Below are 288,358 nucleotides of genomic sequence, written 5' to 3' on the forward strand. Positions count from 1 at the left end.
TATACCAAACATTTGTACCAAACATTCATTATTTATTTGAGGCTATATTGACTTTATTGATGTATTATATTAAGTATTGTTGTAATTGTCATTATTAAAAAAAAAAAAAAATGTTTTATTTGTAAATCGGCCGATTAAATCGGTATCAGCTTTTTTTTGGGGCCCTCCAATAATCGGTATCGGCGTTAAAATCAGAATCGGTCGACCTCTACTTGGCACAGTTGTATTTGGTGATACAGATCCTCGAGCTCTGTCAGGGTGGATGGGAACATCGCTGCACAGCTATTTTCAGGTCTCCCCAGAGATGTTCGATCGGGATCAAGTCCCGTCTCTAGCTGGGCCACTCGAGGACATTCAGAGACTTGTCCCGAAGCCACTCCTGCGTTGTCTTCGCTGTGTGCTTAGGGTCATTGTCCTTTTGGAAGGTGAACCTTCGCCCCCAGTCTGAGGTCCTGAGCACTCTGAAGCAGGTTTTCATTAAGGATCTCTCTCTACTTTGCTTCGTTCATCTTTGCCTCGATCCTGACTAGTCTCACAGTCCCTGCCACTGAAAAACATCCCCACAGCGTGATGGTGCCAGGTTTCCTCCAGATGTGACGCTTGGCATTCAGGTCAAAGAATCTTGGTTTCATCAGCCCAAAGAATCTTGTTTTTCATGGTCTGAGAGTCCTTTAGGTGCCTTTTGGCAAACTCCAAGCGAGTTGTCATGTGCCTTTTACTGAGTGGCTCCCATCTGGCCACTTTACCATAAAGGGCTGATTGGTGGAGTGCTGCAGAGATTGTTGTCCTTCTGGAAGGTTCTTCCATCAACAGAGGAACTCTGGAGCTCTGTCATAGTTACCATCGGGTTCTTGGTCACCTCCCTGACCAAGGCTCTTCTCCCCCAATTGCTCAGTTTATACTCTAGGAAGAGTATTGGTGGTTCCAAACAAGGCCATTATGTTCTTGGGGACCTTCAATGCTGCATACATTTTTTGGTACCCTTCGCCCAGATCTGTGCCTCGACACAATCCTGTCTCGGAGCTCTATGGATAATTCCTTTGACCTCATGGCTTGGTTTTTGCTCGTACATGCACTGTCAACTGTGGGACCTTATACAGACAGGTGCCTTTCCAAATCATGTCCAATCAATTGAATTTACCACAGCCGGACTCCAATCAAGTACCGTAATTTCCGGACTATAAACCGCTACTTTTTCCCCACGCTATGAACCTCGCGGTTTATACAATGACGCGGCTAATTTATGTTATTTTTTTTTTTTTCACAAGATTCATGCCGCCAAAAAACTGAGCACCGTCACATAATGTGACGTAAATCGAGCGCGCTCAAACTTGCCATCATTCTGATTACGGTAGTCATTTTGTCACCCTCATCATGGCAAAGACATGGAGAAATGCATATAATGCAGCTTTCAAGTTGAAGGCGATCGATCTGGCTGTTGGAAAAGGAAATAGACCTGCTGCACGGGAGCTTGGCCTTAATGAGTCGATGATAAGACGTTGGAACTGTGCAGATCCGACTGAAAGCCAAAACAATCGCCACTGCAATGAAGTTTGACTTTCTTGGTAGGCTACTGTTTACTGCTATTTATGTTTTATTTTTGTTACAAGCCGTGTTTCGTTAAAGCCTATTTATTTTTGTTACAAGCCGTGTTTAGTTTAAAAGCCTATTTATTTTTGTTGCAAGCCGTGTTTCATTTAAAGGCTGTGTAAAGTTCATTTGTTTCAATGTACCGGTAGGCACTTGCGGCTTATAGACATGTGCGGTTTATTTATGTACAAAATACATATTTGTAAAAAATTCTGTGGGTACGGCTTATATTCAGGTGCGCTTAATAGTCCAGCAATTACGGTAGTAGAAACATCTCAAGGATGAGCAATTGAAACAGGATGCACCTGAGCTCAATTACGAGTCTCATAGCAAAGGGTCTGAACTACTTATGTAAATAGGTATTTTTTTTAAATAGATTTGCTAAAATCTAAAAACCTGTTTTTACTTTGTCATTATGGGGCATTGATGGAATATATATATTTTTTAAATTGTAGAATAAGGCTGTAACGTAACAATATGTGGAAAAAAGGCTTAGCAGATGTGTTGTTCAATTACAGCTCCAAACAGTAGGATTTTTGTTGGAGTCAACCTACTATCTGTCCATTTTCCTAGATGAGACAAATTATCCTCTTATTACAAGTGCCACTGTACTTAAAGTTGATACAATTAACACATGACATAAGATTTTTTTTGTGTGTTTGTGACTTAGGTAATTAAAAAAAATATATATATAAAAAAAAAAAAAAAAAAAAAAAAAAAAATCGACATGCAGGATGCCAGTTACCTTGATCACTAATCAATAGTACTGACTCCATTCAGGGCGGTAATTTGAAACTACTGCCAGGATGGGTGCAAAAGAATGTCTGCCTTATAGCTGGTCAATTGATCTTACATTTATGCTACACGACAGACTGTAGCATTTCCCAGAAAATACATTATTTTAACCAAGTCGTCATGTTTTATGGATTTCTACTAATTAGCCGATATGACAAAATACTCTCAAATGGTTTAAACCGAGACGTTAAAAAATAAACATTTCTGTAGAAACTAAACAATAACAGCATCAATCCAACAAAAAAATATATATTACAAATTCTGTTAGCAATAACTTATTTCACATCATGCAATAAAAAATTGGAACAAGAACAGAAGTATCAGATTGATTTTCTTCAAATGTGTTGGCAAGCAAGTAAAAGTCCCTACTTTCTCTTTCTGGTGGCACTTAAGTTCTTCTGATGTCGACTTATTTTCTTGATGAGGTAAATGACTGATTGAAGCATTTGATAGGAGTGATGAGGGGATGGGGGAGATGTGTTAGGAGTCTACCCAGCTCTGCTCCACGATGGCAGAAACTCTCTTCTCGTACTCCCGCTTGTTTTCTTGATAAAGCTGTGCAGCCTGGCTGTTGGCTGGACTGTTAGGATTCGGCTCATCCAACAGGGACTGTGAACACAAAGAAAAATAAATTGTGATTGAATGTACCGCTATGAACACATGTAGTTCTTCGACCCTACACTTTTAGTGAGGTGTCAGAGTCTTACGTACAGTATATCCAGGAGCAGAAATAACACAACAATGCTATATTACAACAAAGGTTATACAGAACATACTGCAAAACAGAAATTAAGTACACTACATAAAGAACCTGTGTTACATTTGTAAAATGCACACAGACAAAGTAGTCTCATGATGTCAGACTGATGGAGGAGAGGATTACAAACCTACCTGGATAGACGTCAAAATGGACGACACATCATATGTGGGGCTCCAACGATTCTGAAGGATGTCTAAACATATACTTCCATCTGCATAGACTACAAGATCAAAAGGATTGTTTTAATTTCAAAGAAAGATGTATACACAATCACATGACACAGAATAGCTTACTCGCTGGAAGAGCTAAATTCTGAACAGTTCATACCAAGTTCACTTTCCCATCAATAACGTGACCTAAGTATTTAGGACATCTCGAATGTGTACATAGGGGACTCTTACCATTTGGGTGAAACATTTTGGAGATAAATCGAACCGTGGGTGGCTTGTTAGGGTACTCTTCTGAAAATTCTATCACAAGCTTAAAAGTTCCTGCAGAGAGAGAGACAATTAGTGTTACTTAAAAGAAACATCCGTTCCTCATTAATCAAACTAATCCTTTATGGAGGGGAGAAAGAAAAGTGGTCCACACCACAGCTAACAGTCTGTCACATGACTAATATAAGCCTGAATATGAAGGCTGACTCAGCACTTTCTCCAGATTCCACACAGCATAATTAAAGGCAGCGTAGTCATGCACCTGTTCAAATTGATCACACTTTAGAACACCAAGACTGTCTTTGCTCTTGGCTAGCATGGCTGGAAAAAGTAAAAAAGCCAAGTTCATTGTTTTCAACCAGTTCATGGGTTACAGTAGTGTTATGATAAACTGATGATTTACATTACTGCAAGCTAACAAACTGAATGATTTTTTTTTTTATCTTACCATCCTCAAATGGTGTACCCACAGGCCTGCAAATAAAGAGAGGAACAATTACTTGTACTGTAACAAGCTCATATCTAGTAATTAGACCCCGACAAACAAAACAAACATATTGCCACAATATCACTCCCTCTGTAATGGGGAATATTTAAGATAATTACTCTTAAATGAAATTAACTTTATTTACCACAATGCTTAGCATATTTATATGTTTCCCCTTTATGTAATACACATGATTTCAAGTGTTCTATTTGTGACACATTTGTGTCAAGGGTTGATGGTCACTATGCATACTTGATGCTGTATGTTATGTATTAAATCGAACTTTATGTCACATGTGCCAAATACAACAAGTGTAGACTTTACCGTGAAATGCTTACTTACAAGCCATTAACCAACAGTGCAGTTCAAGAAGAAGAAATTATTTACCAAGTACACTAAAATAAAAAGTAACACAATAAGAATAACGAGGCTATATACAGGGGGCACCGGTACCGAGTCAGTGCGCAGGGGTACAGGTTATTTGAGGTAATCTGTACATGTAGTTGGGGGCGAAGTGACTATGCGTAAGTAACAAACAAACAGCGAGTAGCAGCAGTGTACAAAAGGGGACCCACAATGTAAATTGTCTGGTGGCAATTTTATGAATTGTTCAGCAGTCTTATGGCTTGGGTGTAAAAGCTGTTGAGACTTTTGGCCCTAGGCTTGGCGCTCCGGTACCGCTTGCCATGCGGTAGCAAAAAAAAGTCTATAAATTGGGTGAATGGAGTCTCCGACAATTTTATGGGCTTTCCTCTTTCCTATTATATACAGTTGAAGTGGTAAGTTTATATACACCTTAGCCAAATACATTTAAACTCAGTTTTTCACAATTCCTGACATTTAATCCCAGTAAAAATTCCCTTAGGTCAGTTAGGATCAACATTTTATTTTAAGAATGTGAAATGTCAGAATAATAGTAGAGAGAAGAATTTATTTCAGATTGTATTTCTTTCATCACACTCCCAGTGGGTCAGAAGTTTACATGCACTCAATTAGTATTTGGTAGCATTGCCTTTAAATTGTTTAACTTGGGTCAAATGTTTTGGGTAGCCTTCCACAAGCTTCTCACAATAAGTTGGGTGAATTTTGCCCATTCCTCATGACAGAGCTGGTGTAACTGAGTCAGGTTTGTAGGCCTCCTTGTTCGCACACGCTTTTTCAGTTCTGCCCACAAATTTTGTATAGGATTGAGGTCAGGGCTTTGTGATGGCCACTCCAATACCTTGACTTTGTTGTCCTTAAGCCATTTTGCCACGACTTTGGAAGTATGCTTGGGGTCATTGTCCATTTGGAAGACCCATTTGCGACCAAGCGTTAACTTCCTGACTGATGTTTTGAGATGTTGCTTCAATATATCCACATAATTTTCCATCCTCATGATGCCATCTATTTTGTGAAGTGCACCAGTCCCTCCTGCAGCAAAGCACCCCCACAACATAATGCTGCCACCCCTGTGCTTCAGTTGGGATAGTGTTATTTGGCTTGCAAGCCTCCCCCTTTTTCCTCCAAACATAATGGTCATTATGGCCAAACAGTTCTATTTTTGTTTCATCAGACCGGAGGTCACTTCTCCCAAAACGTATGATCTTTGTCCCCATGTGCAGTTGCAAACCGTAGTCTGGCTTTTTTATGGCGGTATTGGAGCAGTGGCTTCTTCCTTGCTGAGCGGCCTTTCAGGTTATGTCGATATAGGACTCGTTTTACTGTGGATATAGATACTTTTGTACCTGTTTTCCTCTAGCACCTTCACAACGTCCTTTGCTGTTGTTATGGGATTGATTTGCACTTTTGGCACCAAAGTACGTTAATCTCTAGGAGACAGATTGCGTCTCCTTCCTGAGCGTTATGACGGCTGCATGGTCCCATGGTGTTTATACTTGCGTACTATTGTCTGTACAGATGAACATGGTACCTTCAGGCATTTGGAAATTGCTCCCAAGGATGAACCAGACTTGTGGAGGTATACAATTTGTTTTCTGAGGTCTTGGCTGATTTCTTTTGATTTTCCCATGATGTCAAGCAAAGAGGCACTGAGTTGGAAGGTAGGCCTTGAAATACATCCACAGGTACACCTCCAATTGACTCAAATTATGTCTATCAGAAGCTTCTAAAGCCATGACATCATTTTCTGGAATTTTCGAAGCTGTTGAAAGGCACAGTCAAATTAGTGTATGTAAACTTCTGACCCACTGGAATTGTGATACAGTGAAATATAAGTGAAATATTGTCTGTAAACAATTGTTGGAAAAATTACTTGTGTCATACACGAAGTGGATGTCCTAACCGACTTGCCAAAACTATAGTTTGCTATCAAGAAATTTGTGGAGTGGTTGAAAAAATAGTTTTAAGGACTCCAACCTAAGTGTATGTAAACTTCCGACTTCAACTGTAGGTCCTGGATGGCAGGAAGCTTGGCCCAGACGCACTAACCTCTGTAGCGCCTTACGGTCAGATGCCAAGCAGTTGCCACACCAGGCGGTGATGCAACCGGTCAGGATGCTCCCGAATGGTGCAGCTGTAGAAACCTTTGAGGATATGAGGACCCATGCCAAATCTTTTCAGTCTCCTGAGGGGGAAAAGGTTTTGTCGTGCCCTCTTCACGACTGTCTTGGTATGTTAGGACCATGATAGTCTGTTGGTGATGTGGACACCAAGGAACTTAAAACTAGAGGTCGACCGATTATGATTTTTCAACGACGATATCGATTATTGGAGGACCAAAAAAAGCTGATACCGATTCAAATCAGGTGATTCTTATTTATATATTTGTAACAATGACAATTACAACAATACTGAATGAACACTTATTTTTAACTTAATATAATCAATTTAGTCTCAAATAAATAATGAAACATGTTACATTTGGTTTAAATAATGCAAAAACAAAGTGTTGGAGAAGAAAGTAAAAGTGCAATATGTGCCATGTAAAAAAGATAACGTTTAAGTTCCTCACTCAGAACATGAGAACATATGAAAGCTGGTGGTTCCTTTAAACATGAGTCTTCAATATTCCCAGTTAAGACATTTTAGGTTGTAGTTATTATAGGAATTATTGGACTATTTCTCTCTATACCATTTGTATTTCATATACCTTTGACTATTGGATGTTCTTATAGGCACTATAGAGAGCTGCTAGCAAACGCAGGAAAGTGCTGTTTGAATAAATGCTTACGATAATGCTGCTGCCTACCACCGCTCAGTCAGACTGCTCTATCAAATCATAGACTTAATTATAATATAATAAACACACGGAAATACGAGCCTTAGGTCATTAATATGGTCAAATTAAGTCTAAATATTGCTGTTACATTGCACAACCTTCAATGTTATGTCAAAATTATGTAAAATTCTGGCAAATTAATTATGGTCTTTGTTAGATGGTCTTCACACAGTTCGCAACGAGCCAGGCGGCCCAAACTGTTGCATATGCCCTGACTCTGCTTGCACTGAATGCAAGAGAACCGACAATTTCCCTAGTTAATATGAATTTCTAAACTAACAAAATATGCAGGTTTAAAAATATAAACTTGTGTATTGATTTTAAGAAAGGCATTGATGTTTATGGTTATGTTCATTGGTGCAACGAATGTGCTTTTTTCATGAATGCGCTTTTGTTAAATCATCACCGATTTGGTGAAGTAGGCTGTGATTCGATGATAAATGAACTGGCACCGCATTGATAATATGCAACGCAGGACAAGCTAGTTAAACTAGAAATATCATCAACCATGTGTAGTTAACTAGTGATTGTTAAGTTTGATTGTTTTTATAAAGATAAGTTTAATGCTAGCTAGCAACTTACCTTGGCTCCTTGCTGCACTCGCGTAACAGGTGGTTAGCCTGCCACGCAGTCTCCTCGTGGATTGCGATGTAATCGGCCATAATCAGCATCCAAAAATGGCAATTACCGATTGTTATGAACACTTCGGCCCTAATTAAATCAGTCGAAATCTACTTGAAACTCTCGACCCGCTCCACTACAGACCCGTCGATGTTAATGGGGGCCTGTTCGGCCCGCCTTTTCCTGTAGTCCACAATCAGCTTCTTAGTCTTGCTCACATTGAGGGAGAGGTTGTTGTCCTGGCACCACACTGCCAATTCTCTGACCTCCTCCCTATAGGCCATCTCATCGTTGTCAGTGATCAGGCCTACCACTTTTGTGTCATCGGCAAACTTAATGATAGCGTTGGCAGTCGTGTTTGGCCATGCAGTCGTGGGTGAACAGGGCATACAGGAGGGGACAACGTACACACCCCTGAGGGGCCCCAGTGTTAAGGATCAGTGTGGCAGCGTGTTGTTGCCTACTCTTACCACCTGGGGCGGCCCGTCAGGAAGTCCTGGATCCAGTTGCAGAGGGAGGTGTTTAGTCCCAGAATACTTAGCTTAGTTATGAGCTTCGTGGGCACTATGGTGTTGAACACTGAGCTGTAGTCAATGAACAGCATTCTCACATAGGTGTTCCTTTTGTCCAGGTGAGAAAGGGCAGTGTGGAGTGCGATTGAGATTGCGTCATCTGCAGATCTGTTGGGGTGGAATGCGAATTGGAGTGGGTCTAGGGTTTCCAAGAGGATGCTGTTGATGTGAGCCATGACCAGCCTTTCAAAGCACTTCATGGCTATTGACGTGAGTGCCACGGGGCGGTAATCAATTAGGCAGGTTACCTTCGCTTCCTTGGGCACAGGTACTATGGTGGTCTACTTGAAACATGCAGGTATTACAGACTCAGTCAGGGAGAGATTGAAAATGTCAGTGAATACACTTGACAGTTGGTCCGCGCATGCTTTGAGTACACGTCCTGGTAATCCGTCTAGCCCAGCGGCTTTGTGAATGTTGACCTGTTTAAAGGTTTTGTTCACATCGGCTACCGAGAGCGTTATCATACAGTCATCCAGAAAAGCTGGTGCTCTCGTGCATGCTTCAGTGTTGCTTGCCTCGAAGCGAGCATAAAAGGCATTTAGCTCGTCTGGTAGGCTCACGTCTGTGTTTCCCTTTGTAGTCCGTAATAGTTTTCAAGCCCTGCCACATCCGACAAGTGTCAGAGCCAGTGTAGTAGGATTCAATCTTAATCTTGTATTGACACTTTGCTTGTTTATTAAAATCATACTTGTTGCTGTATGTCATGTATTAAACTCATATTTGTTGATAGTGATTGAGAATGGCCTACCAAGAAAAACTTCCTAAAGGACTAATTTGAGGTTAAAAGGAGCACCCAACAAAAAAAGGCAGAGATTTTTTTTTATGCCCCCCCAGCTGTTGTTTAGAGAACATTGGTGCTGTGATATTAGAATATAAGGGCTTCCTTCATACTGCACGCAGAGACAAAAAAACAGTATCCATGAGTTTATCTACTTCACCAGAGTCAGATTAAGGGCCTCATTGACAAAATCCCAAAGTATCCCTTTAAAGAAGGCAAATTAGACATTTGTCATAGCTTCTGCTCTGTAGATGGTTTTCCTGAATTATTGTAATAAATTGAAATTATTTTGATTGATATGATCAACGCCTGCTCTCACTTTTGTTCACCAGGAGATGCCCTTTACACCCTCCGTATAACAAATAGAATTTTGATACAGACTATTAAATAGCACATTGCATTACAAAGAAGTTTAACTAATGTATGATGTGGCTGTTACGTTGTGATGGTTGATTTAATCCTGTTTGGACCCCAAGGATCCTAATAAATACAAATAACGAGTATGACTATGCAATACATTCCAGGTTTCAGATACTGTACATTTATTTTGTTAATTGGAAATGAGAATATTTGTATGTGTGGCAAATAGCCTCCACAGTTCAACAATTACATGTCACCATCTAAACTAACCCCCCGCCAACACACACCTCTGGCTCCCACTCTGACTGTAGCCTAAAACCACAGCTCAATTTGCCCATATCCACCTAATCCGTATGGTCCTGATGCCCATGCCAGGATGATGACACTGGCACAATAACAAGGGTGGCTTTAGAACACTCACCCAAAAATAACAGCATTCCACATCATGATGTTATTCTCTGATGGAGCACCACTCACGCCAGTTGGGGGGTCTTCTTGAAGTCTGAGGACAGAAAAACCGAGAGGAAACAATAGAATGAAACCTAAACCCTGGCCCGACGACTGGTTTTCTAAACATCAAAAATATTTTGGAGCAAACAAGACGACAAGTGTGCATCCTATTAAACTGAAAGAAGTGTTATTGCTTGTTTGCAAAACAACAGCCATGCATGACAATCATTCTAGAATCCAGAGTCCATTGTGGGCTTCAACATACAAAACAACCCAAACCATAATGGCATTATTACAACCTTAAATAGCGGTCCTCCTTGCCGCTTATTATCACCAAACCCCAGTGTTCTCTGGTAACTCGAAATCCACCAGTACCGTTCCAAAGCGCACCGCAATAAATAAATAAACATTTACTTTTAACAGCTTACCTTCACGCACCAGGTGAGACTGTTTTTGTAGATCCAACTACAAGTCTCTCCAGAGAACACCACTGACCCAATTTACTGTAATCCCCGTGACAACGGAAAGGCTACTACATGGTGCTGTTACCAATTGTGAGTCCCATTTGAATCATGTCACTGTTCCCTGCAAATCCAATAAAAAGCATGAGCTGGCGCACACCCAGAGAACATTATTTAGCGTAGAGCAGGGGTGTCAAACTCATTTTCACCGAGGGCCACATCAGCATAATGGCTGTCCTCAAAGGGCCAGATGTAACTTATAAATGTAATCGAATGTAATGTAAAATAAATGTAACTCCTCCTTAATGTTAAATAACTCATTATTTATTATAACTTATTCAAGTGACAATTACAGTTGCATAGAAAATATATGTTTGCTTGTAGCTCTAACATAAATCCTTTTAAATTTTGTCAGCTTATGAAAACCCACATAACTCCATTAATGAAGGATCAAACTGTCCAAGTGAATAAAGAAAAATAACATAAAACTTAGCTGCAAAGAACATGTATGACACATGTAGCATTTTACAAAAAAAGGCTGCACACAGCCGTGCACCCAACTGATGGTTTGATGACAATTTGTCTGCATACACACATAAACCTGCAAACATTAAATAATTACTACAGCAGCTACACATAAATAATATGTAATCAACTAAAAATACCAAAATAAAGGTTGACTCAGTTCACAACTATATTGGTCAAGTTTTTCGGTTAGTCTTTGATGAGGAGATGCTGCCTGTCCTTGAACACACCAAGTGGATTCTCTCTCTACTATCGATTGATCATGTTCTGAAAATGATAAACACAAAACAAAATGCAAGCACAATCATTAAATTGCACACAGTTTAACTGTTCTTCTTCTTGGTTGAATTACATTTTATTATATTTTAATTAAGTTTAAAAAAAAATGCTTGCCTGTGTGTTTTCTGACCAGATGTCTGACACCGTTTTCCCGTTACCAGTGTGTCAATGTCTGGTTTTAGGTCCTGTGCTGAGGCAATGCGTAGAACAGCATGGAGGTTGTCATCCGTGAGGCGTGATCTGTGCTTGTTTTTGTTCAGATTCATTATGGAAAAAAACTGTTCGCACAGATAGGTGCTCCCAAACATGGACAGAACACGGGCAGCATGAAGTCGAAGCTGTGGCATCAAACCAGGAGGCAGCAGACGGTAAAAGTCCTGGATTGTAGCATCCTGAAACTTTGCTCTCAGGCCACTGTCGCTTTGAAGCTCAATTAGCTCCATCTGAAGGTGTTGGGGTGCAGTGCAGACATCGGTGGTGAAAGGATTGGCAAAGATGTCAAAGCCAGACTGTTGTGCTCTGAAGTCAGAGAAGCGCCGATCAAACTCAGTCTTTAACCAGCTCAGTTTGGTAGCCAACTGAGCACATGAAAAAGTCTCGGGAAATGAGGCTGACATGCTCTGACAAACAGGAAAGTGAACAAGATTGTCCTGTTTCACTTGCCACATCCATAAGTCCAATTTATGCTGGAAAGCCGTGATCGTGTCGGACATCTGCGTGATGACTTGTTTGCGTCCCTGCAGCTTCTGATTCAGCTGGGCGAGATGGTCGGTTATGTCACACAACACAGCAAAGTCACACATCCACTTTGGATCTGATAGTTCAGACATGAGTTTTCCTTTACTCTGCATAAAAAGAGCAATGTCTTTCCTGAGCTCGAAAAATCGCTTGAGGACTTTGCTCCTACTCAGCCACCGCACTTCTGTATGGTACAGCACATCCCCGTGTTCCGAGCCCATCTCCAGCAAAAACTGCTGGAACTGACGGTGATTCAGGCCACGCGCCCGAATGAAGTTCACTGTTTTCATGACTGTGGTCACAATGTCCTCCATCCCCAGCACCTTCCCACACAAAGCTTCTTGATGGATAATGCAATGATACGTTATCAAAGGCGTGTGACAGTTCATTTTTTGCATTTTCCCCTTCATTAGTCCAACCAAGCCCACTTTTCCTCCACACATTGCCGGTGCACCGTCTGTAGTTAATCCTACCAAGTTTTCCCACTGCAATGCATTTTTACTTACGGACTTCTCTACCGCATCAAAAATGTTCTGTCCCGTCGTGGTCCCATGCATTGCAGCCACATCCAACAGCTCCTCAGTGATAGAGAGGTCCGACTTTACGCCTCTAATAAAAATTGATAACTGCGCTGTGTCCGTGTTATCTGTGCTTTCATCAACAGCTAATGAAAAAGCTGTGTAGCTGCGTGTCTCCTCGGCCAGCTGTGTTGTAAGATTTTCTGCTAGTTCCTTCACTCGGTCGACGATGGTGTTTCTTGATAAACTGACATTTTTAAAAGTCTGTAACTGGTCGGGACACACCTGCTCACAGACCTTCAGCATGCACTGCTTCAAAAACGCTCCCTCTGAAAAAGACTTGGAAGCGTGGGCGATTTCTTCAGCCACAATGAAGCTAGCTTTCACCGCGGCCTCGTTTTTGGCTGTGGATTTCATGAACAAACTCTGCTGCGACCGCAGTTTGCCTTTTAATTCTTGGGCAATTTGTTGCTTTTCTTGAAGGCTAGCTTTAGCGTACTTAGCTCCGTGTTTGGTGTCAAAATGTCGACGCAGATTGTACTCTTTGACAACCGACACCGCCTCGTAACACAAAAGACATACCGGTCTTTCTCCTTGAAGCGCAAACAAGTATTCGCCTTCCCATCTTTCTTGAAACAGTCTTCCGTCTGCATCAACTTTTCTCTTTCTGGACATTTTGGGATCATTATTTATATCTCAATTCCACTCGTTGGCATGGACACTGCCGTGGCTAGCGTAATCGAAAGGCATTGTGGGAATGTAGTTTTTGGTCAAAGCACGCTCTTAATTTATTTTTTGGTATTTATTTTTAGACACTCAAAACCTTTAAGCTCTCGCGGGCCACATAAAATGACCTGGCGGGCCACATCTGGCCCGCGGGCCTTGAGTTTGACACATGTGGCGTAGAGGTTCTGACTAACTGCGAATAAACTGTAAGCTATAAAAACAAAGAGTTGCACACTCCATATGTATAAGTAATTTGTTTGGTAAAAAACACCAACGTTTGTTTCGGCATCACTGTGCCTTCTTCAGGGTAATGTCATGAATGCTTGAACCAGGTTATGTAGACAAACAATCTACTAATTCCACTGTTTGTCTACATAACCTGGTTCAAGCATTCATGACATTACCCTGAAGAAGGCACAGTGATGCTGAAACATTGATGGTTTTTTAACCAATAAGTGACTGGAAGGGTATACACTGCTCAAAAAAAATAAAGGGAACACTAAAATAACACATCCTAGATCTGAATGAATGAAATATTCTTATTAAATGCTTTTTTCTTTACATAGTTGAATGTGTTGACAACAAAATCACACAAAAATTATCAATGTAAATCAAATTTATCAACCCATGGAGGTCTGGATTTGGAGTCACACTCAAAATTAAAGTGGAAAACCACACTACAGGCTGATCCAACTTTGATGTAATGTCCTTAAAACAAGTCAAAATGAGGCTTAGTAGTGTGTGTGGCCTCCACGTGGCTGTATGACCTCCCTACAACGCCTGGGCATGCTCCTGATGAGGTGGCAGATGGTCTCCTGAGGGTTCTCCTCCCAGACCTGGACTAAAGCATCCGCCAACTCCTGGACAGTCTGTGGTGCAACGTGACATTGGTGGATGCAGTGAGACATGTTGTCCCAGATGTGCTCAATTGGATTCAGGTCTGGGGAACGGGCGGGCCAGTCCATAGCATCAATGCCTTCCTCTTGCAGGAACTGCTGACACACTCCAGCCACATGAGGTCTAGCATTGTCTTGCATTAGGAGGAACCCAGGGTCAACCACACCAGCATATGGTCTCACAAGGGGTCTGAGGATCTCATCTCGGTACCTAATGGCAGTCAGGCTACCTCTGGCGAGCAAATGGAGGGCTGTGCGGTCCCCCAAAGAAATGCCACCCCACACCATGACTGACCCACCGCCAAACCGGTCATGCTGGAGGATGTTGCAGGCAGCAGAACGTTCTCCACGACGTCTCCAGACTCTGTCACGTCTGTCACATGTGCGTGTGAACCTGCTTTCATCTGTGAAGAGCACCAGTGGCGAATTTGCCAATCTTGGTGTTCTCTGGCAAATGCTAAACGTCCTGCACGGTGTTGGGCTGTAAGCACAACCCCCACCTGTGGACGTCGGGCCCTCAAAGGGTCTGTTTCTGACCCTTTGAGCAGACACATGCACATTTGTGGCCTGCTGGAGGTCATTTTGCAGGGCTCTGGCAGTGCTCCACCTGCTCCTCCTTGCACAAAGGCAGAGGTAGCGGTCCTGCTGCTGGGTTGTTGCCCTCCTACGGCCTCCTCCACGTCTCCTGATGTACTGGCCTGTCTCCTGGTAGCGCCTCCATGCTCTGGACACTACGCTGACAGACACAGCAAACCTTCTTGCCACAGCTCGCATTGATGTGCCATCCTGGATGAGCTGCACTACCTGAGCCACTTGTGTGGGTTGTAGACTCCGTCTCATGCTACCACTAGAGTGAAAGCACCGCCAGCATTCAAAAGTGACCAAAACATCAGCCAGGAAGCATAGGAACTGAGAAGTGGTCTGTGGTCACCACCTGCAGAACCACTCCTTTATTGGGGGTGTCTTGCCAATTGCCTAAAATTTCCACCTTTTGTCTATTCCATTTGCACAACAGCATGTGAAATTTATTGTCAATCAGTGTTGCTTCCTAATGGAACAGTTTGATTTCACAGAAGTGTGATTGACTTGGAGTTACATTGTGTTGTTTAAGTGTTCCCTTTATTTTTTTGAACAGTGTATATATGGAGTGTGCGACTCTTTGTTTTTATAGCTTACAGTTCTCTGTAAGGAAATCTTCATGTTGCCAACCAGATACTTGATGTGTGGCGTAGACTACAAATAGACTAACTAATAAAATATCTTATGAACAATGTATGTCTAACAATAGGTGTTGTGTGAGACTGAATTAAACTAAGCATTTACCAAAGCCACAAGGCTTATCAAGAAATGCTCCATTGGTCTATTTTACACACAAGGACAGTTGATGGCAGAGGAAGCCAGGTAGAGTAGGAATAGAGATGTGACAAATTATAAAATTCTTAAAGTTTAAAACTGCCATTTGAAAAAAAATATGTTTTCCGTTTAAAACGATAGCAAAAATTCCATGTGAATTCACAATTCACCTGCGACGCTGCAAGCAACGGCTTGGGTCTCACCGTGTCCCTTTCAGATGGTTAAGCATTGCACCTGTACCTCAATTCGACCAAAAAAAAAGTTTGTATTTCCTTGTCAACGTATTGCAATACATGACTTCGCTGCTGTCGCTTGCCGTTCTCTGCCATTTTTCCAACTGTTATTAACAACAATGACACATACGTGGAGAGTCGACTCCCGGTCAAGATTCAGCTTGGACTCGACTCCTATGATTCAGTATTTCAGTTAGTGGTGGCCAAAGTTAACTGAGGTTTGTAATGGCATTTATTAAATAACGAAATCATGGACTAAAGTTTATCCTTGCCCATAAGCTCCTTTCAGGGTGAGGAACCATATAACATCAAGTTGTAAAATTGGTAACTACTCCTTTGACTTAGATAGCTAGCTAAATGCAGTGGCTGACAAGTATATTTAGCTAGCTAGTTACACATGTTGATGAATAAAAACAAGTTAACTGGCTAGTAGCACATCTGTGTGGCTCTAGCATGCTGGCTAACTGAAGCAACATTGTTACATCTTACTCTAGCTAGCTAGGTACCAGACAGTACAACGTGGCTGGTATTATATTAATGACTGACTCAATGATAGCTAGCTACAGCCAACTCTGGCACTGTACACGCCTCAAATTAACGGTACTGTTAGCTAACTAGAGCAAGTGGCTAGCTAGCTTCCAGCAAGCTATATTTACTGTAGTTAGCTAGCTAAATACAAAAAACCGCTGAAACGCTTCATTACCTTTTGAAATCTCTCATAAGTCGTCTTCTAGCCGGAGTAGACATGATTCAAAGCGTAAAAACGTATACTTTGGTCATAAAAATCTATCGAATCGGTGTTATTAAAGGGTAAATTTTTCGTCTGTGCTTTTCTATTCTCCTCGACACAACTACAGTGACGTCATGTACCTCCACAGGGGGGAAACCGCAAGGACATTCGATTGGAACAGTGCACTTTCTCGACGCGTGGTGTAAATGTTATCAAATTAACACACTTTTTTCCAAAACGTGAACACTGCATGCAATTTATACGACACCTTAACTTGGTTAGTATTATAACCTTTAGACATATGAGTTGTTACACCAGGTATCAGGGATGTCTAGCCCAATAATGAACAAATGAGCCTATGTTACTCCTTATAGTCCATGGACCTTACATGTTCTGTTCAGAGGCAAATTGGCTCTGGAAGCCAAAACAGCCAAATATTCCATGTAAACTTCAATCGATTTTCAATTGTGGTCTGGTTATAGAAACATAAAGCCCTTTCATATCACATCAAAATAATAGTACAAATGCTAAATATACACTTCCTGTACACGGTTTTAACGCAGTTGCAGCCAACAGTATTTTTCGATAACCCATGTATGGCGTCCTTCGTGCGTTTACACACAGGTGTTAAGAGACGATGATAGATCATTAACACAGATATTCCACTTTGCTTTCAGTTAACAAGCGCTGTAACATGTAAAAAACCCTAAACCTATAAAGGTGTGTAGTAATTTAAACTTCCGTTTTTTTCTGATTTCTCGCTGTTATACCTTATGTTTCCAAAACCGTAATGCAAGCCATGCATTTTATCTTTCAGAAGGTGTGTCAAGGGACTTAAAACAAAACTCCACTGGCCAGAAGATACTATTGTCAAGGGGCACTATAGATAGTAAGCGTATAGGAGTGGGTTAAGGGATGGCAAACTGGAAATTCCTTTGGTCTCTGACTTACTGAGTTAGCTTGGTAAATCAGCTTTTGGTTCTTGGTTTAAGGATTCTAGCTTTATGATGTAAATGAATCTGAAAAAGATTGTCTGCTAAATTACTAAAATGTAAATGTGTGGGCATCGATGTTTGGAAATGTGGACTTGATAACATCTGATGCCTCTAATGTTGTGAATATATTTCAAATAACTGACTATACACTGGCTTAATCAAACTGTTGTCCATTCTTCCAAGGGAGCACAGATAACCCAAAGCTTTTCCGATATCAATAGGGCAACAAGCCTGCTAGGATTTCACCATTGTTGAAAAGTAGGTCACGCAGAGACAAAAAAGTAGTGTACTGATGCGTCCCAAATGGCACCCTATTCTCTTTTCCCCATTCTGGTCAAATGTAGTGCACTAGAGAAAAGGGTGCCATTTGGGACATATCCTCATTTTTCCCTGGCTCCCCAATGAATTAGTTATTCTCATGATGCTTAACAGATTTACATCATATGTGGCTTATCAAGGGGGCAGAGAGGGACAATTGGCTTCACTCTATAAATAAACTTGATTCAATCCCTGGCCAGCAGCGACAAACAAACCAATGCTGAACTCAACTGTGGCATTCAGTCTTTTACCCATGCCTACACAAGGAAAAGCCCAATGATCCTTTTGACATTTTGGCCCTGGACATAAACGCAAGCTAAATAGAGGGCATCGGTAGAACATTGCTGTTGTTGTTTTTTCCTTCGGTGCTTTCATTAGGATAACTAACATGGTGTAGATACACAGGCCTATTACTGTGAGAGAGAGAGAGAGAGAGAGAAGTGGTCCCCTCCATATTAGTCTTTTATCTGGTTCAATCTGTGGTTTATTAAATCTCTGTGGTGGAACGGGATACTAAGGCTATTTGACTCTCTAATCAGCCCCAGTGTGTTCCTCTCTGTCTCCGCTGAGAGTGGCTCTCTGGAGGGAGCTAATGGCAGAGTGTCAGGGAAGATGGAAGTCGATAGCCACAGTGGCAGGTAGGTAGGGATGTGAAGAGGCTGACAGACCATCTTCTCGCCTCCATCAGCTGTCTGTGGACAGAACTCATCCTCCCAGCAGACTAAAAAAGCTATTTACAACACTCTGTGTGTCACCCTAATGATTCATTACACTCCATAGTGCTGTGATGGCTGCCACCACGCTGAGTGCAGGGGATGTAACCAGTGCCATGTACTGTCTATCAGTGCTAATCAGAAGGGAAGCTATGTGATTGTACAGCTACTATCTCATTATAGGGGTGTTGTTTTACTCCTGACTGTGTGATGGTCATAATTGGATTACATGGATAATTGATGTACTGTACAACTATTTGAGGAATGAGAGGACCTCGGGATGGCTTCTATTATCTGTTATGTAATGGCTGCTTTCAGTTCACCTATTGACTGTCATTAAAGTGTGTGTACAGTAAAACTGTGTGCAGTAAATTGACACACAATTGCGTGTTTTGTCTTGATCGGGCCTTTGACTCGCCATCAGCTGGACCTGTACTTCCAGAACCCTATCTTTACCTTGGCCAGCCTCTCCTAGGTGCAGCTCCTCAGGGACCCCAGGAAGAAGTACTACAAACTCCACCCCTTAGTTGCTGAAATAGTGGATGTAAGTCTGCAGAGAGATAGTCAAGAATGTGTATGGAGTGGGACAGGAGTTTTTTCCTGACTACGTCACCAGGAAAAACTGGATTTTCCATGACGGGTCACATGGTCTGGAAAAACTCCTGGGCCTAACAATTTGGTTTGCGTTGGTTGTTTACTTTCACATTGACAGTCTCCTTTTTTTCAGACATGCCTACAGATCGATCCTGCTGACAGGGCTACGTGCTCCATGTTGCTCATTCACCGATACTTCTCCAAAGATGGGTTCCCTGAAAGGTGAGTCAGGGCAACCTTGCATGTCGAGTGTACTTGGAGAAGCAATTAGCCAGTGAGAGAGGGGAGAGAGACGTTTGACCTACATTTTGACCTGCTTATGTAACAGTTTTAACTTTACGTCCGTCCCCTCGCGAACCAGGGACCCTCTGTACACATCAACAACAGTCACCCACGAAGCATCGTTACCCATCGCTCCACAAAAGCCGCAGCCTCTGCAAGGGGAACCACTACTTCAAGGTTTCAGAGCAAGTGACGTCACCGACTGAAAGGCTGCTAGCGCGCACCACCGCTACCTAGTTAGCCATTTCACATCGGTTACATTCACCCCCCTTTCGACCTCCTCCTTTTCCGCAGCAACCAGTGATCCGGGTCAACAGCCTCAATGTAACAGTTTAACTTTATGGCGTCCCCTCGCCCCGGGCACGAACCAGGGACCCTCTGCACACATCAACAACAGTCACCCACAAAGCATCGTTACCCATCGCTCCACAAAGGCCGCGGCCCTTGCAGAGCAAGGGAAACCACTACTTCAAGGTTTCAGAGCAAGTGACGTCACCGACTGAAAGGCTGCTAGCGCGCACCACCGCTACCTAGCTAGCCATTTCACATCGGTTACATTCACCCCCCTTTTCCGCAGCAACCAGGGATCCGGGTCACGGCACCAATGTAACAGTTTTAACTTTACGTCCGTCTCTTCGCCCCGACCCGGGCGCGAACCAGGGACCCTCTGCACACATCAACAACAGTCGCCCACGAAGCATCGTTACCCATCGCTCCACAAAAGCCGCAGCCTCTGCAAGGGGAACCACTACTTCAAGGTTTCAGAGCAAGTGACGTCACCGACTGAAAGGCTGCTAGCGCGCACCACCGCTACCTAGTTAGCCATTTCACATCGGTTACATTTACATACAGTACCAGTCAAAAGTTTGGACACACCTACTCATTCAGTGTTTTTTCTTTATTTTGACTATTTTCTACATTGTAGAATAATGGGAATGTGGTACTATATTGTCACAGTGTCATAGTCTGGCCACACACATGTTGATTTGTCTTGTGTGTCTAGCCTTGAACCTTCCTTGAAATTGTTTAACATTTATGAGATACTGTGAAGTAGTTGTAATAATGTCATGATGAAGTGCCATTTACCTGAATGACTGCTGGTTCCTGCTCCAGATTCATACCAAAGATACAGGTGTTGATATTGAAAGATACCAAGGTCAACAGCTTGCACAGGATCCATAGTGGCTTGTGGGAGGCACCAGAGGAGTAAGGAGCAGTAGTCCCATTCTCATGTAACAGAAAGTCAGTAAAGGTATAAACTACATGGACCCTTAGTCATTTAGCATATTCTTACCAAAAGCATTTTACCATCTGTATGTGCAATGAAGGGGCATAGCAACTATGTAAATACAAGTCAAAGCCTATATACTGCGCTATAGAAATGGTTGTACAAGATCCATACCAGTCAACCATATTGAACATGGACTGCTATTTGTTTTAGGACACTGAATAAGGCAGGCGTGGAAAGGAGCCTAAGCATAAGCCTTCCAGGGCAGGCAGGAGGTCAGAGGTCAGGATGACCGACAGCCCTGTCTCATCTCAGACTGACAGCCCTGTACCTCCACCTCCACCTCTACCCCAGAACCCCCTCACACTAAGGCCATCTTTCCTGTCACCTTCACCATGCCCCATCAACGCCAGCAACAACCTGTTCGCTGCCGTCCCTGTTCCCTGCTTTATGGAAGTCAACAAGTCCCGGTCAGTGGCTCTCAGATCAGAGAGATATAGGATATCTGTTTTTTTCTGGTAAAGTGGCGTTCAGAATACCACCCAGTCATTTCAGAGTATGTATAACAGTACATACAAACTGTATCTTAAACATATTTAGTGCCTTGCAAAAGTATTCAGACCCCTTGGATTTCTTCACATTTTATTGTTACAAAGTGGGATTAAAATTGATTTAATTGTGATTTTTTGGGGGTCAACAATCTACTCAAAATACTCTATAATGTCAAAGTGGAAGAAAAATGCATTTTCTTTATTTATTTTTATATGAATACAAATTTGATACCTAAAATATAGTCAATGCATAAGTATTCAGCCACTTTGTTCAAATAAGCCTAAATTAGTTCAGGAGTAACATTTGGCTTAAATCATATAATAAGTTATATGGACTCACTCTGTGGGAAATAATATGGGGGTTGACATGATTTTTTCTATAACTAACCGTTCCGTCCCCCATACATACAACATATGTGTAACAGTCCTGACCTGTTTTATGTTGTTTTTTATGTGTTTATGGTCAGGGCATGTGTTTTGGGTGGGCAGTCTATGTTATCTGTTTCTATGTGGGTTTCGGTTTGCCTGGTATGGCTCTTGATTAGAGGCAGGTGGTTTGCATTTTCCTCTAATCAAGAGTCATATTTAGGTAGGGCATTATCACTGTGTGTTTGTGGGTGGTTGTCTCCTGTGTCCGTGTCAATGTTTGCACCATACGGGACTGTATACGGTTTGTTCATTTCATGTAGTCTGTTCATTTCGTTCTTCACGTTGTATGTAAGTTCATCGTGTCCAGGTCTGTTTTCATCGTTTATTTTGTTTTGTAGTTTATTCAAGTATAGTTCGTTTTCTGTCTACGTCGTGTTTGTTATTTTGTCGTGTCTTCAATAAATCATTATGTCTTCACAATCCGCTGCGCCTTGGTTCCCTCAATACTCCTCCTTCTCCGAAAATGGAGAGGAGGAGGAACATCGTTACAGAACCACCCACCAACCCAGAGCCAAGCAGCGGAGTCAAAGGAGAAAGGGACAGGAAAAGAAGGAGCAATGGACATGGGACGATGTGTTGGATGGAAAGGGTGTCTACACATGGGAGGAGATCCTAGCTGGTAGAGATCGCCTCCCATGGGAACAGCTGGAGGCACTGCGGAGAGCAGAGGCTACCGGAGAGAGGAACCGGAGCTATGAGGGAACGCGTCTGGCACGGAAGCCGAAAAAGCCCGTGAGTAACTCCCAAAAATTTCTTGGGGGGGGGCTAAAGGGTAGTGGGCCAAGGGCAGGTAGGAGACCTGCGCCCACTTCCCGGGCTTACCGTGGAGAGCGGGAGTACGGGCAGGCGCCGTGTTACGCAGTAGAGCGCACGGTGTCTCCTGTAGGAGTGCATAGCCCGGTGCGGGTTATTCCACCTCCCCGCACTGGGAGGGCTAGATTGGGCATTGAGCCAGGTGTCATGAGGCCGGCTCAACGCGTCTGGTCTCCAGTGCGTCTCCTCGGGCCGGCATACATGGCACCTGCCTTACGCATGGTTTCCCCGGTTCGCCTACATAGGCCGGTGCGGGTTATTCCACCTCCCCGCACTGGTCGGGCAACCGGGAGCATTCAACCAGGTAAGGTTGGGCAGGTTCAATGCTCAAGAGTGCCAGTACGCCTCCACGGTCCGGTATTTCCGGCACCACCTCCCCGCCCCAGCCTAGTACCTACAGTGTCTACACTATGCACTAGGCTACCAGTGCGTATCCTGAGCCCTGTTCCTCCTCCACGCACTCTCCCTGTGGTGCGTGTATTTAGCCCGGTGCCTCCAGTTCCGGGCCCACGCACTAAGCTACCAGTGCGTCTCCAGAGCCCTGTACACACTGTATATTCTCCCCCTACTAATCCTGATGTGCTTGTCCTCAGCCCGGCGTCACCAGTGCCGGTACCACGCATCAGGGATAGAGTAGGCTTTGAGAATACAGTGTGCCCTGTCCCTGCTCCCCGCACTAGTAGGAAGGTGCTTGTCAGTAGCACGGTGCCTCCAGTTCCGGCACCACGCACCAGGTCTACAGTGCGCCATATCCGGCCAGAGCCATCCGTCTCCCCAGCGCCATCTGAGCCATCCGTCTCCCCAGCGCCATCTGAGCCATCCGTCTCTCCAGCGCCATCTGAGCCATCCGTCTCCCCAGCGCCATCTGAGCCATCCGTCTGCCATGAGCCTGCAAAGCCGCCCGTCTGCCATGTGCCTACAGAGCCGTCAGCCAGACAGGAGCCGCTAGAGCCATCAGCCAGACAGGAGCCGCTAGAGCCGTCAGACAGACAGGATCTGCCAGAGCCGCCAACCAGACAGGATCTGCCAGAGCCGCCAACCAGACAGGATCTGCCAGAGCCGCCAACCAGACAGGATCTGCCAGAGCCGCCAACCAGACAGGATCTGCCAGAGCCGCCAACCAGACAGGATCTGCCAGAGCCGCCAACCAGACAGGATCTGCCAGAGCCGCCAACCAGACAGGATCTGCCAGAGCCGTCAGTGAGCCATGAGCAGCCAGAGCCGTCAGTGAGCCATGAGCAGCCAGAGCCGTCAGTGAGCCATGAGCAGCCAGAGCCGTCAGTGAGCCATGAGCAGCCAGAGCCGTCAGAGCGCCATGAGCGTCGAGAGCCGTCAGCCTGCCATGAGCGTCGAGAGCCGTCAGTCTGCCATGAGCGTCGAGAGCCGTCAGCCAGCATGGACCTGCCAGAGCCGTCCAAACAGGACCTGCCAGAGTCCTTCAGCCGGGATCTGCCCCTTGTCCCGGTGTTGCCCCTTGTCCCGGTGCTGCCCCTTGTCCCGGTGCTGCCCCTTGTCCCGGTGCTGCCCCTTGTCCCGGTGCTGCCCCTTGTCCCGGTGCTGCCCCTTGTCCCGGTGCTGCCCCTTGTCCCGGTGCTGCCCCTTGTCCCGGTGCTGCCCCTTGTCCCGGTGCTGCCCCTTGTCCCGGTGCTGCCCCTTGTCCCGGTGCTGCCCCTTGTCCCGGTGCTGCCCCTTGTCCCGGTGCTGCCCCTTGTCCCGGTGCTGCCCCTTGTCCCGGTGCTGCCCCTTGTCCCGGTGCTGCCCCTTGTCCCGGTGCTGCCCCTTGTCCCGGTGCTGCCCCTTGTCCCGGTGCTGCCCCTTGTCCCGGTGCTGCCCCTTGTCCCGGTGCTGCCCCTTGTCCCGGTGCTGCCCCTTGTCCCGGTGCTGCCCCTTGTCCCGGTGCTGCCCCTTGTCCCGGTGCTGCCCCTTGTCCCGGTGCTGCCCCTTGTCCCGGTGCTGCCCCTTGTCCCGGTGCTGCCCCTTGTCCCGGTGCTGCCCCTTGTCCCGGTGCTGCCCCTTGTCCCGGTGCTGCCCCTTGTTCCGGTGATGGTCCTTGTTCCGGTGCTGCCCCTTGTCCCGGTGCTACCCCTTGTCCCGGTGCTGCCCTTTGTCCCGGTGCTAGCTGTTTATTTAGGGGAAGCTAATGTTTGGGTGGTCATTAGAAGCGGTAGACAGAAGAGGGGAGTGACTAAGGTGGTAAGGGGACAGCGTCCTGAGCCGGAACCACCACCGTGGTCAACTGCCCACCCGGACCCTCCCCTGGACTTTGTGCTTGTGCGCCCGGCGTGCGCATCTTGAGGGGGGGGTACTGTAACAGTCCTGACCTGTTTTATGTTGTTTTTTATGTGTTTATGGTCAGGGCATGTGTTTTGGGTGGGCAGTCTATGTTATCTGTTTCTATGTGGGTTTCGGTTTGCCTGGTATGGCTCTTGATTAGAGGCAGGTGGTTTGCATTTTCCTCTAATCAAGAGTCATATTTAGGTAGGGCATTATCACTGTGTGTTTGTGGGTGGTTGTCTCCTGTGTCCGTGTCAATGTTTGCACCATACGGGACTGTATACGGTTTGTTCATTTCATGTAGTCTGTTCATTTCGTTCTTCACGTTGTATGTAAGTTCATCGTGTCCAGGTCTGTTTTCATCGTTTATTTTGTTTTGTAGTTTATTCAAGTATAGTTCGTTTTCTGTCTACGTCGTGTTTGTTATTTTGTCGTGTCTTCAATAAATCATTATGTCTTCACAATCCGCTGCGCCTTGGTTCCCTCAATACTCCTCCTTCTCCGAAAATGGAGAGGAGGAGGAACATCGTTACAATATGTAAGGTCCCTCAGTCAAGTATTTCACTTCAAGCACAGATTCAACAACAAAGACCAGGGAGCTTTTCGAAAGCCTCATAAATAAGGGCAGTGATTGGTAGATATGTAACAATAGCAAATCAGACATTGACTATATCTTTAAGCATGTTCAAGTTAATAATAATGCTGTGGATTATGTATTAAACCACACAGACACATCAAACATAAAGTCATCCTCCTGAACTGAGCAACAGGACAGGAATGAAACTGCTCAGGGATGTTACCATGAGGCCATTGGCTGTGATGGAAGAAAACTGAGGATGGATCAACAACATTGTAATGACTCCACAATAATGACTTACGACAGAGTGAAAGGAATAATACAAATTTACAGAATACAAATATTTCACAACATGCATCTTGCATGAAACAAGACACTAAAGTAATATTGAAAAAAAAGGAATACACTTTTTGGCCTAAATGCGAAGCTTAATGTTTGGGGACAATCCAACACAACACATCACTGAGTAAATGCCTCCTTATTTTAAAGGATGGTGGTGGCTGCATCATGGTATGGGTTTGCTTGACATCTGCAAATACTGGGGAGTCTTTTAGGATAAAAGGAAACGGATGGTGTTAAACATAGACAAAATTCTCGGGGAAAAGCGACGTCAGTCTACTTTACACCAGACACTCGGGAAAGGAATTTACCATTCAGCAGGACAATAACCAAAATCAAAATGGGAAATTTACGCTGGAGTTGCTTACCAAGAAGACAGTGAATGTTCCTGAGTGGCCAATAATTCCAGGTTGTAAGGCAACAAAATAGGAAAAATACCAAGAGGGGTGAATACTTTCGCAAGCCACTGTACGCAAGCCACTGTATGCAACAGCTATATTTTAGTCATTTAATTTCTATTAATCTTTAAAAAATGTTTTCAAAAATTCTTCCACTTTGACATTACACAGTATTTTGTGTAGATTGTTGACACATATACATATATATATATATATATATATACACTGCTCAAAAAAATAAAGGGAACACTAAAATAACACATCCTAGATCTGAATGAATGAAATATTCTTATTAAATACTTTTTTCTTTACATAGTTGAATGTGCTGACAACAAAATCACACAAAAATTATCAATGGAAATCAAATTTATCAACTTATGGAGGTCTGGATTTGGAGTCACACTCAAAATTAAAGTGGAAAACCACACTACAGGCTGATCCAACTTTGATGTAATGTCCTTAAAACAAGTCAAAATGAGGCTCAGTAGTGTGTGTGGCCTCCACGTGCCTGTATGACCTCCCTACAACGCCTGGGCATGCTCCTGATGAGGTGGCGGATGGTCTCCTGAGGGATCTCCTCCCAGACCTGGACTAAAGCATCCGCCAACTCCTGGACAGTCTGTGGTGCAACGTGGCGTTGGTGGATGGAGCGAGACATGATGTCCCAGATGTGCTCAATTGGATTCAGGTCTGGGGAACGGGCGGGCCAGTCCATAGCATCAATGCCTTCCTCTTGCAGGAACTGCTGACACACTCCAGCCACATGAGGTCTAGCATCGTCTTGCATTAGGAGGAACCCAGGGCCAACCGCACCAGCATATGGTCTCACAAGGGGTCTGAGGATCTCATCTCGGTACCTAATGGCAGTCAGGCTACCTCTGGCGAGCACATGGAGGGCTGTGCGGCCCCCCAAAGAAATGCCCACACCATGACTGACCCACCGCCAAACCGGTCATGCTGGAGGATGTTGCATGCTGCAGAACGTTCTCCACGGCGTCTCCAGACTCTGTCACGTCTGTCACATGTGCTCATGTGCTCAGTGTGAACCTGCTTTCATCTGTGAAGAGCACAGGGCGCCAGTGGCGAATTTGCCAATCTTGGTGTTCTCTGGCAAATGCCAAACGTCCTGCACGGTGTTGGGCTGTAAGCACAACCCCCACCTGTGGACGTCGGGACCTCATACCACCCTCATGGAGTCTGTTTCTGACCGCTTGAGCAGACACATGCACATTTGTGGCCTGCTGGAGGTCATTTTGCAGGGCTCTAGCAGTGCTCCTCCTGATCCTCCTTGCACAAAGGCGGAGGTAGCGGTCCTGCTGCTGGGTTGTTGCCCTCCTACGGCCTCCTCCACGTCTCCTGATGTACTGGCCTGTCTCCTGGTAGCGCCTCCATGCTCTGGACACTACGCTGACAGACACAGCAAACCTTCTTGCCACAGCTCGCATTGATGTGCCATCCTGGATGAGCTGGACTACCTGAGCCACTTGTGTGGGTTGTAGGCTCCGTCTCATGCTACCACTAGAGTGAAAGCACCGCCAGCATTCAAAAGTGACCAAAACATCAGCCAGGAAGCATAGGAACTGAGAAGTGGTCTGTGGTCACCACCTGCAGAAACACTCCTTTATTGGGGGTGTCTTGCTAATTGCCTCTAATTTCCACCTGTTGTCTATTCCATTTGCACAACAGCATGTGAAATTTATTGTCAATCATTGTTGCTTCCTAAGTGGACAGTTTGATTTCACAGAAGCTTGATTGACTTGGAGTTACATTGTGTTGTTTAAGTGTTCCCTTTATTTTTTTGAGCAGTGTATATATATATATATATATATATACACACAGTTGAAGTCGGAAGTTTACATACACCTTAGCCAAATACATTTAAACTCAGTTTTTCACAATTCCTGAAATTTAATCCCAGTAAAGATTCCCTGTATTAGGTCAATTAGGATCATCACTTTATTTTAAGAATGTGAAATGTCAGAATAATAGTAGAGAGGTGGATTTATTTCAGATTGTATTTCTTTCATTACATTCCCAGTGGGTCAGAAATTTACATACACTCAATTAGGATTTGGTAGCAGTGTCTTTAAATTGTTTAACTTGGGTCAAACGTTTTGGGTAGCCTTCCACAAGCTTCCCACAATAAGTTGGGTGAATTTTGGCCCATTCCTCCTGACAGAGTTGGTGTAACTGAGTCAGGTTTGTAGGCCTCCTTGCTCGCACACGCTTTTTCAGTTCTGCCCACAAATTTTGTATAGGATTGAGGTCAGGGCTTTGTGATGGCCACTCCAATACCTTGACTTTGTTGTCCTTAAGCCATTTTGCCACAACTTTGGAAGTATGCTTGGGGTCATTGTCCATTTGGAAGACCCATTTGCGACCAAGCTTTAACTTCCTGACTGATGTCTTGAGATGTTGCTTCAATATATCCACCCCCGCGCTTCACGGTTGGGATGGTGTTCTTCGGCTTGCAAGCCTCTCCCTTTTTCCTCCAAACATAATGATGGCCATTATGGCCAAACAGTTCTATTTTTGTTTCATCAGACCAGAGGACATTTCTCCCAAACGTACGATCTTTGTCCCCATGTGCAGTTGCATACCGTAGTCTGGCTTTTTTATGGCGGTATTGGAGCAGTGGCTTCTTCCTTGCTGAGAGGCCTTTAAGGTTATGTCGATATAGGACTCGTTTTACTGTGGATATAGATAATTTTGTATCTGTTTCCTCCAGCATCTTTCGAAAGTTCTTTGCTGTTGTTCTGGGATTGATTTGCACTTTTCTTACCAAAGTACGTTCATCTCTAGGAGACAGAATGCGTCTCCTTCCTGAGCGCTATGACGGCTGTGTGGTCCCAGGGTGTTTATACTTGCATACTATTGTTTGTACAGATGAACATGGTACCTTCAGGCATTTGGAAATTGCTCCCAAGGATGAACCATACTTGTGGAGGTCTACAATTCTTTTTCTGAGGTCTTGGCTGATTTCTTTTCATTTCTCCATGATGTCAAGCAAAGGTAGGCCTTGAAATACATCCACAGGTTCACCTCCAATTGACTCAAATTATGTCAATTAGCCTATCAGAAGCTTCTGAAGCCATGACATCGTTTTCTGGAATTTTCCAAGCTGTTTAAAGGCACAGTCAACTTAGTGTATGTAAACTGTATGTAAACCCACTGGAATTGTGATATAGTGAATTATAAGTGAAATAATCTGTCTGTAAACAATTGTTGGAAAAATGTTTTGTCATGCACAAAGTAGATGTCCTAACCGACTTGCCAAAACTATAGTTTGTTAACAAGAAATTTGTAGAGTGGTTGAAAAACAACCTAAGTGTATGTAAACTTCCGACTTCAACTGTATACCTTTTTTGTTAATCCCACTTTGTAACACAATAAAATGTGAAGAAATCCAAGGGGTATGAATACTTTTGGCAGGCACACTGACATTTCATCCTGGTAAAGTATGCTTTGGTAGGGTATACCAAGTCAGAGATTCTCCTACTTGTGTCCGTGTTTGTAGGACTGATAAGGTAAAGAGGCGGCCGAGCCCTACTTACCTGGCCATTGCGAGCAGTCAGCTGACTTTTACCCCGTCTCAGGTATGTAAGGGCAGGTGTGAGAAGTTAATGTAAAGGGGACATATAAGCATACATGGAAGAAAAAAAAGCAAGTAAATAAACAAAAACGATGAAACACTAAACCTATTATACAACATGCTTGACATCTGGCCCAAACCCATGTCAGTAACAGCATGTTGGTGAGGTGTCTATGAATACAACAAGCATTGTGGCGCTGCAAAGCTTTCTGTCATTGTTTCTAATCCCGAAGGGATGCCCTGATTCACCCCACAGTAATGTTGTGGTTTTCCGAAAAATCTCGCCCAGTATGTTCAGAACATAGTGTCTTATATGTTTAAACCCTTTCTGGCATCAGGCTAAACCACACGGAAGACAGTGCTAAAGCAGGTGGAATGCAATGGTGACCGCAATATTAAATCAATGGACACAATAAAAATGTCCTAGCTTACATTTCGTATGTACAAGGTTATACAATATGGTAGCAAACAACTATCAACATTTTCTGGTGTTGAACATAGTACTTTATCACCTCTACTTTGTAAATAAATGTTGTTGTTTTCCCCTGACAAGTGTGTATGTAGGTGATGATAGTACAGTTACGGACAAATATACGACTGTGAATTCAATAAGTAGGTGATTATATTTAATTAATGTATACTTGACTTGTTGTCTGTTGATTAGAACATGAAGATATTGCATGTGTGTTTATGTTAGTGTTTATGTTTATGATTGTGTTGTTTTTGGTTGTATTGCAGAGTGACAGCCATAATAACTTGCAGGTTGAGGTGTTCAGTCTGGCTAAAAATAAGTTAAAGTCAGTGGGAGATGCATAGTCACTTTGTACCTCTGCACATTGACTCGGTGCCAGTACCCCCTGTATATAGACTCGTTCTTGTTATGTACATTTATTGTGTTACTTTTTGATTGATTAGATTTTTAAAAACTTTAGTTTATTTAATAAATATTTTATTAACTCTATTTCTTGAACTGCATTGTTCTTTAAGGGCATGTAAGTAAGCATTTCACTGTAAGGTCTACCTACACCTGTGGTATACGGTGCATGTGACAAATACAATTTCATTTGAGATGTGAGAGATGTACGCTTCCCTGGACTTCCTGTGTATGGCCACCAGATAGAGCTGAAGTCTATATATAGTAAACTGCATTGTCATGGTTGCTATACCTCTGTCTATCCTACTGGTCTTTCTACTTCGTGATCGACTGGAAAGCTCTGGGTAGAAGTTGTCCTTTTTCTCAGATCCAGGATCATCATACCCTCACCAAATCTTAGCCATTACTGTTTGAGGATAGGGAAAACACACGCCCACGGTAAATCAAACCCCCAAAATTGAATCTGATCCCAGACTTGATTAAGCATAATTTCCAAAAGGAATCTGTCTGGTTGAATTGAAATCCAAAAGAAATTGGCCCAAAACCAAACCCTATGAGCACTGAATGAGAATGAAAAGAGAGGTAGGTACTGTAGCACCTGTATTATTCAATTGTACCTGTATTATTCAATTCAAATAACCTTTATCACATAAGGTCAGAGATAAACATCCATTGACTTATTCAAGAACGTTAATGTGCCTAGTTCATACTTAATGGGGTGTCGCAGCAGCTCGTGGCTCCAGGACAGAGCATGTGGCCGGAATAATGTTTCTCTATGATTAGGCCCACAGCTCTTCTGTATTGTGTTACCTGTAAATGCCTCCTGATGGTCTGGTGCAGGGAGTGTCCAAAACAACCCAGCTTCTTGTTGTTCTAAAACCGTCCAAACAAGCTGCTGCCCAGGCCTCTGTCGTTATATGTTGTGTCCCAAATGGCACCCTATTCTCTTTTATAGTGCACTTATTTTTTACCAGGGCCAAAGTAGTGCACTATGTAGGGAGTAGAGTGCCATTTGAGACACAGTTATACTGAATGTCCTCTTGTCACAAGAGGATACCAAATAATGTGGTTATATCTCTGCCAATCATGGAACGATGCCCATCTCGGGGGAAAACACAAAGCAGGGCTCCATAATCAGAAAGATTGTGTTTGTGTGAGTGGATGAGATGTTGTAATGTCAGAAATTATTAATAATCCTAAATACAGTTGAAGTCCGAAGTTTACATACACCTTAGCCAAATACATTTAAACTCAGTTTTTCACAATTCCTGACATTTAATCAGAGTAGAAATTCCCTGTCTTATGTCAGTTAGGATCACCAATTTATTTTAATAATGTGAAATGTCAGAATAATAGTAGAGAGAAGGATTTATTTCAGCTTTTATTTATTTCATTACATTCCCAGTGGGTCAGAAGTATTTCAATTAGTATTTGGTAGCATTGCCTTTAAATGGTTTAACTTGGGTCAAACGTTTTGGGTAGCCTTCCACAATAAGCTGAGTGAATTTTGGCCCATTCCTCCTGACAGCTGGTGTAACTGAGTCAGGTTTGTAGGCCTCCTTGCTCGCACACGCTTTTTCAGTTCTGCCCACAAATTTTCTATGGGATTGAGGTCAGGACTTTGTGATGGCCACTCCAATACCTTGACTTTGTTGTTCTTAAGCCATTTTGCCACAACGTTGGAAGTATGCTTGGGGTCATTGTCCATTTGGAAGACCCATTTGCGACCAAGCTTTAACTTCCTGACTGATGTCTTGAGATGTTGCTTCAATATATCCACATAATTTTCCTCCCTCATGATGCCATCTATTTTGTAAAGTGTACCAGTCCCTCCTGCAGCAAAGCACCCCACAACATGATGCTGCCACCCCCGTGCTTCATGGTTGGGATGGTGTTCTTCGGCTTGCAAGCCTCCCCCTTTTTCCTCCAAACATAACGATGGTCATTATGGCCAAACAGTTCTATTTTTGTTTCATCAGACCACAGGACATTTCTCCAAAAAGTACGATCTTTGTCCCCATGTGCAGTTGCAAACCGTAGTTTGGCTTTCATGGCGGTTTTGGAGCAGTGGCTTCTTCCTTGCTGAGCAGCCTTTCAGGTTATGTCGATATAGGACTCGTTTTACTGTGGATATAGATACTTTTGCACCTTTTTCCTCCAGCATCTTCACAAGGTCCTTTGCTGTTGTTCTGGGATTGATTTGTACTATTCGCACCAAAGTACGTTCATCTCTAAGAGACAGAACACGTCTCCTTCCTGAGCGGTATGACGGCTGCGTGGTCCCATGGTGTTTATACTTGCGTACTATTGTTTGTACAGATGAACCTGGTACCTTCAGGTGTTTGGAAATTGCTCCCAAGGATGAACCAGACTTGTGTAGGTCTACAAATTTTTTTCTGAGGTCTTGGCTGATTTCTTTTGATTTTGCCATGATGTCAAGCAAAGAGACAGAGTTTGAAGGTAGACCTTGACATACATCCACAGGTACACCTCCAATTGACTCAAATGATGTCAATTAGCCTAACAGAAGCTTCTATAGCCATGACATCATTTTCTGGAATTTTCCAGACTTTTTAAAGCACAGTCAACTTAATCTATGTAAACTTCTGACCCACTGGAATTGTGATACAGTGAAATAATATGTCTGTAAATAATTGTTGGAAAAATGTATTGTGTCATGCACAAAGTAGATGTCCTAACCAACTTGCCAAAACTATAGTTTGTTTACAATAAATTTGTGGAGTGGTTGACAAACAAGTTTTAATGACTCCAACCTAAGTGTATGTAAACTTCCGACTTCAACTGTACATATCATTGCCTTCTGAGAATTGTAAAGGGTTGTCTTTGTCAAACTGTAAAAACAAGGATTGTTCCTACCATTCACAGTTATTCATTATGAGGAAAGTGATTTACTAAATTACTAATTACATGCTTCATTGTTCATTGGGAGATTTAATTAAGGAACTGCAACTTCATAGCAACATGTCTTTCAAGAATGAGATATTGATCTCCCAGAATGGTCATAGACTGAATTTGATTGGCTGGTGTCATAGTTTTTTTCTTGTTGGTATGGCAGATTTGTATCTCTATTTCGCAAACATAAACTATGTTTATACTTTCTATGGTAACGAAGTGAATCAAAATACTGACTGATCAGTAGTATTCAATGTGTCTTCCCACTGACCTCCTCAGCCCTTTGTTCTGGTGGCTTGTCATCGCAAAGACAAAGCCATCGCCCAGAATGAATTTATGATAACCAATCCTGCATGTTTTCGTGGAATTGAAATGCTAATCAAAATGTTGATGATGTGGTCTGTGTGCCTGGGCCTCTGTGCAGGACTTGTCATTTTGTATGGAAATTCAGTGTGGAGGGAACATGAGGGAGATGGCGGAGGTGATTGAGGACAAGGGTTATGTTTTTGTCATGGATAGTGCTCCAGCTGGGCAAAACAGACAGTGCTGACGCACGCACACACACACACACACACACACACACACACACACACACACACACACACACACACAGGGAGAGAGGGAGAGGAGTAGCTTGCATGGAGGAATATAGATGACATTCAAATGAATTCTGTTTCTTCTAGGTTTAATACTTAGAAGATGTCAATATCTGTTAACCTCCTGAACAATCCTTTCTGCTTACTGAAAAATATATCAGATCAGAGAAGTATATTCAAAAGAAGATCATGTTTGATTCTGAAAACCTGATAAGTAAACTCAACTGTGCCGACTACATGCTGTTTGATACTGAATATTTCACTCTTCTATGTAAATGTAATTTCCAACGTTACCCTATGTGTAAACAACATGCGGTTTTCTCTGTGCAGATTAAGTATGGTTTCTAAATGTAGATTAAAGCACTCGAGGAAGGAGCAGAGGAAGGGAAGAAGACTCCATAATACCATCATTACCATCATCCAATTTCACGGACCAGGGAAATAATATTGTGACAACGATTTGCATAGGGACAGGCATGTATTATATTTACCATTGTTGCTATTAACTCCCTAGGAGGCTTTACTTAATTGAGGTCTATGTCAAAGTAACTCGTAATTGCAATGGTTTCTTTATTCCAGTTTTGGGGGGAACAATACTACCATTGAGAGGTGATGTGAATTCTTAACCCAGTCTTGACAGTGGATGGGTCATGACCCTTACCAACATTTGACTGAAAATAAATGATAACAATAGATTTTTTTGTACAAACTTTGGTGGAAACAGATCATATATAACTTCAACAGTTTTAAAATGTACTTTTTTCCCCCTTCTACTTTTCAGGATTTTATCCTCCAGATATCTCACTGTGAGGACATGAATAAGGAGTCCATATGGTATATAGCTGACCCTGGTAATATCTGATTCATTTAGGATTTTGGACAAATCTTGACCAAATCTCAGACACTTCTTTTAGGAATCACAGTTTTGAGAGAAATACTCTTTAAAGTCATAGACGGCTATTGCAAGAAACTACATAAGATAACATGAGCATAATGTAATTGTCAAAAACGGATTTTTTTGTCATCTTTTATTTTAAAGGTAAAAAGGTCAGCAGTGGAACGTCACAACTAGGCAACAAAATCTGTTTCCCCATTTGTAATTCGTATTTGAAGGGTAGTTCAAGGGAAAACTCCCTGTCGGAACTATAACTTACGATAACTTCGATAGGACTTGAACGCAGCATTGGACCAGCAAGTAGGTGGTACTTTCATGGTCATGTCTAGAAGGGATACAGCTTTTGTCAAATTAACGTACAAAGTTTTTATTTTCTTAATTGTAGCTAACCCAATTCTCCTAACCTGCTGCGAAAAGTCAAATTTGACAAAAGCTGCATCCTTTCTAGTCAAGACCGATTAACCTGCTACGAAAAGTCCAATCTTGACAAAAGCTGTATCCCATCTAGTCGAACCTGACTTTGGTATTTGTGTCGGAGTGGATCACGGCCTCGGGTGGGACAGGCGCAACTGACGTCTATACATTTCCTAGTCAGCTTTCCCCCCCTCCTTATATACTTTCAGCAATAGGAACCGGGTTGACAAGTTTGCGGAGGATTTCGAGTACAGTATTTGGGTAAAAAGCGCCAATTGTTGTGCCACTGAATTACCCGAAATAACAACCAGAAATGGATGAGAAGTGTTTTACGAAGGAGATCGACCTATGGATCGAACAAGTCACCGAATGCAAACAGCTGTCGGAGAGCCAAGTCAAAACTCTGTGCGAAAAGGTATGGTATACGGAAATTAATAACTTTCCATCTCAAAATGTTTGTGTACAGTAACATTCAGCGGGCGATACATGTTGCGGAGCCTGTCTGTCAGCACTTCCTACTTGCCAAGTAGAATACATAATCCTGTCTAGTTTCAAGAGCAGGCATTTATATTTCCATAGCTTACTTTCTCATGAAGTCTACAGTATCTAAACTTCTCGTCAACCTTTCAGAAATAGTAACACACATGGCTTGCACATTATAAAACAATTAGAATGCGGCTTTTCTACGCTTACACTCGCCCCAGACATTCTTAAAATGGCGCCGATTTTGTACATCACATTGAACTTCTCATTCTGCTGAGCTGTAAAACCGGTTTAGCATTTTACTGCAGCAATGTGTATTGTTCATTGGAGACGCCAAACGGTTGCATTCATTCAGTCATATAAACATGCTTGTCCGGAACATCTAAATGACAAACCATAACATGTCTGTTTAGTACTGGCACAATTTATGTTGGAAATCCAGTCATACTAGGCCTGGTCTGACCGATATGCTGTCAAAAAAAATTGCAGCCTTTCTATCGCCGCAAAGTAGAATAGTCGCCTAGGCTCTACGGCCCACAATGCACTTTAATTAATGCCTATCCATGTGGTGGTTGCAGTGGCTTTAGTCGTGATACCTGACGACAGACTTAAGTAATTTTAGCTATTCAAGCTCTGAATATCAGACGCCGTAGCCAGCACATTATCAAGTAAATTGAAATACATTTGCCAAAATAATAATTATTCCAGGCTTTACAGAAATAAATTACAAAATTCAAAATACTTCATAAGAGAACATGACCAAACCACAGAGGATCACTAGCTTCGTATTTTTTTAAATCTGTATATAGTTAAGTCACAAGTGAGTAGGCCTATGCCTAGTTGGAAAGTCCGCAATTTGGGCAGCACGCGTGACAACGCGTGACAATAGGCCTAAATGATTATTGAGTGGTGGCTGTCAGTGAAAAGCATCTAAAATATGTGTATAGATAATGTGTCTTGAGTATAATTTCAAATGTCGAGACAAGGAAGGAGGGAGGGGTGGGTGGTGAGGCTCTAGGCCACATGTGTCAAACTCAAGGCCCGCGGGCCAGATGTGGCCCGCCAGGTCATTTTATGTGGCCCGCGAGAGCTTAAAGGTTTTGAGTGTCTAAAAATAAATACCAAAAAATAAATTAAGAGCGTGCTTTGACCAAAAACTACATTCCCACAATGCCTTTCGATTACGCTAGCCACGGCAGTGTCCATGCCAACGAGTGGAATTGAGATATAAATAATGATCCCAAAATGTCCAGAAAGAGAAAAGTTGATGCAGACGGAAGACTGTTTCAAGAAAGATGGGAAGGCGAATACTTGTTTGCGCTTCAAGGAGAAAGACCGGTATGTCTTTTGTGTTACGAGGCGGTGTCGGTTGTCAAAGAGTACAATCTGCGTCGACATTTTGACACCAAACACGGAGCTAAGTACGCTAAAGCTAGCCTTCAAGAAAAGCAACAAATTGCCCAAGAATTAAAAGGCAAACTGCGGTCGCAGCAGAGTTTGTTCATGAAATCCACAGCCAAAAACGAGGCCGCGGTGAAAGCTAGCTTCATTGTGGCTGAAGAAATCGCCCACGCTTCCAAGTCTTTTTCAGAGGGAGCGTTTTTGAAGCAGTGCATGCTGAAGGTCTGTGAGCAGGTGTGTCCCGACCAGTTACAGACTTTTAAAAATGTCAGTTTATCAAGAAACACCATCGTCGACCGAGTGAAGGAACTAGCAGAAAATCTTACAACACAGCTGGCCGAGGAGACACGCAGCTACACAGCTTTTTCATTAGCTGTTGATGAAAGCACAGATAACACGGACACAGCGCAGTTATCAATTTTTATTAGAGGCGTAAAGTCGGACCTCTCTATCACTGAGGAGCTGTTGGATGTGGCTGCAATGCATGGGACCACGACGGGACAGAACATTTTTGATGCGGTAGAGAAGTCCGTAAGTAAAAATGCATTGCAGTGGGAAAACTTGGTAGGATTAACTACAGACGGTGCACCGGCAATGTGTGGAGGAAAAGTGGGCTTGGTTGGACTAATGAAGGGGAAAATGCAAAAAATGAACTGTCACACGCCTTTGATAACGTATCATTGCATTATCCATCAAGAAGCTTTGTGTGGGAAGGTGCTGGGGATGGAGGACATTGTGACCACAGTCATGAAAACAGTGAACTTCATTCGGGCGCGTGGCCTGAATCACCGTCAGTTCCAGCAGTTTTTGCTGGAGATGGGCTCGGAACACGGGGATGTGCTGTACCATACAGAAGTGCGGTGGCTGAGTAGGAGCAAAGTCCTCAAGCGATTTTTCGAGCTCAGGAAAGACATTGCTCTTTTTATGCAGAGTAAAGGAAAACTCATGTCTGAACTATCAGATCCAAAGTGGATGTGTGACTTTGCTGTGTTGTGTGACATAACCGACCATCTCGCCCAGCTGAATCAGAAGCTGCAGGGACGCAAACAAGTCATCACGCAGATGTCCGACACGATCACGGCTTTCCAGCATAAATTGGACTTATGGATGTGGCAAGTGAAACAGGACAATCTTGTTCACTTTCCTGTTTGTCAGAGCATGTCAGCCTCATTTCCCGAGACTTTTTCATGTGCTCAGTTGGCTACCAAACTGAGCTGGTTAAAGACTGAGTTTGATCGGCGCTTCTCTGACTTCAGAGCACAACAGTCTGGCTTTGACATCTTTGCCAATCCTTTCACCACCGATGTCTGCACTGCACCCCAACACCTTCAGATGGAGCTAATTGAGCTTCAAAGCGACAGTGGCCTGAGAGCAAAGTTTCAGGATGCTACAATCCAGGACTTTTACCGTCTGCTGCCTCCTGGTTTGATGCCACAGCTTCGACTTCATGCTGCCCGTGTTCTGTCCATGTTTGGGAGCACCTATCTGTGCGAACAGTTTTTTTCCATAATGAATCTGAACAAAAACAAGCACAGATCACGCCTCACGGATGACAACCTCCATGCTGTTCTACGCATTGCCTCAGCACAGGACCTAAAACCAGACATTGACACACTGGTAACGGGAAAACGGTGTCAGACATCTGGTCAGAAAACACACAGGCAAGCATTTTTTTTTAAACTTAATTAAAATATAATAAAATGTAATTCAACCAAGAAGAAGAACAGTTAAACTGTGTGCAATTTAATGATTGTGCTTGCATTTTGTTTTGTGTTTATCATTTTCAGAACATGATCAATCGATAGTAGAGAGAGAATCCACTTGGTGTGTTCAAGGACAGGCAGCATCTCCTCATCAAAGACTAACCGAAAAACTTGACCAATATAGTTGTGAACTGAGTCAACCTTTATTTTGGTATTTTTAGTTGATTACATATTATTTATGTGTAGCTGCTGTAGTAATTATTTAATGTTTGCAGGTTTATGTGTGTATGCAGACAAATTGTCATCAAACCATCAGTTGGGTGCACGGCTGTGTGCAGCCTTTTTTTGTAAAATGCTACATGTGTCATACATGTTCTTTGCAGCTAAGTTTTATGTTATTTTTCTTTATTCACTTGGACAGTTTGATCCTTCATTAATGGAGTTATGTGGGTTTTCATAAGCTGACAAAATTTAAAAGGATTTATGTTAGAGCTACAAGCAAACATATATTTTCTATGCAACTGTAATTGTCACTTGAATAAGTTATAATAAATAATGAGTTATTTAACATTAAGGAGGAGTTACATTTATTTTACATTACATTCGATTACATTTATAAGTTACATCTGGCCCTTTGAGGACAGCCATTATGCTGATGTGGCCCTCGGTGAAAATGAGTTTGACACCCCTGCTCTAGGCACATTGCTCTCCAGAAGCCGCTCAGCAGTCTCCCACCAATTCTTTAGCATTAATTGTTTCATTGTGTTTGTTTGCTTTTTGATTATTTATTTTGTATTAATTTCCCATTACATGTCACCAGTAGTACATTTACCGTTAATCCCCGTCATTTGGTTACATACGTTTGTTAATGCTATTTTCATTCGTATTTAGTTATCGTTCTCGGAGTGGAAATGTTGTTTTCAGAGTTCACACGTGTGAGAAACAAGTTAAGGGTTTATTTCATACCATCATTTACGAGTTTTGTAAAAAAAAAAATATATATATATATGTTTGGTGCGCTCCATGTGAGCAATGAGCATGTCTGGTTTCTTTCGCTGTCTTGTTAATGTTGAGGGAGTGTGCATGCCTAAAGGCGGCTACATGGATTAGGTGGGTGGAGTCGTTTCGTTGCGTTATACACAGAGGAAGTCCAACTTGTATTGTGTATATCCACTAGGGGGCTTTGGGAGCCAGAATAGTTTACCAAGCAAGAGGGGTCTAGGCCCTCGTTTTGACTAGCTCGCGATGACATTTGAACTTCTATATCTGGTATTATGTCTGTTTACAAATGCTAGCTAGCTAAATGTCAGGCTAGTCTGGTGTTCTATGCTTTACAACGCTACTTTCTTTTTTTTCTTTTTTGCCGCAGAAGCAAACGTGTCTCTCTATGAATTGCAATTGCTGTTGCAAAAAAAAAAGAGCTTGGACTGCTCTTACTACTCAGGAGGAGGAAAAAAACCCTGGAGAAAATGGTTAATCCACTGAAAAATACAAGGGGGATGATTGCGAATACACGTTTCTTGTCCAACCCATGCGAAGCATTGACGAGGAAATGCATTTAATACTTTCGATGTCTGTTGCCAGATTTGCCGACTTGTTTCAGCGGCGTGCCCCTCCACCTCACATTTGTTGACCACTCCACACCCACTGGGGACTTGCATCCAGGAGATGTAGACAGCTGGTACAAGGGGACACCAGCTTCCTGGACCCAATAAACATGTCGACATAAAGGGCAACCAGAGTTGCTATAGACAAGCGCAACAACCTCAAGGACTACTTCACACCAGCTGGTCAAGTGTCTTTCCAGGATGCTGCTGTCATGTGTAGCACCCTACAGTGAATGTGGTTTGGAAAACATGTGCACACAAAGTATGTTCTCTTCCTCTGGTGGATGACTGTTTATCATGTGAGCTACACACTTGGTTTTGCTGTTTTTCTTATTCTCACTTTACAAATCACAGACTACCATAATGGCAGTCACTTTATCCTTGTTGTTTTAGTTTGCCATATATTCTTTGGTGGCTAGACCCTCAAGAGATTTACCTAGCCTTGTGTTGTGTAGAGGACTTTCCTGCTTTGGTACATGAGTGAAAATGAGTGTCCAGCTGTAGACAATAAGGACAGCTCCAAGATATTAACTTCATCTACATAGCTCAGGTACAAAGCAGTACAAGTTTACTGAGTAACTGATTCAGAACAGTAATATTTTATGCCAGAAGTATAAATAACCAGACAATTACATTTGTAGACCTTTTTAGATATTTATTTAGGGAAATAATTTAATGTAAAACACAGTGTGATGAGCGGAAACAATAGAAAAAGTAAACACCAGTAACATGTGAATTACTAAATATAATAAAAAAATGCACCAAATAAAATTTAAATAACACCATCTTAAAGTGTGAAGAAGAAAAGCGAACACCAATTTTTGGGGGCTCACTCGGGCGGACGGAGCACTGATCGATGGTCCAGTGAGAGTACATTGTCTTGTCCCTGACAAACGACCTTGATCAGCAGGAACAGACACCATCCATGGTACCATGCTGTCATAGACGGCCTTTGCTGAACACTGCTGCTGTTTCCTAAAGTCATGCACCTGCTGCATAATGTCAGTGTCCAAAGGATCCTCCACATTCTTCCTCTTCCGGCCATTGAAGCTGGGTTTGGGAGATGGTGGTTGATGGAGTGCATCGAGTGTTGGTAGATGGGCCTTGGGGAGAGGGGCCGGAGAGGTGATGAACCAGGCTGGGGAGATGATGAATTAAGGGGCTACGAACCACCTGTAGATTTGTTCAAATTTCATGATATCTCCCTCCAGCTGCTGTATTTTGCAAGCTTGTCTGAATACAACCGTATCGAAGGGTTGTAAAGGTTTCTCTGTCTCACCTGTTTGCACAGACGCTCCTCAAAAATACATAATTGCGCAAAATAACGTTAAAAAGGAAGCTTGCAAGTAGTAGAAGCGAAGTAGCAGAACGTCCATCCATCTCTTCTGTGTTTATACCACAAGGGAGACCGGACAATACGTGATGTAGACACAGGGGTGGGACTTCCATTGCAAAACTCACTCAATACTGCCCCTCAGTCTTTGCAAGGAATGGTATGTCGGGTCTCAATTTCCAGGTAGAAAAAAACTTAAATGACTGAGCGTCTTACAAGGAGCTGCCCCTTTTGTGACGATAAACAACACTGCAACGCTGCACTATGTTCCGCCGGCCCTGTTTTGCGTATTGTGTGTAGACCCCTTTTAGCATGCATAAAGTAGACTGCCTGCCATGCTGCGTGCAAATGTATGAAAGTGCCCATTTGGGGATGTCTGATTTCTGAACACCACAAATAATAAGCTGAGCCTCTGTCATTTTTGTAACCATGTGACAATGATTTTTAGAAATGAAAATGTTATTGAAATTAAACTGGATCACAGATTGTTTAGAAATGGTAGGATATGTTCTTAGCTTCCCCAAAAGTGAAGGTCACACTCAAGCCTATGTCAGCTACCCAAGTTTATCAGGCATTGCATTATCTTGGAAAAGGCAGTTCGTAGCCTTTTTTTCGTCTTTGCCATGATCAGAAATTGACGAATAGGCCTACTAACTTGAAATGCTAATTATAATGTAAATTTAGCCCACTGAGTGAAACTCCGGGACAGCAGTCGTGAGTAGCTTAATTTCATTCCATAGATAGGCTATTGTCCATTTACTTTGATCTGTCATGTTTTTAGGATATGGTGTGTTTGTTAACATGTTAATTCATATTCACGTGTAAAGAACGTTTTTATTGATAAGGCGCCATTTAGGCTATTTGATCGGAAACAGGAATTATGTAAAGTGTGGGTCTCATGACATTGTCATAAATTTGGTTGCCATGTAGGCTACAGAAAAGGCCACATGTTCTTTCTACAATATGTACATACATACATACATACATACATACATACATACATACATACATACATACATACATACATACATTTGAAGTCGGAAGTTTACATACACTTAGGTTGAAGTCATTAAAACTCGTTTTTCAACCACTCTACAAATTTCTTGTTAACAAACTATAGTTTTGGCAAGTCGGATAGGACATCTACTTTGTGCATGGCACAAGTAATTCTTCCAACAATTGTTTACAGACAGATTATTTCACTTATAATTCACTATATCACAATTCCAGTGGGTCAGAAGTTTACATACACTAAGTTGACTGTGCCTTTAAACAGCTTGGAAAATTCCAGAAAATTATGTCATGGCTTTAGAAGCTTCTGATAGGCTAATTGACATAATTTGGGGTTGTGGGGTTGCTTTGCTGCAAGAGGGACTAGTGCACTTCACAAAATAGATGGCATCATGAGGATTGAAAATTATGTGGATATATTGAAGCAACATCTCAAGACATCAGTCAGGAAGTTAAAGCTTAGTCGCAAATGGGTCTTCCAAATGGACAATGACCCCAAGCATACATCCAAAGTTGTGGCAAAATAGCTTAAGGACAACAAAGTCAAGGTATTGGAGTGGCCATCACAAAGCCCTGACCTCTATCCCATAGAATATTTGTGGGCAGAACTGAAAAAGCATGTGCGCGCAAGGAGGCCTACAAACCTGACTCAGTTACACCAGCTCTGTCAGGAGGAATGAGACAAAATTCACCCAACTTATTGTGGAATGCTACCCAAAACGTTTGACCCAAGTTAAACCATTTAAAGGCAATGCTACCAAATACTAATTAAGTGTATGTAAACTTCTGACTCACTGGGAATGTGATAAAATAAATAACTTAAATAAATAATTCTCGACTATTATTCTGACATTTCACATTCTTAAAATAAAGTGGTGATCCTAACTGACCTAAAACAGGGAATTTTTACTAGGATTAAATGTCAGGAATTGTGAAAAACTGAGTAAATGTATTTGGCTAAGGTGTATGTAAACTTCCGATTTCAACTGTGCATACATGCATGCATACATACATACATACATACATACATACATACATACATAGAGCATTCGGAAAGTATTCAGACCCCTTCCCTTTTCCCACATTTTGTTACGTTACAGCCTTATTCTAAAATGAATTAAATTGACAAACTATCTACACACAATACCCCATAATGACAAAGCAATATGTTATTCTTTTTTTTTTTTTTATGTTCGCAAATGTATTTAAAAATAATAATACGGATATATCACATTTAGATAAGTATTCAGACCCTTTACTCAGTACTTTGTTGAAGCATCTTTGGCAGCCATTACAGCCTTGAGTCTTCTTGGGTATGACGCTACAAGCTGGGCATACCTGTCTTTGGGGAGTTTTTCCCCACTTCTCTGCAGATCCTCTCAAGCTCTGTCAAGGGAGCGTTCAGTTTGGCCAGGTGGCCAGTTCTAGGTAAAGTCTTTGTAGTTCTAAACTTCATCCATTTAAGAATGATGGAGTCTTCTGTTCTTGGGGACCTTCAATGCTGCAGATATTGTTTGGTGTCCTTCCCCGCCACACATTATTTCTTACGTGTTTGTTTTTTATTTTTAATACATCTGCAAAAATGTCTAAACAGTTTTTTTGCTTTGTCATTATGGGGTATTGTGTGTAGATTGATGGATTTATTTAACTTAATCAATTTTAGAATAAGGCTGTAACATAACAAAATGTGGAAAAGGGGAAGGGTCTGAATTTTCTGACTGAACTTTGACTGCACTCTAGGTTACATCATTTGGAGTGTTAGTGGAGCGCCACAGCACTGTCTGTCCTACAGCACCATGGAGAGGTGAGCTGAGCATGGACAAGATACATATTTTACGCCCCTGCCTTTTAGCAAAGTGGGCACTGAATATCATGGGGCGGCATCAGCGTTCATCTTCGTAGCACATATGCCACTGGGCGAGAAGTTTTCTTTGTTTTTCGGGGCAGAATTATGCGAGGGTTTTATGTGTTGTTGGAGGTGCGTCTTGGCCAGTTTAGTTGGGGAAATGCTGCCCTCTTCAATCTTCCTCTTTAGGCAGCCACCTAATTCTGCCTAATGGGCGGGTCGGCCCTGAACCATACTCTCGAAGAACCTTTTGTAAAACACACACACATGGCTCATCCATTCTAAACTGGAGAACGGTCATGGGATGGGTCCAGAAATGGGTCCGTTAGAAGTTTCCCTTTATCACATCATCAGTACACCATCAACGGTCTGAGCACCTCAATCTTCCTTGATACCCTTTTCACTAGGCTGCTTAAATACTGTCTGTTCTACAACCATGTATCTACTCATGTTCTTATTTTGTCTTGTTTACAAACAGGTGATTTATTGTCCTGAGATGCCTTAGAGGCCAGGATTACGGTACGGATGGATATGGTACTTGGCTAGAAATGCCCATTGCCAAATATGTAATTCTAAGCTACAAGGTGTCGGCGATCACGTTCTATTCGCCTGTGGAGTTCAGTCTCAGTCAAAATCAGGTGGTTAGAAGGCATTCACTCTAATTTGTTTAAAGTAAAGGGGATTTTGTCACTTCGTCAAGTCAAACTCTGAGTTGTCAAATGCTTAATCAGTGGTCTCACAAACTCCTGAGCACATAATTGAGCAGGTCCCTCACAGCTCTAAATTGGTAGGGCTAAGCATAATGGTAGTGGTGTGTGTGGTTTGAGAGCACACATTTGCTCAGAGATGTCTGATGCATCCATCCCCTGTGAATTTTGGTAATGTGTTCAGCAGAATGCTCAACGAGTGTAAAAATAGCCGTAGATGTGAATGATTCTGAGTTGCATCACCCCCACATTGTTGCTGGGCTCTGTGACTCAATATAACACTGGTGGAATAGCCTCTGTCTTGGCATACAAATTAGAGAATGGGGGAGAGGGAGAAAAGCAAGCCATTACATCACAGCAACACACTCATAACACATTGAAAAGCTGTTGTTTTCTTGTATTTAAAACATATTCTTACACCAGGAGACTTCAGTGTTACGATCCCAGAGAAGCAGGAGCTCTGAAACAACAAAACGTCACATGCAAACCAGACTCAAAGACTTTCAGGTAGACGTTTGCTTGTGTATTACTCAGAGCGGTCAGCAAGAGAATCAAACTCGGATCACTGGATTCTGAATTACTGATTGCCCCCGTGTGATGGTTAATGTGTTTTGTTCTGAGAACGGTGTTGTGAGTGATGACAGAGTACACTTTCGACACCTTGGAAGGTTAAAGGTAGAGTCAGTTGGTTAAATGTGATCTACTGGTGCAAAGATGGTGACATCCACCATGTTGTTAAGTAGTTTGATTTCACAGAGTCAACATTCTAGGCCAAAGGTTTCTAGCTGACGCTGGACAAGCAGTTCTGTAGTAGGTGCGGTTATGAGGGGTGAGCAATTTATGTAACCTGCTAAGTCATCCATTCAATAAACACTGAGTATATAAAACATTAAAAACATCTACTGTTTCCATGATGTAGACTGACCAGAAATGTTCCCTACATTTTTTTCTTTCAGCACTGAGCAAATTTCAGGTCTGCTGAGCGTGAACTCGAACGTTGTGAAACTTCCAGCGGTCATTTACTGTGAACACTGAGGCTGTACCCCCTTTTAGTTCGTTTTAACAGTGGCCAAGTAGGCTACTGTGACTGTTTTGATCATAAGGTAGGTCTACCAGAGTGGCCTACCATCAAAACATGGAAATAGCATTTTAACATGGAAATAGCTGTTCTGTCATTCATCCTACAGTAGCAGCCAATGTGTGGTGTTCAATGTGGGCCTACATTCCATGAAACTTAAACATGCTTGACATGAACCTGTTTATCTGACTGAAAATGGTGTTTGATGCAAGAAACCACTTTACAAAATAAAATGCATTATTATTAGTATTATTCCCATACCATTATTACAGAGAATCAGACAAATTATGCTACCCTCTGCCTATTGGCTATTTAGCCTTTCTCAAAATACAACACTGCCCCTTTTGGACAAAAAAATGCTATTTATCCTACTCGCTTTTCAAAGATGTCTATAAATGTACCTGTTTTGTGCTCTTGTAGGAAGAAATCACTCCCCTATTGCTGACTACAAATTGTCTATAACTGGGCTAACTCCATAAGTAGCAAAGGGTATGAACAAAATTTGCACACGTGGCTACATGCAGCTCTCGCTTTGATCTCGAAACAATTTGCTCACAACCGCTCATGCTGTAAACAGTCCAGTTCAAAGGGACATATCCATGTATGGCAATGGTCTATTTGTATATAGGCTTACTGCAACTCTGATTGGTTATGCTGCACCAGTCTGTGTAGAATACGGGTTGAGTCATGCATGTCAACGCAATAGAATCCTACTCTGATGCGTTCTGCCTACAACAAAATCTAATTTCTAGTTCCTTTTTGTTTCAGTATGTTTCATTGAAAGTGGCTAATATTGCCTTGATTCAATCACAATTGCAACATTTAAAGGGACATTTTGATAGTGTTAACAAGGAAAACTCTAGAACAGTGGTCAACCTTTTTCAAGTCAAGATCACTTTCTGAGTCGATGCAAGCTGACATATACCGTTTTTTTTTTAACATGACTCAAAAAACGTAAGCCTATGCAACGTTAACACATTTTAAATGTGTTAATGCAAATAACTGTCAGTATCACGGTTAATTGACTGTTAAAACTTATTGTCAATAGGGGGAGCTGTTAGCACTTTGTAATAATGACGTTCCCAAATTAAACTGCCTCATACTCAATTCTTGCTCGTACAATATGCATATTATTATTACTATTGGATAGAAAACACTCTCTAGTTTCTAAAACCGTTTGAATTATATCTGTGAGTGAAACAGAACTGGACTTGGAGCAATTTTCCTATGTGTATGTGAGTGCCAAATTTTCCAAGCTGCTCTGAGACCTGTGTATAACTCTGCCTGTCTTCTATTGGTTGAGATGCACTGCATACGCCTTCCCCTGGTTGTTAGCGAATAGGGAGACTTGAAATGGAGTCTCTACGTAGATCTCAAAGGTTATAAATCACTTGGCAAAGACGTGTATGTTCTTTTCCCCCTTCGCTCTGACGCACTGAGGACCTTGGCACATTGTACTAGAACCATCGGTTATAGATCTTAGACATTTCCGGCTGTGTTTTTTTTCGATATAGGCTTTAAAGACATCATAATCTTGTTATTTTGAACCGAATTATATCAGTTTGTCAGTATATTGCGATTTTCGGGTATTTATTTTCGTGGCGTTGTAGGAAGTTGGGTATCTCTGGCTCAAATGCTAATGTTTACTGCTAATTGCAACGTTGAAGAGGACGTTCTCCAACCTAGCAACGATTATTTTGGACAAAGGACACCTTTCCCAAGATTCTGATGAGAGTTCATCAAAAATAACTATTTATGCTGATAATTCGTTGTTCTGTTGACAAATGTCAAATAATAATTCCGCCATGAATTTCGGTGCGTCTCGCTTTAGCGCACGCTGTATGCTTGAAGTAACATTAATTTTAAAAATGTAACCCAGCGATTGCATTAAGAACTAATTTGTCTTTCAATTGCTGTCCAACCTGTATTTTTTTTGTCAAGTTTATGAATAGTTTTCGATTAGAATAGGTGCCTCTCCAAGATGGCGCCGGACAGATTGCTTGAAGTTTTGGCCACTAATCACATTGTATAAGCACGATTTGTGCCGCTAAATATGCACATTTTCGAACAAACTCTATATGCATTGTGTAATATTTATTTATTTATTTCACCTTTATTTAACCAGGTAGGCAAATTGAGAACACGTTCTCATTTACAATTGCGACCTGGCCAAGATAAAGCAAAGCAGTTCGACACATACAACAACACATAGTTACACATGGAGTAAAACAAACATACAGTCAATAATACCGTGAAAAATAAGTCTATATACAATATGAGCAAGTGAGGTGAGATAAGGGAGGTGAAGGCAAACAAAATATATATATAAATAAATAAAAATATAAAAAGGCCATGCTGGCGAAGTAAATACAATATAGCAAGTATAAAAAAAGAAAAAAAGTAGAGATAGTAGAGATAGAAATAATGGGGTGCAAAGGAGCAAAATAAATAAATAAATACAGTAGGTAAAGAGGTAGTTGTTTGGGCTAAATTATAGATGGGCTATGTACAGGTGCAGTAATCTATGAGCTGCTCTGACAGCTGGTGCTTAAAGCTAGTGAGGGAGATAAGTGTTTCCAGTTTCAGAGGTTTTTGTAGTTCGTTCCAGTCATTGGCAGCAGAGAACTGGAAGGAGAGGCGGCCAAAGGAAGAATTGGTTTTGGGGGTGACCAGAGAGATATACCTGCTGGAGCGCGTGCTGCTATGGTGACCAGCGAGCTGAGATAAGGGGGGACTTTACCTAGCAGGGTCTTGTAGATGACCTGGAGCCAGTGGGTTTGACGACGAGTATGAAGCGAGGGCCAGCCAACGAGAGTGTACAGGTCGCAGTGGTGGGTAGTATATGGGGCTTTGGTGACAAAACGGATGGCACTGTGATAGACTGCATCCAATTTATTGAGTAGGGTTTTGGAGGCTATTTTGTAAATGACATCACCGAAGTCGAGGATTGGTAGGATGGTCAGTTTTACAAGGGTATGTTTGGCAGCATGAGTGAAGGATGCTTTGTTGCGGAATAGGAAGCCAATTCTAGATTTAACTTTGGATTGGAGATGTTTGATGTGAGTCTGGAAGGAGAGTTTACAGTCTAACCAGACACCTAGGTATTTGTAGTTGTCCACATATTCTAAGTCAGAGCTGTCCAGAGTAGTGATGTTGGACAGGCGGGCAGGTGCAGGCAGCGATCGGTTGAAGAGCATGCATTTAGTTTTACTTGTATTTAAGAGCAAATGGAGGCCACGGAAGGAGAGTTGTATGGCATTGAAGCTCGCCTGGAGGGTTGTTAACACAGTGTCAAAAGAAGGGCCAGAAGTATACAGAATAGTGTCGTCTGCGTAGAGATGGATCAGAGAATCACCAGCAGCAAGAGCGACATCATTGATGTATACAGAGAAGAGTCGGTCCAAGAATTGAACCCTGTGGCACCCCCATAGAGACTGCCAGAGGCCCGGACAACAGACCCTCCGATTTGACACACTGAACTCGATCAGAGAAGTAGTTGGTGAACCAGGCGAGGCAATCATTAGAGAAACCAAGGCTGTCGAGTCTGCCGATGAGGATGTGGTGATTGACAGAGTCAAAAGCCTTGGCCAGGTCAATGAATACGGCTGCACAGTATTGTTTCCTATCGATGGCGGTTAAGATATCGTTTATGACCTTGAGCGTGGCTGAGGTGCACCCATGACCAGCTCTGAAACCAGATTGCATAGTGGAGAAGGTATGGTGTGATTCGAAATGGTCGGTAATCTGTTTGTTGACTTGGTTTTCGAAGACCTTAGAAAGGCAGGGTAGGATAGATATAGGTCTGTAGCTGTTAGGGTCAAGAGTGTCCCCCCCTTTGAAGAGGGGGATAACCGCAGCTGCTTTCCAATCTTTGGGAATCTCAGACGACACGAAAGAGAGGTTGAAAAGGCTAGTAATAGGGGTGGCAACAATTTCAGCAGATAATTTTAGAAAGAAAGGGTCCAGATTATCTAGCCCGGCTGATTTGTAAGGGTCCAGATTTTGCAGCTCTTTCAGAAAATCAGCTGACTGTATTTGGGAGAAAGAGAAATGGGGAAGGCGTGGGCGAGTAGCAGAGGGGAGGCCAGTGCTGTTGACCGGGGTAGGGGTAGCCAGGTGGAAAGCATGGCCAGCCGTAGAAAAATGCTTATTGAAATTCTCAATTATAGTGGATTTGTCGGTGGTGACAGTGTTTCCTATCTTCAGTGCAGTTGGAAGCTGGGAGGAGGTGTTCTTATTCTCCATGGACTTTACAGTGTCCCATAACTTTTTTGAATTTGTGTTGCAGGAAGCAAATTTCTGCTTGAAAAAGCTAGCCTTGGCTTTTCTAACTGCCTGTGTATATTGGTTTCTAGCTTCCCTGAAAAGTTGCATATCACGGGGGCTGTTCGATGCTAATGCAGAACGCCATAGGATGTTTTTCTGTTGGTTAAGGGCAGTCAGGTCAGGAGAGAACCAAGGGCTATATCTGTTCCTGGTTCTAAATTTCTTGAATGGGGCATGCTTATTCAAGATGGTGAGGAAGGCATTTAAAAAAAATATCCAGGCATCCTCTACTGACGGGATGAGATCAATATCCTTCCAGGATACCTCGGCCAGGTCGATCAGAAAGGCCTGCTCGCTGAAGTGTTTCAGGGAGCGTTTGACAGGGATGAGTGGAGATCGTTTGACCGCTGACCCATTACGGATGCAGGCAATGAGGCAGTGATCGCTGAGATCTTGGTTGAAAACAGCAGAGGTGTATTTGGAGGGCAAGTTTGTTAGGATGATATCTATGAGGGTGCCCGTGTTTACGGAATTGGGGTGGTACCTGGTAGGTTCATTGATAATTTGTGTGAGATTGAGGGCATCAAGCTTAGATTGTAGGATGGCTGGGGTGTTAAGCATGTTCCAATTTAGGTCGCCTAGCAGCACGAGCTCTGAAGATAGATGGGGGGCAATCAGTTCACATATGGTGTCCAGAGCACAGCTGGGGGCAGAGGGTGGTCTATAGCAGGCGGCAACGGTGAGAGACTTGTTTTTAGAGAGGTGGATTTTTAAAAGTAGAAGTTCAAATTGTTTGGGAACAGACCTGGATAGTAAAACAGAACTCTGCAGGCAATCTTTGCAGTAGATTGCAACACCGCCCCCTTTGGCCGTTCTATCTTGTCTGAAAATCTTGTAGTTGGGGATGAAAATGTCAGAATTTTTGGTGGTCTTTCTAAGCCAGGATTCAGACACGGCTAAAACATCCGGGTTGGCAGAGTGAGCTAAAGCAGTGAACAAAACAAACTTAGGGAGGAGGCTTCTAATGTTAACATGCATGAAACCAAGGCTATTACGGATACAGAAGTCATCAAAAGAGAGCGTCTGGGGAATAGGAGTGGAGCTAGGTACTGCAGGGCCTGGATTCACCTCTACATCACCAGAGGAACAGAGGAGGAGTAGGATAAGGGTACGGCTAAAAGCTATGAGAATTGGTCGTCTAGAACGTCTAGGACAGAGAGTAAAAGGACGTTTCTGGGGGCGATAAAATAGCTTCAAGGAATAATGTACAGACAAAGGTATGGTAGGATGTGAATACAGTGGAGGTAAACCTAGGTATTGAGTGATGATGAGAGAGATATTGTCTCTAGAAACATCATTGAAACCAGGTGATGTCATCGCATATGTGGGTGGTGGAACTGAATGGTTGGATATGGTATAGTGAGCAGGGCTAGAGGCCCTACAGTGAAATAAGCCAATAAACACTAACCAGAACAGCAATGGACAAGAGATATTTACATTAAGGAGAGGCATGCTTAATCGAGTGATCAATAAGGGTCCAGTGAGTAGAGGTTGGTTGGGGTCACGGCGATCCAGACAGCTGGCCGGGTAGATGGCTATCGGTAGCAAGATAGCATAGGATGGAGGTCTATTTTTAGACACCTCGTGCGTTTCCGTCGGTAGATTAGTGGGGTTCCGTGTCTTGTAGAGGGGACCAATCCAATTGGCAAAATAGATATAGTGACCCAAGAAAAATAAATAAATAAAAATGTCCGATATATGTAATAAGATAACAGCCGATAAGACAGCTAACGATTATCGGGCCCCAGATGAGCGTTCAGGTAACGTCGCGACGGAGGTGCCAGTTGGATAACTCCCTCGGGCAGATAACGTCGGCAGTCAATCGTGAAGGCCCGATGGGGCTCTATCTGCAGCAAAAAAAAAAAAACGGGTCCGGATAGGTGACTGTAGCCCAGGAATGGCTGATGGAACTCCTCAGCTGGCTAGCTCCGGAATAGTTTAAGTTTGCTCCGGGATCGACGTAAGCCAATAGTCACACGGTTTGCAGCTAGCTAGCTGAGAAATCAAGGTGCAAATGTCCAGAGCCTGCGGCTGAAATCCGGGGAAACTGAGAGAGAAAAAGGCCCGGTATGCTCCGGTCCGAGTCGCGTTGCACAAAAGTGCCGGTAGATTATCTAGCTAAAGGAATAGCTGATGACCACAAAACGTGGGCAGCTGAAACACCAAAGCTAGCCAGCAAGCCGGCTAACTTCTGGGCAGCTTCAGATTAGCTTTCGGCTAGCTTTCGGCTAACTTCTGGTTAGCTTTCTGGCTAACTTCTGATTAGTCCCTGGTTAGCTTCCACTGTGGATTTTCAGATTTGAGGTAAATAATACTTTTTTGTTGTAATTGGTGAGGCGGGTTGCAGGAAGGCTTTTGTAGTTGAGTTCTTGGATAATAAAAAAATATAAAAGATATGCGAAGAAGGTGTAAATATATATATACAGGACAAGACAGTACGAGGAAAAAAAATTACGTCTGAACTGCTAAGCCATCTTGGAATCAATATGATGTTATAGGACTGTCATCTGAAGAATTCTGAGAAGGTTAGTGAAAAAATGTATATATTTTGGTGGTTTATAAGTTATCGCTATTTTTGCCTTGAATCAATGCTGTTGTGATGTTTGCTATTGTGGTAAGCTAATATAACGCTATATTGTGTTTTCGCTGTAAAACACTTAGAAAATCTGAAATATTGGCTGGATTCACAAGATCTGTGTCTTTCATCTGCTGTACGCTGTGTATTTAAGAAATGTTTTTTTAGCTAATACACGATGGTCTCTAGTTATTCTAGTCGCTTTGGTGAGAGTTGTGATAGTGGCTGCAATGGTAAACTATGATTTATACCTGAAATATGCACATTTTTCTAACAAAACATATGCTATGCAATAAATATGTTATCAGACTATCATCTGATGAAGTTGTTTCTTGGTTAGTGGCTATTTATATCTTTATTTGGTCGAATTTGTGATAGCTACTGATGGAGTAAAAAAATGGTGGAGTAAAGAAGTGGTGTCTTTTGCTAACGTGGTTAGCTAATAGATTTACATATTGTGTCTTCCCTGTAAAACATTTTAAAATCAGAAATGATGGCTGTATTCACAAGATGTGTATCTTTCATTTGGTGTCTTGGACTTTGAACATTTTATTATATGATATCCCTGTGGCTTTAGGCTAGGCTATGCTAGTCAGCTTTTTTGATGGGGGTGCTCCCGGATCCGGGTTTGTGAGGCGTTAGAGGTTAAATAGTGAATGAAGGTCGCTTTTCCCGTGGTCCATTTTCATGCCAGCCAGGTAGGCTATTCTCCTGTTGTAAAAAGACGCAATATGCTTAATATTAGGAAAGTTGAGAATTAAATATAGTAGGCCTAGCCTATAGAAAGCTGATGGTAGCCTCTTTTTAGTAGAGGCCATCACTGTTTTCTCACGCAATTGCATAGCCTATAGAAATGTTGCACAACTTGAGCTCATGGGATCTCATGAAGTGTTTGATTAGATTTTCGATTACATTTGCATTGATGTCAGAGTGATTTATAGAGACAATAGAGTGCTGAGTACCAGGAAGTTAGCAAGTTAGGTAGGCTACTAATGACCATCAGCTGCATCAGAGCTTGGGAAAGCCTAATTACCGTGACTAAACGGTCATGTGGAATTTGACTGCCTTCATGGCTCGTGACCGCCGGTTTGGCGGTAATACGGTCACCGCAACAGCCCTATATAGGCCCAATACATTACCGCATTTTGGCTTTGCTTGAATTGACCTGCCAATGCATTGTTCGGGCCATTTTAAACATTTGAGGTAGTCTATATGATCACACCGGTAATAGATCCGTTGTTGTATTACTTGTGAGGAACAGCTGAGTGAGCACAAATTTCAATAATTAGCTTTTTGTTTTTATTTTCCTGGGCTGATAGTGCCTACATCTGATGGTCATTCTCAGCAGAGGGAGAGAGCAGCAGACTGAGGGTCAGCCTCTCAATAAGGTGTTTCTTATGTTTGGTATACTCAGTGTATATAGACATCCCCAGATCAGTTGGTTCAGGTTACTGATTTAAGAGGATCTATAATCTAGAATTTGTTAACTCTGGTACAAATCATGTTTACCGAGGTTCTGAGTCCCACTAATCTCTCGTAAACGCAAATTACGCAAGACTTTACTTCTGGGTTAACCAAGATTAGAGTCCCATTGACCCACAATTTTTTTCCAGTCTTGGCCCTATCTGACTCTCTTCAATTCCCACTCAAATTAATTCGGAAAAATATCAGATTTGTGTAATACACATCTAGAATTTGCCTTTTGGCTGAATGATTGAATGGCTTTATAGAAACCCTAGCCAGCAGTTGATTGAAAGGCCTGATGCGGCATGGTTGTGAGGGCACGTGGAGCCGGCTTGTTTTGTAGGCAATTGGGTCAAAACTAACCATAGTCCGCTTTCGCCCTGGCCTGGTCACTCTGTTTCTCCTTGGCGTCCATCTGCCAGTGTGGATCTCTCCCTCTATCTCTCTCCCCCTCGGGGTGCTGCCTGGAGCTGAGATCAAAAGTTATTTCTCATCTTGACCCACAGGCACAAACCCAGTGACACATCCCTGCTCTACTCTCAACATGGGATTTATGTTCTCAAAGCTCCGTACAATCACTTAAACCCTTAGTGTATAAAAGACCTGCACTGATGTTTTTTGAGAGAGGGAGAGATTGACATGTAGCCTTGCATGCAATCACTCGTTCATTAGAGAACAGTAGTGGACTGTTTTCCTCTATAACACCACCGGCGTTGCGCCCAGCAGGCAGCACTGTTCTTAGAGCTGCCCTACACAGTCCAATGGTTTCTAGGAACTGCTTTGGCATTCAACTAGCTTGCCAAATGTCATTAGTCTATTTATGTCTTGGGAAGATGACAGTTGGGAAGAGAGGGGACTGAAACGTAATGCAATGTAGCCCACAACACAGCCTTATGATGTTTGTGTTTTATGTTTTGTCCAGGCGAAGGAGATTCTGACCAAGGAGTCCAATGTGCAGGAGGTCCGATGTCCAGTCACAGTATGTGGAGATGTCCACGGCCAGTTCCACGACCTAATGGAGCTCTTCAGAATTGGAGGGAAGTCTCCAGACACAAACTACCTGTTCATGGGAGACTACGTGGACCGAGGCTACTACTCTGTAGAAACCGTCACGCTACTTGTAGCACTTAAGGCAAGTTGTTGTAGTTGTACACTGGGGACCAGTGTTCCAGACACAGATTAAGTCTAGTCCTGGAATTAAAAAGCAAACTCAATGAAGAATCTCCATCAAATGTTTTTCACTTCAGGACTAGGCTTAATGTGTCAGGGAAACCGCCCCTGCAAGTTTTGAATTACCTTTCACTTTTTAATTTGACTAATGAAAGAGCTGAATGGTTAGTTATACACGGGGGGCCTTGTGATGCAATGCTGAGAGACACTCGTTTACAGAATGCCCTAGTCTCCATTGAACAGTGCCGTTTTGTAATTCCTTGTATTTTTAACATTTGATCACAGGTTCGGTACCGTGAACGCATCACAATCCTTCGGGGGAACCACGAAAGCAGACAGATCACACAAGTGTACGGCTTCTATGACGAGTGCCTAAGGAAGTATGGCAATGCAAACGTATGGAAATACTTCACAGACCTCTTCGATTACCTTCCCCTCACTGCCTTGGTAGATACTCAGGTAAGAGGTTTCGCATTTTTATTTGATATGTAGTTGAATCTTCTATGGTGCAATTCCACACTAATGGAATTACACTGAGACTAAAATGGTTATTTGTCAAATGTATGCCAAACAAAAAACATTGCTTTCAAAGTTTAACAAACCATACAACTATATGCATAAGGAGTTGTTTGAACAATTTACACACATTTCACAAACACATTTACTGGAAGAACTGTGCAGATAAAGTTTAGTAACAGAATTACGGTATAATCCCTTTAAAAAAATATATACAATTATGCGACCACATTTTCCAAGAACTCTGTTAAATATCTACTCCGAATTAAGATTCAAAGATGTCTACAGAAAGAATGATATCAGCTATGGCATGACACCATGAGTTTGAAACTACAGTTTGAACTACAGTAAGTGAAGTGGATTTACATCATGGGTCCATGTTCTGTACTACACAGAAATGCATAGCATAATAGTGGATAGGAATGTCATTCGCTTAATGATGTATACTAAATAGTTACACAAAGATAGAAATATGCAATATCATTCTTTGCATATATGGGCAGGGCTCTATAGTGTGACAAAACATTTTGCTGTGCGACCAGGAGTTGTATTTTGTGAGCACTGTGTGACTATGAAAAAAGCTCTCCCAGAATTGTTGTAATGATAGCGTTTCGCTGTACGGTTGTTTCCGAGGGCTGCAGATTTGTTAGCATCATGGTTGCACCATAACTACAGCGAACACAGTTTGCTTCTTGCCCAACCACGTCAAAAGACCTGACCCATATTACCACCGCAACATTTTTTTTATCTTCCTACAACGGATCTCCGGGACCGTATTTTACATTCATAAACCATGTCGTGCTCTGTTCTAAAACTACTCGCGTGTCGACGTCGATAACCATTTGTTTACACTTTGTCCAGTCATGTTACCTCGTTGGCTAGCTAGCTAACAACCCGGTAACCTTACCAGTATATCCAAACATTTGAAGGCAGAGAAAGAAAGGAAAATGGATAGCTTCTTCAGGAGATCAATGAACATAGCAATGACCGATCTCTTGCTGGTAGTCACCACATACTTGACGTTTTTAAAGACAAAGTACCATTTTCAATGTAATCCATCCTCAATAGGAAAATAGTGCTTTTACAAAATGTAAAATCTAATATTCCACAAATGACTTTGTAATTTCAATGACAGGTATTCGTAACATTTTGTAATAGACAAATGTATTTACAGTGTTACATATTCGTTTCTAGGCCACAACATGTGCTTCAAAAGTAGCTAGAATTCATATAGGCCTAGTAGAGGCTGTATCTCAATTGGAAACAATCTTATTTTTTGCTGCTCCTAAATTTCATGTGGTACTCCTAACTTTTTTTTAAAAGTGCTACCAATGAAAAATATACATGTAGAGCCCTGTAAATGGGTATTATTCTACATACTGGCTATTATTCTAATGAGCGCCGTCCCCAAACAAGACCAAATTTGGTTGTTCCAGACCAAATCTGAACCAATCATGGACGCCTTTGTTTGGGCCAAATCAAGGCCGTACGTACTGGCCCAAAAAATGACATCTGTGGACATTGAAATCATGTCCATGGACATAGGTTAGGGATGGGCATTTGACATTTTTGGAATGTGAGTACTTGCATGATTTTCTTTTGAGTACTCAAATGAAATAATATATATAATTTAGAACACAAGGGAAGAAATATGTGCACATTTAGAACTATGCCAACACAATGCGACAATGCCTAATTTATCATAGCCTTTACATATAAATTACTAAATTGCACCAAATACATTGAGTTTACAAAACATTAAGGACACCTTCCTAATATTGAGTTGCAATCGCCCTCAGAACAGCCTTAATTCGTCGGGCATGGACTCTACAAGATGTTGAAAGCATTCCACAGGGATGCTGGCCCATGTTGACTTCAATGCTTCCCACAGTTGTTTCAAGTTGGCTAGATGTCCTTTGGGTGGAGGACCATTCTTGATACACACGAGAAACTGTTGAGCATGAATTTCAGCAGCGTAGCAGTTCTTGACACAAACTGGTGCACCTGGCACATACCCCGTTCAAAGGCACTTCAATATTGTATCTTGCCCATTCAACCTTTGAAAGTCACACATACACAATCTCAAATGTCTCATTTACATTTACATTTAAGTCATTTAGCAGACGCTCTTATCCAGAGCGACTTACAAATTGGTGCATTCACCTTATGACATCCAGTGGAACAGCCACTTTACAATAGTGCATCTAGATCTTTTAAGGGGGGGGGGGGGGGGGGGGGGGGGCAGAAGGATTGCTTTATCCTAGGTATTCCTTGAAGAGGTGGGGTTTCAGGTGTCTCCGGAAGGTGGTGATTGACTCCGCTGTCCTGGCGTCGTGAGGGAGTTTGTTCCACCATTGGGGTGCCAGAGCAGCGAACAGTTTTGACTGGGCTGAGCGGGAACTGTACTTCCTCAGTGGTAGGGAGGCGAGCAGGCCAGAGGTGGATGAACGCAGTGCCCTTGTTTGGGTGTAGGGCCTGATCAGAGCCTGAAGGTACTGAGGTGCCGTTCCCCTCACAGCTCCGTAGGCAAGCACCATGGTCTTGTAGCGGATGCGAGCTTCAACTGGAAGCCAGTGGAGAGAGCGGAGGAGCGGGGTGACGTGAGAGAACTTGGGAAGGTTGAACACCAGCCGGGCTGCGGCGTTCTGGATGAGTTGTAGGGGTTTAATGGCACAGGCAGGGAGCCCAGCCAACAGCGAGTTGCAGTAATCCAGACGGGAGATGACAAGTGCCTGGATTAGGACCTGCGCCGCTTCCTGTGTGAGGCAGGGTCGTACTCTGCGGATGTTGTAGAGCATGAACCTACAGGAACGGGCCACCGCCTTGATGTTGGTGGAGAACGACAGGGTGTTGTCCAGGATCACGCCAAGGTTCTTAGCGCTCTGGGAGGAGGACACAATGGAGTTGTCAACCGTGATGGCGAGATCATGGAACGGACAGTCCTTCCCCGGGAGGAAGAGCAGCTCCGTCTTGCCGAGGTTCAGCTTGAGGTGGTGATCCGTCATCCACACTGATATGTCTGCCAGACATGCAGAGATGCGATTCGCCACCTGGTCATCAGAAGGGGGAAAGGAGAAGATTAATTGTGTGTCGTCTGCATAGCAATGATAGGAGAGACCATGTGAGGTTATGACAGAGCCAAGTGACTTGGTGTATAGCGAGAATAGGAGAGGGCCTAGAACAGAGCCCTGGGGGACACCAGTGGTGAGAGCGCGTGGTGAGGAGACAGATTCTCGCCACGCCACCTGGTAGGAGCGACCTGTCAGGTAGGACGCAATCCAAGCGTGGGCCGCGCCGGAGATGCCCAACTCGGAGAGGGTGGAGAGGAGGATCTGATGGTTCACAGTATCGAAGGCAGCCGATAGGTCTAGAAGGATGAGAGCAGAGGAGAGAGAGTTAGCTTTAGCAGTGCGGAGCGCCTCCGTGATACAGAGAAGAGCAGTCTCAGTTGAGTGACTAGTCTTGAAACCTGACTGATTTGGATCAAGAAGGTCATTCTGAGAGAGATAGCAGGAGAGCTGGCCAAGGACGGCACGTTCAAGAGTTTTGGAGAGAAAAGAAAGAAGGGATACTGGTCTGTAGTTGTTGACATCGGAGGGATCGAGTGTAGGTTTTTTCAGAAGGGGTGCAACTCTCGCTCTCTTGAAGACGGAAGGGACGTAGCCAGCGGTCAAGGATGAGTTGATGAGCGAGGTGAGGTAAGGTAGAAGGTCTCCGGAAATGGTCTGGAGGAGAGAGGAGGGGATAGGGTCAAGCGGGCAGGTTGTTGGGCGGCCGGCCGTCACAAGACGCGAGATTTCATCTGGAGAGAGAGGGGAGAAAGAGGTCAAAGCACAGGGTTGGGCAGTGTGAGCAGAACCAGCGGTGTCGTTTGACTTAGCAAACGAGGATCGGATGTCGTCGACCTTCTTTTCAAAATGGTTGACGAAGTCGTCTGCAGAGAGGGAGGAGGGGGGGGGAGGGGGAGGAGGATTCAGGAGGGAGGAGAAGGTGGCAAAGAGCTTCCTAGGGTTAGAGGCAGATGCTTGGAATTTAGAGTGGTAGAAAGTGGCTTTAGCAGCAGAGACAGAAGAGGAAAATGTAGAGAGGAGGGAGTGAAAGGATGCCAGGTCCGCAGGGAGGCGAGTTTTCCTCCATTTCCGCTCGGCTGCCCGGAGCCCTGTTCTGTGAGCTCGCAATGAGTCGTCGAGCCACGGAGCGGGAGGGGAGGACCGAGCCGGCCTGGAGGATAGGGGACATAGAGAGTCAAAGGATGCAGAAAGGGAGGAGAGGAGGGTTGAGGAGGCAGAATCAGGAGATAGGTTGGAGAAGGTTTGGGCAGAGGGAAGAGATGATAGGATGGAAGAGGAGAGAGTAGCGGGGGAGAGAGAGCGGAGGTTGGGACGGCGCGATACCATCCGAGTAGGGGCAGTGTGGGAAGTGTTGGATGAGAGCGAGAGGGAAAAGGATACAAGGTAGTGGTCGGAGACTTGGAGGGGAGTTGCAATGAGGTTAGTGGAAGAACAGCATCTAGTAAAGATGAGGTCAAGCGTATTGCCAGCCTTGTGAGTAGGGGGGGAAGGTGAGAGGGTGAGGTCAAAAGAGGAGAGGAGTGGGAAGAAGGAGGCAGAGAGGAATGAGTCAAAGGTAGACATGGGGAGGTTAAAGTCACCCAGAACTGTGAGAGGTGAGCCGTCCTCAGGAAAGGAGCTTATCAAGGCATCAAGCTCATTGATGAACTCTCCAAGGGAACCTGGAGGGCGATAAATGATAAGGATGTTAAGCTTGAAAGGGCTGGTAACTGTGACAGCATGGAATTCAAAGGAGGCGATAGACAGATGGGTAAGGGGAGAAAGAGAGAATGACCACTTGGGAGAGATGAGGATCCCGGTGCCACCACCCCGCTGACCAGAAGGTCTCGGGGTGTGCGAGAACACATGGGCAGACGAAGAGAGAGCAGTAGGAGTAGCAGTGTTATCTGTGGTGAGCCATGTTTCCGTCAGTGCCAGGAAGTCGAGGGACTGGAGGGACGCATAGGCTGAGATGAGCTCTGCCTTGTTGGCCGCAGATCGGCAGTTCCAGAGGCCACCGGAGACCTGGAACTCCACGTGGGTCGTGCGGGCTGGGACCACCAGGTTAGGGTGGGCGCGGCCACGCGGTGTGAAGCGTTTGTATGGTCTGTGCAGAGAGGAGAGAACAGGGATAGACAGACACATGGTTGACAGGCTACAGAAGAGGCTACGCTAATGCAATGGAGATTAGAATGACAAGTGGGCTACACGTCTCGAATGTTCAGAAAGTTAAGCTTACGTTGCAAAAAGATAAAAATAAAATACAAGATCTTATTGACTAAAATGATATAGTACTGCTGGCTGGTGAAGTAGCCTGGCTAGCAGTGGCTACGTTGTTGAAAGTGAAGCTGGCTAGGTAACCTCGACAATTTCACTAAATTTCTCTAAACTACACAATTATCATGGATACAAGGACAGCAAAGACAACTAGCTAACACTACGCTAATCAAGTCGTCCCGTTGTAGTGTAAGTTTCTACAGTGCTGCTATTCGGTAGAAGTTGGCTAGCTAGCAGTGTTGGCTAGGTAGGAGGACGGCAGCGCGGCAGGCGAAAAATAGCTGGCTAGCTAACCGATAATTACTCAAAGCTACACAATTATCTTAGATAAAAAGATAGCAAAGAAAACTATGTAGCTAGCTAACACTACACAAGTCAAGTCGTTCCGTTGTAATGTAATCGTTTCTACCGTGCTGCTAATCGGTGGCTAGCTGGCTAGTTAGCAGGGTTGACTACGTTACGTTACGTTAGGGCGAGAATACCTGGCTAGCGAACCTCAGCGAACCTTGATAACTACACAAGTATCACCGATACAAAGACGGCTATGGAGCCAGCTAAGTAGCTAGCTAAGATCGAACAAATACAAATCAAAGATAGCAAAGACAACTGTGTAGTCAGCCAACACTACACTGATCAAGTCGTTCCGTTGTAATGCACTCGTTTCTACAATGCTGCTATTCGGTGGCAAGCTGGCTAGCTAGCAGTGTTTGCTACGTTGCGTTACGTTAGGGCGAAAATAGCTGGCTGGCGAACCTCAATAACTACACAATTATGTTTGATGCAAAGACGGCTATGTAGCTAGCTAAGATCAAACAAATCAAACCGTTGTACTGTAGTGAAAATGAAAATCAGACCGTTGTACTATAATGAAATGTAATGAAAAGTTTATACTACTATTCGGTGGACGTTTGCTAGCTGCTGGGCAGATAAGTGTGGACTACGATAGACGACGGAATACGATAATTACGCAATTATCTTTTATACACAGACGGCTAAGTAGCTAGCTAAGAAGAAATTGCTAAGGTTAGACAAATTAAACCGTTGTACTATAATGAAATGTAATGAAATGTAATGAAAATGAAATGAAAAGTTATACTACCTGCAGAGCGAATGCAAATGCGACCGCTCGCTCCAAACCGGATGCCGTACACACACGTCTCAATTGTCTCAAGGCTTTAAAATCCTTCTTTAACCTGTCTCCTCCTCTTCATCTACACTGATTTGAAGTGGATTTAACAAGTGACATCAATAAGAGATCATAGCTTTCAACTGGATTCACCTGGTCAGTCTGTCATGGAAAGAGCAGTTGTCCTTAATGTTTTGTACACTCAGTGTATATTCAGTCAATAAAAAAGCAACTGCCATTTTATGAATTTATTGAAACTGGAATATCACCTTGGTTATATCATATTGTGAAATACAGTCTTCAAAAAGGCAGTAACCTCAGCAGTGACACTTGCTTGTAGAAGCCTATGGCTGTGCGATGGCATAACCTTGCTTTGTAAATATGTGTTTATTAGTTGTCAGGGGTCTTCAACATTGTGTTTTGATGTATTTCTAATACCTTTTTAAGACTTTGTCTGGTAGATGTTTTCTAAGACCTGTTTTATATCCTTTGGACCAGAAATCAAAGCCATTACATTGTTTTAGATGGAAAATGGTTGAAAAATGTATCTGCTTGCATTTTCCAAAGATGTAGACCCTTAGCTTTCATTTGACACCCAGTTTGATATGCTCCTATGAACACGTTGGTGCTCATGGGTCCTTTTACATGGAAATTATTTGTGCTTTATCGCCTGCTGTAAATACATGTTCATTCATGTCTTATGTCTCTGTCAACCTGTTACTCCGAGTCAAAACCAATATTGAAATTCTCAAGTAACATTTCTGTTTTCTTTCCCTTCAAAGATATTCTGTCTTCACGGGGGCCTGTCACCGTCCATAGACACGTTGGATCACATCCGAGCGCTGGACCGATTGCAGGAAGTTCCACACGAGGTACATGGCTCAACAACCCTGCTTCTGAGCATGCTCTGCTGTCTCATTGGTGCTAGGCAGATAGCTTGTATGCACATGTCTAGGATCAGTTTATTTGCCCCTAACCTCAACCATTAGGTTGAAAAACACAAAAGCTTATTGAGGCAACTTTCCATCCTACTCCATCATATTGGATCCTTATCTTTATCTACATTTACATTTAAGTCATTTAGCAGACACTCTTATCCAGAGCGACTTACAAATTGGTGCATTCACCTTATGATATCCAGTGGAACAACCACTTTACAATAGTGCATCTAACTCTTTTAAGGGGGGGGGGGGGGTTAGAAGAATTACTTTATCCTATCCTAGGTATTCCTTAAAGAGGTGGGGTTTCAGGTGTCTCCGGAAGGTGGTGATTGACTCCGCTGACCTGGCGTCGTGAGGGAGTTTGTTCCACCATTGGGGTGCCAGAGCAGCGAACAGTTTTGACTGGGCTGAGCGGGAACTGTACTTCCTCAGAGGTAGGGAGGCGAGCAGGCCAGAGGTGGATGAACGCAGTGCCCTTGTTTGGGTGTAGGGCCTGATCAGAGCCTGAAGGTACTGAGGTGCCGTTCCCCTCACAGCTCCGTAGGCAAGCACCATGGTCTTGTAGCGGATGCGAGCTTCAACTGGAAGCCAGTGGAGAGAGCGGAGGAGCGGGGTGACGTGAGAGAACTTGGGAAAGTTGAACACCAGACGGGCTGCGGCGTTCTGGATGAGTTGTAGGGGTTTAATGGCACAGGCAGGGAGCCCAGCCAACAGCGAGTTGCAGTAATCCAGACGGGAGATGACAAGTGCCTGGATTAGGACCTGCGCCGCTTCCTGCGTGAGGCAGGGTCGTACTCTGCGAATGTTGTAGAGCATGAACCTACAGGAACGGGTCACCGCCTTGATGTTAGTTGAGAACGACAGGGTGTTGTCCAGGATCACGCCAAGGTTCTTAGCACTCTGGGAGGAGGACACAATGGAGTTGTCAACCGTGATGGCGAGATCATGGAACGGGCAGTCCTTCCCCGGGAGGAAGAGCAGCTCCGTCTTGCCGAGGTTCAGCTTGAGGTGGTGATCCGTCATCCACACTGATATGTCTGCCAGACATGCAGAGATGCGATTCACCACCTGGTTATCAGAGGGGGGAAAGGAGAAGATTAATTGTGTGTCGTCTGCATAGCAATGATAGGAGAGACCATGTGAGGATATGACAGAGCCAAGTGACTTGGTGTATAGCGAGAATAGGAGAGGGCCTAGAACAGAGCCCTGGGGGACACCAGTGGTGAGAGCACGTGGTGCGGAGACAGATTCTCGCCACGCCACCTGGTAGGAGCGACCTGTCAGGTAGGACGCAATCCAAGCGTGGGCCGCGCCGGAGATGCCCAGCTCGGAGAGGGTGGAGAGGAGGATCTGATGGTTCACAGTATCAAAGGCAGCCGATAGGTCTAGAAGGATGAGAGCAGAGGAGAGAGAGTTAGCTTTAGCAGTGCGGAGCGCCTCCGTGACACAGAGAAGAGCAGTCTCAGTTTAATGACTAGTCTTGAAACCTGACTGATTTGGATCAAGAAGGTCATTCTGAGAGAGATAGCAGGAGAGCTGTCCAAGGACGACACGTTCAAGAGTTTTGGAGAGAAAAGAAAGAAGGCATACTGGTCTGTAGTTGTTGACATCGGAGGGATCGAGTGTAGGTTTTTTCAGAAGGGGTGCAACTCTCGCTCTCTTGAAGACGGAAGGGACGTAGCCAGCGGTCAAGGATGAGTTGATGAGCGAGGTGAGGTAAGGGAGAAGGTCTCCGGAAATGGTCTGGAGAAGAGAGGAGGGGATAGGGTCAAGCGGGCAGGTTGTTGGGCGGCCGGCCGTCACAAGACGCGAGATTTCATCTGGAGAGAGAGGGGAGAAAGAGGTCAAAGCACAGGGTAGGGCAGTGTGAGCAGAACCAGCGGTGTCGTTTGACTTAGCAAACGAGGATCGGATGTCGTCGAACTTCTTTTCAAAATGGTTGACGAAGTCATCAGCAGAGAGGGAGGAGGGGGGAGGAGGATTCAGGAGGGAGGAGAAGGTGGCAAAGTCTGTCTGTATCTGTATCTTTATTACTGCTTAAACGCACCTCCTCCTCCAGGGCCCCATGTGTGACCTGCTGTGGTCAGACCCAGATGACCGTGGGGGTTGGGGCATCTCCCCCAGGGGGGCTGGCTACACCTTTGGCCAGGACATATCTGAGACATTCAACCATGCCAACCGCCTTACTCTGGTGTCCAGAGCTCATCAGCTGGTTATGGAGGTAAGCTGTCTGTCGCTGATTCTGCATGCTTGAAATCTCAAAAGGTGACCATGATGTGAAGCGTAGGAGTGTGAAACCATTTTGGAATGCATTTCATGTTAGCCCCCTCATTCAGGTTGTTGAATATGTCAAATGTTGCGTCTGTATGCATGTCTCAGGTTTCTGCATTCACTACTAATTCGCTGCTTTCCTGTTTTCTTCTAACAGGGTTATAACTGGTGCCACGAGCGAAACGTGGTAACAATATTCAGTGCACCAAATTACTGTTACCGTTGTGGTAACCAGGCAGCTATCATGGAACTCGACGACACCTTGAAATACTCCTTGTAAGCATATCGATTACCATTCCATACATGACCAACCCTGAAGTGTTTCTTCCTTCATTTGATGAACTACCATCAAGGGACTCTTATTTCTGGAGGATGATGAATTAAATACAATTTTATTTGTCACATGCTTCGTAAACAACAGGTGTAGACTAACAGTGAAATGCTTACTGGGGCGGCAGGTAGCCTAGTGGTTAGAGCGTTGGACTAGTAGCCGAAAGGTTGCAAGATCGAATCCCCGAGCTGACAAGGTGAAAACATGTCATTCTGTCACTGAACAAGGTAGTTAACCCACTGTTCCTAGGCCGTCATTGAAAATAAGAATTTGTTCTTAACTGACTTGCTTAGTTAAATAAAGGTAAAATATATATTTTTAATTAAACAGGCCCTTCCCAACAATGCAGAGAGAAATAATAGACAAGTAAAATGCGTAGTAATAAATACACAATGAGTAGTGAGTGAGAGAGAACTGTATATGTAATGATGTTCCATCAACTCTCAACAGGATTGTTGATGAAAAACAAGATGTGTGATATGTGTTATTCTTTTCCAGCCTGCAGTTTGACCCGGCGCCTCGTAGAGGGGAACCTCATGTCACCCGTCGCACCCCAGACTACTTCCTGTAAAAGCTCACCCCTTGTACTGTCCAGTATTGCCATGATTTATGAAAGTACCTTTAGCATCCAACACAATGGGAGGGGGGGAACACGGCAAAACATCAATGTACATAATTGTATTCACACAAAATGCTATTTAAACGTTCAGAAAATATCTGTGTACATGGACCAAAAGGTGCGTGCCATGTATTCATTATGAAATGCTGAAGAGTATAATGTCCAAGATCACAACCCCAATTCCTTACTCCACTAGCTCTACTCGGTCTTAAATCTCAAGGTGAGCGCGGCAACCAAGTTTTGTAAATTGAAACGTTTTCAATCCACTATATTGTGGCTTATTTTGAGTCCCCACATTTTCAGATGTAAAAAAAATCACTGTTTGCACTTTTTTTTACTTTCTAGGAACATTTTAACATAAGTCAAAAGTTGGCTGTTTCATTCTACAGAATGTTTTATTTTAGATTCTGTCAGCAGCTTTTTGATGGGTTAATCTCTCCGGTATACATTTGAGGACAAACTTGCTTACACAATTGAATGGGCGTCTGTTTATGGCAGACCGATTTGAAAAATTACCATTGTATAAATGGTCACACACTCACTACTCATGATTATTTAGTTTCTGTATTGAAGGATCCAGTTCAATAATAAAGATGAAAGTTGCTCCTTGACTTGTGCGATGTGTTGGTTTATTCACTTGACTTTGCGTCATCTGACACTACTGATGGACTTTTAACCAAGGCTAATGATTATGTACAGTGCCTTCGGAAAGTATTCAGACCCCTTGACTTTTTCCACATTTTGTTACAACCTTATTCTAAAATTGATTAAATTAACAAATTTCCTCAATCTACACACAATATCCCATCATGAGAAAGCAAAAACGGATTATACATTTTTGCAAATAATGAAATATTACATAAGTATTCAGACCCTCAATTCAGCTCAGCTGCATCCTGTTTCCACTGATCATCCTTGAGAGGTTTCTACAACTTGATTGGAGTCCACCTGTGGTAAATTCAATTGACTGGACATGATATGGAAAGGCACACACCTGTCTATATAAGGTGCCACAGTTGACAGTGGATGTCAGAGCAAAAACCAAGCCATGAAGTCGACGAAATTATCCGTAGTGCCGAGACCCCACATTGGCAAAACAATTAAAAACCTGTTTTTGCTTCGTCATTATTGGCTATTGTGTGTAGATAGAGGGGGAAAAAAACATTTCATCAATTTTAGAACAAGGCTTTAACGTAACAAAATGTGGAAAAGGTCAAGGGGTCTGAATATTTTCCGAATGCACTGTATGTAAGTCATATATGCCTATGTAAAATGACCAAAACCATGATTGATTTTTGGATTAAGGGTGAAGATTAAAGCTTCCATGGATGCTGAATATATGTATTTTGTTGCTACTTAATACCTTATTCTAATTTTACATAGCTAAATAAAAATAACTGCACTGATAATTATTTTTATCACATGGTAGTGATAAATACTTATAATGGTCCAACCTGTTCACCACTTCTTATTTCCCAAAAGAATGTGTTACTGTTGATAAAGGGTTGCAGGTAGCCTAGCGGTTAGAACATTGGGCCAGTAAGTGAAAGTGCTAGTTCAAATCCTGAAAAATCTGTCCCATGTGCCCTTGACAAGGCACTTAACCCGAAATCATCAATGAACCTACCAGGTACAACCCCAAATCTATAAACATGGGCACCCTCATAGATATCATGTTGACCAACCTGCCCTCTAAATACACCTCTGCTGTCTTCAACCAGGATCTCAGCAATCACTGCTGCATTGCCTACGTCCGTAATGGGTCTGCGGTCAAACGCTCCCTAAAACACTTCAGCGAGCAAGTCTTTCTAATCGACCTGGCCCGGGTATCCTGGAAGGATACTGACCTCATTCCATCAGTAGAGGATGCCTGGTTATTCTTCAAAAGTGCTTTCCTCACCATCTTAAATAAGCATTCCCCATTCAAAAAATGTAGAACCAGGAACAGATATAGCCCTTGGTTCACTCCAGACCTGACTGCCCTTGACCAGCACAAAAACATCCTGTGGCGTACTGCATTAGCATCGAATAGCCCCCGCGATATGCAACTTCAGGGAAGTTATGAACTAATATACACAGGCAGTTAGGAAAGCAAATGCTGTTTTTTTCAAAGGCTAGTTCTCTGTTGCCAATGACTGGAACGAATTGCAAAAATCACTGAAGCTGGAGACTCATATCTCCCTCACAAACTTTAAGCAGCAGCTGTCAGAGCAGCTCACAGATCATTGCACCTGTACATAGCCCATCTGTAAATAGCCCATCCAACTACCTCATCCCCATATTGTTCTTTTTTTTTCTCACCCCAGTATCTGTACTTGCACATTCATCTTCTGCACATCTATCACTCCAGGGTTTAATTGCTAAATTGTAATTACTTCGCCACTATGGCCTATTTATTGCCTTACCTCCCTAATCTTACCTCATTTGCACAAACTGTATATAGATTTTCTCTATTGTGTTATTGACTGTACGTTTGTTTATTCCATGTGTAACTCTGTGTTGTTGTTTGTGTCGCACTGCTTTGCTTTATCTTGGCCAGGTCTCAGTTGTAAATAAGAACTTGTTCTCAACTGGCCTACCTGGTTAAATAAAGGTGAAATAAAAAAATTAAAAAATTGCTCCATTGATAATGACAGATCTTGGCCGTGACCGTACTCTCAGGGGGTGTCTTAGGGGGAGTTGGTATATGCATTTAAAAAAAAAAAAAAAAATCTAATTCACACATGAATATAATGCAAATATTAAGCACCCACCTTTCCTATGCTTCCTGGCTGATGTTTTGGTCACTTTGAATGCTGGCGGTGCTCTCACTCTAGTGGTAGCATGAGACGGAGTCTACAACCCACACAAGTGGCTCAGGTAGTGCAGTTAATCCAGGATGGCACATCAATGCAAACTGTGGCAAAAAGGTTTGCTGTGTCTGTCAGCGTAGTGTCCAGAGCATGCAGGCGCTACCAGGAGACAGGCCAGTACATCAGGAGACGTGGAGGAGGCCGTAGGAGGGCAACAACCCAGCAGCAGGACCGCTACCTCCGCCTTTTTGCAAGGAGGTGCACTGCCAGCGCCCTGCAAAAGGACCTACAGCAGGCCACAAATGTGCATGTGTCAGCATATGGTCTCACAAGGGGTCTGAGGATCTCATCTCGGTACCTAATGGCAGTCAGGCTACCTCTGGCGAGCACATGGAGGGCTGTGCGGCCCCACAAAGAAATGCCACCCCACACCATGACTGACCCATCGCCAAACCGGTCATGCTGGAGGATGTTGCAGGCAGCAGAACGTTCTCCACGGCGTCTCCAGACTCTGTCACGTCTGTCACATGTGCTCATGTGCTCAGTGTGAACCTGCTTTCATCTGTGAAGAGCACAGGGCGCCAGTGGCGAATTTGACAATCTTGGTGTTCTCTGGCAAATGCCAAACGTCCTGCACGGTGTTGGGCTGTAAGCACAACCCCCACCTGTGGACGTCGGGCCCTCATACCACCCTCATGGAGTCTGTTTCTGACCGTTTGAGCAGACACATGCACATTTGTGGCCTGCTGGAGGTCATTTTGCAGGGCGCTGGCAGTGCACCTCCTTGCACAAAGGCGGAGGTAGCGGTCCTGCTGCTGGGTTGTTGCCCTCCTACGGCCTCCTCCACGTCTCCTGATGTACTGGCCTGTCTCCTGGTAGCGCCTGCATGCTCTGGACACTACGCTGACAGACACAGCAAACCTTTTTGCCACAGTTTGCATTGATGTGCCATCCTGGATGAGCTGCACTACATGAGCCACTTGTGTGGGTTGTAGACTCCGTCTCATGGTACCACTAGAGTGAAAGCACCGCCAGCATTCAAAAGTGACCAAAACATCAGCCAGGAAGCATAGGAACTGAGAAGTGGTCTGTGGTCATCACCTGCAGAATCACTCCTGTTTTGGGGGGTGTCTTGCTAATTGCCTATAATTTCCACCTTTTGTCTATTCCATTTGCACAACAGCATGTGAAATTTATTGTCAATCAGTGTTGCTTCCTAAGTGGACAGTTTGATTTCACAGAAGTGTGATTGACTTGGAGTTACATTGTGTTGTTTAAGTGTTCCCTTTATTTTTTTGAGCAGTGTATTATAAGTGAATACAAATAATATACACAATAATGTGGGAAGAGTGCCATCTCACGGCAGGACTCAACATTACAACTCGGAATGTCTGTCAAGGTAAAGGTGTGATTGTGAATCAGTAATCATTGTTGTGAATATTATTTTACATAATATTTATAGCCACATTTTATATGCGAATAAGATTTTACATAATATTTATAGCCACATGTTATATGCGAATAAGATTTTACATAATATTTATAGCCACATGTTACATGCAATACTTCATAGGCCTACTATTCAAATAAGGCAACAACAAAGTGTAGGCATATTTACATTAAACAATTACTGTCATGGCATTAAAAAAAATACTAACATCTTGGCCAACAATATGACTGCACAAAGAGAGTAAAACAATTACGGTAATTTGTTTTTGTGCTGGGACAAATAGACAGAACCTGAGCAGAACACATCATGAAAGAGCAACATGCGCAGATAATACTATAATTGTATATATTTTGGACGCAAAAATTAACAGAATGCACTAAATATTACAATAATAGCATTAGAAGACAATCCTGTTAATAAATATTACGTGAAATTCTGTCTTAATGTCAATGGGGAAAATCACTCACAGGCATATCACAAGACTACCTGCTCCATTTGACAAAGCGTAGCTAGCACAGTTCCAGTGATTGTCTGTGCTTCGGTCTGGCCCTGTTGACGTTTAACATTTTATCTCTAGATTTGCTTTAAAACATTCGCAGTAAGTAACCACCATTTACATACGATTTAGTTGCATGTCTTGGTGAAATAATTTGTGTTTTAAATGTAGTATTCCTATATCTAAATGAAAATATAAATTACTTGAATATGGTTGCTAAGACGAGGCCTTGCTGACGACGTCGTTAGCTAGTACAGCAGGCTAAGGTTAATGTAGCTAACTAGTTAGCTTACTGTTACCTGAAATTATTGCTACTTTAAGTGTAGCGCTAGTATTGAATCTAACATCTTATTTCAGCCTATGCCCGTTTGAGATATCCTGTTTGTTTACAGTTGCCCAGGCTATATGTGTCGGTAGTAACCAAGCAAGTTAATGCTAACTACTGTACCTAGTTCATGAAACGGACTGGAATCGAAGCTAGATAGCTATGTTGAGTTAGCGTGTGAAGCTAGCTAACGGTATCCAGCTAACGTTAAACAGTAAGATGCGTTAACTGGTAACGTAGCTAGGTAGAACTACTTAGTTAGTTAACTAACTTGCCTGTCTACCGAAACATGAACTTGGCTGGCAAGTGTTTGGGTAGCGAATAACTGGCGTTACTTGTCTGACTACAGTAACGTTATCTAACTAGGATTGGAAATGGCTTACTAACTAGCCACCTTAACGTTAGCCAACGTAGCTAAGGTAGCGTAACTGTTACCTTGTCAGTAAACCGAATACAGGGCTCGCCTGTCACCCTATATAAAACGTAGTTTATAAAATGTAGTTCATTACCCCGCTAGCTAACGCGAAGCCTGAAACTGAAACGTTTTCCTGTTTTACAGATGCCCACAATTAAACTGCAAAGCTCAGATGGAGAGATCTTTGAGGTGGATGTGGAAATAGCTAAGCAGTCTGTTACAATAAAGACAATGCTGGAAGGTATGTAGCTATGTACTCTGTTGTGATCATGTGGTTGTAACATGAGATGGGTGTTCAAATCAAAACGCATATTTTGACCAGTGGGTAAAACATGTTAATTATGTTGTTACTCCTCTAAGAAAACCAATGGTCCAAACCCCATGAAACTACCATAATCCCATCAAAGGTTATTGGAGTTTTGAGACATGTCATGTCTCAAATCGATATACATCTTACCTCTATCTCTTACCTCTATATTGTTTTATGTCCTCTGGATTTGAGAAGAAAGATGAAGAGTTCAACGGTGACCCTGTCAGGTAGACTTAATTCTCACACAGCATCCAGCCTAGCTGACACAATGCTGTTTTTCAGATTGACAACTTTTTTCTTCTTCTCTGGCCTCCATTGATTTAGTCGTGTTAATTTTGACCATCCAACAAGGGTAAAAACTCCCAATAAGTTTTGAACGGAGGCTGAAAAGATTTGGCGGGGGTCCTCAGATCCTCAAAGTTCTATAGCTGCACCAATGAGAGCATCTTGACTGGCTACATCACCGCTTGGTATGGCAACTGCTTGTCATCTGACTGCAAGGCAATACAGAGGGTAGTGCGTATGGCCCAGTACATTACTGGGGCCGAGTTCCCTGCCATCCAGGACTTCTATACCAGGTGGTGTCAGAGGAAGGCTCTAAAAATATTCAGACTCCAGCCACCCAAGTCATAGACTCTTTTCTCTGCTACTGCACGGCAAGTGGTACCGTCTGGGACCAAAAGGCACCTGAACAGCTTCTACCCTCAAGCCTTAAAACTGTTGAACAGTTAATCAAATGGCCACCTGGACAGTGTACATTGACCTCCTTTATTATTTATTTATCTGAATGGTTTTGCACTGACTCTATGCACACTCACTAGACTCTACCCATACACTCACACATACTACACTGACACACACACACACTACATACGCTCACAAAAAAAACATACACAAGCATATTGACGCCACACACACTCTCTCAAACACAGAACCACTTTCACACTTCACATACGCTGCTGCTACTCGGTTTCTTATATATCCTGATTGCCTACCCACATGTACATTCTGTATTACCTCAACTCCCTTGTACCCATGCACATAGACTTGGTACTGGTATTCCTTGTGTATAGCCTTGTTATTCTTTGTGTTACTATTTCCTTTTTCTTTGGTGCAAATATTAGTTTTTTAATTGTTTTATTGGGAATGGGCTCGTAAGTAAGCATTTCACTGTAAAGTTTATGCCTGTTGTATTCGGTACATGTGACCAATAACATTTTATCTGATTGGATATAGACATGAGGTTTGGACCATTGGTTTTCATAGAGGATCGTCGACAAAATTAACATATTATTTTACCCATTGGTCAAAAGATGCATTTTTCATTAGACACCCTATATTAATACGAAATTCTTATTTGAAGATTTCTCACAAACAAGCATATCTCTGTAAAATGTTAAAGGAGCGCTGAGCGTATACCAAGCGTTTTATTTTCAAAACATTTTACATTTAATCCAACTTGTGTCATGCTAATTTAGCTTTTTGCGACCCGCGGAAAGAACTTTGCACACTACTACCACAACATGCAAAATCCTAACCTAGAGTTTTCACGAACAACGAATTCAGCAGGAGAAATGGCGCTCTCATTGATTTTGAACAAATGAATGAAATTTACATAAAGCGTCTTGTTTTCAAGCGGAAGCCTCTGGTCAAAACCCACTGTCAAAGGTCACTGGGAGAAGAGCGCCGTTCTGTCAACAGAGCTCTTATTGGCTGTATTAGGTTACAAAAATCCGACTTTTTGGATTGAGTGATATTTTAGGGAAAACCCCACTGAATGATTCAGAACATGTTTGTCTTGCTAATATGTCTTTTTTTAACATAAGGAAGTGAAATTTCATCGCCAAAGTGCGTTTCCACCAACTCTGGGCAGAGTGGGTGGACACCCTACATTAGGTTAAATCTTTTATGTAGTCTACATAGCCACTAGTGACTAACCTGTACCCCAGCACATTGACTCGGTACCATACCATGACTCGTGTATATACTCGTTATTGTTACGCCATTTTCTTTTACCTTGATTTATTTAGTAAATATTTTCTGAACTCTATTTCTTGAACAAGCATTGTTGGTTTAAGGACTTGTAAGTAAGCATTTCGTGGGAAGGTCTCCACCTGTTGTATTCGGCACATGTGACAAATACAATTTGATTCAAAGTGCAGCTATCAAAACTGTCTGTCAGTATCTGTGTGCACTTGTCTAATGGTTGTCTTTGACAGATTTGGGTATGGATGATGAAGGAGATGATGATCCAGTCCCCCTCCCGAATGTGAATGCAGCCATCCTCAAGAAGGCAAGTGGACTGACTCACTGTCTGACAGTTATCCCATATCTGGTGCAATGGACTGAGGGACAGGCAAACTGTTGGGAGTTGGACATTGATAACCTTAGGTAAAGTGCCTCCTCCCAACCAGAGCTGGGGCTTTCTTATCTCTATTTCCACTTTTATCAGTTTAGTTGCACATCAATTCTATCCATAGCGGCACAATTCAATTGAACCCAAACCCTTCTTAGCTTTTTCTCCTAGATGATTTTCCAGGAAGTGGAAGATTTGGGCACAATCTAAACCAATGTAAGCCAAACGTGTAGGCAGAATGACTTTCTCAAACCTGTAACAGGGATCCGTACCTATGTGGGAGGAGCTGTGAGGGTCCATGCTCGATCATTACATTATTTAGCAGGCGCTCTTATCCAGAGAGACTTACAGGAGCACCCTTGCTCAAGGACAGATGGTTGGGATAGTTGGCCTTAGGGGTACAGTCTACAATGTGAAAGAACAAATGCAACTAATCATCTGTGCCTGTCCGAGTCTCTAGAAATCAAATGGTGTGATTGTCGGCTGAAGGTGTACACGGTGTTAATTGGCATTATACTGTGGGATTAAAGATGATTTTTGTTATTCCATCTCCCAGTTGAATTGTTCCATGCTGTCTTGTGCATGTCTCCAACTGAGGGACAAGCTGATGTTGTTTCTGCTGCTTTGTTCAGCAACTGTATCCATGTGGCTAATGAATTACATTTTGTTTGGGGAAATGTTTGCATGGTCAGATAATTATACATTTTCTGCCTGACTTAATGTCGGGTTTTTTGTTGTTTCTTACATCTGTAGAATAGCATGTGTCTCTGCCAGAAGCATACAGCTCTAAACAGAAAACGTCATGTGTGCTCTGACCTCCGTCCTCAAGTTAGGCCTCTGAAACTGAACTCCGTGGGAGATGGATGCCCTGGCGTGTCTGATTGTTGATTCACAGACTGTGTGCCAGGAATAGTTGTTCCTTTTCATGTTGTTTCCTTTCTCACTTCCGTTTCCTCCCTCCAGGTGATCCAGTGGTGCACCCACCATAAAGACGACCCCCCTCCCCCCGAGGATGACGAGAACAAGGAGAAGAGGACGGACGACATTCCCGTCTGGGACCAGGAATTCCTCAAAGTGGACCAAGGGACCCTCTTCGAACTCATTCTGGTGTGTACCTACCACCCCCCCCTGCCACTCACTCACAGAAACAGTTTGACACCTGCACACATACAAAGTGGAAGTGTCTCAGGTCTTGAATTTAGGCAATGGCTTAGCTGAACATACCACACCAGTTAAGCTAGTAGGTGCTTAATAAAATGTAATAAAGTTATAACTGGAGGTAGTAGTAGTTCATTACTAAAGAGCCTTACACACAGTCAAAAAAGCAGCAAAGTTTCCGACAGTTTATCCAAAATCTTAAACTCTGGTGGTACAAAACGCCTCCACTATGTTACCACTGGATTATCCAATGAAACACCCCAGAAAAAGGGATCCATCCCCCTGTAATTCGATTGGTCACCGAGGGGAGGCACAGGTGGCAAATATTTGAACTTGTGCGTCAGAGAAATTCGCTGTGCATGTGCCGTCCCTCCCTGTGCTGCTGCCGCCGAGGTGGGAGGCAAATCTGCCACCGGCTTTGCATAGAAACACATGGAGACGGCTGCGTTTTCTCTTCCTGTGTGTAAGCGGCTCAGGAAGTATCAGCTATGTGCATATGAAGTTAAACAAGCAGCCTTCATGGCTCTTGTGTAGTGATTTGCGCAATATGTTCTTGTAGCGCTCAGGGCTTCTAGGAACTGTAACACAAGTCTGTCATTTGAGGAGTAGGTTTTACCCAGCTCCTGAGACCTGTTTACTCGGCCTAAGCCCAGGGCTGCAGTAGTTCACTTGAAAGGCAGTATTTGCAGTTGTTTTCTTTTCATCTTCATCCTCCTATTATTTTATTTTTTTAAATGTTTAGGCCGCAAACTATTTGGACATCAAAGGACTGCTAGATGTCACCTGCAAGACGGTGGCCAACATGATAAAAGGCAAGACCCCAGAGGAGATCAGAAAGACGTTCAATATCAAAAATGACTTCACAGAGGAGGAGGAAGCCCAGGTAATACGGCCTTCTGTGGTTTTCAGGATGTCCCACATGGCACCCTATACAGTCACAGTGCACTACCTTTTTTTGACGAGCCCTATAGGCCCTGGTCAAAAGTAGTACTCTATAAAATGAATAAGGTGTTATTTAGGGCAGAACCGCAGTCCTGAATGCGGAGTTGCCTTGTGATAATATACATTTGAGCCATGTGACAGTGTGTGCTGCTTTTCCATTCCCCCCCCCCCCCCAGGTACGCAAGGAGAACCAGTGGTGTGAAGAGAAATAAAGGAGGATCATGCCAACACTAACACACTGAAAGGATTGTTCCATTAACTGGTTGCACTGCGCTGTTCATACGTGTTAATATTATATTTAGTCTATTAGAGCGCCCCCCTATAGCATGACCATTTCTATTGCTTGTGCAAAAGAATTTAAAAAGCTATTTCATGTTTTTACAAATGTTACTTCACATATTCACATGAGATGCATAGTCTGGTCTTTACAATTTAACTCCTTTTTTTGAATTGCTATAGTTGTCTTTTTTTACTGAATATCTTATTTGTTTTCTTTTTGAGTCAACTGAATAAATAGCTCTTTTTTTTTGACTGAAATGATAGCGCAGTGCAGAATTTTGTAAATGCAGCCTCTTCTGTGCTGTCTTCTTAAAGTCATGATAAGGAGACAAGCTGTCGTAGGAGATTTGAAGTGGGGCTAAACGTGTGCAAAATGTCCTGTGGATTGGAAGTGCTTGTCGAAGAAGTAAATGTGTGCGAGCTGTTTGTCACTCAACTTAGGGTATTTACCTAGCTTAGTACTATTGGAATATTTTCTCAGTTCTGCTCTGAAGATGACATTTAGGGTTAACACCCAATGAATTCCAGGAGTTAATAAATTACTTAAAATAATGTCTGTCTGCTGTTTGTGATTGTACATCTAATGGGAAATAGTGAGGAAACTGATCCAGATTTTCAAAATACTTTAATACATCAAACAAATATGAGCACATCAAAGGCAGAAGTCTTTCAATGTGTAAAAAAAATAGAAAAGACAGACATCAGTACACCTTTTTTATGTGTGGTCATTCTGATACGAGCAGTCCCCAAATCTAAGATGTGTGTTAACATTAGAGCACCCTCTGATGGACTAGACATTGATTGAACAAACAGAAAAGCCTTGCTGTACACCACCTACAGTATCTCCAAAGTAAGCAGGGTTTGACACTTGCAAGCAGTAAATTAAAGCCATTGTTTTTCACATATATTTTTGGTACACTTAGGTGGAACATGAACACACTGAAAAGGATTGACACAGCTGTGATAACTTCAATGAAAGGAAAAGCTAACGCAAAACTTCTGCACAAAATGTGTTTTTCTCTCAGAAAATGGGTGTAAAATAAAAAATGATATATTGCTTTTAGTGGAAAACTGAAATTAGAGACTGAAAAAATGTTCATTTTTACATAAAACTAAATTTTATGTAGGGAATTCAACATAAAACTTTACAACACAATGAAATATAGTACTCATTTGGTTTTTAGTTTACAGCAGGGTTCTTTAATCTTTTTTCAGCTTGAGACCCAAATGAGAAATTAACAGTCCTCTTGTGACTCAAATCGTCCTCCATTGAACCAAATTAAGAAGAAATAGTGTATGAAGGAAGATGTATTCTCATAACTCGCGACCCACCTCTAACATCCCAGGGCCCACTTTGGGTCCTGACCCATAGTTTTAGAAACCCTGGTTTACAGAATGTTCAGTCAGACAGAGGCAGTTTAGGACTGCTGAATTTCATTTTTTATTATATAATGGAGGCTTTTTGACACCAGGAAACAAATTAATCTCCCAAACTGCATCCTTTTGAACAAACACCAATGATGTTTTAATACTCTGTGAGAGACCTACATCAACATAATGTATCTAGCAAGAATTTGACTGACAAGCAGGAAGTGCCTAAAACAAATGAACATAACAGAGATGAGTCTCTCCGAGGGGAGACAAGAACATGTCTACATAGTGAAAAACACTGTCACTTCTACCTTGAAGCTTCAACCTTATACGACATCATCAATCAATATAAATACTATCTATTCTGGAAAAGGTTCCTTTGACACGTCTGAAAGTCTTATGAAAAGGAGGAGTACAGTACTCCTCTGTAAAAATCTTTGGAAATGGAATCAATTCGATTTTAGGCAGTGAGGAAGAGAAGCAGTTATCATCCCGGCAATATTAAAATGACATGAGCACTGAGTAAATCAGTCAGGAGTCAGTTAGTCATATTGATGTGAATGGCATCCTCTCCCAGACACAATGCTCTGTCATTGTTTTTGGATGTTTGTGGTGAAGGTCTTTCTCCAGCGTTTTGCTCCCCACTCCTTGTTTGGTCCTGATGACGTTGGGCTTTGTCTGTCTGGCGGTGTGTTGGGATGGTGCGAGGAAGTGTGAGAGGGGACAGGACAGGTGAGGCTGGCTAGTGAGACTTGGGCAGCGTACAGTCATGATGATGATGACTGAGATTGTCGTGCTGTTGGGATGATTCTATTAAAGCTTTGAGAGAAAGTTCTGTGGTCTTGGGTTTTGAGAGGATAAGGGGCGTGTGTTGTTTGCTGGGCTGGGGGTGCAGAGGGATGTGTGAGGGGGAAGCAGGCGAGGGCGAGCTGGGCAGGGAGGGGTGCTGAGGGGGGACGCCGTCGACGGGGGAGGGGGGCGAGTCTATAGCGCTTCCATCGGAAGAAGTGGGGCTGGCGCACCATCCTCCTTGAAGGTATCGAACGCACTTCTTTTTCCTCCTAGGAACAGTCAAGAGAGTTATCTGTGAATAAAGCGTGGATGCAAAGCGTCACCAAAATGAACTTTTTTACTGTTTTCAACATGATTGAATTGAGTTTGAAGACCCCAAAAGAGCAAATCCATTGAATACCATCAAATATGTTTTCATAGATCATCCACCACCATTTCCTTCAAATCATGAATGATTTTTGTGGTTGTTCTCGTGATCATTAGAAATGTTGTTTTCTAAGCTAAATTGAAAGTGAACAATAATCCCATGATTATTACCAGAACCCAACATGACTCACTTAGTGCCTGCGCAAGAGAAGGTGCGAGGAAATATTTAGAGATGGGGAGGAAGAGAGAGCGATTCTAAATGTCAGAGTTCACTATCAAAAGCTGCACTGCCTGACCGCATGAATGGAGAAAGTTGAAGGCAGATGAGCATGAGAAATGGCATCAAAGTGCAGAGCGGCGGTGCATGTGCGAGATTGTGTGTGTCTGTGTGTGCGTTCATCTGCGGTGATCAGGATTCGCTCTAACCACATTCACCTCCCTTTGTTCTCTTGCAGCGCAACACACATACAACAGGCACAGTGGTCAGGAGATTTCCATGATGTGACGGCATGGTGGGGAAGGCAGGGCAGGTACCTCTACACTGATGTGACTTAGAGTGTGCAGATGTGTAAAGGAGAAGAGATTGAGTTGGTAAAAAAAGAAGGCACTGATGAGCATGACTGATCATCCATCCACTGTAAATAATAAAAAAATGTCTGCTTTGTCATTTCTACCAATAGCATAACCAAGAAATATCTGTTTTAAGCAGAGAACATCTACAGTTGATGTTGGAAGTTTACATAAACCTTAGCCAAAAACATTTTAAACTCATTTTTTTCCCACAATTCCTTGCATTTAATCATAGTAAAAATTCCCTGTCTTAGGTCAGTTAGGATCACCACTTTATTTTAAGAATGTGAAATGTCAGAATAATAGTAGAGAGAATTACTTATTTCAGCTTTTATTTCTTTCATCACATTCCCAGTGGGTCAGAAGTTTACATACATTCAATTAGTTTTTGGTAGCGTTGCCTTTAAATTGTTTAACTTGGGTCAAATGTTTAGGGTAGCCTTCCACAAGTTTCCCACAATAAGTTGGGTGAACTTTGTCCGATTCCTCCTGACAGAGCTGGTGTAACTCAGTCAGGTTTGTAGGCCTCCTTGTTCGCACATGCTTTTTCAGTTCTGCCGACAAATTTTCTATAGGATTGAGGTCAGGGCTTCGTAATGGCCACTCCAATACCTTGACTTTGTTGTCAAGGTATTGGAGTGGCCATCACTTGGGGTCATTGTCCATTTGGAAGACCCATTTGCGACCAAGCTTTAACTTCCTGACTGATGTCTTGAGATGTTGCTTCAATATATTCACATAATTTTCCATCCTCATGATGCCATCTATTTTGTGAAGTGCACTAGTACCTCCTGCAGCAAAGCACCCCCACAACATGATGCTGCCACCACCATGCTTCACGGTTGGGATGGTGTTCTTTGGCTTGCAAGCGTCCCCCTTTTCCTCCAAACATAACGATGGTCATTATGGCCAAACAGTTCTATTTTTGTTTCATCAGACCAGAGGACATTTCTCCAAAAAGTACGATCTTTGTCCCCATGTGCAGTTGCAAACCGAAGTCTGGCATTTTTATGGTGGTTTTGGAGCAGTGGCTTCTTCGTTGCTGAGCGGCCTTTCAGGTTATGTCGATATAGGATTCGTTTTACTGTGGGTATAGATACTTTTGTACCTGTTTCCTCCAGCAACTTCACAAGGTCCTTTGCTGTTGTTCTGGGATTGATTTGCACTTTTCACACCAAAGTACGTTCGTCACTAGGAGACAGAATGCGTCTCCTTCCTGAGCGGTATGACGGCTGCGTGGTCCCATGGTGTTTATACTTGCGTACTATTGTTTGTACAGATGAACATGGTACCTTCAGGCATTTAGAAATTGCTCCCAAGGATGTATCAGACTTGTGGAGGTCTACAATGTTTTTTCTGAGGTCTTGGCTGATTTCTTTTGATTTTCCCATGATGTCAAGCAAAGAGGCACTGAGTTTGAAGGTAGGCCTTGAAATACATCCACAGGTACACCTCCAATTGACTCAAATTATGTCAATTAGCCTATCAGAAGCTTTTCTGGAATTTTACAAGCTGTTTAAAGGCACAGTCAACTTAGTGTATGTAAACTTCTGACCCACTGGAATTGTGATACAGTGAATTATAAGTGAAATAATCTGTCTGTAAACAATTGTTGGAGAAATTACTTGCCAAACTATAGTTTGTTAACAAGAAATTTGTGGAGTGGTTGAAAAACGAGTTTTAACGACTCCAACCATAGTGTATGTAAACTTCCAACTTCAACTGTATGTGTGAAACCCTTTCCTCCCCTCAGAACTACAGGACCTCTCTCCCACTTTCCTTTGATCATCATCACCCATCATCCCCACCTCTACACCCACAAATCCCTGAGGAGACACCCACCCCATCACCAGCCAGCAAAGCAGCTTTAGTTTCCAATACAGCCTCCTGGAACCCCAGTACGCTGGCGTTCTCTACCTGTAGGGGGCGACGTGGGTCACAGGGTTAGTGAGATGAGTGCATGCAGAGCACAGCAGTGGGCTGAGGCACGCTCACAGAGGAGGGAGAGAGGGGTAGCAGAGCGAGAGGGCGAGAGATACACACCTGCAGGGACCACACCAGTCCGTTTGTTGGTTGAGGCCGAAGCGAGCTCTGCATTTCTTAGGAGAGCCAGGGTCTGAGCACAAGGCAACATGCGCATGGGAAAGAAGTAAGGAAAGAGAGGAAGAGATGAAGAAAGAAAGAGAGAGAGAGAGAGAGAGAGAGAGAGAGAGAGAGAGAGAGAGAGAGAGAGAGAGAGAGAGAGAGAGAGAGAGAGAGAGAGAGAGAGAGAGAGAGAGAGAGAGAGAGAGAGAGAGAGCAGATCAGATCAGATCAGATTAGATAAAGAGGTCAGGGCAGACGTTGACGCATTGACAGAGATGGTAAATCAGAAAGCCATCAAACCAGACTGTTAGTGCCCAAGTCAACAACAACAACAACAACAACCCATAACTGCAGCCAGAACAGAGTAGAGGGAGCAGGAGCTCCATTCACAACAGGCATTGAGGTCACTAGGGAAGAGAGGAACACTTCAAGTGGGAAGTCTGCCATGCGTTCAAACTCTGCTAGTTAGAGTAGCAGAGACCCAGTCCGAGTAGAGGATAGTCGACCAGAGAAGTTGTTTCAAACGCTAGAATAGGGCTTGACGTTTTGGTATGTTGTATTGAAGCGTGGTGGTTTGGCCTGAGAGGATGTTGGAAGGTTGTTAATTGAACATTACCTGTGGTGGAGTCCTGCTGCTTCTCTCTTTTTCTTCTCTTCTTCTTGCCCTGTTGGAACACACGACCAGACGCACAGAGAGTCAGTAGGGGGGACGGGGTCCTATACACCACCGGCACAGTATCTGTCAGTGACATCTCGATGACGACCATGGGAGAACCACGTCGTGATATTCACCATGTTCATGAGACTTAAGTCAACTGTACCAGAGACGGCCCAATTCACAAGTCGTGGAATGGGGGTGAATGAGGCCACTTCATGATCACTCAAGCCACAAGTTACGATGACAGTAGAAGAGAAGGGAAAGAACTCGAATGATCTACAGTAATATTGCTGTAAACTCCATAGGCTATACAGTGGGGCCTTAATAGTATGGTTGGGGTTGTTCTCATGAAGAGAGTAATAAAGTCTCAAGTCTCATATTGGGGAGAGGATGTGGGAACAGCTCTTGGATGCCTAGACTCGTCTACCCTCACTGCTCCCTAAAGCATTGTGTGTGTGTGGTTACGGCTTGCGGAAGAAAACCCCACGACTGCGTAGGTGGACCTTCACTTCCTGTTTTGCTAACAGATCACATGACTACCCTGGTTTTCTGGCTTGTGTCTGGGAAGGGGTTAGACTGTAGCAGAGCTAGTGGTCCTTTGTTTCTCAGTTGGTAGAGCGTGACGCTTGTAACGTCAGGGTAGTGGGTTCGATTCCCTTGACCACCCATATGTAAAATGTATGCATGACTAAGTCGCTTTGGATAAAATCGTCTGCTAACAAACTATCTGTTGATAAGCAACTGTTTGCTAAGTTGAGGGTTGTTGTTAGTGGATAGTTAGTTGACATTTTGATGACAGTTATTGAACAGCTTATGTTCATTAATTAATATTAATATAATATATATGGGGCCTCCCGGGTGGCGCAGTGGTCTAGGGCACTGCATCGCAGTGCTAACTGCGCCACCAGAGTCTCTGGGTTCGCGCCCAGGCTCTGTCGCAGCCGGCCGCGACCGGGAGGTCCGTGGGGCGACGCACAATTGGCATAGCGTCGTCCGGGGTAGGGAGGGTTTGGCCGGTAGGGATATCCTTGTCTCATCGCGCTCCAGCGACTCCTGTGGCGGGCCGGGCGCAGTGCGCGCCAACCAAGGGGGGCCAGGTACACGGTGTTTCCTCCGACACATTGGTGCGGCTGGCTTCCGGGTTGGAGGCGCGCTGTGTTAAGAAGCGGTACGGCTGGTTGGGTTGTGCTTCGGAGGACGCATGGCTTTCGACCTTCGTCTCTCCCGTGCTCGTACGGGAGTTGTAGCGATGAGACAAGGTAGTAATTACTAGCGATTGGATACCACGAAAATTGGGGAGAAAATGGGATAAAATAAAAATAAAATAAAAATATATATATATATATATAATATATATAATAATAATAATACTATTATAATTAAATTAATTATTAAGTTGCTGCGTTCCGTGGTTGCCATGGCACCGTGAGGTAGCCTAGGCAGAGAGCTCATATTTTATTGTTTTTAAGTGTTTTTCATTGCATATTTGAATCAAACTTTTTTTTGTTTTTGATAACTTGTTGATAGATGGGGCGGCAGGTAGCCTAATGGTTAGAGCGTTGGACTAGTAACCGAAAGGTTGCAAGATTGAATCCCCGAGCTGACAAGGTGAAAATCTGTCGTTCTGCCCCTGAACAAGGCAGTTAACCCACTGTTCATAGGCCGTCATTGAAAATAAGAATTTGTTCTTAACTGACTTGCCTAGTTAAATAATGGTAAAATAAAAAATTGATTAACTGAAATATCTGGTGCTGACCCACGGAATTGCAGGACTGATTATGGCAAGCCAGTTTATATTTAGCTTGGCTAGCTAGCTAAAATTATTTTTGACCCCCTGCCCCAGTTCCTAGAAGCTTGTTTTGTTGAGGGCTTTTCTGAACCACTGCTGAGGTGAGGTGGTCTTACTGGCGTTTTACAGTGCCGAAGCATCACCCACGTGCGTGGTACATTTTAGTAGTGGACGATCCATCATACACTCTTAGAAAAGAAGGTGCTATCTAGAACCCAAATCGGTTCTTCCGCTGTCCCCATAGGAGAACCCTTTGAAGGAACCCTTGTTGGTTCCATGTAGAACCCCTTTGGTTCCAAATAGTAGCGTTTTGGGTTCCATGTAGAACCCTTTTCCCAGAGGGTTCTACATTGAACCCAAAATGGTTCTATTTGGAATCAAATAGGGTTTTCCTATGGGGACAGCCAAAGAACCCTTTTGGAACCCTTTTTTCTAAGAGTGTACCTACGGAGGAGGAAGAGCTGTGACTGTTGAATATGACGAGGAGGCTGATGAAGAGCTCTGTGGCCTGTCTGTCTGACGTCTCTATCTCCCTGCCTGGCTGTACCATCTATGCTCCCTCCTCTCAAGGTAATACATTTCTGAACTGCCTTTCATCTAAAGTTGTGGAAGAGCTTCGCCCAAGAACTGCTAAATCCCTATATTTGTTTTGTTCAAATGTTTTTTTTTTTTTTTTTTTTTTTTAAAGCGACTTTAAGATTTGACTTGTAATTAAAAGCTCTATATAAAATAAATGGATTATTATTATTATTATTATTATTATTATTATTATTGTTGGTAATATCTACTGAACATCTACCAACCATCTGCTTGGGACTTCCCAAATAAAGTGTTATCTATACGGTCACAATAAAGCATTGGTATTCAAACTTTTTCAGCGGCGAGCCCATTTTTTCAGCCAGAATATCCGGGGACCCCATTTTTCCCCCAAGAATTTCGCACGACCCCACCTCACCCCAAATGTAATGGCACAACCTTAAAACCGGTCAATTCATTGCATTTCCATTTCTTATCAAGGGGTCGCGACCTCGACTTTGAATACCACTGCTATAAAGTGTTACCATTTTATTATATTCTATTATTATAGAGTTTCCATTAGTTCTAATGTGTTTTGGGACAATATTGTCTCTGGCTATATTTTCCCATCTTTGAAATATGAAGAAACATGCATGGAAACATACATTCAAGTGTTAAATAGTGACATTTATCTTCACATAAAAACATTATCCACAGTACGTTGCATCATATTCATCTGATTTGATACGAAATCAGATGCAGCAGTAAAAGCTTCATGCACATTTCACCTCATTGAGAATGCCACCACGACCAGCTCGTAACCCTCTTTACCCTAACCAGCTAACCAACTATCCACAGCCAAGAGACAGAGAGAAATGAGAGAGCCAAGCCCCTAAGGTGTGTTATGATACAAAACCCCAAACTTTAACAAGCCAAGGAAAGGAAAATAGGCCGTGTAAAAGATCTCCAGGAAAGCAAGAAAGTGAGCCCTGTGAGACTCATCCTGTCTGTTTTCACATGGGGTGAGCGAACATTGGCAATTATGTAGTCCAGGAAAACCACCTCCCATTGAAACACATCCAGATACATAGCATAACTTACATAACATAAGCCACCTCCACCCCTCTGTGCCTGCCCTAAGGGAGGGTATAGCCTAATAATGGTCCCCCAAAGCCCAGAAAGCCTCTCCAGCCCAGCTCCCAGCTGTCCTCTCCCTCTCTACAGTCCGAACCCCACCGCCCCACCGCCTGAGGAGGAGAGCAAGCCAAAGCCACCCTGCTGTTAGTAGAGCGGTTAAGTGGGGTAAAATGTGTGCCCTACCCAATCAGCTTTATTCTTTTCCCCCGCGCCCTCTCTAAGGCCCGCCTCCTGGAAGAATTCAACAGCAACTTCACAATTGAGCACAGCACAGAAGGGTAGTTAAGCAGCATTAAGCTAACACACATAACATAGAGACGTTCTTAGAGACATGTCTCTCTAATACACATCATATTCATCTGCACAGTATTTGAAGCAAGGGATTCGCTACACTACTTCTTAACTCAGTCTACAAGCCCGCTACTAATTACAGATTTCACAGACAGTGCACTTATACTAAGGTCCAGTTACAACAGTACAAAGGTGCCCTCCATGTATATAACTACCAGTGGTTTAAAAACCTATTATAGTAATAAAGAGATGAGAGGGGAGCGGGAGGTTTGCAGCTGACTGTGTAATGCTATGTGTAATAAAAGCGGAGCTCGTCATGCGTCCCTAACAGCAAAGCACTCAACAGCCAATTAAATCACCTCACTGAACAGCGCTGAACAGCCATGTCTGACCAACTAATGTCCAGTACGCTCTATCTCATTCTCAAAACCCACTCTAAAGGAATGGCATGCCAAGAGATTATAACACTGGTCATAGAGGTTATAACGCTGGTCATAATAACACTATGGTCGTAAACTAGTCTCCCTAACCATGTCTGCACTGATACGTGACCAACTCTGGAAATGCTCCAAATAAAAACATGATTAGATACAATAGGTTGATATTTCTATGTGTAGCCACTAGCCTCATTGATTGACAGGTGGCAGGGTGGGGTGATCATGCTGCGTGTGTGTAACCAGGAAAAGGCGGGCCTTACGTAGTTGTCTCTGGCGGACCAGCTGGGGTAGAGCTGCATGTGTAGCTGCCGCTCCTTCCTGGCCAGCTCATAGTATTTGGCCTGTTCCTCCCGGGTCAGAGCGTGCCACTGCAGGGAAGAGACACACACACACACACACACACACACACACACACACACACACACACACACACACACACACACACACACACACACACACACACACACACACACACACACACACACACACACAAGACAAAGATGCCATTTAGGTTTTGTTCATTAGCCTAGACCAGGGGTGTAAAACTCATTTTCCCCGCAGGCCGCATTCAGTCTTCATTGAGGTCCGGACAGCCGCACTTAAAATTGATATTTTCTCGCCATCAACATTAGCAAAAAATAGTCCTCTAAGTTGGACAGAGTGAAGAGACTAGAAATTTAGGTCCATTACCATTTCTACACAGTTTGATTTGGTTTTAGTTCGTTCAATGTCGTTTTATTTGGATCTGGCACCTGGCCTTGAGTTTGTGACACGTGGCCTAGACAATGACATGCACAATGACAACTGTTGAGGCTAGGAGGGCTGAGGGAATGCGTTTATCTTATTACAATGCACTGGGTTCTTGGGGATCTTCAACGCTGCAGAAATGTGTTGGTACCCTTCCACAGATCTGTGCTTCGACACAATCCTGTCTCGGAGCTCTACGGTCAATTCCTTCGACCTCATGGCTTGGTTTTTGCTCTGACATGCACTGTCAACTGTGGGACCTTATATAGACAGGCGTGTGCCTTTCCAAATCATGTCCAATCAATTGAATTTACCACAGCCGGACTCCAATCAAGTTGTAGAAACATCTCAAGGATGATCAATGGGAACAGGATGCACCTGAGCTTAATGTTGAGTCTCATAGCAAAGGGTCTGCATACTTATGAAAATGTGATATTTCAGTTTTTTTATACATTTGCAAAGATTTCTAAAAACCTGTTTTTGCTTTGGCATTATGGGGTATTGATGAGGATTTTTATTAATTTAGTCCATTTTAGAATAAGGCTGTAACGTAACAAAATGTGGAAAAAGTGAAGGGGTCTGAATACTTTCCGAATGCACCGTATATTGTTTTATAAACTGGGTGGGTCAAGCCCTGAATGCTGATTGGCTGACAGTTGTGGTATATCGGACCGTTTACCACGGGTATGACAAAACATTTATTTTTACTGCTCTAATTAGGGAAAGGGGGATACAGTGGCTTGCGAAAGTATTCACCCCCTTGGCATTTTTCATATTTTGCTGCAGTACAACCTGGAATTAAAATGGATTTTTTGGGGGGTTTGTATAATTTGATATACACAACATGCCTACCCCTTTGAAGATGGATTTTTTTTTTGTGTGTGTGAAACAAACCAAAAAATAAGACAAAAAACAGAAAACTTAACTATTCACCCCCCCAAAGTCAATACTTTATAGAGCCACATTTTGCAGTAATTACAGCTGCAAGTCTCTTGGGGTATGTCTCTATAAGCTTGGCACATATAGGCACATTCTTCAAGGCAAAACTGCTCCAGCTCCTTCAAGTTGGATGGGTTCCGCTGGTGTACAGCAATCTTTAAGTCATACCACAGATTCTCAATTGGATTGAGGTCTGGGCTTTGACTTGGCCATTCCAAGACATTTAAATGTTTCTCCTTAAACCACTCAAGTGTTGCTTTAGCAGTATGCTTAGGGTCGTTGTCCTGCTGGAAGGTGAATCTCCGTCCCAGTCTCAAATCTCTGGAAGACTGAAACAGGTTTCCCTCAATAATTTCCTTGTATTTAGCACCATCCACCATTCCTTCAATTTTGACCAGTTTCCCAGTCCCTGCCGATGAAAAACATCCACACAGCATGTTTGGTATTCTCGGGGTGATGGGAGGTGTTGGGTTTGCACCAGATATAGCGTTTTCCTTGATGGCCAAAAAGCTACATTTTTGTCTCATCTAACCAGAGTACCTTCTTCCATATGTCTGGGGAGTCTCCCACATGCCTTTTGGCGAACACCAAACGTGTTTGCTTATTTTCTTTCTTTTTCTGGACACTCTTCCATAAAGCCCAGCTCTGTGGAGTGTACGGCTTAAAGTGGTCCTATGGACAGATACTCCCACAACTTTGTACCTGACCTGTTTGGAGAGCTCCTTGGTTTTCTTGGTGCCGCTTGCTTGGTGGTACCGCTTGCTTAGTGGTGTTGCAGACTCTGGAGCCTTTCAGAACATGTGTATATATACTGAGATCATGTGACAGATCATGTGACACTTAGATTGCACACAGGTGGACTTTATTTAACTAATTATGTGACTTCTGAAGGTAATTGGTTGCACCAGATCTTATTTAGGGGCTTCATAGCAAAGGTGGTGAATACATATGCACACACCACTTTTCCGTTTTTAATTTATTGAAATTTTTTGAAACAAGTAATTTTTTTCATTTCACTTCACCAATTTGGACTATTTTGTCCATTTAAATTACAGGTTGTAATGCAACAAAATCGGAAAAATGCCAAAGTGGTGAATACTTTTGCAAGGCACTGTACCTAGCCAGTTGTACAATTGAATGCCTTCAACTGAAATGTGTTTTCCGCATTTAACCCAACCCCTCTGAATCAGAGAGGTGCAGGGGGCTGCCTTAATCAATATCCATGTCTTCAGCGCCCGGGGAGTAGTGGGTTAACTGCCTTGCTCAGGGGCAGAACGACAGATTTTTACCTTGTCAGCTTGGGGATTCAATCCAGCTGGCCCAACAGGTTACTTTGGTTACTGGCCCAACACTCTAACCACTAGGCTACCTGCTTACATTGGTAACCAGTTTATAATAGCAATAAGTCAACTCATGGGTTTGTGATATATAGCCAATATACCACGGCTAAGGGCTGTGGTATACTCTGTGTTACGTCGAGCTTAAGAACAGCCCTTAGCCTTGGCATATTGGCCATATACCACACCTCCTCGGGCCTTATTGCTTAATTATACCATGGCATTGCTGAATAACTTGAAGTACATTCTAGAGCGTGCATTTCTTTCCTTATAACACACGGTATGTTTGCATGGTAGAATTCAATGGCTATAGTTAATTTTTACATGTTTTGTTTGAGCTGCTTTTGAAAGCAAAAGTAGAATTGAAAACAGTATTGGTATTGTTGAATTAGATTTTCATAATAGCAAGCTAGGACTGATGGTTTGGTTACCAGTCTGTTTGTTTGGTGGTTTGGTTACCAATACTATTTAATCATTTCACAAGATATAGTGACATTGGATAGATGAAGGGCCACTGTGAAAAGTTCTGAGACAGACAACATCATGTAAGACAAAAGAGCTGATCGTGGACTACAGGAAAAGGCGGGCCGAACAGGCCCCCTTTAACATCAACGGGGCTGTAGTGGAGCGGGTCGAGAGTTTCAAGTTCCTCGGTGTCCACATCACCAACAATCTATCATGGTCTTAACATACCAAGACAGTCGTGAAGAGGGCACGACAAAACCTTTTCCCCCTCAGGAGACTGAAAAGATTTGGTATGGGTCCCCAGATCCTCAAAAAGTTATACAGCTGCACCATCGAGAGCATCCTGACCGGTTGCATCACCGCCTGGTATGGCAACTGCTCGGCATCTGACCGTAAGGTGCTACAGAGGGTAGTGTGTACGGCCCAGTACATAACTGGGGCCAAGCTTCCTGCAATCCAGGACCTATATAATAGGCGGTGTCAGAGAAAAGACCATAAAATTGTCAGAGACTCAAGTCACCCAAGTCATAGACTATTTACTCTGCTACCGCACGGCAAGCGGTACCAAACCACCAAGTCTAGGTCCAAAAGGGTTCTTAACAGCTTCTACCCCCAAGCCATAAGACTGCTGAACAATTAATCAAATCGCCACCGTACTATTACATTGACCCCCCCCCCCCCCTATAGTTTATTTGGTAAATATTTTCTTAACTCTTCTTGAACTGCACTGTTGTTAAGGGCTTGTAAGTAAGCAAGTAAGGTCTACACTTGTTGTAATCAGCGCATGTGACAAATAAAGTTTGATTTGATTTGATGATATTCATCCCATTGAGATATTTCTGCATCTTGGTCAATGGTATCATATGCAGCAGTCAGTCGTGCAGGGTAGTAATTCACATTACTGAGATATTCCTCTCAAGTCCATCTCTCATGTGTGAAATCAACAGCAGGGGTTGAGACGAGGGATTTGGGAATGAGTCTCTTTGCTGCATGAGTATTCATGGATGTATGTGTGTGTTTTAGTGTGTGTTTTAGTGTGTGTGCGTGCTCGCTGCTCACCCTTCTGCCAAGTATCTGGTTGATGGCAGCGCTCTCCTTCAGCGTGCACTCAGCGATCACCTTGGCCCTCATCTCCTTCATGTACAGCATGAAAGCATTCAGAGGCTTCTTGATCACTGGCTTCTTAGGCTCCTTCTCCCGCTTGGGCTCCTGGTGTGGCTTACTGAGGGGGGGTGGGGGGGGGAGCAGAGCAAAACAAACAAGATCAACAGGGACACCCGTGGTGAATATGTACACAAGAACATCAAAACAGTAAGGCGTTATTCATCCATCTAAGCTTTTGATACACTTTCAATGCATCAATGAGATACTACAATATTGTATGCCATGTAGCTAGCACACACAGATCACACATCTCCTTTGACAGACACGTGTGTCATTGTAGAGACAGGGGTTCACCATGGGGGTACTTACGCGTACATGTTCCTGTCGTAATGGTCATGATGGTCCTGTTTGCCTGAAGGTGGCACGATGGCTGGATGGGGGATCCCCGTTGAGTGCATGCCTGGCCCTAGCATCAGAGAGTGAGAGAACCTAGAAGGGGAGAGACGGAGGGAGGGCGAGAGAGAGAGAGAGACAAAGAGAGACAGAGACCAAAGGATCAGACAATATGTTTTGTCTTTATATATGGCAACGTGAACATGAAGCGCTGAAGCACGTTGGTTGGCCCTGAAAGAATGGGCTTCCTGGCAGTCCTCTCAGAGCGTTAAGACTGTGAGAAGTCTCTTCCAACGCCAGCAGATGGAGCTGTGGTCACACTCAGACAAAAGCTAGGCTGCGCTGTAGATACAGTAGATAACATGAATGCGCTTGCTCTACTTTTCATTAGTGTTTCGTTAAAGGCTTCTTTTCAGTGTGTTATTTTCTGAGATTCATATTGTTGATGACATCTATTTATTCATTATTGGATTGGGAATGAAAAGTGCCATTTACTGAAACTTTACTGAACGTTTTAGTTGCAATGTTGGAAATGTGTGTTTTTGATTTCCTGAAATTCATATTTGATATACCTGGTCATTAAATGTATTTTCTGATTTATACAATTCCAAAGACATCATTCTTCTAGTGTAAAATAAACATTTCAAATCCTACAGTTTCACCCTGAACTGATGGGAATGAGAGAACGCGGTGGGACATAGATGTTTGGTGACATTTAAATGTGAACCACGTCTCCAGTTGGATTTATTTCTGAAGCTAACTGAGCTAGCATGTTTGGCTCGCCAGTTACAGTAACAGAGGAGCGATCTCATGACTGAGCCTTTGCCTAAAATAACAACAGTCAACAGCAGACAGTTTGCAGTGGCGCATAGCGTCTCTCTTTGTCACAGCAACAGGAGACACACTGCTGCACTCACACTTCCGTCCAGGAGAACAGACGGGTTTGTCTCTTCGTGTGTGTCCCCACACAGTTGCAGGGTAGCTTATAGCAGTTGGCACACAGAAAGACAGGACACACATTGCGGAGGCACCTGTACAAGGCAATAGCGAAGGGCACATGGTAGGTGGGAGGAGTAGAAGCATTGGTCTGGAAGGGGTATGTACTTTGCGATTCCCTCCCCAGACTGAAGCGACTCAGCTCATACTGTACCTGGGGTAGGAAGAGCTGTTGGGGAGACTGGAGGAGTAGGGCTGTCTGAATCCACATGAGGACAGGGGATAGACAGGCTGACTTTGCCTGTGGTTGGGAGGACAAATAGGGATGCAACAGGGTTCAACTAGGCTGCTGACCAAATCCTCACTGCCTAACTTCTGACAATATGTTTAGACCAGTGGAGGCTGCTGAGGGGAGGACGGCTCATAATAATGGCTGGAACGGAGCAAATGGAATGGCATGGAACACATAGAAGCCATCTGTTTGATACCATTCCAGGGACCTCCATCATATGTTAGCAAAACATGATGTCGAAGTCAAGAAAGCTTACCAGCAGCCAGTGGCACTTGCCACACTGGTAGCCTATTCGCGGGTGCTTTTTCTAAGCCTATGTCAGATAATCCAGTGAGTGTAATTGGTTCCAATAAGTGTAATTTGCTCAATATTAGGAGTTGAGAAATGAAGTCGACATCATTAGAAAGAATATATTTTCCTATGTTCTACTGTAGGTATGTAATTCAAAATGAGTTGATTCTGTTATTGCTAGCGATATTCATAAAAACATTGGTGGGGGAAAAACAACACTTAAAAACAAAATATACAAATATTTTTGCGGACCCTGGTTGAATAGCCCGGCTATAGGTATATACGGGCAGTCTGAGTTCTCAGTCTGTGTACTAGCTAGCTAATGAGGGGCTTGATCATTAATGGTTATGGAGTTAAGTCCATCCTAATGTACCAGTATTGTTTCCGTCCCTCTCCTCGCCCCAACCAGGGCTTGAGCCAAGGACCCTCTGAACACATTTCCAACTGCCACCCAAGAAACCTCATTATCTATTGCTCCACAAAAGCTGTGTCCCTTGCAGAGCAAGGGAAACAACTACTTCTAGTTCTCAGAGCGGGTGACGTCACCAACTGAAAGACCAAAGACGAGGAGCGAAGTCGGGGAGGTGCATCTCTGCGACAGCCGAAAGTCGGACACTGGTGTGGTTTCCCAACAGCAAGGCTGAGTGCAACATGGCAGTGTTGCTATTGTTTATAAAAGTTGTTCTTTATAATGTCGATATAGGAATGTCTCCAACCCCACACACTCACAAACTGAAAATATATGTGTGTACGTTGTACAATCAACTGGTGAGAGAGAGCCTGAAATGTCACATTCATTTGTACATATCCACTGTATACATGTATTGCGCCAAAGTTGGTTCCTGTTCCAGTCACATCTTTGGTCACGTTTGCGTGGGTCAAACAAAAACACCATAATGGTTGGTTGACAATACAGCCTCTCACAGTGCAGGCGATGGCTGCAGGATGAAGTTGGTGAAGAGACTGCTGTCAAAACTTCATGACCTTTGATCACGTGATTTTTGTAAAGTTCATGGAGTCAACATGTAGGCGCAAGTCGAAAATGTTTATCCCCATAATGCAGCACACTTTGGTCACCGACTTGACACGTGATCTGCTCGAAGGCGCCCATAATGTTGAATCTTCCAACAAAAGCTAACTAGCAAGCAACTGTAGCTAGTAGTGCTAATGCTTACATCATTATGAGTATTCATGAGTCATTGCAGTAGCCTCCTGAGTCAGCTGCTGTGCTCAGCTGACCCAACGATTGCGGAGAAACATTCTGATCTACGGACTGATTTCTGATAACAGTCTGTTCCTCTTAATTGTGGGGCTGCATGTCTTCAACTTTAGGGTAATTGAAACAGGCTAAGTAAGTTTTTTATGTCAGTGACAGAAAAGCTAGCTAACTAGCTAGCTAACTATGTCAGGAGCCTAAGTTAACAGTTAGCTACACAGCTGATGAAGTGCCTGGTGTAACAGATGTGAAATGGCTAGCTAGTTAGCGGGTACGCGCTAGTAGCATTTCAATCAGTTACGTCACTTGCTCTGAGACTTAAGTAGTGTTGCCCCTTGCTCTGCAAGGGCCGCGGCCTTTGTGGAGCGATGAGTAACGACCGTGCTTCGTGGGCGACCGTTGTTGATGTGTGCAGAGGGTCCCAGGTTCGCGCCCGTGTCGGGGCGAGGGGACGACATAAAGTTATACTGTTACACTGGCAACTAACGTCCTGAATTTGTGCAGGAGATAGCCACTCTATATTTCTATTTTCTCACAATTGCAAACTATTAAATCACTGTCACAACATTTGTAATAATTTAGCTATCTAGTTGTTCTTCCTATTTCACGGAGAGTCACACGAGAGCCCAGGGATATAAAAAATGTGGAACTATGTTTTCAAATTTGAATATGAGTTCCACGTCCTACAAGAGGACGTGGAACTCATAGATCGGTTGAGGGACGAGCTTCGTTTCCTTATTCAAACGGTTATTACAGTGACATTTGGCTTGCCAATTACCGTCATCCAATATTTCATGACCCTATATAGAGTATCTCTGGCTCTTAGGAGCCATGAACAGGGCGACCATGTCTATTGTGTATTGTGTATAGTGTACTCAAGGTTTTAAAAGGCTTCTAATTTTTGTAATGTCCAATATTACATTTCAGACTTGATTTGCCCTAACAAAAAATGTATCAACCCCTACAAAAATGTCCATTAATTATAATCCACAAAATAATTCAAATTTCCTGTTTCTGCAAGATTATTTTCCTACTGTGAGAAACTGGTCAAATTAAGATTCTACACCTGTATAGCATGACTGTGTGAAGGGTGGTGGATGGATTTATGGGGGGGCAGGAATCTTTGATATGCAGCAGCACCCCCTTTCCCAGCCCTCCTCAGCCCCAGGAGGTCCCTGAGATCAAGGAAGGCAGAGGAGGCTCAGTGTCAGGGAGGCTCCCAGGTCCAGAGGGTTCTCTCAGGGAGGGATTCACTTGCTAATCCCAGCCAACAGGCCCATTAAGAGCAACATCCACATCCAAGATCCAACTAACACCTCTCCTCTCCACAGCCCTGTCTGTCCTCTGCTGGGGAGAGAACATTTCCTGTTTGTGTTGAGGCACGGATGGGGTTTTCCTGTGTATTTGCATACCGATAGATTTGTGATTTGTCCCTCTCATGTCCCTTTAAGAGTACCAACTATTCAAACTCTATAGAGAAATCTCAATCCATTTTTTTACTTAGACCTGTATCTGAACTTCTTTGAAACAAATGAACTGTGAAACGTACTGCAATCTGCTAGGCTGCGCCTACAGTGAGCTGCCTAGCTTCATGTGGAAAGAAGACAATACACATCCTCCCAGGCCCCAGTCACGTGCCATACGGTGGCTGGAGTGAGTCACATCCAGTTCTTTGTCATCTCCTTTCCTTGCTCTCTCTTTCCCCACACAAAGAGGGACACAAGAAAACCAAATAAATGCATAATCTGCACTAAGAAGATTACGAGTCTGTAAACAAGATGATTTGTTGACAATACTACAGAAACTCCACAGTGGCCATTGACTGTTTGAAATAAAAGTCAGTGAGAGAGAGCCCAGAGAAATAGCAGACCTCTGCCTCGTGCGGACGGAGCCTGCCTAGGGAGTGCCAAAGTCCTCCACCAGCTTTAAAGAAACACAGCATGGATGTGAATGGAAGTAGTATTAGCTGTCATTCTATTATGGTGAACCAAATCCCCATCACATTTAAGATAAGCCCACAATTGTTCAGGGGGATTCGCTCAAAGTTATTCTGCCAGTTACAGATTTTTAATACATGGATTTGTAAAGTTGAGCTCAAGTCAATGGATGGATTGTTAGCCACAGCGTGTCTGAGATTATGGGTGTTAAAACGTGTTCTGATTTGGCATCGTATCCACTTTCTGTGATAGTGCCTTAGAGGCCGGGAAGACAGTAGTTTCATTTTGAGAGTGGAACACCAGGCTAGATATGATCAATGAATCAGGGCGTTCGTATCTTAGGAAGTGAACTATTCAATCACCAATTTTGGCACGATAACCAGCTTTATAGGAGCTACTAACTGTGTGGGATGAAGTGGTTTGTATTTGTATTTATTCTGAATCCCCATTAGCTGCTGCGAAGGCATATCTACAGTACAAAAGCCATGTGTACGTGTGTGTATAGTGCGTATGTTATTGTGTGTGTGTGTGTATGCACGTGTCTGTGCCTATGTTTGTGTTGCTACACAGTCCCTGCTGTTCCATAAGGTGTATTTTTAATCTGTTTAAAAAAAAAAAACTGATTCTACTGCTTGCATTAGTTACTTGATGTGGAATACAGTTCCATGTAGTCATGGCTCTATGTAGTACTGTGCGCTTCCCATAGTCTGTTCTGGACTTGTGAAGAGACCTCTGGCGGCATGTGGGGTTGTGGGGTATGCATTGGTGTCTGAGCTGTGTGCCAATAGTTCAAACAGACAGCTCGGTGCATTCAATATGTCAATACCTCTCATAAATACAAGAAGTGATGAAGTCAATCTCTCCTCCACTTTGAGCCAGGAGAGATTGACATGTATATTATTAATGTTAGCTCTGTGTACATCCAAGGGCCAGACGTGCTGCCCTGTTCTGAGCCAATTTCAATTTTCCTAAGTCCTTTTTTTGTGGCACCTGACCACACGACTGAACAGTAGTCCAGGTGCGACAAAACTAGAGCCTGTAGGACCTGCCTTGTTGATAGTGCTGTAAAAAGGCATAGTAGTGCGTTATTATGGACAGACTTCTCCCCATCTTAGCTACTGTTGTATCAATATGTTCTGACCATGACAGTTTACAATCCAGGGTTACTCCAAGCATTTTAGTCACCTAGTTGAGGTTTAGGGTTTAGTGAATGATTTGTCCCAAATACAATGCTTTTAGTTTTAGAAATATTTAGGACTAACTTATTCCTTGCCATCCACTCTGAAACTTTGTTATGTGTTTCAATCATTTCAGTCGCTGTAGTAGCTGACGTGTATAGTGTTGAGTCATCCGCATACATGGCTTTACTCAAAGCCAGTGGTATGTCGTTAGTAAAGATTGAAAAAAGTAAGGGTCCTAGAGAGTTGCCCTGGGGATTTCCTGATTCTACCTGGATTATGTTGGAGAGGCTTCCATTAAAGAACACCATGCAAAAAAAGTATTGAGTAGCCGAGGTGAAACTGGATTGGTTGATGTAATAGTGGTGAGTAGTCCAGGTGTGTGTGTGTGTGTGCGCTCATGTGCGAGAGAGTATGTGTGTGTGTGTGTGTGTGTGTGTGTACTTGAGAGTATGTGTGTGTGTGTGTGTGTGTGTGTGTGTGTGTGTGTGTGTGTGTGTGTGTGTGTGTGTGTGTGTGTGTGTGTGTGTGTGTGTGTGTGTGTGTGTGTGTGTGTGTGTGTGTGTGTGTGTGTGTGTGTGTGTGTGTGTGTGTGTGTGTGTGTGTGTGTGTGTGTGTGTGTGTGTGTGTGTGTGTGTGTGTGTGCACGAGAGAGAGAGTGTGTATGTGAGACTTACCAGCCCATGGAGGGGGGCATCTGTCCCACACCGCCCTGAGGTAGGGAGTAGAAGCCTGAGATGTCCTGGGACTGGGGCCTGTGAACGCCTGGAGGGGACACACAGGAGAAGACAGGCTTGTTAACTCAGGGCCCCTGACTCAGCAAGGGCCTCATTACCTGGCTGGGAACCTACCATTACACACACAGGTCAAACACGCAACCTCCCCCATTCTCATACACCCCTACTGGGAGGGTCAAGGGGGTGTTGATGTACGATGTACGAGAACTAAGGCCTAAAGTCAGCCCTCCAGCATCTTGTTGGACCACTACCAAGTGAAATGAAGAAACTCAGAGCCGTGAACTATGTTCTTTGTTTCCACTCCTTTGTAACAGCCAGTTTCCTGTGAACATGACTTTGACATTCTGAGCTTACGTCGTCTTCTCCTAGGGCAAGCAGTTTTACTGTCTGTCCCCTGCTGCTTGCATCGCACCACCAACAATTGTCTTATGGCAAAGAGGGATCTTGATCCAAGCGACACGTTCCTTCCCATGATGTGTCAGTCAATCAGAAGCCTGTGAGGTTAGGACCCCACTCACTACTTCGCCCCGCTCCACAGACACCCACCCTACTGACGCTCTCCAGGCCAGGCAGCGAAATGGTTTTAATAAACGGGACGTTTCCCATTATCGAGTCGGCCGACATAAAAGAGCAGCGTCCCGAAACAAAACAAAAAAAAGGCTCTCTCTGTGCCTTTCAAAGGAAGTCCTTTGTCAACAGCGAGCACCTAGCACTTAAGCGCAACCCGAAGGTAACCTATAGTTGTTGCAGAAGAATGCTGCAGATTACTGTAATTTGCCGTCGCTGCAGGCCTGTTTCTGGACTGGATCATTTAGAAATCTGAAGGACTGGAATGTACCTCTCTCGTCCCTCCCTTCCTCCTAAAAAAGCCTCTGTCCCTCGTGTACAGACCACTGCGCGGTCTCAATCTCTACTCTCCCAACACAGTTACGTCACAATAAGTCTCCAGAAACAACTTTAACCCCGCTTGATATTTAATGCGTTTATGACGGAGTCAACATCATTTCTTACCCTTTAAAAAAATAATAACTACATTTAACTTTAACTTGAATCTATCCAGGTAAATTCAAAATGAAATGTCACTTTTGTTTTATTTATCGGTTAAAATGTAGTAATTGCACTGTTTTGTTTCTTTAACATTTCCGACAGTAAAGAAAAACATCAAATACATTGAAACAAACATCTGTGAAAAGACATCAGACACAAGATCGTTCAGTTAACTGAATCTTTCAGGTGCAAGATAAAACAGCATAGTCAAATAACCCCTCGATAGGTTTCTAGGATACACGGCTCAAAAGAGCATTTCAATACTGACAACCTGTTACTGTAGCCAAAACCACAGAAAGAGAAACTGTTATTGTATCGGAATCCAAAATGACTGGACAGTAGCTCTTGTGCTGTGCCTGAAAAAAGACCCAAAGACCCGTAGAGTAGAGTACAGTGCATTACAGTAGCTTTCGTTTCTCCTGTACTTTCTATTTTTCACTCTGTACTTCACCCTAGTGCATGGCAAAGCTGCACACGTAAACAAACGTGACGACATGGTCTGACTTTGATCGTTTGGTATGATGGTTGACACCGAATGACTAATAGTCAATGTCTGTCGTAAATGTACTGACTGACAGATTGACTGACATGCAGACTGACTGGCTGACCGAGTGGGGTAATGGAACATGGATGGAGAGTACTTGAAGGGACACTTGTCAGAGAAGCTGCTGGAAACTCCGACTGATTGTCAGCTGCAGTCTCTGTACACTGCAAAGTAAGGTACTGTGTGAAATCAATGTGAGGATACTGAGGCAGGCCTGCAGCGCAAGGTGTGTGGTAAGAGGGGTGAGGTGTGATGGTGTCTGAGGTAAGAGGATGTAGCACAGTAACAGGGGTGAGGTGAGATGGTGTCAGAAGGAGGTAAGGAGGTATCAGCTGTGTACAGGTAGGGCCAGACCTCTCATTATGGGGTGAGTCACTGGTTCTCGGCCCTCGCGTCACCCCTGGGCATTGGCATGTTACCTAGCTGCTACACCGCTCAGCCCCAGTCTAGAAAAGGAATGGGAGAGCAGGGGAATTCCAGCTGGAAACTGAGAGAGGTTGTCTGGGCTGGGGCCTGCTGCCTTGCTCTGTCTGTGAGAGGGGGTTTTGTCTCTCTGCGCCTGCCCGTCTCTCAGAGTGGACAGAGATAGGCCCTGACGCAGGCAGCGGCACTGACAGACAGACCCAGTCTTGGCCAAACTACAGCCACACTCCAACACTGATTGCTATTCAGCCAGAGTCAGTCTTTACCAGAGTGATGCAAGATGACATTTTCATTGGCTTGTTAATTAAAGTGTGACTCCGGCTGTGTTCGGGTTAAAATGGCATTTTCATCCCACTGAAAATGAATCGGATCCATTGAATTGACAAAGATGAACTCAAACACATTTGTCACCTCTCTCTCTCTCTCTCTGGATTTGAGTAGCATCTTCGTGGGAGATGTTTAGAAGTGTGATGGAGTGAGCGCGGTGGGTGTGGGTCTGTGAGTGACTATGCGAGCCAAGTGTGCGAGCGACTGTGTAAGAGTAGCGTGCTAAGCAGAACCTTCCTTGTGTGCTGCCGAGATGGCCCTGTGTGATTGTCACCCTAATTGCTCCCAGCTGTGTGCGTGTGTGTGTGTGTGTGTTTGAGAGGGGGTTGTGTGGCAAGCGGCCCCTCGTGGGGAAGGGACCACTTCAAGTGCGGTGGTGGGACCGCTGGAGGCTCACTGGAAAGAAGGGCCTGTCTCTGGGCTGCACCATTTCTCCAAGATAGTGCACTACTTTTGACCAGGGCCTATAAGGAATAGGGTGTCATTTGGGATGCAGCTGCTGCTCGGCTCCACACGGCTCCACACGGCTCCACCGCTGCAGCTCAGGAACCAGGGGTGGAAGTGTGTGTGTGTGTGTGTGTGTGTGTGTGTGTGTGTGTGTGTGTGTGTGCGTGCGTGCGTGCGTGCGTGCGTGCGTGCGTGTGTGTGGAGGTTCGGGAAAGACGGCAGCAGCACAACACAGGGCCAGGAGTTTTCCATGACTGTGTGAACTGACCAGGAAAAACTCCAGACCCAAGTAATATGCTATTAATAAGGGCCCATAGTTTTTCATGGTAAGGTCATAGCAGTGGCACAGTACAGGTCTGACTTAAGAGAAGTGAGAGGCTCCACAGAGGCATCGGCCCAAGTAGATTGTGAAAGGGGAACCATATTCTTCTTTCAGGATTGTTGTTCAAATTCAGATGGAAGTACTACGTACTTCAATTAGATACAGGTGAAATAATGACCATATAGAATGGGAATCGAGAAGGACCGTGTACTATTGTATTACTCTGCTATGGTGACTGACAGGAGAAGTCAAGCCTTCCCACTCATCTGGCTAGTGTGAGTTAAGATGAGGGAGATGATGATGAGGGAGACGATGATGAGGGAGACGATGATGAGGGAGAAGTTGATGAGGGAGACGATGATGAGGGAGATGGTGATGAGGGAGACGGTGATGAGGGAGACGATGATGAGGGAGACGGTGATGAGGGAGACTGTGATGAGGGAGACGATGATCATGAGGGAGATGATGATCATGAGGGACATGGAGATGATGAGGGAGATGATGATGAGGGAGATGATTGGGTGACCTACCTTTCTGGCTCATGTCTGTGGGCAGGTGAGGAGGGCTGGGGTTGAAGTGGTCGTTGCTGTACGGCAACAGGGACGTCAGGGGGTGCATCCCGTGAGACTGCTGGACCACCGAAACTTTGTTGGACTGCAACAGAGAGAGATAGAGAGAGAGAGAGCACGAAAGAAAGAAAGAAAGAAAGAGTGTGAGAGAGAGACAGAGAAGGAGAGAGAGAATGAGAGGCGGTCGTCATTTTAAGCATGGCTTGGAACAAACAGATGTGCTTTGGAGGCTGAATACATTTGCTCCCATTGGGTTGGCTGGGGATTCAGGGAGGGGTGGAGGGTGTGGGGGTACATTTGATCGATAGGCCTTTGATGATCAAGGGAGGTTGCGTGAGAGCTTGTTTGCTTTCATGTTTCTGTTTACAAATGGCTTTCAATAACTTACGTGAAATCCAGTTATTTCTAATGCTAACAGCATGCTGTGTGACATATGATATGTCACAGCGGTTACCATGTTGGAGGTATTCGCCCGTTCTTGGACACAGTTGCAATAGCAGAGCCTTTCATATTTGTTCAGTGTGTGTGTGTGTGTGTGTGTGTGTGTGTGTGTGTGTGTGTGTGTGTGTGTGTGTGTGTGTGTGTGTGTGTGTGTGTGTGTGTGTGTGTGTGTGTGTGTGTGTGTGTGTGTGTGTGTGTGTGTGTGTGTGTGTGTGAAGGTTTGGCAGAGGCATTGATTTCCATGTGTATGTACATATTTATGAAAAAGTTTCCCCCGCTGCTCAGACTCCAGCAGCAGCGCTACTGAGAGATGCTCGTCCTGCTGCTTCACATTGCCCCCTGCTGTTTTACAAAGCGAATGCCTTATCACTTTAAGGCAGTTCTTCCCACGCGCGGCGACGCGCATTAAAACATACTTTCAACATTCCCCTCTATCACCTGATCACATCAAACGTAAACCTCCTAACACTGGATCTCAGGAGTATTTTTGCATCTGACAAACCACGTGGTCTACAGTATATTCAGGAGCAGGGCATCTCTCTCTCTCTCTCCCTCTCACTCTCTCTTTAGCTGTGTCTCTCTCTCTCTTTAGCTCTCTCTCTCTCTCTCTCTTTCTCTTTAGGTCTCTCTCTCTCTCTTTAGCTCTCTCTCTCTCTCATCTGTAAGAGACCAGAAAAACCGTCTAGGACCACTGGTTCCGTTTCAAGGTCTGAGGTTGATGTACCATTTCCTTGTAACATTAGAGCCGCCACACAATTTTATATTTCAGTTTCTTGATGTCTCTCCTTTCCGAAAGGAAATTAGCCGTCCTTGAAGTGGTTCACTATGTGTGTTCCTTTACACACACTCCGAGAGACCAAATGAGCGCACTCCTTTAACGTATAATTATCAGCCTCCCTCTATTTAACCCCCCCCCCCCCCCCCCCCCCACACACACACACAACTTAGACATAATTGCGATTCTGTCGTTGTAACAGAGACCGACTAGTGTGTACACGCATTGGAGTGAGTGCAAACGAACACACACGTAAGCACAAAAGTGCGCATGCACCTAGAAAGAGGTGAAATGAACGCAAGACTTCAATCCAACGCCAATCTACAATCTTCGGTCTCCGATAACATCAAAGACAAAATTCCAATTAGATATTAAACCTTTTTAAAGTACGGCAAATGCACAGTGCTCCTCCTGCAGTAATCTAATTTCACTTAAAAGGACATCTATTAGCATATTGTTATTGCCTTTTATCTGGCGCGGGGTTGTGTTTGAACAGGAATCCGGTGTTAAATAAAAGAGGTAATGGTGTTTGAGACATCACTAGGAATTAATGATGGATGATGGCCTCTCCCCCCCCCCCCCCGACGGCCAATAGGCTACACCTTGACCCTTGTCTCTGCCGCTTCATTCCCTATGCTGATGAAACACTTTGCGCATAATGTATTCTTTGGTTTTCACAGACCTAAGTAGGGTTTTTTGAAGCGGAAATTAGGGGCCCTTTCTAGAGCACGGCCAGAGTGCTTTGAGAGTAACGTCTTTAATCTCTCTATTTAGATTAAAACACACTCACTTCTCTGTTCCTCCTCTAGGTCTACCCTCTGTTATATCTCATGGCTGAATGAAGTAGAATCGTTTCGATTGAATGGTCTTTGGGGCTTTCAGGTAGGTGGGAAAAAAAGCGGAGAAAAATCCATAATCAGGGTCAAGCTAGTTTTGATATTTTTGTAACATTGTCACCACATGAATGAGGAGAACACATAAAATACCACTGATAAAACACTCCCTTCCCGTGTGAATCAATCGCAAGTTACCATGAATTACCATTCTGTTAAGTACAGGACACAACTATGGTTGTAATGTCATCTACTATTCATTACAATAGAGAGCCTGTTCCCACCGTATACAGTGTAGTCTATATGTGGCCCCTGTGAAATCCCAGGTTGAGCCTCTGGGCTGCAGACATAGACAGGCAAGTACACAGATGAGCGAGATGGGAGACAGTTGTGACTGTTTACCAATCCACTGTACCACCGCCACACTGAGCCACACTGAACCACACTGAGACAGACTGAGCCAGAGCCTCGCTGTGGTGGGGCTGCGGCATTAGTCATACAGACACACTTTCAACACTACCCACACACCCAAACACACACCCATACATGTTCAACAATACCTACATACCCCCATCCGCACATTCTCTCAACACTACCCCCCTCCCCCCCCCCAACACATACACATTGTCAACAATACCTACATACCCCCATCTGCACCCCCTGCACATACTCTCAACACTACCCCCCCCCCCCCCCCCCACCCCACCCCACCAACACATACACACGCATTCAACACATACAAAGGTGAGAGACAGGTTGGAGGTGAGCAGGGGTATAGAGCCTGAATCTAAAGGTAGGGAAATAACCCACACCCGACTGCAGTGCAGAGCGAGTGAAAGGGTTGTTTGAGGTGGCACAGGATGTCTTCAAAATGAGACCTGAAACTTTCACGTTATTTTTGATCCCGGAACTGGCTATGTGTTTATTTATGGGTCCAGGCCAGGGGTGGAAATCGTTTCAATAGTTCTCTGGATGACTAAGTTTATGGTTTCTATAAAAAGACTTGAGACAGTTTCATGTGTGTGTGTGTGTGTGTGTGTGTGTGTGTGTGTCTGTGTGCAGGGTTGGGTAGGTTACTTTCTAAATGTAATCCATTACAGTTACTAGTTACCTGTCCAAAATTGTAATCGGTAACATAACTTTTGGATTACCCAAACTCAGTAACGTTTGTTTCAATTGTTCAAAATTATTATTTAAACCATGTTTTGAGGCTATACAGTGTTTATTTACATTTACATTGTTTACAAACAGTGGAGTAAAACAAACTTATTTTTTTGGATTCTCATGGAGTGTGACAGTTGAACTAAGCTCATGAGGCATTTATAAGTTTTATTCTTCAAGAATCAATATATATATATTTTTTTATCAGCATGAATTAGATTGAGCGATAAAAGTGTCACTTTTATTCCATAGGCTGGGATCCGCACTATGCAGCTGTTGCAAGAGAACATTTTACATCAATGCGCTATGTAGATATCAATAGTAAGTGATATCCGTATCGCCATAGACTACACCACTGCTGTCATCCTTACCTCCAAGCGTTTATTCAAGGTGGATAATCTTTGGATGCCGACAGCAGTCGCACCTTTGGAAGACATAGCTTGGACTGTTGCCTACAAAAGCCTATTCCTGCCCTTTTCCCGTGATCCATCAAACACATTTGGTGTGTCATAGTGGTCTCTGAATTGCGGTCAGGCTCGCTCACGTGGAATGAATTTAAACTTGCGCCTTTTTCCAATGCTGATTTGAATGGCATTGAAAAAAACAGCGTCAAAGATTTTTTCCGCAAACATCCTTTCTGAATTGAAAAGTGATCCTCGAAGTAATCATCTAGTTTTTCAAAAGTATCTGTAATCTAATTACAATACCGTTTTTTTGTAATCCCTTACATGTAATCCGTTACTCCCCAACCCTGTGTGTGTGTGTGTGTGTGTGTGTGGTGTGTGTGTACGTACATGCGTTCTGCATGTGTGTGTTTCCAGTGCCCAGGGCCCACGTCTAGTGGCTGACGGTCAGGCAGAGGTACTCCTAACATCCCTTCCCCCTGTCATTGCCACTCCCTGCCATTATAACCCAACACCCAATCATACAGAGTAGGAAGCCCAATCTGGAAGTGATTCTCCCTCTCCAGAGTTACCCAAAATGAGCGGCACTTAGTTGGAGGTTTGGAGAACATCAAAGCCTGGGCAGACATAACAACGAAGCCATGTTTAAAATACTAAATCCCCCCTCCACACACACACACACACACCACACACACACACACACACACACACACACACACACACACACACACACACACACACACACACACACACACACACACACACACACACACACACACACACACACACACACACACACACACACACACACACACACACACACACACACACACAGCCAATGCACAACACAGTGGACATCTATGCTATGCTGGTGGGCAGATGCTGGGCTGTGTTGGTAGGGCAGGAGGCGGATCATAGGGGATCTTGTATCTTAAGTGTTACCTCCTAGCAGCACTATGGGAATGCTCCATTGCTGAGCCATTCTGTCTTTAACTGAACAATATACGGGACTGAAGGACAGACAGACAGACCAGGCCAGGCCAACTCAATATACAGACTTGCAGAGGAATTATATCTCCATCTAAATTAGCACAAATAGACCACAATAAAGATGTGTTCAGCTCCACTGAAATGGTCATGCTTTAAAAGCGAATTAATGGTCTTCTTATTTATATCATCAGAGGAGTCATCTGTAACTATTGATGCAAAATATTGACGCAGAATTAAGGGAAATGAGATGACCACAGAATCATAAATCCTGGTGGAAATCATCACTTCCTCAACACAATAGATAAACCTTTTAAAGCACAGAACCAGATATATTTGTTTGTCTAGTGGAGTTCTGTACACAGAAACAGACAGTAAGCGGTGAAATTAGAGCATTGTCAAAGTGGCTCGAAAGTCAGAAGTATGATGTGTGTGGTTATTCTTGGGTGTTCATTGTTTGTTTGAAATGTCAAGATTTTACAGATGTAGGATCTTAATTTGAGCCAGTTTGCTACAGCAGGAAAATAATCCTGCAGCGACAAAAAATGTGATGGATTATTATGTGTATTATAATTAATGGACATTTTTGTACGGATTAATACATTTTTTGTTAGGGCAAATCAAGTCTGAAATGTAAATGTGGAAATTACAAACTTACCAGTTTCCTGGTTGCAAAAATGTTAATAGTTCGCCTAATTTCAGTTTATGTGACAAAACAAGCATGTATAGTGTAGAGAATCATTCTACCATCTAAACTGCTGTGAAATATATTTTCCATAACCAAAAATATTGTATTTTCAGCTGTTTGAAGCTGGTGTACTAAACCGAAAGTAAAAGAAGCAAAACGAAAGTTAAGAATGGGAAGCATAGAAATAACGCACATAGAACATATCTATCTACCACTTTTTAGACTTGCTTTCAAAGAGAATGACATATCTATAACACACATTTCTTTGTGAATTTGGTTAGGTCACTCAAAAAGTTACATATTTAAAACTCGCGATCCTCGTCACCTACAACCCACATGACCTTTTATGAATCCCCGTACACTGCAGAAAAAGACACCATCAAAATGTTCTTAAAGATCCCCTTGAATCAAATCCCTTTAGTCAGTGGTTGAATGGTCTGACAGTAATGATGCTGAACAGACAATACATTCAGTACTGTGCGAATCATAGTGAAACCTTTACGGCGGCTGGGACAGCTTTCACTCACAGGTGGTTTTGGAAAACAGAACTTGCGCCCCCCTGGGAAATACCACAGCACATAAAAAAAAACTCCCATGAGGCTTTATGTTGTGGTCGATGACACAATAGACTTATTGATTTCCCAAACTGATAGCTTCCCTTGTCAATGAAAACCCCCTCTACTGTATCACTAGCTAGGTTGGCGACATATTTTCATGCAAATATTCTAAAATCTGCATCCCCACCAGAGATGTGTTTCTATCAAATTGATTTTGGGGGGATAAAAGGCTGTGCGTGATGATGTAATGCACATGAAAAAATATTTTTAAGTTAAATTCCCATGTACCGAATACGGATGGTTTTCTAACAATTTTTTTTATCATTATATACACTAGTATTGGCACGTGTGCTCTAGCCAACAGCTCACAGATACAGTGCGGGTATAGCCTACTTGATGAGATTATTATTGACAAAAGAGCGACATTATTTGTATTCGTCAAATGGCAGCCAAGCATCGATGATCATGGCACCAGAATAAGACCCTCGACATTTATTGGAAAGGAGCATCAAGCTCATCACCTTGCACTTTCACCACCCTGTGAAGTTCATCATCATTTATTTAATCTGTAGCCTAACAAACTGCACGATTTACCGACGAGTCGTAGTGGGAGGACCACACAACAGGTCATCGCGTGACTCCAAGTTTACTTCGACACGATGGTTATTATATAAATATTTGAGTATAAAAACGTTTCCACCGACATTTCTTGAATAATATATTTTACAGACACAAAAAGATCCTACCTTGTCTCGCTTATTTTTGTTTTGTTGACATTTGGAAATTTCCCTGACAAATGTTCTGTTTCCATCAGGCCTGTCATTATACACTGCTCAAAAAAATAAAGGGAACACTTAAACAACACAATGTAACTCCAAGTCAATCACACTTCTGTGAAATCAAACTGTCCACTTAGGAAGCAACACTGATTGACAATAAATTTCACATGCTGTTGTGCAAATGGAATAGACAAAAGGTGGAAATTATAGGCAATTAGCAAGACACCCCCAAAAAAGGAGTGATTCTGCAGGTGGTGACCACAGACCACTTCTCAGTTCCTATGCTTCCTGGCTGATGTTTTGGTCACTTTTGAATGCTGGCGGTGCTCTCACTCTAGTGGTAGCATGAGACGGAGTCTACAACCCACACAAGTGGCTCAGGTAGTGCAGTTCATCCAGGATGGCACATCAATGCGAGCTGTGGCAAAAAGGTTTGCTCTGTCTGTCAGCGTAGTGTCCAGAGCATGGAGGCGCTACCAGGAGACAGGCCAGTACATCAGGAGACGTGGAGGAGGCCGTAGGAGGGCAACAACCCAGCAGCAGGACATCTACCTCCGCCTTTGTGCAAGGAGGTGCACAGCCAGCGCCCTGCAAAATGACCTCCAGCAGGCCACAATATTGGCTGGATTCACAAGATGTTTATCTTTCATTTGCTGTACACCATGTATTTTTCATAAATGTTTTATGATGAGTATTTAGGTATTTCACGTTGCTCTCTGTAATTATTCCGGCTGCTTTGGTGATATTTTTTATGGTAGCTGCAATGTAAAACTATGATTTATACCTCAAATATGCACATTTTCGAACAAAACAGATTTATTGTATAACATGTTATAAGACTGTCATCTGATGAAGTTGTTTCTTGGTTAGTGACTAATTATATCTCTATTTAGTCGGTTTTGTGATAGCTACCTATGCGGTAATTTTTTTTTTTAAATATGCGGTTGAGTCTTTTGCTATTGTGGTTAGCTAATAGAAATACATATTGTGTTTTCGCTGTAAAACATTTAAAAAATCGGAACTGATGGCTGGATTCACAAGATGTGTATCTTTCATTTGGTGTCTTGGACCTATTTATATGCTAGTATTTACTTGTGGCACAATGCTAGGCTATGCTAGTCACCTTTTTTACTGATGAGGATGCTCCCGGATCCGGGATGGTGACCAAGTAGAAGTTAAGAAAGCGGGATGAGGTGCGAGGGAAAGACAATAGAGGAGAGAGGGAAGAAAAAAAATATGAAAAGACAGAGAGATGGGTGATCTCTAACAAGGTGAGATAATAAGCTGAGATAAGGCAATAGAAATGGAATCCATGGATCAATGGATTCTATTTCTATGGATACGGTATGGTGGGTTAAGGCGTCTGTATGCTTCAGTTCGGCTGGCGGCTAGCCGATGTCGGCTAAGCGAACCGAACGAGTGTGCTCGCATACTCCCTTAAATGACCTTCGCTTGAAGAACGAGAAAAAAGTGTCAAAAGAACTTCCTAAAAATTGTTATTAATTAATCTGAGATCACTCAGGAAATCGGTCATTAATTCTTAACGTTTTTGCCCGAGGAGATTTTACATATTTTTATTTCACCTTTATTTAACCAGGTAGGCTAGTTGAGAACACGTTCTCATTTGCAACTGCGACCTGGCCAAGATAAAGCATAGCAATTCGACACATACAACAACACAGAGTTACACATGGAATAAACAAAACATGCAGTCAATAATACAGTAGAAAAATAAGTCTATATACAATGTGAGCAACTGAGGTGAGATAATGGAGGTAAAGGCAAAACAAGGCCATGGTGGCGAGGTAAATACAATATAGCAAGTAAAACACTGGAATGGTAGATTTGCAGTGGAAGAATGTGCAAAGTAAAAATAGAAATAATGGGGTGCAAAAGAGCAAAATAAATAAATACAGTAGGGGAAGTTGTTTGGGCTAAATTATAGATAGGCTATGTACAGGTGCAGTAATCTGTGAGCTGCTCTGACAGCTGGTGCTTAAAGCTAGTGAGGGAGATAACTAAGATGTTTGGTGCAGTATTTCTCAATGATAAAATTTGCATGAAAACAAGTCGTATCTCGTTTCTATGACAACATAGTCTTTATTGAAGGATCCCTACTGTTCACCAATTATCAACGAAGGGGCGTAGACTTCGGCTCCAAAACTTCAGCGGGCCTTGAGAAAAAATGTTGTGTGCCCGAACAGCCTGCAAAACCCTAACCGAAGTCCAAAACTAACAAAAACGTCACAAAATATCGTCATAATATATGCACAAACTCTTCCTGAACTGTTTCGGTTGGAAGCCTGCAGACGCCTTTAGGCACGAGTCCTATGCCTGATATATGAGAGTTAAGTTGATCAGGACAGGCAGACCTTCCCTCAGCATAGCTACTCGTCAGCTGCGTCCCACTGCCAGGGCTGGGGTGTGGCCCTGCCCTGCCGGAGTGGATGTCCTCTCCTCTACACACTTAGTAGACTCTAATGTCCCCCACAAATATATCGGGGAGGGGACTGTCGATCAGTCTCTGTCCATCCGTTCATTCATCACACACGATATCTCAGACAGCACTGGGACAAAACTTGGGTGAAGGATGTGTGTTGCCATAGAGATGCGTCATTTACAACATTACAATGATTGGCCCAAGGAGGGACCTATAGTAATTCATTGAAATGTGTTAGTCACATGCGATATCTCAATTGGTGCATCATTTGTTGGGGACGAAATGTTTACTGTTGCCCTGTTAATCCCCTAAAATTGATGTCCGTGCCCCGCTGAAATCAAATTAGCATAATGCAAAAATCCCAATTAAAATCTGTCAGTTTCAGCTAGAGATATCTGGTCTTTTTTTGCATTGGATGCATTTCAATCCATCACATTCGCCAATGTCACACTTCTGCATCTGTGGTGAAATGTGACAAAAGCTGGAGTGGTGTTTGTCAGACCATGAGACATCCCGAAAATTGGTCCACTCACAATCCCATCTTTAATTTACAAACGGTTTGGCCTACAAAACTACTATTACCCCTCTATGGAAAGATGAGACTCTCGCAAACATGATGGTTTTCTCTATTTTGCTTTGCGGCCCCCACAAGTGTCTTGGGACTTGTCTGAAGTTGGTACAGCCGATCTGCCAACTCCTTTCTGTAGCGCCCAAATAGTTTGGGCTACACATAATTTCACCCTCTGTGGAAAGGTGAGACTCTCACAAACACGTACATCGGTTGTTTTGCTCTAATACCCACAGGCCTCACAAGACTTGTCTGACGGTCCCCCGGTACCAGTTGAAAAAATGGATGGAAGTGTATATGGAGACTTTTTAGTGCCAAAAAGAATGGGTCAAATACAAGTAAAAAAAAAAATGTTTCCTCATCTTTCTTATACACTATATGTACAAAAGTACAGGGCATTCGGAAAGTATTCAGACCCCTTCCCTTTTTGCACATTTTGTTAAATTACAGCCTTATTCTGAAATGGATTTAATTCAATGTTTTCCTCATCAATCTACACACAATATCCGATAATGACAAAGTTAATTTTTCTTGTTGCAAATGTATAATTTCTTGTTGCAAATGTATAGTTTTTCAGTGGCAGGGGCTGGGAGACTAGTCAGGATCGAGGGAAAGATTAACGGAGCAAAGTACAGAGACATCTTTGATGAAAACCTGCTCAGGACCTCAGACTGGGACGAAGGCTCACCTTCCAACAGGACAACGACCCTAAGCAGACAGCCAAGACAATGCAGGAGTGGCTTGCAGCGATGCTCCCCATTCAACCTGACAGAGCTTGAGAAGATATGTAGAGAATAGTGGGAGAAACTCCCCAAATACAGGTGTGCCAAGCTTGTAGCGTCATACCCAAGAAGATTCGAGGCTATAATCGCTGCCAAAGGTGCTTCAACAAAGTACTGAGTAAAGGGTCTGAATACTTATGTAAATGTCATTATTATTTAAAAAATAACATTTGCAAAAAAAAACGTTTTTGCTTTATCATTATGGGGTATTGTGTGTAAATTGATGAGTGAAAAAAACTATTTAATATATTTTAGAATAAGGCTGTAATGTTACAAAATGTGGAAAAAGTAAAGGGATCTGAATACTTTCAGAATGTACTGTATGTGGACACCCCTTCAAGTTAGTGGATTTGGCTATTTCACCCTGCCAGGTGTATACAATCGAGCACACAGCCATGCAATCTTCATAGACAAACATTGGCAGTAGAATGGCCTTACTGAAGAGCTCAGTGACTTTCAACATGGCACCGTCATAGGATGCCACGTTTCCAACAAGTCAGTTCGTAAAATTTCTGCCCTGCTAGAGCTGCCCTGGTCAACTGTAAGTGCTGTTATTGTGTAGCGACAGCTCAGCCGCAAAGTGTTATGCCACACAAGCTCACTGAACAGGACCGCCGAGTGCTGAAGCGCTAGGTGCGTAAAAATGGTCTGTCCCTGGTTGCAACACACTACCAAGTTTCAAACTGCCTCTGGAAGCAACGTCAGCACAAGAACTGTTCGTTTGGAGCTTCATGAAATGGGTTTCCGCACACAAGCCTAAGATCACCACACCGCCATTGGACTCTGGAACAGTGGAATCGCATTCTCTGGAGTGATGAATCAAGCTTCACCATCTGGCAGTCCAACGGACGAATCTGGGTTTAGGGGATGCCAGTAGAACGCTACCTGCCCCAATGCATAGTGCTAACGGTAAAGTTTGGTGGAGAAAAAATAATGGTTTTTCATGGTTCAGGCTAGGCCCCTTAGTTCCAGTAAAGGGAAATCTTAACGCTACAGCATACAATGACATTCTAGATGATTCTGTGCTTCCAACTTTGTGGCAACATTTTGGGAAAGCCCCTTTCCTGTTTCAGCATGACAATGCCTCCGCGCACAAAGCGAGGTCCATACAGAAATGGTTTGTCGAGATTGGTGTGGAAGAACTTGACAGGCCTGCACAGAGCCCTGACCTCAACCCAATCGAACACCTTTGGGATTAATTGAAACGCAGACTGCGAGCAAGGCACGCTGACTGCGAGCTAGGCCTAATCGCCTAACATCAGAGCCCGACCTCACTAATGCTCTTGTGGCTGAATGGAAGCAAGTCCCAGCAACAATGTTCCAACATCTAGTGGAAAGCCTTCCCAGATGAGTGGAGGCTGTTACAGCAGCAAAAGGGGGACCAACTCCATATTAATGCCCATGATTCTGGAATGAGATGTTCAACGAGCAGGTGTCCACATACTTTTGGTTGTGTAGTGTATCTCTCAGACATAGAACAGACACTTCAGAACAAACTTCCGTTTGAGGTTTTTTGGGGGGGACTATCTGTTGTTCCATGTAGTGAACCTGTTATTCAATGTGTTTGTATTGGCTAATAGCAGTATACTACTTTTTATACTTCAAGGGGTCTTAAAATTCAAAATCAAATAGAAAAATGATCCTTGGTATGACCTTCTTAAAACAATTCAATATAGCTTTAGTAGAACCACCCCCCCCCCCCCCAGCTTCGACAGAGGGCTTAGACTATTATGGGTTAAATGGTGGGAACGTCAAAGGACTGGGAGAAGAGAGGAGAGTCTCTGATGGGGGGGGGGGGGGGGGGGGGGGGGGGGGGGGGCGTTGCTTCAAAGACACTCTGAGCTATGGACTAAATTTGGATAGAAAACATGCATGTATACTACACTAGACCACTAATATCTGTTAACAGTGTGTGTGTGTGTGTGTGTGTGTGTGTGTGTGTGTGTGTGTGTGTGTGTGTGTGTGTGTGTGTGTGTGTGTGTGTGTGTGTGTGTGTGTGTGTGTGTGTGTGTGTGTACGGAAAATTGCAAATAAGAATGGCAGCCCTGTGTTCCATATGGAAGTGGTAACTGTTTCAGTCCAAGAGGTCACTTTCAGTTCAGACATCTCAACGCCTCCCCAGAGAACGGCATGATGACCGAATTGTGTAAACCTCACCCCAAGTTCCCGTGCCATGACTCAGTCGATGAAGTGTAAATGGTCAATTCCGCTTTCCCGTGTTTACTAACAAAGCCATGCTAATGTATAACCTAATGGCACTATAAAGGGAATAGGGTGGCATATGGGACGTAGACAATGCCTTTGATATCTATCTATCTCGCCTAAGAGAGCTATCCCTCTACTTTGACCTTAGAGATGACCCTCTTCCTCCCGAGGGGAGGATGGTAGAGGAAAAGAAGGAAGGAGGAGGGGAATGATCTCTCCAGCCGGACATCTACCCAGTGGAGATGAACAAATCATTAATGGACAAAACAGGCGTGAGGCAACTGACCAATCGGAACATTGCTCCAGCATCGGTCTGAAAGATCTGGAGAGATCCTTCTTTCTGTCTTTTTAATTTTTTTTATTTCAAACGTTTATAAACCATACAAAACATCTTCCTTATCGATAGACTCCATTGACTTACTACAGTGTAGCCCTCAACACCCTGCACCTACTGTTGAGGATGGTGAACACTGTCTGTCTAGCTGTCTAACTAGGCCCTGAACTCCCTGTTCTTCAAAGCACAACAAACTAGTGCTGATTAGCCATTGACACTGACATGACACAGAGGAAGTCTACGCTGTCCCTGATTCTGCTTTCCATCTGCTCAGTTCGATGGCTATCGGTAAACTCAACACAGGATAAATGGATCAATCCATTCAAAACCAGCACAAGCAGTCCATACACACCCAAATCCTCTATCCATCCATAACCGCATGCATCATCCCTATCCATCCAGAGTTAGATGCAGTAGTAAATAGTGGGGATTAGGGAAACATGGCTGCTTAATGCATGCACAGAGAAGGGGGGTGGATGATCTACTTTCATGTCATAATTTATTCTGTCTGATTAATTCTCTTTGCCCCTGTGGCTGAAGTGATTCCAGTGGATATGCCCTCCCCTTCTCCTTCCTCCTCTTCCCTCCCTCCTACCCTCTTCCACACAGCCCCGAGCTGCTCCTCTCTCTCCTATCTCAGAGCCCACCTGCTGGGCTGGGCCCTCTCTACGGCCGCCTGGAACAAGGCACACCGTTCCCATGGTTACCGCCCCTGCACGGTGTGCGCCGTCCGCAGGTAGGCTGCGAGGCCCGCTCCTCTCAGCCCTGTGTGTGTGAGAGTGAGAGCCAAACCCCTTCACCCTGCACTGCACTGCTCTGAGGCAGATCTGCTGCTGCCAGACAGACAGAGGAGGTGAGATGCGGATGGTGTGTGTTCTGCTACGTCATAGCTTAATGTGACTTAATTAAACATCAACTTAAGCCTGCGATGCAGTGCCTTAGACTGCTGCGCCACTCTGTCCCCCAAAATCTATTAGTGGCCCTACCAACAGGGATGTAGCGCTGCTGTAGCGCGGGCATGCCGCTCCCTCACCTTTTTTCAATTTCAGAATGCAAAATATTCAAGGTCAAAATATTTCTGGAAAATTCATTTGGATAAATTCTAAATAAATTCCATTTAATTACCACTAAAATTCCATGAAAACGATAGTGACAAACTCAATAAATATATAGGCTAAAGCAGCCTATAGGTAGGTAGGTAATTGGTGGTTTCTTCCCTGTCTTCTCTCTCTGGCAGGGGCGCCAATTATGAATAACTGTAGGTGTGTGCAGAGGCCCTTTGAGCGGGCCAAATCTGACATAACAACAACTGCTACTGACAGAAAATGTCAGGGGTTGCTAAAACGGATGTCCTCAAAACAGTTTGTTATGGACTTGGGGCTTAAGTAGGCCTACGTCGCACTTGAACTCGCCCTACTGTCCGAGTGCTTAGCTGACAGAAACGTACCACCTCCTATTGCGTATGCAGACAAACTGATCCCCCGCAGGAACCTTATCATCACACCGACGAGATCTAGGATCCAAATTCATCGCGTGTCTGCCTTGACCTTCATAAAACTCCCTCTTGCGCAGTGGAACCCAGAACGATATGTGACCACTTGGTTACGGTGCTGTTCTTTCAGCACCACAATTCGAAGGGCACTCAAATCGCTTAAAATAACCCCCATCGTCAAGATCTGTTCCCTACGCCTAATAGTCCTACTCATCACTTACATCTATTATTATTACAAATAAAAGATTATCACTTCTCACAATGGTGCTCATTTAGTAAAGTTAGATCAAAGCTGAATCAAAGTCTCGCAAGATCACTTAATGATTCATTTGTATTTTACATAACGGAACGGAATATAACAGCATGTCCCCTGTAGCATAGCAGGCCTATAACATGTCACACCAAAAACACCTCAGTTACTTCTTAACATAAGCTGAATAGTCCCCAGAAATTCGTCATGCGGCCAAAACTCAACAGCGTGCGCCGCTAGGCAGGATATATGCTTTGATTGAAACAAAATGGGAGTACAAGAAAGGCTTGTAGTTTGTTAACACCATCTGCTTTATATCACTCACACAACAGTAACTCAAGAAGATCTCAATGCATATTCCCATGAAACTGATTCAAATCAAATGATTGGCATGCAGTTTGGACATTTCACCGGAAAAAAGGTGAAGATTTATTGACAGTGATGATGGCCTATTTTGAAATTAGGTATGGCTAACTTTGTGTTTGAGGGTATTCAAAATATCAGTTTTTTTCTTAAGACAATATGTGTGGGCATAGGCAGACTTTGCAATTGGGGGATGCATTTTATGCATATTCTATAATGATATTCAATAGTCTGTCGGTACAAACTTTGATTGATAAATGATGACATTCATTATTTTTGTTGCGCTCCCTCACCTAAAAAATAACACTAAACCTCTGCCTACATATATAATCAAACCCTATAGTTGATGCGTGATGAATTACATAAACATTGATTGAAGGTTTAAAACTTATAGGGAAACCCTAAAACCCTTGATCTGAACTCAAATCCCGAGAGGCATCTTGACGGTTTGCTCGGAAACATCCTCACAGTAGTTGACTGGTTTGAATTATAGATTTGAGACTCAAACCCCCGCTGTTTGTTTGTTTGTTCAAGCCTTTGAGTGAGGAGAGAACGGTGACGAGAGTCAAGAAAGACAGAGAGCTAGATGGAAAGAAAGAGAGAGAGAGAAAGGAAAGGAAAGAGCCCGTTCCCCCCCCCCGTGGAAACGGGACCGTTAAAAAAGACGTTGTGTGCCTGCCTGGAAGGCTAATGGTTTGTTATTGAATGAGCGTTACATCATTGACCAGTCTCCCAAAGCTGGACCTCATGGTAGGCTTTAAGTCCACCAGCCATTCCAATTTAAGCCACCAGGCTCAGATATCACAGGGCCCAACGCTCTGATGTGGCCACAGATATCATTGGAACTCAACCAAGAAGAAGACGGCTCGAAGGAGCCTTGTCCTGTGGGTTCTGTCTATGAAATAATATTTTGGAATTGCTTGTATATTTGCAAGCCAGAACTCCCCTAGCTGGGACCGACATGCTGTTCCCATTTTACCAATGGCTTTTCATATAAAAAAAACTAGCATCGCCTGACATCACTCCAGATGAGGAATATTGTGGTGAGTATTTATGACAAGTTAGTCAAAGTGATGCGTACAGTATTTCAACGGTTTTCCTTCAAGCGACGGAGAGTTTCGCAACAGTGTAGAGTGTCTTTCGTGCTAAGATAACCAGTGTCAGTTTGGATTTAGGAGCTATGTTGAGTGCAGGGAAAGCCCCTAAACAATTGCAGTGGGCACCATAAAAACAAACCCGTTGAGATCTGTCAGATGAGCATCACCACCTTCATGCATTCAGCTAAGGGAAAACATGGGGCAGAAGTGAAGACATTGGAAACCGACCGAGGCCTTTCAGACAATCACTCCTCCAGGGATGCAACGCAAGCTGTATCCAGCACAATACAGGAGAAAAGACACGGTGGGTGAGAATGACATGACACAGCCAGGCCTTTGAGTACATGAGATCTTAATTGGGAAAAAAAAAGAGTATCTCTTGAAATTCCGGACCCTGACATCAAACAGCCCATAATATCAAGGGATTTGGTAAGACCGTTCTGTTCTTGGTGTTTCACACAAAGCAACAACTGTGATGAGATTGAGCAGACTTCAGAGCAACACAGAGAAGAGCCAGACCACACACAAAGTAGAGGTGACACTACACACAAATAATACATTCTTAGTTCATGCGTCTCCTTGTAATTTGATGTCTCTGTTCTATCCAGGGAGCGCATGAGCCAGTCATTTTTATGTATTTATCTTGACTAAATGAAGCCAGAGAAGATCATTTAGAACTTAGGTCAAGATAAAGAATGTCGTCTATCGTTTTCGTCACTAAATCTACAAATGTATTTGACGCACTAAGTTAGTCACAGCAGAAAATACAAATGAATAAACAGATAGTCAACAGCTACAGCTATGGGCTATGAAGAAGGCAGGATTCAAAATCAACAAGCCTATTTTTCTTCTTCACCACCTCTCATAACCAACCATTCCTATTACAGAATCTAATTTGTAACAGGAAATCTAGGGATGCACGATATATCGGTGAACATGTCAGAACGGCCGATATTAGCTAAAAAGGCCACTATCTAGTTTAACGCCGATGTGCAAAACCGATGTCAAAGCTGACGGGCCTACCTATATAACACAGAAAGATGAGAACATCTTTGTATCTAACGCAGGCGCATGATTACGTCATGTACCTGCGTTATATACAAAGATGTTCTCATCTGATGGCGCGTACAATTTTGTGCTACACGCGCAACACAGCATTCCTAACCTAGCCCACAATGTCTGCTGTGGGGATCGAGCAGTCAACAAGTCATTTGAGCAGTCATTTGAAAGAATAAGGAAATGTCAGCGAGACAACTCAAAGGCGAAATCCATTACGGCAAGATAATGGAATTCATTGCCCTTGACAATCAACCGCTCTCTGTCATGGGTGTTGCTGGCTTTCGCCGACTGGTCGAGCACCGGTACACTTTTATTTTTATATTTTTTGACAATTTTTTGACACAGTAATTTTTTGACACAGTAATATCGTCACTGCTATTAGCTTCACGACTGACATTTGGACCAGTGATATCAGCCCCATGTGCATGCTGAGTCTGACAGCACAGTGGGTCATCAAGGATTTCGTACTGAGGAAAGTCGTATTGCATGCTCATGAATATGCTAGTTGTCATACCGCTGTTGCCATTTCAATGGCATTTGAGAACATGTTTGAAACTTGGAAACATGAACACACTAGCTAGCTCTATTCGAACAACTGACTCGAGAAATAAGCTCATCAACTGTGCCTGCAGCAGATGTGATACCCTCTGTTATGGCATTGAAACGCCTGCTCAACAAAACTGACAGGGATGTAAACAAATGTAAACAAAATGTGGAATAAGCTTTATGTGTGTTTGGAACATTTTGGGGATATTTTTTTTCAGCTCATGAAACATGGGACAAACACTTTACATGTTGCGTTTATATTTTTGTTCAGTGTAGTATTCGTATTCTAATTCCTAATTCTAACGCTACCGAGTCTGTCACATGACAGTAGGGTGCGCATGCCCATTCTGACTTCGTCAATGTTAAGCTAAACAGTTAGCTAGCAGCTAGTGTGCAACGTTAGTGCTGACTCGTTTCTATGGAGTGAAGATGGCCCCTTTTCCCGACGAGGGGGATGTTTTTACTGGCCCACATTTGCGAATGAAACAGTTGCCCTTGACAACAGTTTGCCCCGGCAACAAATCTGCCCACACAGGCTGTGAACAAGCGATTTGGTGGCATTCTCTCTTTACCACCATGCTCGATGCTATGTACAAGGATCGCTACTTCGATGCAGACAAGAAACAGGGTTTACATGAAATGTTACATACATAGCTGGACAAGATGGAAACGGACACAGCGACAGTGCGCCCCCGAGGAAGAGGCCACGGACAGACAGAGCTGAAACTTCACTGCCTGACATGTGTGATGAAATCCTGGTTGAGAATGAAACGAATGAACAAAAGAACAACGAAACAGCACAGCAAGTAGGTGAAAAAAATAGGTTTTGATGATGTTTTACTTGTAATGGGGACACACGTAAATGCCAACAAAAAAACTTTTTGGTCAGTGTGTGTGTGTGTACCAAGTGAGTTGAGAACAAATTCTTATTTACAATGACGGCCTACCCCGGAAAACCCGGACGACGCTGGGCCAATTGTGCGCTGCCCTATGGGACTCCCAATCACGACCGGATGTGATACAGCCTGGATTTGAACCAGGGACTGTAGTGATGCCTCTTGCATTGAGATGCAGTGCCTTAGACCACTGTGTCCATGTGTGTGTGTCAACTATTTAACTGTACTAGAGGTCGCTAAAATGTTAAATATCGGTTATCGGTATTGTTTTTTGGCAAGGAAATATCAGATATTGGCCAAAAATGTCTAAGAAAATCCACACACTGCAGGTACTCTATGAGCTCCTCAGAAAATCCTCATCATGTTGATACCAAATAATAGCATAAAAACATGCATGGAGTGGCACCTTAATGCATTTTGAGTGGCGAACCAGAGCCAGATCAATTGATTAAAGAGATCAATGGCACTGAGACACACCGACCGGACACACAGCTCGCTGCTCGTCACGAGGGTCTATGTGTGAGTGTGTGTCTGTCCCCACGCACACACGTCAATTAAAGCCTTTCCATTTGCCTGCCTTTGTACACTATTAGCACGTGTCACTCCATCTCTGTGTGTCTTTAATCTTCAGGAGATGTTCGAGCTCTCCCTTTTATCTAGGGGCACTGGAAACGCAAAGACCTACAGGGGAGGACCATACCCAGCATGTCGGTCTTTAACCCTGGTCTCTGTTGCATTGGAGGACAACCTACATCTATCACATCTACCCTCCGTCCTCAGAGAGAGACGCTGCTGAGGATCCTCACTGATTTAGAAACCGGGGGGTGATTCACAGATGAACATAAGTGGATCAGTGACAGATGCTCAGACCCTGTAGACGAGACAGAGTCAGATGGGCAGCGTTTTGCTTGTGAGCAGCTCAGGGACTTTGCTAATCATGGCTATGCAAGGTGGAAACCTCAGCCTGGTCCAGTGAGTGAAGGCAGAAAGGGCAGCTTCTCCCCCGAGTTCTGTGTAGGAGTGACTCACACTGGGTGCATCCCAAATGGCACCCTATTCCCTATTTAGTGCCCTACTTTTCTGACTGGCCACTTCTAAAAGCAGAGTCAGCTTCTCCTGGAGCAGTCGGTCTTCCAGGAGTCGGCAGAGCTCCGTCGGCAGTGAGCCAACCCAATGAGGGCAAAACCACAGAGCAGCACTCCCAGCCCCAGGGGGCCCCCCTGTGGTCCAGCATCACAGAGAACCACTGTCATCACTGGGTTACACTCCTCCAGGCCCAGGGCCGCTTGGCTGGGACACTACCCTCTGCCCCGGGTTCTCTAGAGAACAAGGTTGCCAGCGGTTCTCGGGACACTGCCAAGAAAAAGGGTGGCATTGAGCGATCGATAATCAGTACAAATAACATAGTAAGCCTTCTTACTGTGTAATTTTCACCCCAAAATAAAGTGCCATGCATCTCTCTCTCTCTCTCTCTCTCTCTCTCTCTCTCTCTCTCTCTCTCTCTCTCTCTCTCTCTCTCTCTTTCTCTCAACAAGTTGCTGAGAGGGCTTGTTTGAACATGGTCTCCCACGACTCTGTGCTCTCCCTTCATCCCCGCTAAAACAATGGACCTTATTTGTCCTACAGTCAGATGAACTTTTTCAGGAGATTTGTAAATGTACGGTTGCACATGTGAACACCGCTCCCTCCCAGTGAGCTCTCCGGCAGCTGCCTCCCTGCCTGGGACCTGCAGCGCTGCCTCCCTGCCTCTGCTGCATCCCGTAATTGCTCCCTGACTCTCGTCTTCTAGCGCGGGGCTCGTCGGAGCCAAGACGCTAACCAGGAACAGCTTGTCAGCTTTAAGGCCACAGTGTGGTCCTCAGATGCAGCCGAGATAAGTCCATCGGCCTCATTTCATCACGCTCCAATAGAAACATGAAAAAGACGGGTGTGTTTGCCTTTACAGCGCCGGCCGAGCACACTCCTTCCAGGCAGGCTTCCCTCCCTGCTACTGCGCCTGGGACCTGGGATATGCTGGGAGGGAGGCTGCCGGGGAGTGGGGATGGTACTGACTGCTGACACAGACCCATCACTCACTCCTCACGTCACCTGATCCATTACGCAACTGAAGACCCCCCACTGCTGCAAAACAAAACAAACCATGACCACAGCACACAATGCTAACATCTGACAGTGTTACCTTCTTATACATGGAGTTAGCGCTGTCCCTTCTGGGGAAGGGAGCATTTTTCTATCCACTGCATTTAACTCAGTTCTTCATTCAGAGCTGAGGGGCCACGGGTGCTGGGATGGACAACAAAGAGCAAGGTCGAAGATATGATAAAGTACCTGACAACCGGGTTTAAACTAACATTGCCACCTGTCAAGGTAAAATAAAATAGGTATTTGCACATTTTGCTCCATTTGTGACAGCCGCAGTAGCAAGAGGAAATGCAGCTGAGACTAAGAGTGGATCGGACCGTTGAAAGGTTTCCATCGCACTGTGCCCCGTCGAGGAACTGCAGTGTTGTGTTGCTCACGTGACACACAGTGACAGACATGGGCTTTATTTTCCATGGTAAACCACAACAAGTTTAACCTCACACAACTGTAAACGATGAGACGAGCGAGACACACAGACAAGCTGCAGGCAAAACCATCTACCTGGAATCTTAACACAACTTCCAAGCAGCAACGCCTAAACAGGCGCAGCATTCTGTACATGCGAAAGGTAACGTTCACTGGGTAATACAAAGACCAGAGATCACAATCACATAAAAACATGTCCTATAGAGGAAAATCTTTCATGCGTGTCATCACATGGTAGTTAGCAGGAAGGACATTGTCCATGTCCTAAATGGCACCCTATGGGCCCTGGTCAAAAGTAGTGCACGAGATATGGAATAGGGTGCCATTTGGGACGCAGGCAACCTCTCGGACTTGCCCTATACTATGTGCACATTCCGCACAATACTGTCACACAGCAGCCGTGGAACAGTGGGGTATTTCTCTCATCCATCTCAACCAGTTTAAAATGTGCTGTGTTTGACGGCATGACTTTGGTTATGTCCTCCTCATGTCGCCCATGCAATTCCCTCGAAGGCAGCTCTCTCTGGTAAGGTGACGAAAGAACTAACCCGGAATCGAAGAAAATATGGTCTGAAACAAACACTACAAAAAGTTATCGGGCTGTTTAAGTGCTAATAATGAACATGAGTTTATTATATCACTAAAGTTTAATAACATTAAGCACCCCTATACATATCATATCCGCTTCTAAACTTTGCACTAGAAGCAGAGCGTACTACGGGCATAAGGGACTTTCGGGGACTTTCTTCCTTCCCTGTGGTACAATTAACCTAAAAAATATCAACAGTCATCTCCCTTGTTTCCCCTCATCAAAAATGTATCACATTGACATAATGTTTTGTTAATGAATGTATAATTGAAAACAGTATTCCCTGGGTTGGCTTGAATTAATGAGAAGGGAAATCTACTTGAGCTGGGATAGCTCTCTGCTTTTAATGAAGACAAAGTGGCAACGTCTAATTCGACACATTAACTTGGATCCCTCTTTCTACAACCCCCCCCCCCCCCCCCCCCCCCCCCCCCCCCCGGGATGGATGGGAGGAGGAGAAAGACGATGGCGTCCCTTTGAGACTTGGACCGCAGAGAGAGGAGAGGGGACTCTGGATCCCCAGTCACAATGATTTCATTCTAACACGACTGGCTGCCGTAACTCTCCCGGTTTTGGGCACGTTCTGGAAAGGAGATGAAGCAAGCGGAGCGTAAAACGGTGCATCCCAAATGGCACCCTATGTGGGGAATAGGTTGCCATTTGGGATGCAGCTGACTTCTGTGCTCCCAGTCAGTTTGACCTGAGAAAGACCGTTCACTGTCTCCCATTCAGAAAAGACAACCAACTGCAGTAAGCGGCCTAAGCCTCCAGAAACACAACAGAGTGCTCTTTCTCTTAGTCACCGGGACATCTGCTGCTCCTCAGAGAGAGACGCTGCTGAGGATCCTCACTGATTTAGAAACAGGGGGGATTCACAGATGAAGATCAGAGGCTCAGCGACAGATGCCGAGACCCTGTAAACACGCTCTCCCAGCGCGTTTTAAACATCCGCCGTGTCTTTAACGTGTTTCAAGCAGACCAAAATAGACGCTGTGCCCAAGAACGTCAAGGTGACCTGTCTAAATGACTATCGCCCCGTAGCACTCACTTCTGTAGCCATGAAATGCTTTGAAAGGCTGGCCATGTCTCACATCAACACCATCATCCCAGACATCCTGGATCCACTCCAATTCGCATACCGCCCCAACAGAACCACAGACGAAGAAACTCTGTATTGCACTCCACATTGCCCTCTTGGACAAGAGGAACACCCATGTGAGAATGCTGTTTATAGACTACAGCTCAGTGTTCAGCACCATAGTCCCCTCCAAGCTCATCACTAAGCTAAGGACCCTGGGACTAAACACCTCCCTCTTCAACTGGATCCTGGACTTCCTGCCGGGCCGCCCCCGGGTGGTGAGGGTAGGCAACAACACATCTGCCACGCTGATCCTCAACATGGGGGCCCTTCAGGGGTGCGTGCTTAGTCTCCTCCTGTACTCCCTGTTCACCCACGACTGCGTGGCCAAGCACGACTCCAACACTACTATTAAGTTGGCTGACAACACAACGGTGGTTGGCCTGTTCACCGACGACGATGAGACGGCCTACAGGGAGGAGGTCAGGAGACAAGGCAGTGTGATTCTACATCTGCATAGTTGGCTGTTTTGGGGTTTTAGGCTGGGTTTCTGTGTAAGCACTTTGTGACATCTGCTGATGTAAAAAGGTCTTTCTAAATACATTGGATTGGACTTGACAACACCATCTCCCTCAACTTCAGCAAGACAAAAGAGTTGATCGTGGACTATAGGAAACAGAGGGCCGAGCACGCCCCCATTTACATCGACGGGGCTGTAGTGGAGCGAGTTGAGTGCTTCAAGTTCCCCGGTGTCCGCATCACTAAGAATCTATCTTGGTCCACACACACCAACACAGTTGTGAAGAGGGCAAGACAATGCCTCTTCCCTCTCAAGAGGTTGAAAATATTTGGCATGGGCCCTCCCTTTCATCCAAGACCTCTATACCAGGCGGTGTCAAAGGAAGGCACAAAAAATTGTCAAAGACTCCAGCCACCAAGTAATAGACTGTTCTCTCTGCTACCGCATGGCAAGCGGTGCCGATGCACAAAGTCTGGAACCAACAGGACCTTGAACAGCTTCTTATCCCAAACCATATGACTGCTAAATACTTAGTTAAATAGTTAACCAAATAGCTACCCGGACTATCTGCATTAACCCTTTTTTCACAAACTTGTTTTGACTCATCACATACGCTGCTGCTACTGTTTATTATCTATCCTGTTTCTGAGTGTGTTAATTCCTAGTTATATGTACATATCTACCTCAATTACCTCGTACCCCTGGAAAGACACCGAAGAAGGTACAGCTGATGTACTACTCTGGAGGAGGAAGAGGACATCGAGGAAATTGTGGCAACCGTGTAAACTAAAGAGGCGGAGCCCCTGCACATCGACTCTGTACTGGTACCCTGTGTATATTAGGGCTATCTGTTCTTTGGACCAACAGAAATGTTTTTTAATCAAATCAACTATATTCACTGAGCTTGTCTGATGCTTTAAGCACACTGCTTGATTAAATAATTCATTTACATTTTTGTCATTTAGCAGCCAGATGGCGAAGCGTGATTCATCACTCTATTTAACACGTTTCCACTAACCCTTGGTCATGGAAACCCATTTGATGATGGGTGGGATGATGGGATGATGAGGCTCCCGACGAACAGTTATTTTGTTGACGTTGCTTCCAGAGTCAGTTTGGAACTCGGTAGTGAGTGTTGCAACCAGCAGTAAGTGTTGCAAGCGCTCGGCGGTCCCGTTCTGTGAGCTTGTGTGGCCTACCACTTCGCGGCTGAGCCGTTGTTGCTCCTAGACGTTTCCACTTCACAATAACAGCACTTACAATTGACCGGGGCAACTCTAGCAGGGCAGAAATTTTCCGAACTAACTTGTTGGAAAGGTGGCATCCTTTGAAAGTCACTGAGCTCCGCAGTAAGGCAATTCTACTACCAATGTTTGTCTATAGAGATTGCATGGATGTGTGTTTGATTTGATACACCTGTCAGCAACGGTGTGGCTAAAATAGCCAAATCCACTCATTTGAAGGGATGTCCACATACTTAGATATATATGGATGATTTTCAAAGCCAGGCACATTTAACAGTTAGGCTATTGATTATAGACCTAATTAAGTTGGGGTTTCCTCTTTCCTCTCTTTTCTTAGACAATTAAGGCAAGGGCTGTTTTCTCATCTCTTCATTCTGCTGCTACCTCAGACAACATCAGTTAAATCCATGCACTTAACCTTCTTATTTCATCTTTGGATAGGAAAACAAAGGGGACAAAATATTCTGACACAGAGACTCACAGAATCAAAGGTTTGATGTATGAGAGAGTGTGAGTGGCCAGAGAGAGGCGTTAGGCTGGGCTGTGTCGGACTGGACTGTGTATGGCTGGGCTGTGTAGGTCTGGACTGTGTATGGCTGGGCTGTGTATGGCTGGGCTGTGTAGGTCTGGACTGTGTATGGCTGGGCTGTGTAGGTCTGGACTGTGTATGGCTGGGCTGTGTATGGCTGGGCTGTGTAGGTCTGGACAGTGTAGAGCTGGACTGTGTATGGCTGGACTGTGTATGGCTGGGCTGTGTAGGTCTGGACTGTGTAGGGCTGGACTGTGTCGGGCTGGAATGTGTATGGATGGGCTGTGTCGGGCTGGACTGTGTATGGATGGGCTGTATAGGGCTGGACTGTGTATGGCTAGACTGTGTAGGGCTGAACTGTGTAGGGCTGGACTGTGTATGGCTGGGCTGTGTATGGCTGGGCTGTGTATGGCTGGGCTGTGTAGGGCTGTGTCGGGCTGGGCTGGGCTGTGCAGGGCTGTGCAGGACTGGACTTTGTAGGGCTGGGCTGTGCAGGGCTGGACTGTGTATGGCTGGGCTGTGTCGGGCTGGACTGTGTAGGGCTGGGCTGTGCAGGGCTGTGCAGGACTGGACTGTGTAGGTCTTGGCTGTGCAGGGCTGTGCAGGCCTGGACTGTAGGACTGTAGGGCTGGACTGTGTATGGCTGGACTGTGTAGGGCTGGGCTGTGTAGGGCTGGACTGTGTATGGCTGGGCTGTGTAGGGCTGGGCTGTGTAGGGCTGGACTCCTTAGGGCTAGACTGTGCAGGTCTGGACTGTGTAGGGCTGGGCTGTGTAGTGCTCGACTGTGTAGGGCTGGGCTGTGTAGGTCTGGACTGTGTAGTGCTGGACTGTGTAGGGCTGGGCTGTGTAGGTCTGGACTGTGTAGTGCTGGACTGTGTAGGGCTGGGCTGTGTAGGTCTGGACTGTGTAGTGCTGGACTGTGTAGGTCTGGACTGTGTAGTGCTGGACTGTGTAGGGCTGGGCTGTGTAGGTCTGGACTGTGTAGGGCTGGGCTGTGTAGGTCTGGACTGTGTAGTGCTGGACTGTGTAGTGCTGGACTCCTTAGGGCTGGACTGTGTAGGGCTGGGCTGTGTAGGTCTGGACTGTGTAGTGCTGGACTATGTAGTGCTGGACTCCTTAGGGCTGGACAGTGTAGGGCTGGACTGTGTATGGCTGGGCTGTGTATGGCTGGGCTGTGCAGGGCTGTGTCGGGCTGGGCTGGGCTGTGCAGGGCTGTGCAGGACTGGACTTTGTAGGGCTGGGCTGTGCAGGGCTGGACTGTGTAGGTCTTGGCTGTGCAGGGCTGTGCAGGCCTGGACTGTAGGACTGTAGGGCTGGACTGTGTATGGCTGGACTGTGTAGGGCTGGGCTGTGTAGGGCTGGACTGTGTATGGCTGGGCTGTGTAGGGCTGGGCTGTGTAGGGCTGGACTCCTTAGGGCTAGACTGTGCAGGTCTGGACTGTGCAGGTCTGGACTGTGTAGGGCTGGGCTGTGTAGTGCTCGACTGTGTAGGGCTGGGCTGTGTAGGTCTGGACTGTGTAGTGCTGGACTGTGTAGGTCTGGACTGTGTAGTGCTGGACTGTGTAGGGCTGGGCTGTGTAGGTCTGGACTGTGTAGGGCTGGACTGTGTAGGGCTGGGCTGTGTAGGTCTGGACTGTGTAGTGCTGGACTGTGTAGTGCTGGACTCCTTAGGGCTGGACTGTGTAGGGCTGGGCTGTGTAGGTCTGGACTGTGTAGTGCTGGACTATGTAGTGCTGGACTCCTTAGGGCTGGACTGTGTAGGGCTGGGCTGTGTAGGTCTGGACTGTGTAGTGCTGGACTGTGTAGGTCTGGATTGTGTAGTGCTGGACAGTGTAGGGCTGGACTGTGTATGGCTGGGCTGTGTAGGGCTGGACTCCTTAGGGCTGGACTATGCAGGGCTGGACTCTCCAGGGCTGTAATTTTCAGGGCTGGACTGTGCATGGCTGGGCTGTGCAGGGCTGGACTGTGCAAGGCTGGGCTCTGTATAGGCCTGTAGGATAGTTAGTTAGGGAGTGTCTGACAAGGAAGTTTTGCTGTGGCCCTGCCTCAACTGATTAAGGCATCGAGGCGTTCATTGTTGGCGCTGTTCCTTGAATGCTGCCTGCCGTGGATGGCTGTGAAATGGTTAAGGTGCTGCGAACGTGCCTCTGACTGTTTGAAGTCGTTTGCGGTGAGGTGTACCAGGTGCATACGCGGTTACCTGCTTCTCAATGTTTACTGCTAACTCCCTTCCGCTAGCGCTCTGTTTTGTCTCTCTCTCTCTCTCTCTCCTTCTATAAATCAGATAAGGTAATGAGAGAGAGGAGAAAGGGGCTTGTTTTTCCCGGTCCCTATCCTACCCCTCTCACTGTCTATGTTGCGTGTTTCCCCGCATACATGAATATACGTTCACACACACACACGCACACACACGCACACACTAACACAAAGAGGAGGCAAGTTGCCTAACCACAGTACACATCACCATGAATGTATTCACACAAGCTCTTCGACTTGGCCTTGATATACAGGATGCATGTCAGAAACCCAACCACCACAATGCCTATGCACACACTCATGCACACATGCACGCCCACACACACACACACGCACACACACACACACACACACATACACACCCAAATGAACGCACGCACGCACGCACGCACACAAACGTGAACACATGCACAGACACCTACATGCTATGAAACCTGCACATTAACTAGGTCTGACAGCCTAACAGTGAACCAAAACGTTTCTTAACTCAGACTGCAACAAGCGGAGGTGTGACAGAGGTGGGTGGGAGGGACTTCAAACAGGCGTCATCACTTCTGAGGCAGAAGGGGTCTCCCTCTGTATCCACAGCACACAGCCTGCATCCCAATTGGCACCCTATTCCCTACACAGTGCGCCACTTTTGACCAGAGCTATTCCCTACACAGTGCGCCACTTTTGACCAGAGCTATTCCCTACACAGTGCGCCACTTTTGACCAGAGCTATTCCCTACACAGTGCGCCACTTTTGCCTAAAAGTAGCGCACTGTGTCGGGAATAGGGTGCCAATTGGGATGCATCCCTTCTGTATCCACTACACACAGTTGTTCCCTTCAAACCTCCCTTTAAGCTCAGGCACTGAAAGCACAGCTCCGCGGCACAGAGCGCTGCCGTTCCAGCTGAAATGGTAGGAGCGTTACATTAATAACTTTCATGTCCACCATTAAAAAATCTCGATGCTATTTTTTGAAGCAAGATTTTATTTTTTTCCCCCTTCTACCCGCCACAGCTTGTTTGATATCTACAAAGACCTCGCTCTCTATCCCAAAAGCAAAGCCCTATTTTAAGACGTGAAATGGTTTCCAGTTGGCTCCAGACGATCATAGGGGGGAAACCACAGAGAAAACCACATTCCATAACATTTGAAAGGCAGCGAGTAGATCGGCGGAACTGGGATGCCTCTTGTTTAACTTGTGGAGTTCTGAGGAGCAACAGAGGCTCGGGCTCTGAGCTGAAATGGCTCTTACATCGTCACTCACGACGCTGGGGTACAGCATCGGTAATTACCACCACACCCACCTACTCACTCACTCGTGTTATTATTTTGTCTATTATTTCAATTTTCCTCTCTCTGCGGGGCCCCGTAATTAAGCATTTCACTGTTAGTCTACTATGTGGGTCTTTCTATTTACTAGGGCAACAGTAAAAACTTGTTACAGCTGTTGATAAGTCCTTGATAATAATCTGCCATTTTTGTTTATGTCATTACATTATGATATAAGCTATAGCTATATTCAATAGAACTCGCATGTTGATTTGAAACCTATGTTTGAATCCTTTATCATGGTTGGTGTAGAGATCAGCTCTGAATCACTTCGAGTGGGACGGACCAGACCTATTTATTGGATGCTCACGACAGCTCCCAGAATGCTCTGACTTCTGCGGAGGCCGCATCGCAGTAAATGCTGTACGGGCCAATGCAGATGTCGGATTGACCATGCAGCACCTTTTATGAGGACATCTGTTGGCTTCAACTTGGCTTTCCATACAAATCATTCCGTTAAAAAAGGGGTTCAAATGGTGAGATTCAAATGGTGAGATGAATGCTGACGCTATTCACAGCTTTATTATGTGACCCTGTGTCGGCCACATAGGCAGATAAATCTCCATGCATCCAAACTATTTAGTCAGGCAATGTCCACATTATTCTCACATATTTTACAATGTAATTTGAATAGCAATGTCTTGGCAAAGGCCCCAAAACATATTTTTTTCTTAGTGGTAATGGCCTACTTTTTTTGTCGACACTTTTTGCATGCATTTTGGGAGGAGGGGGGATTCTATATAAGGCCCTATATGTACAATTATATAAATTATACAATTGTATAACATTGACATCCTTGAAAATGACAATGAAGTGCTTGAAAAAGTCCCTGAAAGTCCTTGAATTTGACCTGCCAATGTCTTTACGAACCATGCTTGCTTAAAGGATGCATAGTCCTCGGCCTATGCTGTTGTGTAGGTGGAGTTACGGGCCAATTTGCATATATTCACATCATTTATGGGGCCATGTGTGCTTTCCCATCTAAGAAAAATAAAAAAGTAGAAATTAACTTGGTTACGTAATTTATCTCTTTATTTCTCTCTCTCTGTTTCTCTTTCTTTCTCTTTCACACACCTGCCTTTTTTTTTACGGCTGTGTGTGTGTGTGTGTTTGGGAGCCCTCCCTGCCTGTAGTAGGCAGTGTGTCATTATCTCAGGGCCTCTTTCTCAGGGATGAGTACACGCACGAGGAATCGGCTCTGACAAATCATATCAGCTTACTTTTCAGGGAATGCCTGAGAATAATACAGCTTCAAACAAACCACCGTCTAACAATCCAGCCAGTCACTCATTTCATTGTCTTCTTTCCCGAACTAAACATTGTTTCAGAAACATTGTGATGACAGAAAAAAAACGGTTTGAAATGAACATGGTAATGGATATCAGATCGTCAGAGAAGAAAATGTTAGGGGGCATTACGCTTAATGTTGAACAAAGACTGGCCGAGTTCCCCTTTGGAGTCAATGATGGAAAAATAAACAAACAAATGAATTCCATCCATGAAGAACAACAGGACTCCATGTTGTGATTGGAGTTGGAAAACGGGCTGAATGTTCTGCCTGTCTGTCTGCACGGGGGTGGAATCTTTTACTCTTTCTCTCTCTTTGGGATTTTGTTCCATAAGATTTACAGGGCAGTCACATGCTCTTCCAAACACGAAAACGTTTATAATTCAATGAAAATGAATCTAAAATACCTTTCAAATAAAGTTATTTTAATGTTGGTAAGTATGGGGCCGACTGTCCCCAGCCTGCTCTCGACCAGAACCCACACATAGCCAAGCACAAACATATGGCCTTATGGCTTTAGTACAATGGCGCCAGAGGAGATGGCTGCCGTTTTATGGTCTCCCAACCAATTGTGCTATGTGTGTGTTTTTTCTCATTATTTGTAGCTTATTTTGTATATAATGTTTCTGCCACCGTCACTTATGACCGAAAAGAGCTTCTAGATATCAGGACAGTGATTACTCACCTCGTACTGGAACAAGATTTTTTTTCTTTAACGAGTCGAACGCGAAGGATTTACTTCAGACACCCGACAAGGCCCACATCCCCGTGATTCGCATGAGAAAGAGACGGAGATATCGAGGAGCCTACAAGGATCCGATGGCGAGTGGGTAATCTGCCTCTTCCATCAGTACTATTAGCCAACGTACAATCATTGGATAATAAAATAGACAAACTACGATCACGAATATCCTACATTAAAAACTGTAATATCTTATGTTTCACCGAGTCGTGGCTGAACGACAACATGAATAACATACAGCTGGCGGGTTTTACGCTGCATCGGCAAGATAGAACAGCCGCCTCCGGTAAGAAAAGGGGTGGCGGTCTGTATATATTTGTAAACAACAGCTGGTGCACGAAATCTAATAGGAAGGAAGTCTAGAGGTTTTGCTAACCTGAGGTAGAGTATCTCATGATAAGATGTAGACCGCACTATTTATTAAGAGAGTTTTCATCTATATTCTTCGTAGCTGTCTATTTACCACTGCACTCAATGAGCTGTATACGGCCATAAGCAAACAGGAAAACGCTCATTCAGAGGCGGTGCTCCTAGTGGCCGGGGACTTTAAAGCAGGGAAACATAAATCCGTTTTACCTCATTTCTACCAGCATGTTAAATGTGCAACCAGAGGAAAAAAAACTCTAGACCACCTTTACTTCACACACAGAGACGTGTACAAAGCTCTCCCTCGCCCTCCATTTGGCAAATCTGACCATAATTATATCCTTCTGATTCCTGTTTACAAGCAAAAACTAAAGCAGGAGGCACCAGTGACTCGGTCAATAAAGAAATGGTCATATGAAGCAGATGTTAAACTACAGGACTGTTTTGCGAGCACAGACTGGAATATGTTCCGGGATTCTTCTGATGGCATTGAGGAGTACACCACATCTGTCATTGGCTTCATCAATAAGTGCATTGATGACGTCGTCCCCACAGTGACTGTACGTACATACCCCAACCAGAAGCCATGGATTACAGGCAACATCCACACTGAGCTAAAAGGTAGAGCTTCCGCTTTCAAGTAGTGGAACTCTAACCCGGAAGCTTATAAGAAATTGCGCTATGCCCTCCGACAAACCATCAAACAGGCAAAGCGTCAAAACAGGACTAAGATTGAATCGTACTACATCGGCTCCGACGCTCGTCGGATGTGGCAGGGCTTGTAAACTATTACAGACTACAAAGGGAAGCACAGCCGTGAGCTGCCCAGTGACACGAGCCTACCAGACGAGCTAAATTACTTCTATGCTCGGTTCGAGGAAAGAAACACTGAAGCATGCATGAGAGCAAGCGGTACCTGAGCGCCAAGTCTAGGTCCAAAAGGCTTCTTATTAACAGCTTCTAGCCCCAAGCCATAAGACTCCTGAACAGCTAATCAAATGGCTACCCAGACTATTTGCATTGTCCCCTCTTTTACACTGCTGCTACTCTGTTTATTATCTATGCATAGTCACTTTAACTCTACCTACTTGTACATATTACCTCAATTACCTCGAGTAACCTGTGCCCCCGCACATTGACTCTGTACCAGTAGCCCCTGTATATAGCCTCGCTACTGTTATTTTACTGTTGCTCTTTAATTATTTGTTATGTTGATTTAATTTTTTTTACTTATCTATTTTTTTATTAATACTTATTTTTCTTAAAACTGCATTGTTGGTTAAGGGCTTGTAAGTAAGCATTTCACTGTAAGGGCTACACCTGTTGTATTCAGCGCATGTGACAAATAAAACGGGATTAGATTTGATCTGATTAGATGCTACTGATACATATTCTAACATGCCTACTCTTTCTTGGATGGCTAGGCTGAACCCAAGAAATCCACCAGCCTTGCATGTCACCACAGATTTCACTTCCCACCTCCCCTTCAACACAATACAGTTCAACATGTAACTTTGAAAGTAGACCATTCCATTTCTCAACTTCCAACGCCAGTGTAGCTACCCAGCGCAGCTCTGGGACAAGGAGTGTGTCCCAAACGCCCACCCTATTCCCTATATAGCCTGGTGGAAAGTAGAAGCTATATAAGGGAATAGGGTGCTATTTGGGATGCAGCAAAGGCCTTGGGCTGAACCTCTCTCTGCTGGGGTCAAGCCACGGCCCACCAGCACTGCCCAGCTCCCCCTCCCCCACCCATCCACCAGGCCGGGCCCCGCACCCTGAGTGAGCCAGTGCCCAGCCCCAGACCCGGTGGAGCCACCCCAGCCGCATGTGGCAGGCACACATGGGTGCGATCACAGTGGCCTAATCCTGCCCCATCTGATACCCATCTACCAGCAGCTCCACCCACAGCCTCACCCACCCACCGCCACCACCGCTCAGCTCTGGTCTGGTTCTCTCCTGCTGCTGCTGCTGTGTGGTTATGCCGCTCTGCTCCGCCACGGCTGGGCCTGTCCCAGCAGGGGACGCACGTCACATGACCACAGCAGAAGTGGGCAGAACAACCTGTGACAGAGGGCTGAGTTCCTGTGTGGCCTCTTGAAAGGCACCAAAACAGCTTGTAATAATTGACAGTGATTTATAATCATGGAACAGAATTAATTTATGTAATATATGCATTTCTAGTCATTTGTTATAACTATAACCATTTAGAATGAGATAGGCCCTACACCCAAACATATAATTGTAATACTGTGAATGACGTCCATGACACACAATTTTATAACACTCCTCATCCACATTGGGTAGAAGCAAGCAACACAGTATTACGTGTGTGTCCAACACAGCTTAACCCACTAAGACTTTCCTCCCGACCTATTCAGACGAAACATCGAGCAGCATTCAGTTACATGCTTCACTGTGTGATGCTATTGCCTTCTGGGAAATGACAGTGATTAAGGCAACAGTAATAACGGACACAGTTTTCATGTGATGGGGAAAAATTCCACCCGAGCAGGCCTGCACAAACATAGCACATCAAGACAAAAGTTCTACCCTTCTCTGAGCACACATGGTAGTTTGGATGCAAGACAGAAGACTCACAAGCGCAAACAGGTCGTAAAGTTCCTTACAGAGCCAGATAAAAGAGAGAGCACATGGCAAACTGTCATCTAGGGCCATGCACACACCATTCAGCCACCCATCTATAAAAGGCCTGTCAACAAGAGAGAAGAGGACCAGCCACCCCTCAGAGCCTGGTTCTTCTCGGGGTTTCTTCCTAGGTTCCTGCATTTCCTGGGAGTTTTTCCTAGCCATTGTGCTTTTACATCTGCATTGCTTGATCTTTGGGGTTTTAGGCTGGGTTTCTGTACTGCTGATGTAAAAAGGGCTTTATAAATAAATGTGATTGATTGAGAGAAGACAACAAACCCCACAATAACAACTCTCTCTCTCTCTCTCTCTCTCTCTCTCTCTCTCTCTCTCTCGCTCTCTCTCAAACAGGCTTTGTGAACAGACACACCCCGTCACCCAACACACTGGTATTTCATAGTTGGAAAAACAGAAGACTGATTTCCTATCCTAACCCTGGCCCAGATGCTGTAGATGAGATGACATCACAGTGGACAGGCCAAGAACAACGGCTTCATTCACTATGGAGGCCTCAGTCACTCGTGTTCTACTAGCTAGCGCCCAGGAAAACAACGGTGACCTGCCTGAACTTGACACCACCGAAGGGGTGACCTCCTCCACCCCTCCCTCCAGGGCCTAGCTTCCCACCATCACCCCCACCCAGGCACCACCCTCCTCCATCTCCCCCTGGCCCTCCACCAGTGGTGGGTCACGCTGCTGAGTTCTCACCCCAGCCTGACAAATACCAATTGGCCAGGGACACAGACACAACAGGGTGAGAATGAGACAGCTGTGGCCCAGGAAGGCAGGCCATTAAAACTGAGTCAATCAGCCAAGTGGCCCAGGAGACTGTCCCTCACTCTACCCAGGTTACAGTGTCCTCAGCCTGGACACTGCAGCTCCATGGAGTCCCAGACCCGAACCGTCTCCTCCCTATCTAGCTATCTACCTTAATTGTTTATCTCCAATCCCCTATAGCACAGAGCTTGAGCCAACTCAAAGGTGCCCGCATGTTTTGTTCAGCCACCTTCATCTTCTTTCCTCTTGCTTTTCCTCCCCGGCAATCCCTCTTTTTCAGAAACATCATCCCGAAACATCAAAGTGATACCACCCTCTGACATCAAGAATCAAAAGTTATGGTTATATAAGCCGGGGGATTTTTCTCTCTCTCTCTCTCTCTCTCTCGCTCTCTCTTTTGATGAAAAAGTACAGGCTGTGTGTATATACTTAAAATATGATTCATCTGGGGAAGGTGATGCTGTATGAAAGTGCCATGTAACGGCACTATGAAGTACAGTAACAAGAAATGATACAAAACCTGCTTCCCATATGTCACATGACCATTAACCTACGAGCTACCTATCCGACACCCTTGTCATTTGTTTTCAGTTAGGTCAACAGGAAGCAATATGAACCTGTCTACGACTACAGTGTCCTAGTAACACGGGGTACCTCAGCCCCGGATTGGAATTTGGAAAAGTCAACGATTCGATAATTACACATCAAAGGTGTACAAAGCAGGTTACCGCATGTTCCTGAGGCCTATATTTAGTCCTGCTTGCAAGGTGGAGACTAGGAAGGAAGCCGTTCTATTTAAACACCCCTGTGCTGTGCCTGCCTGTGTGATAATCATCTTCCTGTAGTTTATTAACTGCAGTCTGAGAAGCTGAGCATCTGGGCTGTCAACAACAGCAATTGAGCCGCCGTTTGGTTTGCTCCCGTCAGCCAGTGAGTCACCTGGGTGCAACATCCCCCCCACCCCCCCCACCCACCTGTAAAGACCTCGCAGGCAAATACAAACAGGGACCCAAAGAAGGACCAAGCAGCGAGCGGGCTCATGGCGGAAGCCTCTAGTAGACTAAAGAGGAGGGTTTATTAGAGACGCTCACTTCCAACTGAGACTCTCTCAGATTCGTGAGTAGCACTCTTGTAAAAAATGTTAGTCATTGAAACTGTGATTTTGAGTCAAAGACTATAAAAGAGAAACCTCTGCAGCAGATGCTGGAACATCCACCTTTCAGGAGAGCTCTTTAATGGACTCAAAATTGGGGTGGGGAGGAACAAGGAAATAAGTGCATGAATAATTACAGCTATAAACGCCTCAGGGGATTCGACAGGTTTCTTATATTTTCTAAATGTTTCCGCCTCTTAAAATAGGCTTGTACATATTATCTCTTGAGGCTTCTTTATAGCCAACCACTTCAAAGAGCTGAGGATGAGGGCCCCTTATCATCATTTGTATTTAAATCTGCAGCCTCTCTGTCATTTCCTGCTGTCCTAAACATTCTCTGACTGACACGGCTTTCTCTGAATGTTCTATGACTGCGGTCCATACATCTATTAGGACCGCACTGTCGGTTAAGGGCTTGTAAGTAAGCATTTCACGGTAAGGTCAACACTTGCTGTATTCGGCGCACGTGACAAATAAAGTTTGATTTGATTTGATTCGGCTACTCTGCCACACCGCCACCATCATCCTTGTTCATTTCAATAATCTCATGCTTATAATGTTAAATTACATAATAAGGAGCCGTTTTGGGGCAGTCACAAATTTCCAAGTAGTTTGTTCGCACGCGCACGCACGCGCGCACACGCACGCACACACAAGCAGGCCGGGAAAAGCTGCTTTTCTTTAGAGGAGCATAATCCAGCACCACTGTTTCTTATCGTTGTCAGTCAGAGGCACAGAGCCCCAGCCCATGGGCTTGTATGCAGGGATTACAGGGCCTAAGTCAGTGTTCTGCTATTGTTTACCTAGGGACTAGGGGCTAGTTGAACAAGCCAGTGTAAACAGCACTTCACAATGCCAGACAAGGATGTGTGATCTGGGGACGTGCGATCCTGGGCTTTGCTTGTAATGAATCCCTTGATCTGGGGAAGGACTAACACTTAAGGCACAGAGAGTTAAGCACAGAAGCAATGCAGAGGCACACCCACAGACAGAAAGAGGGAGAGATACGGCGAGGGAGGGCTGAACTGGTAAAGTCTTCTTTTTTTAAAGATTGTATCCTGTTTCCTGTATGACGATACTCAAAAAGTTGACTGACGGAATTTAAGCGGAGCACCAAAAAGCTCAGTTAAGAGTGTTCGTGAAAATTCACTATCAAATATTTGAAACAACGAGCTGGCCTTTTAACAATGTTCACTTGCTCAAGAGTCAATACAATGAAGGAACAATGTGAAGACGTCCGCGCTGAACTGTTCGCTACGTTCTAATTGAACAGGGTAAGTGGGATATGACTTACAGCCGCCCCAGTCTGTCCGCTAGACATGTTAGCGCCTGTGATCCACACGGTGAACCACATCTTCCACATCACAGGCTCTCTGGGCTCTGATGATTGTCCTGACATTCTAGCCCTCCATGAGCACAGCCCACCGCAAACATCCTCCACCCGGGGCCTCACCACCCGCTGGGATGCAAGGCCATCAGAGAGAAGAGGGAGAGAAAGAGAGGAGATAGAGAGGAAGAGGAGGGGAGATAGAGAGGAGAGTGACACCTCGGAGGAAAGAGGAAAGAGGATGGAGAGCAGAAGGAGAAGTGGAGAGGGAATGAAGGAGAGGGAGAGAAAACAAGTGTATTTATGGAAGCGAGACAGAAGGTGAGAAGGAGATGGGTGATCGCAAAGGAGATTAGAAGAGAGAGACGATGGGCGGAGAGAGACGGGTGGGGAGATGAGGAGGAGTGCATTATGGCGAGGATACCATGAAGAGGGAGAGAGAGAGGAGAGAAATACACAGATCGGGAGGAGTGTATTCTGGTGGCTCTCATTTAGAACCCTTCATCCGCAGGGGTTTGGCTCCTTCAAACGACCCTCTTCTACTGATCCCCTCAAATGAAACAATGTCTTCTGGTAATCCACAGCATTACATACACCCTAACCCTTCTCGCGTCACAGCTACACACTCAGGAGGAGGCTTTGTTCACAGAAAAGCTAGGGAAATCTGGTAAAGCATCTGGGGTCGTCTCAAATCGCCTTCTTTTGACACTGTATCTGGAAGGACAACTGATATCTACATTAATGTTACAGCCAGAACATAATTCCCTGGCATGTCCCATGAAACGACGCTGTAATAATTGTATTAGGACCCGTTCGGGCTTAGAAGGAACACGCTTTCCAGCCTCATGTGTTTTCTTTTTAGACATTGTAAAATGATTTCTGTAAAGAGAATAGATTTTTGTGAAATTCTTTTGAAGAGTTAATAACATTAATTCTAAAACAATAACGGGTGCGATTAAACTGCCTGGGGGAAGAATCAGCTAATTAGACCATCTGTTTAGTGAGGCCTTTCAACTAATTGAAGAAATGTACATATTTTGTAACCAAATGCTTTCAAATTCTCCTTTCAATAGTCTATTACTAGTCGTATATATTTTAACAAAATGAATTGTTACCCTGTGGATAGTCTAGAGTTTTTACAAGGACATTTGACATGCCTAAACAAAAGTGCAACAGACACAAATAAATGGAAAAAAAATAGACTATTTCTTTCATAGTTTCCCGGGAGGTAAATTCACAAATTGCTACCAAAAAAAATAACAAAGACAGGCATCAACCAAGTCAAAAACGACAAATGAACCCAGCTAAAACAATGAGGCGATAGAGCGCCTGAGCTGAGATAGAAGCAGAGTGCCTGCCTCTGGGTGAGGCGAGGTGAAGACAGGCATCACCTTGTTCAACGTAAACATCAGAACTGGTACACCAAACAGGAGGGAATCCACAGCCCTGTTTCCCCTCGCGCCCCACTGCCATGTCCTATGCTATAATCACCATCTACACCATCCTCCCTTCCTTTTGAAGTGGCAGGTAGATAGATCTGCAGCTACAGTACTGCTATTGCTGCCGGGTAATTACAAGGGAAGCAACAAGTGAGCATTGTGTGGAGCCGTGGAGACACATACACACACAAGGAAGAAAGTGCTCTTTATTCCCAAAACAATCTTTAGAACCTATGTACTTTGCACTGCGGGGCATTTAAGGATAAAACGGGGGAATTAATTTATAAGAAGAAAGAGGTAGCGACACATTCGTTTCGAGGCATAACACTGAAAATAATTCAGAGTTTTGTGTTTACTTTGTAATGACGACTTTATTAACGTCTCAATAAAATGTGTTAATTATTTTATAAATGACCTGATGCATTTGGAGGCATATAAAGCCACTACGTAGGGCCTAACAACTGTTAGGTTGTACTGTTTTTGGTCTGTACACAATTAGGTGTCTCACACAGACACAAACTCGATACTTTTTGGTAATTTGAGTGGCAACATGACTAGGCCTCATATCCGACCCCGTTTAAACCTGAGCTTCTGACAGTGCTAGCGTTTCTTTCAGAACCCTTGGAGTGTTGATGACAGAAACGTTATGACCCGAAAAGAAGACCGAAAAGTAGGCTTTTTTAAAACGCCATGCCTAATATGAGCGTTTTTCCCCCCCTGTTTTCGCAGATTTAACAGAATGTGCTTCACCTAGTCAAAGATGCATAGTTCCCTTTAATGTTATAAGATACCAATACACAGAAGACATACAAAAGTGTGAGCAAAATAAGCTTTGTTTTTTGATGTGCTACTGATTGAGTCCATACTCAAACTTGTATGAGGGTGCGGATGTATACTTCCTATCAGAGTAATACCATGGCAATACAGACATCAAAATCTCCCGGAGTACACGTGGCTTTGAATCATTTCACCCGAGACTTTCTAATTTCCTTACAGTTCGTTGTCCTTGCATTTGACTTTCAGACATAGGCGTTCAACTGCTCGTGCACCTGTTATCGCAAATGGATTCCTTCTGAGACCTAGAATAACAATTGATAATAACGCAACAGAGTGATTAACTCTACATTGTGATGTGGAAGGTAACGTGATGTGGACTTACAGATGGTGACACTGATCCGTTGGGGATGTATGGGTCAGGCAGCATGAGAAACGGGTACCCCGGATACGCTGTTTTATACATTCCTCCATCTTGATGTTTGGAAACTGTGGAGTGAGACGAAAAAATGTGAGACAACAACATGTTTTCTCATGTTCACTTACCTTCCAAATGATTTTTTTTTTTTTTTGGCCTTCTGTAGTTAAAACTGGTATAATAAGCAAAAGTATTTTCAACAAATAATGACAGAGAGTTCTTTGACAGATTCTAGGTTACAGACTTGTTTTACTACTCTCACATATTTGTGTGACAAAGTGACAGCCCTAATCTTGCATCACAAAAACAGCCAAACCCCAATCCCCTGTTGTTGTTGTTGTTGTTGTTGTTTGTCACTCACCACAGTGGGCTAACCACTGATCTCTCAAGTCTTGACTGTTGATGGTAACAAAATGTGTGATGCATCTTTACAGGCTGTCCAAAAAGAAGGTAATTGATCCACATGGATTTTTTCAACTCCCTTTTAGGTAATTGCATGAGTGGACAAATCTTTGTGATTTATCATATTCAAACATTTTTACTGAACTAGAGCTCATGATATAAATAGCGTTTTAACTTACCTGCCCTGAAAAGTGAGGTTCAGTACAGCCAAAAATCTATTTGTGTTTTTGACAGAATTGGCCCCATATAGGGGAAAGAAATAAACCTAACGTAAAGCTTATGACTTCACTATGCTTATAATTATAATCCCAGGGAACGTATTTCACTCACTGCGATACAATTTGCCTACTTCAACTGCTGTCTGAGAATACGCGAGCTTGTTAACGTTAGTTCTTACCGCCGTCAAGATGCTCCCGGTGTTTCTCTTGATAACCTCTGTGTTCGTTTTGCTGTCCCCGTCTGACCGCCTGAAAGTGTCCAAATCAATGGCAGTAAACATAGATTAGTAACCTGAGAATAACTTTGAACAGGCCAGGCGACAAAAGTTTCATACCAAGACCCCTTAACAACCACTTTCAACCTTACCAACAGCGCATAAGAACTATCTCTCTTGTACCTACCGCTGCGTTCGGACTTTGATTCGTCTCGGATTCATTCACCAGAGACGATTTGAGGTCAGCTAAGTCCCTTTCTGTGAAAGCGTTTTCTTGAATTTTCTCATCTTGGTCGCCTTCATCCTTAAAGGATATCATTTCATCGTTCGCTCCAAGATCATCTCCTCCACCGCTACTGAGCTGAGGCATGTTGCTTTGAAAATAAAAAATATTGTCCTAGCCTAATCAGGGGTGCGCTCCTTAGAAAAAAAAGAAACGAAACTTTCTATTAACCTAAACCTCCCAAGTTTGTTGCACTCAGATACGACCAAAGTATAAAACTAAACAAAAGTTGCTCTGCTGTGGAGCGGCCCTGCACGTTGAATGTAATGCAGCCAGCCAGCAACAAATAGTGCATTTGAGCTCAAGACAAGGCGAGGACTCCCAACATCAAAGAGCGCCGACCGGTGATTGACAGATTCAATGACTTGTTGGGGGTTGTACAATTGTTTCCGCAGAGGGTACAGTTCTTAAAGAGACATCACCTAAGAACCTGCTGGGCATTAGCCCATTCATGACGTTTAACACCTCATCATGGATAGAGTTACTTGTTTTTAACAAAGGGGACACTTTGTAATCTTTCAGATTATTGTGCCATTGATAGATATTTCCCACAACGTTATCTAATGTGTAACATTGTTATAACATTGTTATATATTGTTATATATAAACACACACACACACACACACACACACACACACACACACACACACACACACACACACACACACACACACACACACACACACACACACACACACACACACACACACACACACACACACACACACACACACACACACACACACACACAGAGAGAGAGAGAGATCGGGGATGTAGAGTGTAAAACACGATTCCTTCGTATACAGTATGCATTTAGATACAAAACCTAAAACCATCTTATCCCGACATTGGTGAAGTTGTAGAAATATTTATTTGACATTTGTATTGATGTAGTGAGAACACCAGAGACATGTAGGACGTCCCCTGTAAACCATCAGAAAAAGACTCATCAATATAAGAGACATGGCACGGCTCGCTAGTCTCTATAGCACTTGGATTTTGATTAATGGAAAAACACCATTTGGAAGGGAAAAGATGTAGACTAGGAGATGTAGACTAGCATTTTTGATGCTGATACAGTAGCATGGTCTTCTGAGTTTTAATTGAGAAATATTTAGACGCTCCCATGCTGTGACTTAATATTTGGCTTAATCTGTTGCCTTGAATGAAAATGATGAACCACAACTGGGAAATAGAATTAAATACAAACAGAAAATGTGCCTAGTATTTGCATAAAGCTGCATATTTATACAATATCGGCCATGCATATGAATAAAAAGATTAAAATGAGCTGTTTAATGTATGCAAATCTAAATTATAAATGAGTTGTTTAAACTCCTTGTTTATTCGCTTTGATTAAATATACACAGCTGTGTTTCACTATGTGGCTTACTTCACAAGTTCTTGATTCTTTGGCAATTTTTGTGTGTGTGTGTGTGTGTGTTTCTACGTGCTCACATTGGTTTCAAATATCCTTGAGGTGGCGTATGCACTCGTTCCTTTGTTGGACTTGACTGTGTGTGAGTTTTGGATTTGATTAATATGATAGATCTATCTTTGTCGGACTCTAAATCGTTCCTTATCAGGGTTTGTGTGTGCATTACTCACTCACACACCAGCCTCTGTATCCCCATCTCTTATCTCCTCTATGGGAATTGGAGACATGACGTCAGATGTCAGTAAATTCTACTCTCTGCTCTGCCTTAGGGGCAGGAAACACCAAAAAAGGAAAGAAAACAGACAACAAAAATCATTGTCTGCCAACACTAGCACTTCATGTCGAGAGAAAAATATGTACAAATGGTAATATTACTTCGGGCAAAGGTTTATGGAAACTCAATGCAAATATTAATGGCACATAAATTAGTCACTTGTTTAGGGGTTAAATTTAGAGCAAGTTTCTAACACCGAAATATGTCTGGGGTGGTGATGTTGTACACTTTACTAGCAACATAATTATGTGGCTTTACAATGATGTGGAATCCTGCAACGTGCATTTCTAAAGTTCCACATACGTCAAACGTGTTTGTTATATGTCATTTCTAGTGCGTTGTTGTCTATTGTGAACAGCATTGACATATCAAGTGACATTTCATTTACATTTAGTCATTGAGCAGGGCAGACACGAGTCAAATGCATTAATCAAATACTTCAGGTGCGCTTTTATTTATTTTTATTTATTTAACCTTTATTTAACCAGGTAGGCAAATTGAGAACGCTTGATTTAGCTTGACTGGTACTGGTATTGAAGCAATGGAATAGTCCCAAACGTGCAAACTCCTCCTACCCTGCACACCAGTCAAAGGTCAAGTGAGCAGTCTTCTGTTAACTTAAGTCATGTTTTAAACCACTCATGTAATACTTTTGTCTAAGTCGCAATGAAGCTTTGAACATCAGCTGAAATGCATAGAGTCCATATTGAACAGAGAGGGAAATTCGATAGAGAAGAGGAATACCAAACAAAAATCCAAAGTTCTTCCATTTTCCCTGCTCAGATATCAGTAAGCTCAAACAATTTGGAATCATGGAATGATTTCAAGTGAAAACTTGGATTTGAGTAAATCCCTTTTCCATTTCTTAATCATTTGCAAGGGAAACCATTCTCTCTTGCACATATTTTTATGGCACAAAGGATAAATTGCAGTTCCTACAAAAAAAAAATATATACTCTGCTTTCTAAATAAACTTCAGGCACATTAAAGCAGCAAACTAATTAAATCACATCCTTTCATTGAGGTTAGGCCACATCGAAGGAAACAGTTCTTAACTGTAGCCACTTGTGTGCGCTTTATTGGTTTCCCTCCAACCAAAAACATGTTCTCTCAAGCAACATTCAATGTGCAAAACTGAACCTTAGCAAATCTTTTCGACAGCCTACATTTTTATGTAGGTTTTCCCCCATGAAATATTCCACCCTTCAACACAATTATGAATGAAGTATGAAGCACCCTTGAATGTGAAACCCTGTAAATGACAATAATTCAATTGGATGAGTGAATTGTTCAAATCAAATCATATTTTATTTGTCACATACACATGGTTAGCAGATGTTAATGCGAGTGTAGCGAAATGCTTGTGCTTCTAGTTCCGACAATGCAGTAATAACCAACGAGTAATCTAACCTAACAATTCCACAACTACTACCTTATACACACAACTGTAAAGGGATAAAGAATATGCACATAAAGATATATGAATGAGTGATGGTACAGAACGGCATAGGCAAGATGCAGTAGATGGTATCGAGTACAGTATATACATATGAGATGAGTAATGTAGGGTATGTAAACATAAAAGTGCATAGTTTAAAGTGGCTAGTGATATATGTATTACATACATTGTTCATGTAAATTGTATGCATCCCAAATAGCACCATATTCCCTACTGTATGTGGTGCACTGTATAGGGAATAGGGTGCCATTTGGGATCCATACATGGTTACTACATTGTCGCTGTGACCTGGTCAGTTCTCTCTCCTTTTCTAAACTGGAATTTGCTGAAAAATTGCCTTTCTGTCTATCTCCTCTAGAATGCAGGACAGTTTTTAGATGTTATATCTCTGACTTTTACACAAACGCTATTTGAATACATCTCCGAAGTCTACATTATTGATATAGTATGTCCCCTCTGAGTACGCTGTAAGGCCGAGCCAAACTGAAGATAATTAAGACATAAAAGGAGCCATAAGGAATGTAACAGGGATTATGTAATGTGCTCAATAAAGTGATGTTACTTTAAATGCTGGACCAATCACTTCACTTCACAAAAAGGTTAAGAAGGCAGGTAAAATGCTATGTAAAAAGTAAGCTAAACTTCTGCCTCATTTTGAGTTAAGGGAGGACTTTTTTTGAGGAGAAGAAAGCAGCAAACCATTATTGGAGCGGTTCCATCTTGGCTCACGACTGCTTTGGCTCATGTGCTTCTAAAGATGTTACAGTTAAAAGAGCTGGACTGGCTCATTAAAAATGCTCTCTGATGGGAGCTACCATACCTCTACGTTCCAAATGGCATTCTACTCCCTATATAGTGCACTACTTTTGACCAGGGCCCATAGGGCTTTGGTCAAAGGTAGCACGCCGTATAGGGAATAGGGTGTCACTTGGGACGCAACCTAACTGTCTTACATCACACAACATTTGCTGAAGGAGCAGCCATTTGCTGTTGCAGAGTTAATGAGGGATAGGGAAGTTTATGGACGGGTGAATCTGCTATGGACCAGATGTAGGGATAGTAGTTGGATCACAATGATCTTTATTCATTTCTATGAGTGGGGTATTGTGATGACTGTTCTACCCTAGCCCTCCCCTACTCTACAGGGCTGTAGTGTTGGCTGTTACTGAGGAAAAGGCCTGAGTCCTGAGGTTACTGTGCTCTCCCTAGCAGAGCCTGATGAACCATTGCAGTGGAGGGAGAAACCTGTTGTAATCTGTGAGGCAGGAAACAAAGGGCCTCGTTAATGCAGAGTCTTGCAGGGGCCTTTGATGTGGAGCCAAGCCATTCACTCCTCGCTCCTTCCACACACACAGGCGTGCGTGCACACACACGCACACACACACACACACACACACACACACACACACACACACACACACACACACACACACACACACACACACACACACACACACACACACACACACACACACACACACACACACACACACACACACACACACACACACACACACACTCACACACACACACACATACTGCTATTTAAAGACACACTAGATTGAAACAACGATGTACGCTTGTACAAAGATGTGGCACAAGCAGCAAGTTGCTTCAGTGGAAAGAGATTTTTTTCTACAGCACCTTTTCCCCTCGTTGAATTATTCCATTACTTGTTGAACTTATGCCAACATGCCAATGTTGCAATTTATTTTTAATTTTTTTAAGTGCAGCTTTTTTGGCACCTCCCCACAACTTCACAAAAGTACACTAAGATCACTGACATGCAGAGCTTCAATTTCAGATATTTTCATTGACAAAATTGTAGCTTGGGTTTGCGCTAAAGTGAGTCAGCCCTGCCTTGCCTCTGCATCTAACATGATATTAGCGGTTTTACTGATATTATTATTTTTTTTGTTACCACAGTCCAGCAAGGTCTGCTGTGGGTGGTTAAATAACTCTTCCTGATTACGTTTTCACCCAGGCACAATCTAACTACATCACAGATACCATGAAAGCCCTAATTTAACCTCATCAGTCTCTGCTAATAAACACTTTGGATTGTTGCTTGAGTGCCATTGACTCAGATGAGCTTCATTCAACTGCTAATCAATCTTCAAAGTCACGTCTGATTTGGTTTTGATATGTTCTCTCCACAGTCTGTCCCTCAGGATTTAAGTCACATTTTACATTGAAAAGAAACATTTGTGTATGAGTGTATGAAAATGTGTGTGCTCTATGTGCTTGTGTGTGCATAAAGCTCCTACATGTGTATTTGTGTGTACTTGAATCTGTATGTGTGTGTGTCTGTATGTATGACCATGTGTCATATGTGTGTGTGTTTATGTACAGTATATATCACCTTGTGTGTTTGTGTGTTTATGTACAGTATATATCACCTTGCGCGCGCGCGCGCGCGTGTGTGTGTGTGTGTGTGTGTGTGTGTGTGTGTGTGTGTGTGTGTGTGTGTGTGTGTGTGTGTGTGTGTGTGTGTGTGTGTGTGTGTGTGTGTGTGTGTGTGTGTGTGTGTGTGTGTGTGTGTGTGTGTGTGTGTGTGTGGGGCCAGGGCTCTGGGGCTTGTGCCTCTTTAGAGGTAGAGTACTAGCGTGAGAACCCTGGTGGGCCAGCAGCAGGCTCTGACCACAGTGGCGGGCAGCTGAAGGCTGATGCCTGAGAACCCCCTGACTCCCTTCCCCAGTCAGACCATAAATGGGAGTCGGGGGGGCGGGGGGGGGGCTCAGGCATCAGCGGACATCAGGAAACACAAAAGGAATTAATGTACTTCAGCATGTTAGTGGAGTGGCAACAGTGGTACAGTGAGAACAACTAACAAGAAAATATGGGACCACTTTTTAACTATATAGTCATTACAATGTAATTAAGTGGCTCATTATATCGCCGCTCAAATACACTGCACACTGATGATCTACTTTTGTTATTACTTCACCTTATGAAACTGCATGGAGATGAACATGACGTCCCTTAGCAAGCCACCTAAATAAGCCATCTCACTACAGCATCATACATCACAACGAATGAAATAATGGCAGTTATAATTCCGCAATTGCGTTGTTTTCCTTTTTCTTGGTTTGGAGAGTGAAACAAATGAATGTCATAGATAGAAAAAGATCAGAGTGGCCTTTCACGGGACTTATGGCACGGCTATTAAATGTGTGCGTTCACGGTGGTCGCTTTCTAGTGGTGAGTGGGCGGGTTGGATTTTTTTGAGTTGACAGTCAACAGCAGATCCCGGGATCAGTTTTTCCGCTGTTGGTGGACTGCTGTGGCAAAGTAGAGGATGTATACATCTATCAAGGGGATACATGCTTAGTCTCACACACGCACACGCATGTAGGCACACACACACACACACACACACACACACACACACACACACACACACACACACACACACACACACACACACACACACACACACACACACACACACACACACACACACACGCCAATGATCTGGGTACCAATGTTTCACAAGACCTATAGAGAAGCCACCAATTGATACCTGCCAAGATACCAAGAGGCAAGAAAGCAATTGTTAATGTGTTCTGATTGCTGTTATTCCTGCTTTAGGCTGATGAGATGACTTGGCAGACCGCATGCCCGTCCTCAGGGGGGACATCCCCCATTAGACTCCTGTTCACAGGGTCTCACTTCAAGACAAGACATCCACAAAGACCATACATGAGTATCAATCAACATTAAAAGGAATAGAGAAAATCGTATAACATGTCCCCTGTGCTCTGCACAGATTTTGTCCGACACAAGAAGCAAGAGATACGAGCCATTCATAAAAGAACAATAGCATGAAGATGAATAAAGGGGTGGATTTTCAGCTCTTTATCCTGCCAGCACCAGTAGTGTTTACAAGTTAATGGATTGAAAGTGTGGGGAGATTATTACAAGCCCAGAAACATAAAGAATACAGTGAAAACTCCTCTGTGTGATCTTGTTCATTTCCAAGCCTTATGAGAGACTGGGCTCCAAACATCCTCTATGAAGCCAAGGTCAAAAGTGGGGAGTGTCGCACAGAAAGAAAAAGAAAGAAAACATCCCAGATTTTTTATCCAGCTGGCAAAAGCCATGGAAACACAAGGAAAATACTTAGAGAGCTGTTGCTAATTGGCTGCCTGAGGAGTGGTGAAAGCCAAGGATCAGACTTGACTTCTCACTCAGGGACAGAATTAGTGGTGTGAAGGCTAAGTAAATGACGATGAGATGTGTGATGAAACGAAACCACTGTAGCTACATGTACTGTACATGGCTGTGTCAATGGTGCTAATCAATGTAGGCTAGCAAGAGCTCTGTTGTGTTCCATATTGTTTACATGGATTACACCATGGCACAAAGTAGTCAACATGTCAACCATTTCACGTGTTTATATACGAGCAATATTCTACTGCTTCCTTTAGAACTGCAGAACACGTTTATTGTACCAATGTACTGTGTGGAACTGGTCAGTGAGCTACTTCATAATTGATAGGACCAAGGACTCAGCAAAGTGAATAAGGCTGACCCCTTGAGGAACAAGAAGGGAATTAGTGGAAACTGGTTGTACAGTAGCCTACTGTACATTACCAACCTGGTCTTGTCTATCGATAGACAAACACTTGATTTTTGCCCCATTGTATGACTGTAAAAACACAGCTCAGGCTCAGAGAGCACAATGCCAACTTTCGAATTTCAACAAAGAAAATATGTGATTTCTTCTGTTTTTGGTTTGATATGATTACTTAGGAACAGAGCTCTAAAGTCTTAATTATTGTTCTTGTCTGTGTCTCTGCCTGAGCATTCTAAGGAAAGTTCTCTCAAACTGAACTTGCATGTGCTATAGTGCTATATTAGAAGCCACAGGATTCATTTGACCACATTTTGAAAAATGATTTGGTCCCATCTGGGATTGATCCCAATTCCCTGCAACAGATATATTTTTGTTACCCATGGAAAGAGAAATAGTTTGAAATAGAAAAACAATTGTATTTATTCAACATTTCGCTATAGTTGGAACACTAACACATTACATACTCACACATCGTTTTTATCATGACTTTTAACATGTGAAGAAATATTGACGCCAAAAGAGTTATGCCTCAAATGATGAGTCTGCCTTTGTGTTTTTTTAAAATCGCCCAACCTTTTTTCCACAATAGTGACCCACTTTCCAATACAATTATGTCATGACAACTGTTTGTGGTGTTTGATTATATGTTTATTACCAAGACACTTTTAGAAATCATCTCCAAATTTCCACCTCAAACAATATCTATAATTCATAATTTCATCATCTCTAATTTATTTTACATTGAATGAGAACAGCCCAATCTACTCAATGCCTTGGGACTAAAAATACTTAACAGTTTCTTTGGTGCCCTTACATTTTACATTATAGAGCTTTAAGTACAGTAAAGTCAAGATATCATGAACATTTTGCCACGGTGACACCAAGGGTACAGGTCTGTGCTCATGGGAACTGTCAGCTCAGAGGGCCATTTACTTGTCAAACAAAAAACAAAATATTATCCAGTGATATTAAATATTTTGCCGCTGTGTACGGTACAATACGGTTGTTGAGCTGGATATATGAGGGAGGGCCTTGTAATCTTTTCACTGTGACTGTGGCTATTCTGACACTGGGAAAGGCGGGGTTAATTCAACTAATCCAAAACAAATAAATGTTTGGCAACCCATGAAAGGCTGCGGGAAACGTTCTGAGATTGAACCGACTTTAGATTCCTAAACTTCAGGCTTTGATGGTTTTGACTTGATTCAGAGACTGAAAACAGAGATTGGATGTCCCAACTGGTGCTGAACTGATTTTCCTTTTATAAACTCAAACAGGGATGAAAAAATATATGTACACTGATGCCTATTGAAAGATTCACATATCTTTCAGCAACTCATTCAAATGTAAATGCTCACATTGTGTTTTCATTTTTAATGACGTCTGGGTTCGTGTAGCTGAGATTTTCTTTCATCTGGGATGTTACTAGATGGAACTACTATCGGGAGGCAAATCTACGACCGTGTTACACAGGAAGCTGGAGGATAATGTTGTGATAACAGTGTGGTAGTTCTATCCTTGCAGAAAAGAAACAATGACCCTTGAAGAGTGTGATTCATAGTCAACTAACCTTGTCCCTGTAATGACAGGGGAAACTCAACCCTAAACCATACTTGTGTATTTGGGAGGGTGAGAGTTTGGTGAGAGTTTGTCTCTATATGTGTGAGAAATAGATTTAAATGGACTGCTTCTCACAGTATATCATCTAGTTGGGAATCAATCTTGGGAACAAACATTATTCTCCCAGGCCTTCTGATTGGCTCAAAATAATTTAAAGTGATGGCACCCTGGAAGCGCTAAACCAAATCTGTTCTGGTTTTATGATGGGCTAGATTACAGGGTTGCTCTGGCAATGGCAGCAAGAGATTCACCACACATATATCAACTGTTGTTATTTCTCTTGATTTTCTAAACTGGAACAACTGAAAACATTAATTGAGGCTAGATAGACGTCTTATCTTTACTACTGATATGATGTATTGGTCTTGAATGGTGGTTGGCGGAGCAGTGGTTGATATAATAGCCATTGTTGTTGCATGGTTTTACGGACTCTTGGTTTTCACATATCTGCTCCAAACTGCAGTTTTTAAAATATTTTGTCAGGGCTGAGCAGTTACGGTTTTGGGGAAAGAGATAACTATGTAGAGTTTTGTAAATGTGTTATTCTCACACTGAGCAAGCCAAAGATGCACCATCACTAAAGTTGGCTTTACACTCCATAGTGACTCGAACTAGAAAGACAAAAATACATCATGTTAAAAATGTTATGTCATTTCGTTATCCAGGACCAGAATTAATAAAGGGGATTTATTGGGGCCTTTGGGGAACACTACGTCTCCTCCTCAGAACTATAAAAGATGATGGACTGAGCCTGATATTTCTCATACTGAGGGGAAAAGCAATGATGTATGTATATAAAAAGTATTTTTATTTAGGGTTGCTTGGATGTGACAAGACGGTCTGAGGTACTGTGTGTTCGTTATTCAGAGACGCAAGCCTGGCATTTAAGGTTTCCTGTCTATCTCCTCAAAGCTAGCACATATGCCAAGCCTTGGAGTAGACATCTCCTTTTGTTGTCTGATTTCTTCACACTTTAGATAAAGGAGCTGCACATTTGTCAGCAAGGTGTTACACAACAAGCAAAACGCTTGTTTCCACTGCATAACAGTCTGGAAGTCATCATCCATTATGGCCTCTCAGTTGCTGCTTGCTGTGTTTGAAAATATGTTCATTTCAAAAGGGTTGAGTGTGATTGATTAAATTGTCCTTTCTCTGTGCTACATCTTGTCAAAGTATTGTAGTATTTACTTGATAATGAATCTTAATTAGGGCTTTGTTTCTTTGTTTCTTTTGTGGTCCAACCTTACCTAAAGGTTGCAAATGGTACCAACACATCAACCAGGCAGCGGTAGAGTAATGAAATTCAATTTCCTAGGTTTCTTCTTGGCCATGTCCAGGGGGTTAAAACCAGGCTTGTTCACAGTAGTAAGTGCAGGCATAGAGATACCATTCCATCCTTTGCCCCTTTGATGTGCAGACACCTGCGGGGAGAATATGGAGAATCTGTTGATTAGATGATCACATATTCAGTACACATGTTGATGTTGGGTACAGTGAGGTGCAGGCCTCTCTGATTAACTTTATAGTGGGGTTGTTCAATAACTTCAATGCTGAACATCTCTCCCTTCTCTGAGCCAAACCTGTGTTGTTATTATCAATGGCAAAAATATCATAATTTTGTGAATGATCAGTTGTTGCTGATCAAGCACAGTTTAGTGTTGAAAATATGAATCTAGACACACTGGCCCTTCATATGTTTCTATTAAATAATAAACAAAATAAAATAAATAGTAAACAGAAAGGTTGATAACATATGTATGGAATTATTACCACAGTGTTACACTGCGAGGTGATTTGGGAAATAGAAAGTGGGCGATTGCAGAAATACTTTTGCTCCCACAACAAAGCTTGTTCTATACTGGAAAAAGGTGCATCTGAGCATACCCAATTATCAGCACAGATCTCACCACTACTGTGAAACTGTCTGTTACCCATCTTACTGCATTCCTTGGACTACAGTGCATGGTAGCTAGATAAAGATCTCAGTCTCTCACACTTAGAACAAAACAAAACAAGCAGGCATAGCAAGAGTGACTCAAGGCTCAAATGTGTGTGTGTGTGTGTGTGTGTGTGTGTGTGTGTGTGTGTGTGTGTGTGTGTGTGTGTGTGTGTGTGTGTGTGTGTGTGTGTGTGTACGTATGCGAGAACAGCTTTGACCACAGTCAAGCCTTGACATTTCTTGTACCTTCTACCAAAGTTCAGCCAGGAAACACACACATCTTTTCCCCCCTGTAATGTTAACAACTTCTGTGACATTGAGCAGAAGAGAAAAAACAAAGCCTTTCAAAGTACACCTTTCATATTGTTTTAGCTCATCTTTGGCATCACTAACTTCATGTGCTCGGGCAGGGCAGCCAACAGTGGACGGATGGGGATTTCAAAAAGTCAAGAAGTCCAGAAATGGTTGACTGAATTTCCTACTAACTACTTATTATATTCTGTGTCACCCCCTCTCTAAAAAACATTTCCAACCATTGATAGAAATGATGTTTTACTTAGAAAAGTGCGAGACAATAAACCATCCCATCTTCAAAAACGTCAGTTACCATATTCAATCGCTTGCCCATAGTTAATGGAAGTTAGAAGGTCTTTGGAGAGCGGCTGTTTGAGTAGGAACTTGGGGAAAATAAAATGATTTATACAACCATAACCAGAGTCTGGGTTGCGGACTTCCATTCAGTGCTGAATGGAAAAAGCATCAACATACATCAGGCTCCAGTGAAGTCATTGACTCATGAGAGGCTTGGTTGGATGGGAGGGTTTTGGACCTCGCTTGAACCACTGTTTTGAAAAAGATGACATAGTGCTTTATTTATCCATATGTTGTAAATTATGGCATCTGTTTATAATTTCTTTATTTACTTTGTAGATGCGGGCCCTTGGTTGATTAGCATTTTCCGTTGTGTTTGTCATCTTTAGATACGTGATTGGCAGTTGGTGATGGCTGTTTGAAGTGTGCATTGGTTGGCTTTGATGCGTGGGGATGAAAGGAGAATCCAGATATTACTTGGGGATAATTTAAAAATGAATTTGGCTTCATCTGCAGGCGACTGAAAGGCGACAGATGAGAAATTGTTGGTAAAATGTGATTCAGGATACAATGACACAAGAACAACCAAATGCAATTGTGCATGTTCAAGATAAAAGAGCAGTTCAAGAATTTAAGGAAATACCTCAAAGCTAGAATCCTTAATTGAAACAATAACAAAACTGCTTCTGTTTTGTTCAAAAACTAAGAAATGCAACCGCTCTTAAATTCATAGACAGAGCTATGGATGCAAGGACTAACTATCCATGATAGAACATTTTGAGTTAAACCATGTTTTGAGGCTATACAGTGTTTGTTTTAATTTACATTGTTTACAAATGTTGCAGCAAAACAAGAATATATTTTGGGTTCTGATGTGGTAAAACAGTTGAACTGCATCAATGACAGACTGTTTGTTAGTTATGAATCATGCTGTTTATACCTGCTCTGCTGTTATAATTAACATAATTCATTATTGTTTACTGACATGACTTACTTCAAGCCATCTTAAGGAAAATAAAATCACAAAAGAACTGCCTCAAACACTGCATGATATTATCTTGGAATTAATCAATTATTACAGAAATTAAATGACAAAAACAGCTCCTATTTACTTTGAAGAATTAGCTCAAGTGAAATAACATAAATGCCACTTAAAGTATTATCAATTAAAATAATAATTGAAATGTTGCTATTAAGATTCAGGCAAATTTAAATGAATCTATCAGATAGTTAGGTAGCTACATAACACTTAAGTCATTTTCATAGTAGTTGTTCTTTTCTGGCTGACAGTTGAGAATGTTTACATAAATTATTTGAAAATGCTGAGGCTTTCTATTTAATTTGAGGTGTTGCTATTTTATGTGATATTAATGTGTTTATTAGTCAGATAAATACAACATGTTCCTTATTCTTTTTAAATGAGCTAAAACCCAACAGTATATGTTATTTTTAGCAGTATATTCATCTTATGATTGACATTGAAACCAAATAGATTTTTTTTTAAAGAAATACAAATAGTTCATGTTCATAGAGTAACTAACCTTTTCTAATCAATCAAATAACTTCAAGAAAATACTATATGAATATTTCGAGAGTGTCTGATTACCACAACAATTATTAAAATTAATTTGAAGTTTTTAGTTGCTTTTTTTGTAATTTGAGGAGACTTTCACTGTGCTTTCTGGAAACAGAGAGGAGTCACATTACATTGCTTACACTGTCACCTACTGGCCAAAACAGCTCAAAGCTTCTCCCATGCCCTCATTCAGTTTGCGGCCTCTCCTTTGGTTCTTTGATTAGGCAGTTTCATGGTCCCCTTGTCCTCTGAAGATATTGTAGTGCTACTAACCTTCCTAGAAGCCACTCTAGCACATTTGGGATTGCAAATGTTCATAAATGCTTTCAAAACAAACGGCTTTCCAAATGTCTTTATTTGTAGGGTATTTTGCCTATTTCGTAGCAGAAAAGATTAAAACATAATTCGATAAAGGGAGACATACTTACCGTAGGTGCATATCATAGTTTCGAAGATGAACATGCTCTCCATTGGCCTAGCTTTGCATTTCTACTTCCTGGGTCACCTGTGTGCCTATAGTCACATACTGTAACCAGCGATTTAATTTATATTTAAAAAAAAATATATAAAATATGTTATCTTGAGCATAATATAACTAATCTGACACCGAAAGTGTCTATAGACGGTATCACATTGTAGTTATTTTCACTAGATAATACCTGGAGGTATTTGCTGCCAGCTGCACCCTAACTATGACAGAGGAAGTCATGGGGTTTGGCAGGGTTCCACACAACCACTTCCACACTATTCTATGACAACAAGTTACACACTATTTCACAAAAAGCTTCGCACCCATGCTGCCATACACTACACCCATAAGGCTCACAAGAGTGCAGAACACAGTATGAAAACTGGCACTGAGGTGATTTGTATATGACAAAAAAAAGTTCAAAATAGCAACTGCATGATAGGCTTAGACATAAAAATGCCTTCACAATATGAACATTTTGAATGTATAAACTGGGTTAAACAGCCAGGATTTGCTGGCGATGCAGATAATGCCATCACAGAAGTCGACTGTGATGAGTGCTCAATGTCACATCCTGGCTCTTCTCCTGTCCAACGTTGATGCGACATTCCTGCATTCCAGCGATTAGGCTACTCGTTGACCAGGGACGGTTTTGTTATAAGCACATAATGATGGGGATTGGTGATGAGGTGGGACGAGCTGATTCTAGATCGGTTGTTAACGGTGGCGGGTTTTAAGCCTACCGATGATGCGCTATGCGGACGTCAAACGATCAACAGCGCGTGCGCCACAAAGACAACGCAAGAGCCATGCCTCTTTTTTTCATACGCTTGCTTGACTTCTAGCGTGTGTAACGCTGTTGCACCTCCTCTTACCCCTCCCGTTGTCTAGTTGACAGGAATCTCCTCAGGCAGGATTGGAAAGCACTGACAGAGGTATGTTGAAATGTAGTTAATATTGCGGAATATCATGGGGCACTATTGTACCCCTGTTGTGATAGACATTGACCTCTTTCTTGGCTTGAGTTGGAAGAGATGGCACGCTCATCCACCACGCAACCAGTAACGTTGCGTTAGAAGCAGTCCAGGAGGAGAAATGCTGATCAGTATACAGCTAGCTAGCCTGATGAGTTAGCGCTCTGGCTAGCTAGCTATGTGAACATGGCCTCGAGTAACTAGCTAACACCCTAACGCATTATTATTTGAATTTAATGAGCTTAGGTACTGTTCTCTGCAATTTGATTAAAGTTACTCGCTATAGCCAACGATGATGTGCAGTGTATGCGCTTGTCCCGCTGTCCACCAATTGCCCTGCTAACCTCAGCAGCTAGCTAGTTTTCTACTTAGTTACCAATAAGCTAAAGATGTTCAAGCACAAGCAGTGATGTTTCTGCCGCCTTGTTGCATAACCCCTTGGACATCATCAGGCAGCCAGGCAGAAGAACTGCTCGTATCAGGCAGCAGGTTGCAGATTCTGTGACAATTGTCTGGAGACATGTACATTGCATTTCCATCTCTCTAGTGCATGTGGAACGTGAAACCACCTGCCTGACACGGGTCTAATGCAACAATGCTAACGTTCTTTGCTTGATCAATCTCCTATCGCAAGGTCCTATCAGTCGATGTCCCCATGGTATTTCTGTTCAGGTATGCTTATTTGAAAATTAAATAACGCAAAAATCTAGCTATCGTCTGATGAGATTTCATTGACTTTGTGCAATGGAGTATATCTATCTCCAGAGGGACCAGAAAGACACATTGTGTGGCTTTCCTTGAATACCCTGTTATGTATGACTAGCTAGTACATTCCTCAAGACCCCACGGACATTATTCTCTGTATGGCCTAATATTCTAACCTCTCCCACCAATAATGCTCCTCAAAGGTTCAGTGCTCCTTCCTGTATGTGTATTTGTGTAACGTGTGTGAGCTGGATGTGTGTGTGTATTCTGGAATGCCTGATGTTTGACACTTCCTGTCTCCTACCGTGGTCCCCTTCGAGTGAGTGCCTGTTGGTCACTGAAGATGGCTCTGTATTAAAAACAGAATGCCTTCAACTGAAATGTGCCTTCCGCATTTAACCTAACCCCCTCTGAATCAGAGAGGTGCGGGGGGCTTCCTTAATCGACATCCACGTCTTTGGCGTCCGGGGAACAATCTGTCGTTCTGCCTTGCTCAGGGGCAGAATGACAGATTTTTACCTTGTCAGCTCTGGGATTACATCCAGAAACCTTTCGGTTACTGGCCCAATGCTCTAACCACTAGGCTACCTGCCACCCCACTGTATTTAAAAGCGTGTAGAAATGAGAGATGTTTAATAATTGGTTTTGGGTGTCACTAAACCATGCATTTACACTGAACAAAAATATAAACGCAACATGTAAAGTGTTGGTCCTATGTTTCATGAGCTGAAATGAAAGGTCCCAGAAATGTTCCATATGCACATTATTGTTATATTTTTCTTGTTTTGTGCACAAATTTGTTTCCATCACTGTTAGTGAGCATTTCTCCTTTACCAAGATAATCCATCCACCTGACGGGTGTGGCATATCAAGAAGCTGATTTAACAGCCTGATCATTACACAGGGGACAATAAAAGGCCACTCTAAAATGTGCAGTTTTGTCACATCACAATGCCACAGATATCTCAGGTTTTGAGGGAGCATGCAATTGGTATGCTATTGCCAGAGAATTTAATGTTAATTTCTCTGAACATGTGCCACCTCCAACATCGTTTTACGGAAACCGTCTCAGGGGAGCTCATCTGCGTGCTCGTCATCCTCACCAGGGTCTTGACCTGACTGCAGTTCGGCATTGTAACTGACTTCAGTGGGCAAATGCTCACCATCGATGGCCACTAGCATGCTGGAGAAGTGTGCTCTTCACGGATGAATCCCGGTTTCAACTGTACCAGGCAGATGGCAGACAGTGTATATGGCGTCGTGTGGGCGAGCGGTTTGCTGATGTCAACGTTGTGAACAGATTACCCCATAGTGGGGTTATGGTATGGGCAGGCATAAGCTACGGACAACGAACACAATTGGATTGTATCGATGGTAATTTGAATGCACAGAGATACTGTGACAAGATCCTGAGGCCCCATTGTCGTGAATTCATCCGCTGCCATCACCTCATGTTTCAGCATTATAATGCACGGCGCCATTTCGCAAGGATCTCTACAAAATTCCGGGAAGCTGAAAATGTCCCAGTTCTTCCATGGCTTGCACACTTACCAGACATGTCACCCATTGAGCATGTTTGGGATGCTCTAGATCGACGTGTACGACAGCGTGTTCAAGTTCCCGCCAGTATCCAACGACTTCGCACAGCCATTGAATAGGAATGGACCAACTTTTCACAGGCACAATCAACAACCTGATCAACTCTATGCGAAGGAGATGTATCGGGTGCATGAGGCAAATGCAGATACTGACTGGTTTTCTGATCCAAACCCCTACCTTTTTATTTTAAGGTATCTGTGGCCAACAGATGTCTTTATTCCCAGTCATATGAAATCCATAGATTAGGGGCTAATTAAAGTGATTTCCTTACATGAACTGTAACTCAGTAAAATATTTGAAATTGTTGCATTTACATTTTTGTTCAGTGTATGACAGGGAGAAAGGTGTAGTAATTATCATTCATATTCTATTAAATAGGGTTTTGAAGGAAGTGATCGAGGCTGTAGGCTATGTGGCATGCGCTGATGTACAAAATAGCCATTTGGGCTATAGGCTATTCTATTTGCAAATTAGCATTGTGTGTAGAGGGCAAGTGCTCCAGTTTAAGTCTAGTCTTGGACGAAAAAGCACGATCAGTGCCGAAATCCTTTTTGGAATCTGCAACAAGCAGATTTTCCCCTCCTGTTACTCAACATTGAAGTCTCTGCCCACACATTATCTTATAGTAAGAGTGGAGTTGAGGTCATCTAACAAATAGTAAAACATATCTAACCTTCCATTTTTAGAAATCACTTATTGATTCATAAGCTGACCCTTCTGTGTTTTGCGTTTTAATTTGGCTGTCAAGTCCAGTATATCAGGTTTTGGCTGCTGTTGTGAAATCTCTAGCCTGGCAAGGCAAGCACATCACTCTTTTTCTGATGAGTCAGAGCAAACGGGCTAGTCCGTTCAGGCAGATGTGAGGCATGTCTGCCTGCTCCTCTGTCTGCCTGCCCCTCCCCCTACCGGCCCACCCCGTCCATCAATGACCTCAATCCTCTCCCACCTCCTCCCCCATACGCAGTGCTCTCTCCTCTGTTGCTATGTCATTGAAGGCCTAGCACACTGCTAATGCTTTATGCATGCCATTGCCCCATTGCTATCTCACAGAGCTTTGTGCTAAGCAGTAGCCTAACACAAAGCTGTCTCCTTTTTTTCTCATGATTTTAATTTTATTTTTTACAGATAATGGCCGTTCCTCCTACCTATGTTGACCTTGGCAAGTCCGCCAAGGATGTCTTTACCAAGGGATACGGTGAGCACTGAGCAGTACTACTTTCTACCCACTATTTCCTAGATCATTCTTCCAACTCAGCCTTTGCTCCTGTCCTGCAGAGAATGAGGGGTGGACTGTAGTCGTACTAGCCTAGTGTTATAGCCATTTGGTAAACCCTCTAGTTTAGATTGGCTGTCCTTAGGCAGCTTATTGACTGAGAGAAACACAGCTGTACTGAGCTATTGAGGCCTAGGCCTTATTATGGGGATCCCCAGGTAAATCACACAGGCGAGGGTGGGACGACCAGCACACTGCTTCCCAGAGATGGATGGGAAGGAAGCTGGGGCAGTGAACTGTGCCTGACGTGACAATGTACTCTAGTGTAGAAACTAGGGCCGGGAAGATACAAGTATCGCAATACTCGTTATTATCATGGCAAGGAAACAAAACACAAAGCAGATTTAACTTTAGGAAAACAGCCCAAATGTTGGAAACAAACATCCATTATGTATTTATGGAAAAAAATATTGTGACACTGGTATCGTCACAGCCCTAGTAGAAACCACATCAAATCAATAAACTCAATCTATCAATGTTATGTAATAGTTGTAATGGATGTGTGATAGGCTAGACCGGTATTTCTCAGAGGGATTTATTGAACAGTGGTTTACAGTGCATTCGCAAAGTATTCAGACCCCTTGACTTTTTCCACATTTTGTTACGTTACAGCCTTATTCTAAAATGGATTAAATAAAACATTTTTCTCATTAATCTACACACAATACCCATAATGGCATTGCGGCAACAGATTTTTAGAAATGTTTGCACATTTATTACAAATATAAAAAAGAAAAACCTTATTTACATAATTATTCAGACCTTTTGCTATGAGACTTGAAATTGAGCTCAGGTGCATCCTGTTTCCATTGATCGTCCTTGAGATGTTTCTGCAACTTGATAAGAGTCCACCTGTGGTTAATTAAATTGATTGGACATGATTTGGTCACACAGTTGACAGTGCATGTCAGAGCCAAAACCAAGACATGACGTTGAAGGAATTGTCTGTAGAGCTCCGAGACAGAATTGTGTCGAGGCATAGATCTGGGGAAGGGTACCAGAAAATGTCTGGAGCATTGAAGGTCCCCAAGAACACAGTGGCCTCCATCTTCATAAATGCAAGAAGTTTGGAACCACCAAGACTGGTGCCTGGCCAAACTGAGCAATCCGGGGAGAAGGGCCTTGGTCAGGGAGGTGACCAAGAACCTGATGGTCACTCTGACAGAGCTCCAGAGTTCCTCTGTGGAGATGGGATAACCTTCTAGAAGGACAACCATCTCTGCAACACTCCACCAATCAGGCCTTTATGGGAGAGTGGCCAGACGGAAGCCATTCCTCAGTAAAAGGCACATGACAGCCTAAAGAACTCTCAGACCATGAGAAACAAGATTCTCTGGTCTGATGAAACCAAGATTGAACTCTGAATTCCAAGAGTCATGTCTGGAGGAAACATGGCACCATCCCTACTGTGAAGCATGATGGTGGCAGCATCATGCTGTGGGGAATATAGCCAAGTACAGAGAGATCCTTGATGAAAACCTGCTCCACAGCGCTCAGGACCTCAGACTGGGGTGAAGGTTCACCTTCCAACAGGACAACAACCCTAAGCACACAGCCAAGACAACACAGGAGTGGCTTCGGGACAAGTCTCTGAATGTCTTTGAGTGGCCCGGACTTGAACCCGATCGAACATCTCTGGCGAGACCTGAAAACATCTGTGCAGCGACGCTCCCCATCCAACCTGACAGAGCTTGAGAGGATCTGCAGAGAATAAATGGGAGAAACTCCCCAAATCCAGGTGTGCCAAGCTTGTAGCGTCATACCCGAGAAGACTCGAGGCTGTAATCGCTGCAAAGGTGCTTCAACAAAGTACTGAGTAAAGGGTCTGAATACTAAAATAAATGTGATATAATAAATTGGCAAACATTTCTCAACCTGTTTTTGCTTTGTCGTTATGGGGTATTGTGTGTAGATTGATAAGGGAAATAACAACGTATTCCATTTTAGAATAAGGCTGTAACGTAACAAAATATGGAAAAAGTCAAGGGGTCTGAAAACTTAGCGAATGTACTGTATGTGTTTATGAAGTGCTAAAAAAAAGTCTGCAAGATGCAGAAAATCATGCTTACTTTGAAAACAACAGAAGCCATGCGTTAACGGAATGCTAGGAATTCTAGTGGAAATAATGAACCGAACAGGAATATATCATCAGTTTAAAAAGCACTCATAGAATATATTGAAATTACAACAGTTTGATTTAATTTTCTTCCGTGCCTTTCAGGTTTTGGTCTCATCAAGCTGGACTTGAAAACAAAGTCAGAGAATGGACTGGTAAGTTCCACTGCAGTCCGTATACCCCTTGAGCCAAAAGAGGTGAACAGGTCAGGGTTCCATAGCCGCAGGCAGAACAGTTGAAACTGGTGTAGCAGCACGACCAGGTGGACTGGGGACAGCAAGGAGTCATCGGGCCATGTAGTCCTGAGGCATGGTCCTAGGGCTCAGGTCCTCCAAGAGAGAAAAATAGAGAGAGAATTAGTGCGAGAACTAGAGAGAGCATACTTAAATTCACACAGGACACCGGATAAGACAGGAGAAGTACTCCAGATATAACAGCATATAATGGCATCCCGACACAAACTATTGCAGCGTAAATACTGGAGGCAGAGACAGGAGGGGTCGGGAGACACTGTGGCCCCGTCCGACGATACCCCCGGACAGGGGCAAACAGGCAGGATGTAACCCCACCCACTTTGCCAAAGCTCAGCCCCCACACCACTAGAGGGATAACTTCAACCACCAACTTACCATCCTGAGACAAGGCCGAGTATAGCCCACGAAGATCTCCCCCACTGCACAACCCAAGGGGGGCGCCAACCCGGACAGGAACATCACTTCAGTGACTCATCCCACTCAAGTGACGCACCCCTCCTAGGGACGTCATGGAAGAGCACCAGTAAGCCAGTGACTCAGCCCCTGTAATAGGGTTTGAGGCAGAGAATCCCAGTAGAGAGAGGGGAACCGGCCAGGCAGAGACAGCAAGGGCGGTTCGTTGCTCCAGTACCTTTCCGTTCAACTTCACACTCCTGGGCCAGACTACACTCAATCATAGGACCTACTGAAGAGATGAGTCTTCAATAAAGACTTAAAGGTCGAGACCGAGTCTGCGTCTTTCACATAGATAGGCAGACCATTCCATAAAAATGGAGCTCTGTAGAAGAAAGCCCTGCCTCCAGCTGTTTGCTTAGAAATTCTAGGGACATTAAGGAGGCCTGAGTCTTGGGACCGTAGCGTACGTGTAGGTATGTACGGCAGGACAAAATCGGAAAGATCGGCATGAGCAAGCCCATGTAATGCTTTGTAGGTTAGCAGTAAAACCTTGAAATCATCCCTTGCCTTAACAGGAAGCCAGTGTAGGGAGGCTAGCACTGGAGTAATATCAATTTCTTTGGTTCGAGTCAAGATTCTAGCAGCTGTGTTTAGCACTAACTGAAGTTTATTTAGTGCTTTATCCGGGTAGCTGGAAAGTAGAGCGTTGCAGTAGTCTAACCTAGAAGTGACAAAAGCACAGATTCATTTTTCTGCATCATTTTTGGACAGAAGGTTTCTGATTTTTGCAATGTTACGTAGATGGAAGAAAGCTGTCCTTGAAACAGTCTTGATGTGTTCGTCATATCAAAAATATGAACAAAAATATAAACGCAACATTAAACAATTTCAAAGATTTTACTGCGTTACAGTGGTTATGAGGAAATCAGTCAATTGAAATAAATGAATTAGGCCCTAATCAATGGATTTCACATGACTGGGAATACAGATATGCATCTGTTGGTCACAGATACCTTCAAAAATATGGGCCTCACAATGGGCTTAAGGATCTCGTCAAGGTATGTCTGTGTATTGAAATTGATAAAATGCAATTGTGTTTGTTGTCCGTAGCTTATGACTACCCATGCCATAACTCCTTCCGCCACCATGGGGCACTCTGTTCACAAAATTGACATCAGCAAACCGCTCACCCACACAACGCCATACACCTGGTCTGCGGGTGTGAGGCTGGTTGAATGTACTGACAGATTCTCTAAAATGACATTGGAGGCAGCTTATGGTAGAGAAATGAACATTAAATTCTCAGGCAAACGCTCTGGTGGACATTCCTGCAGTCAGCATGCCAATTGCACGCTCCCTCAACTTGAGACATCTGTGGCATTGTGTTGTGACAAAACTGCACATTTTAGAGTAGTCTTTTATTCTCCCCAAAACAAGGTGCATCTGTGTAATGATCATGCTGTTTAATAAGCTTCTTGATATGCCACACCTGTCAGATGGATGGATTATCTTGGCAAAGAATAAATGCTCACTAGTAGGGATATAAACACATTTGTGCACAAAATCGAAGAGAAATAAGCGGTTTGTGCGTATAGCAAATTTCTGTGTTTTTTTTTTTCTTCTTCTTCGACTCATGAAACCAACACTTTTCATGTTTTATATTTTTCTTCCGTTTAGTTATGACTCATCGGCACCTGTGAAAGACCTCTCGGATTGTCCACATCACTTGTGACGTGCCAATGTGGTCCTCAGCCATCCAAATCCTCACTAATAATGTCTGATGCTATAATAACGTGATCACATCTCACCACTGACCTCTGTTTGACCCCAATCCCAGGAGTTCACCAGCACGGGCTCTGCCAACACCGAGACCAGCAAAGTGGCCGGCACCCTGGAGACCAAGTACAAGTGGGCCGAACACGGACTGACCTTCACTGAGAAGTGGAACACCGACAACACTCTGGGCACCGAGATCACTCTGGAGGACCAGGTCAGGTCTATGTGTTCTTTAGGTTCTTTAGGGTGTACTCTAGTCCATTTTCTTCAATCTGTCATTGTTCGAAGGGTGCTATAAGCCAATGAGTAATCCCTTAGTGTAAATATAAAAAAGATCAGCACTCACTGACTTGTTTCATTGATTTTATTATATATTTTAAGACAATATATACATAACTTTACATGTTTAGTCTTCTTCGTGTGGGAGTCTCAGTTCCCTATGGCCCCCCCCACCCTATTAAGGGGTGAAATGCTCATCGCAATATACCTTTTAATTACGCAGCAATGCTTTCTTAATAGTTCTTTCCGTCTGCCTCGGATATTAATTTACTTAAGAATCATTCATGCTTTCTTCATGCTTTCTTAACCTCTCCATCTTTCTCTCACCTTCTCCCTTCAGTTGGCCAAAGGGCTTAAACTGACGTTTGATTCCTCCTTCTCGCCAAACACTGGGTAAGAAGTGGCTATCCAATTAATTCAGTGAAGATAGCATTTAACTGTTTCACAATGTTAATTAATTGCAATCAATGATGTCGTCACACAATACATGTTGCTATTTTTTGTTGTTGTCCTGCTCAGCTCAATGTAGATTGTTGGACGTATTTGCCATTCTGTCACTGTGATTTCTACATTACCTCATGCTGACACGTTTTTCCTTCCTTCCATTCCTCTCATATCGCCACCTCCAGCAAGAAGAGTGGTAAGATCAAGACTGGCTACAAGAGGGAGCACATCAACCTGGGGTGTGATGTGGACTATGACATTAACGGGACGGCTGTGCACGGCATGGCGGTGGTGGGCTACGAGGGCTGGCTGGCCGGCTACCAGATGACCTTCGAGGCCGGGAAGAACAGGGTCACCCAGAGCAACTTCGCCGTGGGCTACAAGACCGACGAGTTCCAGCTCCACACAAATGTGTAAGTAGATATATTTATTTAACTAGGCAAGTCAGATAACAACAAATTCTTATTTACAATGACCGCCTACCCGATACATAAATATGGTTCAGGTAGGCCTCCGCGCTTCAGCAAACAATGGAAGTAAGAAGGGGGCTCAACAACACTGACAGTAAGCCAGCGATGGGGCTCAACAACACTGACAGTAAGCCAGCGATGGGGCTTAACAACACTGACAGTAAGCCAGCGATGGGGCTTAACAACACTGACAGTAAGCCAGCGATGGGGCTTAGGGAACATATTTATGGTCTTTAAGACCCTTATCCAAAATTATTTACAGTGATTTAAGTATTTTGTATATATGGCACACCCCCAACTCTGTTGCAAGCACCATGCTCCAACCAACTGAGCTTTTTGAACGACTAGTCACTAACATTTTGTTTCCAGCTCTGAACTATGAGAGCTGACGTTGTCTGGACACTAGCAGCCCCAAGCACTTGCTGTCTCTCTGGTCCCCTCAGAAGCAGACTGGCAGTTATTTTATGTATCCCACAGTGATGGGATTTGTCAAAGGGCTTTGTTGGTAGTATAGGATAGTAAGCTAACCTCCTGCCGCGACCTGGCCTTCCATTCATGATCACTTTTTTGACAAGGTCAATTAGCTCTGAGACATGGCTATTTAATCCTTTGACAGCTGATCCTTGATATACACTGAGTGTACAAAACATTAGGAACACCTGCTCTTTCCATGACAGACTGACCAGGTGAATCTAGGTGAAAGCTATGATCCCTTATTGATGTCACCTGTTAAATCCACTTCAATCAGTGTAGTTGACGGGTTAAAGACGGGTTAAAGAAGGATTTTTAAGCCTTGAGACAATTGAGACTTGAGCTGTGTTCGCATACCCATACGAACATACTGTATACTACATAATGAGTGTATACTACTTACTATATACTATTAGTTAATTTTAGTATACTGTAAACGAATGGTATCCTTTCAGTTGAGCTTACTCTGTCTACTGGAAGTTGATGCTGTTGCTATGCAACCTCTTGCTAGCTTGTTAGCTTAACAAATTACTAGCTAGACTTCAGGTTTGTTCGTAAATTCAATCTGGAGTGTCAGTGTTCTCTGGGCATTCTGGAGCGCATACTGGAATCTCTGGCCGAGGAGTAGGATCTAGGATTAATCCGCAGTCAAGCACCCAAGCTAACTGGCTAGCTACTTCCAGACACAAATGAGAGAACACCTCACTCTGACCATTTTACTCACCCTAGCAGAGCTGGTTAGGCAGTTATCCAGAGGGTTGGTAACTGTAATGGTGCTGCTGGCAACTATTTAATTACACTTTTTTGCCGACATTTACTGACACTGGCCACATTCAACGGGTGTTTAGCGTTTGTAATTGCATCAGTTATTCTGCGCTCTGGCACAGTCAGACCAGAGTGCTCTGAAATCGGAGTAGGTAGCCAGAGCGAATTTACAAACACACCCGAACCACTTTAACACTTAGCTAAGCTATAAATGACGTGAATAATCAAGTTAATAAATGTTGGGTAGTTAGATAGCATAAAGAAAATCTACTGGCAAGTCCGATGTATTAGTAGCCAACTGACGTTACAGTAGGTAGCTAACATAGCATATCATTACACCAGTATCATTACACCAGTATACTGGGTATGTGGTTCGTAAGGATAGCGTAGCTAGCAAATTGTCAGCCAACATAACGTGTAACGTAACTTATTTGAAAAGTAATTACTTTATTACATTGCTCAACATTTTCTTAACATTTGTCATAATTGGTTAAAGCAACACATTTGTATCTGCTTTCGTCAGACTTCGGCTGCATATTTTCCGCCATTTTCCTCATCTGAAAACGTTATGACGCAATGCCTATTTTCTAAAGAATTGCATTATGGACCAGAAAAGCACGGGGAAAGTGTCCATTGCTTGTATACTTTGTATTTTGGCGAATGTAGTACGACATCTGGGAACTTTTGGCATGCTAACTATATCCATACTATGACCGATAAGCATATACAAACACTTATGGATTGTGCATGTGTGCTGTTCAGAGGGTGAATGGGAAAGACAAAAGATTTAAGTGCCTTTGAACAGGGTATGGTAGTAGGTGCCAGGCGCATCGGTTTGAGTGTGTCAAGAACTGCAACGCTGCTGGGTTTTTCACGCTCAACAGTTTCCCGTGTGTATCAAGAATGGTTCACCACCCAAAGGACATCTAACCGACTCGACACAACTGTGGGAGGAATCGGTGTCAACATGGGCCAGCATCCCTGTGGAACGCTTTCGACACCTTGTAGAGTCCGTGTCCCGACGAATTGAGACCTTTTCTGAGGGCAAAAGGGGGTTGTAACTCAATATTAGAAAGGTGTTCCTAATGAAATGTACCCTCAGTTTGCTAGTTTAGACAGTGAATATTGATCTTCTGATTGCAGTTCATGTGATATTAGGTAGTTGTAACAGTTCTCGTTTTAGTTTTTTTGTTGAACATGAATACTGGAATGGATAGTGATGTTGCAATATACTTGCGTATAGTTCCACCTTCTCATAGTAATAATGACCAACCGTTTTTTTTTTTCGACGACAGAAATGATGGCACCGAGTTCGGGGGCTCCATCTACCAGAAGGTGAACGACCAGCTGGAGACAGCAGTCAACCTGGCCTGGACCGCTGGCAACAGCAACACCCACTTTGGCATTGCAGCCAAGTACCAGATTGATGCTGACGCATCTTTCTCGGTAAGGGGCCACTCTAGCTAGTCCTCTTACTGGCTGAGACATGACCTCCGCCTGGGGTCACATTCAGGGGACAGGTAGAGGGAGTTACTAGGCTAATAAGTTTAAAATGATCTGTGGAATGATTGTTGAGGACATTTGAGTCCTATTTTTTTCCCTTTTTTTTCTTTCTATCATAATCATGTTTCTAATCTATACATTTCTCCAACAGGCCAGAGTGAACAACTCTAGCCTTGTGGGCCTGGGATACACTCAGACTCTGAAGCCTGGTTAGTAATTTTAAAACGTTTTATTAAAATGTCTTGCAAAATATTATTTTTCTCCATGCCAGTGTAGATTAAATGTGCAGTTGAAATACCGTTCTACTGTATTTTGGGAAGAAATGACAGAACAGCAGCGTGCACTTGATCTTTGACCTCCTCAGCCAGTCAATGAGCCCTGATCTTGTTACTTGTCACTAGGGCTGTTGCGGTGACCGCATTACCACCACACCGGCGGTCACGAGTAATGAAGGCAGGCAAATTTCACGTGACTGTTTAGTCATGGTAATTAGGCTTCTCCAAGCTCTGATGCTGCTAATGATCATTAGTAGCCTACCAAACTTTCTAACTGCCTCGTCCTCAGCACTCTATTGTCCCTTTAATCACTCTGACACCAATGCAAATGTATTTGAAAATCTAATCAAACACTTCATGAGAGCCCATGAGCTCACGTTGCGCAACATTTTAATAGGCTATGCAATTGCGTGAGAAAACAGTGATGGCCTCTTAAAAAGATGAGCATCAACTTTTTATAGGCTAGGCCTACTATATTTATTTCTCAACTTCCCTAATATTAATGTTTATATTTACAACAGGAGTATAGCCTACCTGGCTGGCATGAAAATAAACCACAGGGAAAAAAGGGTCCTCCATTCTCTATTTAAGTGCATAGATTCCATGTATTCTTTCCTGCTGCGCCTGTTTCGATACAGGTGCATGATAAGGGTCCATTCACATATTAATTAGTAAATGTAAAGACAAGATTAAATCAATAATAGTCTGATGGGTGACAATATTGGCCTATCACTTGTGAATTATATATTAAACATTTTTTTGTAACTTTTTCGAATAGGTTGCACACCTCATGTAGCCTAGCCCATAGGCCTATATGTTTTAATAAGGTTTGTATCACAATTAAAGTGGCCAAATAACTTAACTTAAGATAACTTTAAAAAAATAACTTTAAATAACTTTTTAAAAAAAACTTAAAATAACTTTAAAAAATAACTTAAAATTAAGCACATTAATCCGCTTTACAAGGGGTGTAGAGCCTAACTGGCATACATAAGCAGCACGTGAGTTTCAAGTTTGGGGAAGATAATTTTCACCATTAAAAAAATGCACTTTTTATAATAAAATAATTGCATTTGTGTCACTTGATAATGGTGTTTTCTGTTAATGGAACATTAGCCTACTACCATGTGCACATTGCTGCGCCTATAATGTGAAGAAACAGCCGAATAGTTTATCAACATTTTAAAGCTAAATGTTCTGATTTGTTGTGTCAGCCACATTGTGTAAAAAAAGCTTTTTTGATGCTAGTGGTTGTATTAATTTTGGATCTATCGAATCCCACAACTGTCCCAGACTATGTTTGGAATATTTATTTCTCGCTTAGAATATAATAGGTCAAACTTTTATGCTATGGGGGATAGTGTATTGACATTGGCTTAGTGCTTTTGCTGTTCGTTAGTTCTACTCATCTTGTTCGCTGACGAAAAGAAAATGTGGACAGTTCTTCCAATATCTTCAATATGCACCTCGGAATTGGATAAGGACGCGTGCAGTTGTGTCCCCGATGTGTCTGTCTTCACTTGTAGCCTGTGTTGTAGCCTGTGAGAAAGACCCGATCACGTGATGGAGTGCGCAGCACTCGGAGAAGGGCACAACTGCCACTGGCCACAAACGGCATCGATTTCTTTAGGGTACATTGTGGCCACAGAAAGGGGATGCCGCTGTGACATTCTAGGCATTAGAATTGCTTGTCAAATTGTGAATGAGTGACTGATGTAGTGTGTACAGCCTGCGCAAAAAAACAAGGCAGCGCTCATGACTTTCAAGCTACTTTTTTCAAATCATCATTTGTCGCATCATGCAGCCTTACAATGTATTCAAAATCAAACAAATACCCCAATGTTTGTAGAACAACTAAAGTTACATTAATAACTCTAAATTAAGCATATAGGAATACCTATTTCTTTGTTAACCGCCCAATACAGAATAGCCGTGTATGCGCACTCCCTCAAATCGTTTGGAGAAAATATCCTTTCCATTTTATTCAGCTTTTTGTATTCTTCATACTATAAAATAATAAAAATAATGCCACGGAATTCTTAGCAAATCTTGTCTGCTAAATGAACTAGTGTAGCCTATAGCCATTTGCCATAGCCAGATCAGGACCTAACATAAGGGCAACTCAGATTATGCTATTCTGTTCTTCTGAAATAGAATACATTTTATTCATATCATGCTTCTTTAGACCTGTATAAAATAAATAATGGATGTATTGTGAAGGTGTAGGCTATGTTACATGGATTTATTAGACTTTTTAAAAATGTAGATGTTCCAAAGGTCTGGAAGCCAGGAGATGCTAAATGTTAATTTGACATTAACTTGACAATTACCGGCTGACGAAATTTCGTGATCACCACAGCCGTACTTGTTACTCCCCCTTGTTGATGTATTGTCTCTGTCTCTCTGTCTACAGGCATTAAGCTGACCCTTTCTGCTCTCCTGGATGGGAAAAACATTAACACCGGTGGGCACAAGCTCGGTCTTGGCCTAGAGTTTGAGGCATAAGAAGGCAAGGAACACAACAACCCCAAACCTCCAAATATTTTATTGAAATAGCTATCCTCACCACCTTGTTTCCCTTACAGTAGATGTGCTTTGGTTGAGGTGAGGCGGCACACGTGGTGAAATTACACTACAGTTGATATTCCACTTTTACAGGACCATTTCAGATAAAATATTTCGGAATACAGGGCCCAGTTTAGAACAAAACTAAGATATTTTAAAGGTCGGCAAAACGTAAAAATGAAAAAGGTCTGTTAAGGTCTTATGCATTTGTATTTCACTACAATCATGTAAACACTCATTTATTTATATATTTTTTCAAAGCTGATAAGAGAAAATAAAATACTGTAGATAAAAAAAAAAGGATTTGGTAAACATACAGTTTACTTTCTGTCCACATGGTGGGGCTGTTGCATTAAACATCACTGGTACTGGATTACAACATAAACATTCCTTGGCCAAGGTGAAATATTCCTCTGTACTGGAGAGTTCTCTCCTTGTAAACCATCTGACAAAGAAGGGAAGTGTCTAAGATATTATATTATTATGGGATGGGTAAGTGGTCCTTCACTTAAGCAGCATTAGCTCTGAGGCACTAAATAGGGCACTACTTTATGAGAATATGGTGACATTTAGGATAAAAACCTTTTTTTGACTCGTCTGTCTGTGCATTTGGTGTGAATTATTTTTTATTATATTAACAATGTTCTTGAATACTTACCTGCCTGTGAAGTTTAAGGCAAACCTCAATTGTTCCTAAAGAGAAAGGTAACCTGTCCTGCACACTATTCAACATCCCTCTTAATACAAATGATTTTACAAGGAATGGTAGTCTTCCGATGATGGCGTTGGAACAGACAAACTCTGTGTACGTGACGTTGTTACTCCCTGTTAAATAAAGAACATATTGAATGCCTCTGTGCTTTTTTTCACCCATAACGCAATGATAATGGAAATAAAAGCATTGGATTTGCAGTAGGCCTATATTCATATCTACCTTAGACTATAACTGTTAATTTCTCTACGATAAGACGCCTCCAACATCGTTTTAGAGAATTTGTCAGTAAGTCCAACCGGCTTTACAACCGCAGACCACGTGTGACCATGCCAGCCAAGAACCTCCACATCCGGTTTCTTCACCTGCGGGATCGTCTGAGACCAGCCACCTGGACAGCTGATGAAACAGGAGTATTTATGTCTGTAATAACGCCCTTTCGCCTGGAAAAAAACTACTTCTGATTGGCTGGGCCTGGCTCCCCGATGGGTGCGCCCCAGCCCAGGAGTGAAATCCATAGATTAGGGCCTAATGAATTTATTTAATTGACTGATTTCCTTATATGAACTGTAACTCAGTAAAATGTTTGATGTTGCGTTTATAGTTTTCAGTATACATAAAGCTATCTTTCCAACTGATCAGACAGTCCTCATCCCCACTCAGGTGTCAAGTACAAAGGACCGTTCAGTTTCGGTTGTCATCTGTTCTACGTCCCCGCTTTGCATTTTAACCACGCCCCTTAATGATCACTCACAAACAAGATGGCGACTTGCAGGAAGATGGGACGTAGCTGGAAAATTCAATGTTTCGTTTTTATCTTGTTACAACTGTTTCCTCTCAACTGTATTTCGGCTCCACTGGCAACCCAAAACGGTATGTTTAATATTCAAAACGAAGTTACCATGGATTATGGTTAGTTTTATGTTGAGAGTGAGCTAACGTAGCTAGCTTTCACCTAAACCAGTATCTGCGTTCAGTTTTCACCTAGCTACAGTAGCTAGTCGACGACCAGCTCCTGCTGTGACGCCGTCTGAGGTATATGGGTGCCGCCTAGTGACTTGCCAAGGTGTTAGATGAGGAGCATGGCAGCCAACTCTGTCAAAAATAGAAGTCAGGGTTAAAATTTTACAGGCCTAATCATCTAATCTGTCATCAGTGACCATTAACGTTACCTAACGAACGTTACAGTTTCCAATCCTAGCCACAGAGGGCTCGCTAGTTTGGCGTCAAAGTGAAAGTAAAGATTCATTTTGTCACGATTCTGCTGATAATTGGTAGTTAGCTAGCTAGTAGCACAATGCTTTAGTGTTAGAATCATTATAATTAGGTATTAGAATATGAATTTTGTAGTATCTCAATGGTTACAAAACCCACTTTATAGATACTATTTTGGTTGTAACAAGCCAGCTACAGTTAGCGAGTTATGTTGGGGTCTTGGACTCTAATTCCAGGTTTGACTGAGAGAAACGGACTGTCCGACCAGGTGTCCCTCACCATGTATCTGAAATAATAAGCATTCTGTCAGTGAAATGGAAACACTGTTCTCTAAGCAGAGGCCCAATAAGGAAATGTCAACAAAATGATTTCCTTATCACAACCCTACTTATAAAATATTTTCGTTTCTGCCTTTACATCATTTTAATATCAACATGTTTTACTTGATAATACTGTATATGGTATTGATATAGAGCTTGTCTTCATGGGAATGCTTTTCCAAGGTCCTTATCACCTTCTGAAAATGTCTTGAGGACTAGGAAAATATTGAGACCAGAGCAGATTTTTTGGGGGACAAAACTACAACTCTGGCCTTATTGTCTCATCAATCTCATATAGCTAGTCATGTCCCTTTTGTGCTAAAGCCGAACTGCTCTGAGTTCCTTTCTTAGGATCATTGTTCCTCTTTTAGGAGCATTACATGATGCCACATTCGTGGAAAGCGAAACCATGTGGCCTATTTCTACAGCATCCAAATTGTCATGACATGCTATCCATAACAGTCTAATCACTCTCAACAGTAGCCCATTCACTGTGCCTTGTGCGGGCTGCTGAGATTGCCCCCATAGTTTCTTGAGTTACGGAAAGAGAGCCCATCTGTCGACCTGTCATCCTACTGCGTTTAACCTGTTATGAGAGCATTTCTTTACCATGTTAAGTATCACAATACTCAATACCAAAATGATGCCACAGCAAAAAAAAGGCATATTAGCCAAAGGCACAGAATGACACTTGATCCAGACATATAAACTCAGCTACTGCTCTTTGCAATCGTTGGGCATCATTACATTAGAAAAATGTTACGTCAATATTTTTCAGAGACGGCCATGTATTCATTAAATCACTTTGACTTTTACCAATTTAACAACATAATGGTAATTTATTTGAATGGTAAATCTCTGGGTAAATCAATACAGGTGAATGTGTATTCAGTAGGAGTGTGTGCATGCTGATGTCATCTGTAGCCTCATGAAAATCTATTTCTCTGAAATTTGGGACTTATTTGTATAGAAGTAGCTTATTATTATTTTTTAATTGCGTGCACTCTTAAACTGCATCCCAAGATTACTGGTTAATCAAATTGACATAAAGTTTTTTTTCTTAGTTTTAGCTAAAACTAACCCTTTTCCTAACCTTAACCTAATTATCCTAACGTGCTACGTTAATTCTACTAACCTGATACCGAGTGGCGCAGCGGTCCAAGGCACTGCATCTCAGTGCTAGATACAGCCTGGTTTGATTCCAGGCTGTATCACAAACGGCAGTGATTGGGAGTCCCATAGGGTGGCGCACAATTGGCCCAGCGACGTTAGCGTTTGGCCGGGATAGGCCGTCATTGTAAATAAGAATTTGTTCTTAACTGACTTGTTTAGTTAAATGAAAAATAAATAAATACAAAATTCTCCTAACCTGCTACGAAAAGTCAATTCTGAGATCCCTTGTATCCAAATCTGCCCATCGGAGCCTTTCGCTGAGGCAGTAGATCATCTTAGAGATGTGAGAAAGAGACCGATTTTAAGTTAATTAATAAAGTTTTGGTGGCAATCATCTTTGAAACCAGCATATTTTACATTAGGGTTTGCAAATGATCACAAAGACCGTACTAGGCTAGTGAATTTGTTAGTTTTAGCTGTCAGCTAGCATAGCAAGGAAAGTTACCAGTAGCCTTCAGCTTTGTAAGCTATCTTCTTGCATTGTAAAGTGTTCTAGCCTTTATGGACATTGTTTTGCGAAGAGTAATTAAGTTTCAACTAATTAAACTACTGATAGCTCTCACCAAGTCACCTATGGGACAGTTCAACATTTTATGACCACAAATAACAATAACTGTAGTGACCCTGTGTTTATAAACGTGGATATCGACTTTACCACTTCAGAATGCTTTTGTGGCAGAGTCGATGTCACACAGCTCCGGGCCAGAAGGTTGAGGGTTCGCAGACCACGACAGATGAGCTAACTCTCCCTGCCTGTTGTATTGTAGGTCTAATGAAATCAGAGCCGGCTGCAGACAATGACCAGCTAGGTGCAAATCTGATTTTCAACATTTTGATGTAATATATAAAATGTATGCAACAAATTTTCCACCAACAGGTTTCTGTACAAATGCACCATAACCAATAGGCAAAACATACAGACTTTGGGCACTTCAAAACGGTTTGTGTTTTCAACACTTTCAATGATTTTACAGAGTTACAGTTCATATACGGAATTCAGTCAATTGAAATACATAGATTAGGGCCTTATTTATTTCACATGACTGGGCAGTGGCGTAGCCATGGGAGGGCATAGGACCACCCACTAGGGAGCCAGGCCCAGCAAATCAGAATGAGTTTTTCCCCATAAATGTTTATTAAAGACAGAAATACTCTATAGTTTCATCAGCTGTTTGGGTGGCTGGTCTCAGACAATCCTGCAGGTGAAGAAGCCAGATGTGGAGGTCCAGTGCTGGCGTGGTTATACGTGGTCTACGGTTGTGAGGTTGGTTGGACGCACTGCCAAATTTTCTTTTAAGATGTTGGAAACCGCTTGTGGTAGAGAATTGAACATTCAATTCTCTGGCAACAGCTCTGTTGGATATTCCAGCAGTCAGCATATCAATTGCACGCTCCCTCAACTTGTGGCATTGTGTTGTGTGACAACTCCATATTTTAGTAGCCTTTGTGCACCTGTGTAATGATCATGCTGTTTAATCAGCTTCTTGATATGCCACACCTGTCAGATGGAGGGATTATCTTGGCAAAGGAGAACTGCTCACTAACGGGGATCTAAACAAATTTGTGCTCAGAATTCGAGAGAAATAAACTTTGTGGGTATGGCAAATTTTCGGGAACTTGTATTTCACCACATGAAACATTGAAACAAACACTTTAGGTGTTGCGTTTTTATATTTTTGTTCGGTATATTTTGGGCGAACGTGCGCAAGTAGACTACAGGAGACTTTTGAACTAGCCTATTCAGATTACTACTTTGACTGGTTGTGTTTATGCCACACAAAGAATAGCTGGTCAGAACGGAAGGGCAGAGCAAGCTTTCCTGAATAACTGGGCCTGCTGGGAGCATACACTGGCAAGGGAAAGTATGTTTTTTATTTTTATTTTACCGTTATTTTACCAGGTAAGTTGACTGAGAACACGTTCTCATTTGCAGCAACGACCTGGGGAATAGTTACAGGGGAGAGGAGGGGGATGAATGAGCCAATTGTAAACTGGGGATTATTAGGTGACCATGATGGTTTGAGGGCCAGATTGGGAATTTAGCCAGGACACCGGGGTTAACACCCCTACTCTTACGATAAGTGCCATGGGATCTTTAATGACCTCAGAGAGTCAGGACACCCGTTTAACGTCCCATCCGAAAGACGGCACCCTACACAGGGCAGTGTCCCCAATCACTGCCCTGGGGCATTGGGATATTTTTTAGACCAGAGGAAAGAGTGCCTCCTACTGGCCCTCCAACACCACTTCCAGCAGCATCTGGTCTCCCATCCAGGGACTGACCAGGACCAACCCTGCTTAGCTTCAGAAGCAAGCCAGCAGTGGTATGTGAACCCTTTGGATTTAACTGGATTTCTGCATAAATTGGTCATCAAATTTTATCTGATCTTCATCTAAGTCACAATAATAGACAAATATAATGTGCTTAACCTGTCTGGCACCGGCGTTCCACTAGCGGAACTCCTCCCACATTCCACTGAAAAGGCAGAGCGCGAAATTCAAAATAGATTTTTTTAGAAATATTTAACTTTCACACATTAACAAGTCCAATACAGCAAATGAAAGATACACATCTTGTGAATCCAGTCAACATGTCAGATTTTTAAAATGTTTTACAGCGAAAACACCACATATATTTATGTTAGCTCACCACCAAATACAAAAAAGGACAGACATTTTTCACAGCACAGGTAGCATGCACAAAGCCAACCTAACTAACCAAGAACCAACCAAACTAACCAAGAAACAACTTCATCAGATGACAGTCTTATAACATGTTATACAATAAATCTATGTTTTGTTCGAAAAATTTGCATATTTGAGGTATAAATCAGTTTTACATTGCAGCTACCATCACAGCTACCATTCAGAAATAGAACCGAAGCAGCCAGAGTAATTACAGACACCAACGTCAAATACCTAAATACTCATCATAAAACATTTCTGAAAAATCGATGGTGTACAGCAAATTAAAGACAAACATCTTGTGAATCCAGCCAATATTCCAGATTAAAAAAAAAAAAAAAGTGTTTTACAGCGAAAACACAATATAGCATTATATTAGCTTACTACAATAGCCTACCACACTACCGCATTCATTCATCAAGGCACGTTAGCGATAGCAATAGGCACGTTAGCGATAGGGAATAAACCAGCAAAAGATATTAATTTTCACTAACCTTCATAAACCTTCATCAGATGATAGTCCTATAACATCAGGTTATACATACACTTATGTTTTGTTTGAAAATGTGCATATTTAGAGCTGAAATCAGTGGTTATACATTGTGCTAACGTAGCATCTTTTTCCCAGAATGTGCGGATATTTTTACGACACTCAACTATTCTGACCAAATAACTATTCATAAACGTTACCAGAAAATACATGTTGTATAGGAAATGATAGATACACTAGTTCTTAATGCAATCACCGTGTTAGAATTCTAAAAATAACTTCATTACGACATACAGCTTAGTTATAGCGAGAGAGTACCCAAAATCTGGGCGCAAACGACTATTTCACATGTTCGACAGATATATGAAATAGCATCATAAAATGGGTCCTACTTTTGATGAAAGATCATCAGAATGTTGTACAAGGGGTCCTTTGTCCAGAACAATCGTTGTTTGGATTTAGAATGTCCTCTTCTCCAGTCAATTAGCACGGAAAGCTAGCAAAGTAGCGCAAAGCTCTCGTTCCTGAACAAAGGCACACAACGCAACACGCCTAACGTCCCGAATAAATTTCAATAATCTAATAAAACTATATTGAAAACATACTTTACGGTGATATTGTCACATGTATCAAATAAAATCAAAGCCGGAGATATTAGTCGTCTATAACGGCAGCTTTTCAGAAGGCAAACCAGGTCCCTTCACGCGCTCTCCAGAAAACAGGAAACTGGTGACACGTCATGCCGAGAGCTTTTATTCGACCCCAGATCAAGTTATACACTCCATTTCTTCTCTCACTGCCTGTCGACATCTAGTGGAAGACGTATGAAGTGCATGTATACTGATATATATGAAGCCCATTTATAGGCAGGCCCTAGAACAGAGCATCGATTTCAGATTTTCCACTTCCTGTCAGGAAGTTTGCTCCAACTTGAGTTCTGTTTTACTCACAGATATAATTCAAACGGTTTTAGAAACTAGAGAGTGTTTTCTATCCAATAGTAATAATAATATGCATATTGTACGAGCAATAATTGAGTACGAGGCCGTTTAAATTGGGCACGATTTTTCCCCAAAGTGAATACAGCGCCCTCTGTCCTCAACAGGTAATAACACACACATTATTGTATTTTTCTTGTCTATGTTGAAAACATACTTTTCCCGATCTACACGATTTGTTTCCGTTCTCAATAAATGGGGAAACACTGGTGTTATTTTTTCCCGCATATATATGCATGAAACAAACATTAACTTTTAGGTTAGTAGGAAAGTTAATCATTTAAACCACCTAAATATACTCACATTCACTGAACAATTAGTATTTGAAACTCAAACATTAGTTTCCCAACTACTTTTTATATAATCCTACAGGCTCTTTATCATTCTCCATATATTGTATTCTAATGCATCCAACATTATGCATGTCCACCATGGAATTGGGCAGCTGCTGTTTGAGAACTCATCTGGTTTAGAAATCAAACTCTGATTATATTATTGCAGAGCATGAATGGTCCACCACCCAAAGGACATCCTGCCAACTTGATACAACTGTGGGAAGCATTGGAGTCAACATGAGCCAGCATCCCCGTGGAACGCTTTCGACACCTTGTAGTCCATCCCTCAACAAATTGGGGCTGTTCTGAGGGCAAAAGGGGGTCCAACTCAATATTTGGAACGTGTTTATAATCTTTTGTGCACTCAGTGTATAGCCAAGGCTACTATTTTAAGAGCTAGAGAGAAGGGGAAGAGATGGGCGAATTGCCAGCGGAAATGTATGAATTACAGTGAAATATCCGTCAGAGTTTAGGCTACCCTTTTTCAATAAGTGGTTGCACCAATTTTAGATAAAGCACTCAAATTAAAATGTAGGCCTAATGTCAACAGAACCACCCATTGCTTCACTAAAATGTATTGATCAATGGCTGATAGGCTATGGATAGGTTGCATGTATGTTTGTATTTAATGGTTGTTAATTTCCAATTCATATAGCCTAGGGTTAACTAAAAGTATTAGGAGAAGGGTTAGCTAACATGCAAAGTAGCTAAAAAGTAGTAAGAAGTCGAACAGTTGCTAAAATGCTAATGTTGTCCGTGATGAGATTCGAACATGTAACCTTTGGGTTGCTAGACCTTTGCGTTATACGCCCACCCATGCACACTCCTTTTATTTTTGCCTTAAGTAACCTTCTTTTGTATGTAACCATACCAAACATAACGTCTTACTAATTTGAAGCTTCTACCCCCAAGCCATGACTCCTGAACGTCTAATCAAATGCTACTCAGACTATTTGCACCCCCCCCCCCCCCCCCCCCCCCCCACCTCTTATGCTGCTGCTACTCTGTTATTTTCTATGCATAGTCACTTTAACTCTACCTACATGTATATATTACCTCGACTAACCGGTGTCCCCGCACATTGACTCTGTACCGGTACCCCCTGTATATAGCCTCGCTATTGTTATTTTACTGCTGCTCTTTAATTATTTGTTGCTTTTATTCCTTTTTTTGTGTATTTCTTTCTTAACTGCACTGTTGGTTAAGGGCTTGTAAGTAAGCATTTCACTGTAAGGTCTACACCTGTTGTATTCTGTGCATGTGACATACAATTTGATTTGAATGACGACAGCATTGGTGTTTTGTCTCTTATTAAATGGGGCTCAAAGAATGAAACGTAGCCAAGCTCCTTTCATGATTCGTACTATATGATGGTTATCCTAGTATTTTCAGTAGAATAATATTTTTCTAGTAGGCCTGGTATATAATTTTTCTGTCATTACTGTGTCCTCTAGCCATTTTCAACAACATAAAATCTAATGTTATTGGTCGCATACACATATTTAGCAGATGTTATTGCGGGTGTAGCGAAATGCTTGTGTTCCTAGCTCCAACAGTGCAGTAAAATCTAACAATATGCACAAATCTAAAGTAAATAGAAATATATCAATATTAGGATGAGCAATGTCAGTGTAGCATTGACTAAAATACAGTAGAATAGAATACAGTATATCCGTATGTAAACATTATTAAAGTGACAAGTATGTCTATAGGACAGCAGCCTCTAAGGTGCAGAGTTGAGTAACTGGGTGGTAGCCGGGCAGTGATGGCTATTTAACAGTGTGATGGCCTTGAGATAGAAGCTATTTCTCGGTTCCAGCTTCGATGCACCTGTACTGACCTTGCCTTCTGGATGGTAGTGGGGTGAACAGGCCGTGGCTTGGGTGGTTGATGTCATTGATCTTTTTGGCCTTCCTGTGACATCGGGTGCTGAAGGTGTCCTGGAGGGCAGGCATTGTGCCCCCCCGGTGATGTGTTGGGTAGACCGCACCACCCTCTGGTTGCGGTACAGTTTCCGTACCAGGCGGTGATACAGTCCGACAGGATTCTCTCAACTGTGCATCTGTAAAAGTTTGAGGGTCTTAGGGGCCAAGCCGAATTTCTTCAGCCTCTTGAGGTTGAAGTTCACCACACTGTCTGTGTGGGTGGACAATTTCAGATTGTCGGCGATGCGTACGCCGAGGAACTTTAAGCTTTTCACCTTCTCCACTGCGGTCCCGTCGATGTGGATAGGGGCGTGCTCTCTGCTGTTTCCTGAAGTCCACGATCAGCTCCTTCATTATGACCGCAGCAGTATATACTTTGCAAGTGACTGCTGACGCATTACATTTTTCTAAATGTTATTTTAGGGGGGGGGCTTATGACACGAATATGGCACATCTATCGTGTAACAGTAGGCTGTAACCACTTGATCAATCGATTCGAGTTGGAATGTCAGCAATATAATAATGAAGATGTTGATATGACGAGGTAGAAAGATCCCAGCTATAATATAGGCTAGGATGATGATGATGATACATGCATTGTTAGATAGGCCTAGAATGGATTGTTGCATATAATTAATCTTGGAGTGTGTAATTGCCATGCTGTTTACATCAAATGCATTGGTGCCAAAAATGTAACATTGTGGAATAAAAGCTACAGTTGCCAGTATGCTTCTTTTGAACCTAAAATAAATAAAATGAGGTTTTTCCAGAGGTGGAAAAAGTACTCGATTGTCATACTTGAGTAAATGTAAAGATACCTTAATATAAAATGACTGAAGTGAAAGTAACCCAGTAAAATACTACTTGAGTAAGTCTAAAAGTATCAGATTTTAAATGTACAGTGGTGGAAAAAGTACTCAAATGTCATACTTCAGTAAAAGTACAAAGTAAATGCTATACATCAAATTCCTTATATTTAGCAAACCAGATGGCACAATTTCCTTTTTTATTACTTTTTTTTGGACATTTGGTGATTACTCCAACACTGACATAATTTACGATGGAAGCATACACCATACTTTTAGCCATCTTACAAGGGTAAGAACTTGTTAACGGATTATGAGGTTTGGACCATTGGTACACTTTTTTTATATGCATTTTTGATTGGACACCCAACTCAGAGGGCAAAGAGAACCTACTATTTTCTTTTATCTAACACAGAACACATTCAAAGGGATGGCGCTATGACAACCATTACAGGTCAGATGTAGAATGGTAAGATGTGTGTATCATGTACAATTTGATGATTAGGCCTAGGCGATATAACTTGGCTACATTTTTCCACTAAAGATTTCACCACGCTTATTTTCAAATCTCCTGTAGGCTACAAAAAGATTAAACCCCATGACTTGTTTTGTAAAGTGAAGAATGTGAACAGATGTCCAAATGAGTGTGGTGACGGTTTTGTTTTCAATTCCTACTTCTCTAATTTTCAGCAGTTTCTCTGGATCCAGGAGTTGATGATTTAGAACCCTTGCCTTTGGCACCAGCCAGCAATGATGCAGAAACAGCCATCAGCACTGGTACAACAGACGGCAAAGCAACCAGTGACAATGCTACAACACCTGATGCAACAGTAATTAAGGCTGCAACAGTAATTAAGGCTGTAACAGCAGATGCAAAGGACGCTGCTGCCACACCCGTCAAGGACGCTGCTGCCACACCCGTCAAGGACGCTGCTGCCACACCCGTCAAGGACGCTGCTGCCACACCCGTCAAGGACGCTGCTGCCACACCCGTCAAGGACGCTGCTGCCACACCTGTCAAGGACGCTGCTGCCACACCCGTCAAGGACGCTGCTGCCACACCTATAGAAGACACACCCATCAAGGACACACCTATCGATGATGTAATAGCACGTGATGATGCACCATACACCAAAGGGGAGGTTATAGCTGAATCCACTGCCATTATTGCTGAAACAATTGTTGGCAAGTATGCAAAAACTGCAGACAAGAACAAAACCAAATTAGATAAATCAGGACTGACTCCTGAAAAACTACCTCCCAAACCTGCTGATTCAGATGCTGATGCTGCCCCGGCCATGACTGCAGCTCCAGCCACCAGCACCACCACAGTCAAAGCCCCAGAGCCTGCCAAGCCCATCCTGGAGAAACCAAGCCCTGCCTCCAACACCAAGCTCGTCGGCCCCATGGACGCAACAGAGGATGAGCAAGAAAGCGATCTAGTGCCTGTCAACACCCTGGAGTCCCAGACCGAGACAGACATGTACGGCAGAGAAAATGAGGAAGAAGGTGGTGAAGACAACGATGACATTGGACTAGCTGTTAAGGTCCCTCTGGACCAGAACCAGAACTTTGGCAGCCAAGACCTCAACGAGGAGAACGACGACAGCATGGTGGACGCCGACGATGACCAGGTGGTGCTCAGCCCAGCAAAGAGTGCTGGGAAGATCGACGTACGTATGAAGGACACCAACATCTACACCACCCAGGACGAGGACTCCCACTTCTTCTTCCACCTGGTCATCCTGGCCTTCCTGGTGGCCATTGTATACATCACCTACCACAACAAGAGGAAGGTAAGCAGAGGGGGAGTACTTTATTAATCCATACGAGACTGTTTGTTTGATTTCTGCTGTACCGAACCCCTTCAATACACACACACAAATGTGTACTGTTGTGGGCACTCGAGGAGTTGGGAAACACCTGGCCTAGGCTATAAAATGGACACATACATGCAACCTGTCCATAGCCTATCAGCCATTGATCAATACATTTTAGTGAAGCAATGGGTGGTTATGTTGACACTAGGCCTACATTTTAATTTGAGTGCTTTATCTAAAATCGGTGCAAACACTTATTGAAAAAGGGTAGCCTAAACTCCGGCGGGTATTTCACTGTAATTCGTGCATCTCCGCTGGCAACTCGCACGTCTCTTCCCCTTCTCTCTAGCTCGTAAACTAGTAGCCTTGGCTATACACTGAGTGCACAAAACATCAGGAACATGTTCCTAATATTGAGTTGCGGCTAGGAACGTATTACCGCCACACCGGCGGTCACGAGTCACGAAGGCAGTCAAATTCCACGTGACCGTTTAATCACGCAAATGTATTTATTTTTAACATTTTTTATTTAACTAGTCAAGTCCGTTAAGAACAAATTCTTATTTACAATGACGGCCTAGGAACAGTGGGTTAACTGCCTTGTTCAGGGGGAGTACGACAGATTTTCACCTTGTCAGCTCGGGAATTCGATCTAGCAACCTTTCGGTTACTGGCCCAATGCTCTAACCACTAGGCTACCTGCCACTCCAATTAGGCCTCTCCAAGCTCTGATGCTGCTGCTATTAGCCTACCAGACTTGCCAACTGCCTGGTACTCAGCACTCTATTGTCTCTCTAAATCATTCTGACATCAATGCAAATGTAATTGAAAATCTAATCAAACACCATGAGAGCCCATGAGCTCATGTTGCACAACATTTCTATAGACTATGCAATTACGTGAAAACTGAATGATGGCCTCTTAAAAAGAGGAGGATCCTGTCAGCTTTCTATAGGCTAGCCTTACTATATTTACTTCTCAACTTTCCTAATGTTAAGCTCATTGCTTATCTTTACAACAGGTACAACAGGAGTATAGCCTACCTGGCTGGCATGAAAATGAACCACAGGAAAAGTGACCTCCATTCGCTATTTAAGTGCATAGATTACATGTATTTCTTCCTGCTGCCCCTGTTTTGATACAGGTGTGTGATAATTGTCCATTCTAAATCAAAAACAAATTTCACACATACTCTACCTGTCAAAAGTTTTAGAACGCCTACTCATTCAAGGGTTTTTCTCTTATCTTTACTGTTTTCTGCATTGTAGAATAAGAGTGAAGACATCAAAACTATGAAATAACACACATGGAATCATGTAGTAACCAAAAATAGTGTTAAACAAATCTAAATATATTTTATATTTGAGATTCTTCAAATAGCCACCCTTTGCCTTGATGACAGCTTTGAACACTCCTGGCATTCTCTCAACCGGCTTCACCTGGAATGCTTTTCCAACAGTCTTGAAGGAGGTCCCACATATGCTGAGCACTTGTTGGCTGCTTTTCCTTCACTCTGCGGTCTGACTCATCCCAAACCATCTCAATTTGGTTGAGGTCGGGGGATTGTGGAGACCAGGTCATCTGATGCAGCACTCCATCCCTCTCCTTCGTGGTAAAATAGCCATTAGATAGCCTGGATGTGTTTTAGGTCATTGTACTGTAGAAAAACAAATGATAGTCCCACTAAGCCCAAACCAGATGGGACGGTGTATTTCTGCAGAATGCTTTGGTAGCCATGCTGGTTAAGTGTGGGGAAACGATGGGAAATGCACATGCGGAGATCATCCGTTCACCCACACTGCGTCTCACATGGCGGTTGTAACCAAAAATATCCAATTTGGACTCCAGACCAAAGGACAAATTTCCACTGGTCTAATGTCCATTGTTTGTGTTTCTTGGCCTAAGCAAGTCTCTTCTTCTTATTGGTGTCCTTTAGTAGTGGTTTCTTTGCAGCAATTCGACCATGAATGCCTGATTCACGAGTAACTCATCCTCTGCAGCAGAAGTAACTCTGGATCTTCCATTCCTGTGGCAGTTCTCATGAGCCAGTTTCATCATAGCGCTTGGTTTTTGCGACTGCACTTGAAGAAACCTTCAAAGTTCTTGACTTTTTCTGGATTGACTGACCTTCATGACTTAAAGTAATGATGGACTGTCGGTTCTTTGCCTATTTGAGTTGTTCTTGCCATAATATGGACTGAGCACTATTTGGTAAAAGACCATCTGCTGTATACCACCCCTACCTTGTCACAACACAACTGATTGGCTCAAACGCATTAAGAAGGGAAGAAATTCCACAAATTAACTTTTAAGCCACACCAATTAATTTAAATACATTCCAGGTGACAACCTCATGAAGTTGGTTGAGAGAATGCCAAGAGTGGGCAAGGCTGTCATCAAGTCGAAGGGTGGCTACTTTGAAGAATCTCAAATATAAAATGTATTTTGATTTGTTTAACTTTTGGTTACTACATGATTCCATGTGTGTTATTTCTTAGTTTTGATGTCTTCACTATTATTCTACAATGTAGAAAATAGTAAAAATAAGGAAAAACCCTAGAATGATTAGGTGTGTCCAAACTTATGACTGGTACTGCGTGTGTGTGTAAGTATATGTAAAGACAAGATTAAATCAAGAATAGTCTAATGGGTGACAATATTAGCCTATCACTTGTGAATTCTATATTATCATTTGTAAATGATGCCCAGCATAACGCAAGGAACAATGCCTTTTTTCGAATCATAGTCGCACACCTCGTGTAGCCTAGCCCATAGGCCTATATATTTTGATAAGGTTTGTATCACAACTAAAGTGGACAAATAACTTCTTAAAATGAAGCAAATTTATCCGCTTTTACAAGGGCTATAGAGCCTAACTGGCATACATATGGGGTGGCAGGTAGCCTGGTGGTTAGAGCGTTGGACTAGTAACCGAAATGTTGCAAGATCGAATCCCTGAGCTGACAAACTAAAAATCTGTCGTTCTGCCCCTGAACAAGGCAGTTAACCCACTGTTCCTAGGCAGTCATTGAAAATAAGAATTTGTTAATAACTGACTTGCCTAGTTAAAGGTAATGAATAAATAAGCAACGTATGTGTTTCAAGTTTGGGGAAGTAAATTTTCACCGTAAATTGCATCTTTATAACAAAAGCAATACAAGCATTATCGCATTTGCTGTCACTTTTGATAATGGAGTACTCCTGCTAATAATAGTTTATCAACATTTTAAAGCTAAACGTTCTGATCTGTTGCGTCAGCCACATTCCGTAATTTTCTTTTTTAATGCTAGTGGTTGTATTAATTTGGGATCTATCACATCCCACAACTGTCCCAGACTATGTTTGGAATATTTATTTCTCGCACAGAATACGTCTTTTAAAAAAACAAACTTTTTTTACTATGGGGGATAGTAGATTGACTTAGGCTTTTGCTGTTTGTTTGTCCTACTCATCTTGTTGGCTGACAAAGTAAATGTGGACAGTTTTTCCAATATCTTCAATATGCACCTCGGAATTGGATAAGGACATGCGCAGATGCGTCCCCGACGTGTCTGTCTTCACTTGTAGCCTGTGAGAGACCTGATCACATGATGGCGAGTCATCTGAGTGAGAGGTGCTTCGGAGCGCGCAGCACTCAGGAAGAAGGGCCCAGCGCAGCACTCCGGGCCAAGGCCACAATGACCACTGACCGCAAAAGGCATGGATTTTTTAGGATGCATTATGGCCACACAAAGAGGAAGTTGCCGTAAAATTCGAAGCATTATCAAGTGCTAGTCAAATTGTGAATGAGTGATTGATGCAGTGTGTACAGCCTGCGCAAAAAAACAAAGTAGCAACTTTTTTCAAATCATCGTTGGTCGCGTCATGCAGCCTTACAATGTATTAAAAATCAAAACATATAGAGTTTGTAGAACAATTACATTAACTCTAAATTAAGCATATAGGCATATCTATTTCTTTCTGAACCGCTCAACACAGAATAGCCGCATCAAATTGTTTGGAGAAAATACAATTTCTATTTTATTCAATTGTATTTTTCATACTACAAAATATTGCCACGAAATTCGAAGCAAATCTTGTCTGCTAAATAAACTAGTGTAGCCCACAGCCATTTGGCATATCCACATCAGGACCTAACATAAGGGCAACTCCGAGTATACTATTCTGTTCTCCTGAAATAGACTACATTTCTTCTTGTCATGCTTCTTCAGACCTGTCTAAAATAAAAAGTGGACTTATTGTGAAGGTGTAGGCTATATTACATGGATTTATTAGACCTTTTAAAATGTAGATGTTCCAAATGTCTGCATCAGTGGCTTGTAGGCTATGTGTGGAAGCCAGCAGATGCTAAATGTGTTTATGTTAATTCATGTCAATTACCGTGAGACCGACAGTTATTTGCTTGACAATCACCGGCTGACAATTTCGTGACCGCCACAGCCATAGTTGCACCCCCTTTTGCTCTCAGAACAGCCTCAATTCGTTGAGGCATGGACAAAAAGGTGTCAAGCGTTCCACAGTGATACTGGCCCATGTTGACTCCAATGCTTCCCACAGTTGTCAAGTTGGCTGGATGTCCTTTGGGTGGTGGACCATTCTTGATGCACATGGGAAACTGTTGAGCGTGAAAAACCCAGCAGCGTTGCAGTTCTTGACACACTCAAAATGGTGCGCCTGGCACCTACGACCATATCCCGTTCAAAGGCACTTAAATCTTTTGTCTTTCCCATTCCCTCTCTGAATGGCACACATACACAATCCATGTCTCAAGGCTTAAAAGTCCTTTAACCTGTCTCCTCCCCTTCATCTACACTAATTGACGTGGATTTAACAGGTGACATCAATAAGGGCTCATACTATAGCTTTCACCTGGTCAATCAGTTAGGGAAAGAGCAGGTGTTCCTGATGTTTTGTATACACACACTGTAATAGGAATTTCCAGGTGAACAAAAGAGAAGAGCAGTCGCAGATAATGTCAATCAGGTTGATTTACAAGTTGCAATAGGGAGACGCCACCCAGCACAGATGCAGAGAAAATGTCTAACTGGCCTCTTGTAGATAGGTCCTTTATCCTCCTAATCAGGCTGCACCAAATGTTCTCCAAACACCAGCTCAAGAGGCTTGTGGGAAGTCCAAACAAAAGGGTGTCTTTGTCAGCTGCTACAGAATCAGTGTTCATAGAATGTCATCAATACCACAGTGAATAATCAGTGTGTCCTCAGTCCTTGTACCTCCAGTCTGGCGTCAATCACTATCAACATATGAGAATAGTCCATTACAAGTCTAGTGACCATCAACCCGCACCTTGAGTGTTACAAACAGAACACAGAAAATGTGATGTATTACAGAAACTCAAAATATGGTTTTGATCACTAAATCAGGGATGGGCATCTGTCAGGGCCCCCCTTTTTGTAGGCCCGTGGATCAATTTACAACAAAAATAGTAATAATTTGTGAGGGAGGGACCCAGTCAAGGTCTCAACTTACTGTTGAGAGAGAATAGTACAATACACAGTGCCGTTTTAATTATTATTATTTTTTAATTCAAAAATATATTTGCTGAATTTAAAAATAATCTTATGTCAGCTGCTGACAGTCCCTTAATCAGCTGACATTTATTTTCAAGGTAGTCTAGACTGCTAACTAAACTTGTAAACATGGTTGAATTACAGACCAGGGGGCCTTATTTATTTTTTTAGTCACTGTCATTCAGATATCATATTAAAAACTGCAAACATTTCTCTGTCAAAATGTGTAGAATTTCATGAAATTAGCTGTAAAACTGAAAACATTCTCTGCCCCATGGCAAAATGTGCTAAATATTCTCTCCACCATGACAAAATGTGTATAATTGCAGCACATTTACTTTAAAACAAAATTTTACTTAGGGCCGGCTCTGACTGCATCTGTGGGTATGGATGTGGGTACACAGTCCCGTGAGCCAGATTTTTGTGTGGGCCCCACCCCTATCAAAGTTGCCCAATTTTTAAATATGAACTTTAGTCATCTTAAATATATACATTATGCAGAAATGCATATAGAGTTGGAGTTAACTTTTGTTATTGAGAGACTATTTACTTCCCTTTTAGGTAGCCTAGCTACATTGTTAGCGTGGGTAGTCTCCATTCATTGCCCTTTTTGTGTTCCTTTGAGTATCACCCTGATGGCGCTTATTTTAGCTACTTTTGGGTCCGTATGTATCAAGCATCTGAGTAAGAATGCGGATTTAGGATCAGCATTGCCTTTTTAGATCTTGATGAATAGGATTACATGGACAGTGGGGACGTGATCCTAAATCAGGACTACTACTCTGAGACGCTTTATGAATGGACAGCCCAGTATTCAATAAAAAGGTCAAATGTTAACTTGAATATCCACTCTCTCCAGATCTTCCTGCTAGCCCAGAGTCGGCGCTGGAGGGACGGCCTGTGTTCTCGCAACAACGTGGAGTATCATCGGCTGGACCAGAATGTCAACGAGGCCATGCCTTCCCTCAAGATGACTCAAGATTACATCTTCTGAGCAGAGAAGGGAGTTGAAAGAACTAAAACGAGCCTTTTTCCAGCTGCATTGTTGAAACGCTTGCTTGCCCACAAGCTTGCCCCACTTTTTCTTGCTTCAGGAAAAACCTGGGCAGGAGGGAGTTTGATGGTATGACCACTCTGTAATCGATACACGTTTTCAATGTTTGCCCACGTATGCTGGAAATATTATTTTCTGTTTTGTTAACCATAGTCCTGGGTTTTGAAATTTAATTATGATTTTAGTATTTGATTTATTTGGGTGGCCTATACTTGTCTGTATGAAATACGTTCTCACCATGTTTAAGCCTTACTATCATTCTACACTTATTGTTTTGCACACTTAAGTGTTTGTGCTGATTACACACTTAGAAAATTGGAATGTAAATAGTGTCAATCAATACCAAGATTAATAACCAATAATAGTGTACTTTACTTGCTAGTCACTAATCTGCCCTGCAATGAATGAAGGCTATTTGTAGTGTTTCGCCTCAAAGCCCTCAATCCACAAAGCATTTGCAGTTGTAAAAGTTAATATTGTACGTATGTAGCGTACTACACAATATACATTTATGTTCAGAACTTGTGGCTATTTCCTACGCTAAATCCGTTAGACAAGTGAGGACTTTTGACATGACAGAGCCCACCACATTGTGATATGGTGGCAGTAATTCCCTTGCTTGAAATTGTATTTTTCCATAATCCGGCATTTTGACTGGTTTTCTTATTAACACGTTGGCCAGATTGTGCTATGCACTAATCCCAGTGCTGATCCCTTTTTTTTTGTATTTGTTTAATGACTTTGATGAAGTCTCTGATGTCAGGTAAAGATTCCTCACAGATTTCTCAATGACTTTGAACCATGTGGACTCGACCGGCGTGCTCTCCTTCTGTAGGACTTTTGTTTTTCTCTTTCACGCGGCCTAATGTGCATGTAAGACACTACTTCAACACAGATTACTTTAGGGGACAGAGAACTGATTGTCGAATCTGGGGACGTACCCTATTCCTTATGTGGTGCACTACTTTTGAACAGGCACTAGGGCTCTGGGTCAAAAGTAGTGCACTATAGATATAGGGAATATGGTACCATTTGGGAATCGACCTCAGTCTAGAGGAAACGATAACCACCGTCGCTCACTCGTCATTACCTTAACGAGTCTTCAATTCTAATGCCATATCCTGTGACGTGAATCCAGAATCAGTCAATTCTCATGCACTTATCAATCCCCAATAGTTTTCCAGCTGTATTTTCAGGACCGTGGAAAAGCATTGTAATCTGAGTGTCACGACAATAGCTAAAGCATGGAAGGGAGGTTTTGTCATGCAAGGAACAGGAAGTATATTGTGTAGCTTTCATATGGCATTTGGTGGATGGACACTGCCTTTGCAATCAACTGTAGAGATTGTACAATCGTTTGCCGATGAAGCACAATTGTATTTGTCAATAAAGCACAATTGAATTTGGGGGCCCCTTTTTGTTTTTCCTCTTGCTAATGCTTAGTTTTCTAAGAAATACATTTTGAAAAAAATGTTTAGTCTGACAAGAAACAATTTAACATAACGTCCACACCAGGTTTTAAGAGTCATCAAAAAACTGTTTGTCATGAGTATTGAATGCTTTGGAAATGTCCTTGGAAATGAGCCTGTCATGACCACATGACTCTACCCTAGCCACTCAATCATTCCACTGCTATTGTTTTGTATGATGACAGCAATGCTTACCTCTGTCACATCCTTGTCTGTTGATCCATCCAAGCACCCCAGTGAGGAACCCTGAATCCTAAGCAGTGTCAATAGTATTTTGAACTTGCATGGCGGTTCTGCATTAGAAGCTGTCTGTCGGTGATGTTATTAGGGGGGGGAGGCACATACCAAAGGACCTGTACTACAGGTACGGCTGCAGTTAGTCATATTGCCCTTGGATGGCAGTAGAGACCTACAAGTCAGTGGTGCTCAGACAATTGAACAGCAGCTCAACTATTCAAGAGAACATTCAGAAATGCACTTCCAGTTTGAGTACAAGACTGTTTTAGCTTGAACGGTGATTCCATCATCCTAAAACTTAGTATGTTAATCACCGTGTAAGCAAGTAGAATGTTCTTATGTAGTTAAATAACGTATTTACATGGTTGATTTCATGAACCCCAAGCACTGTCAATTTAATTGATACCAAAGATTCTATTTATACATGAAAGCACAAGATGGTGGGTAAATGCAGTGATATTGATAGCAAATGGGATGTCAAGGTTATGCAGGGTGGTTGATTCTGGCTGATATTGAGCATATAGAGCTTGCCAGTTTGTATTCCTAAAAAACGCAAATTAAACTGGTTTGTTCAGTCTTTCTTATGGGGGAAATTAATGGGGAAAGAATGGGGTTTTGGGATGAATGCTGAAAATAAGGTCTGAGGTTAACACAGGCTTAGGAGATCTTAAATGTATTGTTCTATGAGATATCATTCAGTTAACATGGCCTTTAAGAATTATGAAGTCTGTATGTGCTTTATGGACTTATTTTGATTACATAAATTCACAAAAAGTTACTTTAGCTGATGAAGATTATTTTATAGAACACAATGTATAAGATCTCCTAAGCCTGTTTACCACAGACCTTATTTTCGGCATTTATGTTTATCCAAAACCCCCATTAATTTCCCCATAGGCTTTGGCCAGCGAGCCATGGCGGAGTCAACCCCCGTTAGTGCCTACAAAAAAAGGAATTAATAATAATAATAAAAAAATATATATATACTCATATACCCTGTTTAGGCTCTAGGGCCTGAGAGTGTGGGACCGCACAAGACAGTACTCCATATAACTCGTCAGATGTGAAGTATTTTAATCACAGAAATATTTCAGCTGTATAAACAATGAAGTTGATCTTTCTTGACTTCTTTTCAACTTGTGCTGATTACCACCATCGCTATAAAAGAGAAAGTCCACTTTCTTCACATGAAGATTTTCTAGGTCCTTTTGGTGATTCACTACCACTGGACCTTCCGAGATAATCTCTCTACCCTTTTGACAGCCTCTGCATTGGAAACACTTTCAACTGCCCTGATTTTGTCAACCTCAGTCTCTTTCACCCTACTCAGGCATTCCAAGGATTTCGCCCTATGTTCTCCACCACAGTTACAACACTTTACTACTTGGCCAATGGCCATTCTCTTCTGCTACACGTTCGGAACCACCTTCAAAGTGATCTTTCCCACACATCCCAACATCTCGGCTTCTTCTGTCTGCAGACACTTCCTACAGGTCCAAACATTTTACAACAATGACATTGCAAAGGCCTGGATACAAAAGCTCTGACATGATAGTACACATATCCCAGCTGCACTCATGTTGGGAGGGTCTCCACATAAAAATAAACTTTACTGCCAATTGACCACCATTAATATTCTTTAGTATATCCAGAAATTACTCCCTTGACAGGTGCCCTTCTCCGTAGCTCAAAGAACGACACAGCATAATCATCAACTCGAGTGAGACCCAACCCACACCTTTTCTCACTTTTTCTCAAACACAAGAAATGAAAACAAGCACACTTCTCATCATCTTTATTGATTTTACTTCACCCAAGGCTTTCTCCACCTTTTAGGATATTTTCAACAGATTCACCAAGTCGGACACCAATACTCCTTGACAACGCACTCCTACCAGATATGATGGGGTATTATCAACACTACACATTTTCCTTTCAACTTCAATTTTGCTTATTTTCCCATTCTTTTGGACAAAAGTCTCTTCATCCCCACTTCCACCGCCATCCGATTCAAGTTCCACACCCGCTTCCGCCATCCTTCTGGATTGCTCCTTAAAAAATATAAATCACTAAATGCTCTCATTAAACCTGGATATTTTGGCAGAACAGATGCCACGGGGGCTCCCCGGTGCTGACATGTCAATATATGGACTGGAAACTGGGGGGGAAGCCTTCCCCTCTCAGATAAAAAATCTGGAATAAAACCAATACTCAAAGCATACCTATCCGATATGTTCTGGCTGTTGCTTTATCTTCAGAGGGAAGTCAAGGTGTGCGAAAGTTTGCTGTTGACGGAAATAGTTGGGATTTATGGTATTTTCATAGGTGCTGTATGTTTCAAAGAGGACATTTGTGGACCAATGTGTGCGCACATGGGTGAATGCAATGTGTTAATGCAGAAAAATATCCTTCTCTTCATGTCCTCAAAATGTTGTTTCAGTTCACAGAGGCATGTGTCCTCTATGGATCATTATTTTTTATAAAAATTCTTCGTAACAGATTTTCATATTGTGTGAGAAAATATCTGAACATTTATGCACTCACTACGGTAAGTCACTCTGGATAAGAGCTTCTGCTAAGTGACTAAAATGTCAAATGTAAACGTGGTTGATGCTCCACAGGAAGTGCCGTTTACCTTAATTTTAGAAATTAACATAGCCAAGTAGCCCTACCACAAAATGTGACAATTGTCGGTAGTATGCAGTAAGATGGATATCTCTGATCTCCTCTACCCTCTAATTACTTTACTGAGACTTAAAATGTCCTCTCCCTGTTGCTTTCAAACTAAAAATCACCTGGATGGCATATATTGTACTTTTCTTTGTCTACACCAGGGTTCCCCAACTGGCAGGCCCCAGATAATTTTTTTGGGCCCCCAAAGTTTTCTTCTCTGCAGATCCTCTCAAGCTCTGTCAGCTTGGATGGGGAGCATGGCTGCACAGCTATTTTCAGGGCTCTCCAGAGATGTTCGATCAGGTTCAAGTCGGGGCTCTGGCTGGGCCACTCAAGGACATTCAGAGACTTGTCCCGAAGCCACTCCTGCTTTGTCTTGGTTGTATGCTTAGGGTTGTTGTCCTGCTGGAAGGTGAACCTTTGTCCCAGTCTGAGGTTCTGAGCACGGTTTTCATCAAGGATCTCTCTGTACATTGCTCCGTTCATCTTTCCCTCGATCCTGATTAGTCTCCCAGTCCCTGCGGCTGAAAAACATCCCCACAGCACGATGCTGCCACCACCATGCTTCACTGTAGGGATGGTATTGGCTAGGTGATGAGCGACGCATGGTTTCCTTCAGACTTGATGCTTGGCATTCAGGCCAAATAGTTTAATTTAATCTTGGTTTCATCAGACCATCAGATCTTGTAAATCATGGTCTGAGAGTCCTTTAGGTGCCTTTTGGAAAACTCCAAGAAGGCTGTCATGTGCCTTTAACTGAGGAGTGGCTTCTGTCTGGCCACTCTACCATAAAGGCCCGATTGGTGCTGCAGAGATGGTTCTCCTTCTGGAAGGTTCTCCCATCTCCACTTGTGTAAATAAGATATTTGTTTTTAATTTTTAATACATTTGCAAAAGAATCTAAAACCAATTTTTACTTTGTCATTATGGGGTATTGTGTGTAGATTGATGAGGACAAACATAATTTGAATCCATTTTAGAATAAGGCTGTAATGTAACAAAATGTGGAAAAGTGAAGGGGTCTGAATACTTTTCAAATGCACTGTATGTGATACAATTAAGTGATAATGCCCAAGAAGCTGGTGTATTGGCACTATATCCAATACATCCCCCAAACACCGGCTTCGAGGGCATTATCACTTGTATACAATGGGTTACCAACATACTGTTTTCTAGAGACATTTATTTGGACACATCCTTAACAATGAGATGCGATTTCACCTGGCATAGAACATTTGCTCGCTCGTCAGGACACTGTTGATCAGAGGAGCTAGCCAACCACACAGGTAACACAATCACTTCAAACTGAAGCTGGAAAGACGGCTAGCAGCACTTCGTTTTGTTTAACCTTTTTTGCGATTGACATTTCTTTGTATATATCCATAAAAAGCTGATTCATGATTTCGACTGGTTGAGAAAAGCTGCCTGTCTGTCTGTCTCGTCCTGACACGTTCATTACTATGGGACAGCTGGAGATCGAATTTGAATATTGAAACAATGTTGCAAATGTCAGAGAGACAGACAGGAAGGTTTATACAAATCCGCTGTTGAAAACGAAATGTTAGTCTAAAAGAAATGTGACATAATGTCTCGATGCTTTTTATAGCGGAGATCAAGTTTATTCATTGTTTGGCTGGGTTGATGTGACAGTGAATAGGCATTTTAATGTCATAGATTTAGCCGGTGGTAACTTGTGGAATAGACACCTGCTGGAATGCCGTTTTAACCAATCAGCATTCAGGATTAGACCCACTCGTTGTATAAATGTAAGCAAGGTTTGAAATGATTATGTTTTACTAAAATATTATATCTGTTTGGGCTTGTTGCGGTCAATTTTTAATTATGTTCCTGCCCCCTGACCATCCGCGCAAGAAAGAATCAGCCCGTGGCGGAATCTAGTTGATGATGCCTGGTCTAGACTGTCTAGTCCTGTTTGCCTTGTTTTATCTGGGTGTGTGTTTTTTAATATTGACTATAGCTTTACTGTCCTGAGTTTCTGTCTGGGGAAAGCCTACAGAGTGTACAGTGTTGACTCTTGGATTAACTCTTGTTTATAAACACCACACCATATGTCTTCTTTGCTGTAATGAAGACTGCCTGCCTTCTTCTCTGAGGGGCCCGTTCCCCTGGAGCCTCCCTAGCTTCTCTCATTATGTTGTCATCCTCCCCTTCATTACTCACTCACCATCAAAGCACCTCCCTCCCTTTAAAACCCTCCTCCTCCTTCTCTAACAAACTGTTAGCTCAGAGGTTGTCATTGGTTTGTTGATTTAAGATGATGAAACGGTTATCATCCGTTAAAAAAAAAACGTTTAAATGTAACCTTCTGTCTTCTTCAGTAACTCTTTCGTATTAGCAACTCCCCCTTCGTGGTCTTAATTAGCATGTTGGTCCGTCTGCCTCCAGTTCTGCTCTCAGCTGATTGCTGTTAAGCATCCATCGTGTTTGTGTGTGTGTGCTTCTTCTCGCTCAAGAAAGAAATCGGCCTGCCGCTGAAACTAGTTGATGATCCCTGCTGTATGGCTTAGCTTGGGATGGTTGGTGGAGGCCAGAGGAGGCTGGTGGGAGGAGCTTTAGGAGGACTGGCTCATTGCAATGGCTGGAATCGAATACATATCTGTGTGTGCTTCTCCCCTGCCTCCACCTACCTTCCCATGCTAAGCCATACAGTGTCTGGCTGCTTGGTTCTGTCAGACCTACTATGTTAGCTGCTTCATGCTTCATACCTTAAGTTCATTGTCAGCATCTCCCCAATTTACTTTTCTCCTTCCGTCCTCTCAGAATAGTGTATTAGCTCTTGTTGTTTGTCTTGTATTTCCTCTTCCCTTTCTCTCTTGTAGGAGTAAGTTAGTCTACGCTGTCTGTCAACTCTGTATGGGCTATTCAAAATCCTTTCTACTCTCTCTACCAGTAGTGTCTTCAGAGTCCTGCAGGGTCCATATATCTCTTATTCACTTTGGATCTATAATATTAGCTCTGTCCAAATCTCCCAGACTAGCTTCTTCTCGTGGATTTATATGCTGCTTTGATCTTCCCTTCAGTCTCTGATGATGAGGTGCAGTTTTTCTGTCTGTGTATTTGTAGGTATGTCTATGCATTAATTGGAGGGAGATTTCTCACTGACACCATCTGCAGTTCCCTCAACATCTTGTCCCTCCCATTTTAAATCCATGGGATCACCTTGTGACAAGGCAGGGTGAATTTATTGGGGAGTCATGGCCTGGACATTATAACTTCTTTCCAAACACACTGTTTGTCCCTTGTCAGTCACAACAACATGGACATTCGTCACCCTCTGTCCCCCGGGCAATAAAACACCTGATTAACAGGCTCAGGCATGACCACTGACTAGAACACTGAGCAATCTCAGCATTCTGAAGGAAGTACGTGGTCTTAGGGCAATTCGTATTATTCTGTAAGTAAATCTGTAAAACTCCATTTAGTGTCATATATTACGTTACGTTAGGTTACATTATTATGAATGGAATAGCGGTCGTACAATATCATACAAATGATCGGATGCATAGTAGTATGATACTATGTCTTACCCGGTTGTACAATAGCATACGAATTGGATGACATAACTTTTCATACAATTTGGAGGACAGGTTGCTTGTTGTACTGTAACAACAAAGAAAAAATACAGGGATAATTTACATTGGTGGTTAGGGGAGCTAACATGATGAAGGTTACAGATGTAGAATCTTAATTTGAGCCAGTTTGCTACAGGATGAAAATAATCCTGCAGCAACAGGAAATGCAAATTATTATGTGTATTATAATTAATGGACATTTTTTGTAGAGGTTGATACATTTTCCTTCAGGGCAAATCAAGTCTGAAGTTTCAAAGTGGAAATGAAAAACTTTAGAAGCCTTTTTAAAACTCAAATACACTAGACGTTTGCATTTCTGCTGTGCAGGAAGATTCTCTGCAACAAAATAGTTATCAAACTAAGATCCTACATCTGTAGGGGAATTTACTTAGCAGGATAGGTGAATTGGGTTAAATTGTAGAATAAGGGTTAGGGGAAGGGTTAGCTAAAACGCTACATACTCACAACCTTTTGATCGCTAGACTGTCACGGATTACGCCCACCCATCCTTCTCGACCAACCTCCCTACTTTCGTCTCTGTCTAAAGTAACTAGACCATTAGTAGGTATCATAGGTCTTGGAGGTGTTCAGAGATACGTAAAGTATGTTTCATATGGCTCTGAGGCCAGGCTGAAAGGAACACCATTACATTTCCAGTCATTGACTCTGTGGAGTTCCTTTTGGTTGATACAGTTCCTATAAGAAAGAGGGGGAAATCCAGCTGAGCATGTGGGATGGAGGACGGAGGTACGAAGGCCCGCGGTCATGCCGACGCTGCAGAGGAACAGTAATAATGAAGAACAATATATGGATGGAGGTGTGCAAAGGTCACACGCTGCAGCCGAAATCTGAATGAAGTAAATTCCAATGCCCCCCCCCCCCATTGAGCTGGTGCATATTCAGCAAAGGAGGCCCCTTACACACCCTCCTCTCCACCCACCCAGCCACCCAACTGCCGGACGTTCCCTCATGTAACAGTATTTCTGCTGCGTTCTGCTGTCACACGGACGACCTCTCCACCAGCTCTCAATGTGACAGCGATTACCAACGCCTGAGTTGGCAAGAATTTCACTCATACCAGGTCAAACACAATGGTCCCAAATTATTGCCCCTATTAATGTTTTATGGCCGTTATGAAATCCTGATATATACATTATGCAGACCTTGCTTGGTGAGAGATTTTTTTTAGGGGGTCCTCAATGTTTCTGACTATATTGCATTTTGGGAGTAATAAAAAAGGGATCACCTTGCTTTCCATGTGTTGAATGAACTTTTGTGGTTTGCTGATATTACTTCTCCCTAGACGAAATAAAGGTTATTGAATTCACTGTGACACCCAGCCCACGTCTACTGTTTATTCGCCCATCGAAACCTTTTACAACTGGTCAGAAAAGCAAAGATTTGGCTCTTAATCAAAGACTTCGATCCATTGAAAATGTGTGTGTGTGCGTGCGTGCGTGTGTGTGTGTGTGTGTGCGTGTGTGTGTGTGTGTGTGTGTGTGTGCGTGTGTGTGTGTGTTAGTGTGTGTGTGTGGGTGTGTGTGGGTGTGTGTGTATTGTAGATGGACGGAGGTAGGGACCTCCACCAATCATCACCCAGAAGACCTCCTCCCTGGCCAGTCGTTACTGCGAATTTGCAAGCAGCGTGTTTGGAGGACTCTTAAGCAGGAGTGTACTGTGTGGATGACTCAACTCAGGATTGTAGAAGAAGTTGTATTCAGGCAGTCAGGAGGGAGGCCCGGGTCAGTCTAGACAGCCCTGGAACAGTGGGGCCCATTGACATGATTGTGTAGTGGTGGTGGGGCTGTCAGCGGCTGGCAGAGAGGGCACCAGGGGACACCGTTCGCTCTGAGCCCTCCACAGGCCCTTTGCATTGCTTTAAATAATGAGTTCATTCATGTTGTACAATGGAGCTCCGGGGATCGAGGAAATTGCTTTTCTGGAGGAGAGAGGGAGAGAGCTATTGATGGGTGTGTTGACTGTGCACACTCAAAGGACAAACGCTCTAAGAAAAAACAACAACAACAACAGAATAATGTGAACTGAAGAACTCTACAGGACAAATAGTTCCTGAACGCAATTTTGAGTTCTGTGTAACTTTTTTATTTTCTTTAATAAGAACCACTGCTGTGTCAAAAGCGAACCCCCCTCTGTCCCACCATCCAATTTCCGATATTGGTTTTCTACTTCCTCTCCTGTAGCTGCAGTGATTACACCAAAGGTAATCTAAATACATTCATCTAGCCTGCCTTTTAAGGTTTTTAATTGAATACAACATTTTAAATTGAAAAACTGCTTTATATGTAGATGTGTGATCTATACTTATTGATCAGGGTCGACCAAACTGGTTCCCACAATGACGTTTGGTTTGGCACACCAGGACCACTAGGGGTCAACCAAATCTATTTTAGGGCCCCCATAATGCTGCTCATATTCAAGTTATTAGCCTTATGAACATAGAAAACTGGTTGCAAAATGTTTAATAAATCCGAATCAAATTGTATTGGTCACATGCGCCAATGCAACAGGTATAGATTTTACAGTGTAATGATTACTTACGAGCCTTTCCCAACAATGCAGAGTTATAAAGTAAGACAAATATTTACTAAAATAGGAGATAGTAACACAATTAAAAACAATAATGAGGCTATATACACAGAGTACCAGTACCGAGTCAGTGTGCAGAGATATCGAGGTAGTTGAGGTAATTGAGGTAATACAGTATGTACATGTAGGTAGAGGTAAGTGACTAGGCATTCAGGATATATTATAGATCTGACGATAGCCGCGTCTATATGGGAATTGGATGAAGCTCAGTGTTAAATTCAAATCTCCCTATCATCATATCTAAGCCAATATGACACCAACCTCTATGAAAATTCGTACACAACACAATCCCTGCCTCTCGTAATGAGCCGTCTGTTACCGAGAACCACATACCAGACATTTTAACAGGGTCGTTAGCATTTGAGTTTTAAGAGTATGTCTTGCTGCTACCTAGCTCAAATTATAGATGTCAGATTAATTGACTAAATTTGTAGGTGCAAACAAGGTTGTCCACTATCGGCATATCTATTTATTATTGCCATCGAAATGTTAGCTGATAACATTAGATCTAACAATAATATTAAGGGATTAGAAATCCGTGGCTCAAAACAATGGTGTCATTGTACGCTGATGATTCATGTCTTCTTTTAAAACCACAATTAGAATCCCTCCACGGCCTCATAGAGGATATATATTATTTTGCTAACCTCTCTGGATTAAAACCAAATTATGATAAGTGTACTTTTTTACGTATTGGATCACTAAAAAAAAGGCACATTTTACATTACTGTGTAGTTTACCAATAAAATGGTCTGACGGGGATGTGGACATACTTGGTATACAAATCCCAAAAGAAAGAAATGATCTCACTCCAATAAATTTTTATAGAAAGTTAGCAAAAATAGATAAGATCTTGCTACCATGGAAAGGAAAGTACCTGTCTATGTGTGGAAAAATCATCCTGATTAAGTCTTTAGTCATATCACAGTTTACCTATTTGCTAATGGTTTTGCCTACACCTAGTGACCAGCTTTTAAAATTATATGAAAAAAAATATTCAATTTTATTTGGAATGGCAAGCCAGACAAAATTAAAAGGGCCTATTTACATAACGAATATGAATTCGGAGGGCAGAAATTATTAAATATTAAAGCATTAGACCTCTCACTAAAGGCATCAGTCATACAAAAGTTATACTTAAATCCAAACTGGTTCTCTAGTAAATAGGTAGGAATGTCTCACACCATGTTCAAGAATGGCCTTGTTCCCTTTATTCAGATTACAACTGCTCACTTTCAGTTGTTTGAAAAGGAAATAATCTCCAAAATATTGTTATTTTTTAAACAAGCCTTAGAAAGTTGGTTGCAGTTTCAGTTTAATCCACCTGAAAAGACAGAACAAATAATACAACAAATATTGTGGTTACACTCAAATATACTAATTGATAAAAAAAAACGTATTTTTCAATGAAATGTTAAAAAAAGGTAACATTTTTGTGAATTATATCATAAATAGGACTGGTGGAGTTATGTCATGCATGCAGCTAACACAGACATATGGAAATGTCTGCTCTACCCAAAATTACAACCAACTAATTGCAGCAATACCACAAAAATGGAAGAGGCAAGTAGAAGGGGAAAAAAGTAAGGAACTTGTCTGTCGGCCCTGCATTAAAGAACATAAATGGTTAAAGAAAAGTGTGATGAATAAAAATATATACCAATTTCATTTAAGGACCAAAAAATATACAGCTGTGCCATATAAATTGCAAAATAGTTGGGAAGAGATTTTCAATGTACCCATTCCATGGCACATGGTTTATGAATTGATACGCAAAACAACGCCGGATTCAAAACTTTGAATTTTTCAATTTAAATTACTATGCAAAATTCTTGCAAGCAATATAATGTTAATATGAAGAAAAAAAAGATATTGGGAATCGGAAATGATGCAGACAATTCGGATAATATGGGGGATACAATCTTCCCAGCTCTGCAGATTTTGCTGTGAGGAGGCAGAGTCATTAGATAATTTATTTTGGTATTGCCCATATGTGGCTCGTTTTTGGTCGCATATCCAGGAATGGCTAAAGAATTGCAACATTTGCCCAGAACTAACGCTGCAGATAGCAATACTGGGTGATTTGAAAAGCCATAGTCAATCAATCAATAATAGAAAAATTATTTTAGCAAATTTTTTTATCTTTAATTTACAATCTGAAGAAGCTATGAGAATAGAAAGGTTCCGTACTTTCGTGAAGCATCACAGCACAGTTGAAAAATATAAGGCAAATAGAAGAGATAGATGGGAGGGGTTGACTGGAGCTGAAGGGTGGGACTAATAACAAGATAACCAATGTAAAACATATGGGGTCTGTAAAATGTATATAGGTTCAGGAATTTTGTGAAATAGTACAGTTACAAATAGAAATCAAATTGGATGGACATCAGAAATAGAGGAAGGACTAAAAACAAACAAAATATAACTAATGTAAAATAGATTGTGTCTGTAAAATGTGTACAATATGTACAAACTGAAGGTAGAAGCCGAAGTGTTGTTGTTTATTAGTTTACTCCAATTGGGGGAAGGGTGGTAGGGTTTGCGGGGAATAATAAAAGTTTATTCTAAAATAAGTATGTATATCTATGTAGATATGTGTATGTATATATGTGTATATGTATGAATGTTTATGTATGCACATGTATATGTATGGGTATGTCCGTGTATGTGTATGGATATATACTGTATATACTTACCAAAAAAAGATATTGGGGATTGGAAATGATGCAGACAATTACATTGATGGAAGCAACAATCTTTCTGCAATATTAAGCTGATCCACCCCTAAGTGGAGAAAAAAAGTTTGTAGGTGCAACAGTTTTTATTACATTTATAATTTATCGCACATTTCCATCCATTAAGAAACAACAAACTGCTACCTTTTTGTAGCATTTCTGACAATGTTAAATGCTTTTTAGTCAAAGCGCAGAGTTCTAACAAACAAACAACTCTGCCATTCTAGTAATCAGAATGTGTTGTTAGGTATCAAGTTAAATGTCTACGATTTTATTTCTGTTTTAAAAAAAGCTATTGTTTCAAGATCCTAAGAAGCTATTGTCTACCTTTTATATTTCTAAATGGATAGCGTCTATTTGTTTGGCCCCGTAGCCCACCACTCAGATTACATTTTGACCCACCAAAAGTGGGTACAGAGCACCTCTGTAATATTGATAAAGATGCTGCTTTGATTATGGGGCAGAATGATTTGATAGAGGAGCCTCTTCTAGTTAGCCTCCTCGGTTTTAATTGAAATTCAGCAGGTGATTTGGCAGTGGGACAGCCAGATTCAATATAACTCTCTGTCAACACAGGTTATCCTGCAATGCTTTATAGCCCCCTTAAAACCTCGACACTAAAACAACTGCCATCCTTGCTGGGATCTAGTCAGGGAAACCATTTGATCATTTGAAAGCAGCAGTAGTAAGGGAAATATAATGTGGAGAAGGGAAAGAAGCTACATCCGTAGTTTGCTCACCTTGCCTAGAATATCTAACTGTTGATGTAAAGCTAGAAATGTGTAATGATTTCACTCTGTCTTGTCCACTGGTATGCTTCTCAATTGATTGTCTTGATCTCTTTACAAACTCAAAAGGAAACATTTCGCAAGGGTCTGTGACGTGCCGTGACCAAGATGGAGAAGAAATCTTTAATTATCCGAGACAGTGGTTAACCATCTCCATTGGAAAAGCAATCGCAGTGATCAGACCTATAGTCTCTCTACACTGTATAAAACAGTCCACCCCTCCTGTGTCCCTTAACCTCCAGCTCAGCTCCTAAAAGGCCATTACAACACTATGATGGGTTTCATCATCTAGGGAGTGTTCCAAATGGTACCCTATTCTCTATGTCATTCACTACTTTTGACAAGGCCCATACGTCTCTGGTCAAAATAGTGCACTATGTAGGGAATATGGTGGCATTTGGGACGAAGCCCCCTAACTGTAGAAATGAAACACAAGACAATGAAATATGTGTGGTCCGCTTCTCACCACGTCTCACCTGATTGGTCTGTTGCTACCAGAAGTTTGTTGAAAGGTAATAGAAGTTCCCTATCCTTATCATGGCGTTAATTCCCTCACATAGCCTCCTTGTCCACATTCCATCAAACAATAAACACTTGTCGCGCAAAGTCCCTTTGTGGTTGTCCTCAATAGTACTTCTGTCTGGCAAAGCTGCCCAAAAAATATGTTATTAAGTAAGTGCTGATGGAATCGATAGGGGTGGAGGAGGGTGGATTCGATTCCCCCCCTGTTTTCAGAGTGCTTAACTTTTCCCCTCTTCAGTGACTTTACAGCAGCTGCTCCCGTGGTGTGTGGAGACAGGCATTACCTTAGACAGGTGCCTAACAGATGCTAATGAGAAAATAAACAACACAGTGGTGGACAGGATGCAGCCAGAGCTCTGTGAGGAGGAGCAAACCAGGGGGAATAGAGAATGAAGTGGGACATTAGGTTCATCAGAACAGGTACATTAAAGTCACTTAAAGGCGTCCTTTAAATGGTTTCAGACAGAGGATTAATAAAGGTGTATTACTGCTTATGACTGTAGAGTGTGGAGCCTCCATGTGTGAGAGGGCTAGCAAGACACAACTCTATGAAGTCATGGGCTGTGTCCCAAATGGCACCTTATTCCCTATAGTGTACTCTTTTGACTAGAGCCATATGGGCCCTAGTCAAAAGTATTGTGCTGTATAGGGAATAGGGTCCCATTTGGGACGCATCCATGGTGAACTGAAGCAGTAAAGTACCTTATACCTTGTGTAGGAATACACTACCGGTCAAAAGTTTTACCACACGTACTCATTCAAGGGTTTTTCTTTATTTTTACTATGTTCTACATTGTAGAATAATAGTGAAGACATCAAAACTATGAAATAACACATGGAATCATGTAGTAACCAAAAAAGTGTTAAACAAATCAAAATATATTTAATATTTGAGATTCTTCAAATAGCCACCCTTTAACTTTATGACAGCTTTGCACACGCTTGGCATTCTCTCAACCAGCTTCACCTGGAATGCTTTTCCAACAGTCTTGAAGGCGTTCCCACATATGTTGAGCACTTGTTGGCTGCTTTTCCTTCACTCTGCGGTCTGACTCATCCCAAACCATCTCAATTGGGTTGAGGTCAGGGGATTGTGGAGGCCAGGTCATTTGATGCAGCACTCCATCACTCTCCTTGGTCAAATAGCCCTTACACAGCCTGGAGGTGTGTTGGGTCATTGTCCTGTTGAAAACAAATGATAGTCCCACTAAGCGCAAACCATATGGGATGGCGTATCGCTACAGAATGCTGTGGTAGACATGCTGGTTAACTTTTTATGGCTGCAGGGGCAGTATTGAGTAGCTTGGATGAAAGGTGCCCATTTCAAACGGCCTGCTCCTCAGTCATAGTTCCTAATATTTGCATATTATTATTAGTATTGGATAGAAACACTCCAACGTTTCTAAAACTGTTTGAATTATGTCTGTGAGATTAACAAAACTCATATTGGCAGGCAAAATCCTGAGTTGAAATCAAAACAGGAAGTCAGAAATCTGAGCTTTTCTGTATTCACCAGAGTCCTTTAAGAAATCCAATTGAGTTTTGACTGATGTTGCACTGCCTAGGGGTTCTACTAAATGTCAGCAATCAATAGAAATTCCAATGAGACTTCTATGATGTTGTGGGAGAGAATGAGAGCAGAATCAGTCAGGTGTCCATCAAGCAGCCATGCGCTGATCATGCCTTTTCCTCATGCAAGGCACTGACGTTCCATTGCTCACGCAGACAAGAAGGAATACTCCGGTTGAAACTTTATTGAAGCTATATGTTAAAAACATCCTAATGATTGATTCAGTACCTAGTTTAAAATGTTTCTTCGACCGGTAATATCACATTTCGAAGTTTTTGTCCGATACAACGCTGACCAGAATTAGCGTTTGGATATGTAAACCAGACGCGCTAACAAAAGAAGGTATTTGGACATAAATAACGGATTTTTTCGAACAAAACAAACATTTATTATGGACCTGGGATTCCTGGTGTGCTTTCTGATCCTAATCAACAAAGGTAATGGAATATTTATCATGTATTTTATTGTTTATAGTGACGCTATCTTTGCAGCTGTGGTATGCTACTTTGAGCGCAGTCTCAGATTATAGCGTGCAATTATTTTTCCGTAAAGTTTTTTTGAAATCTGACATAGCGGTTGCATTAAGGAGAGGTATATCTATAATTCAATGTGTATAACTTTTATTATCATCTATATTTTTGATGAGTATTCATGTTGAAACGATGGGCTATGCAAAGTCACTTGATGTTTTTGCATTTAGTGAATCTTGTAGCCTCAATGTAAACTCAGATTTCTTTATATAAATATGAATTTAATCAAACAAAACATGCATGTATTGTGTAACATGAAGTCCTATGAGTGTCATCTGATGAAAATAATCGAAGGTTAGTGATTCATTTTATCTCTTCTGGTTTTTGTGAAGCTATATTTAGCTGGGAAAAATGGCTGTGATTATTTTTGGTTTTGTGGTGACCTAACATAATCGTTTGTAGTGCTTTCGCTGAAAAGCCTATTTGAAATTGGACACTTTGGTGGGATTAACAATAAGATTACCTTTAAAATGATATAAGACACATGTATGTTTGAGGAATTTTAATTATGAGATTTCTGGTTTTTGAATTTGGCGCCCTGCACTTGGACTGGCTGTTGTCATATTGGTCCCGATATCGGGACTGCAGCCATAATTAAGTGTGCCTTTAATTCTAAATAAATCACAGACAGTGTCACCAGCAAAGCACCCCCACACCATAACACCTCCTCCTCCATGCTTTACGGTGGGAAATACACATGCTGAGATCCGTTCACCCACACCACGTCTCACAGACATGGCGGTTGGAACCAAAAATCTCCAATTTGGACTCCAGTCCAAAGGACAAATTTCCACCAATCTAATGTCCATTGCTTGTGTTTCTTGGCCCAAGCAAGTCTGTTCTTCTTATTGGTGTCCATTAGTAGTGGTTTCTTTGCAGCAATTCAACAATGAAGGCCTGATTCACACAGTCTCCTCTGAACAGTTCATGTTGAGATGTGTCTGTTACTTGAACTCAAAGAACCATTTATTTGGCTGCAATTTATGAGGCTGGTAACTCTAATGAACTCATCCTCTGCAGCAGAAGTAACTCTGGGTATTCCATTCTGGCGTTGGTCCTCATGAGAGCCAGTTTCATCATAGCGCTTGATGGTTTTTGCAACTGCACTTAAAGAACCTTTCAAAGTTCTTGAAATGTTCTGCCTTGACTGACCTTCATGTCTTAAAGTAATGATGGACTGTCACTTCTCTATTTGAGCTGTTCTTGCCATAATATGGACTTGGTATTTTACTAAATAGGGCTATCTTCTGTATACCTACCTTGTCATAACACAACTGATTGGCTCACACGCAATAAGAAGGAAAGAAATTCCACAAATGTGTTTTTATGAAGGCACACCTGTTAATTGAAATACATTCCACGTGACTACCTCATGAAGCTGGTTGAGAAAATGCCAAGAGTGTGCAAAGCTGTCATTAAGGCAAATGGTGGCTATTTAAAGAATCTTAAATCTTAAATATATTTTGATTTGTTTAACACTTTTTTGGTTACTACACTTGGTATTTGGTATTTTATTAGGATCCCCATTAGCTGTTGCAAAAGCAGCAGCTACTCTTCCTGGGGTCCACACAAAACAATGACATAATACAGAACATGATTAGACAAGAACAGCTCAAGGACAGAACTACATACATTTTTAAAAAGGCACATGGGGCCAACATATCAATGCATACACACAAACTATCTAGGTCAAATAGGGGAGAGGCGTTGTGCCGCAAGGTGTTGCTTTATCTGTTTTTTGAAACCAGGTTTGCTGTTTACTTGAGCAATATGAGATGGATGGAAATTACATGCAATAAGGGCTCTTTATAATACTGTACGTTTTCTTGAATTTGTTCTGGATTTGAGGACTATGAAAAGACTCCTGGTGGCATGTCTGGTGGGATAAGTGTGTGTGGCAGAGCTGTGTGTAAGTTAACTATGCAAACAATTTGGGATTTTCAACACATTAATGTTTCTTATAAAAAGAAGAAGTGATGCAGTCAGTCTCTCCTCAACTCTTAGCCAAGAGAGACTGGCATACGTAGTATTAATATTAGCCCTCTGATTACAATGAAGAGCAAAACATTCCGCTCTGTTCTGGGCCAGCTGTAACTTAACTAGGTCTTTCCTTGCAGCACTGGACCACACGACTGGACAATAATCAAAAAAGCAGGGCATCTCTTTATTACGACTAGACCTCTCCCCATCTTTGCAACCATTGAATCTATATGTTTTGACCATGACAGTTTACAATCTAAGGTAACGCCAAGTCATTTAGTCTCCTCAACTTGTTCAACAGCCACATCATTCATTACCAGATTCAGCTGAGGTCTAGCACTTAAGGAATGATTTGTACCAAATACAATGCTCTTAGTTTTAGAGATGTTAGGGACCAGTTGATTGCTGGCCACCCATTCCAAAACAGACTGCAACTCTTTTTTAAGGGGTTCAGTGACTTCATTAGCTATGGTTGCTGATGCGTATATGGTTGAATCATCTGCATACATGGGCACACATGTTTTGTTTAATGCCAGTGGCAGGTCATTGGTAAAAATAGAAAAGAGTAGAGGGCCTAGAGAGCTGCCCTGCGGTACACCACACTTTACATGTTTGACATGAGAGACGCTTCCATTAAAGAAAACCCTTTGAGTTCAATTAGATAGATAGCTTTGAATCCACAATATGGCAGAGGTTGAAAAGCCATAGCACTTAAGTTTTTTCAACAACAGGTTATGGTCAATAACATCAAAGGCTGCATTGAAATCTAACAGTACAGCTACCACAATCTTCTTATTATCAATTTCTTTCAACCAATCATTAGTAATTTGTGTCAGTGCAGTACATGTTGAGTGCCCTTTTCTATAATCATGCTGAAAGTCTGTTGTTAATTTGTTTACAGAGAAATAGCATTGTATTTGGTCAAACACAATTTTTTCCAACAGTTTGCTAAGAGCTGGCAGCAAGCTTAAAGGTCTGCTGTTAGAACCAGTAAAAGCCGCTTTACCACTCTTGGGTAGTGGAATTACTTTGGCTTCCCTCCAGACCTAAGGACAAAGACTTTCCTCTAGGCTCAGATTAAAAATATGACAGATAGGAGTGGCTATAGAATCAGCTACCATCCTCAGTAGTTTTCCATCTAAGTTATCAATGCCAGGTGGTTTGTCATTATTGATCGTTAACAATAATTTTTCCACCTCTCCCCACACTAACTTTACAAAATTTAAACTTGCACTGCTTTTCTTTCATTATTTGTTTTTTATACATAAATAATAATAAATAATAATTGCTCACTGTTTGTCGTGGGCATTTCCTGCCTAAATTTGTCCACTTGCCAGTAAAATAATCATACAAATAATTGGCAACATCAAAGGGTATTGTGATGAAAATGCCACCTGATTCGATGAAAAATGGATTTGAATTTGTCTTTCTCCCCATAATTTAATTTAAGGTACTCCAACGTTTTTTTCCATCATTCTTTATATCATTGATCTTGGCTTCATAATAAAGTTTCTTATTCTTTTTGTTGAGTTAAGTCACATCATTTCTCAATTTGCAGTAAGGTGGCCAGTCAGATATACAGCCAGACTTATTAGCCACTCCTTTTGCCCAATCTCTTTCAACATTACAGATTTTCAATTCCTCATCAATCCATGGAGCCTTAACAGTTCTAACAGTCAGTTTCTTAACAGGTGCATGTTTATCAATAGTTGGAAGAAGCAATTTCATAAATTCATCAAGTGCAGCGTCTGGATGCTCCTCATTAATCACATCAGACCAGCAAATATTTTTTTAACATCATCCACATAAGAGTCACAGCAAAATCTTTTGTATGATCTTTTATACATCATTTTAGGCCCAGCTGTTGGAACTTTGGCTTTCCTGGATATAGCCACTATATTATGATCACTGCATCCAATGGGTACGGATATAGCTTTAGAACAAAGTTCTACAGCATTAGTAAAAATGTCATTGATACACGTGGATGATCTTGTTTCTGTAGTGTTTGTAAACACCCTGGTAGGTTGATTAATAACCTGAACCAGATTACAGGCACTGGTTACAGTAAGAAGCTTCCTCTTGAGTGGACAGCTTGATAAAAACCAGTCAATATTCAGGTCCCCAAGAAGTAGACCTCGCTGTTTACATCACATACACTATCAAGCATTTCACACATATTATTTAGATACAGACTGTTAGCAACACCCCAAAAGAAAAGGCTTTAGATGTGCCAAGTGAACCTGCAACCACAACACTTCAATAACACTTGACGTAAGATATTCTCTAAGCATTACAGGGATATTGTCACACCCTGATCTGTTTCACCTGTCCTTGTGATTGTCTCCACCCCCTCCAGGTGTCACTTGTTAACCCCAGTGTATTTATCCCTGTGTTTCCTGTCTCTCTGTTCCAGTTCAACTTGTATGTCCAAGTCAACCAGCGTGTTTTTCCCGTGCTCCTGCCTTTTCTATTCTCTTTTTGCTAGTCCTCCCGGTTTTGATCCTTGCCTGTTTCTGGACTCTGTATCCGCCTGCCTGACCATTCCGCCTGCCTTGACCTCGAGCCTGCCTGCCACTCTGTACCTCCTGGACTGTGAACTGGTTTTGACCTTTTGCCTGTCCACGACCATTTTCTTGCCTACCACTTTTTGGATCAATAAACATCTAAGACTCCAACCATCTGCTTCCTGTGTCTGCATCTGGGTCTCGCCTTGTGCCTTGATAGATATGGCTCTGAATATATACAGCAGCCCCTCCCCCATAAGCATTTATTTATCTTCTATAGATGTTATAACATTGTATTGCTACTTTTGCATCATCAAATTACTTATCTAAGTGAGTCTCAGAAATGGCTAATATATGAATGTTATCTGATGTTAGCAAGTTATTGATTTCATGAATCTTATTATTATTCTTTTTTCATTTTTTTTTTCAAATATTTTTTATTTAACACACATGAATGGTGTATAGCAGGGGTGTCAAACTCATTCCACGGAGGGCCTAGTGTCTGCAGGTTTTTGGTTTTTCCTTTCAATAAAGCCTTAGACAACCAGGTGTGGGGAGTTCCTAACTAATTAGTGATGTTAATTCATCAATCAAGTATAAGGGAGGAGCGAAAACCCGCAGACACTCGGCCCCCCGTGGAATGAGTTTGACACCTGTGGTGTATAGGTATAAAAGCCAGGTATACAATTTTTATCTAAACATAAAAGAGCAGACAGAAACAAAAAGACCCAGAGTTCTGGGTACAAAACAAATATTACAAAACAAGACATACAGAACAAGGACAGGGAGAAAGAAAGAGGGTAGGTGTCACCCCCCCTTATTCCCCCCCCCCCTTTATCCCTCCCCCACTTCTTCCCCCCTTTATCCCTTCCCCTTATTCCCCTCCCGACTGCTCGGGTGGCGGTGCCAGCACATGCTGCCCAAAGGTGGATTAAAATATTACAATTGAGAGTGCGTTAAAAAGTACAAATTCACAGCGCCGAATGGTCCAAGTAAGAGAGGAAAGGCTGCCAGATTTGATCAAATGTTGATAATTTATTGTTCAGAATATATCTATTCCTTTCTAAGTGTACAGTGTTTGCCAATTTGCTGAGACATAATTTGGTAGTGGGCGCTTCCTTCTTTTTCCAAAACAACAAGATTAGTTTTTTTGCCAAAATGAGACTGTAAGAGATGAGTTGTTTTTGAGGGTTGGTTAATCCGTTTAGGGAATCAGACACTCCCAGGATTATCAGAAGCGGGTCTGGGTCAATTGAAGTCTCCAGAACTTCAGAGAGGATCCTAAAAATTCCACACCAGTAACCATACAAGCTAGAGCATAGGGCAAAGCAGTGGAGTAGTGTACCCTGTGCAGCCTGACATTTATCACACATAGGGGATGTATCAGGAAATATCCTATGCAGTTTGGTTTTGGAATAGTGTAATCTGTGTAATACCTTGAATTGTATGAGACGATGTCTGGAGTTAATGGAGCAGGTGTGGATATACTCCAAGCTATCTTCCCAGTCTGCCACCGAAATGTCAGTCCCTAGTTCTTCCTCCCATTTTGCCTTAATGGCATCTGTAGAAGGTGTGCTAACCGATTGAAAGCATCATATAAACGAGATATCAGTATGTCTGAGGTGGGGGATGTTTTTATGCATCCGTCAAACATGGAAGGCTTAGCGTTCCCAAATGTTGGGAGATGTTTTCTAACATAGTCTCTGATTTGTAGGTATCTGAAAAAGTTACTTCTGGGAAGATTATAAGTTTCCCTCAGCAACTCAAAGGAAGCAAAGGTCCCTTCTATATATAAATCCCCTATGGTACTTATCCCCAACTCTCCCCATTGCTCAAAGGTGTTATCAAGGTTAGAGGGGGAAAAGGAGGGGTTCCTAGCAACAGGGAGCATGAATGACATTGGTCTAAGCTCAAAGTGGGTTTTAATTTGCTTCCAGATTCGGACTGTGCTATGTATAATAGGATTGTTACGATAAAGTGACCTCTCCAGATTGACAGGCGACAAAATCACAGCACCAATAGAGAAGGGGTGACACTCCTCCCGCTCCATACTAAGCCAGCTGGGTGACGGACGTGCGTCATCCAGCAAAAACGTAACAGCGCGGAGGTTAGCGGCCCAATAATAAAATATAAAATTTGGGAGAGACAATCCTCCTTCCATTTTGGATTTGCAGAGGTGTTTTTTACCTATCCTGTGTGTTTTATAATCACAGATGAAAGGATTGATAATTGAGTCCAGTTGTTTATGAAATGATTTAGGTATGAATACTGGGATGTTCTGGTATAGGTAGAGCAGTTGTGGGAGGAAGACCATTTTAATGGCATTAATTCTTCCGAGCAGAGAAATTGGGAGAGTTCTCCAGAATTGTATGTTTGTCTTGAGTTTTTGCATCAGAGAGGGGAAATTATTTTTAAATAGTAAGGAGTATTGTTTGGTAACTACAATTCCTAGATAGGTAAATTTTTCTGAAGATAACTTATCTGGAAGATGTTCTAGCCAGGAGGTGTTTTGTAACCGTATGGGCATTAATTCACTCTTGTTCCAATTTATTCTGTATCCCGAGAAGGTACCAAACAAATGAATCGCATCAAGAATAGCTGGAATACTAGCTTGGGGTTCTGTTACATAGAGGAGAATGTCATCTGTGTATAGGGAAATCTTATTTAGAGTATCTTTAGTATTATAGCCGTGTATTGCTGCATCAGATCTAATCGCCTGAGCGAGAGGTTCAATGATTAGGGCGAAGAGCATAGACGACAGCGCACAACCCTGCCTTGTCCCTCTGTAGAGGTTAAATCGGGGCGACAATGATTGGTTAGTGAGTATTCTCGCACAGGGGTTCCTATATAAAAGCTGGATCCAATTTATGAACCCATCTCCAATATTACATTTCTGTAGGACTTTGAATAGATAGGACCACTCAACTTGGTCAAAAGCCTCGGCGTCAAGAGATATAACGGCAAGGTCCACGTTTGGTAACCTCTGAGAATACATAATGTTGAAGAGGCGCCTGAGATTGAAGAATGAGTTTCTGTTCGGGATAAAGCCGGTCTGGTCCGAATGGACCAATTTGCCAATTAAACTGCTAAGCCTGTTAGCCAGGGTTTTTGCTAAAATCTTTTGGTCTGTATTAAGGAGGGATATTGGTCTGTATGACCCTACCTCTTCCGGATCTTTATCCTTCTTATGTATAACTGTAATGAATGCTTCATCCAAAGTAAATGGGAGAGCTCCATCCTCCTTGGCCTGAACCAACATTTTGTGCAGGTAGGGAGAGAGCATGTTGCTGAATGATTTATAGAATTCACCAGGGTATCCATCTGGGCCAGGGGTCTTGCCACACTTTAGAGTTTTAATTGTTTCTCACATTTCTTCAAGAGATATTTCCTTATTCAGGAAGTTAGAATCTTCCTGGTTCAGGGCAGGAAGATTACAGTCCTCCAAAAAGTTTAGCATAATTAAGGGGTTAGGATCTGCTTTAGATGTATATAGAGTCTCATAAAACTGACGGAATCTGTCATTGATGTCTTTGGGGGAAGAGAGTAATTCCCCAGATGCAGATTTAACTTTGTGAATCATTCGGTCACTCACATTTTTTCGAAGTTGTCTGGCGAGTAATTTGTGTGGTTTGTCACCAGACTCAAAATATTTTTGCTTGGCGTAGAGAAAAGATTTAGCAATTTTAGCTGAGAGAATCTGATTATGTTCAAATTTTAAAGAGGTAAGTTTTTTATGTTTCTCCATAGATGGATGTCTAGCATTCTCCCTATCCAGTAAGTGAATTTGTCCCTCCAGTTCTACCAGTTTTCCCCTGTTTTGCCTACTCCTGGCAGTCTGATAGGAGATGATACAGCCTCTCAAATAAGCCTTAAGTGTTTCCCACAGTAATACTGGGGAAGTCTCTGTGTTGTCGTTGGTATCAAAGAAAAATGTAATTTGGTCTTTAAGATGTTCACAGAATGTTGGTTCTGTGAGGAGCTGAGGATTTAACCTGTTGGGGATGGGGGCGCTGTTTAGACTATTTATGCTAATTGGGTAATTTTTGAAACGGCTTCCCACAAAATCCTTGATCGTACAATATGCATATTATTATTATTATTGGATAGAAAACAGTCTATAGTTTCTATAGGAGTTGAAATTTTGTCTCTAAGTGGAACAGAGCCCATTCTACAGCAATTTCCCTGACATGGATTCAGATTTCAGAAATGTTGGCCACTGTTCTGAAGTCAGTTAAAAGGGCACTGATATTGCTATGACTATACGGACACTTCTTACGTCTTCCCCTGGATGCCTTTACGTGATGACGATTCCAATGGGGTCGATTGCGCGTTCACAGGCCCTACAAATGAAAAAACCCTGAGGCTAGTCATTCTTTTGGAGCTGCGTCATGCGCCTAGAGGACACCGGCCCGCACCTTTTCCAAGCATTAGTGAAGGGGGTAATATTACTCGGGTCATGTTTCTACTCGTTATGGGAGTTAAAAACATCATAAGGTAGTTAATTTAAAGCGTTTTATAGCAATTTATATCCGTTTAGTGCGATTTTGGGACATTTATTTTTGAAACGATGTGAATAGTTGGGCACGCTTTTCAGTTCATCCCGAACGCAGTTGGCATTTCCACATGGCAAGAGGACAGCTTTCCACCAAAAGACGATTTCTCCCAAGAAAGGATCCTTTGCCCAAGATACTGATGGAAGAACAGCTCAAGGTAGGACATTTTTATTATGATAAATCGTGTTTCTGTCGAAACATTTTAGTGGCTTAGGACGCCATGTTTTTTGACGTAGCTTCGCTTGGCGCAAACTGTATTGAAAAGTAAGGATAAATTAAAAAATGTAATAACGCAATTGTATTAAGAATTAAATTGTCTATCAATCCCTGTCCACCCTATATTTTTTAGTCACGTTTATGAGTATTTATGTATAAGAGTAGATCACTGTCTAAGTGGCGCAAGGACATTTTCTGACCAGCTTGTCTACATTTCACATTGTCTAACCATGATTTTGGTGGCTAAATATAAACATTTGCGATCAAACTGTATATGCATGTTGTAATGTGATGTTACAGGAGTGTCATCGGAAGAATTCTGAGAAGGTTAGTGAAAAAATTAATATCTTTTGGCGATGTTGACTTTTATCGCTCACTTTGGCTAGAATCAATGCTGGGCTGCTATGTGGTATGTGCTATGCTAATATAACGATTTATTGTGTTTTCGCTGTAAGACACTTAGAAAATCTGAAATATTGTCTGTATTCACAGGATCTGTGTCTTTCGATTCGTGTATGCTGTGTATTTTTACGAAATGTTTGATGATTAGTAAGTAGGTAAACACGTTGCTCTAAGTAGTTTTTCTATTCCATTTGTGACGGTGGGTGCAATTGTAACCTATGCCATCTACCTGAAATATGCACTTTTTTCTAACAAAACCTATCCCATACCATAAATATGTTATCAGACTGTCATCTAATGAGTTTTTTTGTTGGTTAGGGGCTATAAATATCTTAGTTTAGCCGAATTGGTGATGGCTACTGGTGTTGGTGGACAAATAAAAGATGGTGGATTATGCTAATGTGTTTTTAGGTAATAGATGTACATCTTTACATATTGTGTCTTCCCTGTAAAACATTTTAAAAATCGGACATGTTGACTGGATTTACAAGATCTGTGTCTTTCATTAGCTGTATTGAACTTTAATGTGTGAAAGTTAAATATTTTAAAAAAATATTTTTTTTGAATTTCGCGGCACTGGTTTTTCAGTGGGGGGGGGGGGGGGGGGGGTGTGCCGCTAGCGCCACGCTGATCCTAGACAGGTTAACCTCCAGACCCTCTCGTTTGGTACGATGTCACCCAATCTCAGGGAGAAGCTGAGTGGACTGTGGTCCGAGATTATAATATCATGATACTTCACATTGCAGGTGTAGGGGAGTAGTTTAGCATCAACCAAAAAGTAGTCAATTTGAGTATAAACTTTGTGAACATGAGAGTAAAAGGAGTATTCCCTACCCTTAGGGTTAGTGATCCTCCATATATCAAATAAGTTAGAATTCTTTATGTAGGTATTCAAGAATTCACGTGAATGGGAGGTGGGGGTTCGCCGGGTAGAGGATCTGTCCAAATATTGGTCTAGCACACAGTTAAGGTCCCCTCCAATGATCAGGTTAGTATGGGAGATATCTGGAATCAGGGCAAGGACTCTTTTGAAAAAAGAGGGGTTATCAATGTTTGGCCCATAGATATTTAGTAGAGTTACAGAAGTAGAGTGGATCTCTCCTATTACGATCACATAACGATCCTCTTTATCCACAATAGTGGTTTTATGTAGAAAGGGAATTCCTTTCCGTACCAGAATCACTGTGCCTCTCGTTTTGGCAGAGAAGTTAGAGTGATACACTTGCCCCACCCACCTACATTTAAGTCTGCTATGAGAATTATTTTTCAGATGGGTTTCTTGCAAAAATATAATATCAGACGAGAGTGCTTTCAAGTGGGCTAGGACCTTGCCTCTCTTAATTGGTTCGTTTAAACCCTTGACATTCCAGGAAGTGAATGTGAGCCCCGCCCCCCTCTCATTTGTAGTTCCTATGGTGGCCTGCATAACATGTGACTCAATAAAAAGGTAAGAAAGTGCACCAAACCATCACAATCAGCATATGTAGCAGCTACACCCGAGCAGTATCCAACCTGCCCCTCCCCCCCTGCAAGCACCTTTACTTCCCACCCTGTTCCCCTACTTCCCCACTATTTACCCCCCCGATCAACCCACCTTTAACAGGCATACACAAATAGGAAAGAAAAAAATAGAAAAATAAAAATAATAAACACATTGTCTGGCCGATGCCAAAAAAGCACGGCGCGACCTCGAACAAGAGGTAAAACAAAAATAAAATCCCAACTATACGTTCACCTCTCACTATCCTAGAACTTCTACTAACATATGAACTGAGGAGGCTCCCGCGAATAAAGTGTTCAATTAGCATCTAATAAACCTAAAGAGAATAAGTTGCAACTTAAGCATATTGCGCACTTAAGCATCATCTTGGGTCAATCCCTGAGATAAGCAAGATATAGCATCACAAGATTATATTGCTAAGCAATGCCGGTCTAAACATGAACCATCAGCAACCGACATAGACAGCAGTACATTTACATATTGTGGGTTAGATCGGAAACAAGAATTTTTCTAAATTAAACGTACCCCCCAGTCAGAAAATAAATAAATAAAAAGGTTATATATATATATATATACATACATACATACATACATACATACATACATACATACATACATACATACATACATACATACACATACATACACACACGCATACATACACACATACACATACACACATACACATACATACATACATACGTACATACACACATACATACACACACAAAAAATACATATAAAAGTATATATTTAAAAAATATATATACATTTACACACACACATATACATATGCATATATACACATACATACATACACAAACATTCATGCCCCAGTGTAATAATCTACACTAATTTAAAATATACACATACATAATAGTAAAATGCTAAGAGAAAATAATTATAAAGTACAAATAATAATTATATGTACGCACACCTACACAGACACTACAGAGGGCTGGTGGGGATCTAATCGGGAGAGCGGCCCTCGGCTAAAACAAAGGCAGAATGGCACAAAACATCAACTTGCTATCCAGGTGTCTGTGTCTGCCCCTTCCCAACCATCACCCCCAGTCCCCTGCAAGCAATAAATAAATGGTATTGTAATAACAATAAATGTAAGAATTGAAAAATAAATAACGAAACAAAACAAAAAATGGGGGAATATAAGTATATTCATCCGAAAGTGTCAATGAGTCAGTTGGGTCAGTTGGTTATACCTGGAGTACTTCTCCTGTCTTATCCAGTGTCCTGTGTGAATTTAAGTATGCTTTCTCTAATTCTCTCGTTCTCTCTTTCTTTCTCTCTCTGAGAACCTGAGCCCTAGGACCATACGTCAGGACTACCGGGCATGACGACTCCCTGCTGCCCCCAGTCCGCCTGGCCTTGCTGCTATTCCAGTTTCAACGGTTCTGCCTGCGGTTACGGAACCCCTACCTGTCCCAGACCTGCTGTTTTCAACTCTTAATGATCGGCTATGAAAAGCCAACAGATTTATTCCTGATTATTATTTGACCATGCTTGTCATTTATGAACATTTTGAAAATCTTGGCTCTCTTTAATTTTCTCCTTCTCTCTTTCTTTCTCTCTGAGGACCTGAGCCCTGGGACCATACGTCGGGACTGCCGGGCGTGGTGGCTCCTTGCTGTCCCCAGTCCGCCTGGCCTTGCTGCTGTTCCGGTTTCAGCTGTTCTGCCTGCGGTTATGGAACCGCCACCTGTCCCAGACCTGTTGTTTTTCAACTCTTAATGATCGGCTATGAAAAGCCAACTGAATATTATTCATGATTATTATTTGACCATGCTTGTCACTTATGAACATTTTTGAACATCTTGGCATAGTTCTGTTATAATCTCCACCCGGCACAGCCAGAAGAGGACTGGCCACCCCTCATAGCCTGGTTCCTCTCTAGGTTTCTTCCTAGGTTTTGGCCTTTCTAGGGAGTTTTTCCTAGCCACCGTGCTTCTACACCTGCATTCTAGCTGTTTGGGGTTTTAGGCTGGGTCTCTGTACAGCACTTCGAGATATCAGCTGATGTACGAAGGGCTATATAAAATAAACTTGATTGATTGATTGAATGATCAAACCTGGAAGGCATCCCAAATAGGCATCGCTCTGAACACAGCCAGAATGAAAGTGACTTTAACTGAGAGCTCAGACCGCCCTCCACAGCATCTTACATGTTCGGTAGCCCTTGTTGAGACCGTTCAATACGGTTTCACCCGTTATGGTATAGTATGGATTCAATTCCATGAGCAGACCCTAACACACAATGACAAGGCACTCTAACCTGTACGGGGGATTGGCGTATGTTCCCGGATAAACTTCTCTGCGTCCAAAACTGAGGAGAGACAAATCTTCTCACCGGAAGGCGGGGTAATTCTTAGTCTTGCAGGGAAGAGCAAGGCTGGGCGAAGATGGAGTTTGTAGAGTTTGGTCATGACATCTTTGTAGCCGCCGCGGTGCTTTGCCACATCGGGCGCATAATCATCATAGACATGGAAGGGGTGCCCTTTATGTAACAGGTTGCCCCTCATTCGGGCCTTGCGCAGGATAAGATCCTTGGTCTTGAAACTTTGACAACAGATGATTACTGGGCGAGGACGTTGGCCCGGTCCAGGCACTGGGACAAGGGCGCGATGTGCACGGTCCAGCTGGGGGTCCGAAGCCAAAACATCCGATCCCATTGCATCCTTCAATAGCTTGGCGAAGAAGTCGGTGGGGCGGGAGCCCGCCTCTACCCCCTCTGCCAGACCAACAACGCGAAGGTTATTATGTCTGGAACGGCCCTCCAGGTCGACCATTTTCACAGAAAGCCTCTGCACACTATCCTGCAGTGACGAGCATAGCTTCTCTAACTCGTCGATCCTACCAGCGTTGAATTCAGAAGCTTTCTCAAGGTCCACAATACTCTGGCCCTGCGAAGCGACCGTTCGAATGGTGCTCTCGATTTTGGTGTCCAGTTCAGCAATAGTAGCCTTAAGATCCTCAGCTAAAGCAACACGTAGTTCTCCCAAAGCCCGGGTAAGTTCTTTAAGTGTCACGTTGTTTGGATTTATTGTCCTTTGGTCGCTTATTACTCGGCATTTTTACACAGAAAGTTACAATGTTGTATTAGAAAGAAACGTTTGCTGTAAAAAGTATCATAAAGTAGGTTAAGTTAGATTATTTCGCAAAAAAGCTGCAGGAGCCTCTCACACACCGTCGTTCACTCCAACATGCTAGCTCCGCCTCCATGAACCTTATTTCTAAGGCTATATATATTAATATGTGCTATTTTCAGCCCCTTCCTGGGTAGCTTATCAGAGATAGTCTGCTCTTTTCAATAGTATGTCTAAGTAAGAGAAAAAAATATACATTCAGCAGTCCATTAATCAATTGTTGTGTGCTGCGGGGTTGAGGCTACAAACCCATAGGCTTGGCTCTCTCATCCCTTCCAGGCTTCTGAGGTGGACAATGAGCCTGTCGTAGCAGATGTACGCAATGTCCCCAAGCGCTCTGGCAGCTTTCATGGCTGGGATCAGTTCTTTCCTCTTCTGGCGCACAGCTTCAGGATAGTCCTTGTTGAGGAAGATATACGTTCCTCTCAAGTTCTTGGCTCTTTCCAGAACAGCTACTTTGTCCTTGAAACTCAGGAACTTGACCACTATCGGCCTGGGCCTATCATTTGGGCCGGTGGGGGGTTTTCCAGTCCTTTGGGCGCGCTCTACCTCAATCTTCCTGTGGTCCATCTTCAATTTCTCAGAGATCATTTCCCTCACTTTGTCCTCAGACTCAGACTCAGTCCTCAGACTCAGTCCCATCCAGGTCTCATGCCGAGATTCTGCAATTCCGTCCACAACCATATTGTTTCGCCTTGATTGTCCCTCGAGATAGTCTGATTTATCTGTAATTGTTATCATGGATTCACAGACAGAACTGATGTCCTCTCTCAATGACTTACAGATTGCTGTCATCTTGTCATTCTCCTGTTATAACTCGTCGAGCTGACAACTTTTCTTCGGGTCCTGGACCTCTCTGGTCAGGTCGTTCATTCTTTTATTAGTAGAATCGATGAGTATTTGGACTAAACACTTAAGTATTTTCTTGTTGTAACAACTGCTTATAGGTCTTTTGTTTGTTTAAAAGATCCTTCGCGTGTGATAGAGAGACACCACTGGCACTGTCCTCAATGGTACTCCCGCTGGCTTTGGTCTTTGTCATGGTATCTAGCAACGTATGTTAGGCTGTTACTCGCAGTTCCAGACAGGGCAGGTCACGGGGACAATTGAAAACAACAAACAGCAGGGATCTAGACAGCCACAAACCTGGGACAATCTGCGGTCCCAGCCAAATTATTACATATGTGTTATTTCATAGTTTTGATGTCTTCACTATTATTCTACAATGTAGAAAATAGTCAAATAAAGAAAAACCCTTTGAATGAGTAGTCGTTCTAAAACTTTTGACCGGTAGTGTATGTACTTACACAAATTAGCACAAGCAAAGGGTTAGATTTACATTTCAATCAACACAACATGAAAATGAATCACTAAGCACCATATGGTCAAGATGTTATTAAAGGTGACTAAAACACAATGAATATGAACCCATATACTACATGCATTGGCAACGCTATTCAATAGCCAGAGACCTCCACCATTTACCCAGTCCCTTGGACTTCCAGACCACTCTCAAACCATCCTCAAAATTACCCTAAAAAACAATAAATTATGTAACAAAAAGTACCAGCTTCTGTTTGAACAGCTTCTCTTTCTCTTTGAATAGAAACAACAGATCTCACTGTCTACCACAATAACTACCCTCACCACCCACTCCTCTCCTCTGTCCATCCTTCAGACTTAATTGCGGTGTGGAACGTGAAGCTGCTGCCTGCTGCCACAGCTCAGGCATGACAATGTGCTTTACTCTGTCTGCCAGGTGTTGTCATAGAGGTGGCCCTCCATCTGTTCATGGGACCCTGACAGCACAGTGCTACACTGTCCTGTGGAGTATGTTAGTCAGTCTGGGCCTCTGTGCTCTGTGGAGACAGAGGAGAGGACAGGAAGCGGAGAGAGACTGCACTGTGGTACAGACACCAGCCCACCTCTGTGTTTGACTTAGCCACTGCCAAACCCTGCTGGGACTGCAGTGACAGAGCTACTGTATCTCTGTGACTGAGTGTGTGTGTGTTTGGGTGTGTGTGTGTCTGCATAATGGTTGTGTATCTCTCCTCAGGTTTGTTTACATCCGTGTTAGTGAACATTTCTCCTTTGCCAAGGTAATCCATCCACTTAACAGGTGTGGCATATCAAGAAGCTGATTAAACAGCATGATAATTACACAGGTGCACCTTGTGCTGGGGACAATAAAAGACCACTCTAAAATGTGCAGTTTTGTCACCCAACACAATGCCACAGATGTCTCAAGTTTTGAGGGAGTGTGCAATTGGCATGCTGACTGCAGGAATGTCCACCAGAGCTGTTGCCAGAGAATTGAATGTTAATTTCTCTACCATAAGCCACCTCCAACGTAATTTTTGAGAATTTGGCAGTACGTCCAACCGGCCTCACAACCGCAGACCACGTGTAACCACGCCACCCCAGGATATCCACATCCGACTTTTTCACCTGCGGGATCGTCTGAGACCAGTCACCCAGCCACCTGATGAAACTGTGGGTTTGCACAAATGAAGAATTTCAGAAACGGTCTCAGGGGAGTTAATCTGCGCGCTTGTCGTCCTCACGTGGGTCTTGACCTGAATGCAGTTCAGCGTCATAACTGACTTCAGTGGGCAAATGCTCACCTTGGCTGGCCACAAGCACAATGGAGAAGTGTGCTCTTCACGGATGAGTCCCGGGTTTCAACTGTACTGGGAAGATGGCAGACTTGTGGGTGAGCGGTTTGCTAATGTCAACGCTGTGAATAGAGTGCCCAATGGTGGCGGTGGGGTTATGGTATGGGCAGGCATAAGCTATGGACAACGAACACAATTGCATTTTATCAATGGCAATTTGAATGGAAAGATAATGTGACAAGATCCTGAGGCCCATTGTCGTGCCATTCATCTGCCGCCATCACCTCATGTTTCAGAATGATAATGCACAGCCCCATGTCACAAGGATCTGTTCGCAATTCCTGGAAGCTGAAAATGTCCCAGTTCTTCCATGGCCTACATACTCACCAGACATGTCACCCATTGAGCATGTTTGGGATGCTCTGGATTGACGTGTACGACAGCGTGTTCCAGGTCCTGCCAATATCCAGCAACTTCGCACAGTTATTGAAGAGAAGCAGGACAACATTCCACAGGCTACAATCAACAGCCTGATACAATCAACAGCCCGATCAACTCTATGCGAAGAAGATGTGTCACGCTGCATAAGGCAAATAGTGGTCACACCAGATACTTACTGGTTTTCTGATCCAGGCCCCTACCTTTTTTTTTAAGGTATCTGTAAGCAACAGATGCATATCTGTATTCCCAGTCATGTGAAATCCATAGATTAGGGCCTGACTTCCTTATATGAACTGTAACTCAGTTACGCATGTTGCGCTTATATTTTTGTTCTGTGTGGAGTGTAGCTTCTCTAGTGTCTCTCTCTCTCTCTGTCAGAATGCTGGTGCTGTTCTAATGAGACGGCGGAGAGACGTTTCCCGCTCATAAACAGCTGTTACATGTCACAGCCTGATGTAGAGATAAGAGCCCTACACAGCTGACTTTCATTCAGCCCTTCTCTGAGGCGCTGCCGTCACGTTCCTCCTCTCCTCCTCTCCTCCCTCCCCCTCCCTTATCCCTGTCATCTTATTTTCCTGTAGCCAGAGCGGGATGAGATTGCAGTGATTAAACCAACAACATTAATTGAAAAGACGGGTTGTTGGGTAATTGTTTCCATCCGTTCTGCATCCATTATTCCAAATGCCACCAAATTCCCTAGATATTGCACTACTTTTGACCAGAGCCCTATGGGCCCTGATGAAAAGTAGTGCACTATAAAGGGAATAAAATGATCTTCAGTGTTATGGCGGACGGGCGGCGGTGGGTACTTGTGATAAGCCAATGGAAGGGGAGAGTGGTTTGGCGCTAGCGTTAACCAACTTGTTTGCCACCACTTCGACCTCAGAACCCGGCGACGTGTTGTAATGTCATTAGCAGTTTCATCCTGTCATTGTCATTCTATTGGTGTCCCTCCTAGATCCTAGACACAGGAAGTCATGTAACGAAGCGAGACAGATGTCCACTGAAGCACACCTGTTTTCAACACGTGCATCAGAGTCCGCAAGTCAAGGTCATTCGACGCGTATCTCTTGGCAAAGCTCAGAGAGATGGGAGATTTGATTTATTGATTTCTTGAGATTTGTTTTATTGATGCAAATCTCTTACTTGATGGGACGGAAGAGGTGGGAGAAGAATAGCAACACGACAAGTCGGTTCGCTCTGTGCAAAACCTTGGTCGCCTCACACGGTTGGCTCTCGCACCCTGTGATGGGATTGTTGTCTTGTGATATCATGGAGTTTGAAAAGGCTGGCAGATTTCCGGAACGGGAGGAGACACAGAAGATGGCGAGCAGGAGATTTTTTTTTTTTTTTTTTACATCCATGTCCCCAGATTGTACACTCAGCAGGGGCGGAAGAGAGGAGTAGAGGAGTAGAGGAAAGGAGGTATAGCGAAGAGGAGGGATGATTTCGCTTTACTTCCGAGTAGTCTTTAACCATTAATCTGAGCGGAGGCACTGATGCCTTCCCATTACCCGACGCTGTGGAGATTATATTTATGGACAGCCTGTGGTACGTTACAGCAGCAGTGGCCACTTATCTGATTTTGGTGCCAGTGGCATGTATGAATCTAAATGCAAATTTTGTAAAGTGGAGGGCGGTTTTGGCACTGAACAAAAAGAGACACAAACAGACACACCACATAGACATAGCGCACACACACCCGAGCTGCAGTCTATTCTCACTGAAAGTCTATCATTCCTACGCTTATTCCCATGGGAACATCAGTCCAACTCAGATTATAAAAAAATACCACTGTTTTTCAAATCCGCTGTTGGAATAATCTTTGGAGACACGTTCAACTGCAAATCATGACATGAGATTAAGTTAATCTTCGGTGTGAGTAGACCGTTGTATGATTTTAGTGTAAACGGATTAAAAATAGGCACTCCCGTTTTTTTGGGCTCCATGGTTGTTGGGATAATTCCAACCCCAGTGGGTACTCTACCTGACACAAAAAGCTTTCCTATCCGCCGCAGAGAGAGAGAGAGATGGCAATGATTGCTAATGTAGTATTATAGTCTGCCACACATTGAGAGATGAATTGATCTGTATCAGAGGACCAGAGAGGATTCAAATCCAATCAAAGTTTATTTGTCGCTCACACAGTTTAACAGATGTTATAGAGGGTGCAGGGAACTTATAACGTTACTATCTCCTAACAATGCAGTAAAATGTCAAACACGCACACAAATCATTTACAAAAAATACAAGGAGAAGAAATCAAGAAATGTCAGAATGAAACCAAATAACAACCAAAATAGCACTGTAACAGTAATCCAAATGCAATCTATATGTACAGATATAGTGATTTCAGAAAGTATTCACACTCCTTGATTTTCCCCCCCATTTTGTAGTGTTACAGACTGAATTCAATTGAGATTTTTTGTCACTTCACACAATACAATAATGTCAGTGGAATTATGGTTTTTGAAATTTTTACTAAGTAATTTAAAACAAAAAGCTGAAATGTCTTGAGTCAATAAGTATTCAACCCTTTTATGGCAAGCCTCAATACGTTCAGGAGTAAACATTTGCTTAACAAGTCACATAATAAGCTGCAATACTAGTGTTGTGTTATTTTCTTTATGACTACCTCATCTCTGTACCCCACACATACAGTTGAAGTCAGAAGTTTACATACACCTTGGCCAAATATATTTAAACTCAGTTTTTCACAATTCCTGACATTTAAATTCCCTGTCTTAGGTCAGTTAGGATCACCACTTTATTTTAAGAATGTGAAATGTCCAAATAATAGTAGAGCAAATTATTTATTTCAGCTTTTATTTATTTCATCACATTCCCTGAGGGTCAGATGTTTACATGCACTCAATTAGTATTTGGTAGCATTGCCTTTAAATTGTTTAACTTGGGTCAAACTTTTTGGGTAGCCTTCCACAAGCTTCCCAAGATAAGTTGGGTGAATTTTGGCCCATTCCTCCTGACAGAACTGGTGTAACTGAGTCAGGTTTGTAGGTCTCCTTGCTTTTTCAGTTTTCAGTTTTGCCTACAAATTTTCTATAGGGTTGAGGTCAGGGCTTCGTGATGGCCACTCCAATACCTTGACTTTGTTGTCCTTAAGCCATTTTGACACAACTTTGGAAGTATGCTTGGGTGCATTGTCCATTTGGAAGACCCATTTGCGACCAAGCTTTAACTTCCTGACTGATGTCTTGAAATGTTGCTTCAATATATCCATGTAATTTTCCATCCTCATGATGCCATCTATTTTGTGAAGTGCACCAGACCCTCCTGCAGCAAAGCACCCCCACAACATGATGCTGCCACCCCCGTGCTTCATGGTTGAGATGGTGTTCTTCGGCTTGGAAGACTTCCCCTTTTCCCTCCGAATATAACGATGGTCATTATGGCCAAACAGTTCTATTTTTGTTTCATCAGACCACAGGACATTTCTCCAAAAAGTACGATCTTTGTCTCCATGTGCAGTTGCAAACCGTTGTCTGGCTTTTTATGGCGGTTTTGGAGCAGTGGCTTCTTCCTTGCTGAGCGGCCTTTCAGGTTATGTCGATATAGGACTCGTTTTACTGTGGCTGTAGATACTTTTGTACCGGTTTCCTCCAGCATCTTCACACGGTCCTTTGCTGTTGTTCTGTGATTGATTTGCACTTTTCGCACCAAAGTACGTTCATCTCTAAGAGACAGAACACGTCTCCTTCCTGAGCGGTATGATGGCTGCGTGGTCCCATGGTGTTTATACTTGCATACTATTGTTTGTACAGATGAACGTGGTACCTTCAGGCATTTGGAAATTGCTCCCAAGGATGAACCAGACTTGTGGAGGTCTACAATGTTTTTTTCTGAGGTCTTGGCTGATTTATTTTGATTTTCCTATGATATCAAGCAGAGGCACTGAGTTTGAAGGTAGGCCTTGAAATACATCTACAGGTATACCCCCAATTGACTCAAATGATGTCAATTAGCCTATCAGAAGCTTCTAAAGCCATGACATCATTGTCTGGAATTTTACAAGCTGTTTAAAGGCACAGTCAACTTAGTCTATGTAAACTTCTGACCCACTGGAATTGTGATACATTGCATTATAAGTGAAATAATCTGTCTGTAAACAACTGTTAGAAAAATTACTTGTGTCATGCACAAAGTAGATGTCCTAACCAACTTGCCAAAACTATAGTTTGTTAACAAGAAATGTGTGGAGTGGTTGAAAAACAAGTTTTAATGACTCCAATCTAAGTGTATGTAAACTTCCGACTTCAACTACAATTATCTGTAAGCAGTGATTTTCAAACACAGATTCAACCACAAAGACCAGGGAGGTTTTCCAATGTCCCGCAAGGAAGGGTACCGATTGGTAGATGGGCAAAAATTTAAACAGACATTGAATATCTCTTTGAGCATAGTGAAGTTATTAATTAAACGTTGGATGCTAACCAAAAAGACAGTGAATGTTTGTGAGTGGCCAAGTTACAATTTTGACTTAAACCTACTTGGAAATCTATGGCAAGACCTGGTTTTCTAGCAACGATCAACAACCAATTTGACAGAGTTTGAATATTTTTTTTATGAATAATGGGCTAATGTTGCACAATTCCGGTGTTTAATGCCAAAGTGTGTGGAATAAGTCAAGGGGTATGAATACTTTCTGTATGGTATGTACAGCAGTAGATACAGTGCATGGGGAAAGTATTGAGAGCCCTTCCCTTTTTACACATTTTGTTACGTTACTGCCTTATTCTAAAACAGATTTAAAAAAATTGCAAGCAGGCTGTCAAATTCCTCATCAATCTACACACAATACTCCTTAATGACAAAGTGAAAACAGTTTTTTAGAAATTGTTGCAAATTTATAAAATAAAATAAAAAACAGAAAAATATTTATTTACATAAGTATTCAGACCTTTTGCTATTAGACTCGAAATTGAGCTCAGGTGCATCCTGTTTCCATTGATCATTATTGAGATGTTTCTACAACTTGATTGGAGTCCACCTATGGTAAATTCAATTGATTGGACATAATTTGCAAAGGCACACCTATCTATATAAGGTCCCACAGTTGACAGTGCACGTCAGAGTAAAAACCAAGCCATGAGGTTGAAGGAATTGTCCGTAGAGCTACGAAACAGGATTGTGTCGAGGCCCCAGATCTGGGAAAGGGTACCAAAACATTTCTGCAGCATTGAAAGTCCCCAAGAACACAACGGCCTCCATCATTCTTAAACGGAAGAAGTTAGGAACCACCAAGACTCTTCCTAGAGCTGGCCTCCCGGCCAAACTGGGCCATCAGGGGAGAAGAGCCTGATGGTCACTCTGACAGAGCTTCAGAGTTCATCTGTGGATATGGGAGAATCTTCCAGAAGGACAACCATCTCTGCAGCACTCCACCAATCAGGCCTTTATGGTAGAGTGGCCAGACGGTGGCCACTCCTCAGTAAAAGGCACATGACAGCCTGCTTGGAGTTTGCCAAAAGGTACCTAAAGGACTCTCAGATTATGAGAAACAAGATTCTCTGGTCTGATGAAACCAAGATTGAACTTTTTGGCCTGAATGACAAGCATTCAGTGAAGCATGGTGGTGGCAGCATCGTGCTGTGGGGATGTTTTTCAGTGGCAGGGACTGGGAGACTAGTCAGGATTGAGGCGAAGATGAACGAAGCAAAGTATAGAGAGATCCTTGATTAAAACCTGCTTCAGATTGCTCAGGACCTCAGACTGGGGCTAAGGTTCACCTTCCAATGGGATAACAACCCTAAGCATACAGCAAAGACAATGCAGGAGTGACTTCGGGACAAGTCTCTGAATGTCCTTGAGTGGCCCAGCCAGAGCCCGAACTTGAACCCGACCGAACATCTCTGGAAAGATCTGAAAATAGCTGGTCAGCGACACTCCTCATCCAACCTGACAGAGCTTGAGAGGATCTGCAGAGAAGAATGGGAGAAACTCCCCAAATACAGGTGTGCCATGCTTGTAGCGTCATATTTAAGAAGACTCTAAGCTGTAATCGCTGCCAGAGATGCATCAACAAAGTACTGAGTAAAGGGTCTGAATACTTATGTAAATGTGAAATGTAAGTTTTTTAATTTTTTAATACCTTTGCAGACATTTCTAAAAACCTGTTTTTGCTTGTCATTATGGGGTATTGTGTGTAGATTAATGAGGGACAAAACCAATTTAATCCATTTTACAATAAGGCTGTAACGTAACAAAATATGTGTGTCTGAATACTTTCCTAATGCACTGTATATTACAGTTTTTTTATTTTTTATTTCACCTTTATTTAACCAGGTAGGCTAGTTGAGAACAAGTTCTCATTTGCAACTGCGACCTGGCCAAGATAAAGCATAGCAGTGTGAACAGACAACAACACAGAGTTACACATGGAGTAAACAATAGACAAGTCAATAACATGGTAGAAAAAAGAGAATCTATATACAATGTGTGCAAAAGGCATGAGGTAGGCAATAAATCGAATAATTACAATTTAGCAGATTAACACTGGTGTCACGTTCCTGACCTATTTATGTTAGTTTTTGTGTGTTAGTTGGTCAGGACGTGAGGTTGGGTGGGCATTCTATGTTATCTGTTTCTATGTTGGTTTCGGTTTGCCTGGTATGGCTCTTGATTAGAGGCAGGTGGTTTGCGTTTGCCTCTAATTAAGAGTCATATTTAGGTAGGGCATTCTCACTGTTTGTTTGTGGGTGATTGTCTCCTGTGTTTGTGTCTGCGCACCACACGGGATTGTTTCGGTTGTATTTCGTTTTGATGTAGTCTGTTTCCTGCTCGTGTGTTCTTCCTGTCGTTATGTAAGTTCCATGTTCAGGTTTCGTCTACATTGTCCGTTTGTTATTTTGTATCATTTCTAAAGTATAGTTCGTGTCAGTGTTCGTTTTGTTCAATAAATTCATTATGTCATCACACCTCGCTGCGCATTGGTCTACCGATCCTTCTCTCCTCACCTCATCCGAGGATGAGGAGAGCGTCACCCGTTACAGAATCACCCACCAACACGCTAAGACCAAGCGGCAAGGGAGAACGAAACGGAGTAAGGGACAGGAGAGAAAGGAGCAATGGACATGGGACGATGTTTTGGATGGAAAGGGTTGCTACACTTGGGAGGAGATCCTGGCTGGGAGGGATCGCCTCCCATGGGAACAGGTGGAGGCATTGAGGAGAGCAGAGGCTACCTGGGAGAGGAACCGGAGCTATGAGGGAACGCGTCTGGCACGGAAGCCGAAAAAGCCCGTAAGTAATTCCCAAAAATTTCTTGGGGGGGGGCTAGGAGATAGTGGGCCAAGGGCAGGTAGGAGACCTGCGCCCACTTCCCAGGCTTACCGTGGAGAGCGGGAGTACGGGCAGGCGCCGTGTTACGCAGTAGAGCGCACGGTGTCTCCTGTACGAGTGCATAGCCCAGTGCGGGTTATTCCACCTCCCCGCACTGGTAGGGCTAGATTGAGTATTGAGCCAGGTGTCATGAGGCCGGCTCAACGCGTCTGGTCTCCAGTGCGTCTCCTCGGGCCGGCATACATGGCACCTGCCTTACGCATGGTTTCCCCGGTTCGCCTACATAGCCCGGTGCGGGTTATTCCACCTCCCCGCACTGGTCGGGCAACCGGGAGCATTCAACCAGGTAGGGTTGGGCAAGCTCAATGCTCAAGAGTGCCAGTACGTCTCCACGGTCCGGTATTTCCGGCACCACCTCCCCGCCCCAGCCTAGTACCTACAGTGTATACACTACGCACTAGGCTACCAGTGCGTATCCTGAGCCCTGTTCCTCCTCCACGCACTCTCCCTGTAGTGCGTGTATCTAGCCCGGTGCCTCCAGTTCCGGGCCCACGCACTAAGCTACCTGTGCGTCTCCAGAGCCCTGAACCCACTGTATCTTCTCCCCCTACTAATCCTGATGTGCTTGTCCTCAGCCCGGCGTCACCAGTGCCGGTACCACGCATCAGGGATAGAGTAGGCTTTGAGAATACAGTGTGCCCTGTCCCTGCTCCCCGCACTAGTAGGAAGGTGCTTGTCATTAGCACGGTGCCTCCAGTTCCGGCACCACGCACCAGGTCTACAGTGCGCCATATCCGGCCAGAGCCATCCGTCTCCCCAGCGCCATCTGAGCCATCCGTCTCCCCAGCGCCATCTGAGCCATCCGTCTCCCCAGCGCCATCTGAGCCATCCGTCTCCCCAGCGCCATCTGAGCCATCCGTCTGCCATGAGCCTGCAAAGCCGCCCGTCTGCCATGAGCCTACAGAGCCGTCAGCCAGACAGGAGCCGCTAGAGCCGTCAGCCAGACAGGAGCCGCTAGAGCCGTCAGCCAGACAGGATCTGCCAGAGCCGCCAACCAGACAGGATCTGCCAGAGCCGCCAACCAGACAGGATCTGCCAGAGCCGCCAACCAGACAGGATCTGCCAGAGCCGCCAACCAGACAGGATCTGCCAGAGCCGCCAACCAGACAGGATCTGCCAGAGCCGCCAGCGAGCCATGAGCAGCCAGAGCCGTCAGAGCGCCATGAGCAGCCAGAGCCGTCAGAGCGCCATGAGCAGCCAGAGCCGTCAGAGCGCCATGAGCGTCGAGAGCCGTCAGCCTGCCATGAGCGTCGAGAGCCGTCAGCCTGCCATGAGCGTCGAGAGCCGTCAGCCTGCCATGAGCGTCGAGAGCCGTCAGCCTGCCATGAGCGTCGAGAGCCGTCAGCCTGCCATGAGCGTCGAGAGCCGTCAGCCTGCCATGAGCGTCGAGAGCCGTCAGCCAGCCATGAGCATCGAGAGTCGTCAGTCAGCCATGAGCTGCCCTTCAGCCTGAAAAGGCTAGATACCCAGAACTGCCCATCAGTCCAGAGCTGTCTCTCTGTCCGGAGCTGCCTTTCAGTCCGGAGTTGCCCCTCTATCCTGATCTCCCTCTCTATCTTTATCTACCTCTATAGTCTTATCTATCCCTCTGTCTTGGTTTATCTCTCTGTCCCGGTATTGTCATTATTAGATATGTTATTAGGAGGATTTTGTGGGGGAAGTAAGAGGGTGGACATTCTTGAAGGGAGGGGGCTAGGATGGATTATGGTGGGGTGGGAACCGCGCCCGGAGCCTGAGCCACCACCGTGGTTAGATGCCCACCCAGACCCTCCCCTAGACTTTGTGCTGGTGCGTCCGGAGTTCGCACCTTGTGGGGGGGGTACTGTCACGTTCCTGACCTATTTATGTTAGTTTTTGTGTGTTAGTTGGTCAGGACGTGAGGTTGGGTGGGCATTCTATGTTATCTGTTTCTATGTTGGTTTCGGTTTGCCTGGTATGGCTCTTGATTAGAGGCAGGTGGTTTGCGTTTGCCTCTAATTAAGAGTCATATTTAGGTAGGGCATTCTCACTGTTTGTTTGTGGGTGATTGTCTCCTGTGTTTGTGTCTGCGCACCACACGGGATTGTTTCGGTTGTATTTCGTTTTGATGTAGTCTGTTTCCTGCTCGTGTGTTCTTCCTGTCGTTATGTAAGTTCCATGTTCAGGTTTCGTCTACGTTGTCCGTTTGTTATTTTGTATCATTTCTAAAGTATAGTTCGTGTCAGTGTTCGTTTTGTTCAATAAATTCATTATGTCATCACACCTCGCTGCGCATTGGTCTACCGATCCTTCTCTCCTCACCTCATCCGAGGATGAGGAGAGCGTCACCCGTTACAACTGGAGTGATAAATCATCAGACGATCATGTGCAAGAAGAGATACTGGTGTGCAAAAGAGCAGAAAAGTAAATAAATAAAAGCAGTATGGGGGTGAGGTAGGTAAATTGGGTGGGTAGTTTACAGATGGACTATGTACAGCTGCAGCGATCGGTTAGCTGCTCCGATAGCAGATTTTTAAAGTTGTTGAGGGAGATAAAAGTTTCCAACTTCAGAGATTTTTGCAATTCGTTCCAGTCACAGGCAGCAGAGAACTGGAAGGAAAGGCGTCCAAATGAGGTTTTGGCTTTAGGGATGATCAGTGAGATACACCTGCTGGAGCGCGTGCTACGGGTGGGTGTAGCCATCGTGACCAGTGAACTGAGATAATGCGGCACTTTGCCTAGCATAGCCTTGTAGATGACCTGGAGCCAGTGGGTCTGACGACGAACATGTAGCGAGGGCCAGCCGACTAGGGCATACAGGTCGCAGTGGTGGGTCGTATAAGGTGCTTTAGTAACAAAACGGATGGCACTGTGATAAACTGCATCCAGTTTGCTGAGTAGAGTATTGGAAGCTATTTTGTAGATGACATCTCCGAAGTCGAGGATCGGTAGGATAGTCAGTTTTACTAGGGTAAGTTTGGCGGCGTGAGTGAAGGAGGCTTTGTTCCGGAATAGAAAGCCGACTCTAGATTTGATTTTGGATTGGAGATGTTTGATATGAGTCTGGAAGGAGAGTTTGCAGTCTAGCCAGACACCTAGGTACTTATAGATGTCCACATATTCTAGGTCGGAACCGTCCAGGGTGGTGATGCTAGTCGGGCGTGCGGGTGCAGGCAGCGAACGGTTGAAAAGCATGCATTTGGTTTTACTAGCGTTTAAGAGCAGTTGGAGGCCACGGAAGGAGTGTTGTATGGCAGTGAGCTATGCCAATAATCCAATGTATAAATAAATATGCAGTGTGTAAACAGTGTACAGTAGTAGAAGTATTAGAATGAGCTATATCAATAATTGTAACGATCGTCGTCCTCGTCTGATGAGGAATAGGAAGGATCGGACCAAAATGCAGCGTGGTACGTGTCCATGTTAAATTTATTAAACTGAACACTGAATACAAAATAACAAAGGAGAAACAACGAAAAAGTCTTATCAGATGACAAAACACAAAACAGGAAACAACTACCCACAAACACAGGTGGGAACAGGCTACCTAAGTATGGTTCTCAATCAGAGACAATGATTGACAGCTGCCTCTGATTGGGAACCATACCAGGCCAAACACAGAAATACAAAACATAGAACAAAACATAGAATGCCCACCCCAACTCACGCCCTGACCAAACCAAAATAGAGACATAAAAAAGGAACTAAGTTCAGAACGTGACAATAATACAGTATTTAAATTCACAGTACAAAATCCTGTGCAAAAAAATTGATAGAACTGCTGGAAATTAGCTTCCGGATCAGAGTCCGGAATATAAAAAGACTGTATATGTATGTGAATAGTGTGTATAGACAGTATGGATAGTATGTTAGTAGAAAATATGTGTACTTGGTTGGTGAAGAAAGTTATCACACACTTTGCAAAGGCCCAATCATGCACCATACACTTCAGTGACAAAACAAGAGTTGCATCCTAAATATTCCCTATATAGAAATAGGATGCCATTGGGGACAAATCATTTTCAGCCGTCCTTTATAGTCATCGTTTTTGCAAGACATTTCAGCATGTGAATGTGAAAGGAACCTAGACATCCAGATGCATAATGTAATTAGAGACATTGGGAACGATTCAGACTTAGGAATTGTCTTCTTTCCTACACACACCTTCACTACGCACTTCTCAGTATTTGGTATTCAGTCTTAACTTATTCAGTCTTCTAACACCCTCTGCAGGTGTGTGTAGGAAATAAATAAAGGTGAAGGTGTGCTTATGCTGAAAACCCTCCCACTTGCTGGCCAACTTATTTTCTCGGGGAGTTTTCATTCAATAGGGTTTTGGGTAGCCAATGACGCACGCACGCACGCACGCACGCACGCACGCACGCACGCACGCACACACACACACACACACAGGAATTTCAGATAGAGGAGGGGTTGCCCTGTCTTTACCCCTCCTGACCTCAACAGCAGTCAGTGTCAACTCATGAGTTCTCTGATGGGAGATTTGAGGACGCTTTATCACGGTGCTCACCCGCCCTTTCAAAACAGCCCTGAAGATGGTTGATACTTGGGAAAAAAGGGGAGAGAGACGAGAAAATTACAGCACTTTTCAAGTTTTCCATGATGTCCCTGTATTAAATATCGAACGTACATGCATATTTCTTCTGCAGGCTCAGTCAGAAACAAGACGGCAGCCAGGATAATAAACAGTGCTGGGAAGGATTTTCACTGGTTTAATTGCACAGAGTTAATCTCTGGCCTCTGTTATGGCTACGTGCGTGCATTACCTCTCTAATGGCTGCAACCTTCACACCGCAAATAGGAGTGTGGGGCATGTCCTGCAGGGTTGAGAGAGAGAGAGAATGGGGGGGAGAGAGAAAGAGAGGGAACGGGTGAGAAAGAGAGATGGAGAGAAAGAGAGAACGAGAGAGAGAAAGAGAGCCTTACAGTTCAGGATATTTGGCTAATTTCTGGGAATGCCGAGGGCTATGTAATATCAGTTTAAACACCACTAAGTGTTAATGATGTTTAATCATTAAAAACATGAAGTGAGACCTATGACACAAGCAATTTCACACAAGTTTAAAGTGGAGGAAAATGCATCGTCAACACATCTCCGAATCATCATCTATATTCATCAAAATGCTTTAAAAGATTTAAAATGATGAATGATAACCCTCAGAATGGTAATAAGCGGATTGTTCTGTCACAGCTTCCCCTGTTTAAAAAATGTATCTGTGCCGCTGACCATAAAACTAAAAAGGCCATGTTTGAACTGAATAATTATCTTTGGCACATTGATGGCCATGCATCAACACACATATGAGCCATGAATATGCATCCATATCCGGGCCAGAATATCTTCTTCTTTGATGAAAGGTTCGATGATTATGGGAGGGAATACCTGACTAAATTCTTTTAGTTTTTTTCCCAGACCTCTTTAAGTCTGCGTCTAAAAATGCCCCCTATTCCCATACAGTGCACTACTTTTGACCAGGGCTAGTGCACGAAATAGGACATGGGTTCTCAAACTTTTATGAAACCCTTTTATGAAAGCAAATTCATCAGGGACAACTTCATAATCAGAACACAACTAAAAATAGCATGCAAGGAATATTACTATGACTTCAGCAGCGCATGGCTGGACGAACCAAGTCTCGGGCCCTGGGAAGGAACATTTTAAAGTCAGCCTCTTGGCATCAGAGAGAAAACATTTCCGTTTTCAAGCTAATTTCCTACAATTCTACACATTTTGTCATGGGGCAGAGATATTTTGTTGTTGTTGCAGCTTTAAAGCTGTCACGACCGCCGTAAGGAGGAGACCAAGGCGCAGCGTGATAAGCGTACATTCTTCGTTATTTAAAGAATGAACACTGAACAAAACAAACAAAATAACAAAAACAAACCGTGAAGCTAATATGGCTAGTGCAGACAGGCAACTAAACATAGAATAAGAACCCACAAAACCAAAAGGGAAAATGGCAACCTAAATATGATCCCCAATCAGAGACAACGATAAACAGCTGCCTCTGATTGGGAACCAATTCAGGCCACCATAGACATACATATGCCTAGACTTACCAACACCCCATGACATACAAAAACCCCTAGACAATACAAAACAAGCAGAACCCACCCTCGTCACACCCTGACCTAACCAAAATAATAAAGAAAACATAGATAACTAAGGTCAGGGCGTGACAAAAGCTAATATCCTGCAGATCTACACATTTTACCATGAAACAGGAAGAAAACATTAAAAGCTTAAATTACAGTGCATTTATGTAAAAAAAAATATATTAATATGCGGAATACAAGAAGTATGGAGTTGAAAAATGTGGAGTGCTGTGGATACCAATATCCCTGTGTGCCTCCCAGGCCCATGTTACCCAGGGTTAAGAACATACATTGTAGATGAATAATATTATAGCGCATTGTGTTACACCATCTAACCTTATTCCATGGATCCCTTGGCCAAAATTGGTTTAATCTGTTGTTGTTAGTAACATTCATTATTGCTATTTTTTTTAATTATGAGATCTGGCTGCGGATCCCCTGCAATCTTCAAAAAAACAAACAGGACTTTCAAATGAATATGAAAAGTGGATACTGAAATATTAAAATACTACATGTCATGTCTCAAAATCAATATCTATCTTACCTCTATAATGTTTTATGTCGTGCGGATTCAAGAAGAAAGATGACGAGTTCAATGGGAAAGTGAGCCTGTCAGGTAGCTAGAAGCCCATAATCCAGCCTAGCTGACGCAATGCAATTTTCCTGATTTTTGACCACTTTTTTTCTCTGGCCTCCATTGATTTAGTCACTCTAATTCTGGCCATCCTAAAGGGTAAAAACTATAATAATTTTTGAAGGATTATGATAGAGACATGGGGTTTAGACCATTAGTTTTCTTAGAGGATTATCTACACAAATAACATATTATTTTACCCATTGGTCAAAAGATGCATTTTTGATTGGACACCCTACTGTAGGAACATGAGGAGGGATTGGAGATGCTCCTGGTCCTAGGCTGTGTGATGTGACTGGGGTAGAGATGAGGACACTCATGTCTCTTTATGAGCAGCACCAGGCAGTCAGGTCAGCATCATCAGGGTGACTCACAGGTCTCTGTCACGTTGGCCAGGGCTTTATGGGGCCTGCCAGACATGGAGAGTTAGTTCTGGGGTCCAGGGATCCTCTTTCTCTGGGTCTTTATGTTGTAGCACCCCCCCTCGCTTCTGGAGCAGCCTGACTGCTCCACAGAATGAATGGCCGGCCCTCTCTGACAGTGGGGCTGCAGGTAATGTCCTCTCTTCATCAACTGGGCCAGACCTTCTGAGGAACAGCAGCCTGTCTTAGGCACACCCTCGCCTAGAACAATCAGGGTGATGTCACTACTTTGAAACGATCGCAGAGACGAGCGTCCGTTGACCCACGTTGTGTCAACTGGTTGGCTGTTTGGCTGAATGGGCTGGTGACTCAAGGCCCTCAGTGAAGTGCAACTCTCACTTTATCAATAAGGAGGGAGGGAGAGGCAGAGAAGGAGAAGGAGAAGGAGAGAGAGCACAGAAAGAAAGAAAGAAAGAAAGAAAGAAAAGGGAGAGCATGATTAGGAGCAAGAGAGTCAGAGAACTAGAGAGAGAGACAGACAGACATTCTGTAACAATCGGAGTGATGTCATGACCGCAAGACAATGCCAGTCTCCACTGACCCTATGGAGCCCACTGGTGGGCTGACTGAATGGGAAGCAGGCTCCATGTCCTGAATGGTCACAATCATGTGGCAGAGCGTCTCTCTGCCTCTCCGCCTTTCTGTTTTTTTGTCTCTCTCTCTGTCTCTCTGCAGGCAGCTGCAACAGGGATGCAGGACCAGAAAAGTGAAAGTTTCCGTGACAGCTGCTTGAGTTCCCGCTCACGTCCTCCCAGGACGGATTTGCGTGGCTTAGACCGTAAGTTTGCTAAATGATGCCCTGAAGGACCATAAGATTGCAGCAACAGCACGCCAAAGCAGTGAATGAAGAAGCTTTATCTCCCTTGGTTTGTAACACAGAGTCAGGGGCATTTTCACTTTGTCACATTTGGAAGGGTACAGCAGGGCAGTGAAGGACAATGCTGGCATCTATTGTTTGACTGTAGTTGTGAACAATATAACTACAATATTCACATTGTAATTCTGTCATGTTTTGTCTTTGATCTTCATGTCTTGTCCCTGTGCTTCCCTCTGCTGGTCTTATTAGGTTCTTTCCCTCTTTCTATTCCTCTCTCTCCTCCTCCCTCTCTCCCTCCCCCGCTCTCTCTCTCTATCGTTCCGTTCCTGCTCCCAGCTGTTTCTCTTTCTCCTAACGACCTCATTTACTCTTTCACACCTGTCCCCTATTTTGCCCTCTGATTTGAGTCCCTATTTCTCCCTCTGTTTTCTGCTTCTGTCTTTGTCGGATTCTTGTTTGATGTTTGCTGTTCTGTGCCCAGGTTCCGCCCTGTCGTGTTTTTGCCTTCATCAGATGCTGCGTGTGAGCAGGTGTCATCTAAGATATATCCTGGAGTACCGTTTTGTTTAATACTGGAATAAAGACTCTGTTTTTGTTAAGTCGCTTTTGGGTCCTCATTCACCAGCATAACAGAAGAATCCGACCAAGAATGGACCCAGCGACTACGGATTCTCTCTACACTACCGTCAAGTTCCAGGGAGCAATGCTCGGCAGACACGAGCAGGAATTGTCTGCTGCTCGTCATGCCGTTGAGACCCTGGCCGCTCAGGTTTCCGATCTCTCAGGACAGTTTCAGAGTCTTCGTCTCGTACCACAAGCTACTTCCTGGTCTTCCGAGTCTCCGGAACCCAGGGTTAATAATCCACCATGTTACTCTGGACAGCCCACTGAGTGTCGCTCCTTTCTCACCCAGTGTGATATTGTGTTCTCTCTCCAGCCCAACACATACTCTGGAGAGAGAGCTCGGATCGCTTACGTCATATCACTCCTTACTGGGCGGGCTCGGGAGTGGGGCACAGCTATCTGGGAGGCAAGGGCTGAGTGTTCTGACGTTTATCAGAACTTTAAGGAGGAGATGATACGGGTCTTTGATCGTTCAGTTTTTGGGAAGGAGGCTTCCAGGGGTCTGGCTTCCCTATGTCAAGGTGATCGATCCATAACGGATTACTCTATAGAGTTTCGTACTCTTGCTGCATCCAGTGACTGGAACGAGCCGGCGTTGCTCGCTCGTTTTCTGGAGGGACTCCACGCTGAGGTTAAGGATGAGATTCTCTCCCGGGAGGTTCCTTCCAGCGTGGACTCGTTGATTGCACTCGCCATCCGCATAGAACGACGGGTAGATCTTCGTCACCGAGCTCGTGGAAGAGAGCTCGCGTTAGCGGGGCTTCCATTCTCCGCATCTCGACCATCTCCTTCCATCGGCTCAGAGACTGAGCCCATGCAGCTGGGAGGTGTTCACATCTCGACTAAGGAGAGGGAACGGAGAATCACCAACCGCCTTTGCTTCTATTGCGGTTCTGCTGGACATTTTGTCATGTCATGTCCAGTTAAAGGTCAGAGATCATTAGTAAGCGGAGGGCTACTGGTGAGCGCTACTACTCAGGTCTTTCCATCAAGATCCTGTACTACCTTGTCGGTCCATCTACGCTGGACCGGGTCGGCTGCTTCCTGCAGTGCCTTGATAGACTCTGGGGCTGAGGGTTGTTTTATGGACGAAGCATGGGCTCAGAAACATGACATTCCTCTCAGAGAGTTAGGGAGGATCACACCCATGTTCGCCTTAGATGGTAGTCCTCTCCCCAGTATCAGATATGAGACACTACCTTTAACCCTCACAGTATCTGGTAACCACAGTGAGACCATTTCTTTTTTGATTTTTTGTTCACCTGTTACACCTGTTGTTTTGGGTCATCCCTGGCTAGTATGTCATAATCCTTCTATTAATTGGTCTAGTAATTCTATCCTATCCTGGAACGTTTCTTGTCATGTGAAGTGTTTAATGTCTGCTATTCCTCCTGTTTCTTCTGTCCCCTCTACTCAGGAGGAGCCTGGTGATGTGACAGGAGTGCCGGAGGAACATCATGATCTACGCACGGTCTTCAGTCGGTCCAGAGCCAACTCTCTTCCTCCTCACCGGTCGTATGATTGTTGTATTGATCTCCTTCCGGGGACCACTTCTCCTCGGGGTAGATTATTCTCTCTGTCGGCTCCCGAACGTAAGGCTCTCGATGATTATCTGTCTGCTGAAGGCATTCAGATGGATCCCGCTAAGGTCCAGGATGTCAGCGATTGGCCCGTTCCTAAGTCACGTGTCGAGTTACTGCGCTTTCTCGGTTTCGCTAATTTCTATCGGCGTTTCATTCGTAATTTCGGTCAAGTGGCTGCCCCTCTCACAGCTTTGACTTCTGTCAAGTCTTGCTTTAAGTGGTCCGGTTCCGCCCAGGGAGCTTTTGATCTCCTCAAGAAGCGTTTTACATCCGCCCCTATCCTTGTTACTCCTGACGTCACAAGACAATTCATTGTCGAGGTTGACGCTTCAGAGGTGGGCGTGGGAGCCATTCTGTCCCAGCGCTTCCAGTCTGACGATAAGGTCCATCCTTGCGCTTACTTTTCTCATCGCTTGTCGCCATCGGAACGCAACTATGATGTGGGTAACCGTGAACTGCTCGCCATCCGCTTAGCCTTAGGCGAATGGCGACAGTGGTTGGAGGGGGCGACCGTTCCTTTTGTCGTTTGGACTGACCATAAGAACCTTGAGTACATTCGTTCTGCCAAACGACTTAATGCACGTCAAGCTCGTTGGGCATTGTTTTTCGCTCGTTTCGAGTTCGAGATTTCCTATCGTCCGGGAAATAAGAACACCAAGCCTGATGCTTTATCCCGTCTCTTTAGTTCTCCTGTGGTTTCTACCGAACCCGAGGGGATTCTCCCTGAAGGGCGTGTTGTCGGGTTGACTGTCTGGGGAATTGAGAGACAGGTAGAGCAAGCACTCACTCACACTGCGTCGCCGCGCGCTTGTCCTAGTAACCTTCTGTTCGTTCCTGTCTCTACTCGTCTGGCTGTTCTTCAGTGGGCTCATTCTGCCAAGTTAGCTGGTCACCCCGGTGTTCGGGGTACGCTTGCTTCTATTCGGCAGCGGTTTGGTGGCCTACTCAGGAGCGGGACACGCGCCGTTTCGTGGCTGCTTGTTCGGATTGCGCGCAGACTAAGTCAGGTAACTCTCCTCATGCCGGTCGTCTTAGACCGCTTCCCATTCCTTCTCGACCATGGTCTCAGATCGCCTTAGACTTTAGTACCGGTCTGCCTTCGTCTGCGGGGAGGACTGTGAGAGCTGCCAATAAACGTAGGATTAAGAGTCCTAGGTATTGTCGCGGTCAGAGAGTGTGGCTTTCCACTCGTAACCTTTCCCTTACGACAGCTTCTCGCAAGTTGATTCCGCGGTTCATTGGTCCGTTTCGTGTCTCTCAGGTCGTTAATCCTGTCGCTGTGCGACTGCTTCTTCCGCGACATCTTCGTCGCGTCCACCCTGTCTTCCATGTCTCTTGTATCAAGCCTTTTCTTCGCGCCCCCGTTCGTCTTCCCTCCCCCCCTCCCGTCCTTGTCGAGGGCGCACCTATTTACAAGGAACGGAGGATCATGGACATGCGTTCTCAGGGACGTGGTCAACAGTACTTAGTGGATGGGGAGGGTTTCGGTCCTGAGGAGAGGAGTTGGGTTCCATCTCGGGACGTGCTGGACCGTTCGTTGATTGATGATTTCCTTCGTCGCCGCCAGGGTTCCTCCTCGAGTGCGCCAGGAGGCGCTTGGTGAGTGGGGGGGTACTGTCATGTTTTGTCTTTGATCTTCATGTCTTGTCCCTGTGCTTCCCTCTGCTGGTCTTATTAGGTTCTTTCCCTCTTTCTATTCCTCTCTCTCCTCCTCCCTCTCTCCCTCCCCGCTCTCTCTCTCTATCGTTCCGTTCCTGCTCCCAGCTGTTTCTCTTTCTCCTAACGACCTCATTTACTCTTTCACACCTGTCCCCTATTTTGCCCTCTGATTTGAGTCCCTATTTCTCCCTCTGTTTTCTGCTTCTGTCTTTGTCGGATTCTTGTTTGATGTTTGCTGTTCTGTGCCCAGGTTCCGCCCTGTCGTGTTTTTGCCTTCATCAGATGCTGCGTGTGAGCAGGTGTCATCTAAGATATATCCTGGAGTACCGTTTTGTTTAATACTGGAATAAAGACTCTGTTTTTGTTAAGTCGCTTTTGGGTCCTCATTCACCAGCATAACAAATTCATCCACAACTGCCCAAAAAAATTGTAGTATAGAAGATTTCACCCGAGAACACTATTGTTTGTGAAAGTTGTAGTCAGGACTGATTCCAGTGACACCCCCATCAGTGAGTGTATTGTTTGTGGGTAACTCTTGTAGGCAAACTATAGAGATAATGCAGGTGAAAGATTGCCTGCTGCTGAAGTCTTCAACACCATGATTTTCCTCCAAAGGAAATAAAACTGAATGATAGTAGTAATGACAAGGATGATAATGTTTAATAACATAACAGTTATCATTCCTCCATCATGCTTGGCTGGCTAAATCAGCAGTCAGGCATCTCACTCTCCAACTTTTAACACAAGTGTCACGTTATTGACATCATTTATATAAATAAAGAGGCCTTGTGGCTCCTGACTGATATTACAGCCGCCCATCCTTCTAATCTTCCATTATCATTCCACCTTTCTGCTGCATTATTAATAGGATACCATCACTGTAGGCATAGACAAGAAAATAAGATTTGATTTGATTTGAAGAGAGCGAAAGAGAGAGAGAGTGGGAGAGAAACAGGGAGGGAGGAGGAGACAGAGATAGACAGAGATAGAGAGAGAGAGACATTGCTGCCTGCCATAAGTTGAGGGACAGTGTCTGACAGACCAATCAACCTGCACATGTACTCTACTGTATGTTTATTGTTATTGTTGAATGTATGGTTATTTTGACACTTAGTTATTGTTGTTACTGTTGTCCCGTTGACCATTTTGATTCTCATTTTTATATTGTAAATAAGCTTTGGCAATATGTACATTGTTACGTCATGCCAATAAAGCAAATTGAATTGAATTGAATTGAATTGAGAGAGAGAGAGAGAGAGAGAGAGAGGGAGGGGAGGGTGGCAGGGGAAACAATCAGGTTTGGCTTTGAACTAATTATTAAAAGAGACGACACCGTCAGCTCATCAATTGTTCCAAATTAGCGGAGGTTTTGTTTAACATCTGCTTAAACTATTTTGGCAATGGAAAATGTACATTCCCGTACAGTCCGTACGATGCACGGGCCCCAACACCAAGTGTGAGCAAGCTTGAGGAATCACGCCTCTACCCAAGTCGGGGCTGAATATTCATTGTCCTGCATTTGCATATCCCGCAGATGGCCAAAACAGATGCTCGTTACGGCAAGTGTCAATTTTCAAGAATTTGCTTTCATGACAGAAAATAAAGTAATATGGAGGATGGAATAGCTCCACTATCTCTCCTGGCAGCAGCAGTGTTGTTTTGGGATATGGAACGCACTGGAGCCAGAGACAGCTGTCACAGAAGAGACACTAAGGGGTTAAAACACTGGGGGGAGTGTTTGTGTATGTATGTGCACGTCCATTAGTGCCTGTGCATGTGCGTTTGTGTGTGTGCAGGTAGGATGCTGGGACTTCATATTCAAAACACTTTTTACTGAAGGCTCTTAGTAAAGTGCCACTCTCACTTTATCCACTGTATCGAGACACAAGGAGAGGGAGAGAGATAGAAAGAGACACAGATAGACAGAGAAAGAGAGATGCCTGATCAAGTACCTTAATCTCTTACAGAAGGTTCCACCATCCTAGGAAACTGCAGTGGAAATGGAAATATTATTTAAAAGCAACTGATTTTGGTATAGTTCCATCACCTACAAAGTCCCAAGCCTTGTATGTTCTTCAAACCAAATGTGCTGATGGAATTAATTTAATGCTTGGACAGAGGGTAAATATATATTTATCTTTCATTTGATATCCCATGATATTGCTTGGCTTTGTAACATTCTCAACACATTTAAGGAACTTGACAAAAACATTTATTTTCTTGGCATTTCATTACTTTAATATAACATGTCCTGAAAGTTCAAACATGGTTACGTTTCATTTACATGTTGGTAACGTTCTAGGAACGTTCTCCAATTGGTTTGACATTGGGAATATTCTCAAATAGTTCAGAAAACGTTTAGAAACTATTTTCTTCTGTGGGAATTTCAGTACTTCAGCATAATGTTTTTGACAGGTTTCCTCAAAGTTCTATTTAAAGTCATGTTCTCTAATTGTTCCGAGAATGTTAAGAAAATGCTAAGAATACTTTCCATAAAAAACTTTAGTAACGTTCAGAGCACGTTCTAAGAATGTTATTTTAAAAGCATACACACTCCATTCTTAGCATCAACAAAACTCTCTCTATCCTCTAATTTGTTAAGTGTGTTCAGGCGTGTTGTCCACAATGTTAACCCAAAGTAAGCTAGCAGTGTTATTACAAGTCTTAAAAAGTTTAAAGGAAGTTATTAAAAAACCTCCAAATAGCCTATCATTTCCATTCTCAGAGGGTTAATAAAACTTTCCTGAAAACGTTAAAGAAACCAGAATAAAACATTCTCAGAATCTCCCTGCAACCTAAAAATAAATGTTCCAAGAACATGCCCAATTTTCAATTCTGTTCTCAGAATATTAAAAAGACGTTCAGTTTAACCGGCCAAGAAATGTATGGCTTCGTTTCCACAACCAAAACTGAAAACATACGTTCCCACAACTTCCAAGGAACCAAATCTGCTAGCTGGGAAACCACTGCAATGTAAGGGATGATTGTAATCGGTGTCTAAGTGTTTTCAGGATTTGCATCCCAAATGGCACTATTCCCTATATAGTGCACTATCTTTGACCAAGGCCCGCATACGGTTCTGTTCAAAAGTAATGCATTGTGTAGGGAATAGGCTGCCATTTGGTACACAGCCTTGGTCTCTCTCCCATGCCTCGTAACACTGCTGCAGTGCCTAACAATATAACTGGCTCTCGCTGTGATACTGTATTCTCCCCAGTCTCTTTGTGCTGTGTGCACACAAATTAAAGTGCTGCCTCCAGAACAATTCATTTGCCGTTCCTGCAGTATTTCATCTCCAGGACTGCTGCACTGGCCACAACAGGTGGCTCTTACTCTCACTCGCTTTCTCTCTGCTTGTGTCTCAAATGGCACCCTATGCCATTTGAGACACAAGGTGATAGGTGATTCTACAGAAGTGGTGTAAATCGCTGTCCCACATCAAAATAACAATATTAAAAAACAGTTACCTCTTTAAACCTAGGACATTTAATTACATCATCATTTATTCTAATTAACAAACATGCTGCTTAATTAATACAGTAGTCATTGTTTATACGAAAGACGTATTCCTGGTCGTAATGCTGGTGAGTTACCGCCGCTCTGATATCCCAAAGTTATTTCCAGCTGTATGTAATAACACCCCCAAAATTCTGGGCTAATAATGTAAGAAATAACACACACAAAAATGAGTAATTATGTAAATAAGGTATTTCTGTTTTTTATTATTATTATTGGAAATACTGCAAACATTTCTAAAAAGCTGTTTTCGCTTTGTCATTAACAGTGGTTATGAGGTCGAAGAAATTGTCCTTAGAGCACCGAGACAAGGTTGTGTCGAGGCACAGATCTGGTGAAGGGTACCAAAAAATGTCTGCAGGATTGAAAGTCCCCAAGAAAAGTGGCCTCCATCATTCTTAAACGGGAGAAATTTGGAACCACCAAGACTCTTCCTAGAGCTGGTTGGCTGGCTAAACTGCGCAATCAGGGGAGAAGGGCCTTGGTCAGGATGGTGACCAAGAACCTGGGTATCACTAACAGAGCTCCAGAGTTCCTCTGTGGAGATGGGAGAACCTTCCAGAAGGATAACCATCTCCGCAGCACTTTATGGTAGAGTGGAAAGATGGAAGCCCCTCCTCAGTAAAAGGCACATGACAGACCGCTTGGAGTTTGCCAAAAGGCACCTAAAGGACTCAGACCATGAGAAACAAGATTCTCTGGTCTGATGAAACCAGATTGAACTTTTTGGCCTGAATGCCAAGCATCACGTCTGGAGGAAACTAGGCACCATCCATATGGTGAAGCATGGTGGTGGCAGCATCATGCTCTTGGGATGTTTTTCAGCGGCAGGGACTGGGAGACTAGTCAGGATCGAGGGAAAGATGAACGGAGCAAAGTACAGTGAGATCCTTGATGAAAACCTGCTCCAGAGCGCTCAGGACCTCAGACTGGGGTGAAAATTCACCTTCCAACAGGACAACAACCCTAAGCACACAGCCAAGACAACGCAGGAGTGACTTCGGGACAAGTATCTGAATGTCCTTCAGTGGCCCAGTCAGAGCCCGACTTAAACCCGATCGAACATCTCTGGAGAGACCTGAAAATAGCTGTGCAGCAACGCTCCCCATCCAACCTGACAGAGCTTGAGAGGATCTGCTGAGAAGAATGGGAGAAACTCCCCAAATACAGGTGTGTCAAGCTTGTAGCGTCATACCCAAGAAGACTCGAGACTTTAATTGCTGCCAAAGGTGCTTCAACAAAGTACTGAGTAAAGGGTCTGAATACTTATGTAAATGTGATATTTCAATTTTTTTATTTTTTTTATACATTTGTGAAAATGTCCAAAAAACAGTTTTTGCTTTGTCATTATGGGTTATTGTGTGTAGATTGATGGGGGGAAAAAACTATTTTTTCAAATTTAGAATAAGGCTGTAATGTAACACATTGTTGAAAAGGTCAATGGGTCTGAATACTTTCCGAATGCTCTGTATCTGAAGTGCTGTTGTTTTAATTGATGTACTTCTTTCTTGTTGGTTACATGGTATCTCATACACGTGGTGTTGGCATCCTGGCATCCCAGTCTGCATTGCGTTTTCACTGTCTTTGCGTGCACACACACTCATGAATACACACACTTGCACTCCTAGACTCACATACACACGCCCATTCCCACACACACGCATCCACCGAAACACCACACACACACACACACACACACACACACACACACACACACACACACACACACACACACACACACACACACACACACACACACACACACACACACACACACACACACACACACGTGTCCACCTACACTCCTCTATTGAAAAACGTGCATTTTTTATTTTGTGATATAATATATATTTTTTCTTGTTTACCCCATTGTATCTCAAATATAGTAATTTGGTTTCTTATTCTATGAGTTGTTATTTCCATACTACAGATGTAATTAATTTTGTATTTCCAATTGCTTATTTGTGGTGCCAGCTGTTTAAGTGAGTGCTGTCAAAACCGTGACTTTCCTGTGTTTTATATATACTGTATTTACATAATCTGTGGTTGGAATAATACTGTGAAATTGTGAAAATTATGATAATGCCTTTTCAGTGTCAGAGCTTTTTGAAAAGGCCGCCTGAAATTTCAGGCATTTTTTGGTGGTATGGAGTTTTGGGCTGCCTGAGGATGTCACCAGGGGGTAAATTAGTTAATAGACCAATAAGAGAGAGAGTTCCAAACCTCTCTGCTAGTTTTCAGTTTTTCCCTCCCCACTAAGAACACGCCCAGACAGTCTTAGCAAAATTCTTGTTTGATAAAGGGCTCTTTCGTAAGGAGCTATTTTTGTTTCTTTTTTACTTTTTTAATTGAAAACAATCACAGTAAGTTACTTCATTGTTGGTCAAAATTATTTGATATTGAGATAAAAATGGCTGCATTGGACCTTTAAGTGCTGTAATTCTCTGAATTCTGAAGAGGTACTTGAGTTCATGATGGGTTCTCCCCAGGATTACATGTTCTGGATTAAGAGAAAGTGACCATTTAATCGTATCCTCCAATACTTTGTATACTTCGTTCTGGAAATTATTGAGGACTGGGCAGGAATATTGTATGTGGGTGTGGTTAGTTCTGCTCTCCCCACAGCTATATCAGCAACTTAGTGTGATCTTATGGTTGTACTTTTCAATTCTGAACTCAGCAAAAAAAGAAATGTCCTCTCACTGTCAACTGTGTTTATTTTCAGCAAACTTAACATGTGTAAATATTTGTATGAACATGACAAGATTCAACAACTGAGACCTAAACTGAACAAGTTCCACAGACATGTGACTAACAGAAATGGAATAATGTGACCCTGAACAAAGGGGGGGTCAAAATCTAAAGTAACAGTCAGTATCTGGTGTGGCCACCAGCTGCATTAAGTACGGCAGTGCATCTCCTCCTCATGGACTGCACCAGATTTGTCAGTTTTATGCTGTGAGATGTTACCCCACTCTTCCAACAAGGCACCTGCAAGTTCCCAGATATTTCTGGGGGGAATGGCCCTAGCCCTCACCCTCCGATTCATTAGGTCCCAGACGTTCTCAATGGGATTGCGATGCGGGCTCTTCGCTGGCCATGGCAGAACACTGACATTCCTGTCTTGCAGGAAATCACACACAGATTGAGCAGTATGGCTGGTGGTATTGTCATGCTGGAGGGTCATGTCAGGATGAGCCTGCAGGAAGGGTACCACATGAGGGAGAAGGATGTCTTCCCTGTAACGCACAGCGTTGAGATTGCCTGCATTGACAACAAGCTCAGTCCGATGATGCTGTGACACACCGCCCCAGACCATGACAGTCCCTCCACCTCCAAATCGATCCCACTCCAGAGTACAGGCCTCGGTGTAACGCTCATTCCTTCGACAATAAACGCAAATTTGACAATCACCCCTGGTGAGACAAAACCGCGACTCGTCAGTGAAGAGCACTTTTTGCCAGTCCTGTCTGGTCCAGCAACGGTAGGTTTGTGCCCATAGGTGATGTTGTTGCCGGTGATGTCTGGTGAGGACCTGCCTTACAACAGGCCTACAAACCCTCAGTCCAGCCTCCCTCAGCCTATTGCGGACAGTCTGAGCACTGATGGAGGGATTGTGCATTACTGGTGTAATTCGGGCAGTTGTTGTTGCCATCCTGTACCTGTCCCGCAGGTGTGATGTTCGGATGTACTGATCCTGTGCAGGTGGTGTTACACGCGGTCTGCTACTGCGAGGATGATCAGCTGTCCGTCCTGTCTCCCTGTAGCGCTGTCTAAGGCATCTCACAGTACGAACATTGCAATTTATTGCCCTGGCCACGTTTGCAGTCCTCATGTCTTCTTGCAGCATGCCTAAGGCACGTTCACGCAGATGAGCAGGGATCCTGGGCATCTTTCTTTTGGTGTTTTTCAGAGACAGTAGAAAGGCCTCTTTAGTGTCCTAAGTTTTCATAACTGTGACCTTAATTGCCTGCCGTCTGTAAGCTATTAGTGTCTTAATGACCGTTCCACAGGTGCATGTTCATTAATTGTTTATGGTTCATTGAACAAGCATGGGAAACAGTGTTTAAACCCTTTACAACGAAGATATGTGAAGTTATTTGTATTTTTATGAATTATCTTTGAAAGACAGGGTCTTTCAAGAGTTGTGAAAAATCTTGACTGAATTTTCTTGGAAAATTCCCTCCAGAGTGCAGAGTTGCCTAGATCTTGTGGACTTCTTAAATTCCATCTTGAACTCGTCATGGACTCAATTCACTGGGTCTGGATCATGGGACCAATGTCCAGGTATAAATGTTCATGACTTCAGGCAAGACCTTAGTCTTTGGTTTACAAACCATGGGCAACCCAATTTGAAGGAGAAGACATTGCTCTCTGATCATTGGTTGATCACTCCTTCCCAACCCATAGGATCCCCATCCAGTTGACTACTTTAAAATGGTGGACACCCTCAATGGCAATGTCTATACTAAAACGACTTACATCCATCTAGAGTCCTCTATATATCTCTATGATTGACACGTGGCACTGTAACGGCTGTTATTTAGCCAAAATAAAGATAGGAAAATTGACATCAAACAGCATTATTAATTAGATGTATAAGTAATTCAATCAATCAACAAGTGTCAGATTCATATAATCAACATTTTACATTTTACATAGAACTATAGAGATGATATTTCTCTAAATTAAATTAATGTTTTTACTATTTTGTACATTTTGTATGATAATAACATTTCAAAAATGTTTCTGTAATAGAAGGCTAATCAAAATGATCATTACTGTGCATGGCTCTCTCTTTACTGCAACTTTTACACAATGTTTCAGCAGTGACAAATGTAGTGAGGAATTCAGGACAATATTTAAAATATGTAATACAAACGAAGTACGTGAATAGTAGTACAATATATCTATCTGACATACAGTATGACATACCACCCTGCATACCACTGCTGGCTTGCTTCTGAAGCTAAGCAGGGTTGGTCCTGGTCAGTCCCTGGATGGGAGACCAGATGCTGCTGGAAGTGGTGTTGGAGGGCCAGTAGGAGGCACTCTTTCCTCTGGTCTAAAAAATATCCCAATGCCCCAGGGCAGTGATTGGGGACACTGCCCTGTGTAGGGTGCCGTCTTTCGGATGGGGCGTTAAACGGGTGTCCTGACTCTCTGAGGTCATTAAAGATCCCATGGCACTTATCGTAAGAGTAGGGGTGTTAACCCCGGTGTCCTGGCTAAATTCCCAATCTGGCCCTCAAACCATCATGGTCACCTAATAATCCCCAGTTTACAATTGGCTCATTAATCCCCCTCCTCTCCCCTGTAACTATTCCCCAGGTTGTTGCTGCAAATGAGAATGTGTTCTCAGTCAACTTACCTGGTAAAATAATGGTAAAATAAATAAAATAAAAATGTTGTAAGAGATGTGTGCTGAACATTTGGGAAAAATAAGATACAAATTAGAATGAATTTCCAAGCAACAATTTGCACCACTTTTGTAGTTCTCTATGGGGCTCTGGTCAAAAGTAGTGCACTAACACAACTTCTGTTAGCATTCTACCACATCTAGACCTATATAGTACAGTACCTATACTACTCTACAGGCACAACACAGTCAGGACCACCACTCAGTGAGAGCTCATTTTAGAGCTGCTTTAATTAAACACCCTGATGTGTTGTTAACCACTCTGGATGAATGCATATGCTTCTGTTTTAATTAGGCCAGACTAACACTATGAAGATGCAGAGGGATGGCGGATCCAGGCGTTTTCCGTGTTACTACCACAACAGGAGGGCGTTGTGTGTTGCTCTCCCATAATAAACACACACACACACACACACACACACACGCATACGCACACGCACACGCACACGCACACGCACACGCACACGCACACGCACACACACACACACACACACACACACGCCATTTACTGTTCACACTGTCGCCTTCTCACTCTCACTGCAGGTGCAGGACTGGTAACCACAGTAAGAAATTAGAAGTCTTTTGATGCCAAGTTACACCTCTGTACACTAATGTAGACAAACAAACTTAGGAACCAAATTAGGTAAGTGGTGTGAGTCCATGTTTGTCCAATTGTCACTAATGTTGTTCTCACCTCGCATCTACCATGATAGATTCCAACACACAGTTTAAAGGACAGGATATGAGAGGGGCGATTAATTGTAAATACCTGAAGTATAATTCCCAATCACTTGTATAATTCTAAATCCCTTTTTTGAAACCTTTATTTATCTAGGCAAGTCAGTTAAGAGCAAATTCTATTTACAATGACGGCCTACCATTGAGGGTTAAAGAGAAACCAAGATTACTCTGAATCACTTGCTCTGTTAGTCACATAGGCCACATGAAAACGGAATGGTATATGTTCTCTAACATTACCAAAGACACTGATCATTATTTGACATGTAATCCTGCAGTTGAATATGCAGACCCAATACAACCTGCAGATAACAAATTAATCACCTTGACACCTGATACTAACGAGACCTGGGTGGCGCTGGAACAGTGTGGAGAGAAGTGCGGGTGGCCATTCCTGATTGCTTTTCTTCATAGACCTATATAAGCCCGGCGCAGCTTAAAAATGGATTAAAAATGTAACATGCAGCCTGAGGTCTGTTCCCACTACAGTCAGACACCCTTGTCATTATGACTCCACTGGAGGCATTACATGGCGTGTTACTCCATATGAATCACACATATCTATTGTTATGAGTTGGACACGATACTCATAACTGTGTGAGATTCATAGTAGTTTTCCTGGTCATATGACTCGGTCGGGAAAAACTGTTCCTAATCATGATAGAGTCCAGTCTGAGAAGATTAAAGTCTCCCACACTGTAGTGTCAGCAGCACATCTGGTGGTGCTCAGCTGTTCATCCCGACATGCCACTTCTAATACCTCACCTGGTCCCTGACAATCAGCAGCAAATGACCTGGAAGGAACCGCGTGTCCCTGTGCATATGGACCTGGCCCCAAACTAATCAGATCAAATACAAGGCCAGTCCCACACACAAGACCTTCAAATAGACGAGGTGACCGCACAAGAGCAACATGACATTCTAAGCCAAATACTTCCTACATTAAATACCTGAAACCTTTTTAATATTCTACTGCCCCACTTGAATAAATCCACATTTTGTGCCACCACCCTTTACCTGTGACCCAAGAGGAACTGGCTACAACTCACCAGTGGGTCTCAAACCACCATCTGGGGAATGTAATTCAGTACCTGAGGGCCAGGAGTTTTTCCTAACCATTTGACCTCACAGCACATTTGGTTCCTTGGAAGTTGCTAGCTAGGTTGGGTTAACTGTTTTGAACTACAAACACAGATAGGACACATGTAAATTCATTTTTTCTTAGGCATTGATCATGCAACTACATTTCTTTTTGATTTGATGTTCTCAGTGAGATTCAAACCTAGGATCTTCTGTTCTCTATTCATGGAATTAGTCCACTGCGCCACCCCGATGGAGCTAGCATACCATGTTCTTTACGCACACAAAGTTGTTCATTTCAGTTTATTCAAACAGACCCCATTTCAAAGGAATAGAGGATAGAGAGAGAGTTTTGTTGATGCTGAGAATGGAATCGCCTTACTATCACCCTCGTGCACTTAAGGAAATCAAAAATATCATGGATATATTGGAACTAGTGGATATATGGAGGCTTAAATATCCTGACCTAGTGAGATATACATGGTGGAGGCTCAATCAAGTTAGTTGTCTTGACTACTTACTACTTATGTCATTCTCGTTGGCACCAAACGTTTAAAAAGTGTTGATAGGTGACAGAATGCAGTCGGATCAAATAATTGGCATATACACTACTCGTACAGAATTTCCACGTGGGCCAGGGTATTGAAAATGTAATCAAAGCATACTGGATGACAAGTTGTTTTTAACCACTGACTTTTTCCAACATAACATTGGTAAAGCAGATCCTCTTATTGTATGGGACACATTTAAATGTGCCTTTAGAGGCCATGCAATTCAATATTCATCTTTAAAACAAAAGCAATGGAGGTCAAAAGATTTCATATTAAGAACAGTACTGTCACGTGTGCTCCCTCTCTGGCCTCTAGGTCACCAGGCTGCTCGTTAGGGCACACATCTGTCACCAGCGTTAGATGCATAATGACACTCACCTGGACTCCATCACCTCCATGATTACCTGCCCTATACAGTGGGGCAAAAAAGTATTTAGTCAGCCACCAATTGTGCAAGTTCTCCCACTTAAAAAGATGAGAAAGGCCTGTAATTTTCATCATATGTACACTTCAACTATGACAGACAACATTAGAAAAAAAAATCCAGAAAATCACATTGTAGGATTTTTAATGAATTTATTTGCAAATTATGGTGGAAAATAAGTATTTGGTCACCTACAAACAAGCAAGATTTCTGGCTCTCACAGACCTATAACTTCTTCTTTAAGAGGCTCCTCTGTCCTCCACTCGTTACCTGTATTAATGGTACCTGTTTGAACTTGTTATCAGTATAAAAGACACCTGTCCACAACCTCAAACAGTCACACTCCAAACTCCACTATGGCCAAGACCAAAGAGCTGTCAAAGGACACCAGAAACAAAATTGTAGACCTGCACCAGGCTGGGAAGACTGGATCTGCAATAGGTAAGCAGCTTGGTTTGAAGAAATCAACTGTGGGAGCAATTATTAGGAAATGGAAGACATACAAGACAACTGATAATCTCCCTCGAGCTGGGGCTCCACACAAGATCTCACCCCGTGGGGTCAAAATGATCACAAGAACAGTGAGCAAAAATCCCTGACCCACATGGGGGGACCTAGTGAATGACCTGCAGACAGCTGGGACCAAAGTAACAAAGCCTACCATCAGTAACACACTACGCCGCCAGGGACTCAAATCCTGTAGTGCGAGACGTGTCCCCCTGCTTAAGCCAGTACATGTCCAGGCCCGTCTGAAGTTTGCTAGAGAGCATTTGGATGATCCAGAAGAAGATTGGGAGAATGTCATATGGTCAGATGAAACCAAAATATAACTTTTTGGTAAAAACTCAACTCGTCGTGTTTGGAGGACAAAGAATGCTGAGTTGCATCCAAAGAACACCATACCTACTATGAAGCATGGGGGTGGAAACTGTCTGAGCTGTTGAATTGCGACTCTACTTTGTCTCTATACTGGCACTTAGCGTGTTTGATTGCCTTGCGGAGGGAATAGCTACACTGTTTGTATTCGGTCATGTTTCCGGTCACCTTGCCCTGGTTAAAAGCAGTGGTTTGCGCTTTCAGTTTCACGCAGATGCTGCCATCAATCCACGGTTTCTGGTTTGGGAATGTTTTAATCGTTGCTGTGGGAACGACATCGTCAATGCACTTTCTAATGAACTCGCTCACCAAATCAGCGTATTCGTCAATGTTGTTGTTGGACGCAATGCGGAACATATCCCAATCCACGTGATCAAAGCAGTCTTGAAGAGTGGAATCAGATTGGTCGGACCAGCGTTGAACAGACCTGAGCGCGGGAGCTTGCTGTTTTAGTTTCTGTTTGTAGGCTGGAAGCAACAAAATGGAGTCGTGCTCAGCTTTTCCGAAAGGAGGGCGGGGGAGGGCCTTATATGCTTTGTGGAAGTTAGTATAACAATGATCTAAGGTTTTACCTGCCCTGGTAGCACAATCGATATGCTGATAGAATTTAGGGAGTTTTGTTTTCAGATTAGCCTTGTTAACATCCCCAGCTACGATGAATGCAGCCTCAGGGTGTGTGGTTTCCAGTTTACAAAGAGTCAGATAAAGTTCGTTCAGGGCCATCGATGTGTCTGCTTGGGGGGGGGGGAATATATACGGCTGTGATTATAATCGAAGATAATTCCTTTGGTCGATAATGCGGTCGACATTTTATTGTGAGGAATTCTAAATCAGGTGAACAGAATGACTTGAGTTTCTGTATGTTGTTATGATCACACCACGTCTCGTTAATCATAAGACATACACCCCCGCCCCTCTTCTTACCAGAAAGATGTTTGTTTCTGTCGGTGCGATGCGTGAAGAAACCAGCTGGCTGCACCGACTCCGTTAGCGTCTCTCGAGTGAGCCATGTTTCCGTGAAGCAAAGAACGTTACAGTCTCTGATGTCTCTTTGGAATGTTACCCTTGCTCGGATTTCATCAACCTTGTTGCCTTTTACACCGGCTGGGATCAGATCCATTGTACTGGGTGGAAGGCAAAACACAGGATCCGCTTCAGGAGAGTCATATTCCTGGTTGTAATGATGGTGAGTTGACGTTGCTCTTATATTCAGTAGTTCCTCCCGACTGTATGTAATGAAACCTAAGATTACCTGGGGTACCAATGTAAGGAATAACACATAAAAAAACTAAATACTGCATAGTTTCCTAGGAACGCGAAGCGATCTCTGTCGGCGCCGGAAGTCACATGTCACAAAGCTGACCCATCCCCTAAATTTTTTTTTCGTAATTTACATGTTTTTAAATAACATGCTTAGAACGTTCTTTGAATGTTACTAATGTTTGCTTGCTGTTTTTATGGAACGTTTTCTTAATGTTCTGAGAACATGACTTAAAATAGAATCATTAGGAAACCTGCAGAAAAAGTTATGCTGAAGTACGGAAATTCTCACCTAAGAAACATATGGTTCTCAGAACGTTATGTGCTTGCTGGGTATCCTGCACCATTCCCAGAACTTTGTGTATGGAAAGTAACCATATGACAACCACACTCTCACCAAATTCTAAGAAACATATGGTTCTCAGAACTTTATGTGCTAGCTGGGCTGGTCTGTAAAAACTCTAGGCTCTAGTTGTAGCACAGTTATCAGCAGTGCAGTACATGAACCAGTCTTGACACAATGTGTTAATATAAGGTGACAAGTGTCTCAATTTCCCCCAAAAAGTCAGGATACCACATTGCATCCCTCTGTAAATCACAGGCCCAGAAGTGGGAGAAACCAATTACGTGAGCGAAAAAGCCTCCTCACTGGCACAAGAGAGGAAATACAAATCCTCCCTTCCATCACTCCCCTCCTCTGAGTACAATCCCATTTGGGAGACATTATGTTAGTGTTTTGTCATTGATTTCTATGATTGAGCTGGCCCCCCTGGGCGGAAGGGACTTCCTCTTGATTTAAAACAAATTACATGATGATGATCTATCCGAGGATGCTGGGAAGCCAACCTGCCTCCGTGGGCCTGGCCAGGAGAGAGTGGGCCGACAGGATAAATCACCAGACAGTGGCGGCCGGGGCACTCCCACCAGTCTATCTATTTCCTTTCTTCACTTCTGTTCTGTGGCTTGCTGAACTGTGATGCCTCTGTCCTAGACAGGGTGAAATGACTGCTTGCTTATGTTTTTTTGTTGTTGTTGAGTGGACTGTTACTTTAACTTGGAAAGTCACATATCTGTATCAAATAAAATACAATTTGATTGAAAGTGCAATTAAAACATTTTAATACAACAGTAAACACAATAAAAGACAACATGTGAGATCAAAACCAAGGCAACTTGTTTACTTCAACTTTCAACTGGACAGTATCTGACACATGCAGTTACAAATCAGAGCAAGCAGTAGCCTGCGTCCGACTGCATTGGACCAACATGCCAGTGGAGATTGTAAACTCCTGTGAGCGTATTTATTTCGTAATATCTCTCCAGTAAGTATTTGGAACACTTGAGTTTGAAATCCTGCTTGATCTGATATTCATGAAAATTAATCCTGGATTACACAAAGCCTGTTTATGGCTTCTCTGCTTATTGAATGTCAAATAATCACACATATCCTGCCGTAGTCCCTAGACGCCTACGACAGTCTTCAAGCTAATTATAAATAACTCTGTTACTTAAAAAAGGAGGGGCGGGGGGGTGTTAAAGGAGATTACTCATATCGTTATTCCTATTTAGAACACATATAAACAAAACATTCACCTTGCGTTCACCCCACGGCGTCGTGTCAACCGGGACCTGGCGCTTTGTGGCCACATTGGCATCCCTAGATGATCTTTCCTGCAACTCATTCAATCATTCCACAGCTCTTTGAAGAATGTCAAAGTTTTAAAAAATAATTTGAGAGCATCCATTTATCCGGGGCCAAATGTAGGTCAATGTTTATCGCCTTTTTACACAACTTAGTATTGTCTGCTCTTTCATCAGACGTATTCTTCATGTTAGTTTTAACATAAACCACTGTCTCCCCAGAGTCCTGTATATTTATTGGATGTAAGTACTCTGAGTACCTCAGTGCTTTCAGTCTGAGTACCTCAGTGCTTTCCTATCCTCTCAGGTGCACACCTAGGCCACATCCCAATTGTCTTTACTTCCTTCCAAAATGTGAACTTCACTTCCCTTCATGGATTTGAAAATAAATTACTGCTATGTATTTAGATTTGTGGGACACATCCCTAGTGTAGGCCTACTACAGCTGATACTTCCACTCTGTAAGTCCTTTACAACATGGCGCCTCTATCCATGCCTCTTTATTTAACAGCTTACCTGTATTCTCCGACGGAGCAGGAAATCTATTTATCTTAATTATAAGCTGCACTGACATCTGTGTGTTAAATACCACTTCCTTAAACCTTGGGGTGCCTTTTGGAATACATTAGCAGCGCGCGCAGTGTGAGTGTGAACCCAATGCCGCCACCCCGCAGTATTCCACTTGCCTTTGTCTTGCCTGAGTCAACTGGGCCGGATGGTCAGAGGAACTCCCGGACCCTGAAAGGAGACTTTAGAAAGCTGCTTCCCCCCACCACTAAATCACACACGGATTCCAGCAGCAGACAGAACAGAGAGAAGAGCTACTAGTCCGATATTATCCTGTCTCTCCACCACCAGCGGTTGGTTTATTAATGCACCTGGAACCAAAACTAGTTCTTCAAAGGGTTCTCCTGTGGGGGACAGCCGAAGGACCCTTTTAGGTTCTAGATAGCACCTTTTTTTCTAAGAGTGTGGTGCACTACTTTTGACCAGGGCCCATAATGGGTTGCCTGACAATGTCACAAAAATGTTGCAGGCGCATCGATGAGGCAAAAGGCCGTGTTGTTGTGATTCTGAACGGTCAGGTAGCGAGCAACAATGACAAGGAGTTGCCATGTGGGGAATCGTAGGTGGCTTGTATCAGCTGGTTGTATCTTGTTCTTGATGCCATGTCATGTTTAGAGTTGTTTTGACTTATGTCACGTCTATGCTTATATGGCAAAATGTTGCTAAATAGCTAACCAACAACTCTAACGATGTATTTGAGAGACAACAAGTGCTTATTGTGCCAATGTATTTATGTTTTCAATAAAAATTTGGAAACTAAATATAGTTTGCATGTTGTCAATAATCCTTGACAGTTGTTTTGCACCAAAGTTGGGAATGCATCAGATGTTTTGCAAAACATCTCAACTCAACTCAACTCAACTCAAAACAAATTCTATTTGTCACATGTGCCGAATACAACAGGTTACAGTTTCACCTTACAGTGAAACGCTTACTTACAAGCCCTTAACCAACCATGTAGTTTTAAGAAAACACCTTAAAAAAGTAAGAAATAAAAGTAGCAAATAATTAAAGAGTAGCAGTAAAATAACAATAGCGAGGCTATATACAGGGAGTACCGTTACAAAGTCAATGTGCCGGGGCACCTGTTAGTCGAGGTAATTGAGGTAATGGTGTTGATGTGAGCCATGACTCACCAGTCTATAGGGCTCTGGTCAAAAGTAGTGTTGTATATAAATGTATGGAAGAGGGTGGCATTTGGGATGTGACCATGCTGAGTCAGCTGTCCCAGCAGGGCACGACACGGTCATGTTGTTTAGCATACAACCCAGGAGATATTTGCTCCAATGTCCCAAAGCTACCTCTTTCCTGGTCACTCACAGAGATAAGATGTGTCAGCGATGCAGGATGGTTTCTGGATTATAATTTGTATAGTCGCGAAAGGCTCGAAGCATAATGCCAGCTCTTTTTTAAACTGTATCTGGTTCACATATCCCTCAGCCCTCATCTGTTAAAACACGTCCTTGATTTAATGAAGGTTTAAACGTTTTATGCAATTTTATTTCTAGAGAGAAGGGTCACTTTATGGTCCTAGTTGGCACAGCTAATCCCAAGCCTTTTCTCTTGTCTCCAAATTTCCTTCCATCATTATATCCCACAGATTCTTCCAATCATATTAATGCGATCACACTAAACTAGAAATGGATGCTAATATAATAGGCTACCCGACTATTTGATACATGAGCTGTGGATGAAGTACTTTATTCGTAGACAATAAAAGCAATCATCACATTAATCATTTACTTCCCCGAGACCGTAAAAAAAACACGTATAAATTATCGCCTGTTTTTAGTCTCCTGTAAATCCAGCAACAGCTCAGACTCATTCTCTTAAAAGCCATAAAGCTCTAATGTGGGTCTCCCAACAGCTCATTGAACCTTCAGACAGAAGTAATTGAATGTAATGGACAGAAAGAAATTGTTCCTCATTTAGCTTTATTGCTGAACCTTGGGAGAACAGAAAGAGACACTTCATTAGGCTTCTTTTTAATAGGTTAATCTAAATCAGATGCGAGCCTTAATGGTGGCACACTACTATTTATATTTGATATGGAATGTTTAAAATCCCAGAGTCATCATCAACCATTTGAACCTGACATTTCAAGCACATTTCCAAGCACTGTCCTCTGTCAAAGTGGATTATTAAACTTTAGTAATCTGCCCGCAGAGTCCATTTTTCCACGTGATTGCGAAAAGGAAATAGTCTGACGAAAAAGGGAAATATTTCTTACCATTCGAGTGGTCAGCCTCCTGAGGCTGAGCTCCTCCCAGAGGAGAGGGCCTGTGAGCGTTGTTTGAAAATAGTCTCAGTGAGCTGTCAGTTAAATTTGTGAGATGTCATCATTTAAAGGCTGCTAGCAGTGGGCCTGGGGCCCAGGCTGAAATCACTGAGCCCTCTCCTACAGTAGCTCCTCCAGGGGCCAGGTGCACCAACCGCCACTGTCCTCAGAGTGCAGTTGTGCAGGGTCGCCCCACAGCATAGAACTCTGGGATATGTGGCTGACCGCCTGACCTTCTGTCATTCATGCTCGAGTCAACATGAAGTTTGTAGAGGAAACTCTTTGGACTCCAGGAAACCTTGTCCGACCCATAGTGCAGGAGCACGTCTCCTGTTTCTGTAGGGTGAGGAAACTTTTGACTATACTTTTTCATGTTATAAAAATGTATGTCTCCAACTCAACGCATTTTATCTAGCCAGCTTGACACCAATATACACCGAGTCTACAAAACATTAAGAACACCTACTCTTTCAACGACACAGACTGAACAGGTGAATCCACGTGACAGCTAAGCTCCCTTATTGATAAATCCACTTCAATCAGTGTTGATGAAGGGGAGGAGACAGGTTAAAGAAGGATGTTTAAGCCTTGATACAATGAAGACATGTGCAAGACAAAATATTTAAGTGCCTTTGAAAGGGGTATGGTTGTAGGTGCCAGGCGCACCGGTTTGTGTCAAGAACTGCAACGCTGCTGTTTTTTTCTAGCTCAAGAATGGTCCACCCCCCAAAGGACATGCAGCCAATGTTCCCTCTATGCTGCGTGTGTGTGGTGCGCAGCTTCCCCAGGTACTGCTGTGCAGAAGAAAAATCAGCCTGCACAGAGAAGCAAGAGATTAAACTTCACTCAACTTTCTAGAGTTTTCCTGTTTAGTTAACACTATCAACGTTTCCCTTTACTGTGGGAATTGTGATCGAATCAACGCAATATTAGCCACCTTCAATGCAACATACCAAAACAAAATGAACTATGCAAGACTTAGTACACAAAACTAACTACGCAAGAGATGTTGTTGTAGGCAGAGCACATCGGAGTAGGATTCAATTGCATTGACATGCATGATTCAGGTACTCTACACAGACCGGTGCGCCATAACCAATCAGAGCTGCAGTAGGCCTATATGTAAATATACCATTGCCATATATGGATTTGTGCCATTCACTTTCAACTGGATTGTTTTACAGCATGAGTGGTTGCGATTATCACATGCTTGTTTTGAGATCAAAGTAAGAGCTGCATGTAGCCACGTGTGCACATTTGTTCATATCCTTTGCTAGTTAGTGAGTTATTAGCACAGTTATAACTCATTTGTAGTCAGAAATGTGGGAGTGATTGCTTCCTACAAGAGCACCAAACGTGTGCCTTTCTTGCCATCTTTGAAAATGGATTCAGGTAGAACCATATTTGATGTCTTCAAAGGGCAGTGTTGTATTTTCAGACAGGCTTGAATAAGCTAAGTAGCCAATAGGCAGAGGGTAGCATCATTTGTCTGATTCTCTGTAATAGTGGTATGGGAATACTAATGAACTTTATTTTGTAAAGTGGTTTCTTGCATCAAACAACACAACAAAATGTTCAGTCAACTCCTCGTCTGAAGGACAAGCGGATAAACAGGTTAATGTCAAGCCCTGCATGTTTTTTTTCAAAAGTGTCATGGAATGTAGTCCTACATTGAACACACATTGGCTGCTACTGTAGGCTGAATGATAGAACCGCTATTTCCATGTTGAAATGTTATGGGATGCATTTTCTCCATTGTTTCTGATGGTAGGCCTACATTATGATCAAATAGCCACAGAAGCCTTCTTGGCCACTGTTTAAACAGTCAATTTAAAGTGGGTACAGCAGAGGTGTTCACAGTAAACGTGCGCCGGAAGTTGCACGGACATTTCCCAAGGTTCACGTTTGTAATCAGCAGACCTGAGGGGGATCCAACTCAATATTAGGAAGGTGTTCCCACTGTTTGGTGTACTCAGTGTAAGAAAAGAATCTGAACTCATATTATGTTGTCGATAAAAACAGTGTCGATACAGTATAGTAAAACGCGGACATGTTTTGCCATCAATATGTATTGATTGCTGATGCCTTCTTGGCCAATAGATAACCAATTCCAATGGCCTCTGGCTTTGTAATACGGGTGACGAACAGAGTGCCTTGAGATGCAGCACATCAGTATATTTTCTGCACTGACAATCAATACCTGAGTGCAATTATTGACTCCCTTCTCTCTCCCTGATACTAAGTGCATTACATAGATTTGCCACGATTAATGAAAAGGGGACCTTCCTGTGAAGTAATCTCCAGAGCCATAGCCCTACTCATCTACTCATCTCCTTCTGACAAGGCTGCGGTGCAATACGGACGGACACAGGAGAGGCTATCATTTCACTATAGACGCGCTGTACTTATGAAATCGACCAAATCCAGTGACACATTTCTCAATGTCTTTAACACAGAGCTCAGCCAGACCAAGGTAGTTGCTATCCCACCATACGGGGCTGTTACTGGAACACTGGAGGTGAACATATATAAGTAGCCACATCAGATGTTTGTGTTATTGATTATTATCATTTACTGTAATCCATGATGGTTTATTACAAATACTAATAGCATTCACAACCAACTGCAATTTGTTGCCTAATTACCAACGTGGCGTTTTCTATACTGTAGCCTAGGTCTGTACGTAAGTGAAGAATCTTATTCAGCGTGTAGAATTACCTTGGAAACCAACTTAATTACCGACTGCAGGCAATTCAATTTGAAGTAGTTAACATTCATGTAATCCTCATTGATTTCTGTGGAATACGTGAGCCCACATGAATAAATCCTTTTAATTGCTTTCCTTTCTCTTTGGTTGGTAAATGTAGTAGACATCGCTGGCAATAGGTTCTAAGAGCTAGCTAGTGCTTTTACAGTACACTAGCACAAGATTTACGATCATCCCTGGATTAAAATGTCATTAGTGTTATCTCTGAAAAACAATATAAATGTACTCTTCTTTAATTACTATGGAATTATTTTGTTATTAATTAAAGCTCGTATTTCCATAAAATGAGCACACTTCAACTCTCCCAAAATGAAAAGTAACACACGATTCATGAAATGCATTGGATGTTTTCTTTCTTCCTTTCTGATTCAACGTTCACTTCTGCCTGGCCTTTTCACAATGTTCTTCAACTCCTGTTTGACTTTTTTTTTTTACCCCCTTCCTTTCTTCCTTCCTCCTTACAGTACTGACTTTGTGATTGAAATGTGAATATTTTATACTTATGAACAATTCAGCTGATTGTAAACAGTAGTTAAACTCCCCTGTCCTCTGGGTTCACTAGAGTGTCCTTGTATGAAAAAAATACCCCCAAAATACTATCTGTTCAACAAGATATTAATGCTAAATGCTGTCGTGCACGGAGGTTGTACTTTTCTTTTGAAGTATGAAGTTGGAGTGAGAATAAGGAGTTGTCCCATTCAAACTTTGTAAAATACGCGTTGAAGGTAATACTGGGGATGATATGCAAAGAGAAATATTAAAGTGGACAAATATCCTGTCAAAGCAAATCAGGGAATTGAATGGTGAAGTAATAAAGTCTATCTGATGTTTGAAAATAAAGTGTTTACTTTACTCTCAAATTGACAATTTTGGTCCAGTTTAAGGATGCAAATTATGAGACAGTTTCCACATAATTGCACCAGTACCTCGAAAGAAATTCAAATGCCAATGATTATAAGTGGTGAACGTACTTTATATATTTCACAACATAACCTTGCAAACCAAGGGAGCATACTAACATAATTCTGAAAGGAAATCTATACTCCACCTACATCCATCATTAGCATATTGGATTTTCAAATATTGAAATAGTAAACAGTGCGAGAAAATGCAATGCATTCATCATGAAATTGGATATCGGCAACATTCTGTGTGAGTGCAACTCATGCACTCTTCTGTTTGACACTATGAAAGGAAAGCCACTTTGACATGAAGGTCTTTACTGCACTCTCTCTCTCTCTATCAGAGAAGGCACTCAGAAGCAGTCATTCACTCTCCGCTCAGTAGGAGCTGAAGGACACACAGGTTTTCACAGGCACAGCTCTGCTCAGGGGAGTTACATTGGCAACGGTTCATACTGGCCAAGTGCATTTCCTACCCTCTATAACCTCTCTTCTTTCAGTTTGAAAGTGCACCTTGCGGTGGAGTCAAGAGTAGAGGGGGAGGCAGACAGAGAGAGCGCTTGAGGTTTAGCAAGAGCGAGACCGCGAGAGTGCGCACGAGAAGGAGAGGGAGTGAACGAGTGTGAGAGAGACGAGAGACAGAGATAAAAACAAAGACAGAGAAAGAGACGCAGCTTTGTGGGGAGAGGCCGGGTTCATTCAAATACTCAAACTGTTGAAAAATCTAAAGTCAAAAGGTCATACATAAATAGAAGAGTGGGAGCTGAAGAAGAAGAGAGAGCAATAACAACAGCAGGTAAGAGAGGGAGAGATAAAAAGGAAGGAGAGAGACCTGTCAAAGAAAGCGAGCGATAGCTCTCGAAAGAGAGAGAGAGAGAGATGTGAAAGAGAGACAAACATCAAGGAGAAGAGTGTGAGTTGAATTTGTGCCCTGTTAACATAATGTACAGGTTACCACTCACCCAGCTTATCAATGTCTTTAATCCTCATTTGGGCGGTTTGTAATGCAGGGCCTCTTCACGTTATACCCGACCCTGCTCAGCTTCTGCTTCTGCACTCTTAGAAAAAAGGTGCTATCTAGAACCTAAAAGGGTTCTTCGGCTGTCCCCATAGGAGAACCCTTTGAGTAACCCTTTTGGTTGCAGGAAGAACCCTTTAGCTTCAAAGTAGAACCCTTTTGGGTTCCATGTAGAACCATTTCTACATGGAACCCAAAAGGGTTCAACTTGGAACCTCAAGGTGAACAAGGTGCACTTTCAAACTGAAAGAAGAGAGGTCATAGAGGGTAGGAAATGCACTTGGCCAGTATGAACAGTTGCCAATGTAACTCCCCTGAGCAGAGCTGTGCCTGTGAAAACCTGTGTGTCCTTCAGCTCCTACTGAGCGGAGACAAGGCCTATTTATTGCTTTACCTCCCTAATCTTACTACATTTGCACACACTGTACATATATCTTTCTATTGTGTTATTGACTGTATGTTGGTTTATGTGTAACTCCGTGTTGTTGTTTTTGTCGCACTGCTACGCTTTATCTTGGCCAGGTCGCAGTTGTGAATGAGAACTTGTTCTCAACTGGCCTACCTTGTTAAATAAAGGTGAAAAAAAAAATAATAATAAAAAAAGACAGCTGAAGAACCCTTTTGGAACCCTTTTTCTAAGTGTGGTTAAGAAACAGATGTCAACAAAACCAATTAACCTTTTCTGAGCTCCTCTCCGTCTCTCGCCTCCCCTGCTTACAGTGGCTGACACCCTGAGTGTCACGTTCCTGACCTGTTTTCCTTTGTTATGTATTTGTTTTAGTTGGTCAGGGCGTGAGTTGGGTGGGTTAGTCTAGGTTTTCTATTTCTATGTGGGGTTTTGTGTTCGGCCTGGTATGATTCTCAATTAGAGACAGGTGTGTATCGTTTGTCTCTGATTGAGAGTCATACAAAGGCAGCCAGGGTTTCACTGGTGTTTTGTGGGTGTTTGTTTCCTGTCACTGTGTTTGTGTTCTGCACCGGATAGGACTGTCTCGACTTTCACATTTGTTGTTTTTGAATTGTTGTAAGTGTTTCACCGTTTATGTTCAATTAAACATGTTGAACACTAACCGCGTTGCATTTTGGTCCTCTCCTTCACCTCAGGAGGAAAGTCATTACAGAAACACCCACCAAACCCGGACCAAGCAGCGTGGCAACGGGCAGCAGCAACAGCAGCAGCAGTACAAGGAGGAATGGACATGGGAGGAGATTCTGGACGGAGAAGGACCCTGGGCAGAGCCAGAGGAGTGTCGCCGTCCCAAAGCGGAGCTGGAGGCATCAAAAGCGGAGAGGCGTCATTATGAGGCGCTTGCAAGGCAGAGTGGCTGGAAACCCGAGAGGCTCACCCAAAAATTTCTTGGGGGGGGGCTAAAGGGGAGTGTGGCGAAGCCGGGTTGGATACCTGAGCCAACTCCCCGGGCTTACCGTGGAGTGAGAGGGCGTCGTACTGGTCAGACACCGTGTTATGCGGTAAAGCGCACGGTGTCCCCAGTACGCGTGCTTAGCCCAGTGCGGGCTATTCCACCTTGCCGCACTGGGAGGGCTAGGTTGGGCATCGAGCTGGATGTCATGAAGCCGGCCCAACGTATCTGGCCTCCAGTATGTCTCCTCGGGCCGGCGTACATGGCACCAGCCTTACAGGTGGTGTCCCCGGTTCGCCTGCATAGCCCAGTGCGGGCTATTCCACCTCGCCGCACTGGCAGGGCTACGGGGACCATTCAACCTTTTAAGGTTGGAGAGGCTCGGTGCTCAAGAGCACGTGTCCTCCTTCACGGTCCGGTATATCCGGCGCCACCTTCCCGCCCCAGCCCAGTACCACCAGTGCCTACACCACGCACCAGGCTTCCAGTGCAGCACCAGAGCCCTGTTCCTCCTCTCCGTACTCGCCCTGAGGTGCGTGCCCTCAGCCCGGTACCTCCAGTTCCGGTACCACGCACCAGGCCTATAGTGCGTCTCAGCCGGCCAGAGTCTGCCGTCTGCCCAGCGGTGCCTGAACGGCCCGTCTGCCCAGCTCCGTCTGAGCCATCTGTCTGCCCAGCGCCGTCTGAGCCATCTGTCTGCCCAGCGCCGTCTGAGCCATCTGTCTGCCCAGCGCCGTCTGAGCCATCTGTCTGCCCAGCGCCGTCTGAGCCATCTGTCTGCCCAGCGCCGTCTGAGCCATCTGTCTGCCCAGCGCCGTCTGAGCCATCTGTCTGCCCAGCGCCGTCTGAGCCATCTGTCTGCCCAGCGCCGTCTGAGCCATCTGTCTGCCCAGCGCCATCTGAGTCTTCCGTCTGCCACGAGCCATTAGAGCCGCCCGTCTGTCCCGAGCCAGTAGAGCCGTCCGTCAGTCAGGAGCCGCTAGAGCCGTCCGTCAGTCAGGAGCCGCCAGAGACGCCCGCCAGTCAGGAGCCGCCAGAGACGCCCGCCAGTCAGGAGCTGCCAGAGACGCCCGCCAGTCAGGAGCTGCCAGAGACGCCCGCCAGTCAGGAGCTGCCAGAGACGCCCGCCAGTCAGGAGCTGCCAGAGACGCCCGCCAGTCAGGAGCTGCCAGAGACGTCCGACAGTCCGGAGCTGCCGTACAGTCCGGAGCTGCCGTACAGTCCGGAGCTGCCCTACAGTCCGGAGCTGCCCTACAGTCCGGAGCTGCCACTCAGCCCGGACCTGCCGGAGTCCCTCAGCCAGGACCTGCCGGAGTCCCTCAGCCAGGACCTGCCGCCCCTTATCCCGGTGCTGGTCCTTATCCCGGTGCTGGTCCTTATCCCGGTGCTGCCCCTTGTCCCGGTGCTGCCCCTTGTCCCGGTGCTGCCCCTTGTCCCGGTGCTGCCCCTTGTCCCGGTGCTGCTCCTTGTCCCGGTGCTGCCCCTTATCCCGGTGTTGCCCCTTGTCCCGGTGCTGCCCCTTGTCCCGGTGCTGCCCCTTATCCCGGTGCTGCCCCTTATCCCGGTGCTGCCCCTTCATTTAGGTGGGGTTAGTGGGAGGGTGGTCATTGGGCGGGGGATACGGAAGCGGGGAGTGACTATGGTGGGGTGGGGACCTCGCCCAGCGCCAGAGCCGCCACCGTGGACAGACGCCCACCCAGACCCTCCCCTAGACTTTGTGCTGGTGCGCCCGGAGTTCGCACCTTAAGGGGGGGGTTCTGTCACGTTCCTGACCTGTTTTCCTTTGTTATGTATTTGTTTTAGTTGGTCAGGGCGTGAGTTGGGTGGGTTAGTCTAGGTTTTCTATTTCTATGTGGGGTTTTGTGTTCGGCCTGGTATGATTCTCAATTAGAGACAGGTGTGTATCGTTTGTCTCTGATTGAGAGTCATACAAAGGCAGCCAGGGTTTCACTGGTGTTTTGTGGGTGTTTGTTTCCTGTCACTGTGTTTGTGTTCTGCACCGGATAGGACTGTCTCGACTTTCACATTTGTTGTTTTTGAATTGTTGTAAGTGTTTCACCGTTTATGTTCAATTAAACATGTTGAACACTAACCGCGTTGCATTTTGGTCCTCTCCTTCACCTCAGGAGGAAAGTCATTACACTGAGAGAGTGACCGGGAGAACCTGCATGTGACGCTCTTGAGGAACTACTGAGGACTGTTAGCCAGTAAAGATGGACTGGTAAAAGTGGGCCAGGTGAGGAAGTAGTGACCAACCAGCCATAATCTAAAGTCTGATATTCATACATACACACTGAGTATACCAAACATTGGGACCACCTTCCTAATACTGAGTTACAACCCCACCGTTTTGCCCTCAGAACAGCCTCAACTCGTTGCGACATGGACTCTACAAGGTGTTGAAAGCATTCCACAGGGACTCCTGTGCTTCCCACGGTTGTGCCAAGTTGACTGGATGTCCTTTGGGTGGTGGACCGTTCTTGATACACATGGGAAACAGTTGAGCATGAAAAACCAAGCAGCATTGTAGTTCTTGACACAAACCGGTGCCTTTGGCACCTACTACCATACCCCGTTCAAAGTCACTTCAATGTTGTATCTTGCCCATTCAAACTTTGAATGTCACACATACACAATCATGTCTCATTTGTCTCAAGGCTTTAAAATCCTTCTTTAACCTGTCTCCTCCCCTTCATCTACACTGATCGAAGTGGATTTAACAAGTGACATCAATAAGGGATCAATAGCTGTCACGTTCTGACCTTAGTTCCTTTTCTATGTCTTTATTTTAGTGTGGTCAGAGCGTGAGTTGGGGTGGGCATTCTATGTTGTTTTTCTATGTTTTGTTCTGTTGTTCTATTTCTATGTGTTTGGCCTAGTATGGTTCTCAATCAGAGGCAGGTGTTAGGCATTGTCTCTGATTGGGAGCCATATTTAGGTAGCCTGTTTTCCTTTGTGTTTTGTGGGTGGTTGTTTCCTGTGTCTGTACCATACGGGACTGTTTCGATTTTCGTTTGTTCATTCACGTTGCTATTTTGTATTTTTGTAGTGTTCAGTTTTATATATTAAAATGGACACTTACCACGCTGCACATTGGTCTGATATCTCTTACTCCTGGTCAGTCTATGTCATGGAAAGAGCAGGTTTCCTTAATGTTTTCTATATCCAGTGTACAACACAACCCCCCCCCCCCCCCCCAAAAAAAACGTCCACTATACAAAGTATTCTCTAAGATGGTTAACAAACGATTTCCAAATTCTGTCATATATGTCTGGTTTATGTTTGATTTTGTAATATATAGAGTTTCATGAGATGTAGCTATAGATAGTTCAGTCTTCCAGTTTGTTATTGAGGGTGGATATGAGGATTTCAAATTGATGGCTATACATTGAAATGGGCAAGCTCTGGAATAAATACATCAACCTTGGTAATATATTCATTTTGATTATCTTGACATTATCTTAACATAGAAATAGGGCGAGAACTCCATCTCTGAACATTCAATTCAATCCTATCAATTAAAGGAGAGTAATTCATTTGATAGGCCTCCCCCAGAAGGCATGGTATCAGTACACCCAGGTATTTATGTGTCTGTCCATTTCCACTTCAATGTAATTTCTAAGCATGAGAAGTCGTAATTAGAAATGGTCATTATTTAAGTTCTCTCCCAATTCCCTTTGAACTTGATACAGCATCCAACAGTAGTAAAATAAATGACAGAGAGTGTTCTGGTTCAGAGGAAACCTGGCACCATCCCTACGGTGAAGCATGGTGGTGGCAGCATCATGCTGTGGGGACGTTTTTCAGCAGCTGCGACTGGGAGACTAGTCAGGATCGAGGCAAAGATGAACAAAGTAAAGGCCAGACAGATCCTTGATGAAAACCTGCTCCAGAGTTCTCAGGACCTCAGACTGGGGTGAAGGTTCACCTTCCAACAGGACAATGACCCTAAGCACACAGCCAAGACAATGCACGAGTGGCTTTGGGACAAGTCTCTGAATGTCCCAGCCAGAGCCTGGACTCGAACATCTCTGGAGAGACCTGAAAATAGATGTGCAGCAATGCTCCCCATCCAACCTGACAGAGTTTGAGAGGACATGCAGAGAAGACTGGGAGAAACTGCCCAAAAATTAATTTTTATTTAACCAGGCAAGTCAGTTAAGAACATTCTTATTTACAATGACAGCCTAGGACCAGTGGGTTAACTGCCTTGTTCAGGGGCAGAACAACAGATTTTTACCTTGTCCGCTCGGGGATTCGATTTAGCAACCTTTTGGTTACTGGCCCAACACTCTAACCACTAGGCTACCTGCAAATACAGGTTTGCCAAGCGTTTAGTGTGATACCCAAGAAGATTCAAGGCTGTAATGGCTGCCAAAGGAGCTTCAACAAAGTACTTAGTAAAGGGTCTGAATACTTATGTAAATGTGATATTTCAGGTTAAAAAAATATATATAAATGAGCAAAAATGGCTAAAAATTAAATTTTCCAATAAGGCTGTAATGTAGCAAAATGTGGAAAAAGGCAATGGGTCTGAATAATTTCTGAAGGCATTGCACATTCAGAAACCCAGTCAATTAAAGAAAGTGAACAACAAAAAAGTCCATTCTTGAATGTGAGTTGTGGACGTGAGAGTAATAGGAGTATTGTCTTTCAGTTGGATGTTTATATCTCCACAGTTCACATGAACCATCTCTTTGATGTTGTGGTTTGATGCCTCTGGATGCCTCTTTGATGCCTCTGGATTCCTCTGGATCTTCATGAGTAGGTGGAGGATAATGCCAACCCACCCCAAGCTCGCCCAAACTTTTCACTTTCTATTGCTGATAGGTGAGTTTCTTGTAAAAAACAGATTTTGCCTTTATACTTTTTCAAATAAGAAAATACCTTAATTATTTTAGCTGGCTGCACAATTCCATTGACATTCCATGTCACACATGTCACGTATTCATATCTTAAGTACTATCCACAACACGTGATATTGTGATGAGTCTTTACATATTATTGGTCTCATATTGACTTCATACATGATGTAAGGTATTGATTGATACACTACATAAACAGCTACAATTAAAATAGTGTTGATCAATCCTCAGTCTTCTCAGTAGGCATGTAATTCACAAGAAATAAAAAAAGAATCAAAACAACTCCTCCCTTTTCCCCTTTGATGCTTCCCGCATGAATCTGTCCTGTACTGTTGCACAGGTGAGAGAGGGACCCAATTGGTGCCTCCATTGTGGCCGTTCCCTTTAATGCAGGTTATTAGTCAGTAACTATGTCTCTATGCAATACAAAGAAAATATATGTATAGTCTTGGCCATATGTATACATATATACTTACTATATACTGCATATAGTCTGATAATCGAAGTCTACCAAATTCAGCAGGTCAAGATGTGTCTGTAAAGAGGGCGTGGTATGTGTATTACAGTACGCTGTATAGAGGGTGTGACACAGTACGCTGTATAGAGGGTGTGGTACAGTACGCTGTATAGAGGGTGTGGCACAGTACGCTGTATAGAGAGTGTGGTACAGTACGCTGTACAGAGAGTGTGGTACAGTACGCTGTATAGAGGGTGTGGTACAGTACGCTGTATAGAGAGTGTGGTACAGTACGCTGTATAGAGGGTGTGGTACAGTACGCTGTATAGAGGGTGTGGTACAGTACGCTGTATAGAGGGTGAGGTACAGTACGCTGTATAGAGGGTGAGGTACAGTACGCTGTATAGAGGGTGTGGTACAGTACGCTGTATAGAGGGTGTGGTACAGTACGCTGTATAGAGAGTGTGGTACAGTACGCTGTATAGAGGGTGTGGTATAGTACGCTGTATAGAGGGTGTGGTACAGTACGCTGTATAGAGGGTGTGGTACAGTACGCTGTATAGAGAGTGTGGTACAGTACGCTGTATAGAGGGTGTGGTACAGTACGCTGTATAGAGGGTGTGGTACAGTACGCTGTATAGAGGGTGTGGCACAGTACGCTGTATAGAGGGTGTGGTACAGTACGCTGTATAGAGGGTGTGGTACAGTACGCTGTATAGAGGGTGTGGTACAGTACGCTGTATAGAGGGTGTGGTACAGTACGCTGTATAGAGGGTGTGGTACATTACGCTGTATAGAGGGTGTGGTACAGTACGCTGTATAGAGGGTGTGGTACAGTACGCTGTATAGAGGGTGTGGTACAGTACGCTGTATAGAGGGTGTGGTACAGTACGCTGTATAGAGGGTGTGGTACAGTACGCTGTATAGAGGGTGTGGTACAGTACGCTGTATAGAGAGTGTGGCACAGTACGCTGTATAGAGAGTGTGGCACAGTACGCTGTATAGAGGGTGTGGTACAGTACGCTGTATAGAGGGTGTGGTACAGTACGCTGTATAGAGGGTGTGGTACAGTACGCTGTATAGAGGGTGTGGTACAGTACGCTGTATAGAGGGTGTGGTACAGTACGCTGTATAGAGGGTGTGGTACAGTACGCTGTATAGAGGGTGTGGTACAGTACGCTGTATAGAGGGTGTGGTACAGTACGCTGTATAGAGGGTGTGGTACAGTACGCTGTATAGAGGGTGTGGTATGTGTGGTACAGTACGCTGTGTGGTACAGTACGCTGTATAGAGTGTGTGTTATGTGTGGTACAGTACGCTGTATAGAGGGTGTGGTATGTGTGGTACAGTACGCTGTATAGAGGGTGTGGTATGTGTGGTACAGTACGCTGTATAGAGGGTGTGGCAGCAGCCATGGACCCAACGATGACAAAGGGACTATTTTCACAAGGGGACAATTCTCACTTACCCTTTTCATCCTCAGACGGGGAAGAAGTATAAGACGTGAGAGATGGAGAGACTGGAACAGACAGGTGGGCGAAGGTTTGGCAGAGGAAGAGAGATGAGACTGGAGATGACAGCTAACACACAGCAGAGTGTGAATTACACAGACTGACTGATGCAAGGAGCCAGAATACTAATGGAATAGCACCTGACAGAAGCTGATAAAGGACTTACCAGGGCGCCAACTGCCAGCGACAAAGGCAAGGGCAAACTCATCCTGATGGATAGATATATGATACCTACAAACGAAAAGTATACGTACTGTACATACAGGTAACTGCAAAAATGAAGGAAACACCAACACAGTGTCTTAATAGGGTGTTGGGCCACTACAAGCCGCCAGAACAGCTTCAATGTGCCTTGGCATAGATTCTACAAGTGTTTGGAACTTTTTGGAGGGATGTGACACCATTCTTCCATGAGAAATGCCATAATTTGGTATTTTGCTGATGGTGGTGGAAAACGCTAAGGCAGGCACCGCGGGCCATGGTAGCCAAAGTAATTGGCAATTGCATTTTTATACATGAGCCTAAGCATGATGGGATGTTAATTGCTCAACACCTGTGTGGATGCACCTGCTTTCAATATACTTAGTGTCCTTCATTTACTCAAGTGTTTCCTTTATTTTGGCAGTTACCTGTAGACTACCACTGATTTAGAATACATATTTTACACTACACGTTGTTGGAAATAGATATGTTGCTGTGGCCTAAACTGATTCTGGCCGATTACTTTGGTTAAATGTGAATCTAATTTAATGTGAGAAGTTTCATCCTGATCCATTTCATATACCGTGACATTTGCATATTTCTTGCTTTTCATGTTGAGGTACGCTGAGATTGGCCACTTCCCCTGTAATATGTGGTTGGGAAGGAGGAGTGTCCCGGTAGTTATCCGGGCTTTTGTTGTACTGTATATCTTTCCCTGCACAATGACAGCCATCTTTATCAGCCATCCTTATCAGCCATCAACAGCTGTTCAGACTGTAGGATGGTTTCACATAGCCACCCTCCTAGATAGGATGCTGTTACGACCAGGTCACACTCACTGTGCACTGTGAAAGTGGAATCATTTAATAGTTTCAATAATGTGCAGTTCCTGCTCCTCAATTCTTTTCCCATTATGCTCAGTCTACCTTGGCAGGAGTGAAACGCTTTAATTTTTCAGTGTAACATTTCTAGCGTTGATTCGGGATTCAAATTGACTCTGCAAGAGTGAAATTAACATCAGTGGTTTAAAATAACCCCCAGTGTTGGTGATAATAACCAGAGTTTCTGTTTCACACTGTGGGGAGTAAAACAGTCCCATCAAAACCACATCCATCATGATCTAATTTCCCAGCATGCTCTACTGTAGGTAAATGTTTTGGGGATTGTTTTTCATATCTGGGTTTTTGCATGTACACTGATTGATTGATCAATCTTATTCTACACAAAGATAAATAACCTACATTTTCCTACACTAATCCAATCAGTTAGTTAGATTTATTGCACCCATTATTGAAATGGTTATTCCGGTTTCAATGCTTTAGGTAGTCTTATTAAGTCCTACCCTGACTGTCATTCTGAATGCAGGTTGCGGGTGAATAACAATTACAACTGTTGAATATCCTAACTCTGGTTTTGATTCCAATAGGAATTACACATCACTTTGCAAGTCAGCATATTGTGACTTGCAGGCCTAATGTGGCCTGTAAACCAGGAGTTTCCTAACACCACTGTGTTAGGGTAAAACTAGGCCATCAAAGTAAGGCCTTACGATATACAGTACTTACATTTTAGTCATTTAGCAGACACTCTTATCCAGAACAACTGTGCCTTGCTCAAGGGCATATCAAAAGATTTTTCACATGCTTAGCTCGGGGATTAGAACAAGAAATGCTTCAGTTACTGGCCCAACACTTAACCACTGGGTTACTTGCAACCCTCTTATTTACTGTTGCAAAGTCACTAACAGACCATATCAACAGTGATGGTGGGATAATCTTATTTTAACGTTTGGGCAATGTCTAATTGACCATGGCTCGAACATGCGGTGCATTTTTTAAATGAAAATGGGATGTGTGTAGACGAATATTTCCATGTTGAAGCCAATACATATTACTAGATTGGCTGCATTTGTGTTATAACTGGGACAATATGATTACTGTATACTATTTAATAAACTATCTTCAATGGTTAGGACAAACATCCATTCCCTCCTGCCAAGAGCCCTTAGGCCTATGTGCACACATTGCCAAGAGATGCGATTTAGGATATCTTGCTTCTGATCCGATCCTATTTATGAATATTGTTGTTGTTTTAAAAAACAGATTGATTGTTTTGATTAAAACCAAAATAATTAGAAAGATTCACTGACCATGGTTTTATGTTAAGAATGTACTTGGCTCGAATGCAATGCAATTTTGTCTGCTATTTCTGGAGAAGTGGAAATATGATCTGTAAGATGGCTCCGTGAAGTTTATTTGGGAGCAGTATAAGGGTGTGTGGACATTCCCCCTTTCTCTTTATATTGGATTGTTGTCAAGCTCCTGTGAAAGGTTTGGATGTGCGTAAAACCCTTCATGGTCTAAGTTGCCTTGTATGTATTATACGCCCACGGGGAGTAATTATGGTGCGCGTAACTGTAATTAGACATAGCCTATTTTCGTTTTTTATTCGAATTTGATTACAATTATACACTGTCTTTTAAGCCCTTATCAATAGCCGAGTGAATCTTGCTTATTGACTACGTTTGACATGTCCAGACTGCAATTTACAGTAGGCCTAGCCCCTATATCAGTGTGAATGCTATAACCTATGTATAAACATGTATTTTCATGTTGAATTTGTGCAGTTAGAACACTGTGGACTGCAAACATGTTCAACATATTTAGCAAATATGGGGCAGGCTATTTAATGAACTAGGCTATATGGACTAACATTTGAATTTTAGATGATGACAATACAATACATAAAATACCATAAATACACAACCTAAGGCAACCACTTACTTAGCCATGGAGAATGTTCTGATTGGCCAATGACGTGTTAAGCCTCGACACACCCACAATTTGTTTATTCATCAAAACCCAGCCCTTTCGCACCACTGCTAACTACTGCGCCCATAATTCCTGCTGTGAAAATAGCAAACGTATTTCTGACAAACCCCGAACCTATTGCGCTACCGCCAGTGCTAAGATTTACCATTGCCTTAGGTTTGTTAAAATAAAGTGTTAATTATCCTATAGTATAACATTTTAGTAACACTGGCAAGTGTAATGCAGTGTTAGTTACACTAGTGTGTTACATTCCACAAGTCTGGTTCATCCTTGGAAGCAATTTCCAAATGTCTGGAGGTAACATGTTCATCTGTATAAATAATAGTACGCAAGTATAAACACCATGGTACCACGCAGCCATCATACCGCTCAGGAAGGAGACCCATTCTGTCTCCTAGAGATGAACGTACCTTGGTGCGAAAAGTGCAAATCAATCCCAGAACAGCAAAGAACCTTGTGAAGATGCTGGAGGAAACAGGTGCAAAGGTATCTATATCCACAGTAAAACGAGTCCTATATCGACATAACCTGAAAGGCCGCTCAGCAAGGAAGAAGCCACTGCTCCAAAACCGCCATAAAAAAGCCAGACAACGGTTTGCAACTGCACATGGGGACAAAAATTGTACTTATTGGAGAAATGTCCACTGGTCTGATGAAACAAAAATAGAACTGATTGGCCATAATGACCATAGTTATGTTTGGAGGAAAAAGGGGAATTCTTGCAAGCCGAAGAACACCATCCCAACCGTGAAGCACGGGGGTGGCAGCATCATGTTGCGGAGGTGCTTTGCTGCAAGAGGTACTGGTGCACTTCACAAAATAGATGCCTCATTAGGAGGGAAAATTATGTGGATATATTGAAGCAACATCTCAAGACATCAGTCAGAAAGTGAAAGCTTGGTCGCAAATGGGTCTTCCAAATGGACAATGTCCCCAAGCAGACTTCCAAAGTTGTGACAAAATGGCTTAAGGACAACAAAGTCAAGGTATTGGAGTGGCCATCACAAAGCCCTAACCTCAATCCCATTGAACATTTTTGGGCAGAATTGGAAGAGCGTATGCGAGCAAGGAGGCCTACTAACCTGACTCAGTTACACAAGCTCTGTCAGGAGGAATGGGAAGCTTGTGGAAGGCTACCCGAAACATTTGACCCAAGTTAAACAATTTAAAGGCAATGCTACCAAATACTAATTGAGTGTATGTAAACTTCTGACCCACTGGGAATGTGATGAAAGAAATAAAAGCTGAAATAAATCATTCTCTCTACTATTATTCTGATATTTCACATTCTTAAAATAAAGTGGTGATCCTAATTGACCTAAGACAGGGATTTTTTACAACGATTAAATGTCAGGAATTGTGAAAAACTGAGTTTAAATGTCTTTGGCTAAGGTGTCTGTAAACTTCCAACTTCAACTGTAGATATTGACACCATTAATTGTTTTAATCAACCAGCAATAGAGCATACTGGGAAAGTATGATAATGATGGGCGTGGTTTTGGTTGAAATCTGGTTATTTACACCAACACTGTTTTTTTTAACACCAACTCTTTACAATGTTAACTTCTGAATGAACACTACAAATGTTACCCTGAAAAATCAACACAAGTTAAAACTTGCCAATTTGCTGTGTGCTATGAAAGGGACACATCTGCAAGTTGTTGCAACCCCTATTAAAATTGTTGAAACCCCTATTACTAGCCTATTCAACCTCTCTTTCGTATCTTCTGAGATCCCCAAAGATTGGAAAGCTGCCGCGATCATCCCCCTCTTCAAAGGGGGAGACACTCTAGACCTAAACTGTTATAGACCTATATCCATCCTGCCCTGCCTATCTAAAATCTTCGAAAGCCAAGATAACAAACAGATCACCGACCATTTCCAATCCCACCGTAACTTCTCCACTATGCAATCTGGTTTCCGAGCTGGTCATTGGTGCACCTCAGCCACGCTCAAGGTCCTAAACAATATCATAACCACCATCGATAAAAGACAGTACTGTGCAGCCGTCTTCATCGACCTGGCCAAGGCTTTTGAATCTGTCAATCACCGCATTCTTACCGGCAGACTCAATAGCCTTGGCTTCTCAAATGACTGCCTCGACTGGTTCACCAACTACTTCTCAGATAGAGTTCAGTGTGTCAAATCGGAGGACCTGTTGTCCGGACCTCTGGCAGTCTCTATGGGGGTGCCACAGGGTTAAATTCTCGGGCCGACTATTTTCTCTGTATATATCAATGATGTCGCTCTTGATGCTGGTGATTCTCTGATCCACCTCTACAGAGACGACACCATTCTGTATACATCTGGCACTTCTTTGGACACTGTGCTAGCAAACCTCCAAACAAGCTTCAATGCCATACAACACTCCTTCATGGCCTCCAACTGCTTTTAAATGCTAGTCAAACTAAGTGCATGCTCTTTAACTGATTGCTGCCTGCACCCTCCCGCCCGACTAGCATCACTACTCTGGACGGTTCTGACTTAGAATATGTGGACAACTACAAATACCTAGGTGTCTGGTTAGACTGTAAACTCTCCTTCCAGACTCACATTAAGCATCTCCAACCCAAAATTAAATCTAGAATTGACTTCCTATTTCACAACAAAGCCTCCTTCACTCATGCTGCCAAACATACCCTCGTAAAACTGACTATCCTACCGATTCTTGACTTCGGCGATGTCATTTGCAAAATAGCCTCCAACACTCTACTCAGCAAAGTGGATGTAGTCTATCACAGTGCCATCCGTTTTGTCACCAAAGCCCCATATAATACCCATCACTGCGACCTGTATGCTCTCGTTGGCTGGCCCTCACCACATATTCATTGCCAGGTCATCTATAAGTCTATGCTAGGTAAAGCCCCGCCTTACCTCAGCTCACTGGTCACCATAGCAACACCCACCCGTAGCACGCGCTCCAGCAGGTATATTTCACTGATCATCTCCAAAGCAAACACTTCCTTTGGCCACCTTTCCTTCCAGTTCTCTGCTGCCAATGACTGGAACGAATTGCAAAAATCACTGAAGCTGGAGTCATATCTCCCTCTCTAACTTTAAGCATCAGTTGTCAGAGCAGCTTACCGATCACATTTTTTTACATTTACATTTTTGTCATTTAGGCCTCTATGGCCTATTTATTGCCTACCTCCCTACTCTTCTACATCTGCACACACTGTACATAGATCTTTCTATTGTGTTATTGACTGTACATTTGTTTATCCCATGTGTAACTAACTCTGTGTTGTTGTTTTTGTCGCACTGATTTGCTTTATCTTGGCCAGGTCGCAGTTGTAAATGAGAACTTGGCCAACCTGGTTAAATAAAGGTGGAATAGATAATAATTTAAAAAAAGAACTGTAGATGCCACGTCAAAGAACCCCACACTTAACTCAATGGTTCTTTATCAGGCAAGAGTCCTCCAACGAACCTTAAGAGCTGAGGAACAACCATTTACAGTGGGGCAAAAAAGTATTTAGTCAGCCACCAATTGTGCAAGTTCTCCCACTTAAAAAGATGAGAGAGGCCTGTAAATTTCATCATAGGTACACTTGATGGCGGCGTAGTGTGTTACTGATGGTAGGCTTTGTTATACCATAATTTGCAAATAAATTCATTAAAAATCCTACAATGTGATTTTCTGGATTTTTTTTCTCATTTTGTCTGTCATAGTTGAAGTGTACCTATGATGAAAATTACAGGCCTCTCTCATCTTTTTAAGTGGGAGAACTTGCACAATTGGTGGCTGACTAAATACTTTTTTACCCCACTGTATGAACCTTCATTTCTTTCATTTCATGTCCAACCAGGAATGCATGATTCTAAATATTTTGATATGCAACCTTATCCAGTAATTGTCATGAATTTTGTGTTGACAATTAGGCAAACCATTTTTTGTATTTTACAGTCAAAATAGGGCTCCCTAAAAAAAAATTCTATATAAAATAATTGTCCTTCATTTGTATGTGCACTAATATTATATATAGGCCTCATTCAAAAATCAAAAACATTAGCTTGATCTCTAACTTAGGGGCGTCAGTTGGGTATGGCAATGTATGCACAAGACCAAACATTTAAAAGTAGGCAAAAGACCCTCCAATCACAATTAAAATGCAACAGCTGTTTAGTGTAGTATGTGGCTCACTTTAGGACCATGCGGAGCATCGTTCAGAGAGAAACTGCCATCCTCAGCCTTGTAAATCTCCCAGCCAGCTGTTTCATGCACCGGTTACTTTTACATTGATTTCGACAAAGGTGGCGTGTCCAATAGGCTAGGGGAAGATAAGCTTCCCATAAATGAAATTGAATTAAATTTGCCAGAATTATCTATATAATTACTGGTGCGTATACATAAAAATAAAAAAAATCTTCAAAATGCTACACCAGAGAGCATGATTTGGCCACAGAGGATCATTACCTTCTTTTAAAAATAAGCTGTGGATTGTTTTAAGCTCACAATTTGGGCAGTGTGTGAGGCAAACAGCCTACCAAATAGCTGATTGTTGAGTTGCAGCTTTTTAATAAGCCTAGGCCTATCGCAATATTTCAAAATACAATCGTAGGAAAAACACATTTTAGATAGCAAATGCTATTGCTGAAAATTCTCAACTCCCAATTGAGCGAACAGTAGCCTATCTCATTGGCACCAGCAGAGAGGATCGGACATATCGGCGAGTGCACACATATTAACCTTTATCATTGGATCAGAACCACTGGAAAGTTTTGGGGGGAACAATAATTTCCTCCTCCAGACTAGATGGAAGTCATGTTGTACAATTTGTCTCCCCTTTTTCGTAGGCCTAGATTAGATGGTTGCATTCAAGACAAGGTTATTTTTTACTGATCTGCTTGTCAGTGTCAGCAGAGTAGGCTACTAATTTGTGTCGTATTTAAAAATATGTTTGTCTCCAGTCATAAATTGTAGTAGAATTGCGTTTAAGAAATGTGTTTCTAAATGGCCACATTTTTCCCGCGCAAAGAAGGGAAGAAACGTCTCTGATTAGGCCAACTCTGTCAATACGTGCGTAATGAATACTCAGGGAGAAAAAAAAGTGTAGATTCACACGCAGAGCGTGGCAGGTGTATATTTCACCTTCACAGAAGTTAGGAATCGTGGTCACAGGCAGGAAATGGTCATACACCGGTAGGCAAACAGGCAGGGAATCAAAACTAGGACTGAAGGCTGTAACTGGATCTCACAAATGAGCTAAGAAAAGGCTTAGTAGAGTCAAAACGAACAATACCTCACAAAGGCACAAACAGAATGAACTGAACTAAATAGGAGCTGAAGAGACCAGGTGAGTAACTAACACAGGTGAAATCAATGAGCAAAAATGAAAGACAGGGCTACGTTCAAGAACACAACGAAACAGAACACACGGTTGACAAAGAAAATAAATACAGAACCTTACAACATGCTCAGGCATGCATTGTTCAGTATTGTCTGTTTTCCTAACAGTGACTGAGTTAAATTATTAGCCTAAATTATGACTATGCAATCTACTCATCACATTAGAATTAGTAGCCTATATTACATTAGTCTGCAAATGCGATGATAGATGCATGCAATTAAAGGTGCTATTTTAGGGTGAAACAATTGCTTGACACTCAAGTATGGATGTTGGCATTTGAAGTCAGCCTTGTCGTGACTTTATAGCGTATATTATGCATCTATTTCATGTTGCACTGTACAGTCATGGCCAAAAGTTTTGAGAATCACACAAATATTAATTTTCACAAAGCTTGCTGCTTCAGTGTCTTTAGATATTTTTGTCAGATGTTACTATGGAATACTGAAGTATAATAACAAGCCCTTCTGTCACGTCCGCCTTCCTCCTCGCCTGAGGAGGAGTAGTTGGAAGGATCGGAGGACAAATATGCAGCATGGTAAGTGTTCATCTTGATATTTATTTAAAAAGAGAACACTGAACGAACTATACAAAAATAACAAACGTGACGCTGTCGACTAATAGTGCTGACACAAAACACTACACATAGACAATCACCCACAACCCACAATGACAAAACAGGCTACCTAAATATGGTTCCCAATCAGAGACAACGACTAACACCTGCCTCTGATTGAGAACCATATCAGGCCAAACACAGACAAACTAGACATACAACATAGAATGCCCACTCAGATCACACCCTGACCAAACAAAACATAGAAACATACGACGCAAACAATGGTCAAAGGCTTTTAATGACAATTACATGAAGTTGATGCAAAGAGTCAATATTTGCAGTGTTGACCCTTCTTTTTCAAGACCTATGCAATCCGCCCTTGTAACGGCTCTCTTTCGGTGAGTGAGTTGACCAAGGCGCAGCGGGTTGTGAATACAATATGAACTTTATTTAACAAGACGAAACTAAACACACGAAGAACACTTGAATAATTTACAAAACAACAAAACGAACTAGACAGACCTAAACTATGAACTTACATGAAACGAGGAACACATAAACAGGAACGACCGAACGAACGAGACGAGACAGTACCGTGTGGTGCAACAAACACAGACACAGTGACAATCACCCACAAACAAACAGTGAGAACCTCCTACCTTAATATGACTCTCAATTAGAGGAAAACGCAAAACACCTGCCTCTAATTAAGAGCCATACCAGGCAACCCAAAACCAACATAGAAACGGAAAACATAGACTGCCCACCCAAAACCCACGCCCTGACCATCACACACATACAAAACAACAGAAAACAGGTCAGGAACGTGACAGAACCCCCCCCTCAAGGTGCGAACGCCGGGCGCACCAGCACAAAGTCCAGGGGAGGGTCTGGGTGGGCATCTGACCACGGTGGTGGCTCAGGCTCCGGACGCTGTCCCCACACCACCATAGTCACTCCCTGCTTCTGTATTCCCCTCCCAATGACCACCCTCCAACTAAAACCACCTAAATGAAGGGGCAGCACCGGAATAAGGGCCAGCACTGGGATAAGGGGCAGCACCGGGATAAGGGGCAGCACCGGGATAAGGGGCAGCACCGGGATAAGGGGCGGCAGGTCCTGGCTGAGGGACTCTGGCAGGTCCGGGCTGAGGGACTCTGGCAGGTCCGGGCTGAGGGACTCTGGCAGGTCCGGGCTGAGGGACTCTGGCAGGTCCGGGCTGAGGGACTCTGGCAGGTCCGGGCTGAGGGACTCTGGCAGGTCCGGGCTGAGGGACTCTGGCAGGTCCGGGCTGAGGGACTCTGGCAGGTCCGGGCTGAGGGACAGCTCCTGACTGTGGGGCAGCTCATGACTGTAGGGCAGCTCATGACTGTAGGGCAGCTCATGACTGTAGGGCAGCTCATGACTGTAGGGCAGCTCATGACTGTAAGGCAGCTCATGACTGTAAGGCAGCTCATGACTGTAGGGCAGCTCATGACTGTAAGGCAGCTCATGACTGTAGGGCAGCTCATGACTGTAGGGCAGCTCATGACTGTAGGGCAGCTCCTGACTGTAGGGCAGCTCCTGACTGTAGGGCAGCTCCTGACTGTAGGGCAGCTCCTGACTGGCTGGCGGCTCTGGCAGCTCCTGACTGGCTGGCGGCTCTGGCAGCTCCTGACTGGCTGGCGGCTCTGGCAGCTCCTGACTGGCTGGCGGCTCTGGCAGCTCCTGACTGACGGACGGCTCTAGCGGCTCCTGACTGACGGACGGCTCTAATGGCTCGGGACAGACGGGCGGCTCTAATGGCTCGTGGCAGACGGATGGCTCAGAAGGCGCTGTGCAGACGGATGGCTCAGAAGGCGCTGTGCAGACGGATGGCTCAGAAGGCGCTGTGCAGACGGATGGCTCAGAAGGCGCTGTGCAGACGGATGGCTCAGACGGCGCTGTGCAGACAGATGGCTCAGACGGCGCTGGGCAGACAGATGGCTCAGACGGCGCTGGGCAGACAGATGGCTCAGACGGCGCTGGGCAGACAGATGGCTCAGACGGCGCTGGGCAGACAGATGGCTCAGACGGCGCTGGGCAGATAGATGGCTCAGACGGCGCTGGACAGACAGATGGCTCAGACGGCGCTGGACAGACAGGCAGTGCAGAAGGCGTTGGGCAGACGGCCGACTCTGGAGGCACTGGGCTGGAGACACGCACCATAGGGAGAGTGCGTGGAGGAGGAACAGGGCTATTAAAACGCACTGGAAGCCTGGTGCGTGGTGTAGGCACTGGTGGTACTGGGCTGGGGCGAGGAGGT

General features: G+C 43.2%; 8 protein-coding genes and 1 long non-coding RNA gene across 19 annotated transcripts in view; 6 read left to right on the plus strand and 3 right to left on the minus strand.

Moving 5' to 3' along the window:
* The window catches only part of LOC129820790 (ubiquitin-conjugating enzyme E2 B), an 18,907-nt gene extending 2,216 nt beyond the window's left edge, over window positions 1-16,691 (minus strand). The window contains exons 1-6 of the mRNA XM_055877758.1: window positions 16,506-16,691; window positions 10,045-10,125; window positions 4,031-4,056; window positions 3,547-3,636; window positions 3,277-3,365; window positions 1-2,994 (exon numbers count right to left, since the gene is read on the minus strand). The exon at window positions 1-2,994 is cut by the window's left edge and continues 2,216 nt beyond it. Coding sequence (XP_055733733.1) covers window positions 2,866-2,994; window positions 3,277-3,365; window positions 3,547-3,636; window positions 4,031-4,056; window positions 10,045-10,125; window positions 16,506-16,549 — 459 coding nt within the window. The 5' untranslated portion in view covers window positions 16,550-16,691 and the 3' untranslated portion in view covers window positions 1-2,865. The remainder of the gene's footprint in view (window positions 2,995-3,276; window positions 3,366-3,546; window positions 3,637-4,030; window positions 4,057-10,044; window positions 10,126-16,505) is intronic.
* LOC129820780 (general transcription factor II-I repeat domain-containing protein 2B-like) lies at window positions 10,837-13,324 on the minus strand. Its single transcript, XM_055877747.1, has 2 exons — window positions 11,453-13,324; window positions 10,837-11,326 (listed from the first exon to the last, which is right to left on the minus strand). Exons 1-2 carry the CDS (start codon window positions 13,267-13,269, stop codon window positions 11,320-11,322), a joined length of 1,824 nt encoding a protein of 607 aa, XP_055733722.1. The 5' UTR covers window positions 13,270-13,324; the 3' UTR covers window positions 10,837-11,319.
* Window positions 16,692-35,246: 18,555 nt separating the features above from the next.
* Window positions 35,247-67,773, plus strand: LOC129820808 (serine/threonine-protein phosphatase 2A catalytic subunit alpha isoform-like). Its single transcript, XM_055877794.1, has 7 exons — window positions 35,247-35,742; window positions 55,784-55,993; window positions 56,317-56,490; window positions 63,783-63,872; window positions 66,001-66,162; window positions 66,370-66,488; window positions 67,042-67,773. The coding sequence occupies exons 1-7, from the start codon at window positions 35,641-35,643 to the stop codon at window positions 67,112-67,114; spliced, it is 930 nt and encodes a 309-aa protein (XP_055733769.1). The 5' UTR covers window positions 35,247-35,640; the 3' UTR covers window positions 67,115-67,773.
* Window positions 36,925-39,488, plus strand: LOC129820803 (general transcription factor II-I repeat domain-containing protein 2B-like). The gene is made up of 2 exons (XM_055877783.1): window positions 36,925-38,872; window positions 38,999-39,488. The coding sequence occupies exons 1-2, from the start codon at window positions 37,056-37,058 to the stop codon at window positions 39,003-39,005; spliced, it is 1,824 nt and encodes a 607-aa protein (XP_055733758.1). The 5' UTR covers window positions 36,925-37,055; the 3' UTR covers window positions 39,006-39,488.
* A 4,117-nt stretch (window positions 67,774-71,890) lies between the features above and the next one.
* Window positions 71,891-78,237, plus strand: LOC129820854 (S-phase kinase-associated protein 1). Its single transcript, XM_055877899.1, has 6 exons — window positions 71,891-72,002; window positions 72,785-72,881; window positions 75,170-75,243; window positions 76,270-76,413; window positions 77,207-77,347; window positions 77,583-78,237. Exons 2-6 carry the CDS (start codon window positions 72,785-72,787, stop codon window positions 77,616-77,618), a joined length of 492 nt encoding a protein of 163 aa, XP_055733874.1. The 5' UTR covers window positions 71,891-72,002; the 3' UTR covers window positions 77,619-78,237.
* Window positions 78,238-78,293: 56 nt separating this feature from the next.
* LOC129820815 (transcription factor 7-like 2) lies at window positions 78,294-144,093 on the minus strand. 10 transcript variants are annotated; one of them, XM_055877805.1, is made up of 13 exons: window positions 143,667-144,093; window positions 143,444-143,513; window positions 142,612-142,715; window positions 102,910-103,033; window positions 99,210-99,297; window positions 93,833-93,919; window positions 92,659-92,778; window positions 92,245-92,407; window positions 87,958-88,065; window positions 87,153-87,200; window positions 83,486-83,534; window positions 82,828-82,900; window positions 78,294-80,117 (listed from the first exon to the last, which is right to left on the minus strand). In XM_055877805.1, the coding sequence occupies exons 1-13, from the start codon at window positions 143,847-143,849 to the stop codon at window positions 79,799-79,801; spliced, it is 1,536 nt and encodes a 511-aa protein (XP_055733780.1). In that variant the 5' UTR covers window positions 143,850-144,093; the 3' UTR covers window positions 78,294-79,798. The 10 variants fall into 10 exon arrangements, with proteins under 10 accessions (XP_055733780.1, XP_055733799.1, XP_055733789.1 ...); XM_055877843.1 differs by having other exon boundaries at window positions 80,024-80,140; XM_055877824.1 differs by lacking the exon at window positions 93,833-93,919.
* On the plus strand, window positions 121,060-139,180 carry LOC129820862 (uncharacterized). Its single transcript, XR_008754249.1, has 2 exons — window positions 121,060-121,515; window positions 137,108-139,180. It is a non-coding gene; the product is annotated as an uncharacterized LOC129820862 (long non-coding RNA).
* A 14,407-nt stretch (window positions 144,094-158,500) lies between the features above and the next one.
* On the plus strand, window positions 158,501-174,424 carry LOC129820867 (voltage-dependent anion-selective channel protein 1-like). Its single transcript, XM_055877917.1, has 9 exons — window positions 158,501-158,643; window positions 162,112-162,181; window positions 164,481-164,530; window positions 166,863-167,015; window positions 167,421-167,473; window positions 167,710-167,937; window positions 170,526-170,676; window positions 170,885-170,942; window positions 173,422-174,424. Exons 2-9 carry the CDS (start codon window positions 162,115-162,117, stop codon window positions 173,511-173,513), a joined length of 852 nt encoding a protein of 283 aa, XP_055733892.1. The 5' UTR covers window positions 158,501-158,643; window positions 162,112-162,114; the 3' UTR covers window positions 173,514-174,424.
* Window positions 174,425-175,017: 593 nt separating this feature from the next.
* LOC129820870 (coiled-coil domain-containing protein 8-like) lies at window positions 175,018-194,040 on the plus strand. 2 transcript variants are annotated; one of them, XM_055877941.1, is made up of 3 exons: window positions 175,018-175,158; window positions 184,926-186,028; window positions 192,440-194,040. In XM_055877941.1, exons 1-3 carry the CDS (start codon window positions 175,047-175,049, stop codon window positions 192,572-192,574), a joined length of 1,350 nt encoding a protein of 449 aa, XP_055733916.1. In that variant the 5' UTR covers window positions 175,018-175,046; the 3' UTR covers window positions 192,575-194,040. The 2 variants fall into 2 exon arrangements, with proteins under 2 accessions (XP_055733916.1, XP_055733908.1); XM_055877933.1 differs by having other exon boundaries at window positions 175,019-175,158; window positions 184,923-186,028.
* Window positions 194,041-288,358: the final 94,318 nt, after the last annotated feature.

This window comes from Salvelinus fontinalis, chromosome 2, assembly GCF_029448725.1.
Source record: "Salvelinus fontinalis isolate EN_2023a chromosome 2, ASM2944872v1, whole genome shotgun sequence".
NCBI classification, from domain to species: domain Eukaryota; kingdom Metazoa; phylum Chordata; class Actinopteri; order Salmoniformes; family Salmonidae; genus Salvelinus; species Salvelinus fontinalis.

Bases quoted from the DNA above. Each gene is read 5' to 3' on its own strand.
- LOC129820867 (XM_055877917.1), top strand. From the start codon at position 162,115: ATGGCCGTTCCTCCTACCTATGTTGACCTTGGCAAGTCCGCCAAGGAT. The intron at 162,182-164,480 runs GTGAGCACTGAG...CGTGCCTTTCAG, and splicing joins TGTCTTTACCAAGGGATACG to GTTTTGGTCTCATCAAGCTG. The intron at 167,938-170,525 runs GTAAGTAGATAT...TTTCGACGACAG, and splicing joins TTCCAGCTCCACACAAATGT to AAATGATGGCACCGAGTTCG.
- LOC129820780 (XM_055877747.1), bottom strand. From the start codon at position 13,269: ATGTCCAGAAAGAGAAAAGTTGATGCAGACGGAAGACTGTTTCAAGAA.
- LOC129820808 (XM_055877794.1), top strand. From the start codon at position 35,641: ATGGATGAGAAGTGTTTTACGAAGGAGATCGACCTATGGATCGAACAA. The intron at 35,743-55,783 runs GTATGGTATACG...TGTTTTGTCCAG, and splicing joins TCAAAACTCTGTGCGAAAAG to GCGAAGGAGATTCTGACCAA. The intron at 66,489-67,041 runs GTAAGCATATCG...ATTCTTTTCCAG, and splicing joins GACACCTTGAAATACTCCTT to CCTGCAGTTTGACCCGGCGC.
- LOC129820803 (XM_055877783.1), top strand. From the start codon at position 37,056: ATGTCCAGAAAGAGAAAAGTTGATGCAGACGGAAGACTGTTTCAAGAA.
- LOC129820870 (XM_055877933.1), top strand. From the start codon at position 175,047: ATGGCGACTTGCAGGAAGATGGGACGTAGCTGGAAAATTCAATGTTTC. The intron at 175,159-184,922 runs GTATGTTTAATA...TCTAATTTTCAG, and splicing joins TCCACTGGCAACCCAAAACG to CAGTTTCTCTGGATCCAGGA. The intron at 186,029-192,439 runs GTAAGCAGAGGG...CACTCTCTCCAG, and splicing joins CCTACCACAACAAGAGGAAG to ATCTTCCTGCTAGCCCAGAG.
- LOC129820854 (XM_055877899.1), top strand. From the start codon at position 72,785: ATGCCCACAATTAAACTGCAAAGCTCAGATGGAGAGATCTTTGAGGTG. The intron at 76,414-77,206 runs GTGTGTACCTAC...TTAAATGTTTAG, and splicing joins CCCTCTTCGAACTCATTCTG to GCCGCAAACTATTTGGACAT. The intron at 77,348-77,582 runs GTAATACGGCCT...CCCCCCCCCCAG, and splicing joins CAGAGGAGGAGGAAGCCCAG to GTACGCAAGGAGAACCAGTG.
- LOC129820815 (XM_055877805.1), bottom strand. From the start codon at position 143,849: ATGCCTCAGCTCAGTAGCGGTGGAGGAGATGATCTTGGAGCGAACGAT. The intron at 88,066-92,244 runs GTGAGCAGCGAG...TCTTCCCTGCAG, and splicing joins ACCAGATACTTGGCAGAAGG to TGGCACGCTCTGACCCGGGA. The intron at 83,535-87,152 runs GTAGGGCACACA...GTGTTCCAACAG, and splicing joins AAAAGAATAAAGCTGATTGG to GGCAAGAAGAAGAGAAGAAA.